The sequence below is a fragment of the Artibeus jamaicensis genome, unplaced genomic scaffold (assembly GCF_021234435.1).
Source record: "Artibeus jamaicensis isolate MK-2021 breed Jamaican fruit bat unplaced genomic scaffold, CSHL_Jam_final scaffold_474, whole genome shotgun sequence".
Taxonomy (NCBI): domain Eukaryota; kingdom Metazoa; phylum Chordata; class Mammalia; order Chiroptera; family Phyllostomidae; genus Artibeus; species Artibeus jamaicensis.
The window spans coordinates 814,317-1,081,228 of NW_026522046.1; the positions used below are offsets into that span (position 1 = coordinate 814,317).

General features: G+C 37.5%; 1 protein-coding gene and 2 pseudogenes across 4 annotated transcripts; 1 reads left to right on the forward strand and 2 right to left on the reverse strand.

Moving 5' to 3' along the window:
- Positions 1 to 58,927: 58,927 nt before the first annotated feature.
- Positions 58,928 to 60,176, reverse strand: LOC119039099 (tubulin beta chain-like; annotated as a pseudogene).
- A 10,901-nt stretch (positions 60,177 to 71,077) lies between these two features.
- IL1RAP (interleukin 1 receptor accessory protein) lies at positions 71,078 to 212,624 on the reverse strand. 4 transcript variants are annotated; one of them, XM_037131759.2, is made up of 12 exons: positions 212,398 to 212,624; positions 197,941 to 198,048; positions 161,979 to 162,051; positions 117,370 to 117,655; positions 113,325 to 113,511; positions 100,706 to 100,871; positions 98,450 to 98,521; positions 96,003 to 96,129; positions 93,830 to 93,978; positions 82,680 to 82,829; positions 81,362 to 81,505; positions 71,078 to 71,870 (listed from the first exon to the last, which is right to left on the reverse strand). In XM_037131759.2, exons 3-12 carry the CDS (start codon positions 162,040 to 162,042, stop codon positions 71,152 to 71,154), a joined length of 2,064 nt encoding a protein of 687 aa, XP_036987654.2. In that variant the 5' UTR covers positions 162,043 to 162,051; positions 197,941 to 198,048; positions 212,398 to 212,624; the 3' UTR covers positions 71,078 to 71,151. The 4 variants fall into 4 exon arrangements, with proteins under 4 accessions (XP_036987654.2, XP_036987655.2, XP_036987653.2 ...); XM_037131760.2 differs by having other exon boundaries at positions 197,913 to 198,048; XM_037131758.2 differs by lacking the exon at positions 197,941 to 198,048 and having other exon boundaries at positions 71,079 to 71,870; positions 212,398 to 212,623.
- LOC119039102 (histone-binding protein RBBP4-like) lies at positions 88,823 to 90,069 on the forward strand (annotated as a pseudogene).
- Positions 212,625 to 266,912: the final 54,288 nt, after the last annotated feature.

The window sequence follows — 266,912 nt, forward strand, 5'->3', positions numbered from 1 at the left end:
AAAGAGAGAGATTAGTGCTTTTAAAAATATACCACACAGAATCAAGAAGAATAAGAATTAAAGTAGATATCTTTTGTAGTAAAATAAATTAAGACCACGTTATGCCATGTGTCATTGCTGTCCCAAAGAATTATGATAGAGCTGTCTAGGACAGACTGCCTTCTCCAAAAATTTCTTGAGTAGTTGTCCTCATCCACCTTTTCTTATAATGGGGTTAAAAGGTGAACTTTGATTGGTCTTAGATATGTAGTAGAGCTTGTCTGAGTTTTTTACCAAATTTCAGTAACATTTAATAAATTTTAATTTCAGAGATACCAAAGATATGAAAATATTCAAAGTACACTATTAGTGACAAATAAAGGTGACAAGATGTCAGCTCCTTTTTTATGTATATACATATGTATATTGGCTCACCTCTTCACACAATCACATCAAAATTACAACTAAAATATAGAACAATCATCACTTACAAAGGTAAGAAATTGAGTTGAATGGAAGCCTGACAACTACAGAATTAAAGAAACCACATCCATCCAGACTGGTACAGACACAGAAGAGGCTTGTCCCATATCCAACCCAATACCCCCAACTCAGGGTTCCAGTGCCAGGAAGACAAGTCCCATAACTTTTGGCTACAAAAACTAGCAGGGACTAAATCAAAGGAAGAATTTCAGGAAGAAACACCAGTGCCATAAAGAGAGGAACCGAAGTGTCTGGCATCAGGACAAGCAGAGGCCATTGTCCCTTTTCTAAACCCTCTTTACACAGAACCCTAAAGCCAGCAAGTTGATGTCATATTTGAGACTCCATAAATCTAGCTAACACTGTTTGAGCTTCCTTGGAGGTCCCCAGAGACTCCACCCCACTCAACTTACCAGCTCACCCAAGTTTCTTTTCCATATGAATGGCTGGTTTCTGCTCAAGCTTCACAACTTCCTAAATCCTCTCAAACAAGCAACAGCTGGCCTCAGTGAGCCCCAGTCCCAGTACTAGCAGCAAGCAGGCCTAGATTCATAGCTTGGCTTTGCCTGGGAATCTCTAAGCCAAGCACAAGTAACTGCCACCTCAGATTGCTTTATAGCTCAGGCAGGGTAATTCAGGCCAAAATACAAGTAGGGGCTGACCTTGGTCTGTACAACCTCAGAAACTCCAGGGTCAGTCCATCCATTGGACAGCAATAGAATGTCAGAACACCACCACCCTACCCCTGCACAGCTGATCATATGTACACAGAGGATGGAGGTTGGTGGTAAGTGGTCAAACCAATCCTTGCAGCTGATTGGTCTGGGAAAATCCTTCCCATTGATCTTCTAACAACAACCAGTACTCAACCACCAAGATTCAACTATAAGAGGAGGATATACTCAGCCCCCACAAAAGGCGTACCTTTAGTACCCAGCTTGGGTGATAGGAAAGGTTATGCCACTAAACCCTATAGGACACGTACAACATTAGGCCACACTACTAAGACATGGAGTCAGAACAGCTCTACCTAATACATAGAAACAAACACAGGGAGGCTGCCAAAATGATGAGACAAAGAAACGTGGCTCAAATGAAAGAACGGATCAAAACTCCAGAACGAGAGCTAAACAAAATAGAGATAAGCAATCTATCAGATGCAGAGTTCAAAACATTGTTTATAAGGATACTCAAGAAAATTAGGACCTCAACAGCATAAAAAATATTCAAAGACAAAGGATACACTAATTGAAATAAAGGGCAATTGACAGGGAAACAATAGTAGAGTGGATGAAGCCAAGAATCAAATCAATGATTTGGAACATAAGGAAGCAAAAAACAACTAATCAGAACAAGAAGAAAAAGAATCCAAAAAAATTAGGATAGGGTAAGAAACCTCTGGGACAACTTTAGGAGGCCCAACATTTGCATCATAGGGGTGCCAGAAGGAGAAGAGAAAGAGCAAGAGATTGAAAATCAATAAAAAAAATGAAAGAAAACTTCCCTAATTTGGTGAAGAAAACTTGCATAGACATGCAAGTCCAGGAATCACAGAGAGTCCCAAACAAGATGGAGGCAAAGAGGCCCACTACAAAACACATCATAACTAATATTCCAAATGTTAAAGAGAGACTCAAAAGCAGCAAGAGAAAAGAAGTTAGTTACCTACAGGGGAGTTCCTATAACACTATCAGCTGCTTTCTTAAAGAAAACCTTGCAGGTTGGAAGGTATTTGCAAGAAATATTTAAAGTCATGAAAGCAGGAACATACAGCCAAGATTGCTCTATCCAAAGCTATCATTTGGAGTCAAAGGACAGATAAAGAGCTTCCCAGACAAGAAAAAACTAAAGGAGTTCATTATCACCAAAAATTATTATATAAAATGTTAAAGATACTTATTAAAAAAAGAAGATCAGAACTATAAACAATAAAATGGTAAAAAATACATATTTATCAACAATTGAGTCTAAAAAGCAGACTAAACAAAGAAGAAGAACAGAGACAGAGTCATGGACATGGAGAGTATTTTGATGATTGCCAGTTGAGAGGAGGATGTGGGGGAATAAGTGAAGAAGTGAGGGGACTAATCAATATAAATAGGTAATTATAGAATAGCCATGGGGATGTAAAGTATACTGTAGGAAATGGGGTAACCAAAGAACTTATATGCATTAACCATGGACGTGAACAATGGTGTAGGGACTGCCTGAGGGAGTGGAGGGTGCTGGGTAGAAAGAGGCAAAGGAGAAAAAATCAGGACAACTATAATAGCATAATGAATAAAGTATAAGTAAAAATGCATAAAAATAACTTTATATTTTAAATTTACTCTGAAAGTGTAGTTTTCTGAAAATATAATGTGTGTGTTGAAAAAATAAAGAGGTCACATTACTTTCTTAAAAGAGCTACTTCTTCAGTAGGTGCCCACTGGGTTTCAGTGCTGAATTCCATGTGGTCTTCTAGTAGCTTGGTCCAGCCTCTCTCAGGAAACTTTTAGTTTGTTCACTAGCCAGACTAACAGAAATGTCATGAGGAAGCTTGTCCACAGATACATAGATCTGAAAAATTTAAAAGGTCTAGGAAAACATTTAGCTGGAGGAAAAGATCAAAGAGTATAGTCTTTGATTTTAAGATTATTTAGAAAAAATATTTGTCTTCCTGGTTTAAAATTAAACACATGTAAATTTACTGTAAACTGTGAAGTGTTAGGTAAATTCCAAGGATGTTGTTAATACATGAGCTCTTCTAAAGTTATTTGTGTTTTAGAAAGAAGTTTCTGCACTTGTAATAACCTCACTTCATTTTTAAAATTGGACTTTGGCTTGTATCCTTAAAAATTGAATTTTATATAAGGAATGAAAAAATAGTAATTTTATAGGAATAATTCAGGTAAGACTTACAAATGTATTGTTGAGGATTGGTTTACAGGCTGATTCAGACTTTAGTAGGCATATAAATGAGGAAGACCTTCCCCCAACAAGCAGTAGCATGTAGCAAGACAGAATGTTTAAGAACCTGATATATTCAAAATACAATGGGAAGAGAGGTTACAGATAAGCCTAGGGATATAAGTTACTGTAAGAAGAATAAAATAAGCTCCTTTGCTGAGTGTTCAAATTGTTTTACTGGAAATCGTGGGGAATGTTAAAATAGGTTTTTAAGCATAGGAAAGGGAAGTCTACTCTGATTCTTGGGAAGAGAGTTTTAGAGAAAATGCAGAAAATGGAGTGAGGATAAAGGTATTAGTGGCACACCTCAATATAACTAACCTCAACGGCTAGTTGGGGTTGCAGGGAGGCCAGGGGTAGAGGGATTGAGCAAAAAGAAAAAGGTCTCATGAACAAGGAAAATAATGTGGTAATTTCTGGGGGCAGAGGAGTATAAGGGACTAAATGATAAGAAAAAATATATAATAAAGATTAAATAAAAAATAAAACAAAAAAGAAAGTTGAAAAAAGAGTAATTGTTTATCTCGATTAATTTTCTTATAGTCTCCTACTAAAGAAACAAGGTGAGTGAAAACTAATTCAGTTTCAAAGAATATAGATAAAAATGTTAATGCATAAACAAAATAATTCAGAAGAAATGTGTTTCTTGCATGAGTATATCTATGACATGAAGAGCTGGTTTAACTGGGTACATCTCTTGGGCCTTACCTCAAACATTTTGATTTAGAATTTTGGGGGTCAGAGTCTTTCCCCATTTTTATTTTTCACAGGTTACCCTGATATATGTTATCTAATTGAAAACTAGTGTCCAATGTAATCAGTTTTTTCTCATTAAAACAAAACAAGAAAATAAGATTCACTATCTTATGACCTACCTGGCCAGGTACTGTCTAGATTATGTCTCCTAAAGTTCTGAGGGTTTTACCTCTGATTAATTCTAGACAAGCAATCACATACTTAATTTTTCATATAAAGGCAAACTCTCCACTTTATCATGTCATCTCTAATTTTTAAGTTTTAATTAGCTCTCATGAAAGATACTCTAAAGAATTTGATGAGACGAGAACAGTTTATTTTTTAAATGGCACACTCTCCGATACTTTGCTTACTAGTCATTAGCTGAAATATTTTCCTCTTATATCTGTAAGTTAATAGACTTACATTATTTTCTGCTCTTATTTTTTTGAGGTGAGTCATGGTTCAAAAACATATACCACAGACCCCAGTGTGTGTGCCTGTCAGTTTGCTTAATCCTGTTAAAACACCTCTACTGGAAGCTACTTTAATTTCAAAACTGCTGATATTTTACTTAGAATGCTGCACAATCACCTATTCAGGACCAACACCTGGAAGAGTTTCAAATCCTTAGTTTATTTTCTGCAAAGTGTCCTTATTGTCATTATACTTTGAACTTGAAAATATTTAGTGAAAGGTGTTCTTAGGCTCCGCTGAGGAAGAAATGCCAATCAGCCACAAAGTCAGGCAGTCTAGTGTTTTATTGGGGTTTGTGCACCCAGGTGAGGTTCCCCGGCCCACAGAGTGGGCCTAAGGAAGTCCTACCCAAGCAGGGAATGTGGCGGGGTTTAATTTTGGCTGGCTCTCTTCGTTGGGGCTGGGGATTGGTCCCCTTTGAACAAAGCGGCAATATATCATTGGTGGTTCTCCTCGGGCTCAGGTTGCTATGTGGATAAATTCCGCCCTTTCAGCTCTCTGGTTTGAGGTCAGCTGTCTTTTCCGGGTTGTAGTTCAGCCACCATTTTCTCCTACCCTGCCCATCCTAACATTCAGTAATGTTGAAAATTTTAAACACGTGTTTGTTTCACAATCTTAAAGTTCTGTTGGGCAGATATTATTACACCTACATTACACGTGGGGAACCTAAGGATCAATAACAACATGTGACTTGCCCATGTAACTGGTATACAGACTTGAGTGCATTTGTTAAGAAGAACTTACCCAAATAAAGTTGTACAGTGAGAAAACAGGTAAACAGCACCCAACAAAATTGCCTACTTTGACTTAGTTAACTGACTGACACCACAGCTGCAAAGACCATTTCTTGCACAGTCACAGTATATCTCCTGAGACTGTAAAGCTCTTTATAACACAAAAGGCTATTTCAACCTTAGATTGTTTTCTTTATGAACTCGATGTTGGTATTCCAGTGTAAGGAACTCTTAGGTAGCAAACTAATATTCTAGAATGAAAGAAAAATAGAGTTGGGACAGAAGGTAGAAGTAGTGCAAAATTTGTATCTCGAAGAATCACAGTATGTTATTGTTGGAATAGACTGTTATACAGATATTATGTACTCAAGGTCACACAGAAAACTGTGAACAGTGCTTCAACTTCTTATCAGATCTCAAGAGTCACTATAGCGCTCCTTCTGCTATAATACAATATAGTATAATACTCTTTTCACTGTTCTGGTATATAATTGAGATCCCCTGAACTCCAAGAGCTGGATTAAAAATACCCTTGCTCAGTGCAAGCTGAAATCAGGAAAGTGAACCATCCTAGGATCAACAGTATTAGAATCAGAAAAATTTTCAGCCATATGAATTTAGAAGAGCAAAATTCTCATTTCTAGTTTCATGAGAGAAGTCATCCAAAAAATACTAGTTCTTCACCATATGATTACTAGTGTAAGTACATCATATTGAAAATGCCAGTACTCAAACACAAGGTCTTTAAGAGAAAAAAAAAACCTGCTAGTGATTTTCCAAATAATAAAGCTTGCTTTAGCTGGCGATCATTTCAGATACTGTATCCATCATCATATTTACATTTCTATAATTAGTTGCAACTACTTGCATGAAGTTGGATCTCTAGTTCAATGAAGTTATTATCAATCAGTAAATGATAAGCTTGAATTCCACTGATGTGTTTAGAAAGCATTCATTTTAAGAGAATACCTTTTTCTTAAGGAGCTCTAATCTCAATCCATCAACAAGTACTGAACACCCATTTTCTGGCAAGGAAAAGAAACCATGAAAGGTGGAATTCATGGACCTCACCCTTAAATAGTTTATAATAAAGGTGAAGAAAGTGGCATAATAATATAGAACCCAACATATAAAAATATATGATAATAGAGAAAAATATATGACAGTTCAGTCGAATGGCATGAACTGTCAGAGCTTAGAAAAAGAGGAGGTTGCTGCTAACCAAGGAAAGAGTGTGAGAACATGTCATTTTCCTTAGTAAAATTAAAGTTCACTGCATATAGTAATATTTTATTTGTAAGAATGAATTCTAAGCTTAAGTAGAACTTGAACTGGTCATCTAATTCTTAGTTTAATTTCATTTACCATAACACTTAAGGTCTTATTAGTCATAAATTTAGCAAAGCTTTTAAGATCTTATTCTTGCAAAAAAAAATCTATTTCCCTCTTTGCTCATTGCCATTTTGTGTCTACAGAAATAAATGATCTTCCCTTTAGTATACTACATCTGGTTTACAGAGAATATTTGGGGACAACAATATATTTGAATTAAAATGTGGGCTTACTGTCACTAGTTCATGTCACACCATCATTTTCTCACCTAGAAGTACAAGGAGCTGAACACTTTAAAGTTGGTATCACTTTCCAAAGGAGGCATGCTCCCTTCATTGTCCAGACCCATTTGCTTCTTCTTACTGAAGGGTGCAGCTTTTAGCAATAGTTTACTCTTACTAATTACAAAGGTTTATTTAGGAAAGAAACTCAACACTTAAATTGCATAGGAGATCCCCCTTGGGTCATTCTATAGTCGAAGTTACTGGAGTCATGATGGAGAGATCCCTAATGATTCCAGAATCATCCCTGGAGACATCATTCTGGTGTTTTGGGTTGATAGGTCACTTAGGTAGACAGTGTCAGCTTCATCACCAAAAAGTAAAAATTTTAAGGGCTAAAATTATCTCTACATACTCCACCCCCACCATGTGCTTGAGAGGCAGTCAAGTAAAACACAGCAGGAGCACAGACTTTGAAGTCAAGGCTTATCACTGACACTAACCAGGCATAAACTCCTGAGTGGTTAATTGTGGAGAGAGGCAGAAGTAGTGCAATGCCTTGGTAAGGGGACGGCTCCGGGAACACAATATCAGCATTTCAGTCTCAGCACCACCTCTTAGCTGAGACTTTGAGCAATTACTTTCCCTCTCTGTGCTCTATTACATCATCTATAAATTGGAACAAATAATAATATCTATTCAGTGGGGGGGGTGTGAATTAAATGAGTGAATATGATTGTGCTCTTAAAACTGGGGCCTGGGAAATAATAAACACTGGATGGGTGTATTATTATTATTATTAGTATTATTATTACTACCACTACTAGATTATTTGACCCCTCCACCTCCCTCATATATAAAATGGAGAGACAGATGACAAGCTTACCTCATATGATTGACATAAAGGAAATGATGTAGGTAGAGCACTCAACATTGCCAGTACATAGTGGGTCTATATTTTATCTATTATTATTATTGTTGTTGTTATTACATAAAGCATTAATTTTATTAAATATGAAATTTTAATATATAACTGGCTGTTCAATGCATTTGAGTGTCCCATTAAATAACATGCATGCCAGTGAGCTCATGGTTATCCAAAGATCATCAGCTTCTTTCTGTAACTAAATCTGGGTTGTGGTCACCAGAGCCTCTCTGGTAATTCTCTTTTCTGAGTAGCAAAGGGGACTGAAGTGTCATTTAGGGCTCTAAGTATTCTTTAATAGTACAACTGAGCCAAAAAAAAGTTTACCTTAGTCTCAAAAGGTTGTCCTCAAATATGTTGCCTCTTTTTGAGAGTCATTATTTCAAATGACTCTCCTGGATAACAGATTCAAGATGGAACATTTAATGAAGACATTACTTGCAGTGGAACTAGGTAAAGAAGTACCATAACAGGAAGAAAAATGTTACAACTCGGTTCATAGGAAATGCTGTTTGGATAAAACTACATTTTCCCCTTGGTGGGGGTGGTCTTTTAGTCCTTGCAAAAAATATTTCAATACAAGTAGTCCTGTGGTGACTGCTTCTTTTTCCCTATCAGCCTTGAGTAGTGGTTTGTATAGAAACAGAGTGGGACAGGGGCAAAGACAACGCACAGTCTCCTAGGTTACTTTCTGATGTGAAGGCCAAAGGCTATTCCAGATACTGGAAACCTCGACATCCTGCCTGGGACAGAAAATACTCAAGTTCAGTTAAGAGAAAGAGGTAGGTGTTACAAATTTGGCCATGTCATCTAGAGAAGTGACTCCTGCGTACAACAGGTAGCAGAACAAGAAGGAAGCACTACATTTGTTCTGAAGGGATTTTTGCTACTTCACTGAAGTGGATACACTTGAAACCAGATAGTCATCACTGCTTTCTGACAAATGAGGTCAGACAAAGAAACATGGGGTTAGGAAGTTATAATGGATTTTCCTTGTTAAATGGTGAAAAGTGTGTCTAATCTGTTCAGCGTTTCTTAAAGCACTAATAAATAATCTCAGATTCACATGTTTTAAGTTCATGTAAATGGGTTAATGGCTTTAATGTGATTCTCTGACCAAAAAAAAATTAGTAAGACATTCTATAAGGATATAGATTAGACTCCAGCTCTTTTCAGAGGACATATCCACATGTCTGTTCCATCAACATTTAACCAATAGACTCTTGAATTAGAAAACAATTATTTTCTCCAAATGAAGACACATATGCTGACATTTTCAGTGAACTATCCAAGCCTACATTGACTAGAAGCTTATATGTATGTAAATATCAAATGTGGTGTTTCCAGGTAGTATTAATAAAAGATCGATATTGGCAAAACTGTTGAGCTTCATTTAACATACTTTGTTGGATTGAACAAAAAACAAATATTAATCTTTTTGATTAATTTAACTGTGATTTTGAATTTAGTTACTACAGCATATTTAGACCAAATTTCCCTTTGACTTCCTGGTAGAAATCAAAAGATAACTTTCTTAAATGAAGGAATCAAATTGGGATATTCCTCCAGTGATCTTTAGAGGACTTTTCCCAGGAAGTTAGACATATTACAACATCAAACCCTCAAGCTGAATAATTGGGTAGATTCAACCCTAGAGCTTTAATACACATCACAAGCAGAATTAAACCTTACTTTCTTCTCTCTTAGAGGTAATTCTGGGAAATTAAGGCACCTAAATAGTAATCGCAAACGGTCATTACTAATCACGGATGCAGAGGTCCTCCGGGTATCCCAAGATGACACTTTACAGAGGAACCATTTGCCCCTTTGGTTGCCATCTCTTGCTTAATATGGGTAACACTGAATGGTTCCAATAATTACTTTAACATAATTTTATTGCACAGTGACTATAGAGATCTCAATCTTTTCCCTCCCTCCTAAATATAACTATTCGTGTCTCTGATTAAAATTTGATGTAACACAGGAATATTTACCATATTTCATATCAAAGGAACGTAAATGACCAAATGCTATGGAAAGAATTATATTGGCTCAGACAACCTTCTGCCAACTATAAAGATGTATGCAAACATAGTCATAGCTGTATCTCATGACAGGGAGATAAATAAACCTGACATCAAAGGAGTTATTTTTGTAATTCTCTGAGTCAAAAAGTCATAAATCTATACCATGCTAGTATTATTTAGTATAAATGTTGCTTGCTTTCTTAATTTCTCAATTTAGGAAATCTCAAAAATCAACAGTGCCAGAATAATGAACACCACCCAACTGAATGTCAAACTATTCAACAGAATAGGGCTGAGGAGCCTTATTCTGGAATTCTTTTAAGGAGGAAAATACAGACAGTCTGTGTTTCCAGTGATATAAGAGATAAGAGTGTCCCAAAAGAGAAACATGAAAAGGCATGTTTCAGAAGACTGAATCTTTCTAGATAAAATGGGAGGAAGCATATATGAAGCCTCTTTTAACTATAAAATATAAATTAAAAACTACAAGGATTCCTTACACATTGCTCTCCGTAAAGAACATTTTGAGAGGAGAAACTACTGAATAGTCATGTCTGCAATCCCACATGGGTTATAAAGACCTAGTACATGGTTAGTATTCAGTAAATATTTGGATTAAATAATGTTATTTATGTTGATGTTCTACCCTTTAATACAACATCTGACTATGATATATGCCTAAGGGTTTTGGGTTTTCTTTTTTTGTGAATGAATGATGACTACATAAATAACTACTGCCTTTTAATTTCACATGCACCTATTGGACATTCTGTGCACAGTCTTATGATCATCCTTGGGTACTAATAAGGTGAAACCAATCCCCAAAATAGAATCGAATCTCGGTTGTCAAAGCCCGATGCATATTTTATTTATGATGTACAGTTGCTCCAGTCTTACCCTTTCCCATCACTGAAAAGGGACAGAACTCCTACTTGGCCTCCGTCATAAGAGAGCCACAGCCACATAAGGGGAGAGGGAACAGGCAAGTAAATAATGGAGAGTATTTCCAACGTTCCATCTTATACATGGGTGGGTCAGAGAAATGCAAGGTGATAAATGAGGACTAAGTGTCTACAAACACTGCAGGATAAGGGAGACATCATGCTTGACTCACTCTGGGAGGAGAGCAAACAACAGAGCTCATGCTTGGCTTCTCAAGCATGACGGAGTGTTCTTTCATGAGTGTGCTGCCTTTCTGGTTGTAGAGGGGAAAAGGACAGAAGCTCCAGGCGACAACATGACCTCCTTGCTACAGGCCACTTTAGCAAAGCCCTCTTCACTGAGGGTGGTCTTGGAAAAATCCATCATTGGTGTGTATTTTTACTTTGTCTAATATCATATCTCAACTGTGAAAACATTTCATTGAGAAAAGAACAAAATATTTCAGTGAGACATATTCACAAAAATAATATGTGTTAATTGGCCTAATACATAATAAACACTTATTGAGTGCCTGTATGTTCTTGGCATGATGCTTATAATTGTGTGTACAATTTCTCTCTTAATTCTAGTAACAACCATATAGAAACAGATGAAGAAAATGAAGCTTAGAGAGAAGTAACTTTTCCTACATTATATAACTAGTAAGTGGTGGGTATGGTTTACATTTTAATTGGGCCTTTGAAATAGCCTCTTTCAGATGGAGATCCTGCCTGTTTATTATTCTAGTCCTCTCTTCCAACACACACACATACACACACACACACACACACCCCACTCTTACTACTATCAGAATGACCTCACTAAAGCAGAGATCTAGCTATGAGTTTAAAAAAAAGTACAGTGATCCACACCCCACATCCTTGCCTGTGAATAACCATTACTGGCTTTCAACCTCTCATGAGAATAAGTGCTCCGTTTTGCATCCAAGGTGCTTTATAATCTGGCCCCATCTCGAGATGTTTCCTTGTCATATATTGCACCCATTCCCAGTATATTTTCAGCAGTTTCTCACATCAGGACTTAGGTAACATGATTTCCTTAATTTGAAGCACTCCTTACCCAATTCTACAGGTGGCATACAAACTCATTTATCTTTTAATACACAATTCAAATTTTACTTCATTTAAGACATCAAAGGACTAAGGAAAGATTCAAGTACCTTTTTAAGCCTTAAAAGATAAAGATGAAACCTTAAAGTGAACACTGTGGAAAGTTATGGATGGTGGTCTCTGTAGATTAAAAAAAAGAGTCTAAGCCACACCACAGCAAATGAAAAGTAAAAGCTGATGAACAAATGAATTCTGATTTGAGGCTGTTCTCTATGTCCATGCAAGAAATGCATGTTGTCGATCAATTCATAGAGGTATCATAGTAGTGTTCAAAGGAAGACATGTGTTCTTTGAAGTTTTATCTCTGCAGATTTGTATTGGGTATTTCTAGTTCTTTCTCCTCCTCAGTAGTTTATCTATAGTTCATTAAAGGCTAAAACATCAGAGAATATAGATCTTGTCTTTTTCCTGTTAAGGCACCCTGGCTACTCACTGAAACTGTCTCTAGATATCTTGAATTATAAAATAATACATCATATGCCTCAACAGGTGCTGTGAGAATCAAATTAATCTATTCAACATGCTTTTATAGCATATTTATATATGTCAAGCATTATATCATAAAGAAAAAATATAATAAAGATATTTTGTACATTATCTTTGCTCTCACAATACAGTCAACAGCAGATGCAAAAGGCTTTTGAGAACTTTGAAGTGCATCACATGTTGAGGGAATAATTCTCATCACAGGTGTATAAGGAATACTTACGATACACACATTAAACTTTGAGGTTACTGCTAGAACATCCTCAGTGTGCTTTCCAACAACAGGCCCTTTTGAGAGGTTTTTGTAAATAAGTCAGTACAGTAAAACCCATTGCTTACTGGTATAATTTGGAATGGCTTTATTAAATTCTTATGTCTGCTTAGTCCTGGCTTCAGTAGTGAGATTTTTTTTCCAAGCACATGATTAGTAACATATCACTTAGCAGACAATGTTCAGTGAATTTTGTTTTTTGTAAAGTATTAAAATCAGTAATATTGCTTTTAATAGTTTGGAGAACTTTTTATAGTTCTCCAAAGAGCTCTCTGGAGTCATAGTTAAAATGTGGTGAGTCAGGAGCCACTCATGATTCTCCTTGAAGACCCATGGTGGTGTTGGGAGAAGAAAGAAATCCTTAATAGATGAGAATGAGCAGATACCACCATCTGACTGCCCATAAGCTGTCAACCACTCAAATCCGAACTTAGACTTTCCTCACTAGGGTTGTCATTCAGACTGAAGTGTTAGCATCACAGGCGAAGCAACAGGCTAATCAATTGTATTTCTTTTTCAGTCATTAATTTAATACTGGCTTGTGGTAATCCTAGAGTTTGCCCTTATGCACATTTACTGGAATTGCATATTTATTTTTTGCATGTCTCTATTTATTCACTTACTGAATTTATTGAGATGATATTAGTTAGTAGGGTCATATAGGTTTCAAGTGAACATTCCTACAATATACAATGCATATACTACTTTGAGTGTACATTGTTCAAAGTCCAATAATTTTTGTCACCTTATATTTAGTCCCCTTTAGTCTTTATGAACCCCCTCTGTGCCCTTTTTTCCGGGAACAGTACGGTGGAATTGCATATTTAGAAAGCACATGTCGAGGACTTCCGCCAAGATGGAGGTGTAGGTGGAAATACCTTGAGTCCCCACACAACCAAATCTAAAAACAACAAAGTTAACAATAATAAACACAACCAAACCACACAAAAAATTGACAATTACGGAGTCCAAAAACAACAAAACGCTCAGCTAAACTGGTAAGAGGGGCGAAGCCAGCAGCGGTGCAGGTTGGCCAAAAAGATCCCCGCACGTTTGCGCTCAGATAAACAGGCAGGGGCAAGCAGTGGGAGGGACTGGGCAAGCAAAGAGGACCACCATTGCTCCCTCTCTGACCCCGCCCCCACATGCAGCCTCTCAAACCAGCGACCTGGGTGGCCCCATCCTGGTAAACAACTAAGGCTCCGCTCCTCACATGTAAAAGGCACAAACAGATAAAAACATGGCTCAAGAACAACTCACAGCCTCAGAGCCGATAAATCTAAGTGATGAAGAAATAGCCAAACTCTCAGATGCACAGTTCAAAACACTGGTGATCAGGATCCTCACAGAAATGGTTGATTTTAGTAACAAATTAGAGGAACATATGAAGGCTAAACTAATTGAAATGAATGGTAATGCACAGGAAACCAACAGTAATGGAAAGGTGACTGGGACTCAAATCAAGGGAGCACACCAGAAGGAAGGAAAAAATGACCAAACAGAAAAATATGAAGAAACAAGAATTCAAAAAAATGAGGAGAGGCTTAGGAACCTCCAGGACATCTTTAAACGCTCCAACATCTGAATTATAGGGGTACCAGAAGGAGAAGAGGAACAGTCATGAGTGGAACCTTATTTGAACAAATAATAAAAGAGAACTTCCCGATCCTGGCAAAGGAAGTAGACTTCCAGGAAATCCAGGAAGCACAGAGAGTCCCAAAGCAGTTGGACCCAAGAAGGAACACACCAAGGCACATCATCATTATATTAGTCAAGATTAAAATGAAGGAGAGAATCCTAGAAGCAGCAAGAGATAAGGGGACAGTCGCCTACAAAGGAGTTCCCATCAGACTGTCAGCAGATTTCTCAAAAGAGACCTTATAGGCAAGAAGAGGCTGGAAAGAGGTATTCTAAGTCATGAAAACCAAAGACCTACAACCAAGATTGCTCTATCCAGCAAAGTTTTCATTTAGAATGGAAGGACAGATAAAGCGCTTCTCAGATAAGACCAAATTCAAGGAGTTCATCATCACCAAGCCCTTATTATATGAAATGTTAAAGGGACATACCTAAGAAAAAGAAGATAAAAAAGATGAACAGTGAAAGGACAGCAAACTCACAGTTATTAACAACCACACCTAAAATAAAAGCAAATTAAGAGGACAGCTAGATCAGGAGTGAATCATAGAAATGAAGATCACATGGAGGATTAGCAACAGGGGAGTGGGAGAAGGAGAAGGGGGGAGAAGGTGCAGAAAATAAGTAGCATAGACAGTAGATAGAAAATAGATAGGGGGAGGGTAAGAATAGTAGAGGAAATATAGAATCTAAAGAACTTGAGACACATGTTCATGAACTAAAGGGGGGAATGGTGGCAGAGGGGTATGCAGGGTGGAGGGGAACGGGGGGAATAGAACAAATGTAATGGCATAATCAATAAAAAAACAGTTTAAGAAAAAAGAAAGCACATGTCCTTCTCCTACTTTGGGGATGTTTCATTTTTAGGTCCTTTCATGTTAACTAATATATGGCTCATACAATGAACATTCAGTTATTATGTTTTCATTTTCTGTTCTTTTTTTTTTTTTGCTTCCCGTGTTTAAACCACTACTTCTCTCACAGCAACTGGTATGTTCTCAGGAAATGTAGTTTAATTTTAATGTTGGGTTAAAATCAAAAGAAAAACTCTTGCTGTCAGAGGAGAGGAGGTTTGGGGGACTGGATGAAAGAAGGTGAAGAGATAAAACAAAAAACCACATATACCTATAACACATAGACACAGACAACAAAATGGTGATAACCAGAGGAAAAGGTGGTTGGAGAGGTGGAGTTGAGCAAGGAGGAGATACATGGGGACAGAAAGAGACTTTGCTTGGGACAGTGGGCACACTATGTGGTTTTCAGATGTTTTACTGAGTTGTACACTAGAAACTTTTATGGTTTTGTGAACCAATGTTACCCCAATAAATTCAATGAACAAGAAACTCTTAAAGCAAATCTGAGCCTTCTCAAAAATACTTCATTTTATCAAAAAAATTAAAAAATGGTATGTTTTAAGATTTGCTGTAAAGTTTTGAAAAATTGTCAGAGTTTGGAAGTATTTAAAAAATAATTGGAAACCCAAGTTTTAGAAGAGAGAACCATATAATATTAATTCTGAAACATCTAGAGAAATTGTCCTGGTCCAATCTCTGCTCAGAGACAGATGAAGTTCTTGGAAGCAATTTGACTTGACTAAAGTGATTGATTCATCAACTTAGTGCAAAAGCCCAAGATCCCTGATACTGTATTAATTTACTTCATTGCCTCACATCCACAGGTTCTTAAAACCTCACTTTGTGAACTCACAAGAGCACATTCTCATTTAATACTATGCTTCTGACATTTGTGATTAAAGAGGCAAATACACAAAATGAAAGGTATGACATTTCAGATTTGCTAGATTCTTTTTCTGACTACCTAGGTATGATATGTAGAAAATCCAAAACTTTACAAGGAATATAAAGACCCAGTTAATATGAGGATTACACATTGCACGGGAACTACTGACAAAGTGATTCATAACGAGTTCTGAATGATGGCTAACAGGTAGCTGCGAGTAGATGTAATGGGAAGAGCATTCAAGGCAGAGAGAATAATATAAGCAAAATTCCTAAAGCTGGAAATATCTTGGCACTTTCAAGGATCTGAAACACAGCCATTATGACTAGAGGATGAGAGGAGTGAAAGCGACAGTTGGAAAAAACAGCTAGAAATTAGCCCATGCAGGCATTTTGGACCATGTTGGGAGTTTGTATTATACTTGTTATAAAAGTATAACAAGTATAAGGAGTTTGTATTCTGTTGTTATTAAAAAATTAAAATTTTGGCCCTGGCTGGTGTAGCTCAGTGGATTGAGTGCGGTTCACTCTGTGAACCAGAGTATCGCGGTTCGATTCCCAGTCAGGGCACACGCCTGGGTTGCAGGCCAGTTCCCAGCAGGGGACACACAAGAGGCAACTATACATTGATATTTCTCTCCCTCTCTCCCTCTCCTTCCCTTCCTCTCTAAAGATAAATAAATAAAATTTTTTAAAAAATTAAAATTTTAAGCAGGAAAATACATAATGCAATTTTTAGAAAATGTCCTTCTAGTTTCTCCATATGCATTACGTGTAAAGAGTGAACAGGAATGAATGGGATGTCACAGGAAGCTGCTGTGATAACCTAGGAGAGCATGGAGAGGCAATGCAGTGGGGGAGCAGTGTATGAATGTGTAGTTTAGTTTTGGTGTAAAGCTGACATGTTTAGAATGTGTTTCTCTAGCTAAATAAACATTGGAACTATTCAGTTAATGTTATGTAATCAACTAATATTGTTTCTGACTTTAAAGTGTCTTTTCTATTGATCCCATATATATGAAACTGTCTGAATCTCACAAATTATCAGATAAGCTGTTTCCCAGTCTTTTATTTGTGATCTGGGTCACAAGTCTTTTTTTACAGTGTCTAAGGAATCAACTTCCAGTGAGTTCATATTCTGACACCTACTCAATAGTTATGAGAACATGAAACGCTCATAAATTTCCTTAAACCTCGCTCTCACATGATAATATTGAAACTTTCCCCCATTACCCCTCTCCCCCACCCTCTAGTTAATTCCACTTTGTCTCAGTGGTGGAAAATAGGGGAAGGGCCAGTCAATGAACACGTATAAAGGACACATGGACAAAGCCAAAAGGGGTAGGTTTGAGGGTGGGAGGAGGGCGTGGTGGGGTGAAAATGGAGACAACTGTACTTGAAAAACAATAAAAAATTTCCATTCATCTATTTCCATCTTAGTGTGTTGTGACTCTTAATAAGGTAACATAAACATCGTAGTTTAAAAATATATATAATGCATTTTGATCAAACACCCCTTCCAATAAAAAACATTTAAAATACACCGAAAAGATGTTTTAAGCATTTACGTATACAACTACAATATTGGAAGAGTAATTTTCTTCCAATCCAAAGAATTTAAGGAGAAAAGCTAACATGATGCTAAGTGTCTAGGGAAGTCACCTTATAGGTAAACAAGTCCCAGGCAAGTACACAGAGAATTCAATCGGCTCTGGGGTCTCCACTATTAAACATGAACAGACAAGTAAGTTCCAGAGGTAGAGAGGAAAACCTCTCTAACATAGAAGAAAAAAAAAGCAAACAGAAAAAATGCAATTTGAAAAAAATAGAGCTTTTGTGAAGAGAAGTAACTTCAGGAAAAAATACAATTTCCACTTTCAGAGCAATAAGAAAAAGAGTTTTTAGAAATTAAAAATATGAAATAGCTGAAGTGAGGAGCTCAACAAAGAAGTTTAAAATACAAGTTCAGGAAATGGCAATAAATAAAAGAGAACAGCTTGGAGAGGAAATGGAAGGTGGGAAAGGAAGAATTAAAACAAATAAAGAATGAGTTCAAGAGATTCAATGTGCAAGTGAGAAGTTCTAGGAACAGAGAACAGAGGGATGTTGTTTAGAAATTAAGAATATAAACTGATATAAAATAGGAGAAAATAAATCTAAATTAAATAAATATAAGAACTCAGGTTACAAAAACAAATATCCTTACAAAGAGAAGAAAAATTAAATTAGACGTCATTCATAAGATTTGGATTTGTAATGGCATGGGGCTTAACAGACAACACTGGCCTCAGGAAGATGGTTGAATAATGGCTTCAAAATGTTTAGTTAAGTAATGAAAAATCTACAGTTTTAAGCCAGCCTAATTGAAAACTAAATGTAAAGAGAAGATTGCTATATTTTAGTTCACAAAAAAATGTCATGAACCATTTTCAGAAAGCTTCCAAATTTGTCTTTTATTTTAGTACAGACTGAGGGGCCCCAGCACAGGAGACAAGTAAGGGAGATCACAGGCTTTCCACGCAGGGCAATCCCAGCATGAACGCTGTTCAAGAGACATAAAGAACAGACATTTAAGCCATGTGACCCAAGACATGGACACACTAACGGCTGTTATCACTAAGACATCCTCTGCTCTGGCGACTGAGTGAGATTCTTATCAACATAGACCACGTGCTGAGGAAGTAAGTCTCCACTTTCGTTTCTAGTCACTTTTGTCAAGTAAAGAGATTCACCCTGTGTACTAAAATTTCCTGAGAGCCGGAAGTTGACCATCGTGAGCTGAGAAGAAAAAAATCAACTATTCAATGCCCCTGACCATCTCTTGTACACAGCTCATTTTACAAACCTGCCTGATGCCAGGCAGTGGAACTTCCTATATTTCCCAAAGCTCATTGACTGTCTTTCCCACTGAATTCCCCTAAAGAAAAGTTATAACTTCAAAGGAAAGCTGAAAACCAAACTATTTCTCAGACTCCACCTAAGTTATAATCTGCTAGGACCCTTGTTCTTCTAACAACATGACTTTTCTTACACAGTTGTTTGTGCTTCATAATCAATTTTTATACATACAAGATTGTAGATTTATATAAAAATAATTAAAAAATAAAAATCATTGAGAAAAAGAGATAGGGACTGATATATAGTAAGTTCTTAATAAATCACAAGTAAAATTATTATAATTCTTGTAGTCCTTCTCTTCCCTGGTATCAGTATTTTTCTGCGACACAGCTTAGGTGAAAAACCTGTCAGATAGTCTGATAATGACTTGATTATGCAGCACATGGGCACAGAATGCCCTCTTCCTGCCTCTGAGGGATGCAGCAAATGTAAACCTCCCTGAACTGATAACAACAAATACCATTCAATTTTAATAACATCCATAAATAAGTTATATGCTAATTCAAATAAAAATATCCGATGAGTGACCTATGTCAAGATTTTGGTTCACATTCAAATAATTGTGTCCATGTCCCACACATACATGTATAATCTAGACAAAAGATAGGGTAGAAGCAAAAAAAAAAAAAGTACTCCAGCAATCTAAAAGCCTTGAACCTAGTTCTGAATCTGTCACTACCTAATGTAGCAAGCTTGGTAGGGTCACTTTCCTCAGGGTAGCAGATTTCTTGTCTGCAAAATTACAAGTTTGGACCTTGTACTAGATTGTGTCTCTTCAGCTTGATTAAGGTTGGGGACTATGTTTCACAGATTTCCTTTTCGTGTATGGTCTTGGGCTAGAGTTTCCAAAGGAGGAACTTGTCTGAGATTGAGAAGGTCAGAGTGAAGTAGAAGCCATTACTTTTGGAAGATTGTCTCAGTATGCCCTGGTGTTAAGCAGATGCAGATGTACCCAGGAGACCTCAGTTTATGTGATTTCCTTCTATTTTTGCTTCTAGCTCACCTTTCCCTCTGCCAGTCCACACCCCAGGCCCACCTGCTAGGACCTGGCTGCAGATTTGCAGAGACAGCAGCTACACAGAGGTGTAGATTGCTGAGAGGTGAAGATTTCCACTCAGCTCCCCACCAGCTCCCCTCTGTGTGGTCCTAACTCACATCCTGAGAGTGGTTGATATCCTGCATAATCATGAAAATTTCTGTTTGTCCACTGTACATCAGTACTTAATGTGGATTGCTCAGTGACCTTTTCTGGGGTCTCCCAGCTCTCCTCTATACTGTCACTTCTTTAGTTTTGCCCACATTTGAGTAAAGTCTAATTTCTTCAATAAATCTCTTATTCGCATAATAACTGATGATGAGCTCTAAGGCTCCTTGCAAATCTAATATTCTAGGATTCTCTCATTCCATTTCATATGCTATTGTATGGTCTATGTATATCTCAGTAAACAGCAGGAGCAACTTCAAGCTTATTTGTCTATTTCTAACAGATAATAGGGAAGTTAAGACATAGTGTAAGTTTTTGTGTTACTTCCCAGAACACCAACAGAATACTGAATCCTCAGATTTCAAATAAATAACCAAGAAAAGGGTTTACAGCACCTGCTTATGAATTAAGTAGACATACAGGCTTACCTGCATAATAGTATATACTTAGAGCACAAGTGATAAAAAAAGAAATTAAATAAGAAATTACAAACACTCCTATTCATGTTTCTTAAGTTACAAAGATAAAATGAACACTAAAGATTTGTTTAGTGTCCAAGGCCACAGCTCAGCCCCCACTTGCAGCTCCTTCCCATTAGCCCTCAATTGTTGCAAAAGTATTTCACTTGTACCTAAAGGAGAACAATACTTCAGAAACTATTCCAAGACAATAAATCAAGAAAGCTGGTTTGTTCGCATTTTTTCCTTTTATTTCCATTCTTAAGGTAAACCTCCCACAGAGAAAGTTATACCATGTGAAGGATTCAGCCAAATGAATGAAAATATATTTATTTCACTCATGATTACTTTGCTGTGGCACAGTTCCAATCAACAGCCTTGGAGGAAAAAAAAGTGTGTGTGTGTGTGTGTGTGTGTGTGTGTGTGTGTGTGTGTGTGTGGTATGGCTCCTTAGCTTTGTAATTGCAGCTGTTCAAACATTTATCATTTCATGTTACAAAATAAGGAATTCACTGAAGCACAGAGAAGCCACATATTCTTCCATTAGCTTAGCATTTGTTCTGGGATTTAAACAAAACAAATTAAGAATGCATGTGGTTTTCACATAAACTAGTTTGGATTCACAAAATCAATTCCAGAATTATCCTTTCTTTGCTGCCTTCTGCTAAAAGCATTACCAATTTATCTTTGCATGCCACATTAATTATAAAAGTTAACATTGGCATTATTTTACAGTTTAGAAAGCGCTTTTATGTACATGAAATAAATCAGCAAGAAATAGTAGGAAAAGATACTGGCTTTGACATCCAAACATCCTTACCATCTATACAACAGAACGGATTTGGTGGAGGTGGAACATCACAACTATTCTGAGCCTCCTTCAGGTTTCTTACAAAATTTCTGTACACCTTAAACGAGACCACACATGGGAACATGGTTTTTAAAGTTTCTGAAATGACACAAATTAAGAGCATTAAATCAATCTACATTTTACTGATGAGTAACAGCCATTAAAAAATTAACCCCGAATTAAACAGAGGTGTATCGGGACCAGAATCCCAAGTCTTGAGTCTGAGTATAATAGTCTTTTCACTCAATCTCACTTCTGCTCATTTGTTGGTCTTGTTTTAAAACTTTTTTTTTAGTATGGACTAAATCATTTCATGTGGAAATTTTAAAAGAAGCAATATATTTAAAAGGTTAAGAGATGAAGAGCAGGGGATTAAATCCAAACTTTCTGAGTTCAAATCTGAGCACACCCTTTCACTAACTTTCTAATGGAGTACTTTAACTTTTCTTAACATTAAGAAACTTCTCAGTTTCATCATCCTTAAAATTAGGGTACAATTATCAACATCATTGGAAAGTTTTGAAGATTATATGAGTCAGCACATGTAAAGCACTGAGAATAGTGCTTTAAGAAGCAGTCGATAATGTGAGCAATTTTTATGTAAACAGTCTATAGAGTCACTATGTTAGTGTGATCAATTACTAGACTTGCCCTCAATAGTCATAACAACATGACTGGTATCCTAGCATCCTGAACAGCACTGGGTATGAGGCAAGGAGGGCATGTGTGGAATAATGCTGACCTTATCAACAAAGCCTGAGCACAACCTCTAAGACAAGATCCAGCTTCAGAATGAACCATACCATTCATTGCTAGAAAGTCCAGAATTATATGGGAATGAAGGAATGTATTACTTATTTATTCCCTCTTCAGTAAAACTGGAGAGTCCTTGTAAGAGTTAGAAATAATCAGAAAATATATAAGATGAACTCTTTTTTATAATTAGAGTTCTTTTGGAGCTTAATAAAAGAGTCTTTTGATACAGTATATCTAATAGTAAAGGCTGTATACCAGAAACGCAAATCCTAGAACATGGTGGTGGGAAGGGAATTTGGTGTCCATCTGACCATACCAATCTACATCTCAGCCAGTAAATGACTTTCCTCTCCATCACTGCCTATAACCAATCTTCCAGCCACTGCCTGATGTTCTGAAAGACAGGAAAATTCTCACCTTCCAAGGAAATTCTCCTACCATATGGTAGTAATACATTTTTAGAAAGTTTTCTTTTATTTTTATGTGGTGAATTAATTTTTTTATTGTTGTTCAAGTACAGTTGTCTCCATTTCCCTCCCGGACTCCCCTGACCCCAGCCATCTCCACTCCCCACCCTTGGTCCTACCCCCTTTGGTCTTGTGCATGTGTCTCTTGTACATGTTCCTGAAAACCCTTCCCCTTTTCCCTCACCATCCCCTTCCACCTCCCCTCTGGTTACTGTCAGTGTGTTCTTAATTTCAGTGTCTCAAGTTATGTTTTACTTGTTTGTTTGTCCTTTACTTTGAACACAATTTTATTTCATGGTAACTTCTATCAGTGGGAGTCAATTTCTTATCCAAATAGAACAATATTTACAAATAATTAGACTAATCAAAAGGATTTTAAAATGTGTTTTTCAGTAATTATAAACTAAGCTATATTGGGGCATTGAAGACGGTCCCGAAAACAGACATCTGAACTTCCTTGTCATCATCTGTCACTTTCCAAGCTAGAAAGGACCCAGGACTGCTCTCATTTTTAAGCAAGTACCACAAGTCCAATTTACACCTTTTATAAATGATGCTACAGTTTAATTTGAGAGGACATTTCTTTTTCTCCTGCTGAGATTCATTTGTTGATGACAAATCTGTTTCTACTTTACCTGATTCTGACCTGTGTTTTCATTACTATTGAACGAGGTCATCAAGTAGATACAACCTTGTTTTGATCTGTGAACTGGACGCAGACCATGGAAAGCTCCTCACCCCATCCCCATCCTTGGAATGTGTGCACTGCTCACTGTTCCCGTGGCTGGAGCTGTTTCAAGGACTGACCCTTGAGAGAGTAATGAGTTGCTGGGACCATCTGGGCTATGTATGTGACTGAACTTCACTACAAACTGTACAGGCCTCTATACAAACTGTTAAGATTTTGGTGGGTGGGTATGAAAATTTATTCATCTTGCAGCTGCCTAAGGCACGTCTCACATATAAACCCCCTACGTATTAACACTGCCACCTACCAGTCTGGAGTGGCCTGCCTCTTTCTTCGGTCTCTCCTTGCTTTCCATGTTGGAGGAAAAGTTACAGATTTTACCTGGGGAAAGTATGAGGTTGTGAGTCAGCAATTAGTGAGACGGCCTAGAGACCAAAGAAATGGTCTTGGATAAAAGTTTCTATTAGCCATCGACTTCTATGGGACCAGATGGCCCATATGTTAGATATTTGGGGAGTGCTGCAAGAGCGTGGGGATGCCCCCAGAACACTAACTGGTCTTCTGTGTTTGTTTGAGGAACTTCACACAGTGCACTGTGGCAAAGAAGGGAAAGGAGTGGTTGCTGCAGTGAGCTGGCCTCGACTGCGGGCAATTTGGCTGGCCACTGATGCCCAGTTGAGGCCTGAAGATCCAGTGAGGAAGTTAGAAGAAGAGTGAAAGTTAGTGAAGGACATTTGGTTGTCCACAGCTAGGCTAGCTTTGGAGCTAGCAGACAAGGTGGGGGAGCAGGATACTAAATTGGAGTTTTTAGCATGAAATTTTGCAAAGCAAGGAGAGGACAAACTGCCAAGTGTTAAGCTTGGAGCACTGGTAAACAAAGCCTGACTTTGATGCGAAGAGGTGGAATGCCTGAAATTAGGAGAGCAAAGAGGAGGAATGTTACAGTGATAAATGGTGATACAGACAAAGTGCCACATGCTGTTGGAACCCTAAGACAAAAAAAATTTTTTCTTAGACCACTGGTAATAGAGAAGCATACCCTAAAACTTCCAGGAGAAAAACTTATTCTTGCTCTGTTCCTTGAATATGTAAATCCTACTGTTTCTTTAAAATGTAAAGGCCCCACTTTTTGATCCACTCATTACTGATAGGCCCTTAGGCTGTTTCCAGCACTTGGCTGTTGTAAATTGTGCTGCCATGAACATTGGGGTGCATGGGTTATTTTGAGTTGGTGTTTCAGGATTCTTCAGGTATAATCCCAGCATTTACACAGTGGAATACTACACAGCAGAAAGAAAGAACTCTTACCCTTCATGGCAGAATGGATGGAACTACAAAGCATTATGCTCAGTGAAATCAGCTAGGTAGTGAAAGACAAATACCATATGATCTCCTTCATAAGTGGAATCTAATCAACAAAGCAAACAAATGAGCAAAATAAAACCAGAGACTTGGAAATAAAGAACAAACTGAGAGTAACCAGAAAAGAGGGATAGAGGAATAGTGGGAGAAAGTGCGGGAAAGGACAAGCCAAGGAACACAAATAGAGGACTCGTGGGCATGGACAATGGGGGGGATTGACTGTGGGAGCGGGGTTGGGGTGGGACAGGGGAGAGCAACAGGGGAAAAGGTGGGACAAATTAACTGAACAACAATAAATTTAAAAAATTGTAAATGCCCCAGGAGATAATTAAAACCCTACACACAGAGACTGAAGAAAAAATGTGAAAAAAAATTTTTTTAAAAAACACGGACTTCAGAAGGAAAGGAGAAAATTTGGGGGACTGTTTAGTTTTTATTGTGTGTGGCGGTTTTTAAATTTTTAGTGCTTTAAAAGCAATATGTTTTAATAGGAGCAACTTGACCAAAAATCTATTGCAGAGTATTGAAACCCATTAAAATGAAATTAATGAGATAAAAAGAAAAGACTGCTAAAGAGGCCAAAATCTAGTTACAACCCGGGTAAGATTACTAGTCAAAGGCAAATACAAATCTTAAAAGTCTTCTCCACAAAAATTAGTGAAAAGCTTTAGCCATGTGAGCTAATAACCTCAACTTGACACATCTGAATTCAATAATTATTTATCAACTGGTTGGTTTTGTATTATTTTACTCGGTTCATGGCTGAAATTTTGGAATAGAAGCTATTGGATCTACATGTATCTGTCTGTATGTTTATGCATGTCTATGGAGGCACAGTATGTTTGGTACATGCACATGTGATATTTTTCAACCTTGAGATGGTATTCCCAGATTAATGAGTAAAGGAGCTCTATTTAATTGACTTAAAAGAGTGCTTATATAAATTAGACATTCTTAAAACTTAGAAATATAGAAATATGGAAACTAACTCAAATGCTTCTGAAGTTCACAAGATCTGGATGATGTTCAGTAAACAAAAACCAGTTCAAGTTTGTTGGCTTAAATCAATTAGACATGTCTTCAGACTTATCATCATCAAAGTTAATGCGGGCATAGAACTATATTTTTTCTACCTGGGTTTACTAGTTATATACACTTATGTTATCTCTATTATAAAATTTGTCAGCAAAAATAATTTACAATGATGGCTATTTAGGGCCTTATGAAATTTTCATGAGTAATCTAAACTTAATTGTTAAGAACAAGTGAATTAAGTAGATGTAAATGGATATAGAAAGTTGGGAAGAAAGAGAGGGATGATTACTTTGTATAATCAAGCTGACTAAAATTGCACAAGTTTGTTATAGGATTTAAAAAAATAAATTTTAATATTAATTGTGTACTTATGTAAAACTAAAACTTAATTTTGCTTTATCTCCTAGAAGAACAAGTTTTCTTGGACTATGAGCCAACTTCTGATAAGAGATGAATAAAAGGTTTTTTTTTTAACCTTTAAGTAATCTGCCTAGAAATCAGAAATTTTGTGTTTTATCAGGTCTTAGATTATTTTAGAAAACTGAATATTTCAATATTAAAGTAGCTAAGTTTTGTTCACAAATATGTAGGCTTCTTTTTAAGTACTTGCCTTAAAAATATTTATTATCGCTTTACTCAAATACATAATTAAGTACGTAAGTTAAGTATAGTAAGTTTATACTTATTTATAATTAAGTATAAAAATTTGTGATACTATTTAGCTTGATATTTTTACAAACTCCCCCAAAATAAAATTTTTTGACTTTCCGTAAGTGTGATTTGCCCTCTTCTCAAGTACAGTTGAATTATTTTCAATCATTTTCTTGTTATAATTAATGAATTTTGGCAAAATAATTGCTGTAAACATTATGACCACCTCCTGCATATTTTAATAAATGGTGCTGTCGTACCTGCCCAGGAAGGAGTCAACAGCTCTCAGGGAGATGACTAGCATCGTTGTTATACAATGAAATTGCCTGTAATTTTAGTCTTCAATTCCTCTTTAATCACCTTTATTCTTTTTATTTGTCTATCTTAAATTCTTTTTAAGTCTTTGGTTACCTTTTGCCTTTAGCTTTTACTGTTATCACATTGTGGTCAACAAATCTGATGTATATTTTTTATTTTTGGAATTTATTAAAATTTATAGATACTTTAAAGGGTTCCAAAGTACATGCACTCTTTCTGTTGACCGTTTTAGCTTGGAAATTCAGTCTTTCTGCTGTACTCATTCTGCTACTTTATCCATCTATTTTTTATTTCAGCAATCATATTTTTATTTTTAAAGTATGATTTTTTTCAGAATAGCCTGTTCATTTGTAAAAATGCAATATCCTCCAAAATTATTTAAGGTCATTAACTATACCTAGTTTTCTTCTGGTTCCTCAATTAAGACCTAAAATTGAGTTATTTAATTTTTTGATGTACAATATTTGAAATTCTAGATGAAGAATTTTTCTCTCCCCCAGAAATCTTTAGTGCCATGAATATAAAGGCATATCTGAGTCGAGGTTTACAGGGACACTTGTTTGTCTGGCATGGCCATGTCTGCAACCAAAACCTGCAACCACTGCAGACACTTCGTAACCGTGTGGGAGAAACCATGGAGACAAGGCCAACGTACCAATGATGTCAGAATAAAAAGAAAAACGGCTCTAGTCCTTGACGTTATTGCTGCGTAACTGAATTAAAAACCCTGGAGATGTATTGTCCATGGACTTTTCATTTTATGAATTAATATCTTTTAACTTTTTTATCCACTGTGAGTTAGATTTTCTGTAATTAGAGCCAACATCATTTACATTGATATAGCACCTCCTACAATCCATTTTCTAAAAATTAACCACAGCAGTTTTTAAAATTCATTACATCATGCTACTCTTCTCCCTATGCTTTTCCCACGGCTTCTCAGCCTAGTTAGAATGAAATCCCAACTCCTCCCTGCTTTAGGAAACCTCACCTGATCTGACCTTCGCTTTCCTCTATGCCCTGCTCTTTACCATCACCTGACTTCCCTTTTTCTGGATCTTCAAATATTGTACGATCGTTCATGTCTTGAGGCCTTTGTACCAGATCTTCTCTTTCCTAAAAATCTTTCCCCAGATCTTTAAATAGACGGTTTCTTCTTGTTTAGCTCTCAACTAAAATAACAGCTATTTGAAGAACTCTTCCATAACTATCCGAATTAGAGCAGCCACCCAGTAATTTTTCTGCAATATTAACTTACATTATTTCATTGCATGCCTCAATTTGACATATTTCTCCTTTTTTAACTGTTTAATTTCCCTTTTAATAGTGTAAATTTCACAAGGACAAGCAGATTTAACATCTTTTTAAATTAAAAAAAATTTTTTACAGTGGGGGAAGGGAGAAAGGGAGAGAAATATCAACATGTGGTTGCATCTCATACGCCCCCTACTGGGGACCTGGCCCACAACACAGGTGTGTGCCCCGCCTGGGAATCCAACTGGTAACTCTTGTTTGACAGACCAGCACTCAATCCCCTGGGCCACACCAGCCAGGGCATCATCTTGTCCACTACAGAGAATATTAATGTCACCTACAAGAGTGCCTGGCCCTTAATAAGTCCTCAATGAATAGTTGCTGAATTAGTGAGCAATTCTACTCTTTATCTTTCAGAAATTGTTCAATGCTTTAATCAGTTGGAGTCACTTTTCTCTAATTATTCACACTGCTACGTATGTATTTTTTATCTGTTATATCATTTCAGAAGGATTAGGAAAGGAGAAGTAGATAAATGAATATATTTGGCAGCATTTTTATAGAAATGAGAGACAATTTTACTAAATGTAATCATCATCTTTGAATGTCTTAGTGATGTAAACACCACTGTTCACTTTAAAGAAATATGAATTTTTTATACTTTCCAAGTTATTATAATCTCAGTTACTGAGTAGAAACAGCGAGTCTGAAAGGAGCATAATGCATGAGGTGCAGATACAGCAGGCACGCATTTAGTCCTTCTTCCATTTCAGTTGTTAGTTTCTTCGAATAAATATAAAAATAAGCTGACTCTAAAGACCAAGTACAAATGAGAAGTAAAACGTCAGTGAACATGCAAGCTGACTTCCAAGTTTTGTTACCTGACACATAAGAGTGTATTTCAGTGATTGGCAGATTTTATATTTTATAGATTATAATATTTTTCAAATAGAAATTACCTTTTCATTTTACCCAAATAAGACATTTATGAATGCTATCAGTATTGTTATAGAATAAAGCACATTATGACACCAACTATTATGACAGATATATCAGAGAATAAAGGATGCTCTTAAATAAAATAGTTTTAGCTTTGTGGAAAACTTACTTCATTGTTCTTATTTTTCTCAATTTGCAATGGACCAAAGGAAAATTTAACAGTGTTGAACACTAGTTCTAAAATTAGTAAAAAAAACTTCCCAGGAATTATAATCTGAAGAAGTGAAGTTAAGGTTCAACTCCACACAATGTTACCATGAATAAATCACTCAACCCACAGGCCCAGTTTCTTTGCCTATTTCTACTTACCTAGGTGGAGAAAGTTGAGAACCAAATAAAATAACCATTCTTTACATAAATTACAACTCTCTTTATATAAACTATGGATTTGTTGTAAGGTATAAGAGAAAAGGACATGATGATTTTAATCTTTCAGTTGATTTAGTTTCTCAATTCTTCAACTGAGAAACTAAACTTGCTTCAAACTGAGATAGAAAAATGAAGTTTAGGAGGAAAGACCAGCAGTCTAATTTGGGACGTAACTCTGAGGTATCCATTAGGCACTCCAGTGGACATGTCAAGTAGGCGTTTAAGAATATAGGGATGTCAGAATTTGAAGTACTGGAGAGATATAGCCTGGAGATATACATTTGGCGATTGCTAGCCTGAAGGTTGTTTTAAACATCATGAAGCTGGAGCTCACCAAGGAAATGAGGCAGACGCGGAAGTTAATAGGTTCAGTGTTCGTCCACTGGGCCTGCTGCTGTTCTGACATCAGAGAGGAGAGGAGAGTAAAGGACACTGAAGAGGAATAGTCTTTGGTGACAGAGACAATCTAGGACAGCATAATGCTGAAAGCCAAGTAAAAATTCCTCCAGAAACACAAGATTAGAACATCTCCTTGATGCCATTGGTAATTCAAGCATATGAGCTCAATACCCACTCAGCCACATTGAAACCAATACTTGCCACTGAGTTGCCAGGAATAGAAGTTAAAATGTTAAGTTGTTTATATAGACAATCCACACATATGCACGGGAACATAAATTCAAAAATGCCGCCTGCAGACCTGAGATCTGAGCATTTCAACACATACAACAAGACAGTAGCATTGAAATGTATCAAGGCGCAGGCTATCCATTTAGGGCCCTCAGAGAGAGTATCATAGTGGCCCACGAGTAGAATCAGTGGATGTGCTGAATCACTTCTTAGAGATTTGGCAATCTAAGTCATACTTTGACCAAAGCCTAATTGAAGAGTATGTCAGTCTAGTAAATCAAGCCTCAGGTAACTTACCAATGTGTCACACTTAAAATCAACTTAAGGAAGAATTTGCAGGTGTGTTTAAACCTTAAAGTAATATTTCGCTCTTCTAAATGAAATTCCCCATTTAAAAAAGACCTACCTATGCCATCTTCTAATAATGAAATCACACATCATCATTAAAATGAATTCTGAATTTCAGAAACTCAATTTATACCACACTGTTAGGTAACATAAACATATTGATGACCTGACATAAGACAGGCACCACTATAAAGCTATGCAATTGTAACGTCTATGTTAAGAGTGAGCAGAGAAAAAATTAAATCAATACCCACCACATTTTAATAACTCTTGTTTTTAAACTTTATTCTCAGTTCAGCAAAATTTTGCCTTGAAACACATGGTTATAACTTAGTTTGCCCTGGCGCTGTCTGACCCTACTGACAGAGCTCACCTTTCTCCCAGTTAAGGAGAGGCTGTTCACCTCCCTCACTACTGAGTGGCAATGCCCTCCAGTGGCCATTGTGGAAAAAGCCTGAAAAAAAGTCTGGGTTCTACAAGACACTCACGAGACTATGCAGAGATAACTACTGAGAAACTATTTCCAGGATGTTTCAGCTGGAACCAATTTTCTTTACTTCCTTTCTCTTTATGTGTTTCTTCTGGCATTCTATCTTTCTTGATATTCTATCCAAACATCCTTTCTTTCTTGACATCATTTCTAAACATATAAATCTGTATCCTCTATCAACACAATCGTGAAAGATATTTATATGCTTAGAAAGAATTTATGACATAACAGGCGAGCAAAGGCAGACTGTGTGAATCCTATTTTAAGCTTGTATGGGTCCTAGAACAAAGCAGAAGATTATTAGAGGAAAATTTTATTTTTGAAGAATAAATGCCAAAACAGTATTCACAACATTCTTTCCCTAAAATATGTTGCCTAGTGACCAAATTGCATCAGTTGATGACTGATCTGGTGGGCGTCTCAAAAGATGGTCTGTTTGACTACCCTTCGGGGGGAAGAATAACGATGAGCTTGTGAAGCTCTGTCTACCAGGGGAACAGGCTCTGTGGCAAGAAGACATTGGGGTGAGTCTAGAATCAAGGACAAGAAGGAGTTACCTTAGGAAAAATGAGAGAGTGATAGAAAGGTTCAATTTCATTTGTTGTCAGAAATGAATATTTTTATTTAAAAGATAGGAAGGAATAAGATAAGAATTTATAACACTAGTGCACATATATGTATATTTCCCAGGATTTGTAAAGGTTGTGGGTTAGCCAAATCTCCAAAAGCAAAACAAAATAAAAAAAACAGAAAAACTCTGATTCTCTCTTTTGTCTGGACATGGGACCTACAAGGCATCCAGTAAGGCTAGCATTTTGTATGGCTGAAACAGAATAATCCTGTTGTAACAAAACATCCCCTTCTACAAGGCACAAATTGCTGAGATTGGAAGCTTTAGTTTGAGGAAGCCCCAAAAAGTGGAAATTGACCCACATATACTAACCAAAAAAGGGGGGCATTATTTAAATGTTAATATTCATATCTAACCACTTAACAATAAGATAGGAATTAGGAGTGAAATAATACCCTTTTTCTTTAATGCACTCTGAATAAATGTATATTGCACATGATCTAGCCCTTATTTCTTTTTGAAAACACATCTCTTATCATGCACCTTTCTGTCAATAGGTTGTTTCTCTTTTATTAATATTTCAGGCATACCAAGCTACTCATACCACTTTAGACCTTACACTGGTTTTTTCCACTGCTACCTAGAAGAACCGTCATTTCCTACTTTCACTGAGATTACTTATTTATTCTATAAATTTTACTTTAGATATCATCCATTACAGGGAGACTTTCTCAACTGTCCAAGGAGGCTTTGCTTCCTCCTTTGTCCTCTCATAATACCTTGATTAAGGCTTAAGTTTATAAAAATATTCATCTCACTCTCTTAGAATTAGCTGGGTATACAACTACAAGAAGGTAGTAGCATGGTATGAAGCGCAGTGGAAAATTCCATGGGCTCAAGGACCTGAAGCTTACATCCTGAACGAGCCTATCCTTTGCCAGTTGGACTCCATAACTGAACCTCCCATCAATTCTATTTCAGAAATGTCCCTAGAATCTGAGTTCTCCATTCTGAGTAGCCATATGGCTACTGCACTACTTCAAGTTCTGTTCTTACAGTCTTTTGCCTATAAACCTTTGGTTACAAATTCCTTTGGTCATTCAATCCCCTCTCCTCCCAACTCCACCTCATTTTCCATACTGTCAGCTGATTTCTCAAAAGACACCTTACAGGCAAGAAGGGGCTGGAAAGAAGTATTCCAAGTCATGAAATCCAAACACCTACATCCAAGATTGCTCTATCCAGCAAAGCTTTCATTTAGAATGGAAGGGCAGATAAAGTGCTTCTCAGATAAGGTCAAGTTCAAGGAGTTCATCATCACCAAGCCCTTACTATATGAAATGTTAAAGGGACTTACCTAAGAAAAAGAAGATTAAAAAGATGAACAGTGAAAGGACAGCAAACTCGCAGTTATTAACAACCACATCTAAAACAAAAGCAAACTAAGAGGACAGCTAGATCAGGAGTAGAACCATAGAAATGGAGATCACATGGAGGGTTAGCAACAGGGGAATGGGAGGAGGAGGAGAAGGGGGAAGAAGTTACAGAGAATAAGTAGCATAGACGGTAGGTAGAAAATAGACAGGGTGGGCAAGAATAGTAGGGGAAATATAGAATCTAAAGAACTTGAGACACATGGACATAAACTAAAGGGAGGGAATGGTGGAGGAGGGGGTGTGCAGGGTGGAGGGGAATGAAGGGGGGGAATTGGACAACTGTAATGGCATAATCAATAAAATATGTTGGAAAAAATAAGAATGAATATTAAACTATTTTCTTTTCAAAATTTATATTGGATCATCTTTGCTTATTTTTATAGAAAAATAATCTATATAAGGTATTTCACAATTTGATTTAGTAATGCAATAATATTAATAAATAATTTGTGGTTTTAAATGATGTCTATAGTGAAAACTGCTCCTCATGCATCAAAAATTGGTGGAATTCACAGCAAGTAACCTGAACATAATTATTTTTGAAAATACTTTGTCTCTAATATAACTTGCTGTTACACTGAGCACCCATGATATCTGATCTTTGCTAGGAGTATACAGTTGTGGAAAATTGCAATTCAATTCAGAGTTAATTTTTATTGAAGACATGCAAAGAAGTCCAAGGCAATGTGGAGGGGAAAAAATGCTTCAGAACTACTAGGTGTTCTGGAACTTGTGTTTAGAGCCTCTACCAACAGGGGGAGCTAGGTAAAACTTTTTAAAAAGCTCTTTTCCACATAAGATCTCTATCAGAAAGTATCCCATGTAGTAATGTTTCTGTTCTGAATCCTTCATTTCAGCTGTTTTTTAGTAATTCCAGTAGATTCATCTCAGTACAGATGGCAGTCTGACATATTTGGGGACTTCCTTAATTTTCCTTCATTTCCTGCAAAATGGTCTACAACTCTGGGATGCTACAATTTGAGACTGCATGTGTCAGAAACTAAGCTAAGGGTTTATTCTTTGTTATAATGAAAGAAATAAGTAAAAAAAATTAGTATAGATTTCCTCTGCGAGGGAGCAAGAGCCAGCCCATCCCATTAACTGGCCTCACAAGTTAGTTGTTGAGATTGTGTCCCCAGGGGAAAAGCTCGCATGGTTTTCCAGCCCAGCCTCGTGTCCAGGGTCAAAGGAACCAAAGGGAAAGTCTAAGTTCAAGTTTTGGGAAAATTCCAGGGCTCCAAGTTTCTGATGCCTTGCATGATTTTCATGTAGGAAAGCGGCAGTGGGACATACGCAGTGCTTCAGGAGGAAAAAACGGAGAATAAGTGGAATAGGTAGGTATTATGTAAAGAGAATCCTGGGAAACAGGAAAATATGCCGCTACATTGGTTAATTCATAGATTGTGAGCCTGACCAACTAAAAGATATAGGGTCAGGTAAACTCATGCATAACAAAAACTGAAGTGATCTTAGAAATCATATAAGGCTGTGATTTCAAAACAGGCTATGGGATTATAACTTTGCAGACTTTATTCAAAGAGATGAGGGTGCCGAAGAGAGGGTGAGTGACTGGGCTCTGGTACTTTCTCCAGTTCAACTCAGGGGAGTTCTATTTGTTAAATTTACTATGTTTCCATGAAAGTTTGCCCTTTAGGGGGAAGCATTATTTATAATATGTATGTATAAATGGTGAAAGGATTCTATATTTTTATGAGCATTTATGTATTTGTAATCAATATATGCAATATGTTATATACAGTATCTAACAGAGGTAATGATGCTTGAGTGTGGTTGATAGAATGATGTGGGTGTGATAATTTATAGTTTTAATCTGAACATTTCACCTAAAATGCCATATGGTGTGCCTGAGCGTGATATTGTTGTGTTACAGAATCATATGCTTATGATTTGGTATTAAAATATTTTGTAATAAAAAGGGGAGTTATTTGTACCAGACCCTGTATTATATACATATAATAATATACAAATGATGCTTTTAATATAATTTTTATAGATTTTCAAAGGAGAAAGGCAATTATGGAGATATACATCAACAGACTGGTGGAACAATTTGAAGTTTATTTTACTAGTTGGCCAAACTACCCTCCTTCAGAAAGATACTGACTTCCTGAGCATACAGACATATGCCCAAAGCATAGAGACAACAGCAGTGAAGAGAGCTTTGATGATTCTTGAAAGAAGAGCTTGCTGAGGGAAATGCATCACAGAAAGAAAGAGATGCTGGTCCCAAACCCAAGGCTGACCCACTTTTTCCCCAAGGAGAGCTCTCGGATGTCTAACTTATGTTTTTAGAGTTTTTTAAAGTTTAAAAAAGTTTCACATGCACTATCTTATTTAAAACCCATACCTCTTTTTTGGTATGTACCCCATTTACTTACACTATTTTTTCCCTATTCTTTACTGAGGTATGAGAGACAAAATCTGTACATATTAAAGGAATACAGTAGTGTATAAATAAATAAATAAGTAAATATATATACATTTTAAATTATTACAACAATCAAGCTTGTTGTAATAGGTGATGACTTAACTTTGACTGCATGCCAAAGCTTAAACCTTTTTGTCTGCCCATTTTATGTTTTTTGATATTATACAGCATTAACAAATTATTATAGCCAGTATTTTAATACTTTGTTTTCTATGCTTTATACCAGAGCTAAAATAGATTTACACATCACCATTACAGTATTAGAGTATTCTGAATTTAATTACATGTTAACCTTTATCAGTGAGGTTTTTTATTTGATGTTTTAATGTTATTAATTAATGTCTTTTCATTTTAGCTTGAAGAATCCTTTTAGCATTTCTGTAAGGCAAACCTGGCAATATTAAATTTCTTTGGTTTTTGTTTGAAAATATTTTTAATCTCTCCCTTATTTGCTGGGTGTAGTATTCCTGGGTGGCAATTTTTTCCAGCACTTTGAATATATCATATACTATTGGCCTGCATAATTTTTGTGGATAAATTTTTTAACAATTGATTGAAGGTTTTCTTATACATGGTGATTCTCTTTTATTTTTCACCTTTAGCAATTCTCTTTTTGGCTTTGATTTTTGGCGGCTTGATTATAATGTGGCTCAGAGAAGTTTTCTTTTGGTTGAAACTGATGAAGGACTCTTGAACTCATACTTGGATGTACATATTTATCCTCATAAATGGGAATTTTTGAGCCACTAGTTTTTAAATATGTTTTCTGCCTGTCTTTTTTCTCTCTTTCTTTTGTGGTCTTCTCATGATGTGTATATTCATCTATCTGATATTGTCCCACAAGTTCTACAGGCTTTCTTCATCGTATTTTGTACTTGTTCTTTTCATTTTCCAGCTAGATAATATCATATAACCTATATTCAAGTTTCTTTTGCTAGGTCAATTTTGATGTTGACATTGTCTACTGCACTCTTTAATTTATTCATTGTATTCTTCAGCTGCAGTATTTTTGTTTGGCTCCTTTTTGAATAATTTCTATCTTTTTATTGAACTTCATATTTTGTTCATATGTTGTTTTCCTGATTTATTTAAGTTGTTTGCCAGTGTTCTGTTGTGGCTCACTGAGCTTCTTTAAAACAATTATTTTGAAATCTTTGTCTAACAGTTTGTAGGCTTTTATTTTTTTTAAGGTCAGTTGATGGAAAACCATGGTGCTCCTTTGATGGAGTCCTATTTGCTTCATTTTTATGTGCATTTTATAGCTCTGTATTGATGTCTGTGTATTTAATTGAATAGTCACCTCTTCCAGACTTTAGGAACAGTTCTGAGTGGAGAAAGACCTCATTTCTTCCTGTGGGTCAGTGTGAGGTTGCTGGTTGGGTAGCATGCAAGTGATTCCAGCCTGGGAAAATGCAATTGTATAGACTCCGTGGAACTGCATCTGCTGAGTTCAGCCTCACCAAAGATTGCAGGGGTCCTCAGTAGTCAAGGCTATGGGCATCTGCAGTAACTGTGAGGACATTTTGTTGGGGTTTTTGGTAGTGATGGCTGCTCAAGTCCCACTGATATCTTTTTTTTTCCTAAAAGGGGAAGTGATGGTCAAAAAGATTTTTTTTTGGCAGTGGGTCCGTGTGTGGACCACTTATATTTGCAGTGCCACCAATGTCTGATGCATGGGTGTCCATGGAGTGGTCACAGAGCTGGAACATCCAGTAGTGGCATACCTGGAGAAATTATGGCTCTGAGGACTGGTGCTATGGTGGCTCCAGTGCTCAGAGCAAGGAGTCTCTGCCACAGCATTGATAACAGTGTGAGAGGTATAGGTAGCCAGAGAATTGCCACATGAACCCAAGAGCTGGAATGTTGGATGCAGACAAAGCTACAGCAACTGCAGGGCCTGAGATATACGTTGGTGGCTCCAGTGCCTTCGGTATTGGTGCTCATGGAACAAAGTCCAAGGTAGCAAGTATGTGTAGAGCTGCCGCTGCTCTGAGAGCTGGGGTGTGGGCACTACTGTTGCGGTGGTGCCTCCAGTGTCCTAGATATGGGCACACATGGGACACTGTAAAGCCAGGGTCTGGAGCACTGGTGTGTGCAGAGTCAATGTGGCCAAGACCTAGATGGCAGCTCTGCATATACTGCCCATGGCTATGGATTCCTGGATGGTTTGGGGTAGCAGCAGCCCAGACCCATGGTGGGCAATCGATTCCTTCTTGTGGGATGCAGCATTGTCCTCATCTCAACAGTTTCAGAGGCAGCGATACTATTTGATTAGTTTGGTATCAAAAGGCTGCCAGTGTCTTCTATGAAGCAGGTCACTGGGGTCTATGCTGACAAATACTTTTTTATCCTTCTTTTTTTATTAGCCATTTCAGATGTCTTACCTATGCAAATCGTCCCAGGAATCCTTTCAGTGTGGTTACTCTCTGTTTTGTGGTCCACTATGTACTTGCAGATTCTTAATCAGAGTCTTGAGACCTCCCAAGGGTATTTGGGGGTGGTGAGGGTGGGGGACAAAGGCTGCTATCACCAAATCCACAGTCTTGCTGATGTCACCACTACTTACTCTACTTTTAGTTATTGTGATTATTGGGCTTATTCTTTCACCCTTACTAGTTTATGTGCTTCTTTTTTTGTTTATGTATTTTCTGCTTACTCCTAGCAGATACTGGCTCACAGTAGACTTCATGAATATTTGTAGAATATAAAAAAATCCAGTGCCTGACATATAGTAGGCACTCAAAAACTTTTTTATATAACTGGTTTGGATAAAATATTATAATGCACAGCAAAGCATGTCCTTATTCTTCAGTGGCAAGAGTTGTTTTTTTTTAATCTCTTCAAGCTGGCTTAGGCTAATATATCTGCTCCAAATGTTCACTTGCATATGGGAATAGGGACTCTATTCCAGGAGCAAACTAAATTCATAGGCTCTGTGAGGGCAATAGCTATGCCTAGAGCACCTCACACATTTATTCACTGAAGGAAACCACCCTAGCATCAGAACGAGCTAAGCAAGCGTAAGCATTACAAATTAGGACTCCAGCTGGGAAACCCACACAGCACACCCAACAAAAAAAACTCACAGCTAATCTTAAACTACATGCACAGATGTCTGTGGGGAATTTCTTAAATTGCAGGGGTGGGTTGTAAGTTTAGACCGTGATATCTCAACTCTGCGCTGTGGGGGAGTGGTTAGGGAAAGAAAAGTAAAGCGGAAGTGAGGAACATTTTAAGTTGGAATATGAGACTAGGAAGAACCAAATACCCAACACTTAGAGAACACCATACTTCCCTTGCCATAACACTAGATAGTTAGAAAGATTAAGTTTGTGTGAATACCACACACACGATTGCACAAACACACACTACCTATAGGTCACATTATGTCCTTCCCCTCTTCTGGAGAGAAGATAAAAGCTGAATTCATTAGGATTTTCAATGAAAAAGAAAGAAGAGAAACCCCTAAGGTACTTGCAATTGGAAATTAGAAAAATTTACCCAATATTATTTTTTCTTTAAAAAGAAAATATGATACATACTGCTCTATCTGGGATTAAAAATATATACAGGGGTAGAGAGAAGTGTGTTTTCAGTTGTGAGAACTCAAAACCATTTATTCTGTTATTATTTATTAATTACTGTATTATTTACTTGTATTACAACTGTAAATCCACTTTTGTCCACCCCTGTATGGCTATGAGAGCCAAGGGGGTAAAGAAATCTTTTCCTCTCACCATTTCTGCCTCTGCTCCAATTGCATATTTGGTCCTTCTTGTCCCTGCACTCTTAAGCATTGCCAACTAAGAGTTTCTAGTTCCCAGAGAGGTAAACTATTGACCAAGGGCCACAGTGGGTTTCCCATGAGCTTGAAACTGCACCTACCACCTGCTTCCACCAGCTTCTCATACCAGCGAATCAATAGGCAAAGTAAGAGATCGATGTGCTAAGGGTGTCATCAGCCCAGATTATGAGAAGTTATTTTATATTTTGCTATGTAATGTAGGCAGGAAGGAGTAGATTTGAAACTGCCATATTGTTTTCATATCTTGTAATAATAGTTATTGAACAACTGTAGCAGCAGCTGTAGCCCAGGAAAGCAATTAAGGCTTTCAGCTTCAGCAGGCAAGTGACTCAGATCAGACAGCATGCTGGCTGAGGATGAATAAAGTCTAGAATTAAAGGCTGGACAGGAGGAAACTGATGACAAATATGAATTACCACCTCACTACTGCATCAGGGTCTGGAGTATCTCAAGTCTTAACATCTGTGTGGCAGTAAGTGGCCAACATCTAGAAGGAAATTTGGTGGCAGACTGGAGAAATGTGAAGTCATCCTTTGCCCACTAAAATGGACATGCCATGTTGGGGTATGCCAGTAGATAGAATCTATTACATGGGGTATCTGTGTGGCATACAGTTTGGTCTCCATTATCTCATTTATGGCTCATTTCAGAATTTCTTTGAAGTTTTTGTTGTTGTTCAAGTACAATTGTCTCCATTTCCCCCATCACTTTCCTCCACCCCACTCACCCCACCTCCCACCCTCAATTCTGCCCCCTTTGGTTTGTCCAAGGGTCCTTTACACATGTTCTTGACAGCCCTTCCAGTTCTTTACCCCGTTTTCCCCTCCTCCTCTCCACTGGTTACTGTCAGTTTGTTCTTTATTTAAATGTCTCTGGTTATTTTGCTTGCTTGTTTGTTTTGTTGATTAGGTTCCACTTATAGGTGAGATCATATGGTATTTGTCTTTCACCACGTGGCTTAATTCACTTAGCATAATTCATTCCAGTTTCATTCATCCTCTTGTGAAGGGTAGGAGCTCCTTCTTTCTTTCTGCTGCATAGTATTCCATTGTGTAAATGTACCACAGTTTTTTGATCTACCTCATTTATTGATGGGCTCTTAGGTTGCTTCTAGCACTTGAATATTGTAAATTGTGCTGCTATGAACATTGGGGTGCATAAGTTCTTTTTTTTTTGTTTGGTTTGCAGGCCCAAGCTCAGTCCACTGAGCTACACCAGCCATGGCAAGTTCTTTTGAATTGGTGTTTCAGAGTTCTTAGGGTAATCTCAGCAGTGGAATTGCTGGGTCAAAAGGCAGTTCCATTTTTAGTTTTTTGAAGAAATTGAAAAAATAATTTCAGACTCTCTATATTTCACTCTTGATTAACTTGAAAACATGAGTGAAGATAGAGTGGTAATTGAAAGAAATGGAGTGGAACATTGCACCCCCATATGTTCCCTAATAACCTCAGACAGTAACTTTTTATAATGCCTAGGTACCTACCTATCTACAGGAATTTAAATAAAAATTTAAATTTATCTAAACTTTATACTTAAATAAGTTTTCAAAAACTTAGCTTATGACTCTTCCAGTTTTCAGTAACAAGTGTAAGGAACTGGAAGTCACCACTCATCAAGTAAAAAGATGAGCATAATCAACAAAGGAAAAAAGCAAGCAAAATATAACCAGAGACACTGACAGTAAGAACAATCTGACAGTAACCAGAGGGGAAGTGGGAGGGGATAATAAGAGGAAGGGTTTTAAAAAACTACTATAAAGGACACATGGACAAAATGAAGGGGTTGGGTGGAAGCAAGGGAGGGAGGCAGGTTTGGCTGGGGTTGGGGGGGGGGCGGAATTTGCCCAAGGGGGAATGCAGACAACTGTAATTGAACAACAATAATTTTAAAAAGATGAGCAGAATGGAAAATTAACAACCAGTTTTCTGTTAGTTTTCTATTTGTTCCATTGTTAATGTTTTAATTCTTTTGAGCTAATATCAAATACATTTTAGCATCCTATTTTCTTCTTCCTTTTATTTTTTATTATATTTTAGTGGTTGCTCTGAGACATACAATATATATTTTTAACTTATCACCATGTACTTTAGGTAATGTTGCATACTTTAAATATGTTATAAGAACTTTGAAATGGTATAGTTCTGTTATTATCTCCAATACTTTGTGCTATTTGTCTTATCTATTGTAACTACATATTGTATAAACCCCAGGATAATTTAAATGGTCATGTACATTAAAGAAATTATATGGGAAACCATTGTATTTTATATTTATTCATGTTTTTATCATCTATGGGCTCTCCATTCCTTTCTTTAAACCATATTTCAATTTGATGTCTATTATCTTCAGCCTGAGAAACTTTCTTCTATATTTATTGTAGTGCATGTTTACTGGAAGAACATTCTCTCATTCTTGCTTATCTAATTTTTCTTTATTTTGCTTCACTTTCGAAAGGTATTTTATACATACATTATTGATATACATTTTTGTTAATTTATTTTTGAGATGCTACTTGATCATCTTCCAGTTTCTCGTGTTTCTAATAAGAACTCAAAACAGAGAAGATTCAAACCATTGTATAGAACATGAGCCGCCCATATGGAGATGTTGTCATTTCCCAAACGCGCCTTCGGGTTTAATTCTGACATTTAGCCAGAGTTGCTGCTCCCCAGAACACATGGGACAGTGCAGTGGCACTTAGGGAACACTAAGGTGACTAGTTAGAGCACTAGGAGACTGTGTCCAGGTAGGTCAGGTGTAGAAGGAAATCTCCCAGAGGATTTTAAATAAATTATAGTTATATGCTGCCCTTTATATTAGGGTAAATTTTTTTCTATTTGTAAATGAATGTTAAACCTTGAAAAACTGAACAAAAATATTCTCAGCATGTGGCATAAATTATAATTAAAATACTGTTTTCCTTTATGTGGTATCACAGCAGTATTATAAAGCTACATTATTTTAGTGGTGCTAGCCAAAGAGAGGCAATATTTGTATTGCTCTTCTATATGTAATTGGTTGTTTTTCTCTATCTGTATTCAAAGTTGTCTCTTTATCTTTGGTTTATAATAGTTTGACTATTACAAACCTATGTATGCTTTTCTTGTTTCTCTATCACTGAGCTTTGCTATTGTTTTTAGTTCATCTTAGACTTAAGTTGTATTTTTCCCCAAATTTAGAAAAATTTCAGCCATTACGCATACAATATGTTATATTATTTGATGTCTTACAAATAACTGAGGTTTTGTTTTTCCTAAATATTTCATTTGTAAGAATTATAAATGCCAAAAATCTATAGCTCAGCATCTCATTTTTTGATTATAGAATATCAAAAATAAGAAAAAACAATCCTGTAATAAGCCCATAGTAGGTGGGGTAGCACCCTACTTACAGAAAAAAAACAAAGAAAAATAAGAAATACATTTGACTTTTCTTCTAAAATCATGTGTGCAAGAAGAGTAAGATATTTAAAACACTAACAACAAATAGAAAACTAACAGAAAACTGCTTAATCTAAATCCAACCACATTAATAAATACATTAAAACAACATGGATGAAATACTCCATTTAAAAGTCTGACTAGATATAAATGTGAGACACAGCTCATCACCTATAAGATATTTAAATATAATGACACATTTCAATTAAAAGGATAATGAAGATATATATATATATACACATATATATATGTATATACACATACACACATAAATATAATTCAAATGGTAAGCATTAAAATACTGGAATGACTGTTTCAATATCAGACAAAACTAACTTCAAGAAAAGAAGTATTTTCACAGAGTCATTTAATCATTATAAAAAGGCCAATTTATCAAGAAGATATAACAATCCTGAATAATTAAGCATCTAATAATAGTGCTACAAAAAAACATAAAGAAAAGACTGACAGGACAGAGGAAATATAAATAAGTCCATAATCATTGCCAGAGCTTTAAAAATACTCTGAGCAAATGATAAAAAACCTGGACAAAAAATTAATGTTCATATAAGTTTTAAACAACATCATCAAATACATTGACTCACTTGGCTTTATGAAACAATTCACCTAATAATTTCAGAATAAGGATTATTTTCAAGGGCACATAAAATACTCACCAAAAGACAGGCCATATGACTTATTATAAAGCAATGCTCAATATAATTAAAACTGAAATATTTTAGAGTATATTATTTGACTACAAATTTTAGAAAGCAGTTACAATTTATCTAGAAAATGTCCAAATATTAGAAAATTTGACAACTCAATTCTAAATAATCCATACATTAAACAGTAAGTCACATGGGCAATTATAACACATTTTGAACTGATTTACAATGAAAATGTACTGAAGCAGTGACTAGTAGGCCGTTTTTAACTTTAAATGCTTATATTAGAAAATAACAAAGGCAACAAATTGATGGTCTAAGATTTTATTTTGTGAAGACTGTAACTATATAAATAAGCCAAAAGAACATAAAAAGAAGTAGTAAACAAGAGCAATAAGTCATATAGAAAAAATGCAAGTAATTAAGGTGGAGATGTAGTTTGTTTATATAAAATAGTATAACACAATCCTAAAAGAAATAAACAATACAAAAGAGAGCACACAAATTATCAATGTCGGAAATATAAAAGTGATATCATCACCAGTCCAAAGACACTAAAAACTAATAATAAAATATTATAGATCATTTTATACAAACAAATTTAATAACAGTCCTGTCTGGTGTGGCTCAGTGGATTGAGTGCCGACCTGTGAACCAAATAGTCACTGGTTTTGTTTCCAGTTAGGTCACAGCCTGAGTTGCAGGCCAGGTCCCCAGTAGGTTGCACGAGAGGCAGCCACACATTGATGTTTTTGTCCCTCTCTTTTTCCCTCCCATCCTCTCTCTAAAAATAAATGAATAAAATCTTTAAAAAACCCCTCAACTTCTGCCTGAAACCACACACGAACTTTGTTTCAAAATGGATAATAAAACTCAACCTAAAAGAGAGTAAAAAATGCTTCTAGAAGAGAAACAGGGTAAATGTTTTTGACTTCAGAATAGGTGACTTTCATAGTTAGGACACAAACGTTGGTAGTCATAAGAATTATAAATCAGACTTTATTTAAATGAAATGTTCTATTTATTAAAAATTACATTAAAATTAATAAAAATGCACATACTGGAAGGAAATACATGCATGTGTATGCATCTATGTTTTATGTATCTGTGTGGATATATATATTCCCACATGCTTGAATGACTAAGATTAAAAAACCTGACAACACCAAAATTGTCAAGAATGTGAACCAATAAGAACTCTCATACCTTGCTTGAAGGCACATTTTCTCAAAGAGGCTTATACAGAACATTCATAGAAGATTTATTCTTAAAAGCAAAAACTATAAACAACCCAAAAGGTTATTATTTTGTAATTATTTTTTAAAACTGTGGTTATTCTCCAAATAGAAGAGTAATGTTTAATGATTAAAAGGGAATGAGCTACAGATACACACCGCAGTCAGGTAGAATCTCACAAATGTGCTGAGTGAAAGAAGACAGAGACACAAAAGAATATATTGTGCGAGTCTGTATATGAACTTTTAGACAAGGGAAAACTCATAGTTTACAAATTAAAGGTTGCCTCTGGTGGATGGGGCAGAGAAAGATTGGGATTTGACTGAGAAGAGGCAAGAGGAAACTTTCTGAAGTGATGACAATATTCTACATTGATTAGGGTGGTGATTATACAGATAAAATTATTGGAAAGGAAAGAGTAAAACCGTATTCACAGATCACATGGCTGTACTGAAAAAATGCATACTGAGATTGCACACACACACACACATATATACATACATATGTGTATATGCATATATGTATATGAGGTCTGTCCAGAAAAGTCCAACCACTGTTAATATAACAAGAATGGTTTGCATGACATTGATGTAACCTGGCAGTCAAGGAGAGTGGATTGGAATGCACATGTGTGAACAATGATGACTTCACTGTACTAGTCAGTGGGGGCAGTACATGCTGCTGAATGAGCATGTGTACTGTGTGGCTGTTGCATTCAAAGTCACTGAGTGAGTACAGCAAGAACTCTGGATCAAATTTTGCATTAAGTTTGAACATTCCTCATTGAAAACTATTTGGATGATTCAGAAGGCCACAGCTATGGGCAACTGGTGATTGGCAGCTTTATCACAACAATGCACCTGCTCATGCATCATGTCTCATGCAGTTTTTTGATGAAACATCAAAGCACCCAGGTGACTCAGCAGCCCAGATTTGGTGCCCTGTGACTTCTGGCTTTTTTCAAAAGTAAAATCACCTTTGAAAGGGAAGATATTTCAGACCATTGATGAGATTCAGGAAAATATGATGGGGCAGCTGATGGCAATTGGGAGAACTATGTCAGGCCCCAAGATGCCTACTTTGAAGGGGACTGAGGCCTCATTGTCCTGTGTGCAATGTGTTTTGTACCTTGTATCTTCTTCAATAAATTTATTTTTCACACTACATGGGTGGATGCTTTCTGGACAGACCTTTCCTTTATATGTGTGCACATATGTATATGTACACATATATAATGTCATCAATAGATGACATAACATGTGGATTTTAATTTATAAAAATTATTTTATGCAAAGAGAAAAATATTGCAGAGAAGATAGCAGTAGTACAAAATGACTGTTGACTTCTCACCAGAAAGAAGTCCTTGAAATGTGAGAGATGAACAAACCAAAATTGTCCATTCTGAATTCTCTATGTAGTAAAAATATCATTAAAAATAAAGACATTCTCCAATAAACAAAATTTGAGACAATTTGTTTCCAATTGACCTAGAGTATTAAAAACTTTTCAAAATGCTAACTGAAATTTTTCAGTCTGGAAAAGAAATGATACCAGATGGTAGGCACTCTGGATCAGCAGATAGAAATGAAGAACATCAGAGCAGATAAATATCAGAGTAAATATTTAAAAACTCTTTTAAAAGTACTTTATGTGTAATTTTAAATACTATTAACTATTTAAAATAACACTATTTTATGACATATGGTATGTGGATATGAGAAAATAAAATGTAAAACAATTACAATAAAATAAGTGGAAGGGGGCAAAAATGGAATTTTATCAGGATTCCATAAAATAACATCCTCTGATATTATTTGAAAGTAAACTGCAAATACTTAAAGATATTTGTTGTAGTCTCTAAAGCAACAACTAAATATAGCAAAATTATTTAGCTATAAAGCAAATTTGGAGGATGAAAAGGAATACTAAGATTGTGATGCACTTACCCCCAAGAAACATGGTAAGAAAGGAAGACTAAAGGAACACAGACTAAGTGGGATAAATGGGAAAAAAATTAACTACACGCTTCAAAGACAGGATTGTCAAATGGGATTTTAAAGAGACCCTACCATAGGCTTTTTACAAGAACTCACTTATAGAACATAGATGGGTAGAAAGTAATAGAGTGAAAATAAAAATACATTATGTAATACTAAAAATAAGAAAGCTGATGTGGCTCTGTTAGTATCAGATAAAGTAGGCTTTAAAATATAAAGCACGACTAAACATAAAGAGATACATATTATAACAAGAAAAAATCAGTTGAGAAGTCATACTCATGTCAAATTCTGAAGTTTAGGCACTGATAAGAGAGACATAGAGCCCTTGTTTCCTCTGGATGGTAAACATAATTGGAGGAAACGCTGGGAACTTGAGTAGCTGTAATAATAATAAGTAAGGATTGCAGGTTGAAGACAAGACTTAGAATGACAAAGTTAAGAGATAGAAATCTGTGCATCTATACCCTTGCTTACACAATGGAACCACTAATCATATTTCACTTCATTCTGCTTTACCTCTACATGTGAAGTTATAAGTGAACTGGTGCATTTCTTTATTGGTTAAGCCAATTTTGGGAACATTCCTAGTATTTATAATCAAAGGCCTTGTATTCAAAACAGTGAAAAATAAGCATAGAATTGCTAAATTAAATAAAAAATAAACATAATCCTGCAAATTAATTAGAAAAGAGCATTATGTTAAGTGACATAGCCAGGCGCGAAAGACAAATACCATATGATCTCACCTATAAGTGGAACCTAATCAACAAAACACATCAGCAAAACAGAACCAGAGTCTTGGAAATAAACAAAAAATGGACAGTGACCAGAGGGGAGGGGGAGGGGAATAAAGGAGGAAAGAAGGGGAAGGGGCAATCAAAGGAACATGAAGGGAGGACTCATGGGCATGGAAAATGAGGGGAGGAGAATTGTGTGTGGGGGTGGGGGGCCATGGTTGGGGTGAATAAGGGGAGAAAAGGTGGAACAACTGTAACTGAACAATAATAAGTTTAAAAAACATAGAGTAAAAGGTAAAAAAAGGGAAGAAGAAAAGTAAAATCAGTCCTCATCAGTAGATACTGAGGAATCCAATGGCCTCCAAGTCACTTACTGCACCAAGCCAATACTGGGGAAGCACTGGGCATTCTCTAGGACACGTAGATCCACTGGGGGACATGTGGATTTTATGATTGTCAGTGATGACATTTTGGAATCTTCCTATTGAAGATTTTAATTGTAACTAAACCAGCATTTTGAGCGAAATAGATACATTTGGTTAAACTTTTATTTATTCTTCAGATTATCACTCTGATATCCTGGGCTCTCTGAGTAAACCTCTCTCACCATGAGCAGGTGGAATTAATTCTCTTCCCCATATACCTGCTTCTCCTCTTCTTGTATCTGTTACTCTGTATTGCAATTATTTTTTCCTCATTTACTGACTTGACCAATCGATGTACTAGTTGAAGGTGAGGTTCGTGCTCTACATATATTAACCATATCTACTTTACTGCCTGCTTAAGTGAACATATAAAATAAGTCAAATTGAGTCAAATTAGATGAAACCAAATCTAATCAAATTTATATATTTATGCCAATATTGATTTTTAAAAATTCTATCATTAGGGTTCCTTGGATCTAAATGTGTATGTGTACAGTTAAGTTTTTTTAATAAAAGCAATAAAGACCTCTGAAGTAAAATGAGTTTATTTTTAGGATATAGGAGTCAGTAAATGATGGAAGTGTGTGGAGAAAATATTTATTACTCTGTTCCTTGGAAAGCCTAGGTATGGAGTTGCCTTTTGACATCAAGCAGAAGCAGGAGTTCAGACCCTTCACTTCAGTAATCTGCTGTTCACATGGATTTACTCCTTCTGATGAAAAATGAAGGCATTAAAAAATTAAAGCACTAACATGGTATTTAAAATACCCATGTACTCAGCACTCAGACTTAACAACTGATCGGTAACATTGTTATATTTGCTTCAAAACTCTTCTGTTTTCCTAAAAGAAACAAAACACTCCAGGTAAAGTTCAACCCCTTTTCACCTGTTCTCAGTCCCATTTCCCTTCATCCTTCCCAGAAGTAACCATGAATACTAATTTAGTGTGTGCCCTTTTCCACGTTTTCACTTACAGTAGTTTCCCCTTCTTAGGGGGACACATTCCAAAACCTAGACACCCCCAGTGGATACTTGCAACCAGAGGTAGTAGATAACCATATGTATGCTATGTTTTTTCATATATTTACCTATTATTTACCTATGATAAAATATAATATACAAATTAGTCAAAAAAGAGATTGATAACAATAACTATAGCAATTACTAAAAATAATAAAACATAACTATTATAACAATACACTGGACTGTAAATGTTATGTAAATGTGATTTTCCTCACTAAAAATATCATTATGTTGTTTTCTTCACCATTTCAAAAAGAAGTTTCCTTCTTACCTTAAATCTTAGCAACCTCAACATATTTTTTTAAGTCAAGAAATATTACCTTTTCACTTAAAGAAAGCACTGTACGTTCTACCTTTGGCATGTCTAAATGGCCAACATCATTACTCCTGTGTTTCGGGAGCCGTTATTAAGTAAAATAGGTGTTGCTTGAATACAAGCACTGCGGTACCTCTGCAGTCAATCTAGTAAGGAGGATGGGAAGCATGCGCAGCGCGGAGAGGCTGGAAAAGGGATGAATGATTCACCTGGCGCAGGACAGTGGGCCACACGAGGTTTCAGCCACCTGCTGCCCAGAACATCATGCAATTTAAAATTTAAGAATTGGTTGTTTCTGGAAATGTCCATTTAATATTTTAGGCAGGTAAAGGGGGCCTACCATGTGTATATATGTATCTCCCTAACATAGACATTTTCTGTGTGTATATACAAAATTTATAAACATATTTGTGATTTTAAATTTTTGAAGAGATTATATTTTATCAGTTATTAATGGATTTGAACTTATTTTAATTATCTGAGTGTTATCTCTTTGCTTTTTTCTTCTTTCTCCCTTTACTGTCTCCTGTTAGATGACTAGAATTGTTGTTTTGTTTGTACTATTGATATCTCCATCTGTATCAATCTGCTACTTTAAAAGTTACATACCTGTATTCTTTTAGTGATGTATTATATTTTAACATGCTTAAAATATTAAGTTTAATGTTTTCTAAAACATTAAACTTAATATTTCTATCTTTTTCTTAAACAAAAAGTGTCTACTATAACAACCACTTACACTCCTCTCCAATCTTCCATGTTATTATTATTCTAATTTCATCTCCTATTTCTACATGTAAAATAATTATTTTTATTTACATTTATTATTTATGTTTATTTATTAATATATTTATTTAATTATTTGCTTATATTTACTTCTTGCATACTATTCCTCCTATGTTTACATTTTTAAAAAAGATTTTATTTATTTATCTTTAGAGGGAAAGGGAAGGAGTGAGGGAGAGAAACATCAATGTATAATTGCCTTTCATGTGTCCCCTGCTGGGAATTGGCCTTCAGGGAACTGGCCTGCAACCCAGGAATGTGCCCTGACCTGGAATCGAACTGTGATTGTCTGGTTTGCAAGCCCGTGCTCAATCCACTGAGCTACACCAGCCAGGGCACATTTTTTTTTGTCTGACATATATTTTCTATTTATAAACTTTATAAATATCATGGAGAATACTTTCACCCAGCCTTGTTTTTTTAAATAAATGTCTCTATTTCTGCCACAAATTTAAACTATGGTGTAGCTGGATATATAATTTTGCATAAAATTTTATATTTTTCCCTCAGCATTTAAATAACAGACTTCAAAAGTGAGTGAGCCTCACTTTTTTCCTGATAAGTTCACTGATAGACAAAACTACTTATTTTTGTATTATAAACTTCTGTTGTTTTCTTTTATATGGATTTTATTTTTTTGACAACTTTGAGAACTTTAAACACATAAACACACTAATTTTAAAGTTCATTTTTTTCTTTCTGGTGATTGCGTGTGTGTGTGTATTCATATTTCCCATTTGTAAGTTTGTTGTCTGCCTTTATATTCTCTTGTCTGTAAGAACATCGTCAGCGGGCAAATTCCTAGGGAGGCTTCTGCACAGTCTGTGTACTAGAAGTCCCTCTATCTGGCAGTTTTTATAGTTGTGTCTGCACAGGCCCTATGGGTAGGCTGGTTCTAATTTTTATATCACTTTTTCCACTTGGGGTTCTTCCAAATAGTTCAGATGGTATAAATTTGGGCTGCACACTGGCATAGGACCAAGATCTCAATCTCTTATTGATGACTTGGTTCATGCTTATTGCCTTAGGAGCCATTACTCAGTGGGCAGAGATTTGGGGATCTATAATGTGTGTTCACAGAACAGCACTTATTTGGCTCTGGTTTATACTAAGGGCCCAGCTATGGTCTGCACTATATCAGGACTGAAGTCTCAACAATTTTTTGCATGTAGCACTAAAAATGAAGCCCACGGATGCATATATCCTTACTCTCCCAAGCAACATGGCTTCAGCTCCTGTTCATTGCTATAGACCTGCAATTGTTTTTCACTTCCAGCACCTGGATGTTTCCCTTTCTTGCTTTATAACTTATCTGACTATTTTAATGTATTTAAAATATTTAGTTAATATTAGTATGTATTCAGAGTAAGATCAAGAGCTTAAATCTCTATTAAGTCTGCCATTTAGCTCAGAAGTATGCATCTTTTATTCCCTCAGTCTCAACCTGTTTTGGGTAGTCTGCCTATTCAATATCCATGGCCCTTGTATGCAGTATCTTATGTTAGATTGCATCCTATGCTAGCAACAAGTTTGTGAATTTTCTGCCTTTGGGCCAGTCTACATTAAGGAACTTAAAGAAAAAACTCAATCAGTTTCTGTTGGCAGAGGCAGTTGGCTAGGACTTGAAGAGATGTTAGGCCTGGTAGCCACTATTATTAACATATTTAATATACTCTGTAATATAAGTCTCAAAGTGATGAAATAAAAAATAGATTGGATATCACTTAAGAAATGAGTAGGTTTCACCAACTCATGCAGCCAAATGAGTTGGTTGCATTAGCAGATATGCAAATTTATTTTCAGAAGAGTGAACATGTAAATTAATGAATAGCCTATGTTTCCATAGTAGGTGTTCATTCATTTTACTTGAGAAAATGGTCTATTCCTCAATTTCCTCAACTTTCAAATAGAATAAAATTGGTTCAGCCTACTTCACAGATTGTTACAACAACAGAATCATAAGGAGAGAGAATATGTGGAAATATTTTGAAAATATAAAATGTTATATAATATACAATTCATCGCTGTTGCCATTGTCCTAACATAACAGAAAGTCATATTTTGATTCATAAAACTATTAATGTAGTGTCATTATAGTATGCACTTTGTAATGACAAAATAATAAAGCTTATTAATCATTGAGCCATTCTTGATTTTATTATTTTTATATTTTATTATTATACTATATCAATGGTGCCAAAAATAGAACCAATAATTTAAGAGTCATGTTAATTTGGAATGTTAAGAGGCAGCTTGATCTGAAGAAAACTTAGTCTTTGGTGCCAGATTTTTCTGGTTTCAGAACAGTTCTGCCACCTCTACTTGAGAGCTGTTTAATCTTGAGCAAGTTAATTTTATTTCTGATTTTTGGTTATCAGATTTTTATAAAATGTTTTATTTATTTTTAGAGCAAGGGGAAGGGAGGGAGAGAGAGAGGGAAGGAAACATCAATGTGTAGTCAAGTGAGCCCCCTACCTGGGACATGGCCCACAAACCCAGATTTGTGCCCTGACTGAGAATTGAACCTGCGACCCTCTGGTTTGTAGGCCGGCCTTCAATTCACTGAGCCACACCAGCCAGGACCAGATGTTTGAAATGGGAGTAGTTATACCAGCTTCTTGTTGTCCCTAGAATGGCTGAACGGCATGGTGCATGTAAATGAGAGTAGGTAGACCTTAGTACCTTTCATCTTCCTTTCTCTCTAGCCGGTCCCCTGCTGCTTTCTAACACAACCCTTTAGAGCAAATTCCAAGGTCAGAGAGATTGGAAGGAACTATGTTTTTGGAAGAAAATGTTTTTAATGTCTTAAAAAAACAGAACTCTTTATAAAGTACACAGGTATGGCTTTTTCTTAGTAGTTTTTTCATTGTAAACCCTCAGAAATCTGCTTCAAGAGATGGTCGTTCTCTGTAGTTAATTGCACTTGATTACCAGACTCCATGTTCTGTTTCATGCAATTAATGCAATTCCCTGAATGAATTTGAAAACAAATATCTAGTCTAGAATTTTCCTGATGAAGGTGTGTGTAACAAAACAATGTAGTATATTATGGACATGCTATTGATTACAATTCTGTTATTCTCCAGAGGAAAATTTTGTGCTATTTTTATTTTCTCTATTGTAACTCTAAAAGATAATGTGTTGCAAATAGCACATGTGCCCATCAGTAGATGAGTGGATACAAAATTTGTGGTACATTTATACAATGGAATATTATTCTGCTGTAAAAAAAGAAAGCTCACCTTTTGCGAACATGGATGAACCTGAAGAGTATTATGCTAAGTAAAAAAAGCCAGTCAGAGAAAGAAATACCATATGATTTCACTTATAAGTGGAAAATAATGAATTAAATAAACAAGCAAAATAGAAAAAGTACTCATAGGTATAGAGAACAGACTGGGAGTTGTCAGAGGGAAGGACATTGAGGGCTGGGTGAAGGGATTAAATAGGAAAAAAAGCTCTCATAGACACAGACAAGAGCATTATGATTACAAGAAAAAGGGGGGGTGGGGAGATGCAGAAAAGGGTAAGGAGGGTTATATGCTAACTAAAAGATGCTTGACACTTGATGTGGGGTGGTGGGCACAATACAATATACAAATGATGTATTATAAAGTTGTACACTTGATACCTATATAATTTTATTAACCAGTGTCACCCCAACAAATTCAATAGAAAATTTTAAAAAGGTAATATATTTCACAAAAATAACTGACAAGGTGTGTCTTTAATTTACTTTTCATAATTGGAAAGTAATTAATATTTTCAAAATTTAAGTTTTCTCTTTGCTTTTTGTGTGTAACTTTTCTCTGTGCTATTCCTGGTTGTTGCTGAGTTAATAATAACTGATTAATTGATTTATAGCTCTGAATTAAAATGTAAAATTTCTGAAAAAATATGTTGAAATCTCTTCCTGAGCAGCTTGATAAAATGTAATAAAAGCAAACTTTCTTTGAAATAGTTTGATTTAGAACTTTTCTTTGTTTCTCTCAAGGGCAGGTTTTGTCTTCAGACTGTGTCACTTATATTGAATATGGGAACTATTGTACGTGAATGAATCTTTAATTGTATAGACTTTGAATAGCTTTCACAAGGAAGAAAAATTTCCCCTTAAATATCTTTAGCTAATTATCTCTGCATTGATGGCCTGCCTGCTGTTATTCATCATATGGGAAGCTTAAATAAAAGGTAACAGCTGAGCAGAACAGTCCTAGACAAGATCTTTTTTCCCCACTGTCTAAGAGACCCACTGTTCTTATTATGTGTCCTAGAAGGCCCAATAATTCTCAGGAGCCTGGACTTTGATTACTAGACACAGGAACAGAACTGGGACTTCTGACTTTGCATTATGTAAAATGATTGTGTTAGTTATGGTTATTTTATTTCTTTATTTATTTAAAATCTTGTTTTTAAAGCTATGCTGAACTTTATTTTTTAAGATTTTATTTATTTATTTCTAGAGAGAGGGGAAGAGGGGGAGAGAAAGGAGGGAGGAACATCAATGTGTGGTTGCCTCTCATGTGTCCCCAGCTGGGGACCTGGCCTGCAACCCAGGCATGTGCCCTGACCGGGAATCAAACTGGTAACCCTTTGGTTCACAGGCTGGCACTCAATCTACTAAGCCACACCAGCTAGGGCTGGTTTATTTTATTTATAAATAGAAGATAACAACTTTAACTGTCTTAAAGACAAAATAAAAAATAAATATATTGGTTCACATGATTGAAAAGTCCAGTATTAGAAAATATTTTAGATATTGTTCAATCTAGGGACTCATAATAGGTCTTCAGGAGTCATTGTCTCTCAAACTCTTGGCTCCTCTTTTTTCCTCTGTGGACTTCATTCAGGAGATCCCTTCCCAGAAATTAAAAAGAAAAAAAAAACCCTCCTATTCTCTCATTAACCCCATCAAAACAACGTTTTCTTTTCTGGAAATCCCAATAGCAGTCAGACTGATGTGGACCATAAGCCTTTTATAAACAAATTAATGAAAACAGAGAAAAATTACTGATTGTGCGGAATTATATCACATTTCCTTTTCTGGATCTAATACTATACATAAAACAAGGATTGAGAGAAAAAAAGAGCAAGATTTCTTTAAAAATCAGAATGTTATTCCTGTGAAAAACAGGAATGGCAACTTGGTTGAAGAAAGAAATGAAGAAGTGGTTTTTGTCATGCATTTGTCAAGCATATGGTATTTGCATTGAGCCCCAAGTAGTGAACAAATGTTTATAAGGTGGGCAAGTAGTAGTAGGAGGAAAAGTAGTGGGCATTTGAAGCAAATGTACAGACAGACATAGTGAAGGTTAAAGAGTATAACAGTTCAAAAAAAATTGGAGTAGCTTTTTGTGGCTAAATCTTTTAACAAGCACCTCTATGCAACATCACTTCCAGCAGGGGCAGGGCACTAGAGATGCTAGACATTCCAAGAATCAAGCATTTAAAAAATTATACTGCACAAATTTGTAGAATAGAAAAAGCAATGTTCAAGAGTAACTGAAGATGGCTTGATCATTTCTTCAAAATGGCTTATACCTTCCACAATCAACACAATCATATCTTTGCAGGCATTCTTAATCCCCATCCTAGTTAAACCCATCTGTCCACCTACTTATCTCCTGCATATGAGGAGCCAAATGTGGCAGAGAAAAACATGCAACCATGCTGATTGATCTCATCACAATTTCATGACCACCATCCTCAGGCAGACTCTTATTTCTCCCCAGAAATAATACTATTTTTCCCAGGACCATTTACTTTCTTCCCAGATGATTATTTCATCTCTGGCCCCATTGTTTCAAATATCCAACATCCAATACCTCTTTCCCAATTTTCACTCTAGACTAATTATTGTCTCCATTACTTTTTCATTTAGAAAGCTATAGAAGAGAACTAGAAAACATAGTCCTCAGATTCTTAGCACTGCTTTTACTCACCTACCATCTTCACTCCTGTTGGTCTGAAGTTCATGCTATTTAAGGAAACCCTTCCACCTGTGCACTGGGTTCAATTCGCACAAGGTCATTCTTCCAGCAATTTTCTTCTTTTGTTATGCATCTTTAGTTGTTTTCCTCTCTACCTATCTTTCCATATCCAGTTAAATATGGGTGATGAAAAGAACACAAGTATGCTAAAAAACAATTTAAAACAATCTATATTCTTAATCCATATTCTTCCCTATTCATCAGAACTGCTACCTTTTTCTCCAGGTGCTTGATATAAAACTATGAATGTATCCTTAGCTCTTTCCATACTTTTACATTCCTGATATGTCAGAAAATCTTGTCAACTCAACTTTTGAAAATGCATAGTGTGCAACCCTTCTTCCCACTCTTTTGCTTACATTCTGATTCACACCCCTATCGTTTCTCAGTTTCTGCAGTAGCTGCTCACTTGCATTTTGTTCCCTTACAGTTTATTCTTCACAAAAAAGGCAAAGTGTCCTAAAAATATAAGTAATACCATGTCACTTCTCTGTTCATAACCCTCCAATAGATTTTCGATCTGGATAACTTCTGCGTGTTCCCTAGATCCTCTCTGTCTTTACCCACCCTATTTTATGCCCTAATGGCTGAACTTTCTGGATTGTATCTACCAGATTCCTTGATCTCTGAATTCTGTAATTCTAGTTAGATTTAGCAATAACTGCATTAGTCAGAGACTGGTGGGCAGGAGAATGAGGTTTAGGTGTTCCTCCTGCTTTTATATGGTCAACAAGTATTGGGTGTTTCTTCAGTGAAATCCACAGCTGTTGTCTAGCAGCCAACTTCATACAGATACCCCTGGTTTGTTATAAACACTCTTTCCCCTTGCCACTTTAGGCCTAGTGTAGTAATGCTCTTGTTACTCATAATGGGTACTACACTAATTTAGGTTTCTTGAACACTGTGTACACACTGGTAAATAGAAAGTTTATTAAACTATACCTAAATTTCTCAGTATATGTATGTTACCCATTTCCTTCTGGGACTATAGATGATATATTTCCCATTCCATTTGGAATAAGCAGAAAGGTCCTCACAATAGCCTACAAGGACATGCATTATTATCACCTCATTCCAGTGCCTCTGACTTCATTTCCTTTTCATCTGCATGCTCCTTGAATTAGAGTCTTTATATTTTGCCATTAAGTCTGTTCACTCCTCCAGCATTTTGTTGGGGTCTTCACTCAAAAGCCATCGTCTCCTTGGGGCTTTCTATGAACACTGTTCAAAATCATAAGTCCCCTTTCAACTCTTCTTATCCCATGGATCTTCATTAGCTAAACACATAGAACTTATTATTATATAACATGCTCTCTATTTTACTTATTTATTTAATGTAATTTATATCTTCTGCCACTGGAATGTAAGCTTGAGGAAAGAAAGAAATATAGTCCGCTAGGCTTACTGATGTATTTTGAGTTTTTATAATAGTGCTGGACACAGAGTAGATGATCAGGTAATATTACTAAATAAGTAAATAAATAAAAGATTGGGAGAAATATTATGAGAGATTTAATAGGAAAGAAAATATTTCCTAATATTATCAGATATCCTTCTGATATTTTCAGAAAAAATGGCATTTTAACTAAATGTTGAGAGTGGACATGTGAGATAAATGTAAAGGTTTTCCCAGACAATAATACCTTGAACAAAGTCACTCCAGTGGAAGAGTATTCAAGAAACAGTAAGTCGTTGGGTTGAACTGGAATGCTCAGCACAAACATAGGAGCAGAAAAATGTAAGTTGCTAAAATTAGGGTCAGACCAGAAAATAGAGTGCCCCAAATTTAGGTTCTAACAAACCAAAATAAATTTTATCTTGTAGAAATTGAGATGCCACAGAGTCTCTGAGAAAGATTGATTTGGTGATGGTGTACATGCAAGTTTGGAGAGGGGAGAATGGACTTATTGAAGAAAACTCAAAAGCTGCTATGAAAGGTAATGGTTCCTGAGCCACAGCAGTGGGGATAGCATGGAGCAGAGGGCTGTAACACATATTGTGTTGTAAGAGTTTTATTGACCCAAAGAGGAAAAACCATATTATGCAGGGCATTTGAATGGACTGATCTCTTTTTCCCTCTTTCTTTTTTAAATATCCATTTATTTTTAGCACTTGAGGCAAACTCATTTTTTCAATATTAAAAAAAGGCAAGTTCAACACAAAACTGAAATTTTAAGTGTAGGATAGGACAAACCCATGGTAGGGGAAAAGAAGCAATAGCAAAAGAATAGATGAGATGTTGCCAAAAGACAGAGTGTGTCCTGTCACCTCTTCTCTAGGGAATGACTTCAACATTCAGGTCACAGTACATACCTTTTCATAGACATAGAGGACTGATACTCCTTTTTTTGCATAATAAAAGGTGGAGATGGGTAAGATCTGGAGATTTAGGGACCCAGCCTGATCACTCTCTTCCCTCTTTACCTCTTTCGCCATCCAGAGCAGAAAGCATTTCAATGTGAAAGGGAGATAAAGTAGAAGAGGGAAGGATTCCACTTGGCAGAGTAGGCGGACCCCTGCAAAGGAAACAGCTCAGGACAGAGCTTGGAGAGAGACCGAAAATTGTGATACTAGGTAATAGGTATTACTATTACCTGTAATAGTATTACCTGTAATAGGTAATACTGTTAATAATTCCTCCAGAGCTGAGAGAGGAGCAGGGAAAAATCCGTGCAAACTAGGACTCGAACAGATGGAATCCCACTGTTCAAAACTGCTCTTGAATGGAAAACCCCACCCGTTCCTTGTTGGGACTTTAAGTTGCCGGAGTTAGTGTGGTTCCCTTTCCCTTAAGCTACCACATGGGCTTAGGATGGCATTTTTAGCACAGTTCTAAATGTGATTTGGATGAGACCCATTATATTGGGGAATTATCTTGAAAATAGAGAGGGAAATACTAACAGACACATGGCAGGAATGAGCACCAGAAAGAAATACAGGGTTGCCCACAATGGCAGAAATAAAGATTTCCCAGAGTAGAAACAGAGAGGAGACATTCAACAAACCAATATTTATCGAGTGTCTATTATGTGTCAGGTGCTGTTCTAGAACATCCCTAAAAGTAAAAAGGTGAGTCATAAGATGCAGATTCTGCAGGAGAGAAAAGAGGCAGTTGAGGAAGAAAGCAGAGGGAATTGAGAAGCCTGAATGACCAAACTGGCCTTAGGCCTCTTCTTCAGCCTCTTTGCCCAAATTCTCTCCTGTGGTGGCATCCTGCTACTCAGAGAAGGCTGTTCATCTTGATCTCAGCCTTGGTGAACCACATCTCATCCATGTCCTCCTCACCCGTATACCAGTGCAGGAAGGCCTTCTGATGGAACGTGGCAGTAAACTGCTTTGAGATGCACTTGAACAGCTCCCGGATGGCCATGCTGTTGCCAATGATGATGACTGTCATTTTCAGGCCACTGGGGGGGATATTGCAGACATCTGTCTTGACATCGTTGAGGATCCATTCCACAAAGCAGCTGCTTCGCACATCGTTTTGCACATTGAGATCTGCTCCTCCACCTCCCTCGTGGACATCTGTCTTTGGAAGATAGCAGCTACAGTGAACTTCTGGCCATGGCAGGGATCATAGGCAGCCATCACATTCTTGACATCAAATACCTCCTGGGTGAATTCAGCTACAGTGAGGGCTGGAGACTGCTGAATTCCATGGCAGGATAGAAGGGGCAAAGCCAAGCATGAATAAGTGGAAGCAAGGGAAGGGTACCATCCTGACTGCCAGCTTGCAGCGGTCAGCATTGGATTGGCCGTGGAAGTGGAAGCAGGTGGTGACACTGCTCATGGTGGTGGAGACAAGCTGGTTCCAGTCCTCATAGGTTGGTGTGGTCAGCTTGAGGGTGCAGAAGCAGATGTTGTGGAGGGCCTCTTTATCAGTGCAGTAGGTCTTGTTCGTATTCTCTACCAACTGACAGGCAGAGAGGGTGATGTTGTAGGGCTCAATCACAGTGTCAGACACTTGAGGGGAAGGTGCCACACTGAAGTTGCTCCTGATTCAACAGAATACTCTTCATGGATCTTGCTGATGAACATGTGCCCATTCCAGAGGCTGTGTCTCTTCCCGGCACATGGGTCAGCTGGAAACCCTGCAGGCAGTCACAGCTCTCGACCTCCTTATGCAACATGTCTTGTACTGAATCAAAACCAGCTCAGCCCCTTCTCTATAGTGCCCTTTGGCCCAATTGTTGCCTGCCCCAGACTGACCAAAAACAAAAGTGTTTGGTCTAAAAATCTGGCCAAAAAGATCTCATCAAACAGAGACCATGGCCTCAGGTTCTAGATCCACCAAGGTAGCATGAAGCTTTGTTGTAATAAATGCATGGACATGCGATCTAGCTGTGGGTCACTGTCCCTGTGGTAGGTGCCAGGGGGAGGGCATCATGTTCATCACTGATCACTTCTGAGAACTTGGAACCGATCTGGTTGCCACACTGGCTGGCCTGGAAGTGCACAGTTTCCCCCATGGTTCAAATTAAAATTGTTTGCTCACCTCAAAGTTAATAGGGGCAAGAAAATATGTAATTTTTTTCTCTGCTGTTCCTCACAGGCTGGTAGAATGGGTTATGCTCCAGAGACTGGAGCAGCAAGGCCTGAACAAGGTGGCAGGAAGGTTCTGAGAGGGAGAAAGGAGAGGGCAGGGCTCGGGAGAGAAGGAGGGCTGGGTGGGCGTGGGTGCTTAGGACAGGGTGCTTGGCAGAGGAGCCCACACCAAGCTCTGAGACCTGAAAGAACTGATCTCTTAATTACCAACTGACCCTGAATCAACACAGTATTTATTTTATTTTTCCAACATCATCTGGATTTTCAAACAGTAAACAGACATACTTTTTTTCTGCTCAAAATTTGTTAGCCAGAAATACTCTGTGGTACGCTATAGGTAGAGAATGTTTATTATCTCTGGATCCTGTCATTCTGAGTCTATTTAATAGCAAGCTCACAGACGGAACATCTGCCCATGAGCATGATGCTGATTCCAGCATCAGCTGTTATTGCAGATAGAGTGGAGCATGGATGGGGGTCCTTAATGTGAGGGTGGTGGCCAGGCCAGGCATGGCACAGCTGAGGCTCTTTTCACCCCTACGTAGTCATGGATCATCTGTCCTTGAGCAATGCCAGGGGCTAAATTTAGTGGCTCTGGATGTGGTGTTGGGAACCCCAGGATTCAATACTGGAATCCATTTTATACAGTGTTGAGCAAAAGGTTAAAGCGGTGCTTCACAAATTGGATCTATAATGGATGGGGGGTGGAAGAAAGAAAGAAGCAAGGCTCTTTACTTTGTTCATAGTAACAGTGGTCATGATCATTTATTTAAGGAAATTTTCATGAAAAAAAAGTTATATGCTAGTCATAATGTTAAGTGCTCAAATTAGAGATTCAATGTATAGTTCTCTCTCCACTGCAGCTTACAGAATATGTTATGAGATTTCTAAAAATTTGTAATTAAAACAACAGAAGTATAAGAAATACAAGTGCATAGGAAGGAGCATCCAACTCTGCCTGGGAAAGTTGCATAGGCTTAAAAAGATTTGAGCTGAGCATGAAGCACTGAAAGCGCCCTCAGGTGGAGGGGGAGAAGAGTGGGCATTCCAAGCAGAAGTAACATTAGCAAAGGCATATAGGGCATAAATGTATGTGTCATGTTCAGAAAATAGAATGCTTATTGTTTATGTAGCTTTAATTCTTACAGTTTTCAAGAAGAAAAGTAGAGAAGGATTTTGCGACTTTTTGGAAGTAGGATACTTGGCAAGCAATTGACTCGGGATGAGTGGGAGAGGAGATCTCTGAGATTCATGTTTACTTCGTGCAATTCCACTAGTGCCTTATGCACTTAGGAGGGATTAAATTTCCTAAGCTATAGATTACTTGGAAGGAATCATGAATTGTATCTTGGGAGACACAGGAAAGTTTTGCTTTGTTATTATTACACCAACTCCAAGAACGTAAGAAAGTTACACAGTGATTCTTAAATTGTATTGATGGGAAACCTATGGCACAATTAGTGCTTTACTCAAGGTCTCATAATAAAAAAAATTATAGTTGGAATTACAACTCAGATATCTTAACTCCAGAGATTTTGCTATGTATGCACTATGCAATTTCAAAACCAAGCTCCATTCACTCATTTATTTATTTGGCATGATGAAATATATGAGCATATATCACCATAGGAAGATTGCTTGGGGTTTGTACGGGTAAAAGATAAGAGCAAAAAAAGAAGTTAAGACAAAAGGTTACATTTTTTTCAGTCTAATTCACACAATATTGACCTTGGAAATTGAGATTAAAATGAATTTAGAGAAGCTGAAGGCAATGGAATTCAACTATGGACAGGCTTTTTGTAAACTTCTTATTGTCTGGGGCTACCAGCCTGAGACATTAAGAAAACAACAGATACTGGAGAACAGAAGTTAGCTGTTAGCTCAATAAGTGAGAAATGCATGCTACAGGAACTAGGTCTAAACAGACAAATGCATCATTTATGATTCCTTGAGTAGAAGCATTGTACCTTTTAAATGATTTTTCTATGTCACTAGACCCTGGGTGCTGGTGTGTGTATGTGAAGAGGGGCCAGGGCTATTTAAATATTATTCAGTGGATCAAAGCATAGAATGATAACATCCTACAGAATTTCTAGTTCAACTTCATATATTTTGGGGGCTCAAAAGTCTGAGATACAGAGGAGAAATGACTTGATGGTTAATATATACCCATGGCAGTCAGAGCTAAGACAAAACCTGGATGACTCCAGAGGGAGAAGTTACCTGCTCATCTTTCCACTCACAGTGGCTGTTTTTAAGAATAAACAATCACTTCCAATCTCTTAAGAGGTGAACCCAGAAAAGAAGCTCTATTTTAATTCTCAAACCCCAGACCAGGAATGTGGCTATCCAGCTTCATTTACCTCATCCATCTGGTTTTCAAGAGTCTTTTTGTCTCTTTGTCCAGTATAATAGAATGAATGGATAGGGGAGGAGGAGTAGTGTAAAAGAAAGAGACAAAGAGAAAGAGACAGAGATACCAGGACTGGAAGTGATGTAATCATGTGCAATTCTGTAATCTTTCACCAGGAAGAAATGTCCTGTCCAGAGCAATACAGTTGGCTCTCATTTGAGCTGTGGTACCACTAGAGAAAGTTGGCTTACCAGGTTAGAGGTGGAGTTGGGAAGGTTAAGGACCAGTCACTTTCCTTTTCTGGACCTCAATTTATTCAACTGAAAAAAACACAGTTGTCCCTGTATATTGGGGGGAAATTGGTTCCAGGAATGCTGCAGATGAGAAATCCACAGATGCTCAAGTCCCTTATGTAAAATGATGGAATATTTGCATGTAACCTAGGCACATCTTCCTGCACACTTTAAATCATTTCTACACTTTAAATCATTTGCATGTAACCTATGCACATCTTCCCATACACTTTAAATCATAGGTTTCTCATAACATCTACTACAATGTATGCACTATGTAAATAGTTGTTATACTATATTGTTTATGGAATAATGACAAGAAAAAATCTGTGTGTGCGCAATACAGACATAACTATCATAGCACTAACTACATAGTGCACATCATTAACATAACTTTTTACCTTCCGAATATTTTCTACCATAGTTGACTGAATTTGTAGATGAAGAACCTGTGGCTATGGAGGACCTACTATAAATGGTTGTCTATGTTACAATACTGGCTTTAAAACATTTTCACAGATTATTTGGTACTCCTCCATTTAAGAGGTAGAGCTGAACTCCCCTTCTCTTGAGTTTGAACTTAACCCAGGGACTCATTTCTAACAAACAGGATATTGCAGAAGTGATGACATATCACTGTGGAGACTGGGTCATAGAGGGCTCAGACAGTCCACTTTGCACTTGCTCTCTTTCTCTCTTTCTTTCTCTCTCTCTTCCTCTCTCTCTTCTCACACCTTCTCTGTCTCTCTCTCTTGGATTTCTTGCTCTGAGAAAAGCTGGCTAATGTGTTATAAGGATATTCAAGCAGCCCTATGGGAGGTCTATGAGACAAAGGACCAGAGTTCCTACGAACCCCCAGGTGCCTGCACTTGGAAGTGAATCCCACAGGCCTAGTCAAACCTTCAGATGACTGCAGCCCCAGCCAGCAGTCTGATAGCAACCCCATGAGTAACTCGGAGCAAGCACTCCAACCAAGTCTCCTCCAAATTTCTGACCCACAAAAAATGTGAAGTAACTAATGCTTGTTTTAAGTGGCTATGTGTAATTTTTTATAAGAAAATATAAAACAAATACAGTTATTTTTCTACTTATTATTATTTCTGTTTTTTAGTAATCTGCAGTTTTTAGAGTTATATGAAATTATATGATCTAGTCCCTAATTTATAGATTATAAAAAGTTACAGACTGTATGTTCTGGACAGTACCCCTGTAGTCAGCAGGTTAAGGAATTTTTCTTGGACCTCATCTTCTCCCCCCAGTTCTTTTATATAATAATAATAATAATAACAACAACAATAATAATAATTAATAATAATAATAATACCACCACTCACCACCAAGCATGTAATTTACAGATCTTAGAGTTTCACATTTATTATATAATTTCACCCTTACAATAATCCAGTGAGGTAGATATATTATTCCCATTTTATAGATGAAGAAATTGAGAACTTGAGAATAAAAATGTCTGATTAAAAGTCACACAGTAAGTAAAATATTGGTAGTCCAATTCAGGTCTTGTAGTTCCAGTTTAATATGCTTCACTATTCTAATTTTAATGTTTAATATCAATTTAATATTTCACACTATACTATAATAGAAATGATCATACAAATTTATCCCCCAAAACCTGGCACCCACTCCACATTTTAGCTGTACAGTTCATTATTTGAGAATTTTTACATAATCTTCCTTCTATTTTACATTACTTAGGTTTGTGAATGAGGGAATGGGTTTGTTTATTCTCCTGTTTTTCTTCTGGCTCTTCTTAGAAGTCATCTAAATGTCTTTGTCTACACCCAAGTTATTATATCTTTAATACTTTATCTTATTTTAAGTGACTGATAATGTCAGTGTAATAAATGCTAGCATTATGAACTTTGATGGCTATCCAGTTGAGTAACTACAGTGATTATTTTATAATGTTATTATCCATATTTTGTTTTTCTCATATACTAAGCAATTTTATCAGACATGAAAATAAATAACTCAAATCTTAGTTATTGATCATGAGTTTTAAGCTTTGTACTTATTAAAAAAACACTGCCTAGAATATCAGGATTTGTTTTTACCTTTTCCTTCAAAATTTAAAATATGTCATCTTTGATTCTTCAGTGAAGCAAATGTTATAATGTGACTTAGGCAGTCATCCTTTACAAGAGTCCACAGCCGAGTTACTTGGGGAGGTTTAGTAGTCTGGCGTGTGCCCCACAAATATGCGATATTTTAAAAGGTGATATTCAGTTCTGGTGAAGAACGACTTATGCAAGGTGTTTCAAAACGTGGTACTGAATTATAAATTAATTGCAAGTATGTGACACAGTTTCTGACAGTAGAAAATTAATAAGTTGTTATGAATATCTCTGTGTTTTAAATGAAAAATAAATACTATCATATTTGATCTTATTTTTTTGCGTGTTCCAATAAAGCTATGGAGTACTGAAATTCCCATCACTTAGAGTAGCATAAAAATGACTTGTGATCTGAGTTCAGTCTATTTTGGAATCTTCCTGCTTTTATCCTTTGGGCCCATTAAAAGGACCAGTCTTTCCACTTAAATATTTTAAAGTATTTTGAGTTGTTCAAAAGAAAAACATGTACATTATTCTCTAAAGAATTTTGAGTGTGTCCATTATCTCTTCATTGCATTAGGAAATAATTTTTTTCTCTGTTCAACATTGTAACTTATTAACATGGATCACAGTTCCTTAAGCTACAATCTTCACCAGCACGAAACGAGTTTTTCTGCATGATCAAATGATACTGCATGACATTAAAGTCATATAAAAATTCAAATGTTTAATACAAACAGAATTCAAATCACAGAGAGAGCAGATGCATAGATAGTCATGGACTTCATAATCCCCACATTGGCACTTGTCTCATTCTTCATGTGAGTTTTATCATGTTCAGTTTAAATTCCCTATTTAGCTCTCCAAATATGTGGGTCAAGTAATATTTTCTAACAATCATGTTACATGCTCTGCTGTGTTCTAAATGTCTTCAATTCTTCTGAGGATCCCTGGATATTAAAAAATGAAATGGCTCATTGGCAGATAGTTTTAGCATCACTTTCTTAGAGAACTAAGTAAAGCCAGTGACTGGAAATTAACCAAATACAGAAAATTTTAAGAATGTTTCCTCTTAACCAGAAGCTGCAATTATTAGTGTACATTCTTTCAACAACTTTTCTTTGGGGAATATTTATATACAAGGGGAATATTTATATCCGCTTTTTCCTGTACATTCTTTTTTTTTTTCTTATAGCAGGCTAACTTGACCCTTTGGCAAACTGAGGTGGGTTGTTGGCAGTGAAGTCCTTCCATTCCTTTATTATCGAAGTATGTGACATATTTGTTTGAATGCTTCTTGTCTTTTCAGGCAATCTTAATATCTCATTCTTAGAAAATGGCAATGCTGTGTATGGCTGCTTTCTCTATGACTAGATTAGTATTCATAGGTAGTTTTGGATAAGAAATTAATTGCAAGCGAGAGTAATAAGTCCTATATTTAGGCTGGAGCATAGAATGGCAGGAAGTCACACACTTCAGATGGCAAAGCTACAAAAAAAGTAGGCCCCTATGTTGGACATACAACATAAACAAGAAATAAGTCTTGAGATATGAAGCTTCTGAAATATTGGGTTTCTTCATTAGTACAAGAGAGCTTATCTGATCTGATCAATACATGTGATGATTACAACAGTCCTGCCAGATTCCAGATGTCAGAGTTTGATGTTTCATACATTAAAAATACACTCTACTAACCACTCTTCTAGTCAACTGTATCCTGGTGCTGAGGGAACTCCAAGGGCTAACCACGCCCTACATTCTTATCTATTGCCTGTAAACACCTTGTTAAAAGGGCGATTCGTAGTCCTCCTTGGCTGGAGAAAATCAGAGCCTACAAGGGTAAAAGAGGAGTTAAAAAGAAATAAAAATTAATGGTTCTTAAACTTTCTGTGCATCAGAATCACCTGGGAGATTTATTCCTAGTACAAATCTGCCCCACTCTGGAAAGTCTCATTTAGTTGCTCTTGCATGGGGTCAATCAATATGCATTTTAATGTTAACCCAAAATGGATCAGATGTGGATGCATAATAGAATACACTTTAAGAAGGCTTGAACCAGACTCTCTAATAAAGCCTTTTGCCTCTTATAACCTGAATAATAATATAAATAATATGGGGAAAGGTTTGAAAAGAATTCTCAAAGGTAGTAGTTTGACTCCTGGAACACTTTCTCTGAACGATCGAAGGCATAGTATTAAAATGCAGACTCGTAGATGATCCCCGGTACCTAATAAAACCAGGGATCTTCTTTGTAAGATGCCCCCTAATAATTCTTAGACACACAAAAGTTTGAAATAATTGCCAGAGGGATTGTTTGTCCTTCTGTGCCTATATTTATGATTAGTTCAATTTACTATTCATGACTCTTCATGAACATTAGTTCAGGAACATTAGTTTCACCAACTGCTTCAACTCTTCACACTGGAAGTGGATATATTATTACTAAAGATTTTACTAGTTATAAGAGGAAGTAACTGAAACTCAGTGTAAAGCACAGCTGCTGAAAGATTAAGTCTGTTTTTCAAGATACATGCCAAACATATTTTTGTATTGTCTTCAGACAAATACAAATTATTTGTTTTGGCATAAAAATTATAGCATGAGCATAGAGCCCAGAAGGCATAAAAATGACTCTACTTTTTAAATGTTTAGAAAATGTTATAATATTAAAAAATTGAATTATATAAAATCATATGATGCCAGGGCCAGATGACACATCAGACAAGTGATAGGGCATTAAATCATCTGTGTGTGGGTTTATGTTAACTGCCATTTTTATTTTCATGCAAAACTGTTCAGATTAAACAGTTATAATTGGGTGGCTTTGTAAGAGAAATACTTCCACTTGAATCTTAGAGAAATAATTCTAGAATTGGCACAGAATCACATGTAGTATTTCTAGATCAGAGGCCCAAGCTTATCACTAATTGCCTGAGTGGCATTAAAAAAGTCACATAACTTGGATAATAAGTTTCTTACTTATTATCCAACTTACTGTTCTGTATTTTTGTGCATTTTGTTAGAGTAAAAAATAGTGATGTATGTAAAATCAATTTCTTAACCATAGATTATTATACAAAAGAAAGTTTATGCAACTATGAACAGTGATTTTACTGTGGGTCTAGTACTGGGCACCACTTACTCAGCAATTGCAATGTTCCAGGTACTGTGTTAAGCCCTTACATGCATTGTATTTTTTTAATGCACACAAAATCCAGCAAGGTTAACCATCTTATCCTTATTTAGCTAGCAGGAGATTGAGCTCCAGCTAGTACATGATCACACAGGAGAGAAACAGAACTCACTTTCTTCTCTCCTTGCCCTCAAACTTGTGCTCTCACATAGGTGGTATTCCTATGTAAATAATATCCATTTAACTTACAGTCCCATCATTTCCATTATAAATTTACATGGGCCATAATAAAATTTTCTTATTATCATTTGCCTCAGTGGAATATATGACACTGAATATTCCATTCAATTGCAGAATGTTGGGTTAGGGACCAATAACATAACCTCCTCGCATTTCTCTCTGCAATAAAAGTATGGAGAAAGTATTATTTTTCTGATCCCTGTAGAGTTAATGCCCCAAACCATGACTTTATAGTGTTTACTATTATCTATGTTGAAAACACCACAATTGTCTCACTACTTATCATAATAAAAAAAGAGCTCATGTTTCATTTTTGTACCTCTGTTAATATTCCTTTCATTTATTTTTCTTCACTGAAATAATTCAGGAATAAAGCTGATTATGGGCAAAAGCATTCTCCTCCTTCTTAGGATATTGAGTAACTTTCATTATCAGATGTGGAGAGAAACTGCTGTTTTCCAAGTGAATATGCTTGAACACACATCAGAGGTGGATTAATCACTTCAGCAAAGAATGCGACATAAACCATGGGCCGTGTTCAGTCATCTCCTGCTGGTCTTTAGATCGGGTGGCCTGTTGCTTCTCATTAGAAGTTCCACGATGAGTCACATTTATTCTGGAGGGTTCTTATTATTTCATCTTCTTGTTTAAACAGGAAAATGACCTACTAGTTACTTGTTTCAACAGAGAAGGGATCTGCTTTCTCTCTAAGAGAAGGCTGAGAGTGACCAGAGGAGAGAGGGGAGGGAATTTCAGGGGAAAAGGGGGTAGGGTTTACAGGAACAAGTATAAAGGACACATGGACAAAAACTAAGGGGGGTGGAAATGGGACGGAGGTGGGGAGCACTGGGGGATGGGCTGGGATGGGAGTAAAAGACAGAAAACTGTACTTGAACAACAATTAAAATAAATTAATTAAAAAGAAGAAGTGCTGAGAGAAAACGTTGGTTTCTTTTTCCACCCCGCATTCACAGTAAGAGCCTGGGAGAGGCTGACTGACACTCGCTGGGCCGTCCATCACTCACTAGAGGCCTAGACTAATATATCGACTGCCCATGGCTGGCCTGGTCTTTAGCTCTTTTTATTTTGTTACTTTTCAGGAAGAGGAGATTGTGCTCCTATTTTTTTCTTACAGTAGACCCACCAGACAGGAAACCTCTACAGAGTGGATGAAAGGCACACTATTTTCAGCTTTTTCTCCTCTAATGGAGTGTTAGGTCAAACCAGCCTTATTCTGAGGGTTTAGATGTCTTCAATTTAGAAAGGGAGTAAACATCTCCCATTATTTCCTGGTCTTCTGCCATCTCATTATTGCCAGGGACACTTGAATCTGCACTTGGACTGATGTTGTTTGGGTAAATGTTCTAGTTCTCAAATGACAAACTAGTGGCCGTCAGGCTATGTACGTGTTCCTGTATTTTTATTGGTTCTTAGCTTTCCTTCCTTTTTATTTTTAAGTTTAAGCCATCTCATCATTGAGATATTACATAAAAATCTGAACTTTTCGATTCTTCTTAAACACTGAAATATCTGCCAACACTGTGGCTAAGTCAGTGACAAAACCAAGATGGAGTTTAGTAAAGGTTGCTCCCTTTTTTAAAAAAATAAATATTCTTCACTTACCTACAGACCAAACTATCTCTATTTTCTCTCTGACTGGGAGGTCAAATGCCATTGCTTTCACTGACTGTGCTAAAATGTTTAGAGTGAAGAAGTATGTGACTGTCTCTCTGTACCTATGCTCATGGGCTCTACATGGAGAGTGTGTATATTATGCTTACACAGTAAATGACTTCCTTTCTTTTTGGTACCTACTAATTCTTGTAGGCACTTAAAGTTGATGATTCTTCCTCAGAATCTTGAAAGGGAAGAAGGAATTCATGCACAAAATCTTACACAAAATCCCTAACAATACTGAATTTTTCTGCTATCAGTTCTAAACATATGATTTCTGAATAAACTTCTACTTTATTTAAAACATTTTCTCACTTTCTTTTTTTCTTAGCTATCTCTTAATATGCTTTAGAAAGAAGCTAAAGAGATACCTCAACTTTCCTAATTCCTAAATCGAAGCTTGATTTTCTGAAATGGAATACTCTTTGGATATAAATTTGACAGACACAAAAAGTAGAGGAGAGAGAGAGAAGGGTAAAAATTTGTTAGTACGAATAAAATCACATGAAAATATAACTTTATTGATGCTAACAACTTTAGGCAGTTTAGAGAACACTAGTTTACAGTGAGGCAGAGGACACCATGTATACCTGCATGGGTGTGTTTGGTTCTCTCAGGGAAATGGGGTTGTAGGTTTTCTGTTGATCTGCGTCCTACAGCATCCACCAGAACAAACCCATTTCTATCCTTTCCATAATGTTCCCTTTCAAGAATATATATATATATATATATATATATATATATATATATATCCTGTAAGTGTCATAGCACACCTGTAAGCACACCTGACTGACTCATAACATGACACTGATTAACAAACTCAAAGAAAACATTAAAATTCTTTGCTCAGTTTTAAACCACTGGGCAAGATAGAGGATCAGACTTTGCGTGACTTGTACATACTAACCTTCTAGGGGCCAAGAAGAGTGTGCTCTTCTGAGGCCATTAGAGGCAATAATTCTGTATGCAGGTCCTTCGGGTCTTTTGTCTCCTAGAAATAAATAGTTTTTAAAAATCAATAAAGGGGACACAATCTGTTAGTCCACTAGATGATAAAAATGTCAGTTATTCCCATAGGTTCATGGTACTAAGAGGGCTGGTAGAGACAGCAGCCACCACCCCACCACATAGTAATTATAGGATATAAAAGTCATTGTTATTAGATAAATCCGTGAAATGGTGAAGAGCAAGGGCTGAAATCTGGGGAGCAGGGGTTTCCAATCTGGTACCATTTTGTATCCATTGAGTTTCTGACTCTTGGGGAACAGGCTTACAGAGGTGTGTCTCCCACTGGGGCTGGGTATGGATCTCTGCCCGGCTCTTGCTCCTAAGGTGACTTTCTCCTCCACAGTAGGTGACACAGCAACGACAAGCTGCAGAAGGCTTTCCTCTGTGCTTGGACATTGTGCCTGAGGCTGGAGAGGTACCCACAGCCCTCCCTGAGCTCTGGAGTTCTGGAGGCTCTTTCAAACGACTTCTCCTCCTTTGAACATGGTCCAGACTGATGTCAGACTGAGAAGAACAGCTCTCATTCCAGCCAGAGCTGGCACTCAGACTTCTCAGGGGAAGAGCCAACCGCAATGCCTTCCAGAATTTAGAGCCAGCGTGTTTGGATTTTTCTCCCTTCCAGCTCACAAAAGACACAGACTCCTTCAGCTGCAGGATGCCTGGGTGTGGATGCTCAAGGGGACGATACTCTACCACAATGAGCTTGGTGGCAATGGAGTTCTGGCACATGACTCCCAGTTTAAATTCCAGCATGCTGATGCTCTTTTCTGTCACATAGTCTGGGCTCAGCACAACAATCATCCTTCGGCTCCTCTGAATGAAGTCAAAAACTGCTTCCACTGTATCTACAGGAAAAGGGAAAGATAGGACGATGCCTAGTGAAAACTTATATAAGTTTCAGCTCATCGTTTCTCATACAAAGGGAAGGCGATGAGTAAACCTTCAAGGAGGAGAAATTAGCCACCTCTGAAATGAACAGCTAATTTCAGCTCAGTTTGTAAATTATTTCTTGATTTGAAGTATTCTTCCCTATCACTTTTATGTGGTAGTTCTGGGTCTACATCCTTAAATGTTTGAAATACTTTGCAACCATTATGATCACATTGTTTTTGTTTTTGCTCCTCATCTCTAGATTAAACAACTTCAAGACTTTTATTACCCATATGACATGGTATCAAGTCTCTGTCCTACTTTTATTATTTTGCTCTATGTAATGTTAAGTTTATGTATGTGTTTCTTAAGAGTGGTATCCTGAATGAGACTGAACACAACGCTCCAGACACAGTGTGATCAGCAAAGAGCAATCAGGAATTGCCATCTTCTAAGATTTACACAATTTAATCTGTGATACTTAAAATTTTGGGGTAGGACATCAGACAGTTCATACTATCAACCTTGTTCTCAACCCAAATTCCTTGTGTGTGTGTGTGTGTGTGTGTGTGTGTGTGTGTGTGTGTGTGTGAAGATATGGTTTAACAATAATTTAAAAGGGCAAACACATTGACAATGGGTAAGAACCAGTCAATTAATTAAGGCTTCTGGCAAAACATTCGATTCTAATAGTTACCGAGATGAAACTGAACATATCCCAATGGGAAAGTTCCTGAGCTAGATTCAGTGCTTAACTCACTGTTAGATTTAAGAGCCTAAACAATGCTATTTTCTTAAGGAAAAGAATTCCAAATGTGTAGATGACAGCCATCGACAACTCTGAATACAAGTGCCACAGACACACCAGGAGGGTGAGTACCTATGCTTTGGGGTCAGAGGTGAAACAGTGATCTAGAGGCTTTTTACCCTGTGAAGACAAGCTGAAAGTTTGCAGTGACATTAATCATTATTAATTTGACAAGCATGAAGGAGCTATGTTCCTTACCAGATCAGATCTTCCCAATTAGTGAATTTAACATGATTTTGAAGAGGAATTGGAAGAACAATTTTTTAAAAATGTAACTGGATTTATCAAGGCAGCAGAGTGTTTTAGGTAAGTCTTGTTTCAATCTTAAAAGAGAAATCTAAATGTCCCCTGATCTTCACAGCCTATGTGAATGTTCACCCGTGTCTCATAAACTCCTTTGTTCTGCCCAGTTCTGCTTGGAATCTCACGGAGCTGTCTTTCATAAACCTGAGAATGTGAGAATACCAAGTCTACTGCTTCTCCTGTCTTAGGATAGATCAGATCAACCTTTAAAACAATGTGAGAGTTCTTGATTACAAGGAACTCGTGCACTCAAACTGTGTGTGTGTTTCACTTCAAAATAGCCTCTGGGGATAAAAACTGTTGGAAACAAAACAGTAATCTAGATCCTCTAAAAAAAAGAGCCTGTGGCTCTCAAAATATATATTAGTATTTAACCTAGATTGGTATTTGAAAGAGGACAATGTTAAATAAATAGATATGTATGATGAAATTCCAGACTTTGAGGAATGAATGTAGGGATGCCTCTCAGATGGGGGCCTTCACAAAGCACTTTGAAACAAATTGCATCCTTTATGGAATATTTTAATGTCTTACATATTGTCAAAACTTTATATCAGAGGCTGAAACTTATTATTTTTAATACTGAAGATTATTTGGAGAGGGAACTGTAAATTAGATCTTCCTTGTTGAGCTCAAAAAAATGATGTGTGGCTGTAGAATGCTGAGGCCATTCTCTTGTATTACACTAAACTGATTTCAACTCACATTTTCTGGTTTCAAACTCTTCAAGGCAAAATACTCCTGCCTTTAAAATTTGTAGCATCTCTGAAATCCCCCTACAATTAAACTAGGGCAGCGATTTTGTCCTTTGGCTGAGTTATTGGTGTATGAAAGAGCAACAAGCCTCTTTCCCTCTGTCCCTCTTAAAACTTGAAGTGTAGTAAAAAAATAAAGGGTGCACACCTACTTTGGAAGATAGATCTTAATTCAAATATTTGTTTTTCCATTTGTCTCTGTTTTTTCCTCTTAATATATTTAAGTCTGAATGTATCACTCTATATAATACATGTGAGAGAAAATTGGGAAAGTTTTTAAATAGGTAGATTAGAGATACCTAAATGTAAATGTATAGCAAACACAATATTAAAATAAAGTATGGACCAATGTTGATTGAATCTGAACCAATTTTTGATGGCAACTTTAGAGAATCACCCTAACATGTGAATTTATGAGTCATAAGTTTTAAAAATTTTATCTATTCAGTTTAATATACATGCAGATACAAAATATTACTGAAACACTTAATCTCCAAGTCCATTGTTAAAAATACTTCAGAGAAAACAGACAGACTTGTTGAATATGTCTTGTCTGTCATACTGTGACTTTACTGGCATCAAAGACCTAGTGACATCAGTGAATGACTAAAGATGGTATCTTGAGCATTTTAAGGAGATCAGTTATAGCCAGGTAACCAGGATGACCAAACTACTGATACTAAAACTGTTGTTATTAAAACTAAATAGTCACCACTATGTTCCAGAAGGTAATTTAATATGTCCAGAGTTGGAAGATACTTCAGAATTATAACCACTTATCCAATGTGAAAAGCCCAGGTACAAAACCTTAATAAAATTCATCTAATTTCTGCCTGTACAACACTAGTAATTGGGGCCTACTACCTTCAAAGACAGTGAAATACGTTACTGTTCAACTCTGCTTTAAAGTTATTTCCTGAGTAGAAATCTGTTTTTATATGACCCTCATCCATTGATCCTAAGTGTACTCTTTGGAGATGGCCTTGCAAGTAAAAAAAAAATCAGTAGAAAAATTTTTACTAATGTAACCAGTTCAGTTATAGAAACTTAATAAATATTCTTAAAGTAAATAAATAGAAAAAAGTTATGGAAGAAGCCTTCCCTGTTACTATAAACTTATTATTAAAATGCAAAAGAAAATGTGTTTCCAAATATTTATCTGATTTATTTTAAATTTGTGATAGGGCCTTGTTTAGTGTAGCTCAGTGGATTGAGCATGGGCCTATGAACCAAACAACCTAGGTTCAATTCCCAGTCAGGGCACATGCCTGGGTTGCAGGCCAGTTCCACGCAGGGGATGCACGAAAGTCAACCACACATTGACATTTCTCTCCCTCTCTCCTTCCCTTCACCTCTGAAGATAAACAAACAAAATCTTTAGAAAAACTTTTAAATTTGTGATAGGAATGCATTTTTGATTCACTGCAAATTATCATCTGTTAACTAAAAGCAGGTTATAAATTAATTGATCTCATTCCAAAGCAACTGCCTCGGACTTGAATTAAAGCCTATATAAGGTAAGAGTTCCTGTAAGCTATCCAAGATCCAGGCTGAATGAAAAGAAAGAGACTTTGTCATTTTTTCAAAAGAATTTCTCTCTCAGTCCCTTCCTTCTCCCGTCTGCCTCTTTCTGTCTCTCTGCCAATCCAGATACACACACGCACACCTGGTATACTAGAACAACTCATTTTACTTAAGTCTTTTACTCACATGTAAAGCAAATATTCTTGAGATGAAGTTCCCATCTTTCTCATATTTCTCCCAAAGAAAAACTTAACTAGTGTAACATAACATTTCATATGTGTCTTTCTTTTTGTTCTCATTTCTTATGTCCAAACATGAAAATAAAGACATAAAACACATGCACAAAATAAAATTCAAAGATGAAAATAAATGGTTTATTTAAAAAATAAATTTACAAATCAAATGGAAAATACAAAAGTTTATGAAGAAAATAAAAAGATAACCTTAAAATATTAAAACCTATGGAAAGAAAATGGACAATTAACAGGGGAATGATGCTTTTGTTCTCCAATACAAAGGATGATTTTTGTTTGAATCCTAGGGAATCATCTAAGTTACAATACAGAAGAAAATTAAATAAATTTTGTATACACAATAATTGTGTAAATAGATACTTTATATATCATAGTTCTCTGTTAACTCGGTTGAAGTAGGTCTTTATATCACATTTCTCAAATATTAAGTTTTTAACTTTAGAGATTTTTTTTAACATGAGAGAGCAATTCCTATCTGCTCCCTAAATTATGTTTTTCCATCTCCCTCAAATACTCTATATTAGGAGTCTTCTAGGACATAAAACAAACAAAATATCTTGAAAATTTTCTCTTAAAATGAGACATACGGTGTACATTTGAGATGCTTTAAATTTTAACATTTGGAAAAGTTCAGTACAAGAGACAAGAATATAAATAGGAAAAAAGATGTCAAGACGTTTCTAGGGACACCCAACAGCATTTGGGATAAATATGGAATCCAAAAGTGCAAAAACGAATGGACCCTTGGTGATGGGACTGCCCCCCCCCCAATTTATCTAAAGCTGATGCAAGAATTTGATATACAATGATTATCTGGAGTCAGATTTCCTCTGCTCTTGTGAGTGAAGGATAGTTAGGAAGGGTGATTGTGGTTCGTTATAAGAAAAAGCATTAATGAGGCTAAAAATGTTAGATCCAAGAATGACTTCTGGAACAGTTTTATAGTCAAAAATTCATGCTTATATTCAATTTAAAATGATTGATGATCCTCTATAAAGAAATGATGTATTATGTACTTTAATACTGCTGAAGGACTTTTAAATGTAAAAGATAGTTTTAGAATTGCTCAACAATATACCACAGGACAAGGGTTTCCTTAAATTGTAGCTTATAGTGTTTCATAGGATACTCAGGCTGATTTATAACTCAACAGTCCAAATAGAGATTTATCCAGTACTGAGAGCACTGAGATTCACATAGTTTAGTTTTTAAGTGTATGTGTCCAGAACATAGTAAATGATCAACTAACACCAAATGATGGCTACTGCTTAGCAGTAACCACAGAAACTCTGTGCACAACAGACCCCAGATCAACTGTAGCAGTAGTAAGTTGTTTATACTAATTTAGGGAAGGCGTGAACTAACAACAGCTACCTCTCTGTGATCAGTGAATTCACAAATATTAACGTATAGAAAGCACTACAGTAAAAACATAATGCAAAGACTGGACAAGAGTACCAGTAGTTTGTAATACTGTGCTAGTGACTAGTTAAAGTCATATACACACACACGTGTGTGTATGGAGACATACACACATGAACATAAGTATGCATACATGTGTACACATACATATATAATTTGTCTATATCTATATGTAATATAGATAAACATATATGTAATTTTACACACACTTACACACATATATGACAGATATTTATCACTCTGTAAACTGTGGACTTAACTGTTACTTTTCCAAGTACTAAAAACAGTTAAATTTTACTAAAAGCAAACTAAAACAAGTTACATTGATGATTTTTCAGCTGACCTGTTTGGATTGAGTGTATTAACTGTAACAGTGAACAAAATAGGTAAAATACTAGAGGTCCAGTTAATTCTCTTATAATATTAATGCTAAAAGCCACTCTTAAGGTCACTGAGTCTGACTTCAATACTTCACAATGGGGAGACAGAAACAAATGAGGAGAAATCACCTTCCTAATAGTCATATTAGTAATGCTGAGATTAAAAGACAAATGGCCAAACATCCTGTTCTGCCCTCTTTTCATAAGTCAGAAAATGCCCTAAAAGCATTATTTCATTATATTAACAACACCATTAGAGAAGTTTCCTACCAGTATGAGCCAGGTGTAGGGCCACCTGTAAACTCTGACTGACTGATACAAGCAAGTTACAGTGGAGAAGAAAGATGGAATAATAAGTATGGGTCAAGCTAGAGATACTCAGAAGTTTACTATAATAAAAACATTATATTTTTCAAGTTGACAAACATGACATCAATTACCTGAGATATAAGGCACAGGGGTATAGGAGAAAATGCGGGCAAGTCCTACAGTCAATTATAGGAACAGTTTCAGTAATTACTGCTCTGTATCGTCTACGTGGCCATCAGTCCAGCTGTGATGGTGTGTGGGATAGCAGAGTGAGCAAAGGAGCTCATTATCCTCAGGTAAAGTAAATTTAGACCCTGTTTATCTTTTTAATGGATGAGTAATAATAAAAGAAACAGAAAACTATACTTGGAAACTCATGACCCTGTTTATAGATGTTTATAGATGACTTATCATTAAGGGATCTTTCAGTCCAGGGCCAAAGGCTGCCCCATTATGTTAAAATGCAAGGAGGGGCAGAAAAGAGAGAGAGAGAGAGAGAGAATAGAGACAAGTAATAAGAGGGATAGAAGATGCAGAAGAAAAAATGTGCATTAACCAAGTCTTTGCCTGCAAAGAACATAGTGACATCAGAGACTGGTGACAGACTGGTGACACAATCATTCTGAAACTTAGTATTGCCTGAGAAAACAGAACAGCTAGTCACACAGTCACCCTGAACTTATCCCTATGGGAAGGCTTCCACAGAATTGTTTTCTGTCAATGAAATAATGAATTGGACATAAAGAGGGAGGAACTCTTTCTTCCAAAGTACCCTTGGATGTGTTACACCTTTCATTGTCCCTTTCATACGTTTTTCAGGGATGAATAGGAGAGGCCCTGCTCGCCACTTCTAGACCACCTGGAACTTTTCTTCACAGGCATGGCCACCTGCAGCTGCTTCCAGAACCTGCCCTGTGGATACTTGGATTTCTCCCCTTTCCATTTAATGACCGTGAGCACCGCCTTAGCCCTCTTCAGCTCTTTCACCTTCGTCTCCTTCACAGCTTTGTACTGCACTAAAATGACGTTGATGTTTCCCCGAGAGGCCATGTTTTCTAGGCCAGCCTTGAGCTCCAGGAGGGCTTGGGTTCCCTGGAGCACGTAGTTGGGGCTTAGGACAACCAGGAGACGTCTGCTTTTCTGAATGAAGCTCAAGGTCTCATCTGTGACAACTGGGAAAGAAAACACCAGGGGGATTAGTGTTGGCCAAGAACTCCCCAAAAGCATGGGGTTTGAGGAGCAAGTGTTGGGAACTTAGGATATCAGCCTGAGGTGAAAGTTTTGACCAAGAACACTGAACAACTTAATCCTTAGATCCTTTCACTCAGTTCACTAAATGCCACTCTCCTCAGGAAGAATAGTAACTACATGCACGTATTCTAATGCCAAAATAATTCCACACAGGGCTGAAGCAAGAATATGCTTCCATAAGAGTGTTCAAAAGCATTATTTGGTATATTAAGGAATAAAAGGGCTGTATTAAAATAAATTTCTTCAAAACTGTGTGGCATATTGTGTCCCAGCTAAAGCAGCTCCTCAGCCCTTTCTCCTCAAAGATGTCCATGTATCAACTCTCTATGGCCAGTGTGCATTCATTAATATATATATTATAGGGACAAAATCACAGATATGTATTTTTCACAAACATAGAACAGCAAGAGCAATACTTCATTTTTTGCAAGTTCCTCTCTGTTGCCCTACACCTCCTGACTAGAATGCCATCAAAATGGGAACTTAAAAACCATCTAGCCAAATAAATGGCATTTTGGCTTACATCACATTCTCAGCTTTTTATTCTGATCTCTACTCAGTAAGCTAAATTAATCCCTGGATCGTTCTCCTTAAACTCCAATCATTGTGATGAAGCCATGTGTTTCAGCAGCTGCTGGCTGATCTGTCTGCCTTCACCACCAGGCAAATGCTTTCTTCAGGTCAGAAGAGAAGAAAGAATAAAGAAAATGGAAATGCACCTTAATTTTATTCTGTTGTCAAGGTTTTGGTTAGTTTCTGTCAGAAAACTCTTGGGACTAATCCATCTCCAGGTTGCTTATCAGATACTGTTAAATCCTTTCTCTGAGATTCAGATAGGAGCCAAATCCAGAAAGCTCACTAGTGTGTGGAAAGCGATTTCATGACTTACCATAGTTTCCTAAACCGTCGTTTTGTTCTTTAATCTTCACAGATACAGAGGCAGTGGGGGGAAACTTGCAATTAAAATAGCATATGCAGCCTGGAGCAGAATCCAGAAATAAGTAATCGTCTATTCCAAGCAGCATTGTTGGAAGCTGACCGTATGTAAACATGGAAAGAGACCCAGAGGCAAAGAGGGGACCCAGGAAGAACAGCGGGGAGAACTTGGAAGATCACAAGGATCAAACATCAAAGCAGGATGCAAGAGTAATTATGTGGAACTTGAATTCTTTAAAGAACTATCAACCCCTACTGGATGGTCTTACGTCATTGTTATACTATAAAACTTCATATAATGCTCACGTAATAGATAAATATTTGTTGAATAGTCGTATACATGAACAAATACATGAATAAATTGTTTAGGATTTTAAGTCTTAAAATGAGTGCAATGTATCCTTTTAACTCTATAATCAAGCCATTGTTTCCTGGCAAAATCATACTGAAGGAGTTACCCACTGCAGAACACAAGCAACTTGGACTTTTGGGTGATGACTGGGAAGATAAATGATCCAGCTAATTCAACATGAGAACAAACAAGTTAGTCTATGTTAGATTAGAATTAAATTTAGGCTATTTGCAGTTATCTGTATAATAGTTAAAAAACATGTGAAGTGATTAGTGATTAATGTAAACAGTATTGTAGGGAAGAAAAATTTGTTTGTTGTGCCAAAGGTTGGCGACATTACATGCATTTTAGAAGTCTGACAATTAACAGTCAGTTTAGGAAGGCTTTTATGTATTCATAAAACAGATTCAGATGGGCCATTACTTTGAATGTGACAGTATGGACCTGAAAATTAGGCATGTACTTTTATGTGAAGACATTCAGCAATTCTATCTTCTTTCTTTCTAACCTACTATTCAATAGACTGAATTGGACTTTGTAAAATTTTAAACTATATCTCAAATGTGTAAGCTGATGGAAAGGAAGAAACTGACCCAAGAGAAATGAGAAATTGAGTGGTGTTAATTTGTTAGAAAACAAAAGTGAGGAAAAGGAAATTAGCAAATGCCAAAGGGAAATATTCTAATTATTATTAGTGAGTAATGTAAAGAAAAATTCCATGCACTCTCTTCTGCAGTTCATTTTTAGTAAAATCGAGTAAACCCTAGTCTTTGTAAAATGTTTTGTTTAAACTCAATTTATGTAGAAAAAATTCTTGGCAATTTAATGTAGATGAGCTAAACCTTTGAAAAATCTAAATGTGAGTAAAAGGGGTGTTTAAAGCTATGGCATTTTATAGAGCTCTATTCCACTGTGCATCCAAATTTCTCTGAAATTTAATTTTTAAAGCTTACAAGGGAAAATATTTATACTATAAGCTGGATTTGAATAGTTTACATCTTACAATATAGTTTTATTTCTAGAGAGTCTCTGTCTATTATATCACATACTTGGACATTGAATGTCCAAAGATGCCAACACAGAGCTGTGCCATGATTTTCATCATGATCCAAAGCTAGTGATCCCGTTTGTGTTTCAAGGTAACATCACTTGTACTCATCTGAAATACCTACTTCCCCCAGGCAGGCTGTCTCGGTCAAAGATACACAGCTTGTATCCAAATTCATTCTCCAAAACTCCACGGAGGGTCAGTAATACGAATTCTTCTTCTTCGGCATTCCTTGCATAGGATACATAAATATCATATTCCTTCCCATCTAGAAAAAAGAAACACAGATTCAATAAAAGTTAGGTAAGTTTCTCAATAGTATTGCATATTTTTCTTAAGTCAAACTTTTAGAAATTAAATATTCTCATTTTTTACATGTATAAAGTATCTGACAGATTTCAATGTGATTTCCCACTTGTGACAGGTCTTCAGGCAAAATGACTATTCCAAGGTATAATTGCAATTTTTATCAGATGTGTCTTCTACTCCCACCTCACTGAGTTCAGTTTCTATGGTGGAGAATAAGTGAGGTTTGGTTCATTAAACTATGGATTAACAGAATCAGGCAGCAAATAGTCAGTAATAGGTGCTGGTAATTAATACCATGCAGAATATTTCTACTGTCTCATTATGTTACTCACTAATATATTACAGTTATAAATTGAAAAAAAAAACTTTTAGAAATGTTCTAACTTATACCTGAAAATAATTATAATTAAAAACATATAGTCAATATACCAACCTTTCCCAAAGTTGCCTAATTATTAAAATCATTTCTCATTAAAAACACGAGTTCTTTGTGTCTCTTCCAGAAACCTACTGAGTGGGAATCTTTATGCGACGGGTCTAAGAATCTATACCTTTAAATGTTCTATCCTTGTCACCAGGAAATTACACACTGGAACCAAGCTTCTTAAACTTTAATGAGCACATGAACAACTTAGAGACATTGTTCAAATACAGATTCTAATTCAAAATAAGGGTTTAGCTTAAGATTCTGCTTTTAATGAATTCCTATGCGATTCTAATGCTTCTGGCACATGGGTCGCTCTGAGACAACGAGTGGCTACTTAGCACTTGAAGTGCAGCTAGTCTGAACTGAGATATGCTATGCATACAATACATATTGAATTTTGAAGAGTTTTCATACCAAAAATAAGATTAAAATATCTTTGTTAATATTAATTACAAGCTAAAATGTTAATATTTTAGCATTTTACATTAAATAGATATATTATAAAGATTTCACTTCCTTTTTGGACAGTGCCAATCTAGATGAAGTCTCATATTGAAAAAAATAATATGTGTTACAAATATTTTCAATAAAGAGAGTTAAAACAAAAGGTAGTCCAATTAAATCTCCCAGTAAATCTAGACTTTGCTGAGCCAAAATGTTTTCTAAAGATGACAATAGAGATTTACATCAAACTGCCATTACTCACCTAAAATGGTTTCGTCTGTTCCAAAATGTGCTCGGTAAAACAGGACCATCTCCAGCCAATAAACATGGTAAACGATAATGAGAACCACCACCAGCAGGACTGTGACCCCAAAACCACACGCCAGCTCCACTGTGTATCTTGGAGCTACCACTGGAGTAAAGCACAAAGAAACAGTTGAGTTCCATGTGGTGACCAGAATGGCCCATCATCCTGCAAATAACTGCATAAAGCAAGCAGCTGAGCCATGACCTGTTTTATATGTGTGAACAAGCAGAGATAATATGGTAGGAGTTAGGCACTTTGCTTTAATACTTCATGTGTAGTATTTATCTTTCGGTTTCTAGTAACTGACACAGAAGGCATTTTTAACTATTAAATTATTTCAATAGACTTTGATGATATACAAATTCAAACAGAATCTTAGCATTTGGAAGGACTTAGAAAGTTATGTAATTCAATTTACAATCTTATTCCTGACTTTCCTCAAAAATATCTTTAGAAATATTCCATTCTCTGTTTGTCCTTCTCTTGGCATAGAATCCTTACTACTACCTAAATGAGCCCATGATTTTGGCAGAGTTGTAATTGTTGGAGCAGTTAAATGGAGGAAAATCTTTTTTATTTATTTTTATATTTGTATTGTTGTTCAATTACAATTGTCCCCATTTCCGCCGCCCCCATTACTCTCCCCTGCCCTACCGACCTTCCACTTTCATACCTCCCCACCCTGGTATTGAGTTTTATAAGTTCTTTATACATTTTGGATATTAACCCCTTATCTGATGCATTGGTGAATATGTTCTCCCATTCTGTGGGTTGTCTTTTTATTTTCTTGATGTTTTCCTTTGCTGTGGAAAACCTTTTAGTTTGATTAGCCCCACATGTTTATTTTTTCTTATTTCCTTTGCCTGGGAAGATATATGCAATGAAAAATTTCTACAAGCAATGCCTGAAATTATGCTACCTATGCTTTCTTCTATGATATTTAAGGTTTTGTATCTAACATTTAAATCTTTAATCCATTTTGAATCTATTCATGTGTGTATGTAAGGAGATGGTCTAGTTTCATTTTTCTGCATATATGTCTAATTTTTCCAACACCATTTATTGAATAAACTATCTTAAGCTCATTGTATGTGTTTGCTTCCTCTGTAGAATGTTAATTGACTATAGAGGTATGGATTTATTTCTGGACTTTTTATTATGTCCCAATTGATCTGTGTTTCTGTCTTTATTCCAGTACCATACTGTTTTGGTTACTATGGCCTTATTCTATAGTTTCATATGCTAGAGTGTGATTCTTCCAAACTTGTTTTTCTTTCTCAGGATTTGTGTTGCTATGTGGGGTCTTTTGTGGTTCTATATAAATTTTTGAAATATCTGTTATAGTTCTGTGAAATACATCTTTGGAATCTTGTTAGTAATTGTGTTGAATCTGTAGATTGCTTTGGATAGTATGGGCATTTTAATGATGTTAATTATTCCTATCCATGAACATGGTATGTGCTTCAACTTTTTTTCTTCAGTTTCTTAAAATTTTATGAGGACAGGTCTTTTACATCCTTGGGTAGGTCTATTACTAGGTATTCCATTAGTCTTAATTTTTTTCTCTTGTCCATTGCCACATGGAAGAAATTTAATTTCCTTTCTTTTGTATTTGAAAATAGGCCTCAAAAATTTTATTTTCATTGGGCAGAAACAGGGCATCAACAAACTGAGGGCTCAGTGTGTGTGGCTCTGAAAATTATCTCTTAGGTCTCTGTTCTAGGATACACTTTCCAAAGACTGACTTGCAATATCCAGGTACTCACAAATTTTATTATATTGTAGTTTGTATACATGCTTGCTTTTCCACTCTCTCTCAGTTTCCACTAAGTTTCATGTTTACACTCTTCTAGGTAGAATCTATGTCTTTTTCATGTATCCTATCTCTAGAATACCTAGGATATGAATGGCTATTTCATAGCCATATCTATTTCATAGATACAGCTCTGTGTAATTCTGGATGTATTTTTTAATTTATTAAATTTTAGAGAAAGAGAAACATCATTTTGTTGTTCCACCTATTTATGTATTCACTGGTTGATTTTTGTATATGCCACAACCTTCTGTATCATGATGATGTTCCAACCAATTGATCTACCCAGCTAGGGACACTTCTTGGATTAGGTACCAGCAACTTCACTTGGCTGCTTTATTAGCTTGTGATAATGAAGCCTATAAGTTTGAAAAAGGAACAAAATATCCACTAGATCAGAAGCATGAGTAGTTTAAATTACGTATTAGATTTGACAATTACTTTTGGACACCTACTATTTGCTAGAAGCTATTGGGTTACAATGGTTGATAAGAAAAAAAGAGTCTCTGCCCTCTTTGGGCTTATGTTATAATGTAGAAAACAAATAAACATGTAGGAGAGTTCATTTTAGATAAGGATCAATGTTATGAAGTAAATAAGCCACATCTATCCAGGGTAATTGATGGAAGTGACTGAGTGGCAGGGTTGGGCAGGAGAGGTACATTAAGTAGGCGATGAGATCAGGCATCTTTGAGCACCTGAACATTGTCAGTGATCTTTGCTGAGACAAAGCATAGTAGAATTTTGTTCACAGATAAAATTATTGAGGCCCCCTGACTCCCAATCCAGAGATCTTTGCCTAACATTATCATGATGTTTAATTAGTGGTCATATACTAGCAGAAAATGCCCTTTTAAAATATGTATCTCTCCAAAGGGGAAAATGGTAAGCAGCCCAGAGCTCAGCCTGAAGGTCTCTAATTAAAGGGCAAATCATAGTTCTGGGTTCATTTTCCTAAACTCGGGATACTAATCCTGCTGCACATATAGCCTGGGATTCAGCAGTGCAGAATTATTATCAAGTACTTTTGTACTCGCTCCATGAATAACAGTGCTTTAAAATAAGAAAACTCCATTATAAATTGCCGGACATGGTATCTGCAGTTCTTGAGAATTTACTATGTTCAATTTGGGTAGCTGGCATGAAAACTGCTGTGTCCTTGGTATTTCTGAGTACATGTTATGTTAACAGCACACTGGGCAGTCCCCACTGTCATCTTCATTATTTGCTCAGTTATTTTGGCTCCCTCTAGGTAGACATGTTATAACAGGGAGGGGAAAAAAAGAGGTCAGTGGATGCAATTACCTGAAATGGATTTTTAAAAATACCAATAGATACTTTGCTTAATGATCAAGAGATCAATTGCCCTCATAAATTTCCCTCTGCCATGTTCATTTTACTACAGCCTATTTTATTTCTAGCCAGGCTTTTTCATTTTGTTTTGTAACTTACAATTACATGTGTCATATTTACAGGCTATATTTTGTGGGGTCATCTTGATGATATCAGGAAGTTCCTAGTGCTATTTAACTAACTGAACTCTTAAAATATATAATCTACAAGCCTAAATTGCTAAGTGACGCAAATCACATGAGGAAAGTGTTCTAAAAAAGCTTTTGTATTAAGTTTGCTGGCTTGCAGGGATAGGGTGACCCTTGGCCCACATTTTCTGTCTGCCCCAGCTAGAATGTTTGATATTTTGGCATAAAGATTTTACTCTGATGCAATTCCAAACCAAAGGGTTTCCAGTCAGGAAGAAGCAATGCATTTTGATCAGATTAGACTCCTAAACTGCTTCTCTCTTTGACTTCACTGATAATCTGTTTCGGGATGTAGACAAATTTAACCGTTTGCTCCGCTGTTACTTCCTGAATCAGAATTCCTGCCATTCCTTTTGCATTTCTACAGTAGTAACCAGCTTCAAAGCCCAACTTTTTAGCTAACCACCCTTAGTGAAAGGAGTCCAAAACCTTAGCTCTAGCCTTTTTTCTGGTGTCTAGTGATGAGTCTTCTTAGAAACCTCAGTTATTCTTATATTCATTACTACAGTTGGAGCCTTGCTGTCCCATTGAGTCTCCCAACCAAAATGCCAGCTGCTTGGACTCCAAGCTTTCCTTCCATATTCTTTGCTAAATTGCTTGGACTTCTCAAAAACTTTTAGAACTGTGGTAATGACTATTTTCCTGAATTATAAAGAAAATACTTTATTTAAATGGTAGCAACCTAAAAACCTATGGCCTGCTTGATCTGCAGGCCTGATTTGTGTGCTATCACAGTGTGCTAATACTTGCCTATCTTGGACCTCAGCTTCTTGCCTTAGAGAAGCGATTGATACTGGACTAGCCTTTTCTCCATTTCATCTAACATAACTAGTTGTGCAGGAGCGTGATCTGTAAGAGAAGGGGCACAAAACAGTATGGCCCTCAATCGCCCTGGCTGATTGATTGAAGGCACTTTGGGGACAGCAGCACAAAAATGGGGAAACCAAAAGTACATTAGTCACTCTGAACTAAAAAGACAGAAAGTTGAGTTCAGGACTATTGAACATACAGGCCTAGGAGCCAAAGAAAAGAAAATTGTATAAACAGCTTTAGAAATCCTCAAGTGTTTGGAAGACTACAAAGCTTTGTATATTAGGGATGGCACCTTCACAAGGCCAGACACAGAATAGATGAAAGAGAAATGACCAGAAAAGAAACAACTATTAGACATCTGGGAACTGAACAATTCTAGGAGCAGGGATGGGAGATATTTGAGTTAGGACCGCTGAGAGTAAAGAAACATAGCTCCTCTATTATTAAGCAGAAACTTGAGTTGGGCTAATGTCTCAGAATTAGGTCCAATTCTGCCTCAGAGAGAAGGCTATTTTGGGCCTACTATAGCAATGATAAGCAAGATGCTTAAAACAAACAAACAAACAAACAAAAAACAGCCCCCCCACAGCAAGCTGTTGTGTAAGCAAATTAACTAACTGACAAAACAAAACATAACACTCACAAAATTCACACAATAATATAATATCTACTCTGACTGGTGTAAAGTGGTGTCTCATTGTGGTTTTAATTTGCATCTCTCTGATAGCTAGCGATATTGAACATCTTTTCCTCTCTGGATCCTCTGTATGTCCTCCTTGGAGAATTGTCTGTTCAAGTCCTTTTCCCATTTTTTAATTGGGTTATTTGTCTTCTTAGAGTGGAGTCGTGTAAGTTCTTTGTATATTTTGGAGATTAAACTCTTGTCTGAGGTATCATTGGCAATTATGGTTTCCCATATCAGTTAGAATGGCTATCATAAATAAACCAACAAACAACAAATGTTGGAGAGGTTGTGGGGAAAAGGGGTCCCTAGTTCACTGTGGGTGGGAATGCAGACTGGTACAACCATTATGGAAAACAGTGTGGCATTTTCTAAGAAAACTAAAAATGGACCTGCCTTATGACCCAGCAATTCCATTGCTGGGACTATATCCTAAGAACCCTAAAACAGCAATCCAAAAGAACCTATGCACCCCAATGTTCATAGCAGCACAATTTACAATAGCCAAGAGCTGGGAGCAATCTAGGTGCCCATCAGTAAATGAATGGATCAAAAAATTATGGTACATATACACAGTGGAATTCTATGCAGCAGAATGAAAGAAGGAGCTCCTACCCTTTCTTCATCACCAAGCTTGGAGGGAACTGGAAAGCATTATGCTGAGTGAAATAAGCCAGGCAGTGAAAGACAAATACCATATGATCTCACCTTTAACAGGAAGCTAAACAGCAAAACAAACAAGCAAGCAAAATAAAAACAACGATGTGGAAATAGAGAACAGGGGGACAGCAACTGGACGGGAGAGGGGAGGGAATTTCAGGGGGAAAAGGGGAAGGATTTACAGGTACCAATATAAAGGAGACATGGACGACAACTAAGGGGGGTGGAAATGGGAGGGAAGCTGGGGGCACGGGGAGGTGGGCTGGGATGGGAGTAAAAGACAGAATACTGTAGTTGAAAAATAATTAAATTAAAAATCAAATTGAAAATAATAATAATATAATATCTATAATGTCCAATAGACTGAAAAAAAAACTATGAAGAAAAAGCCAAAAATTAAAAAAAAAGATTCACAATGAGAAAAAATAGCTAATAAAAACAGAGTTGATGATGATAATGGAATTAGAAGATAAATCTTTAAAATTAGTACTGTATGACAACAGAGGTCTTGCCCACACAGTAAGTGCTTGAAGCCTCCCTGCCCTCCTGCAATGCTATACCCAGGATTCTGCTGGCTCACCTGGCCACCATGGCCAACAAGGAAGCAGCCTTTGATGATGCAATAGAAGAATGTGTGATCAACAAAATGTACAAAAACTAAAAAAAACCCTTCTTTTCTTTGCAGTTGGGTAATGACCTATTCTCTGGAGTGGCCCAGCCTAACTACACAGTGGTTTCCAGATGTAACCAGACCAGAAGGGAAAGACTTCATCATTCACCAACTTGTCCTGGGGACACACACATCAGATAGACAAAGCCACCTTGTGATAGCCAGTGTGCGGCCCCCTAACAGTGATGCTCAGTTTGACACTTCACGCTACAACAGAGAAAGGAGGACTGGAGAATTTGGAGGTTTTGGCTCTGTTAGTGAAACAAATTGAAATAGAAATCAAGGTCAACCCGGAAGGAGAAGTAAAGGGGAACGTTGTATGCCTGGAACCCTTGCATCATTGCAACAAAGACTCTGTCCAGTGATGTTCTTGTTTTTTACTATACAGAACATCCTTCTAAACCAGATCCTTCTGGAGAGTGCTACCAAACATGGGTCTCTGTGGACACCAGAAGGAAGGCTATGGGCTTTCTTGAAAACCAACTCTCAGCGGGCACTTAGTGCTTCAGATGACCATGCCACCTGCCTACAGGACCTCAGTGCTGTTCCAAAGGAAGGAAAAATTGTGGCTGCTAAGACCGCATTCACAGGGCATACAACAGTAGTAGAAAATGTTCCCCTGGCATGTGCTCCATGAGTTTCTGTTTGGGGTAGTTGTTGATGATCAGAAACTTATGATCTGGGACACTCATGCAAATGATACTTCCAAACCAGGCCACTCAGTCAATGTTCACACTGCCGAAGTGAACCGCCTTTCTTTGCCACAGGGTCAGCAGATAAGACTGTTGCCTTGCGGGATCCGAGAAATATGAAACTCAAGTGGCATTCTTTCGAATCACATAAGGATGAGATATTCCAGGTTCAGTGGTTGCCGCACAATAAGACTATTTTGGCTTTCAGTGGCACTGATCTGTCTGAAGTTATGGGATTTAAGTAAAACTGGAGAGGAACAATCCTTGGAGGACGCAGAAGAGGGGACATTGAAGTTGTTTCTTCATGGTGGTCACACTGCCAAGATACCTGATTTCACCTGGAGCACCAATAACCCTTGGGTGCTCTGCTCTGTGTCAGAAGACAATGCCATTCAAGTGTGGCAGGTAATAGAGAGCATTAATAATGATGAACACCCTGAAGGAAGCATGAATCCAGAAGGACGGGGGTCTTAGATCCATCTGCACCTCTTGTGATTTTAGACTCCTCTTTTCCCCCCTCTCAACCCTGACACTGATTTAACACTGGTTTTGAGATGCAGACTTTGTTCAGTTATCTCTCTACAGTAGGTACCATCAATAATGCTATTACGCTAAACCCAGGGTGTTTTCTAAATATTAACTGGGTGGTTTATGAGCAAAGGCACTGACTTATATTTAAATTTTCTTCAGGAATTTTTTCGTAACAGAGATCCAAAGTAGCCACTAAAAAGGGAATATTATGGGTATTTTTTTCTTATGCTATATCCCCAGGTTATTTAGACTCATTTAAGTAAAGGATAGAAGTATGGAATAGAGCCAAGTGAAGTAGTATATGAGCCATGAAGTATACGTCCTGCAAGATGTTGCTTTTATTCAGGAATTAGGGGAGATTTCAGTCATATAAATTCCTACTCTAAAATCTTCACACCTGACCTTCTAGGATGCACATTTTCCTAAGTAGACTCAGTTTCTTTTTTTTTTAATTTATTTTTTATTTTTTTAATTAAAAAAAAATTTTTTATTGATTATGCTGTTACAGTTGTTCTATTCCCCCCTTCATTCCCCTCCACCCTACCCCCCATCCCCACCATTACCCCGCCTTTAGTTTATGACCATGTGTCTCAAGTCCTTTAGATTCTATATTTCCCATACTATTCTTGCCCTCCCCCCATCTATTTTCTATCTACTGTCTATGCTACTTATTTTCTGTACCTTCTCCCCCCTTCTCCTCCTCCCACTCCCCTGTTGCTAACCCTCCTTGAGATCTTCATTTCTATGTTTCCACTCCTGATCTAGCTGTCCTTTTAGTTTGCTTTCATTTTAGGTGTGGTTCTTAATAACTGTGAGTTCAGTTTCTTAAGTCAAAACTATGTGTTTCTCTTTCCCCATGTATTTTTGCTTGTTAATGTATTTCTTGAGCTGTTTTCATATTATTTTTTTCCTTTCTGTAATTTTTTTAAACTTGGGGCTACCAAGTATGTTTTTACCTGACAGGTAGACTGTCAGTTGAGAAGAATGAATTGTTACAAGTTGCTTTTTTCCCCCCAAGAATTAGTTCTTGAACACCGGTGTGATATTATCTCTGTTTTGGGCAGGCCTGTTATTCTCCATGATTAGCAATGTGTTTATAATGGAATAAATTGCTTTTCTACATAAAAATGAGTATTATAAATATATTTGTTGATTTTTAAAAAGAGACCAAGAATACTATAAAAGCAAATAGAAAATATCAATATAGATATTTTAATAAAGAAATAGAAATTCAAAAACTGGAAAATAAAAGTTTCAAATAAAAAATACAGCAGATTAGATATCAAAAAAGAAATAAACAGTGAACACTAGAAACTACCCTAGATTAAACACAGGGTGGAGAGGATGAAATAAAAATAATGAGAACCTCAGTGAGCTATGCTACAACGCCAAGTACACAATTGTAAATTTAATTGGAGTACTAGAAGGAAACAAAAAAATAAATGAATGAAAGGATGAGCAAAACATACTTGAAAAAATAATGCCTAATTGTTTTCCAAATTAAATTAAAAAATAAACTCACCAAACCAAGAAGTTTAAAGAACCCTAAATAAGACACATTAAAAAAGAAACCTCAAAAAATATCATAATGAAATTTTGAAAATCAACAAAGAATAGAAAATCTGTTCACATTTTTGATGCCACTCATACTAAACCATCCAGAGCAAGCCCTTCTGTGAAAGGGGAACCACTCAGTTCGCTCTGGTGAATAGATTTCTATATCACTCCTGATTCAACATTAGTTTAATTGGCTGCATTGATCTTTTCCACCTGACATTAAGTTATTAATTTATGCCTGCCTCCATGATTGTTTCCCAAAACCTGTGCCGATGAAGACGAGTCCCACAAAATGATCCATACTTAGAGAATTTGGAGTCCAATGTACTTGAAAAAATCCTGCCTACTGTATTTCAACCCCCTGCAGATATTCATACCTAATATTAATATGCTAAAGATACTAAGGGTCCCTGAACTAAAGTAATGTGATTGATTTTGTTTAACCTAGACTTCAGAGATACTTCCTTGACTATACAGGCCTTTGTCAAATAACATCTATGAAAATCTTGTGGAAATAATAAGAAGGGATAAGATTTATTTTGCATTTAATATATGTCTATATGCCAGTAACTGTACTGAGTACTTTAAAACAATCTTATGATTAAGTGGTATTATTTTTCCCACTTTAAATAGTTTTATTGATTTTAGAGAGAGAGGAAGAGAAAGAGAGAGAAGAACATCGATTGGTGCCTTCTACAGGTGTCCGACCAGGGACCAAACCCACAACCTAGGTATATGACCTGACCAGGAATCAAACTCCCAACCTCTTGGTGTTTGGGATGATACTCCAATTAACTGAGCCATACCAGCCATGGCTATTTTGCCTGCTTTCAATATGAAGAAATTGAAGCTCAGAGAGGTGAAGCATCTCTTCCAAGAGTTGGGATGCATAAAAACAGAATTTGAACATAGACCACCCGAATCTAGAGTATTAGCAGTGTTACAAGGAAAAAACTTTGAGAAATGCCATCTAATAACATGTAGTTGAGTATTTTCTCTTTACATTGACTTCTGAAGGAACAGAGGTGATGAACTATCCAGAACTAATCTAGTGAGACTTCCTAAGAGGCATATATACTTTCAGCCTTTGCACTTTACTTCCTATATTGTAATAAAAATCCTAAGGTGAAGCCTGTTTTTTCATCAGCTTTTAAATGACTTAAATTTCATTGAAAAATGTAACAATTATGAATTAGCTTTTTAAAACAAAAACTTTTGATATAAATAGTGTAGGTACTATCTGTCATCCAGATCCAAAATAATTCTGAATGACCTGACTGCAGGAATGATAAATTATCATTATCTTTCTCTAGATTACTGAAAAACATTCTCAAAGGGATTAATTTTCTGGTATTCTAAGAGAACCAAAAATGATTTTAGACATGGTCTGTTTCAGGAACAACAGCTCACACAAGAAGCCTCAAAATTTTCATTTATTATAGAAAAATATAGTATTATCAACATAGAAACCATTTCATATCATAGTTTAAATAATTTTTGTTTTAGCAATTGTGCATAATGGTATATTATAAACTTGCTTGAATATTGATACATGGTGTTTGAAGTGATCATTTTTAAAATTATATTTTTGAGAGTAAATATTTTACATCTAGCTTAACTTGCATACAATTAGATGGTTGGTATTTATAATGTTTCATTATTATAGATAATGCTAAGAATATAGATAGGTGCATGATCCTCTTTCTGTTATTTATTGAGGAAAAATTCCAAAAATATTAAGTCACATAGTGTGATCATTTCTATGCCATGAACTCTGCTAGCAATGATTTCTAAAAAAGGTCTTTACAATTCACTAACAATATGTGACTCTGTTTTATTATATCTTTGGTAGCTTTAAATATTTTCTGAATTATTCATTTTTAGGACTATATAAATATGAAATTATGCCTCATTATCATCATGGACTTTTTAGTCACATTTAAGCACTAATTACTATAACTATTTTTAGTATATTTGCATAGATGGAAACTTTTCCTCAAGATTTTTCATTCAACTTCCATTCATTACTACGTGGTGAATGTTGTGCTAAGTGCTGGAGCCCATGTTATGAATCCCATTTTTCTTCATCACCACCATCTTATGTTGGTATTTCCAGATTCATCCGCCAGGTGCATGCATCCATTACCTTTCTGTTTCACCCTGGCTGGCTGGTAAACCTCCCCTTTAGCATTTTTAGCATGACAGACATAGCTGCGTTTGAGATCTTCAGCAGTAACTTTCTTGATGCTCAGAATTCGAGTTCTTGTTTCATCTTCTATTTTGGACCAACTTGTACTAGAAATAGGGGAAAGAAAATTAGAATGTTAGGCCATGGACTATGTGTGACTCAGTCAAGCAACCAGAGAGCCGATAGGTGAGGACAGATAGAATGGTGATAATCTGTGTGGCTTTGTAATCCCACAGTTACAAAAGGAGAATGGCTCTAGATTTTAATACTATTCTTCACCATCTATACTCTATACAAACCCAATACCTGGATCGAATCTCTCTGTTGACATCATACTATAGATAGAGATCTCGCTAACTCTCTTCAAAGCAAAATGTCTCCTTCCTCAAACTTCTGAGCCAGGATGCTATATTGGTTTAGAGAGAAGATTCTGATGCCAGATCCATTTAGGTTTCCATCCAGCCTCTGCCACTTACTGGCTGTATGCTTTCAGCCCAGTAACTAATCTTTCCATGTTTTGAGATCCTTGTCTGAAAAAGAGGAAGGTGGCAATCCCTAAACAATGCATTACACATACTAATTTACTCAAGAATTCTGAGGATTGAGTATGTTGATGTGTAAGTATTAGAACAATACTGAGTAAATGCTCATATTCTTCATATAGGCCACTAATATCCCTCGGTAATAGTTGATGCATTTCAGGGATTCCCAGAACTTGGAATTTGAACACAAGCAGGCTCTTTCGGTCAAAATACTAAAATCTCATGTAAAATCCTAACATATAAGAAGAAGAAACTTCTCCAACTAAGTAAACTTGGTGAAAATAAATGTATCTAAATCTCAGCAAGTCACAGATAAAATGCTTTGGGTCTAAGATCAAAATTTCCCTTTAAACCACTTTATTTAAAAAGAAGAAAATCTGTTACAGCTCACTGATATCCAGGTTCTGCTAAAACTTACTGTCCATCATGAGAACTTGGTTAAAGACTGTACTGGGCTTAGCCTAAGTGGAACTGTACTGCTCAAGTGTGCGTCATGAGTTGTGTTTCACCAGCAGCAAGGAAAAATGTCATGACTCTCATTATTATTCATCCATCACCAGCATAACGATAAGAAGCACAATTCTCAGAATTCCTAAAATCATCTGTAATTCTCCCTCTGTGCCTCCAGCCATGTCTTTCATCAATTCATCCTACAAAAACTGTTCCAGTCTCAGCAGGCTCCTCTGTACCTCTAAGTATGTCTGCTTCTCTCACCTCCAGGCCTTTGCACATGATGTTCCTTTTACCAGGAACATTCTGTTGATTTTCTTACCTAGTTAATTTCTGCTCACCTTTTCAAATCTTTATTTAGGTTCTCTGAGATCTGGGAAGCATTACCTAATCCCTAAAACTGACTAGAATCCCCAACTCCATTTCCCTATAACATGTAGTACTTCCCAGCCTCTGCATACATCAGATTAGAGTATTGAAATTTCTGCTCTGTCATTGGCTACTCCTATAAAATATACTCAACAAGTATCTGGCATAGTAACTGATGCAAAGAAAACACTTTATAACATCCTCACAAAGTCTGAATTTACTATTAGGAAAGAAATATCTTTTGAATTCTGGAAGTATTAGCAGCCTAAGATCTACTTACACATTACTGACAAGATTTAGGGTCTTAGAACTACTTTGTCATGTAGTTGACCAGCTGCTAATTTTTATTCACTGTTGCAGTGAACCAATTGCTCTCTGGTAGTTGTATGCTTCATTTACTGAAGAATCTTTTGTCTTCAAGACCCATATTTTCCTCCTTGCTAGCCTACTCCCTTTAAAAAATCATGTGTATTTTGAAATAAATTGACCTGTAGAGTGTGGCCTTCTCATTCATGCAGGACATGCATTCCATCTACTTACAAGTAGATATTGTAAATGTGTGATAATCAGATGGCATTTGGACTTCAGACTGCAAGTCCAGTAATCAGTCATCCTTCTTTGGGATGCAGCCAATAACAACTTGAAAATCTTGCTGATTTTTGTTAATGATAGTCAAACATCAGAATTTTTATTTTCATTGATTAGTACACACCAGAGTGCATTAGATTGAGGGACAGGGTTAGTCACCCCCTTGACTGCATCAATAATACCTTTCATTAACAGTTAGTTCAATAGTGGTGTCCTCCAGCTTTTTTCCATCAATGGTCCACCAGACCTCATTGTGAGAGTCCTTCAGGAAGGTGAAAAAGACTTGACACGGAAGGAGTAACTCCTCTCCTAAAAAAAAATTAACCCATTAGTCTGTAAACTTAGCATGGCTATATTTGTTCTACTCTGTGGCTAATCATAAGCTCTAAATGTTAAATGCACCTAAAATCTTACTTCTCACTAAGTTTCTAGTGGGCTACCATAGGGTGATGTACCATACTTTACTGCAAACCAAACAAACCAAGAGGAGAAAAACAGAACCTTTATATGAAATAACTTTTTAAAGTGACCATCTTTCAATACAATCTATATGTTTTAAAATGATAGTTTTTGTTCAAAAAGGCTCTGACAATGTCATTTTTAGACCTAAACCTCCAGGGACTAGTGTTCTTTGTTATTTCCCTCAGAAAGAATAAGGATGACTAAGGAACGGTTCCCCAGATTTTTGGTCTGTAGCCCAGATAGAGTGAGAAGGTGCCACTGCAGAGAGGGCGGGATGCACAGGCTCATAGGGAGGTGCTCCGGTTACCAGGGTGCACTCGATAAGTTGAAAGGCAATTCACAAAGAGAAATCTACCTTATCCTTCGAGATGGAATATGAGGTTGCGGGGTTTCTTGGCAGAAAATAGTGGTAGTAATAGTAATAATAACAAAAACAACAGCGCACTCACTGAGAATTTTGTATAACTCACTATGCTAAATATGTATACTTATTATTGTTATCATTTAATTTTAACAAAATACTATGAGCTATTTTTAAAATTCATTTTTTACAGAAGCAAAAACTGAAGCTTAGAGATGTGAAATGCTAGTCTTAGATGAAACTGTTAATAAGATGAGAATTTGGCCTAGAATGACCTTGTTCTATTTAGGGTTGCCTTAGACAGTTAAGTTTTAGGCTTGCTTTCCTAGTTAGTTATTAATATCGACTGCTTTCAGTCTCAAACAGTGTACAGGTTGAGATGATAAATTAGACTGTCATTCTAATTTGAACTCAGGTTGCCTCCCTCAGTGCTGACACTCTGTCCTCTCTTCCCATGCATGGCTCTCATCCCTTCCCCTCCAGTTGTCTGTATTAATATGTAGGAGGATGAAGTGAACATAGATTCAGGCATGCTTTTGCAACTGTAATGTGATAGGAAGATGAAACATATCTAGATGATTAAGTTTAACCTGATAATTGGAATAACGTTCATATTACTGTATAAATCCACCACTAATTCAAGAAAATTTGGTCCATTTGGGGTTGACAGAGCCTTTAAGTGTGCTCTTTGTGTTTTTATAAGGCAGATCACTATTTGAAACCTTAATTTGTACGTGGGGGGTGTTGTTGTTCTCTACCTATATTGATCACTGCCTCTACTACCTTTATTTCATTTTATACAAATGTTCTTTTATAGGTCACATTGGTTTGCTGTAATTTTTTTGGTAAAAGATACAATCCAGAATATGTTAAAATTGTCTGTGGTTTATAGACCATAGGGGGATACTGTAGCAGGAGATACATAGGGGTTAACTACAGGGGGATACAAGTTAGAAAAATAATAAATTGTGCCCTGGCTGGTGTAGCTCAGTGGATTGAGCGCGGGCCTGCGAACCACACGATTGCGGTTCAATTCCCAGTCAGGGCACATGCCTGGGTTGCAGGCCAGTTCCCTGCAGGCCAGTTCCCAGCAGGGGACGCACAAAAGGCAACCATACATTGATGTTTCTCTCCCTCTCTCCTTCCCCCTCTTCCCCTCTAAAGATAAATAAATAATAAAATATTTTTAAAAAAGGAAAAATAATAAATTGTACCTTATTTGGTCAGTAGCAGGTGATTTTTCTCTCTAATGAAAAAATTATGAAAACTACAAAGAGACCCAGTTCTCTCTAATGAAAAAATTATGAAAACTACAAAGAGACCCAGACAGCCATAGCAAACATTTTATAGTGTTCTAGATCAGGGTGTATTAGTTGTATCAGTTGTTACCCATTACACTCACAGTCCTGACTCCAAGCTCCAACCCCGCCCCTTTGTGGTGGAACAAGCTCGAAGGATGCCTTGTGCTCATGTCGCTGCCTTGGCAAACCAAAGCTTTGTGCCCGCTACAGTGTGCATCAAAGAGAATTACTAAATAGGAGAGGAAACCCACTAGCAGAGGAAGAAGAGAGCGGTGGCTGCTGAGACAGAAACAGAGAATCCCCGAGCTCCCCATGGGGTCTATGAGGAGGCTAATGCCCAGAGCTGAGCTGCTTTGCTTTCTGATGACATCAGTTTCAGTGAGCGTGTGTGTTTGTGTGTGTGTTTTAACAATAGTCCTCTGTTCTTTTGTGGGAACTTGTGTGGCATTTCATTCCTTATAATTAAGAGAAACTAACTGAAATTTAGAGGCACAGCTATAATTACCTGGTTCTCTCTCATAGACCACACGATCATTGGGTGAATAGATCTGGGGGGGCAATGCATATATTGGTGAGCCTGTGAGAGCATAAAGAACAAAGGGAGATGATGTTAAGTCATGCAGTTTCATCCCTTTTAACTCATTTCAAAAATCTTCTCTTCTGTGAAGCCTTGCTCAATTTCCTGGTATAGTTTGTCAATTCTTCTTGAGAAGGCTCAGAGTCCAACATATAGTCAACCATAATATTTCAGTCATATAAAACAAGCAAAGAAACAAACATAATATATTGATAATCCTCCATATTTCAGAATGGAGTATTTAACTAGTGTTTTTGCTTTTCAAAGTTTACATGAGCTAAACTTCTCATACTGTATCATAATTAATTGCTCTCAAGTCTTGCTCAATTGTTTGTTTTCTATATATTTCTCCTCAGCATACCCAGAGTACATATTCTATAAGATGTAAGTAAATAAATATTAAATGAATAAGTGGAAAATTTGAAAGCATAATTGTAAGTTCAGCACAGAAGTACACCTGATGTCTAGTTTTCAGTTGAAGGTTCATTCATAGAACTGATGCTCTTTATAACATTCAGTACTCCAAAATTGAATGGAAAATATCCTGAAGGAGCTTCATAAATTATTTAAGAGTATGGCCTTCACCCCTGGTTGGTGTAGCTTAGTGGATTGAGCACTGCCCTGCAAACCAAAGGGCTGCTGGTTCAATTCCCAGTCAGGGCACATGTCTGGGTTGCGGCCAGGTCCCCAGAGGAGGGTGCACAAGAGACAACCACACGTTAATGTTTTTCTCCCTCTTTCCTCCTTCCCTTTTCCTGTGTCTAAAAATAAATAAAATCTTTAAGAAAATATTTTTTAAAAAGAGTACAGACTTCAAATATTTAATGATCAGAGTTTTCTAATCCCAACTTGGCCATATATTAACCATATGAATCTGATTTTTTTTACTGAATCTTTAAAAAGCTAATTTTCCTCAACTGTAAAATGAAAGTAATTAAACTCCACTTACAGGTTCATTATAAGGATTAAAGTAAGTAATGCATATTGAAGCATCCCCTGCATTTAAATGTATATCCTAAAAACCACTGCCAAGATGAATATAAGGTCAGATTATTCATTTGACTATTGAAGTCCATTCATATTAGGTTCTAAATTTAGTCTGAATTTTCTTCTGAATTAGTCCCCAGCTCAGCACTATTCAAAAAGTAAGCAGAGAAAGAGGAAAAGTGATTACAAATGTGTTTGATTTGAATTTATTTACACTATATTAAAGCCCTTTTTAAAGAAATACATATGCTGAATCTGGTGTCAGGCTGGTAGAAAAGCCTTGAACAAAAAGTCCTAAACCTGGGATTTAGAATGACTTCTACCAATGCATTGACTGTCTCCGACTAAACAGGTTACTTTCTGTTTGGGGGACTCAATGTTTCCATCTATTAAAAGATAGAATTTCAACTTTTCTTTTTCACAAAAATGTGCAAATATTTTATAGCAATGATTTATAAGATATTTTTAAAAGATGATAATAAATTGCCTCTATTTAAGAAAAGATGCGGTTTGACAAAATCTCACTCTGATGTGCTCTCATTTTAACACAGTGGGCACCGCGGGCTGTAGGGTTCTCCCCCACACACCACGATGCTGGCACTCTGTCCTTTCCACTCTCCCGGCTTCTCTTCCCCTCGTCTCAGTGCAAACCAATGGCTGAGCACAGCCACAGACACCTTCAGCACTAACTAAAACAGTAGTCTGTACAAATATATAGCTTGCTTAATTTGATTAAAACACTTTTTGGACAATAATATTAACTACTATTCATTGAGTCTCTATTGCTTGCCTGGAGCTACATTAGCATAATATATATATTATTTCTAATATTCTAAGCTATCGAGAACATTAGATAGTCCAAGTAGCATAGTCCAGACAAGGAGACTGAGACTTTGATCAAAACCATACTGCTCATCAGTGGCAGGAGAGTAATTTGAACACAGATCTGTCTGCAACTCTTTTCACTGCTCACACTGCCTTTCCTTCACTTACTCACATATTTATTCACTAGACCAATAGTTACTAGATGCCCACTATGCACGGGGAAATGCTGGAGGCTCTGGGGACAGTGCAATAAACAAAAAACTTAAGCTTTTTTTCCTAAATATTTTACACACTTGTGGGAACTAAACTATGAACAGACAAAACAAGAGTGTTGAGTTTTTGTCACGTGCACTTAATAGGAATCACGCTTACCTACCACCTTCACGGTCAGAGTCCTGGTGAGGTGGAACTGCCGCCCATTTTCCAGATACGTAACAACGCAGGTGTAATCTCCGTTATTTGAAACCAAAGCTATGAAAAAACTCAAGTTCATGTTGTCAGGTACCACATTATTAAAGTTTTGTATTTTTTGACAGCCCTAGAAGGAATACAAGAAAAGATGTTTCCTGTTTAGATACATGCATAGAAATCTGACAGGCACATGCACACATTTAATTTTACACAGAATATTAAAAAGTCTATGCTGGTTGTAACTTTCTCAAAACTAGTTTGCTCAGGTATTTGCCAATGTTCCTCTAAAGAGTGACTGCAATAAGTTTTCTTATCTTTTCTGCAAAAAAAAAATTAAAGTTCTGAACTGTGATATAAATTCAGAAGCACAAGCTTCCTGTCTCAGGACCCGGTATTTGAATCCTGGGGATCCCGTGTTAACAGTGAGCAAGGCTGGAGCAGTGAAAAACAACTAAGGCAACGTAAGCAACTGCTTGCTCTGCTATTTCAGAAAAATATATTTTCCTTTTTCTATATTTCTTCACTGTTTATATCAATTCAGGACTCCGGTCACTCTGCATGACCCAATCTAGATGTATGATTTTGGCATCTTGATCCCTCTGTGGAATCATTGTGTTAGCCATTTCCAAACTTTTTGGTGTTTTTCTTCTACTTATGCTGCGTGTTACAATTGGATGTCACAGAGTCCAGAATCTAAAAATAAAATATATTTTTATGAATATTGCCAAAAGTTGAATTTATTTCTGCTCCGACTCATATTTTAATATTTTAAAATCTTGTGATTAAAATAGCTCATTCAATATAACTGGAATTCTGTTTGAATCTCTCAGCCCTGCTAACTGGATATATTGTTATCTTTGTTTGTTTGTTTTAGAGAAAGAAAACGATGCACTCATCAGTGACCAAACATACATTGAACATTTACTGTTAGAAAAAATTTATATTTGTTTTTCTTTAAATACCAAGAAATTCATCTATGACGAAAAGGATTAGGTATCTCTAACTTCCTTTAGATCTCTAAAATTCTGCAAGTCTATTATTGCCTCATATTTTCAATTTCCTGTGTTTAAACATTTAACTTTAATTCTTGTATACTTAAGGTTTTCTTACTTCAATTCCTGGAGAATGTGTTTTGAAATAGGACAGTTACACTAAGTGGCACATTTTGTAATTCTGTGTAACAGGAAATACATCTTTTGAGCATAGTACCAAACATCTCATTCATGGAGATGATTACCACAAGGAGGCCAATGCTCAGTTATTTTCTGAATACAGTTTATTCTGTTTTGATCAAAGTGTTTCTAGAACTTGTCACATCAGCCAAAGGTTTTAGTCTTTTAGATTATCACAAAGTATAAGACCACGAAGGCCTGTACTTATAATGGATTTATGTCAGATTTGGTTTAAATTGAGTCTAGACTATGTATAGAGGTCTGTTTGAGTTTTGTGACACCTTTTATTAAACAATTCGAAGATATTTTCTTCTCTCATTTGTTAGTTTAGCTGTTATTAAATCCTGGTTAAGTAGACAGATCAGACTAAATATGCCCTAGTTTTAAAAGTGGAAAGAAAAAGAGCTGGACAGATAAAGAGATATTCCAAATGACACAGTACAGACCTAAAACTCAGTTTTGCAGATAGCTGAGTAAAGGTCTTTAACTAGCTTCTTAACTAAAAACAGACACATCTGCTCACAGTTCAGTTGAGGCTGGAAACAATTACACTGAGACATGTACTTACGCACACCCCATTATCTCAACTGCTCATTATTCCAAATTTAGCAGTTGGAAATGCTCTTATGCCCATTTTACAGATGAAGACACAAAGGCCTAGAAAGATTAAGTAATTGTTCACGTCAAAGAGCTCGGCAGGGTGAGGGCTGGAATTTGAACCTGGATCTAGCTGTTTCAAGGCCTTTGCCTTTTTTTTCCAGTACAACTTGCTGTTCTACTTTATGTTTTTAATTTGTCTTTTTATTGAATTATCCATGACTATTTATCCCCCTGAATCTCCCCTCCCACTGCAGTGACCACACCCCTGTCCATGTCCATGAGTTCTGTTTTCTTATGGGCTCATTCTTCCACCCTATAGCTGCGCCCCACCCCTCCACAGTCATCAGCCTGCTCTCTATGTCTGTCTGTTTGGCTAGTTAGTTCAGTTTCTTCATTAGATTCCACGTGTAAGTGAAATCCTATGGTATTTGTCTTTCTCTGACTGGCTTATTTCACTTAGCATATGTTTGCCAGGTCCATCCATGCTGTCACAAAGGGTGAAATTTTCTTCTTTGCAGCATTATTTACAATCACCAAGATATGGAAACAGCCCAAGTGTCCATCAGTATTTGAGCAGATAAAACAACTATGGGACGTTTACACACTGGAATGCTACTCGGCTGTAAAAGAGGCCTTGCTTTTAGTCCCGACACTGTCTCCCAGCCGTATACTGAGGTCTTGCACATATGCCACACCAGGGGCAACGCCATTGCTAGTAGTGTAATGCGGTTCTATCACCTGTCTGTGGCTGGTTCCTGCAATTATGGCAAAGTGGAAAGGCAATTTTTCAAGATGAGAAGTTAGGCGGTAGTAGTGAACTTGTTAAAAGCACTTCCTAAGAATATACTAAAAGGAGCTTGTGTTTCTGACTTGCTAATTAACACTAATATAAAATTTAAAACACATTATTTTAGGATTTGTAATAGGTGCTACAAATATAAAATTGCACTTCTGACTCAAACTCAAAATAGTTGTATTCATCTATTCACCCTTGAATATTAGTCACTAAATCATGTCCCAGGAACTCTTTGAGGTCCTGAGAGCGCAGCATAGAATAAAACAATGTGTCCGCCCTCATGCAATTTTCATTAACAGAGAAATGAAATTAGAGACACCTGAATAGTAAACAGTACAGAAATAGGTACTTGCTGACTTCTTCTTAACTTCCTTTTTCTCTTCGTCTTATTCCAAGCCCATGAGGGAGAATTTGAAATGTGGTCTGGATATGCTTAAGGCTATTCACAGGGTATACGAGTCAGAGGTGTAAATCTGCTTTCTCTTGGGATTTTCTCTTCTTTGCGTAAGGTTGGATAAAAATGTAGGTCAGGGACAGATTTCTCACAGAGCTGCCTTGTTTAGAAAACGATTTCAAATTGAGGAATATGTCACAAAAGCATTGGCAAAGTTTTGGCTTTAATTTGCTGTTAAGAAAACACTGACCATTTCAGATTGTGAAATTAAGTAGTTTTAATCAAAAGAAATAAAAACACCCATTTCAAAGGTATGAGACCCGTCTGTCCCACACAGAGAGGAAATAAAGGCAATATTTCACATTCTCGGCACGCGTATGTGTGGCGGAGTGACTTCAGGGCAGCGATCACCCACCAACTGCAGTGGGATGCGCTCTCTGTTTCTTACAGGCAGATGCATCTCTAGACCCTCAGCACATGCACCCGAGACACAAAGAACACTTTAAACACAACAAACTGTATCTGAAAATAAAGCCTGAATATTTTCTTATGATTTGAAAATCAATTTTCGGCATCCAGGAAAGAAATACATAGAAACAAAAGATCTAGAAACCCCAAGTATAAAAGCATGCATTTCCAAATGCAAGGAATATGTTCACAGCGAGTGGATTTCCACTACAAAGCAAACAGTTTTCTGACTAGAAGACAAATCGTCCATTTAGCTGATCTATCAGCTCCTCATTCTGAATTCAAAAGAAAGACGTTAAGTAAGAGAGTAACTTTTCAATTGCATTTTGGTAGCCATGGCAACCCACCATGACACACAGGTAGAGAACTGCAGACAAAATGATTTTGAGATCCTTGAGAGGAAACACGTCACGTGGTGAGTTGGGGGACGCTGGTGGCTGACTCAGGACCCCCCTCTCGACTGACTGAGGACAAGTATTGCCCCAGTGTTTGCACTGCACACACCATTCAAGAACCACGTGAGGGCACACACACAGACAATGGGAAGGACATAATTCCTAACCAAAGGTATGTGCAGCCTCATGGAGAATTGCAACCAGTACTATGAAAGGCATATCAGGGTCTGGGAGTGGGGGGAGATCAAGCAGGAAACATTTAGAGAAACTTCATGCTGAAGAAAGACTTGAGTTGGGTCTTAAAGAATAAAGAGAATATTAACGGCTATTAAGCAAGAGGGGAGACACGGGAGAGCAGCACTCCAAGCACAGGCGAAAGCTGTGAGTAACGTCTCTGAACTCTCTCCGCATTCCGCTCTCTGTGTCAGTAGTACTTCACTCACTTCATGTTGTGTTTCTATGCAAATGTTTTTTCAATTACAGCTCACATTCAGTATTATTGGTATTAGTCTCAGGTGTACAGCAGAGTGGTTTGACAATCACATTCTATACACAGTGCTCCTCCCAGTATTTCCAGTGCCCACATGGCAGTATACATAGTTATCACAATATTATTGACTATATTTTCTATGCTGTACTTTATCTAACTAGCCTTGTTAAAATAATGTCTTTTCATGTTTATCTATTCCTCTAGAAAATTTACTCCTGTGGGGACCAGTGGGGGGTTAATGAGCACTATGCTTGCATGACCAGAAGCTTGCCAAATATTTGGCACATGGGAAACGATCAATACACTTGTGCTGCATGGTCCAAAATATGAATGAGAGCAGTGGAGAGAGAAGACATGGATTCGAAAGCGTATGCAGTATGATACAGATGGCTATATACAGTAAAAGATGTGACATGAATGAGTTGTAGGATGGGTGGGGAAAGTGGAAGTATGGATACAGAGCTTAACTGAGATAATAAGTGGTTAGAAGAGTTAGGGATATCTTGATATTTTTGCGCCAAAGATTAAGTTGTGTAAAATACATCATACTTGTTTACAAAGTTTCATGAGTTCTATACACCAGTCACTTTCAATGAACAAAACCAAAGCCATCCAGTGTTTAAGCAACCAATATTTATAAAATCCCATGTACGTGGCAGGCACTGTGTTAGGAGCTGGGCATATATTAGCTATGAAATGCAGAAATGACCCTTATTCCCATGGAATTCTCCAGTACCATTTAATTCATTCAACTATTTAATCATTTGCTAAATACAAAGTTTTTTTTTCTGTGTGCTTGGTATTCAAGGGAAAGAAAAAGAGAGATCACTATCTAGCATCATAGTAACAAAAATGAGATATGAATTAAATGCTATTAAAATAGAGAGCAGGTGACTCATTCAGCCTAATTCAGTCTTAAGGCTTCACAGATATTTGAACTGGGTTTAAGTTTCTAGGATGGGTCTTGGGTCCTTGGAAGCCTGGAAACTTTATTTAAAATGCTGTGTGTATATATACAAGGTCTGACCATATAGTATTTGGCCATGTAATATGAAAAATAGAAACATTTACTGAAGAAGACACAAGATACAAGAAACATTGTATTTAGGACAATGATGTCTCTGTCATCATTAAAGTATGTATCTTGGGACCTCACACAGTTCCAATCACTATCAGCTGCCCTATCATATTTTCCTGAATTGCATTGACAATCTGAAATCTCTTCTCTTGCAAAGGTGATTTTAGTTTTGGGAAAGTTCAGAAGCTGCAGGGCACCAAATAGGGGCTGAGTCACCTGGGTAATTTGATGTTTCACCAAAAACTCTGCACAAGAGGTGATGCATTGTTGTGGTGAAGCTGCCAGTTACCAGTTGCCCATAGCTGTTACCTTGTGCATCATCTGAATATTTTCTGCAGAGGAATGTTCAAGCTCAATGCAAAATTTGATGAAGATTCATTGCTCTACCTGCTCAGTTATTTTGAATGTGATGGCCACACAGGACACATGCTCATTCAACAGTATCTACCACCCCCACTGACTAGTAAAGTCATCATTATTAATGCATGCACATTCCAATCCACTCTCCTTGGCTTCCATGTTACATCGATGCTGTACAAACAATTCTTGTTATATTAACAGTGGTTGGACATTTGGGGGACAAACCTTGTATGCATATATGGAATTAAACATGTATAGTTTGAGAAAAATATGACACATATTTCCTTCATACCCGAAATTAAAAATCACTATAGGGACACTGTTGGGAAAGGAAAGAGATACAGGACATATCAAACCACGTGGTGAGATCAATCTGAAACAAGAGCTTTAAAAATGCAGTCTATTACACAGATCTTGAACCAACTTTTCTACAATATGTGTTATGCCAGTACACGAAGGCCAAGCCTGATGCTTTTGTCAAAAATGTGCTTTCCTGATGGCATTTTGTCAGAAAAGGCAAAGATTTTCCAATTTTCTGAGAGATTTATAAACAGTATCGGACCAATTCTGATTACTTTTACACTGAAAATTAGAGTTGGAGGTAATAAATCAAGTTTAATGATTATACTCAGCACAAGGACAATCAACTTTTTGCAGACTGATGTTCAGAATGATATCCATCCTCCTACATAGCAGTTTAGAACATTTCAGTTTCTGTTATAAATGTCATATGCAAAATACCCAATAAAATGGATTCTCTGATCATCAGTCAGAAGGGGAAATTTTCCTGTTTTTTGTAAGTATTTTAGGGCCTGGGGAGGGGAGGATAAAATGCCTAGTCTCAACAATGAGGAAGAAATAATCTAGTTATATGAAAGTTAGGAGGCTTGCCATAATTTAAAGCTCAGATCTCTGAATAAATATAATCATAATAGTAAAACCAACAACAAGATCTCACTTCCCTGTGTCTTTACTGCTAGTTATTCCCATAGTCCAGGGGTGTCAAACCCATTTTCACTGAGGTCACATCAGCCTCATGGCTGCCTTCAAAGGGCCGAATGTTATTCAACTCTTTAACAGTTAAGGAATAGTTACATTTATACAGTCCTAAAATTATTTTGGCCCTTTGAAGGCAATCACGAGGCTGACGTGGCCCCCAGTGAAAATGAGTTTGACACCCCTGCCATGGTCCCTGATGTGAATAAACAAGCAACTTCCAATTTATACACATGTCCTTTTCTAGAAACTCTTTCACAGGGTGGCTATGTGGAATTCAGTAAGTCACGTACAACCCATGGTTTGCTCTTCAGACTAGTTACAAAACTTGGCTCACTCAACAAACATCTACTGAACATCAATTTAACTCACAGGATTGTTGAATTAGAGCACTAGAAATCCTGGGCCCTGGACGAGGAAAAGCCTGCCATGCAAATGGGAGGAGCAAAGTGGAGGAGACATGCCAAAGAGGAAACGTCAATCCTGCCCCATTTCCCTTGCAGTTCTGGAAAAGATTGGTTTTCTGTTCCCTCCAATCTGTTTTTCTGAGCCCCGTCTGATTTCCAGGGCCCTCTATCAACAAGTTTTAGTATGTTCCACAGTCCAGCCAACAAACTGACCTGTGTTTAAGACGATCCCACCCTTCAAAGTATACTAAGCTCTAGAAGTAAGGACAGGACCACCCTCTCTGGTTCATTTCTGGATATTATAGGCTTGAAACCAAACATAACTGGCCTGAAATCCCAGATTCCCCTATTCTCAGCTGGATTTCTTTTGACTAAATGATATACCATAATGTAAAAGTATGGGCTCTTGATACAGATGGCATAGGGTTAAACCTTGATTCCTAGCTCAGTAACCTTGGGCATAGCTCTCAATTGTTCTATCCTTCAGTTTTCTTAACTATAAAATGGAGAACAAAAGATAACTTACCTCATGCTGAGAAAATGAAGTCAAAGAATTAAAGCATCTGGAAGAATCTCTGAGCTAAATAAATGTTAGCTCTATTGTTTACCTCTCTGAGCCTCTGCTTCATAACTGTAAAAGGATGACATCTGCCTTGGAAAATGGTGATGAGTATTACATGTAACACACAAAGTACCTGGCACAGTGTCTGTCTTTTACAAATAAAATGCAAGAATTGCTAGTTTTCTTTTCCCTCTTTCAATGCATCAGTATTCATCTTTCTGCTAAGAAGAAGCAAATTGCTAAAAATAATTAATGTATCCTTTAACTCTTATATACCTTTTGTGTTACACAAAGAGACTATTTCCACAATGCCAAGGCAGGGAATTCAGTTGATAACAACTGAAAGAGAACTACTCTAGGAGGGCCAGGACATCTAAGTGGATGCAGGGAGTTACCGTAGAAGGCAGAAGGCAGAAAGCAGTGTCAGCACTGCGATGCAGTGCTGGGAAAACGCAGCTGCCAAGAACCCTGATTCTGTACCCAAGATGGCAGCACTATTAGAACTAATGGTTTCAGGCAGTTACACAAAGAGAGAGAAATAAAGGCACTATTCCACACAACAAGAGCGACCTTTTATATAGAATAGGAAGGTTGGCTGGTTACCCATTTCTGTTTTGTCACTTGTACACTGTTGGGTATCTGCCACGGCAATGGTCTGACCACTGGGACTTTTTTCCTCGGTCTTCTTTCCAGGCTTTCTGATTTCATTCACCCCATGAACATCCTCTCCAGATTTTAGTTAGTCCTTAAGGCACAGATGGCAAACACAAGGCCTGCAGGCCAAATCCGGCCCTCCGCCTTGTTTTATCTGGCCCGGCACCTTGTTTCTACCCAGGGGCAGCGCTGAGCTCCTTGCCCCTAGTTAAGGAGTAATTACATTTATACAGTCCTAAAGTTACATTTGGCCCCTTGGAGGCAGCCGCGAGGCTGAAGTGGGCCCCGGTAAAAATGGGTTTGACACCCCTGCCTTAAAGGATCCAACTACCATATATTATATTAATAGATTAGCAATGTTCAACCAATGCGCCACAAGAGACTCACTGGTGTGTACCAAGAGTTTTTAAACATGCAATACCTCAGTATTTAGTCAGGGACACTGACATCTTTCCCTTTACATTGTCAAATAAAAAAATGACAACAGTAAACTCAAAAACAGGCATCCAGTGTAAATGAATCAAAATTATACCTATTTTTGCCAGATAGGCGGAAATATATTTTTTGGTGTGCTGCAGAATTTTAATAATTAGTTTACGTGTGCCATGGGATGAAAAGGTTGAAAACTGCTGCTACAGATGCATCCAATTCTTTGATGCAAAGTTGACTCCAACTTTGATTTTTCTTCTGTGCTCCAGATTCTTACTCATGTAGCCACTACTTACTGGCCACTGCCACCTAGATGTCTCAAAGACACCTCTAACTCAATATGACATTATCTACATTGTTCACCTGCTCCCCAGATCTGCTCCTCCTCTGCTACTTCAGACTTTCACACATTCATCCCACCAGAAGCAACAGAAACCTGGGAATCAGTGGAAACACAGAGATGGGTACAGCATAACTTTGCCCTCAAGGGATAGTCAGTTTCGTAGAGTAGAAGCATGTAGATTTCTACCTGTTCTTAAAATCAACAATAAATTCACTCTGCACTCTTGTGGAACTTAGAATTCTTATTAGATTATTTTGAAGTACATCACAGATATTACATAATTTAATTTGTACATATTTCTGTATCTCTAGATGACAAAACCCTTTCAGCAAGGATAGCTATCACGCGGTTAACATGATTTAAAATAGTAATAGTAGTTCATTGATATCATTAATATTCTTTTCAAGTTTCCCTGATTTTCTCATAACTTGTTTTGTAGTTCATTTGAACAAAACAGGATCTAAGGTTTTTACATTGCAACTGATCTTAGACATCTCTCTCACCATCATTTTCTCACTTTGTCCCCTCCCTTTTTCATGTTTTCTTATAAAATGAAATACATAAAAAACACTCAAAACATAAGTATGTATGTGTTAATAAGTTATTGTAAAGCAAACACCTTTGTTACCATAGCTCAGGTCCAGGAATAGAACATTGCCAGTGACCTTCCACATGCCCTATGTTAGCCCCAGCTCTTTTACTACCGGCCAGAGTAGCCACTATCTAACTTTACAGCACAATCACTCCTTGTTTTCATTTATAATTTTATCACCCCTCTGTGTGTCCTTAGATACTTATAGTCACATCTATTTTTAAATTTGTCTTTTATGTCTCCTTTAGTCAATACATTCCCATATCATGCCTTTGTTTTTATTACAATTTATCTGTTGAGGAACCAAAGGAATTTGGCATACACAGTTTTCCGCAGTCTGGATTTTGCTGACTGCAAGCTCATGGTGCAGATCAATACATTCCTTTGTTCTCTGTACTTCCCACAAAATGGCACTGGTATCCAAAAGTTTAATACACTTGGCACAATTATAATCGCTATTATTCTTTCATCAGAAGTAATATGTCTCACTGTTAGTCTTCTTGTGATCGTAGCTGTCATTGATGCTTGATACTTAGATTTATTGGGTTATTGGGTGTTATGAAGTGATTATATATTTCTGCAGCTTTTTATATCATTTCTTATAAGACAGAATAAATACTCAATTTCCCCCCTTTTATATACCAGTTTGCAAGATAAAAAATCCATTTCCTATTATCACCCAAATGTAACCAATTAAATATTCTGAAATAGCATTATGAACTTCTATGGACTTAAACTTAATTCATGGAATTTGAGCTATATTAATTCGTACCTTTACTGAAATTCAAATTGTTATATTTTGGCCAATGGAAAACTCTTAAAATTCACTCCTAACTCATTTCATCAATGACTTAAACAGAGACAGGTGCTAAAATTTTCCACCATCATTATGGAATTGCCTATTTTGTCTTTTACTTCTGTCAACTTTTGCTTCACCCATTTTGAAACACTGCCATTAGGCACATATAGTTTACTTATTTTTATACCCTCCTGACCAATTGACCCTTTTATTATTCTGAAAGGTCCTCTTTTATCTCTAATTATATGCATTGTCTTAAAGTCTACTTTATATCCTTGTGATATATACATTCCACCCTCCTCACTTTTATCCATCATTTAATTCTGACTTATATTTGTTCTCCTTTCCACTTTCTGTTAATCTTCAGGCATTATCTATTGTGCTCATTTGCTGTTATGTTCTTCTTACTTTAGCTTCATTCCTAAAATGAATTCTAAGTTCTTACTAAGTTTTATAATTTCTGAATTATAAATTCAAAATTTATAAATTATAAATTTTCATAATTCTAATTTATTTATGTTAGTCTTTCTCATCTTGTATCATTTCTTAATGCTTTTAGTTCCTTTTTGAAATGGTGGTTTATATTATGTCTTTCTGGCATGCTTTTTTTCTGTAGAATATTATTCTGCTTCTCATTCTCCTTTTTCTTATAATTCCAAATGGGAGGTTTACCTTGATTATTTTTTGTTTTCTGAGTTTTACAATTTGGCAAGATTTTCTTACTTAACAGAGATTCCTCTTCAAAAGCATAGTCTTGAGATTTCCTGACTGTGCTCTGCTCTTCTTGGGCTTCTCTTCCCTTCCTCTACACAGGGTGGGGTGAAAGTAGGCTTACAGGTGCTCGTTTGGAAAATAATGCAAACATTAATAAATTATAATACAAGAATTAACTGTTTCACAGACAACTGTAAACCTACTATTGCCCCACCCTGTATTAGCCTGATCTTGTTTACTTTTTTTTAATCCTCACCCAAGAATATGTTTATTGGTTTCAGAAAGAGAGGGAGGGAGAGTGAATGAGTGGGTTAGAGAGAGGCCTCAGTTGGTTGCCTCCCGTAAGCATCCTGACCAGGGATCAACCCACAACCTTCTAGTGCCCGATGACACTCCGACCAGTCCAATCACTTAGCCAGGTCCTGATCTTGTTTACTTTCAATTCCATTCCCAGTCATTTCTCCACATTGTGGGAGGCTGTTCTTCAGAGTTCCAATGCACTAGAAAAATTGCAAACCCTCTAGAATTTCTCACTATAAGCATCTTGGACTCACCCTTCCCAGTTTCAGCTGCTGTTTTTAAATTGACTCATCATACTTTCTAGTGAGTACATGCTGACTTTGGGGGATTTGCTCTTCCGTATGCTGGATAATCACCTTATTTTCATCTACTTCTTTTCCCTAGAGGCATTGATTTTGTATGGGTCATGTTTGTGGTTTGTCTCACTTGCTTTATTGAAAGTGATTCTTGTGGATAACTTGACACTGAGTGTTGTCTTAAATGTTGTCCAGGAGTTTTGGGCTTGGGCTGATATGGATATTTGAAGATATGAAAACACTGCTGCTATCACATGTTCCACCTTCCAACACTACCATTTCTGATTAAACATTTCCCAAATCCCTGAGATGTGAAAGAGACCACAGGTGGACTGTGCCCACAAATAAGGGCCAATATGAAAACCCATACAAGTAATAAAATACAGTATTGACTAGTCAAGGAATTGATATTCATCAGATGAATTAGCAGTTTCCAACTTCACTGAGCAGAGAATGAAAGTGAGCAACATTTCTCAAATTGTATTTTATGGGAAGTTTAACAGAAAGAGGTACTTTTAGTAGTCAGTGAATGCAATTTAAGAAATAATGGGTTAAGGCAGTGTATTCTCTAGCATACCCTTTAAAATGTTGCAAGGTGAGGAAGCAGTGAAAAATTTGTATAAAGTTACTAAAGAAGACAATTAAAGATCTGATGAGAAAAATCTGTTTCTACAGCAACTCAACAAATAATTGCTGCCGTTTTAGAGAGGGTAAAATGCCCTCCAGTTTGCTTACCATGTACCAAGTGACGGTTGGTTTGACACTGGGAGGGAAGAATCCATCTATATTTGGACAAGTGATCTTCTGAACACTATATTCTATATACAGTTTGTGCACGGGGACTTTCATGGGAGAATTGAAGCAGCTATCTTTTTGGACAACTTCCAGAGGAAATGCAACTTTGCTGCAATATGTAGTGTTCCTGAAAAAAGAAATATGCAATGAATGGGAAGTCTCATTTTCATTTGTTTTAATGCAGTAAATACATTTAAAAACAACTAAGTGAAGTAATGCCATGTCCTGAGACTTTACATGTGCAAGTTTATGTGAGAATTAAATACATTATGGAGGCATTTCCTAAACCAACTGACATCACAGAATAAACACAGACATAATTAACTACTACTGATATACTAAAATACTTGTATTTTTAAATATGCTCCTAAACATGTACATGTGTTTGTCTGTATATATATATACATATATATGTATGCATGTATATATATATTTAATTTCATGCTTAAAACATTCTCAATAATATTCAGTGCTGGTAAGAGAAAGGTGAAAATACCATATTAACTCATGGCTGATAATGGTATAAATAATTTTTAGAAAATAAATATATTTCTAAAACCATTAAAAATGCCTTAGCTTTTACCTTAGTAATCTTATTTCTGGAAAATTTTTCACTTGATAGAATATGGCAAATTTGTAACAGGTGGAGCACATGATCAAGTGTCTCCATCCAGTGCCTGATCAACAAGGAAAATATGGAAATCAATTTTAATAATCTATAAAATATGAAGATTGAAGTGAAAATCATGGTAAACCATCCAAGCTGTTGTAGATGAAGGAAAAACGAACAAATACATAAAACATATTAAGATGGCTGGAGATAGTGTTTTTAATGTTTGCACAGGTTGGTTTGTCTGTGTGGAGGGCTCTTCTGATCCCATCATCCCACCTTTCAAAAGGAGGTCTTACACGTGATCCTCTACATACCCCATATTAGGTCTCTAATTCTCTGAGGACTTTGGACATTTCCTTGTTCTGATTTGCTGTTCTGTTCCTCTTAATTTATTATATTTCAAACAAGGGCATAACCATGTTTGTTTACTTATATTCCTCGCAACTAGCATAGTGCCTAAACTTTCAGTAGATGCTGAATAAATATTTGTTAAAATGAACGGGACTGATGTAAAACTTGTGTGCACATAAGGAAAACAATCAAGAAGACAAATAATAAACATAAGTGATTTTTAGGGTGATGGGTAAGTGGGTCCACCCTGTTAATAATTTCTATTTAAAGTATCAAATACACATCCAATCATCAGTGACTCATGAATTAAGACTAAATACAATGGAAAGAGTAGGGGTATGCATTCTCCTCACCAAGATGGGAGGAGAGGGTGTTTAAAGATGACTCATGACAATGGTAATAAGGTGGAAAGGGGGAGTAGCAGGCATGATTTCTACGAACAAATAATAAGTGTCTATCAGATAAAGGCATTCTATAGAAGGTATTACAGAAGGTAAATTTCAGATACATTTTCTGATTTTTTAATAAAAGACAATTAACAGTGATTGGGTTAACTTTTCCACCTCCACCAGCCTTCTGGATGTGATCTTAGCAGGGATATTAAAACAAAAATACAAGCAGTAAAATCCTAGAAACTGAATCTTAACATGATGGTCTTAAAGATATCAGGCTTATGATTTCAGTTGTTCACTTTGCCATTCTCAGTTTAGAAATCAACTCAGGACAGTGAGAAACTTCAGGTGTCCCCACAAGACAAGTCTAATTTTAGATTTTTCTTTAGACACATAGAAAATAGGCGGACAGGTAAACCGAAGAAACAATCTGAAAATTAACAAAATAACATTAAAGATGTACTTAGGCCTTAACATCCATGAAGCTCTGCTCTTGTAATGTTAAAGAAGATTACAAAAGTCTGGGAAAAGCTCTAGATAAGTAGTTGGTTGTTGACGAAAGGGAAATAGAGATACTGAAGCATTAGAATGCATAGTAGAGACCAAGGTCATCCAGAAAGCTACAGGTGACCCCTCCCCAGATACTTGCTAATGTCCACATACACATGTTAATGGGTTAGCAATTGTTAAAGATGAAAAGGAGCTCAAAGAGCATTTAGGCTGACTTTTGCATGCAGAATATAGAAAGTAATACTCTAAGACATGGATGGATGTGGCTATGATCACCAGCTACGCAAGGTCAGAGGTGGGATAATAGCCTAGGTTTTAGGTTTTCTGTCTTCTCATCCACTGCTCTTTACACTATAATCTTTTCTAACCTTTCTTACAGAGAAATATTAAGATACGAATAATGTACACATGACTATTTCAGGCTCCTTGGAAGCCCACGGGCCAGTGTAGAGTCCACCTAAACAAAATTAAATAGTCATGCGAGAGCCTCAGGACAGTCAGAGTTAAGGGACTCCCAAGGCCATAGTGACTGGTATGTGTTTCTGTGATAGAGAAGAGGTCCTTCTCCCCTGAATCATTACACAGTTTAAATTTATCAAAGCATACTCCTAAATTCTCCATCAGAGAACAGTTAATACCCATGAATAATATGGGGCATTCAGAAGGTCTGGGATTAGCTATTGTTATGTTATGTTACTGTAACTTGTTGTCTTGTGTTATTCAGCCTTATCCATTACAGGCCTAGGCCAAATTGTGTCCTCGTGAGATTCATATGTTAAAGACCAAACTCTCAGTACCTTAGAATATGACCATATGTGGAGATAAGTCATGCAAAAAGACATCTAAGCTGTGCAAAAAGACAACATATGGTTAGAACCTATCCAATATTAAGGATTAGAACTCAGAGGGGAGACCATGGAGAGAATACAGCCTCTACAAACCAAGGGGAGATGACTGAAACCAACACCTTGATCTTGGAATTCAAGCCTCCAGAACCGTGAGAAAACAAATCCTTGTTGTTTAAACCACCCAGGCTGTAGTTATGTTATATAGTTTGTTACCGCAGCCCTGGAAAACCAATGTATTTATTAAATAGTAGGAAACAATGTAAAAAATCCATAATGCATTATTAAAAAATAAAGTCTGGAAGCAAAAAAGGAACCTTGGAGACAAAAGTAGCTAAAAAACTAAGCTTTAAAATAATTATTTGTCAGAGAGTCCTCAGTTTTTTTCAGAGCAAAAGCAACATAAATTGGAGGTACAGGAAAAAGTAGGTATATTGTGAAGTAAAATGCAAAGTTGACATGAACTTTCAAGAAAAAAGTGGATTTGAAAGAAGTTTTGTGCAATGATGAGTTGCTTTGAATCCCAATCCTTAAATTCCCAGGGATATAGTGACCCTTTGCTTCTTAGCTATATTTTGGTAGAAGAGTTTGGAAAGCATTGTTTTAATTACACATGATACCTCTCAAATATTCCTTCTTCTATAAAAGGCATCTCAGGATTTTATTCCATTTAAGGCACTTTGAGAGAAGACATTAACAGATACCAATGGGTTCTATTCCCTGCCTCACTTAGTGTCTAGCAGGGGTGTCCAACCTGTGGCCAGAGGGCCTCATGTGACCCCAGGTGGCTGTGAATGTGACCCAATACAAAATCATAAATTTACTTAAAACATCATGAGATATTTTTGTGATTATGTGTCACAAGGTATTTAATATGTGGCCCCGATACAACTCTTCCAGTATGACCCAGAGACACCAAAATTTGGAAACTCCTGTGACTCTAGAGGAATAGATGCCTCTGGTGGGGACAAAGCGTAGGGAGTTTCCAACATCAGGGAAAGTGGACAGATAAACAAGGCTGTACCCTTAGACAACCTCGATGTGTGTCAAAGTATGGACAGAAAGCACCTATGAAGAATGTTCTCAGGAGCGCAACCATTTTCTCCTCATACTTCTTTCAGCCATGCTTAGCTAAGCCATTGAGGTAAAGTATTCATAACTTTTTCTAGATGCTTCCTTCCCCTCCCCAGCTTCATTGCACATGCCATGCATCTCTAGCTCAAGACCCAGGGACTAAATGGAAAGGAGAATCTCACCACCAAAACTCAGCCTACCTTAACATGCAGGTATAGTTGCCCGTGTCATTAAGGAGGGTGGGCCTGAACCAGAGTATGTCTTTCTCCTTACTAATGCGGTTCTCAGGGAGGCGGAAGTTAATTGGTTCCTCAAGATCCCGGTCCTGCCTGGTCCAATACCAGATCAGAGTAAGGCCAGCTGAATGGGCTGTGCTGTAGTTATATTTCAAGTAGTGTTCAAAGAGTGGGCACTTGATGCGAGCGGGCTCATTTTCAAACACTTGGATCTGCCTCATTGTATCTAGTCCCCAGTCATCGCAGCGTTCTGGAACAATCAAAAAAGAAAGAAAAGGCAGATGAATCACCTTACATTAAATGCCACTGGGGATCACACTTTTTTTTCCGGGACACCCACTCTTTCCCAGGAAACTCCTTCTCTGGTCACCTTCAATCACCTTTTTTAAATAACTGCATATAATAGTCTCCTGTGGTGAAAAGAAATGACTTTCCTCGATTTCTTTATCATTTTATGACTATCTCTTAGATAATAATTTCATTTAATAGCTCAATCCTGTTGAACCCTATAAGGCACAGCAAGAATCTCACCAGAGACAGAATTCATGTGGGGCCATGCACGTCAGCTGTTACATCACACTCCTTTCCCATTTCAAAATTTAGACTTGCCATCGTATACCAGAAGGATCATTTATTCACTAATCGAGTATTTAGTAAAGATCTACCATGTGCCCCGTAGGCATAGTTGGGCTCTGGAAGTGCAACAGTGAGCAAGAGCAGATATAGTTCCTGACCTCATGGAACTTACGGTCGAGAGAGTAAGATAAACAAAACCAGAATTTCTTAGGTAAGTACTATTTTATGGCTGTGATAAGTCCTAAGATAACTGAAAATTTGTGCTAGTGTTGTTTAACCATCAAGAAAATAAAATGTTACACAAATGGTAAAAAATGAACACACTAAAAGCCAGAAGTCATGTGCTCTTTGAGCCCCCTGGGGACAGAGGCGATTCTCCTCAGGGCTCCTGACTGCGTGGGGCTAGATCTGTGCTTGCCAATAGCAGTAGAATGGGAGCCGCATATGTGATTTCAGATATCCTGGTTGGCCACATCAAAGTGTTTTTAAAAGCAGATACAGTTAGTTTATATATTTTGCTAAACTCGATATATCCAAAACACCCTAAATGCATTAATGAGCTCTTTTATATTTACATTCTCTTTTTTGTACTAAATCTTCAAAATACAATGTGCTTTACACCGATGGCACCTCTCAATTTGAGCTAGTCACATGTGTCTATGGATACCGCATTAGGCAGCAGGATTCAGACCTCAAGAAGTCAAGAGGTTTCCTTGATACCCATTGGGGAACAAAGGTGCTATAGTTTCAATGACTTAGAGTCAAATAAATTTGTAATGACTTTTATAATTTATTTTTATTTTTTAAAGCTTATGTATTTATTTATTTTTGGAAAGAGGGGGAGAGAGGGAGAAAGAGAGTGAGAAAAACATCAATGTGTCCTTGCCTATCACACGCCCCCTGATTGGGGACCTGGACTTTAACACAGGCATGTGCTCTGATTGGGAATTGAACCAGTGACACTTTGGTTTGTAGGCTGGCACTAAATCCACTGGGCCATGCCATCCAGGGCTATAATTTATTTTATAATAAAAAGTAATCACTTGTGCATACAGAAAAAAGTGATAACAAATGTCTTTTTTTTTTTTTTTTTAGTTTTAAGAATGATATATGGATAGAGGGCTCTAGATGTCACCATGTGGAGTCCAGAACAGAGAGGCCAGGGCTGATGGAGACTGACAGGCCCAAAGCCATCACCTTAAAATGGTTTTCTTTCTTCTTTGCAACCCCCACCTACACACACACACACACACATGCATACGCACATGCGTGTTGTTATTTAATTATGTAATATTCCCTGCATTTCAGCTGGTATTAAAACTTTTCACCCTAAGGGGAACAGTTTGATAAAATATACATAATGTTGTACTTTAAGTAATGACATTTTAAAATAAAATAGTTATAACACTTTTAAATTATATGCTATGAAACTGTGATTTACCATATAACAATATCTACCTAAAAATATGTAAACAAGATTTCTTTTAACCATTGGTAATTCTACATTGTTCCTTTTTTCTCCTTGAACTTGCTTTGATTCCAGTATTTTCACACAAATTTTATTTTAATAAAATATATTTGTGTGTGATAATTTTAAACTTTTTCATCATTTTCCTTTTTTGTCCAATATATAATGCTCTGTGTTGAAAAGTTGACTTTTATTCTAATTATGATATATATAATTTAAATAATATATTTTCAACTTTATAAGTAATTATTAAGTATAAAATATAAACTTACATTAGGAATCATCTCTTTATAATAATCTGGGTGGGCTATTTCTGAATGAGAGGGGTTAGGCATTATTAGTTGAAAATGTTTCATGTGTATGTAAGCATTGAGGAAATTTGTCCATTACCAAGAACAAAGAGTGCTTACTTCTAGCACAGTTATTCAGTTCTTTAAACCCATTTGGAAATTTATGCCCCATTTATATTTTAACCATCAGAAATTATTTTTAATTACCTATCACTTGAAATCTCTGGAAGATGGAATTTAAAAAATTTGAATTCACACTCCTTCATCCAGTCCCCTTAAATCCCCATCCTTTGCAATTTGATGCTATGAGTCTTCTAATCAAGAAGGAGAGTCTGTTTTCCCACACCTTGGAACTGGGCTGCTCTTGTGGCTTACACTGACAAACAGAATGCAGCAAAAGCAATTTTGGGTCAATTCCAAACCTAGGACCTACAAGCTTTTTTTTTTTTCTCTTGGAACCTTGCTTCCACCATAAGAATAAGCCCAGTGTTATAGAATATTTGTATCCCCCCAAATTCATACTCTGAAACCATAATGTGATAGTTTTTGTACACGGGGACTTGGGGAAGTAATTAGGTTATGAAGGTGGATTCCCCATGATGAAATTTTCCTTATAGGAAGAGAAAGAGTTAGCTTGTTCTCTCTCCTCTCCCCCACACCCCCGCTCTCCCCTCTCGCTTCCCCTTTCCTCCCTTGCCCTCCCTCCCCCTCCCTTCTCCCTGTCACCTGAGGGCAAAGTGAGAAAGGAGCCCTTTGCACATTCGGAAATAGGCCTTCACAGACAATCTGTTGGTGCCTTGTTTGTATATTTCTCAGCCCCCTGAACTGTAATAAATATTTGTTCTTTAAACCATCAATCTATGGTATTCTTTTGTAGTAGCCAAAATTGACTCAGACACTCAGGAAAGCTTACTAGTGAATAAGAGACACCTGCAGTAGAGCTGAGGCACCCTAGCTGGCAGTCGGCCAGCCTCCACCAGCGCACCGTGTGGCCTTTCACAACTGTCCAGAGACGAATAGCAATCTCAGCCTGGTTTACCCAAGCCAAACTTCTGTTACCAGAACTGACCAGGTAACCCACAGACTCATGAGAAAAATAGTCATGCAACCAATACAATGAAGTTTGTCACTCAAGTTTATGGTTGGTTATTAGGCAAGATTTGGGGGACAGCAGATAATGGATAGAACAACTAAATTAGGGGCTACCTTAAGTTTGATAAAAGCCAAGGATCTGAAGCTTTATGACTTGTAAAAGGATTTGTAAGTAAGTAATAAATCCCTAAGTAAATATTAGATCTGGGAAATTTAACAAACTGACTTTTCTAAGACTTAACAAATTGCTATTGTTTATAATTGCTATGCTTTCATTTAGGAACACCTTTAAAAATCCAATATACAGAGAGAGAATTGTGGGATCAAAATGTTGTTCGTGTCAATACAAACTTGATAATACAGTATTTTTATAAAATATCTACCTTATCACATTCTTTAAATCATTTTCAGTAAAGCTCAAAATTGCAGAATTAGCTCATTCAATTTACAGAAAATTACAACCATAGTTTTTCAAATAAATAACTATGTCAGACTGAATACATGCATTCAATACACTCCTTTGTGAAACTTCACAAAAAGTAATTTTTCAAGATATAACTCCAAGTAACAGCAAAAGTGGGAGAAAAGATAACACAACATCAAAATGGACATGTGGTAACCAGCTTAGCTCATTGAAAATGAAAAACCCCAAATCAGCAGAGTAAACCTGGAGGACAAACCCAATCTGCAATGCAGAACACAGAAAAGACCCAGGAGGAACTATAAGCAGCAAGATGAAAAATCATTAGTGCTGTTCCCCAATAATTCTGGGATCTCTTCCTGGGAATGTTACATGGCTGTAGTTATATTCCCCTCTAAAATAAGGATAAGCTATTTTAAGGGCCGGAGGATATTTCGGCATTTTCCCTTCCTTTCTGCCTTGGAAAACATGAAGTACAGACACTGACACTCCCTTAGCTGAGATCTCCTGATTGGGATCATATATAGCAGAGTTTTGTTATGCTAAGTCATAAAAGAATAGAAATTCACTTTGTATCAGTATGAATGATCTTTTTAAAAAGATTTCATTTACTTATTTTTAGAGAGGAAAGAAGGGAGAAAAAGAGGGCGAGAAAGATCAATGTGTGATTGCTTCTCAAGCACCCCCCAACCAGGCACCTGGCCTGCAACCCAGGCATGAGACCTGACTGGGAATTGAACCTGTGACCCTTTGCTTCACAGGCCAGCACTTGATCCACTGAGCCACACCAGACAGGGCTGAATAATCTTTAGTTTGAGACAAATGCAATCAGTTACCTAAAAAATGAGGACATGGAAGAGGGTGGTGAAATAAGGACAATAAGATAAAACCTATGTTGAACATGACTCTTTTTGTTCTAATCTACTCTCCTAGTGCTCAGTAATGTTTCTCACTCAGCTCACTTGAAATATCAGTGAGACCTTTACCCACCAAGCAAAAGAATGAATGAATCTTCTATGGGAAATTTGACTAGCTTCAGAAGAAAAACCTAACACTCTTAATACTAGTGGTTCATGAACCAATAAAATTGTACAGCCATACCATCCAACGGAAAAGCTCAATGTTAATAAGCCTCACACTCACATTTAGAAATTTATTTTTTCTTTTAAAATTTATTTATTTATTTATTACTGTAGTTTTCCATTGCCACTTAGACCCCTTATACATGAATTCCCCCAGCAATGCTCCATACTGTCGTCCATGTCCGTGAGTCCTTTTTCATTTTTGCTCAATCCTGCCACCTCCAAAGTTCCCCTGCCCTTAGCTGTCATCCTGCCGTCTATGAGTCTGTTTGTCTCTTCTTTGTTAGTTCAGTTTGCTTATTAGATTTCATGTATGAGTGAAATCATCAGGTATTTATTTTTTTCCTGACTGGCTTATTTCACTCAGCATAATATTTTTGCATTTAATATTATTTTGCATTAGTTTTCCAGTGTACAGCATGGTGGGTGGACAATCATATACTTTACAGAGTGGTCCTGCTGACATTTCAAGACATTCAATCTTGTAACCTACCCCACACCATATATAGTGTAATATTATTACAATATTATTGACTGTTTTCCCTAGGCTGTGCTTTACATCCCTGTGACCATTTCATAATAATTAATGTGTACTTCTTAATTCCTTTACCTTTTTCAGCCACTTCCCCAACACCCTCACATCTAGAAACCATCAGTCTGTTTTCTGTATTGTAAATCTGCTTCTATTTTTATTCATTTTGTTCTTTAGATTCTATATCAGTGAAATTATATGGTATTTGTCCTCCTCTGAATGATTTATTTCACTTAGTTTAATACCGTCTAGGTTAACTCCATGCTGTCGCAAGTGGTAAGATTTCATACTTTATTATGGACAAGTAATATTCCATTGTGTATATGTACCACTAATTTTTATCTATTTGTCTATTGGTGAGCTCTTGGGTTGCTTCCATATCTTGGATATTGTAAAAAAAAAAAAGCTGCCATGAACAATGAGGTGCATATATTCTTTCAAATTTGTGTTTTGAGTTTCTTCAGATGTACACCCAGAAGTAGATTAGTTGGGTTGTAAGGCAGTTCTATTTTTAACATTTGGGGGAAACCCCACACTGTTTTCCATACTGGCTGCAGTTATTTACAATCCCACACCGCATGAGGTTTCCTTTTTCTCCTCATCCTCATCAGCACTTATTGTTTGCTGCTTTATTATGACAGTCATTCTGACAGGTATGAGGTGATATCTCCTGGTATTAATTTGCATTTCTCTGATGATTGGAGATGTTGAATATCTTGTCATTTGTCTAGTGGCTATCTGCATGTCCTCTTTGCAGAAGTTTCTATTCAGGCCACTTGTTTCTTTTTGGAATTGAGTTGTATGAGTTCTTTATAAATTTTGGATATTAACCCCTTACCAGACATATCATTAGCAAATATCTTTCCCCATTCAGTAAAATTTCTTATTGTTTTGTTGATAGTTTTCTTTGCTGTGCAAACACTTTTTAGTTTGATGTAGTTCTACTTGTTCATTTTTTCTTTTGTTTCCCTTTTCCAAGAAGATAGAAAAAAATTTGCAAAGAAAAATGTCAGTTTATTGCCTATGTTTTCTTCTACAGGTTTTATGATTTTGAAGTCTTACATGTAAGTTTTAATTCATTTTGAGTTTATTCTTATATACAATATAAGAACATGGTCTAGTTTAAATGTTTTGCATGCAGCTAATTTTCCCAACAGCATTTATGGAATAGACTGTTTTTAATCCATTGTATGTTCTTGCCTCCTTTGTTGAATATTAATTGACCATAAAGGTGTGGCTTTATTTGAGGCTCTCTATTCCATTCCATTGGACTGTAGACCTATTTTGATGTCAGTATCATGCTGTTTTGGATATTATGGCCTTGCAGGATACTTTGAAGTCAAGTAGCATGATTCCTCCAACTTTGTTCTTCTTTCTTAATATTGCTCTGGCTGTTCCAGGTTTTTTATGGTTCAGTATAAATTTTTGGATTATTAATTCTACTCTATGAAAAATGACATTGGTGTTTTAATAGGAATTTCATTGAATCTACAGATTGCTTTATGTAGTATGGACATTTTAATGATGTTAATTCTTCCTATTCATGAACACAGTGTATGCTTCCACTTATTTGTATGTTCTTCAATTTCGTTCTTCGGTGTCTTATAATTTTCCAAGTTCAGGTCTAATACATTCTTAAACTTATTCCTAGTCATCTTACTGCAATTATAAATTGAATTATTTTAATTTCTTTTTCTGATCATTTATTACTAGTGTGTAAAAATGCAACCAATTTCTAAATATTTATTTGGTATCCTGCTAAATTTCTGAATTCATTCATCATTTCTAGTATTTTTTTTTTGGTGAAATCTTCAGGGTTCTTTATATACAGTATCATGTCATCTGCAAATAATGACAGTTTTACTTCTTCCTTTTCAATTTGGATGCCTTGTATTTCTTTTCTTGTCTGATTGCTGTCGCTAGGACTTTCAAGTACTATTTGAAGAAAAGTGGTGAAAGTGAACATCCCTGTGTTGTTCATGATTTTAAAGAAAACACTTTTAGTTTTTCCCCATCGTGTACAATGTTACTTAGCTCTTGGTTTGTCATTTATGGCCTTTATTATGTGGAGGTATGTTCCTTTTATTTCCACTTTATTGGGAGTTTTTATCATAAATGGGTGCTGGATTTTGTCAAATGCTTTTTCTGCATTTATTGATATGATCATGTGCTTTTTACCTTTACTTTGTATATACAGTGTACTATGTAAATTGCTTTATAATTATTGAACAAACCTTGCACCCCAGGAATAAATCCAATTTGAAAATGGTATAGGATCTTTTTGATACATTGCTAAAGTAGTTTTGCTAATATTTTGTTAAGGGTTTTTGGATCTATGTTCATTGGGAATATTGGCCTATGATTTTCTTTCTCTGTAGTGTTTTTATCTAGTTTAAAAATCAGGATAATGCAGAACTCATAAAAACTTGAGAGTGTTTCCTCTTCTTCAAATTTTTGGAATAGCTTGAGAAAGATAGGTGTTAGTTCTCTTTTGAATGTTTGGTAAAATTCCTCTGTGATACCATCTGGTCTAGGACTTTTGTTTATTGGAAGTTTTTTATTATTATTGTTTCAATTTCATTGGTTGTATGCATAAAATCTGTTCAGATTTTCTATTTCTTCTTGATTTAGTCTTGGAAGCTCACATTTAGAATTTTCAGTTGGCTTCTTAATCACTTCTTATAAATAAGTGGTTCTGGGAAACAACTTCTGTGTTTCCCAGAACAAACACATCTGAGAAAAATTTTGACCATAAAATGGAATATTCAAATGAACAATATAAAAGAAAGTGTGAGAAAATCAAGACTATTCAAAGAAAAAAATCCTTAAAGAGCCACCATCATTAACATCCTCCCAGAAATAGGGGAACTGCTACATTAATGAAGCAATAACAAGATGATATAAGAAAGTCAAGGAGGAAAAAAAGCTCATTAAAATAAAATAATGGCAAAATATTAAAACTTAATAAATGAGTTGCTTGAAAGTTAAAGTTGAGAATTTCATAAAAAGAGATAGAAAAAAGATAAGAAAATTATAAAACAAGTCCAGGAGTGTTCATATCTCAATAACAGGGGCCCTATAACAAAGAATTTTTAAAAAAGAAGAAGAAAACTCTCAATTTACTAATTCAAAGGAATCCTAGAACTGAAATACATAACCTTCTTAATTAAGAGGACCTGTCAATTCCCATAGCATAGTGAATGAAAACAGACATCTCAAGAATATTTTTAAAACCACATAAAGAAAAAATTATACAAATCATCAGAAAGTAAGAAAGAAGGGAAAAATGGCTACATACAATAGACCATAAATCAGAATGGCTTTGGACCTTTCAAAAATAAGACTAGAAGCTAGAAGATAATGAAACAATTCACCTAAAAGAACTTATTTTTAGTCTTGTATCTAAACCTAACAAAACAGCAAGTGTAAAGGTAACATTTTCAAATATGTAAAGACTAAGTAATTTTATATTCCCTGTACTTTTTATCAGAGAGTTTCTGGGGAGTACATACCACCAAAATGAGAGAAAAAGTCAACGAAAAAGAAAACACAAGATCATTGAATAGGGATCCGATTGGAGAGGGGAAGGGTTCCTGAATGATAGTCAAGGAGATCTCTGGATAACGGCTATACAGAAGGGCTTGTTGATGGATCAATGTAAATGGGAGGAAATGGAAAGGTCCAGAAAGGAAAAAAAATTGCAGTTGATTACCTGATTAGGCTAGCACTGTGTAAAATTATGCTGAAAGACAATAGAAAATTATGAAAACTGTTAGCAAAAAGATACAAATTAGAATATGAAAGCAAAGCAGTTATGAATGACTATTAATTCAACCAAATATTGTAATAGTATTATATAGAGAAGAATGAGTAGAGAAAGTAGAGTGTATAGTAGTTTAAGAGGGAGAATCCTCATTTGCTATAATTTAAATAAAGTGAAAAATAAGGTCTAAATGAAAAATAAAAAGTTACACAAATTGGTTAATAAAATATAGATTGAAATATTAGGATAACTGTATAAAATAATAAAAACAATTGCCTCTGATAAGATAACTAGTAGCAATAAGGAAAAATTGAGGCAGAAAGAATATACTTATCTTGGTATTTTAAGATTTTTGGCCTTAAAAACTTCTCTGTGTATGATTTCCTTAAAATAATTAAAATATTAATAATGAAAAAATAAAGAAAAGATAGAAAAAGGGAGAAAAAAGGGAAAGAAATATCTAGTATGTCATAAATGGGTAAAACCATTCTCAGTGTCAAACCATCCTAATCATGCATATTTTCTGTTAGAAAAAATATTAATTTCATTTTTTATTCCAAAAATTGTATTAATAAACATTGGCACAACAGTCATTCACTTTTGAATTATCACATCTAGTTTAAGAGTAAAAGAGAGAGAGAGAGACAATTGGACGGTTGATGGAGTCTTGAACTTTACCATATTAAGTTTGTTTTCTGGATGTAATGATATGCTACTGGCTTCCATGTTTCATAAAAAATATTCTTTATGCAGTTCCTAAAGTTCCATCTCTCTCAAGAGCTCTAAAGTAGTTTTTTAAATGTGGATGATGGTTGATGCAAGACTAGTAAATGAAAATCATCATCCTCCTTGCAGTCCTACACTACAATATATCTCAACTCAGATCACCGCAACATGGCCAGTAGACCACAGTTCCGATGTGGAGACTCTCTCAACAGCAACACTGGTAAGTTGGGGAGAAAGAGGAAGCCTTTCTGGAGGTTAATGGTATCTTGATTAAAGAAGACTTTTTTGACACTAGCATTACAAATTGTCACTTTGTTTAGATTTGGAGGTCTCTATAGCACTGAGCAATGATTAATAATATCATAGATGATTAGTGACACATGTTTTTTTAATAAAGTAGGAAAATGCTGACTGTAAAACAGAAGATGGAAAAAGAGAAATATGACATCTCAACCACAAAGCATATGCTCAGACTAATTTAGGAAGAAGTATGAAATGGAATTTTGGTGACCACTAGGGCAGGCTGTCGCAGAGAGTAGCCAAATGTTCATTAATTCTGTTTTTTCTTCCTTGGCCCATATGAAAACTATATATCCTTAGCAATTGGGTTGGGTCCATATGATTTCATTCTGGCCAATCAATGTGGCCAGAAACACTGTACAACCTCTAACTCTTATGCATAATCTTTGGTGCTTTTTCTTTCCTTATATGGAGACCTTGAAGGTCAGATATTTTAAAAAAGGGTAGCATCAAAAGGTAAAAGGAGGCTGGATCCCTGCCATTGCTCGGGCAGAGATGCTTGAGAATGCCATCATACTTTCAAATGGTTGTAATGGAGTTAAAAATACTGCTATAGTATTAAGCCACTGTGATTTGGGGACTATTTGTTATACCAACTAGCATTGCCTATCTTGACTAATAAAGGAATACTGAATTTTCCTTTTGTAAACTAACTTAATAAATCAAAAGCAGACAGTTTTAAAACTGGCATTTGTTAAAGGACTTTGCATATTTAAATTTAAATACAGATCAACAACCAAGATTTTTAGCTGATAGCATAGGCTTAATATCTTTTCAACCAAATTAAATGTAATATGCTTTAAAAAAAAAAGAAATCATTATACCTGCTATGTATCTCCCTTTCAGAATGTTTCATGGACCAAATGAGCATATCTATAAAGTGAATCAGACTCCTTTACTATAGGGACTGAAAGCATAGATATTAGCATTCATAAACATCAGCAAAAATGGTATTATTACTGAGCTTTTTCTTCTGAGTACTTACCCATTTAAAATTAGTTCTGTGAGTTTTTACATCTCTCTAGCCAGCCACCTGAGGGTATTTTTGCCAGGGCTTTTAATATTATTCAATGAACAAATAAATATAAAATCTATGACATCAGGCTGGAGTGTCATGTAGTACCAAATTAATTATATGATTCTGTGCAGGCACCATCAGAAGAAAAGACTGGGAAAAGGCTGTTATATAAATAGAATGTCTCTAATAACAACATAGGGGCAATGGATTAATGGCAGTGAATTACCTTTTGGTTTAAAATGCCCCTTTTTATCCGGTTTACTCCCCAGTGGAAGTCCTCTCCAAATGAGCCCCTCAACATGGGTAAGCACAGAGTCACCATTTCTCTCAGCCAAAGGATTTCTTAAGGCTGAGGCACAGACAGCTAATGGAAATGTGCAAAGCCTTGCGAAGGCAAGTCACTGGAAAATCCAACCCACGCTCTTGACAGCAATTAGCATTTATATAACAGGGTATACATTTTAACTAATTAAGCTCACAACACCCTCTCGGGCTTTCGTGCCCATTCCCACATTACATGCCAGGAAACAGAAACAGAGAGATTAATTGACTTGCTTTTGCCTGAGTGGTGGCACAAATAAAAGCTGCCTGAGTGTAATCTAGGATGCTCAGCTCCCATCTATGCTCACACATTCAAATCAAGATATTTCCCACAGAAAAGCTATTCATATATTTGTATTTATTAAATATTTAGTGAGAATCTGCTGTGAGCAAGGCCCTGCTCTGGAGGCCGAGGCGGAGAGACACACAGGTGCGAAAACACAGGAAGCTTGGGTATAGAAAAAAGAGGAAAAGGTTTTAAATATTGGAAAATCTACTGAAGAATTAATTTCTATATGTAATCATTTTCTCTGTGCCACATACTGGTCATGCCATCTTGGATAACATACTTGCCCTCTCACACTCAGTTTCTACATGTATAACATGTCTATGTCATAGCGTTGTAACAAATTGAGGGACCTGGCATATGAAAGGAGCTCAGTTCAAATTAGCAGTATCTGCCTGATAAATTTGAGTGGGTCCTTGACCATCAAGTTAATAATCTTAGAGAAAAAAGACCTAAACACAATGTTAACTAAATTAAAGTATTTGGTGGAATGACCCAACAGTTAGAACAGGATTCCAGGTAGGCCATAGTTATTATATTCCATTTTACTCATATTTCTATTATAATATATCATAGTATTAATTATATTATATTATATTATATTATATTATATTATATTATATTATATTATATTATATTATATTATATTACATTCAGGGCAGAGATGGTGGTCCTTGATTACCTTGAAACCAAAACCTGTCCCTTCTAACATTGTACACTACAACCCCAGGTGAATGAGGGCACTTTAAAAACTGTGCCATTAGCACATTCCAGTTGTCCTAGCTAAGCCTGAGGACAGAGACTAAGTCTCCTGGAAGGGCTGGTTCTACTTTCATTCTGTTAGTTTTGTTTTTCTAGTGGTTCACTTGACATGTTAGCCTGGGGCTGTGACCTAGAGAGAATCCAAGCTGTGAGCAAACTGTTTAAACTGGCTAGCAATTTTGAATGAGTGGCATGAAGACAAAGCGTAAATCAACAAGTTAAGTGTGGGCAAGTTTCTGAGGAAAAATAGAGAGGTGCCAGGCACTCAAATAGTAGCAAGAGCCCTAGCAGAGGAGCACAGAACATTAGGGTTCGGGATGACAGACATGATGCAAAGAGGTTTTGACATGCCCTGGCTTTATTAATTCATTTAAAAACTATGTATCGAACATCCTATCGTGTGTCATGTAATAAAGCAGGTGTTCAGGATAAATTTGTGAGCAAAACACAGGTCTCATGGAGCTCACCTTCTAACACAAGGAGACAGACAATAAACAGTCAAGGTACTAAATAAGAAAAGTGTAGAGCATGTTGGTGGGTGATAAGTCAATGGGACAAAGCCAAAGATAAGACCTGTTGAGCAGGTTTGGGAAAGAGGGATGAGGGGGAAGGGAGAGTCTGGAGTATACAGTACAGTTTTAACAAAGGTAGTCAGGGACAGTCCCGCAGCTATTATAAACCTCAGTTTCCACATTCAAAATATGAAGCTTATAACAGTGCAGAGCAGGAATGAAAACTGAATGAGCCCAGTATATAAAGTACCATAGAAACGGTGAAGTTCTGTGTACATATTAGTTATAAGCAAACTGTGAAGCGCCATTTTCTATGGAACCTTTGGAAAATTATTTGCTCTCCCCAGGACTATGGCAGAGACTGCCAGACACATCCCATTCACCACGTCCCCTAACTCCCTGCTTTCTAGAGTATGGGAATTTTCAGTTGTGTACAGTCATTCAGAATAAACACTACCTTTCCTAGCTTTCCTCTCACCTGTACGTGGTCAGCTAAGTTCTGGTTAATCCACGTGTCTGAAATCATCACATGGGAAATCCAGAAACTGTCCTTGAGAGACACTGGCACATTCCTGTGTGTTCTACCCTCCTGCTCCGTCTCATTTCTTCCGCCTTGCTACGGCACACACAGCTGTGAAAGTTGGGGCCCCATCTTGGATCAGAAGTGGGAAGGCCACACCCTAAAGATGGTGGAATGTGAAAGCGAATAAAGTATGGAGAGGCCTTACAAGCCCTGAACTCTCTACCTCTAGGTTTTACATAAGAAATAACTTTATTTTATTTTATATCCTTGCTACTCAGAAAGTAGTCCATGACCCATTATTATTAGCATCACCCCCTGGGAGCTGTTCAGAAGTATCAAATTTCAGTCCCCACCCAAACCTCCTGAATCAGAATATTCGTTTGAACAAAATCACTGGGTCATTCCTATGCACATTCACATTGGAAGTCCCCTTATTCATAGCTGACCATCATCCTATATCATCTGTTACAAGTGAGTTATTAAACTATTTCTGAGGTTTTATCTACCCCATGAGTCTATATATTTCTGATTTTTACATTTAAAAATATGTTCCTTTTTGTTTCTCAGTAGAAAAAAATATTTAAAAGATCTGGATATTTTTCTAGCAGTGTTCTATTAATAAATCACCAGTTTTCAAAAACATTTACAAACCACATTTCTTAGAGTAGCATTTAAGTGGAAAAGTATTATTAAAACTTGACATTTTTTATTCAGAGGAGAGTTACTCAAACAAGGATTTAGAAAAAATTGCTGAAACTCCATAGCTGTCAATGAAGCCATCAAAAGGAGAGTTAGGGGTGGGGGAGGAAAGCGGGAGTGGAAGTGAGGGTGCTCAGTCCCCCTCATGTTGCTGGTGCTGTTCGACAACGCCCAGTTAATAACTCAACAGATGGCTTTCCTGGACTAGATGATTAGACATACCTTATTCCCACACACACAAAAAGGAGTTTTCTTGATTGAGCAATTTAAAGAAAATAAGAAACAGTCCTGAGTGTTTGATAAGATTTGCCCAATAAGGAATGAATGCCAAACTCAGAAAATAGGTTGGGGGAGCGGAGAAGCCACAAGATACAGCTTCAGTTTTGCAGGGGTAGTTAGGGTTTGTTCCTAAAACAAATTTCATCCCCAGTAGTATACGACTCTTCCTTTCAACACTGCACATGTATCTTTGCATAATCCTAAAGACTAGTATTTTATATCAATTAGAAGTGAAATGCCTGGCTAGTTAAATAATAAATAAATAAAACTAATGTGGAGAAGTTATTACCATGGATATGTGAAAACAAAATAAGAAAAGAAGAGGTAAAAAAGGAAAATGAATCCTAATATAAAAACGATCACACCTATACAGTTTAAATTAAAAATAAACACCATAGTGGGTGATACTTAAAATTATAAAATCAAATTATCTACATGGTGACTTAGAGTTGGCGTCTTTCAGAGTGTAACTCTTGTTACAGAAACAGGACTTTCTAGAAAGTTTCCCTTGTGGCAGAGGACTTGAGAAAAACACTGTGTTCTCTAGAGAATGTTACGGTCCTCAGGTCTAGAGGGGCTGCTGGAGGCCTGCAGGCTGTCTTGGTCCCCATCACGTCATGCCACAGCTGCTTATTGGTTGATGCAACAAACATCCCTGTACTCATCATGTTTTCATGTTCAAGAAGATTCCAACTGATACCCTTCCCACCGCTATGCATAATGAGGAAAAAACATGAAATAATATTGTCTGGTAGCCACCTAGCAAATGCTCTGCTTCTCTCCCCACAGTGGCGGCAGGGTTAACAGGCTAAAGAACAAATTCTGGGTATGCTGCCTCTATACTCGTACCACAGTTCTATTATTTTCTTTTTTTAAAATTTTATTTAGTTATTTTTCAAGTACAGTTTTTTATTTCTCCCATCCCAGCCCCCCCCCGCCCCGTCTCCCTACCTCCCTCCCATTTCCCCCTCCCAGTCCTCATCCCTGTGTATTTGTTCCTCAAAATCCCTCCCCTTTTTCCCCCCTTAAATTCCCTTCCCTCTCCCCTCTGGTCACTGCCCACTTGTTCTCTATTTCGGCGTCTTTGTTCTTATTCTGTTTGCTTGTTTGTTTTGTTGTTTAGCTTCCTGTTAGAGGTGAGATCATATGGTATTTGTCTTTCAATGCCTGGCCTATTAAGAAAACCATTGTAACGAGCTTCCTCGTATAGCTAAAGGGAATGATTTTCTTTGCAGGGTTGTTGTGACAATAAATAAACTAACTGGCTTATGTCAAGGGTGGCACAGTACGCTGGGGAAACTCTAAGCAGCCATTAGCTGCTTTTTATGTTTTTTTCTTTTCCCCAATGTTTTCTAATTTATGATTAAGATGTAAAGATTCAATTACTATTCCCAAATAATAACCAAGCAGCCTTTGCTCTCTTTATTTTTATTATTACATAATATTTATGCAGGGTCCTGTGAGTGCTAGGGGCTATAAATATCATGTAGGCCAAAAACCTGGTCTCTGTCTTTGAATTTTCACTCAAGAAACAGATTGCCAGCATTGGTGGTAAAGGTGTTTTCCACATTGTCTTAGAATCCCAGAACGTACTGCATTTTGCCATGTATAATGTGTACTTCTTGCCCAAATTTTTGAGGAAAAAATAAGAATGTGCTTTATACATGGGTAGTACTAATTCCGTATCTCTATAAGTGGTTTTAATTATTTTATTTATGTTTTTGCATTAAAAGTACAACTCTAGAAAGCAATAATGTATCCATATAAAAATAATACCTCTTATAATACAAATAATAAGTATCTAAAAAATAAAGAAAAAATAAACTTAAAAATTAAAATGAAAGATTATTTTTCCTGAAAGTTTGGGCCAACATGGGTACGCATTATACACAGCAAAATACTGTATTTATCTTAGATCTGGTTGTAATCTCCCGTTTCAATAGGAGAGCTGGTAATAACTCCATTCCACAGATGAGGGGAAGGAAGCTAAGAAAGGATAGAAGGAAGGTCTGAGAAATGGGTCAACCAAACAGGGGTGGAAAAAAGTAGGTTAAATTACCAGTCAGCATTACCTAAAAGGTAAATCATAAGTGAAGAAGCAAAATAACAATAATAATATGAAGGAAGAGAAAATAAATAATACAAGAATAAAGCCTGTTTCACTTACTATGACTGTAACTTTTGCCCAACACCTGTGAATGACAGAAATGGGGAGAGACCAAACCAAGTCTTTCATGTCCTAAAATCCATCTCCCTAAGGAATACACAGTAGGTAGTTCCTGGAGTCTGAAAATTCAGGTTCAAATCTTTGTTCTGACACTTTTTAGCTATGTGAGTATGTGCAAGTAAATTAAATATTCCTGTGTCTCAGAATAGACTGGTTTGAAGATTGAATGATACAAGGCTTTTCATGTGTTTAGTAGAAAGCTGTTTCAGTAGTCTTCACTACTATTGATATTACATTCCTCTCTTTCTTAATTCCAAACTAACAATGGCTAATTTCAAACTGAATATGGCCTAACAAATACTGATAACATTTAACCTATGGGGACTCACCTCTAACACAAAGTGTTTGAGTGTGTTAGGCTACAAGCAAGTTTTAAAAACATTGAAAACAACCATCTCATTTTACAAATAAGGCAATTAAGTCCATAGAGCTAACTTAATAAATGACACAGAACTCATAAGTGGCAAGCATAGAATCACTTCTTTTCAATCTGGAGTCATGCTCTTTTTATTATATCATCCCAGTAAAATATATATTCCAAACATATATCTACACAATCATGCCCAGTTAGTACTGGCAATGTGAATAGTGCAATAGTATACTTCTTTTCAAAATAGAAGTTGACTAGGCAAATTACACACACACACACACACACACACACACACACACACACACACAAACGAACAAACCCAGGATGACTGGACAAATAACACTGAACAAATAGTGGGTCATGGAAGATAACTTTGCAAGCGTTCATTGTAATTAAGTCATGCAATTACTCTTTCCTCCCTTTGATTTTACAGGTAGAGAAGCTGATATGGGTCATGTCCTTGAAGGTGAAAGTAAGGTAGGTGGTGATGCTGTCCATAGGTGTGGCATTTGGAAAGAAGGATCCTACATCTCAGTGTCTTCATATGTAATAGCACAGAAAGCAAAATAATGAAAACACCTATCCCTTAGAACTGTTGAAAGTGTTAAAAAAGACCATACACAAAAAATTCCACATGCTTGGGACCATAATAAATGGGTAATAAATTTTAACCACAATTATTATGTTGATTTTTACAGATGAAGAAATTAAGACTTAGAAAGATAGCCAAAAATGAGTTATTTTATATATCTTTTGAGGATTTTTTCCATTTTACCAGAGCAGAGGACAGAAAATCCAAGATTAAGATGCGAGTCCTAAAATGTAGAAAGCAAGCTAAGCATGAACTGACTTAATCAGCAAAGCGAGCTCAAGCAATCACTTTCCATTCAACGGGATGAAGGACATTTAAAGTCCTCCAGGCACTTAGTGGCTCTCTGTACCCTCCATCCCCACATCTCACTTCTCAACTGGAGGGTCAGGTAGACAAGTTTAGTGAAAGTACAATACATCAGAGGCCTTCAATACTCAGTTAGGAGCTGCGTGATTCACAGTGTCAAAATTTGCAGCCTTCTTCCATGCACAGCTACAAGTCAAAGGAAAGCACTTTGAGAGCCTTGTCAGGAAGCTCCCCAGCAATTCTCAGGAAATTGCCTGAAGTGAAAGGCTGTTTGAGGTCTTCACCACCTGCCAGAGGAAGAGATGCAGGCTACAATCCTGCCGCTGAATTTAAGAGAGGCATCACCTGTGAAATGCCAGGACAGTCTCATTCAATTTTAATAATGTGTCAAGCATGTAGATTTTTCTTGAAGGCTAGTAGTGACAAGCAGAAAACAAAAGATTCTGAGAGAAAATTGGGTCGAAGCAAGCATCAAAAGCTGGGAGCATGAGAAATGGGCTCTAGGGAATGTCTGACAGTGAATGTTGAAAGGGGGCCTTACAAATCACCCAGTTCCAAGACACATTATACAGATAAGACTCTGGGACCAGAAGCTGGGGATGCCTGGGTGGAAGACTAGGTTAGTAGCAGAAGCAGGATGAAACTTTCCAGATTCTTAATTTTTTGCTCCATATCACACATAACTTCTGCCTACAATATCAATTATGAAAGAGAGTTTACACTACATTTATATTAGGCTTTGGTTTTCTTTCCTTCAAGTTTGTCAGAGGTTGAATTCTTATACCTATATTTATATTCAGCTTCTTGACTCACTATAGTCTTAAGGTTGAGAACATCTGCCTCATACATTTATTCCTAAGAGAAAGCAGAAATTATGAGCCAATTTTTCTGAACTCCAGAGCTCTGAAACATAGGAAGCAAAACAGGAGAAGGAACTTTCCATATATGAAGCAAAAGCGCACACTAAAGAAATCAAGATAGAATCTCGGATAATACCTATTTTATTGTCAGTCCTCTTTCACATGGAACACACATTCCCTCTCCATTTACACTCACCAGGGGCTATATGCCAGTGTTTTGCCCCTGAAAAAAATAAACAATGACCATAAAGCTGAAAAAAGAAAATAAGAGAAATAAGCACTAGATTAGGAATAGGGTCTGCCGCTGTACCAAGAGAGCCTTTAAGGAGCTTTGTGGTACAACTGTAACTGTCCAGGTATTGTGGCTGTGACGGGGGTGGGGGTGTGTGTGCCCAGCACACTCATCTCAGGCTACTCCTAGCCTTCCAGTGCTATGGTCCCCTCCCATGTGGGGAAATTGATAATGAAGGTGACTGATTAGAAACACAGCTTTTTATACACTTCCATGCAGGAAAATGTTCTGAAGTCAACACTTAGGAATCATTGCCTTCCTCCCCTGACCACACATTATCAAATAGTACAAATCCATCACTGTTAACAGAAGCCACAATAGGTAGGAGTCTTAGGGAGTCTCAGAGTGACTTGGGAAGCTCGCAGTGATATAAGGCAACGGCTTTTTTGGATTCCAGAACCAGCTCTGTCTCCACTGCTCCTCTCAGGCTCTCTGGCATCACACTTGGTCCTTCAACTTCTGGTTTGAAGACTTTATAATTCCTCTCCTCAAATACTCCACTCACTTTGATTCTTTATGTTAGCAAACATCTTGAAACATGTTCCCTCTTTCCTTCTGTCTTATAGAAAACTAGGCTTTCTTTGAATGTAGGAATTCACATTCAGACAAATATCCTTAAACTTCCTTGCCACCGAATATAGTTTCTGAGGTACACCTTGCAGTTTTCATATGGAGAACAATAACATAGGTCAGAAAGCTGGATTTCTTGTCCTAACTCCACCAGTGTGAGCACCAGTATTATCATTATTATAATTACCACCGCCACAACTTAATGTTGCATGCTTTCCATATGCCAGGTATTAACTGTTTTACATTTATTATCTCTTTTAATTCTCAGAACAACTCTTTCAGATGGTTTTATTATTCTCCCTACTTTAGAAGCGAGGAGCATGAGCTGTAGATAAGTTAAAGAAAATCTGCACAGTTACACAGTGTTAAATTAATTGAACAATGAAGGAGGCCATTAGACTGAGGTGGGTCTAATAATTAAGCATCCTACCTAAGTATAGCAAAACCTAAGCCTGTAATTCCTCAAGGTCAAGAAATAGAAACCTAAGGAAATCAATCATAAATAGCCAACTAGACTTTCTCAACTAATATAACCACTTAAGTTATAGTCAATCAAATAATTTCCTTGTTTTGCCTCCCTGCTTTATAAAAGTGTTGCCCTTAATTACTGTCCTTGGAGTGCTCCTCACCACTTCCAGTTTGGGGCTCCCCAGTTCAAATCAATTATACTCTCAACGTTTTTAATACATTTCAGTTTATGTTTTAACAACAGCAAGTATATGAGAGAGAAGGATTCGAATGTAGATCTGCCTCATTCCAAAGTCTAAACTTTAAAACTAACTGTGGCTAAGTAACTTCCTTTTCTTAGATTCAGTTTTCTCATATATAAGATAAAACCTGATGATCTCTCACCCCCTCCATCCCTAAAATATGATGGGTTTATAATCAATGCTAACTCCATTGGCATTTTCTAGCCTGAGTTGTCAAAATGTAAAATAAGGAAAAAAGAGTAGGGCTGGTTTGGGTGGGCACTAGTTAATAGGAACTGGAACAAACTGAATGTCTTTAATGAGGAAATAAAACCCTCGATTAGCAGTTCCCAGAATCAGAAGGGACGTGTCGCAGCCAAGAGGCAGTGGGGCCGAGCACATTTGTCTGAATTAGAGTGTGTCACTATTTAGCCCTGTTTCCAGTGGAGATTCTGGAGCTTTCTTCATGCTCAAATTTCCTTCACAACACCCACTTTCATAAAACAGAGGAATCAGAAATGTCAGCTTGTCCTCAAAGGCAGCTTCCCCTGGTATTCACTGCCTCTGTCTTATTAAGTATAGTCAGGCATGACTCAGCTCCTCCATCAACTGTCTGGGAAGGAGAACATTTCATACTCATAGAAAATCACCAGAACTATGGAAGGCATTTAGGGTAGACAATTGGAGCTGGGTTGCTTACTCAAGATCAAATCACCCTTTCCTATCCTAGACAGAAGAGCACAATCCCTGCCAATATGGAAACAAGGCTGCCTATGTTTAGAACACAGCCGATCACCCTGTCACCTCCAGTTACAACTATCAGCCGCTCAGACACCTCTTCTGTCTGGGTCACAAAGCAAGGTGAACTGTGGGTTATGTCATGTCCTTCAATCAACAAAGCTTAAGTGTGAACTACTATATGCAACAGTTTACTACAGGCTCCAATGAGCGGGGACAAAGATACAAAGAAAACATGGTCTTCTCAAAGATCTCACTATCTAGAGAACATGGACAGACAGGCAAACAATTGCAATGCAAAGCAAAATGAAATAAATGCTAGGAAGAAAATGCATGTCATAAGAGTGCAGAAGGAATTTTCAGTTTTGCAAGGGATATGTACATGTATGTTGACAGGGGGTGGGGGAGTTCAATGAAGGCTTCACAGAAGAGATGACATCTGATTTAAGCCTGAAAAATGTATAGAGTCCTGACAGATACAAGGGAAGGAGTCCAGGCTGAAAGAATATTATTGGTAAAGGCATAGAGGGTGAGGGAGCTGTGACCAGTCCATCAGTCAGCTAGGGCTAGATTACACAGAGTGGGGTGATTTAGTAGAGTGTGAGAATGGGAGACTAAGATGGTACAGCATAAGAAATTCATACTTTTATATTGGTACAACTGATGGTATTTGAATAATGAAACGATGCATAGCAATGATAACAATGACAGAAATAGAAACTGGATTGGGAAATATGGTTGTACCCTGACTCTGTCTGATGGGTCCCATATACCTGCAACTGTACACTGTTAAGAATGACATTTCTTTATCCATTTATCATGTCTGCTTTTATTTATACAAATCACAGATGGAGACAAAGACAACCACAGCAACCTGAGAGAAGGAGGAAGGGGAAGAGGTAGTGAAGCTAATGACTTCTGAAGTGGTGCTTTTGCTCTTCAGTTGTTGGAGTGCAAGACTGTGGTTTATCGAGATGAGAAAGACATTGTCCCCTGCCTGTTCCTTCTCCATCCCCAGTCCCCATCTTCGTAACTGATAATACACAAGGCTACACAGGGGCAGACACTTCATTATAGTTTCTGAAAACTAATTATCTAGAACTATTCATTCTCTCCTGTGAAGCCTTTTCTCAAAGTATTTTAATAACCAGTAGCCACAATGAAAGGCAATGCCCTATAGTATAACACACTCTCTATACATTACTTATGGCATGGCATTCCGAACATCATTCCTGAGAGTACTGATGTTTCAAGACCTAGACTCCCTTTCCAACTACCAAAAGGCTCCCTGTTAACAAGACAGTTGTCCTTTTCATCTTCAAGGGTGCACTGTGAAACAGTCAAAAGGCTCTGTCAACTTTTGAGTGGGGAGGAGAAGAGTGGTTAGTCTGATGATGGGCTTGGGAACAGGATTTTAAAATAACTAGAATAATTAAAGACTAGCAAAGGCAGACCACAGATTAAATAAACAATTTAAAAGTCATATATGTGATAAAGGATGTATACACAGGATACAAAGAACTGTCAAAATTTAACGAAAAAGGAACAAAGGATTTCAAGAGACATTTTATAAAAGAAGATATACATGCCAAGTGTTGGCAAGGATATGCAGCAGCTGAAACTCATTCGTTGCTAAAGGACAGGCATAAAGAAGGACAACCACTCTGGACAGCAGTTTGATATTCCCTATCAAGTTCAACGCACACTTACAGTATGACCCAGCAATATTACTCCTAGGTATTTACCCAAGAGAAATGGGAACCCATGTTATGACAAGACTATATATAATGTTTATAGCAGCCTTAATTATAAATGCCAAAACCCTGAAGCAACCAAAATGAACTTCAGTGAATGAATAAACAAACTGTGCTTCGTCTATACAGTGGAAAAGTACTTGGCAATGAGGAATGAACTTCCAATACAGCTGACAATATGGACGTATCTCAAATGCATTATGCTAAGTGAAAGAATCAGAGTTCCACATGATTCCATTTATGTGACATTCTGGAAAAGAAAGAATTATAGGACCAGAAAACAGATTAGTAATTGCTAGGGTCTTGGGGTGGGAAAAGGTTCACTGAACATTAGCAGCATGAGAGAAATCTGAGTGTGGTGGCCGTGGGGTTGGGTAATGTACCTTCTCATCCTCTTAGTGGTTGTTACATGGCTTTGCAGCTGCCAAAATTCACAGACTTGCTACATCAAAAACTGAAATTTACTATATGCAAATAAGAGTAAATAAAGAATAAATTTTAAAAGGTCAAGGGTTGGATACATTAAAAATAAATCCATTTATTCCAGCCTTTTAAATAGAGAGTTGCTGTGGTTGTAGCCACTGGCAGGGAGCAAGCATTCCGTTGTGGACCCACTCTGCACCGCCTTTCCCACCCATCGCCACGGGGTAAGAGCACACAAATCCTCCAAGACACCTTGAACACTAGCCCTCTGGGTATAGCTAGTTGCTCTCAGTTTAGAACAATTTTCCTCACTTCTGAACCATGATAGCCATTTCTCTGGAGGTCCCTTGTGACACTAACCGCTTTCCTTGCCTAAATCTTTGAGATTATGGCTGATTACCCACCAGATTCTGAGTTCAACAAGAGGGCCTAGATCCTAGTTACCCAGCAACAGCAGGCAGTGTGTACAGTTTGGTGGGTATTTGTTTCAATGGGGTGGGATGAGGAAGCTCACTATAAAAACAGATCAATAACTATGTAGAGATAAAGTCTTTGCTTCCTCAGAACTCCCTGATCTCCATGAGCTAAACCCACAGTATGAATATCTTTTATATTTCTTGTGTCATTTCTTATCTATTCTTCATTTTTTGAAGCAAAGAAATAATTCTATCTATGGGTTATGCTGAATCAGGGGGACCTGAAACATTTAGACAGAAAGAGCTAGAGACTATAAGTAGCATAAAGATTAAAATAGGGCCTATTTTGTTCATCATTGCACCCTAAAGCCTGGCTTATTAAAATATCTCAATAAATCACTACTCAATAAATAAATACATTTTCTTTTGCAATTATATTGAGAAAAATAATACAAATTTCAACTAATTTAGAGTCATCAAAGCCAAAGTAAGCAGCAGAGAATCAAGAGACCAGACTGTTTTCCAAAAAACTGGTTTTGAAGAATATGTCATATTTGCCTTTGAATTCTTAGAAAGTTGATAAATAAATAAACATCTGGAGCAAATGAAAACCCTCCTGGGCAAGGGTTTCAATGCAGTTGGAATGTGGATTCTTGTGAGTTAACAGCCATCTTCAAAAACAAAAATCTCAATCCTAATCTCATAATAGAGAGAACCTGTTCCTGATTGCCCATAGGCCAAGGATGCAGTATCAGCTTTCAGGTTCATTCAACAGGGGATCTACTTCCTTACTTGTTTTTGCTGTTTACAGAAAAACTTTGAAATTTATTGTCTCACTAGATTTCCAGAACAACTCTGTGATATATGTCAGGTCACTGTTGTCACTTTTCATTTTATAGGTAGGGACAGAGAATCACATGAAGATAAGATCTGATCTGAGTCCAGGTTTATTTTCTTTGTCCATACATTATATGCATACTATGAAGTATTGAGGGCATTTTCTGACCCAGGACCTTCTCTGAGTTCCCATATCACTGAGATTTAAATTTGTTACACTGAGAAAAAGGAAATGTTCGTATGGTCCTCTCCTGAATCAGAGAGGAAGGGTTGAGTTCTGGGCAGGCCTCTGGTTTCACCACCATCTCTTCTTTTGTTGATGAAGTGTTTTTGCCTCAGGGAGCTGTTCTGGTAAGTGGCTGTGGTATCTTACTCTACCTAAGACTCATCTGCTTTCAATACTTCAAAAACACATTTACCAGGGTACAGTCACTTTGGAAGATAGTTTGGAAGGTGTTTTTTTAATGTTAAGCACAGAGTTACTATATGATCCCCAAATTCCACTTATAGATATATATGTAAGAGAAATAAAAACAGGTTCACAAAAAATTTGTACACAAATGTTCACAGCATCATTATCCATGATAGAAAAAAAGTAAAAACAATCTAAATGTCCATCATGATGAACGGATAAATAATGAAATATTTACTCATCAGTAAAAAGTAATAAAGTACAGATACATGCTACGTCGTCAGTGTACCTTAGCAACATTAAGTAAAAATATTCTGCTAGGCCAGTTGTAAAATAGCAACCTATAATATGATTTCACTCCTATGAAATATCCAGAATGCCTAGGGCTGAGGGAGTGAGGGAGAGAGGATGTGTATTAGCAGCTAATGAATACAGAATTTCATTTTCAGGTGATGAATATGTTCTTAACTTAGTTTGTAGTAATGGCTACAACACTAAAATGGCTGGTTTCTACTGTTTTCAGCACATGGAGTCTTTAGCAAAATGTAAAATAAATGATGCCCTGCCCAGGCTGGTGCAGCGCATTGGTGTGAGTGCTGGCCTATGAACTGAAAGGTTGCCAGTTTGATTCCCAGTCAGGGCACATGTCTGGGTTGCAGGTTTGGGCCCAAATTCCTAGTCGTGGTGTGTTCAAGAGGTAACAGGTATATGTTTATGCTGCACACCAATATTTCTCTCCCTCCCTTCCCCTCTCTCTGAAAATAAATAAATGAAATCTTTAAAAAACAATGATGTCCTTAATAGTGAAAGGGTTGGGATCCCAGGGTCTGCCAGGACAAAGAACAATGGGTTTGGGACTAAGAGACAAAGGCTTTATTCCTTGTTCTTCTGTTTACTATCTCCATGATAATGGCTAAGTCACCCAACCTCACCAAGTCTCCATTTCCCCAGCTGTGGAGTGGAAATAATAATACACTTTATTGTTATTCTGATGGTCAAATAAGGCAAGCATTTTAAACTACAAAACACCATATGATGTCATTTACCACTGTAATGGTAACAGAGCATCCCCGTAGAAGGCAGGGCACAGGGCACAATTGAGGATTAAAAGTAGCTTGCCCTCCACGGGAAAAGAGGGGCCACCAAAGGAGGGAGATTGCCAAGGCAGCCAGGCAGCTTGTGAGTAGACAGAAGGGAGCTCGTACAGAACATGTGTGACTGGAGATCTTGCCCCCTTATGGAACATGGCAGCTAGAAGACAGGCGCAGGTCAACGTGGCCAATACCAACCCTCATTGTTTGGAGAGCTGGGTATTACCACTGGCTTCCAGAGTACATGTGATTCTGGGAGAGGACTTGTAAACATAAGGCAGACAGGCAGAAGCTGGCTCTTTTGGTCTCTTGGTGTCTTGGCCTCTTGACCACTTGACCTTATTGCTTCTTGAAATCTTGCTTTTGCCCCATATGGGCAGAAGTGGCAGATGCTGAGACCACTTGGGGCTTAGGCCTTGCATTGTTGGAAGCCAACCCCCAGAGGCAGGGTCCCACACTGGGATGTACGCCTCACTGGGCACCAGCCACTGGGACACTACCACCCAGGGGAGGCCGGCACATGGATCCTGGACTGCTTTCACTCTTTTGCCCTGGGAACAGGACGTAGATACTGAGAGCACCACACGGAGACATGAGCTACAAAGTTCTGGAAGCAGATGGAGCTTCTCCTGTACGACCATCTGGAGTGATCTGGCTGCACACCCCGCACCCAGAGAGAGAGAGAAAGAGAAAGAGAGCTGCTGGGAGGCAATGGTGACTCTCGCACCAGAGAGAGAGAGAGCCTGGAGCCAAAGAGATGGAGACCCTTTGGAGTAACAACCTTGGGCTACAGATAAGCAATAACAGGGAACTTCAGGGCATGGATTTGGACTTCGGTCTTCATGGGGCTGGCTGATTTTCTATTTGTAGAAGAGGTTGACTCAGTTGGCTCCAAGAAAAAATGCCCCCAGCCCCTTCAAATTGGGAACCCTATTTCCTTCCCCACAGATCTTCATGCAATGTGTACACATGGTGACAAGAGGCCAGTCCCCATGCTGCCGTTACATAATGATTAGGCGATATAAAGATAATATGAATTGCATTTGGTACATACACTAACCCAAATATATATACATTATTTATACATACATGCACACACACACACACAGGCATATTGCATAAAGAAAAGAAGGAATGCCAACAGATGAAATAATATTGAGTTCTATAAAAACAAAAATAAAATAGATGGCAGCATAGGTAAACACAGCTTGTTTCTCCACACAATCATATCAAAATTACAACTAAATTATAAAACAACTATCAGAACTGAGAGAAATTAAGTTGAACGGAAGTCTGACAACTATGGAATTAAAGAAACCAAATCCATGCAGACTGGCAGGAGGAGTGGAGACACAGAATGGGCTGGGTCGACATACATATGTGGTGGGTAAATATTCAGGAAGGACATGTCAGGAGCTAGGAGCCTCAGTCCCACACCAGCTCCCTCAGCCCAGGGTCCCAGTGCCAGGAAAATAAGTCCCCATAACTTCTGCCTGCAAGAACCAGCAGGGATTGAGTCGGTAGAATAAATTTCCAGAGTCCCAAGCAGCTCCTCTTAAAAAACCCATGCACAGATTTACTCAGACTCACTCTTTATGAGCTCCAGTACTGTGGTGGCAGCTTGAAAGGCACCAGTGGCATAAAGGGAGGAACTGCAGTGGCTGTCATCGAGGTGAGAGCTGAGGGACAGCTTTCTCTCAGACAGAAAGGCAGGCAGAGCCAGCAGGCAGGTGCCATATCTGGGACTCCATCAACCTGGCTAACACTGTTTGCCCTGCTCTGGAGATCCCCTGCGGCTCTGCCCCATCCAACTATCATCTGTTAACAGTAGTTTTTCCATATAAATACCTGGTCTTGGTTCAAGCTTCACAACTTCCTAAATCCTTTCAAATAAGCAAAAACTGGCCTTAGTGAGCCCCCAGTCCACATATATATTGCTAACTAACCCCAGGCATGACACTAGCAGCAACCAGCCTAAATTCACAGCTTGGCTTCCCTGGGAATTTCCAAGCCCAGCACAAATAGCAGCCATCTCAGATTGCTTTATAGCTCAGGTGGGTGCTGATGTTGGCCTGTACCACCCTAAAACCCCCAGGGCCTGTGCATGCAGTGGACAGATACACACCACATCAGAGCACCACCACCCTGCCCCTGCATAGCTGAACCTTTACAGAGACTAAAGGTTGGTGGTCAGTGGCCATAGCCAATCCTTGCAGCTGAATGGCCTGGATAAATCCCTCCCATTGACCTGCCAACAGCAACCAAGAATCAACTGCAAGAGAAGTGTGTACTCAGCAAATATGAAGGGTCGGCCTTGACTACATAGCTTGGGTGATAGAGGAGGCTGTGCCACTGGACCCTACAAAACACCTACAATTGGCCATACTACCAAGAGCAGCTCTCTCTAATACACAGAAGCAAACAAAGGGAGCCTGACAAATTGAAGAGACGGAGAAATGTGACTTAAATGAGAACGGATCAAAACTCCCAAGAAAGAACTAAACAAAAGGGAGATAAGCAATCTAGTAGATGTAGGGTTCAAAATACTGGTTATAAGGATGCTCAAGGAACTCAGAGAAGACCTCAACAGCATAAAAAAGATCTAGTCAGAAACAAAGGACACACTAATTGAAATAAGAAACAATTGACAGGAAAACAACAGTAGAGTAGATGAAGCTGAGAATCAAATCAATGATTTGCAACATGAGGAAGCAAAAAATCAATTAGAACAAGAAGAAGAAAAAAGAATCCAAAAATAATGAGGATAGTGTTAGCAACCTCTGGGACAACTTCAAGCATTCCAACATTCACATTATAGGGGTGCCGGGAGGAGTGAGAAAGAGCAAGGAATTGAAAATCTATGTGAAAAAATAATGAAAGAAAACTTCCCCAATTTGGTGAAGGGAATAGACATGCAAGTCCAGGAAGCACAGAGTTCCAAACATAATGGATGCAAAGAGGCCCCTCCAAAACACACCATAATTAAAATGCTGAAGGTTAAAGATAAAGAGAGAATCTTAAAAGCAGCAAGAGATAAGAAGTTAGTTATCTACAGAGGAGTTTCCATGAGTCTGTCAGCTGATTTCTCAAAAGAAACTTTGCAGGCTAGAAGGGACGGGCAAGAAATATTCAAAGTCATGAAAAGTAGGGACCTACAGCCAACATAGCTCTACTCAACAAAGATATCATTTAGAATCAAATGGAAGATAAAAGAGCTTCCCAGACAAAAAAAAGTAAAAGAACATCAACACCAAACTATTATTATATGAAATGTTAGAGAGATTTATTTAAGACAATAAGATCAAAACTATGAACAATAAAATGGCAATAAATATGTACCTGTGAACAACTGAGTCTAAAAAACACTAAGCAAACAAGAAAAACAGAGACAGAATCATGGATACAGCAAGTATTTTGATGGTTGCCAGATGGGAGGGGAGTAAGGGAATGGGTGAAGAAGTGAGGGGTTAAGAAATACAAATGGGTAGTTACAGAACAGCCATGAGGATGTAAGGTACAGCAGAGGAATTGGAGTAGCCTAAGAATTTATACCCATGAGCTATAGACATGAACAATGGTGTGGAGACTGCCTGAGGCTGTGGGGGGTGTTGGGTTGAGGTGGGTAAAAGGGGAAAAATTGGGACCACTGTAACAGCATAGTCAAATAAATATAATAGTCATAATAAAAATATATTAATCAAATTCCTTTCCAGTAAAAGTAAAATAAACCAGGAAACTATAATCAATAGACATTTTTAATTGAACCAATAAACTAAGTAAAAATAGGGGACACAGGTAATTTTGGGCTGAGTATCCAGGATTGGCAAACTTTGTAGCAGATAAATGGGTACTTACTGATCTCAACCTCCAGAAATATGAGTGGTTACTGTCTATTTCCTCAACATTGCATATGTAACAAATACACAAATAGCAGCACTAGTTATAGTGTATGAAATTAAATAAGTTTCTTTTTTCCTTTACTAATCTCCCAAGTTAGTAGTCTATCAAAGCTGTGCATAAAATTAAAATTATTTCTGTGTTTGGAGAGTTACTAACATCTCAATTTATACATGGAAACAGAAAGCCAATCTTTTAAACAACAGTATATTTCACAATTGCCCCTTACTGATACCTTTCCCCAAAACACCAACAGATCAGGACCTTGTTATTTCTTATTCCAAAAATTAAGTTGCTTTCTATTTCTAATTATAAATATAATCAGATTGTAATATATTCGGATGGCATATAAAACTATTTAAAAATGGGGAAAATAAACTAAAAAATAATTGAACTTTCTAGAGATAATCATAAGATCTAGGTATATTGTACCAAAGGTTTTCTATATAAATGCGCATATTCTTACGTACATAGGGCTGTATGATAAAACAGCCAGGGCTGGGAGGAGGGGGCTTATTTACTAGCATCTTTTTATCAGTTTCTATTGGGTAAATACTCTCACCATGGCCAATTTCAAACTACCAATGATTCAAAAACTGGCTGGCAAAATTCCTGAAATTCAAACTGGTTCTCATAAGCCAGAAGACCAAGCTTCAGCAAATAACTGCTACTGATAAAGCTTTCAAACTAATCTTGCTGTGTGCTACCTATGTTTAAACAGAAATATCTATCATACAATCACTTCCATATCAACAAATATAAATTTATGTTTTACTTTTGATGACTCAGTAGTATTCTGTTTCATTGACATAACACCTTATTTAAGCACATTCTATAAAATATTTATATTGTTTTCAATGTTTCCTATTTTAACAGGTATAAGAAAAATATAGTTGTGAATACATCTTGATGCATTTCTCTGATTCTTTCTTTAGGATACCTATGTGGAAGGTTTATTACAAGATCAAAAGGAGGCCCTTTGGAGTCTTTAAAACAAATAACCAAGGTGCCCTCCACAAAAGCCTATTCCAGGTACACTCTACCTCACAGGTTATGAGAACACCACACCTGGTCATTAGATCACTGAGACCTTCCCAATGTCCTGTAGATTTGTTTTCTTTAACCACTGCTAATCCAATTGATACAAATGACACCCCATTGTTGGTTTAATTCGAATGTATATTTTTACCCATGAACCGAGATCCTTTTTAGAATAAACAATTTGTTTTTATCTCTTTTGAACTGCCTGCCCATTTTTTCCAGAGTATACTTCATATTAAAAGTATTTCCTTTGTGGGAAAGATTTCCTTGTGTTCTGAGGATAATAACCTTTCTGTATATACTTTAATTTTCCTAATGTTCCATTTACCTTTCAATGTATACTATTTGGATGCTATGCTAATTTTTTCAATCTTTATGTAGTCAAATACATTAAACTTCTTTTAATGTTTTAAATTTTTTATTGAATTTATTGAGGTGACATTAGTAAATAAAATTATATAGGTTTTAATTGTACAATTCTACCATACATCACCTGTATATCGAATTGTGTGCTCACCATCCCAAGTGAAGTCTCTTTCCATCACCATTTATCCCCACTTTACTCATTTCTACCTCCTCCCTACCTTTTTTCCCTTTTGTAATCACCATACTGTTGTCTGTGTCTATGAGATTTTTTTCTGCTTAATCCCTTCATCTTTTTTACCCAGCCTCCAAACCACCTTCACTTTGACTGCTATCATTCTGTTTTTTATATCTATACATCTATTTTTTTTGTTCATTAGATTTCACATATATTGGAAATCACATGGTATTTTTCTTTCTTTGACTGGTTTATTCCACTTAGCATAATACTCTCCAGACCCATCCATGTTGTCACAAAAGGTAAGATTTCCTTCTTTTTTACATCTGAGTAGTATGCCATTGTGCAACTGTACCGCTGCCTTTCTATCCACTCATCTACTGATGGGCACTTGGACTGCTTCCAAATCATGGCTATTGTAATAATGCTGCAATGAACATAGGATGTATAAATTCTCTCACAATGAAAAATCATAATTAAAATGGCAAAGGTCAAAGACGAAGGGAAAATCTGAAAAGAGGCAAGAGAAAGACAGTTAACTACAAGGGATCTTCTATAAGACTGTCAGCTGATTTCTCAACAGAAACATTGCAGATCAAAAGGGGTTGGTAAGAAATATTCAAAGTGATGAAAAGCAAGTACCTACAACCAAGCCCACTTTACTCAGCAAGGCTCTCATATAAAATTGAAGGAAAAATAAAGAGCTTTCCAGACAAGGAAAAGCTGAAAGAGTTTGTTTCCAAGAAAACAATATTACAAGAAAAGTTAAAGGGCTTGCAAGAATAAGAAGAAAGAGGAGGAGGAGCAGGAGGAGAAAGACAGAGGAACATAATTATTAAGAATAAAATGGTAATAAATGCATGCCTATTAATAACCATTTAAATGTAAATGGTTTAAATTCTCCAATTAAAAGACATAGGGTAGATGAATGGATAAGAACACAAGAGATCCACCTGAGAGCTAAAGATACGCACAGACTAAAAGTAGAAACAATGCAAAAAGATGTGTCATGCAAATGGAAAGGAAAAAAAAGCTGAGATAGCAATACTTACATCTGACAAAATAAGCTTAAAAACAAAGACTATAACAAGAGACAAAGAAGGACACTACAGAATAATACAAGAGGATATAACACATGTAAATATTCATGCACACCACAGAGGAGGACCTCAGTAAATAAAGCAAATCTTGGTGAAGATAAAGGAAGGGATCAACAGTAATGCAGTCATTGCGGGAAATTTTAACACTCCACTAACATCAATGGATAGATCTTCCAGACAGAAGATCATCAAAGAAACAATAGCCTTAAATGATACGCTAGACTAGACAGATTTAATTGATATCTTCAGAGTATTTCACCCCAAAGCAGAAAATATACATTCTTTTCAAGTGCACATAGAGCATTTTCTAGAATAGACCACATGTCAGGACACGAAACAAGTTTAAATAATTTTAAGAAGATTAAAATTATATCAAGCATCTTTTTTTCTGATCATAATGGATATGAAACCAGAAATCATCATAGGGAAAAAATGAAAAACATACAAAGACATGGAGGCTAAATAACATGATACTAAACAATGAATGGGCTAATAATGAGATCAACAAAAAAATCAAGACACCTTGAAACAAGTGAAAATGAGAACACAACAACCCCAAACCTATGGAATCAGCAAAAGTGGTGTAAGAGGGAAATTCATAGCATTAAAAGCCTTCCTCAAGAAACTGAGAAAGACACAAACAATCTGCTTTTATACTTAAAGGAACTAGTATAAAAGCAGTATAAAATAACTAGTAATAAACAAGTTATTTAATAACGAGTTATTAAATAACAAGTATTGCTGAGGATGTGGAGAAAGGAGAACCCTACAGAACTGTTGATGGGGATGCAGAGTGGTGCAGCCACTGTGGAAAGCAGTGGGTAGTATCTTCAAGAAAGAAAAAGTGGAACTGCACTATGACTCAGTGATTCCACTCCTGGGAATATATCCCAAGACACCTGAAACACTCATTCAAACTCCGTTTAGTAATGCTTACCCTTTGATGATATATCTGGAAAAGCCTTCCCATCCCACCATTATAATAATGTTTATGTACATATTTTCTTCTAATACTTCTAGGGCTTAGTTTATTTTTTACATTTAAAAATTTAACTTAACCAAGAATTGGGTCAAGGTGTAAGATAAAACATAATTTTATTTTTAAAGAAATTATCCATAAAGAAATTATCCAATCCTAGCACTTAAAAGCATCTTTTCCCACTAACTCTGAATGCCACCTTGGGCAGCCGCCAGATACAGAGCTGGCATCCTTCCTTTTCTGAATTCCAGATGTGCTTCAGTTTTGTTCTCTAAGGATTTTTTACCAACACAGCAATTCATTTTAAATGACACTTATTATTTAAATCCATCATTTCTAGCTGTTTTACAGCAAAAGGGTCATTTAAGGGACTTTGCACACTACACTGAGAGGAAGTGAAATCTTCAATCTATTTCCCACTTGGAAGCTAGCAGAAATATTTAATAAAGAGATAATGCCAGGGTTCTGGTTCAATCCTTCCAATGACTTTTTATTATAGTGAAAGTAATTGTAATACTGTTAACAGGCAACAGACCCTGCCTACTCTTTCTTCTTATCTCTTATCTCCTTCCCCCTATTTCTCCCAAGTCCAACAACATTGGTAGAATGGTTACTATAGCTCAGAGCCTTCACACATACTGTCCCACTGCCTTCTACCTACTTTGAGTATTACTCATGGCTCTTTCTCATCCTTTAATGGGAGGTATTGTCCAATTACTTTCTATCAACATAATGCCTATAGATACTCTTCACAAAGCTCTTAAAAATGTGTTTATTTTCTTTTTTTATTCTTTCCTCAAACTTTCATAAAACTGTAAGTTCCATATAGGAAAAGATCATTTCTATCTGGTTTACCAATAAATACAAGCAATCACAGTGTATAGCATAACCCTACAATGAATGAGTGCAAAGTGGCTTACTTCTCTTTACATTCCCTGTGGTGCAAAACTTTGCACCTTTCAGGTGCCCAGACAACCTTTGCTGAGCTGGGTTTCAGATCTCATCATAAAGGACCAGCTTCCATAAATGTGGAGGTTATATATCTCTTTGACATGTTTCTCCTCAATCATAAATGTGCATCCTCAAATTAAAGAGAAATAGTTATAATCCTTCTATGACCAAAGTTCTGCATGCTTTCCCATGGGTAATAGCCTATGAAAACACTAATTTTCCTGGGATGGAAGAGGACTTGTGCATTAATCTTGAACAAATTTTCAGGCTTTCAATTCTGAAGAGTCTGCAGTGAGGGAAGTAACATACCTATATTTAGAGTGGTATTAATGCTACCAGCCCAATCTTACATGCAGTTGCTGAATCTATGTGACAGCTATTCTAGCTGTTTTGTTGCCACACACATACACAGAAGTGACAGTTTCTAGGAAAGATAAAACATTCTAGCTTCACCCAGAACAAAATGAAACCTCAAGTGAAACCACCATCAAATTACAAACTGCACACCCGATCACTGCCCAAGTCTAGTAGAGAAAAAAACTGTTATTTTTAGACTGAAAAGAATTTTTAGAGCTATACACTGTTGGATACAACAACAATCTGAGTCACATGTAAACATCATTTACTAGGTCTCTTAACGCCTAGGAGAGACAGGACTGTTACAGCTGGGTAATAATGAATGACAGGAAGTTACAGTTAGTATATCTGAGTTAGCCACATGGGAAGCCAAGTGGCTAATGCCAAAGACCAATGCCAAAACAACCTTGCTGCAGACTGAAGTGAACAGCTTCCCACTCTACTCAAACACATTACATCCGTACTGAACCATCTTTCCTTTATCCATCTGTCATCTTACTTAGAATGGGTTTCCTTCAGGAAATGTTTTATGACCTTGAAAAAATGTATATAACCTGAATAGATGCAAATGAAGTATGTTGTATATGTTCCAAGAAGCTTGGAGCAAATAAACTTGAAGTAGTATTTGCAACATGAAAAATCACATCCTATGTTTGCTTTTTTAAATTGATTGAATGTTTCTTTTCAAATGTGTGTGTTCCATGTCATCAATTATTGACAGACAGCTCAGTCTGACATATTTAGAAAGTCAAGAGTTTTATTTAAAAACAACTCACTGGCAATGTGCTTTAGTGCAGATAGCCTGCATTTTACAGTCAAACAGGTACATATACAAGTTTTACCACTTAATAGTTATACTAACGTATTAATTTAACTTTTTAGTTCCCTTTTCTGAATCTGGAGTTCCTTGCTGGTAAAGATAAATTAAAATGCTGATCTCTAACTTATGGGACTGTTCAGAAATTTTTGTAAATATATAATACACACACACATATATATACATATACATATGCATATATATATATAGTTATTTCCCTCACATTCCTTCTCTTCTATTACATACATACACACACTCCATTATATGATTATTACCAATTTACAGATAATCAGAGTAAAAGAGATTTAGAGCCCTGCTTAGCTTAGCATGATCTTCCTTTAGTAATTAAAAAAAATCAATACTGTATAATGCTTCATGGCTATTATTGCAGTCATCAATTATCACTGCATTGTAAATTAGAGGAAGGGCCTTTTTAATAACAGCATGTTCAGAGCAATAGAGGTGAGATCACTAAGAGCTGTCTGTAACAAAGAAAGAAGGAACAGAAACTTTGTCTTTGCGTTCTTCCTGAAATCCCAATTCGTCTCACTAAGAACATGGCATGCAGTGGGAAGGACTCTCCAACACTTCCATTTACTGATTGATTGCTCTATTCACATTTCCATGATTTCAATTATTCTACAAAGATACATCCTCCTTCTAGGTCTGAATACAAGCCAGGTTTCCACTGAGCCTCAAGCAATACTTTGCTACTGGGAAAGCTGTTTTAAAACTCAGCATAATTGCAAACAGCTGATTGTTGCTGCCCTAGATCTTATGAATGCAAGGTGCAAAAAGGGGTTCAGAGTCCTGCGTTCCTGCCTGCTATGTCCTCCTTCTTCATTATCATCAAGACCACGCACACAGCTCTATGCCTCCACCAGCACGGCCTTGTACTTCAGCACGTAAGCATGCAGGTTGATGAAGCAGTATCTGTGCAGACGCTGATGGCTCTCATGGCTGGAGATGCACTAGATGTAAGGAAACCTCTTTCATATTTAAGGCTTCTATTTGCTCTCATCACTTTAATATATAATAAGGAGGGAAAGAATCAGAATATGAGAAAATACTAGAAAAACTGAACTGTCCAAAAAGGATACCATTCAATACAAAGCTCAGGAAGATGGGGGCATATTTAAGTGTAGTACTAAAAAAACGCAAAACAACAACAACAACAAAAACATTTATTTATTATCTGAAACAGTATATATCTGGTTTGCATCAAATTCAACAAGTCCCTCTGAGAAAGTCTGTCTGTGTATCTATTTTTCTTCATATCTTTCTCAAGTTCTATCTCTATGTTCTCAAGTTCTATCTCTATGTCTTCCTTCCCTTCTTCTCTCCCTCTCCTGTCCTTTTCTCTCCCCTTTTTTGTTCCTTTTCCTGTTCCTTTACCTTGGATGGACAGTAAAAAAGGATGAAGAGGTATTTAGAATTAAGCTGTGGATGTAAAAAGTCTTGCATCAGAGAAATACAATTTTCTCTAGGGGACCAGATAGATCAAAAGGTCCAAAGCAAATTAGAAAATATGAGAATACAATTAATGCTTTCTTTCTAAAAAGCAAAAATTAGTTCATTAAGCAACTTTTGGGGGTAGTCCGAACTCCCAAGGGATCTAAAGAACAAAGTTAACTCAGGTGCATCAATTTAACGTATTTGGTGCACTGTGTTTAAAGAGCAAACACACCTCTAGTGAACAATGAAAGGTTCTCCCCAGTGTACAAAAGGGCAAAGAAAGCTGTAGTAAATAAGGGTTAATAATGGTTGTGATTCACCTAGGAATAATGATTTGTGTATCTGTTTTTGCTGTAACAGTAATAGAGAACTATATTTCAACTACAGTTGTACTGTAACTTTAAGTAATTAGGAATCAAATAAAACCCATGATCTTATATTAATGAGAAGCTATCTTTATGTAGAAAAACCACCAATGACTGATGAATTGGTGGACATGCTCTCTGTCTGTCATTTTCGCTTTTGAGTGTCTTCTTTTATGGTGCAGATCACCAGTTCCAATGAGGAAACAATAGTTGGCGAATATTCTTCACTCAGTCCTTCTCAATGGCATGACAAGGATGAAATTTAAAGGAAACCTGACGTTCTGCTATATAAGTTAACAGAAAAATGTACATCAGTATCTTTCTGATGTACATCAGAAAAATGTACATCAGTGTACATGTAAAAATGCACAATCTCGGCTACCTCAAGAGGCACTTCCAAAAATAGGTAAGTGTCACGGGAAGAAAACAAGAACAACAATGCCCTCACTGACTGTCCAGGGGCCTGAAACTATGTTGCAGGCCCTACAAATACCGTGGAAAAGTGACATCTATTCCCCCAACAATGTACGGCTATACAAGAGTTTTAATTCAGATGGCAAGAGGAGAAATGAAATTCATGAAAACAACAGAACTCAGCCAAGGCGAGGTTACTGAGGGTGAGACAGTTTTATCTCTTTTCTCTCATTTCCCCAGCCATCTTGTGTTTTCATTGTTTCTACTGCTTCTGAAACAGGAAAAAACAAGAGAAGGCAATTCTGTGTATTAGCTTTTATACGTTTGGATGGCAAGTTCTTGAAGTTGTTTACTGAGGTTCCCAGGTTATTTGTAAAATGTATCCATTTTCTCCCTATCCCTCAAAAATAAATGAGTAGCAGCACTCAGTGGATTTTAAAATAAAAGAATCATTGCATGGTTATGTTGAGGGTAGATACGTATTTTATTTTCTAATGAAGTTATCAACTAAGTAGAAAATAATTAAGAACAGTGAAATAAAATGGGTGATAACTGGCTGGGTGTGAGTCACTGATATCAGGATAGTGACCTGGTCTATCTGACTGATCTCAGGAAGGAAGAAACACGAGCGCTGGAGTGGGGGGCGCGGCGTGGTGATGCAGCGACAAAGGTGACTTAAAGGGCAGGACAAATTCCTATAAAGCAGACATTTTCACCTATAAGTGCACACAGTGATGTATTCCCTACAAAGATACTGGTTTCTCTTAACTAACACAGCCATGTAAAGGAAGAATCAGGTCATTTTTCTAAACATTGAATTATGACTGTGAATACAAAAAGTTGCTCTGGCGAGTTCATATTTGCCAAGTCAGCATCAGGCCAATAAACTGTGGTAGGCTGGTCTCTTTTCAATCATGCTGTAAAATGTCGATCCTTGGGAAAAGTAAAAGTCACTTAAAAATAACATCATTGTGTTTCAAAATACGAATGCAGTTCAAAAAAAGGAAAAAAAAGAGTAAAGATAACTGCTTCCATGAGGCAACATTTAACAAACAAGAGTGAAATGTTATCATTCTGATGAGCTGTGGGTCTAAGAATAAAAATAAAACTGTATTCTTCAAACATTCTCCAAACGTTTGGACTGAATTGCTTAGAGGGTGTTCAGGATGAGCAGCCATGAGCAGGAGAGACAGGACTGAATGTCACAAGTACATCCAAGTACAAAGATTTTCAAAACGCACATTCAAGTAATAAGAGGCCACTGGGACTGGCAACAAATTGAATCCTATGAAGAGCCGAAAGAATCAGTGCATCACATTAAAGATACTATATGTCCTTACCAAAGACAAAATTAAAAATAAAAAAGAACTGACCAACTATATCTACAATCCATTAAACACAAATATTCTGTTTCCCTGAAGGGATCTCTGTCCTCCACAATCTGTTTCCTACCCACCTCTCTAACTTGTCTTCTAAATCGCCTTCCCACCATCCCTTCAGCTGCACTGCACTGTAGTGTCCCCAAACAAGGCATGTGTTTTCTCTACAGGACTACAATTGTTCTTTGATTGAGGAGACTGCCCCATGCCTCCCTGCAAAACTAGTGACTTTCTCTGCTCTCTCAGGGTGCTCTCTTTAGTGTTTATTTTCTCTCTTTCTCTCAGACTTTACTGCAAGATATTTACAATAAGAACCTGTCCTTATTTACCCCAGAGTTTATAATATAAAATGGCCAAACACATGATCTTTAGAATAAGGTGAAATTCATAAGATAAACACTTGTCATTAGAAATCACTTAAATAGGAAGAGCACACGCTATGTATGTCCATGATGTATAATCATATTCATAATGTTGTTTAATAAAAAAGCAAGAAGGTAGAATTGGCCGGGGCTTAGCTGGTGTTCATTGGTCGTTTTGATTTATAGATGAGGACGCTGTGACACAGAGTGATTAAATGACCTCTTTACTGTCATTAAAAAACTCACAAAGTAAAACAGTCAGAACTTAAACAATGTCTTTTTAAAAATGTTTTAATATGATTTTAGAGAGAGAGAGAAAAGGGAAGAGAGAGAATGAGAGAAACACATTAACTTGTTGTTCCTCTCATTTATGTATTCACTGGTTCATTCTTGCATGTGCCCTGACTGGAGATCGAACATGCAGCCTCGGTGTATAGGGACAAGGCTCTAACTGAACTACCCGGCCAGCCAGGGTCTGAAACCAATGTTTCTTTATTCATGGTGATGCATAGTGTTTTCAGTTATTTACTGATTTTGCATAGTGTAATTCGCCTTCAGTAAGCAAAAGATTATTCCCACCCTTGTAAATTTCTTACAAAGAATAAAAAAAAATCCGGAAATTTTACCTCCATTAGCAGAACAAAGTCGTAAAGGAAGGTGAAGTAAAACGGAAGAATTCTGCTTTTGGAGTCAAGGCTGTCTCCAAAACCCAGCTGTATCAGGCATGCTACCCAGAGCACTGCTGATGGAGGCCACCAGCCTGGCTCCTCCCTTCCTAAACTATCCAGCTCCCCACCTCCACAGTGTTTTCTGGGAAGTTCATAATAACGTGTGTGAAATCTAGCCCTGTACTGGTGCACAGTCAACTGTTTGTTCATGTTTAAATAAAAAGCTGTATTAAAGGTAGCTGTGGCAATGTGTGTCTGTGTTGGGAGAAGTAAACACATTGCTATCATTTTTAGGGGGTCTGTGTAGCCGATAATTTTGATATGGCGATGTTTTTTAAATTTGCCACATTATATGATATGCCATTCTCACTATCTTTCCAACTTTGAATCACAAGTTCCAAATATTTATTTCTACTTTAAAGCAGCTTTAACAGTTTGATTTTTCTAACATGCTGCCAAATGAAACACCAAAAGGAAATGTGCGACAAGTAGAGTTTGTTTTGGAATTCCTGCAAAAGGAACTTCTTAGAGTTTAGTATTGGAAATGATTAATATGATAATAAGCAAATAGGGGAATAGTGACTTTTGAGCATATATTACAGTGATTTTCCTCCTAAAAATATCAGGGGGGTGTGGTTAGATACTCCTTATCTAAAAGCACAGAAAGTTAGTAGTGAGTGGTTCTTTAACAGTAAGCAAAACCCACGACCAGTCATATCTTAATGTTCTTCCTGAATTGTTTATGTGATAGTAGAGTCCAAGGGGAGTATATTTAGTGAAAATATCATACATCTTGGGAACTGAGTAACAAGTTCAAGTCAAAGTTGTGCTAAGTATTAGCAGTGGGACTTTAGGTAATTCACTTAACCACTTGAATATTTTTTCTTATTCAACAAAAAATGGGGGGTTACATACAACAGCCTGACTACTCTATGGTCTGGGTGTAAGAGTCAGATGACACAGAATGTGTAAAACACAAAGTGCTTTTTTAGCACAAAGAGCTTTATTACCACTGTACCTACCACATTGTAATTATATTATCACTCTTATAATTATCCAAGCTTTAGTTCCTTGAAAGAAAGTAAATGCTTGCTTTTATCACCACCTGACATGGAAATGATGCTCCCACATTCCTGAGCAAATAAGGAAATCACAGTATTGCTGCCAGAAAGACTATGTTCTGAAGTCAGAATTGTGTGGCTTGAAGTCCAATTCACCGCACTTGAAACACACTGCATGGAACTAAAATTCTTAGATTGTTATGGTTCTTTTTTATAAATCTGGGGCTTCCCGTTAGAGGAGGATCCACATGAAAGACCCCAGAACAACAAGACAACACTCTTACCTATAGCATATACAGTTACAGCACTCTAGGATTTGCAGACTATTTCTCCTTTGTTCCTCCCATCAATGTGGTTGCTTTGAGATGGGTACCAACAAGTCTGCCGGCACATACATCATCGGAAGAGGTGGTACCTTGATGCACGAGAGGCTGGCTGATCCCCCAGCATGTGGAATTACCCTTTCCCCCCACTGGTAACCTAGAGCCAGTTTCCCCTTTTATTTTTGTCAACAACACTTTCTTTTTATCCCTCTCTCTGTCTAGGAAGTACATCACTGACAAAAACACAATACACCTTTTCATAAGGAAGCAAGTAAATATGTGCCAGATGGGCTGAGGGGATTCCGGCATGTTTCCTGCTCCCATGATGACTCAATGGAGCTGGTATGAGAACTCATCTTATTCAAGAAGTCAGCTTCCCCAGCAGAATTATGAGTCATAGTTTCCGAGTAGAAAGCCCACTTTCCAAAAGAATTTGTGGTGGGGGTGGGAACTCCTTGGAGAAATTACAATAAAGGTCATTCAGATAAGGAGCACTGCCAGGACCCCTGGGGAAGTACCAGCACTGCCAACTTTGCTGTTCTCCTGGCAAGAGTGACAGTCACCCCTTCCTCTTCCTTCAAGGTGAGGCGGCACATAAAACCACAAAAATGAACTGCTGGTATGAATCCAAACAAGAAGTTCCATTAAAAATTGGCCAATTTTGCCAAAAAACAGATGTGAAGGGAAAATATAAATACAGGTATACATATTCATATATATATGTGTATATATACATATACATATATAGAGAGAGAGTGAGAGGGGAAGAAGGGAGGAGGAGAAAGAGAGAGGGAGGGAGGAAAGAAAGCGGAGGATGGGGGAAGAAGACCGAGAAGGGAGAAAGAAAAGGGAGGAAAGGAGGAGATGAGAATGAGAGAATAGAATGAGTTAAGACAATGTCAAAAATAATGAGTGTCATGAAGAAAACTAAAGCAGCATAGAAGAACAGACAGTGATTGACAGGGCTATTTTAGTTAAGGTGTTAAGGAAGGCCTCTGTAAGCAGATGATGTCCAGGCATAGAATTAAATAAAATAGAACAAACCATAATCAGGAATTATATTCAGCATTTATAAATATCAGGACATCATGTCACCGACAGGTCAAATAGGACCTGCAATCAGGCAGGACAGATGCTGGTCCAGTCAGTAGAGCTGTATAGTGGTGTATCCCACCTGAATATTGGCCCTGCTTATAAACACTTTTCTCTGTGAATTCCCTAAGGGCCCACAAGATTGGAAGTTCTCTCAGCTTTGAGCTGTACTCTTTCCTACTTATACCCCTCCTTTAGTACAATTTTTGCTTTCTAATGAAATGGTTTAGTGGCAAAGCAAAACTGAAAGACACTGAGAAAAGATCACCAGGACGGTGGGAGGACTTAAACCCATGCCATGTGAAGAACAGTTGAAGGCATATATTAGAGAGCATGGCCATGCTTATATAATCACTGCTTTGACATTTGTGAAGGCCTCTCATATAGAAGAGAAAATAAAGCAATAATATTCAAAATATGACCAGAGTCTTCAGGAAAATTATACATGAAAAGATTTTTAAAAATTAAGATACCTAGTTTCCCTGCATTAAAATTAGAAGACCATTGGATTATATTTTTTCTATTTAAATCAAGAAGTTGAACCAAAGAGGCCCTGGCTGGTGTAGCTCAGTGGATTGAGTTCAGGCCTGCAAACCAGAGTATTGCAGTTTGATTCCCAGTCAGGGCACATGCCTGGGTTGCAGGCCAGTTCCCAGCAGGGGATGCATGGGAGGCAACCATACATTGATATTTCTCTCCCTATCTCCTTCCCTTACCCTCTAAAAATAAATAAATAAAATCTTTTAAAAAAAGAAGTTGAACCAAAGAAATGTATGGAAATGACATAGAGACAAATTTCAGTTATACATACTAAAATCTTTCTAAGAATTTGATGAGTTCAAAGACATAATGGGTTGTAATTAAATAATCACTAGTTAGAGGTATCAGGAAGTGGTTGTGAGTTGTAATTCTAGAGATGAGAGGAGACCTGAAGAGATAAGCATGCAAGTCCCTGGGAACTCTGATTTCATATAATCCAGGTCCATGCTGATCATGTTTGGTTACTGAAACTCAATAAAGGCTTTAGCTGGCTCCACTTCTGAAGCAACTTCCAGAGAAAGAAAGAGTCTAATGACTGGTCGATCTTTCCCTATACAGAAGCAGCGTGACCAAAGCTTGTCATCATTTCTTTGTTGTCATAAGGTCTCAGGGGACTGTTACCACCAAGACCTTCTCCACCCCTGGCTCAAGTTTGGAAAACAGAGTTGTGCTGCCATCACTGTCATTTCTTTTCCCAAAGGACCTGGGTTAAGAAAAAGAAGTAGGATTCAAGTTGGCCTGAATGTGAAGATTATGCAAAGGTTTTATATTCTTACACACCAGACTGCTACCCTAAGTACGCAGTGAACTGCAAACACTGAAAATGTCAGTGGTTCCTCCCGTCATCAAAATTGTATGACTCTGTCTAATTTATGATTCTGTTCTTTCACAGAAGACAATGGAAATAACAATATAATATTCTCCTACTCGGTTTCAGAAACACTTACAATACTACCCTATGCATGGCTTCCATTTCAATAGATTGTCAAAAGCCATTCACTTACCCGAGGCATCACTCTGCAGGATCCCGTAGAAGTAGAGACTCATTACACACCACAGAGGTCTCATCTTGTCCACCTAAACACAGAAGTAAGGGAGGATACTTATTACTCTTAGTTCTTAAATAATATTTAGTGCATAAGCATGCTGACTGTGGACCAGGAAGTATTCTAACAGTTTTATAATATTAACACATTTAATTGTCAGAACCAACCCATAAGGTAGGCTTTTTAAAAATCCCTATATTATAGATATGGAAACTGGGACGTGTTTAAACACCACAACAAAGATCCTTTGGGTAGAAAGAGGTAGAGTAATGATCAAATTCCAGCAGCCTGGCTCTAGAACAATTTCTTAATCACTGAACTATAACCTCCTTCTTAAAAATACTCTAGACTTTTTTTTTCATCAGAGTCACATTCTGGAAGGTAAGTTTGATCTTCTTACCCTTCTTTGCATTTCCTTGGCAATGTTTAATAATCCAGGCACTTTTCTTTCTTTGTGAAGAATAGAAAATCTAGAAATCCCGAATTCAGATGTAGTCAGCAGTCCACTACAGTGAATTTATAGTAAAGGGAACTATATAAGCCTCATGCCTCGTGGTGGCCACTCTTCTCTTTTCACTGGAAAAGATAAATGATGAGGCCTGAATCCAATTTCTGTGATCTCTAGCCTTTCTATCAATAACCAGTTGAAACTGTCAACTAGAAAGAACCATGCCCTTACATTTGGTTGGGTGGTCTTTAACACATAAGACCTGGAGATTAAACAATCTGTGAAATACTTATTTTCCTACTACCCTAGACATATCTGAAACTTGATAAAAACTTCTCTAGAATTATAAATACAGAAACCTGTACATTATTGAGAAATTTCGTACTTAAGATCTCCACTTTCTGTATTGAACACAGCAGCTGTATATAAGGGTGCCTACAGTGGTGTTGGAAACTTCTGCAATTTCTATTTCTAGTAAGTGACAGAGGTGATCTTTATACCCACATCTGGCCAACTACAAGTCTGTTATTATCAAAAACAATAGCCTATGCCACAAGTTTCACAACCACAGGGACCCGCCAGTCTTAAAAGGCCAAAAGTCATATAACAACATTTAAAATGGTACAGTTTTAAGAGTGTTACACTGAAACAAAAGGTATAAAGTGGTACTGTCCAAGCCATCCAAAGTGTGTGGTCACTTTAAAGGCAATGCAAGTTTCCAACTGTCACCTCTCTCGACCACGTATCTCTAAAAATCTCTGGTTCATTTTATGCTTCCACAAATGACAACTGGGTTGATTATACCTTAAATAATTGTTTTATCTCAAAGATTAAATATTTCTTTCTTATCACCACCCTTCCCTTCCTATTCTTAAATCCTTATCTTAGGGAACGCTTATCTCTATCAGTCATTCATTTATTCAATAAAACATGTATTGAAAAGTATCTGTTTATAAATTAGATGTAGGGCCTCCCGCACTTCTCCCAGTAGAACAGGTAAACCACATGCACACCACTTCAATGACGTCAACTATGAACAGCATACATGAAAAGGCACTATAAGATACGTAAAAATTTACCAAACAGAAGTTTCAGCACTGGGCAGAGTTTAGCAGTGACTTAAAAAGTATACAAAAATAACCGCAACAGAGAATAAACAGCGATAAAATAGTCACAGAGGAACAGATAAGTGTTATTTAAAATTGTTGAAAGACAGAGATGACTCCAGCTAAGGCAATCAAAAAAGACCAAATGCAAGAGGTAGCTTCTGAACTAGCAAGAACTGGTTTGGAAATGGAGAATAATGCTCAAAGATAGAGAAAGCATGGGCCATAAATAGGAAATAGTCTATAAATAATTCAGCTTGGCTTAAGCAGAGAGTGTTAGGAAGAGAACTATAGAAGATTTTGTTGGAAAGCAGGAAGAGTTAGGATTACAATATAACAAGGTTTGAATAGCAGGTTGAAACTTGAAATGTAATTTGAACAGCAAATAGGGGAATCACTGAAGGTTTCTGATTAGAGGAGTGACATTATCATCAAGTTCTGCCTCACAGAGATCATTCTTCCAGGCACACGTCGGATGGATTGCCACTGAACTCTGTCTCGAAATCATTTTGACTCCTGAGTCTGTCATCACAGTAATTGTTATCCCCCTAGCTTTGTGTCATCCATAAACTCGCTCAGCGTGCCACCTGTGTCCTCGCCCAAGTCATTAATAAAATTAATTAATAATTCTGCATTAATCCTTGTCAGTGGAGAGCAACTAGATATTTAATTTCAGATTCAGGGCACAGTACTTTCAGTCCTAATACTATTCCTAAAGCAACACTTAGAAGACATTCTAATTAGTGTGATTGAGGACCTTAATTGATATTCTCATGAGTAACTGGATTATGCCAGAGGCAGCAAAGAGTCAGGTCACCAAGGTAAAGCTAATATAAAGATAACTTGTGTGCAAAGACAAATCCAGGGTCAGCCCTGCCTGTGATGAATTAGAATAAAGAAGACAGGAAAAAATTGTGATTGCGTAGGCTGGTTTTGACAGACTAAAGATATCAAGGTTAGTGGGAGGCAGCTGACTGGTTTGAGACTCTCCAAGAAGGCAGGTTCATTTAACATCATCTTGCTTTCTGCCTCAGAATTTTATTATGGTGACTAGTAATACACTTTGGTTCTAGTTTCCTGGGGAGAGGGGGCACTGGGTATTTGCAGAGATGGAGAAACTGTCAGAAAGCAATGGAACCTGCCTAACAGCACATGGTTCCTCATGGCGTGAATTGCAACCTGACTTTAGATTACTGTGATAGGGTTTAACAGACTCTGCCCTTGCTTTAGATGATCAAATTTTTATATAATAAATATTTAGTCAGCCTTCCCTGCATTATCCATTTCATTTACTATATGATCATTTTCATACTTCCTCTTTGAGGTATTGGTATTTCTTTCATATTTAATGTCATTTTTTTCTTGGTATATCAACTTGGATGCCTATATTACCTAGTGAGAAATTTCATATATGTATTTAGGTCTATGTAATAAGCAGTCATGTTAATAATGATTATTAAAATGTGCTCAAAACTTTAACATTGACCTCTGTAAACAAACCATTCTATTTTCTACATTCTCTGGGCTCAATAATAGGACCTCCTTATCCCTCAGTTAGCCTTGACCATTGGATTCTTGCAATGAGCCAGCATGTAGCAGACTAAAACAACTAGATTTGCTTTCCCGGGACAGTCATTTCTCTAATAATTTGCTGGCCTTCCTTCTGCACAGCGGCATTTCAATAGGCCACAGGACTGGACTTCTCCCTGTTTCTTGATTCCACACATAGCTCCATGCTCAGATCACAGCTACTCTCTGAAGCCCATCAGCCTGCTCGAGGCTTGGTTGTACAACCTGGTATTTGTCAGCACTCTTTTCCAGGAACCTGCCTCTCGTCCCCTGTAAGGTCTTCTCTAAACTGGATTAGCTGACACAGGCATGAAGTTGCTATTGCCTGCTTCATTCCTGGTCAACTGAAGCCCTTGGCTATGAGTTGCCTACTGGATACTTAGCCTCTAACACCAAAGCACCCACCCTGGATGGTTATCTCCATGTGAGGCCAGCCCTGAAGCCACCACACTTACTTGAGTCCTGATCCCATCCGACCCTTTCTTCCTGCTTGTCTAACTTACTAGTAAAGTGTGAGCAGATCTTGCACACCTATACCAAAGGAGTCTTTTAAGGACATAGGTCAAATTATTAATTATCCCATTTCACAGAAAAGGAGACAGCATTTATTTAAAACTCTGAGTTTTTTCATCATCAATCTTTTACCTAACTTCTAGGTGTTTGACCCATAAAAGGATCTTTGTGGAGAATATTTCAGAATACAGTATTGATCAATGAAAAAGTTTTAGCAAAGTGACGTGAAAGTCTCTAATTCTGGGTAAAACAAAGTAAGCAAACTCTACCTGTCTTTCTCAGTGAAAGCAGTTGTAAGCCTAGGCAGAATGTGTGGAGTAATTATTTGAGGACTCTAAAAATTAATCATGGCACATTATTTTCAAGTACATGTGAGCCATGCCATATACCATAAATCATACCTTAACAAATATAAAGAATTAAAAGTCTATCCTCTAATTATAGAATTAACCTAGAAATCAATAAAAGAAAAATAACAGGGTAATTTCCAAATACTTAAAAATTAAGGAATATACTTCTAAATAACCCACAGGTCAACAAGAAGGTCTCAGGGAAATTAGAAAATATTTTGAACTGAAAAAAGTGAAAAAAAAATAAACAACATATCAAAATATGTGGGATGCGGTTGAAGGAGCGCATGCAGGATAATCAGTAGCATTACAGGCCTATGTTAGAAAAGAAGAAAGACTTCTTTCTTAAGGGCTTAAAAAAGAGAAAAATAAATAAACCAAACAAAATAAAAATAAAAATAATGAAGAATGGAGATCAAAAATTTTAAAACAGAAAAAATTAATGAATCCAAAAGTTGGTATTTCAGAAAAAACAACAAAACTGCTAAATCTCTAACTAGGGAACCAAAAAGACAAAAAAGCACACATCACTGACACATGAAAGAATATAAGAGGGATGAAAGAGGACGCACCACTACTGGCTCCACAACCATTAAATTGGCAATTAGGCGATGCTCAAAACCTTGGCACATAAATCCCACAGTTTAGATGAAATGGACCAACATCTTAAAAACCACAAACTACCAAAGCTTAACTGGAATAAAATATATAATTTCATTGTTCCTGTAATTATTAAAAGAGATTAAATTTGCAGTTAAAAACTTTCCAATAAATACATGCCCAAGATTCAGATGGCTTAACTGGTGGATTCAATCAAACGCTTAAAAAATAAATAACATCAGCCCTGGCTGGTGTAGCTCAGTGGATTGAGCGCGGGCCTGCGAACCAGACAATCGCGGTTCGATTCCCAGTCAGGGCACGTGCCTGGGTTGCACACCAGTTCCCTGCAGGCCAGTTCCCAGCAGGGGATGCACGAAAGGCAACCATACATTGATGCTTCTCTCCCTCTCTCCTTCCCTTCCCCTCTAAGATAAATAAATAAAATATTTAAAAAAATAAAATTAAAAAAATAAATAAATAACATCAATTCCACAGAGTCTCTTGCAGAAAATAGAAGATGACAAAAGAGTTGCCAATTCGCTTTATGAGACATTACTCTGGTCCTCACAGCTGCCATAGATAGCACAAGAAAACAAATCTATCGATACCCTACAACCAAGCAGTTTATTCTAGAATGCAAGTTTGGTCTCAGCAATGGAAAAGTCTAAGGAAGAAAAACCACATGATCATATCAACTGAGGCAAGAAGAGCATTTTACAAAATGCCATATCCATTCCTAATAAACACTCTCAGCAAACTAAAAATAGAAGGGAACTTCCTGAAACTGATAAAGGGCATCTGCAAAAAACCTACAGCTAACATTACATCACACATTGAAAGACTGAATTCTTCTCCAGTGAGATCAGGAGCAAGGCAAATATGTTCATTCTTGGTACTAGTTCATCATTCTCAAGTCTTAGTGCAATAAGGCTATTCACAGATGACATAATTTTTGACATAAATAAATCTTAAGGAATCTATTAAAAATAAAACTAAGTAAAGTCACAGAATATGTAGCAATATACAAAAATTAAACATATTACTATATACTAGCAATGAAAAATAGAAAACAATTTTTATAAGATTGGTTACAATAACTAAAACAAAAAATGAAATGCCTAGCTAAAAGTCTAAACAAGCTGTACAAGATCTGTATGCTGACATTTAGAAAATGTTGATAAATCAAGGAAGACCTAAGTAAATGGAAATATGTGGTTGGCAGAATGGCTTCATGCCTTAGATCCCTGAAATCTGTTATGTTACCTTACTGAGCAAAAGGGACTTTACAGATACAATTAAAGATATAAACCTTAAAATTGGGAGACTATGCTGGGTTATTCAAGCGAGCCCAATCTATCACAGGAGCCCTTAAATGCAGATGAACTGTCTCTGGTTCAAGTCAGAGTTATGTAGCAGAAGGATAAATCAAAGAAAAGCAAGAAGAGAACTCAGAGGGCCTTTGACATTTAAAGAAAAATACAGCAACATGTCAAAGAATGCAGGTGGCCTTAGAGGGCTTCTGACTCATAGAAACTGTGAAATAATAAGAGGGTGTTGTTTTAAGATAGTAGGTTCTGGTCATTTATTACGGTAGTAACAAACAATAATGCATTAGACATACCATGTTCATGAACTGAAAGGCTGGAGCCTAGAAAAGTGTCAGTGTTTCCCCAAATTAATTGACAGATTTAGTAAAATTCCAATCAGAAATCCTAGCAAGATTTGTTTATAGATATAGAAAAGCTGATTATAAAATTTATTTGGAAAGAGAAATGCCTTAAATATTGAAAACAATTTTTGAAAAAGAAGGTAAAGTTGGAGGAATCACACTACAAACAACTCAATTTGAAAATGTCAAAAATATTAGAAGCACTTCACCAATAGGATACAGTAGTCCCCTCCTTGTCTGTGATTTCCCATCTCATGAGTTCCATTACTGACAGTCAACTGCAGTCCAAAAATATGAAATGGAAACTTCCAGAAGTAAACAATTCAAAATTTTGGGTTGCACACCATTCTGAGAAGTTTAAGGAAATCTCTCATAGTCCAGCTCTGTCCTGCCTGTGCTGTGAATTCTCCCTTTACCCAGAGGACTCTGCCTACCAGTAGCTCAGCAGCCCTCTCATTTATCAAATCCACCATAGGGTATCACAGAGCTGGTTCTCAACTAGTGCTTATTTGATTTAATAATAGCCCCCTCGCATAAGAGTAGTGATGCTATAAAGTAGTGAAGCTGTAAAGTGCTTCCTTTAAGTGAAAATGTATGTACCCATAGGGAAAAAATTAAAAAATGAAACAAAACATTACAGGTAGCATTTGGTACTCTCTATGATTTCAGGAGTCTTGAAACATACTCCCCTCAGATATGGGGAGACTTACCATTTTCAGAAGACAAATTAACACAGGAAAAGATGTTCACCATCATTAACCATAAGGAAAATACAAACTAAAACCACAAGATTAGATAACCACGGCACACCTTTCAGAATAACTAAAGAAAGAAACAACGATGATACTAAGTGCTGAAGAGAACACAGAGAAACTGGAACTCCCCTACTGCTGGGACTGCAGGAGGGCACAGCCCCTTCGGAGAACAGTGTGGCAGTTTCTTATAAAGTTAAACATATTTTTAAAGTTGAACATAGAATGTAGCATTCCCTTCCTAGGTGCTTATCCAAGAGGAGTAGAAACATTCACACAAAAATCTATATGCAAATGCTTGTAGCAGTTCTATTACTAATTGCCGAAACCTGGAAAGAAGTCAAACATCTTTCAACAGGCAAATGGATAAACTCTGGTACATCCAAAAAATAGACTGCTTTTCAGCAATACAAAGGAATGAGCTATTGTTAACAATAGCTTGGATGGATCTCAAAAACATTATGCTGAATTAAAAAAAGGCCTGTCTCAATAGGTTATCATCTGTCTAATTCCATTTAAATGACATTCCCTTCCTTCTCCTTGCAAAAACAAAACAAAACAAAACAAAACATATAGTGACAGAGAACAGGTCAGGAACTAGAGGTGATAGGAGAGTGTGACTGTAAAGAAATAGCACAAGGGAGTTATTGGGGGATAGACCAGTTCCATATCCCGCCTGGGGCAGTGATTAAATGTGTCTATACATCACTTTACTCATAGAGCTGTACTTCAAAAAAGTCCATTTCATTGTATGTTAATGGAAAATATAGTTTTTAATGTGACATGACTTTTCTTTTGTAAAAGCTCCACAAATGATTTGTGAACTCTTTTAGACAGTTTATATAAATGAAAGCTGTTTTAACCTAAATATGGTTTCTATTTTCAACATTTACTTTAAAAATAACACCATTCTACAGTAAGTAGTGGATGTTCCAGAAAAGTCTAGGCGCATAGAGAGATCAATGAACTGTTCCAACTTTCAGCATGTCAAGCCAATGTTGCTAACCTTGATACAACACAAGGTCAAAGTTCACACCAGAAAACACTAGCAATTGCCTCATCCGTTATTTCAAAACAGCTTCAAAGTCTTTGAAACTCTGAGAGGACATGTATAACAATATACCACCTGCCGTCTTTCGAAGCTTGGAATAGGATGTGAGCAGATTGGTTTCTTCTTATTCTTTAATATTCTGAAAGCAACATGCTCTCCAGGGTGAGGGAAGAAATATCAAGTCTCATCCTTTACAAAGAGAACTAGAACTGGGTTTGCACTGAGATGAAAATGAAAGGGAACTGAACTTGAAGTTCTAAGTTTAACTGTTTGATCTTGGACAGCCTCAGAGAAGAGAATAATATCCAGAACAACTACTTAGACAAAGTTATAACCTGGTTGCTGCCTTTATGACTTATTTAAGATTGGCACGCTAGGTGCTTGTGGGCACTTCTCAATGAGGGTAAGGAGTATTTCAGTGCATCCTTTCCCTAGTGGGTGAACAATGTGATGATTAAGTATTCTGTCTTTAGAGATACTGAGGCAGGAGTTTTGCATGGGGGTGACGGACACTAATACCTACCTCCTCAGTACTTTGGAAAAAGTGTACTTGATAATTTCTGTGGAGTGATTAGCACTGTCCATGAATGTAAGCATCTCTCTGTAAATGCTGGTTTTCATGAACTCATGTTAAATGAGATAATATACGTGAAACACTTGAGAAACTGTATAGCAGCAAATGTGAGCTGCCATGAACATTATTTACAAAGAATAGCCCAAGTTATTTGGTTTGAGTTGACTGTTGACCCCTGGGCAAAACACTGCATGTCCTACACTTTGCATAGCATACTAGGTCCAAGTTTCATGTTGTGTTCCCCAAATATTTCAGAGAAGACAGTCACAGTTGTAAGTCAGACCTCTGTAACTTACAGAGAAGCCAAAATTGTTATAATATACTCTGCAATAAATGTTTTAAATTTGTTTTTCAGTTACAGTTGTATATGATATTGTATTTGTTTCAGGTATACAACACTATCATTACACATTTAGATCCCTCACGAAGTGCTCACCCTCCTCAGTACCCATCTGATGAGACTTGAACGTGGAGAAATTGTGGTCCAGAGGCTTCTCTTCCCTATTCTCAAACACCTCATTGTTTGATGGAAGGAAAAATGGCTGCCGTCTCTCATGGCTGTTGTCAAAGATCGAATGATGTGACACATGGAAGGAGACTGTCGTTATAAAGCGCTATACTAATACAAGGTGTTATGACATTGGTTTTATTACAAAACGGGCTGGACTTTTCTTGTTTTGCTTTCTTTAAATTGGAAAGAATCCAAAGAAGTGGAAAACTTAAAATCAAAAGGAAAATACATTATGAATTCCTTAATTCATAATTTCATTTAACTGCCAGATTACCTTTAGTAATATTGATAGGTGGGGGCAAGAGTGAGGATTCTAAGGTCTGGTAATGTTCTATTTCTTGTCTGATGGTGGCTGCATGGTGATGCATTTGTAAAAACTCATCAATATGTATGCATGATATTTATGTATCTTACTATTAATTTGTTATGCTTGTATAAAAACTATGGGAAACTTCTGCTTGAAGTTAAAGGGTGGTTTGAAAAACAGGAAAATGTTAGAAAAAGGGCACTGGATAATATTATGTACTAACTTTCAAATAAAAAGCAGCTTAAAATCCTGAAAGGAAATCGTCTCAGGGAACTTCAAGGCTGGGGGCTGGGGACTATTCATGACACATGTATCTAACATTTCTTCCAACTCCTACAACATATATTTCTCAAGCTCTGGACAGTCTAAGGAAAGAAGAGGGAAGGAAAATGTCCCCGTCCTCATGGAGTCATCAGTCCTGTGACAAGAGAGCAGCACTTCACAGACAATTGTGAGAGTGTTAAAAGAGGGAGCCACTCCCTGGGGAGATGCGATGTCATATGAAGTTCAAGTAGGGAATGAGGTGGTGTGACCACAGACACAGAACAGGTTATAGCACCTTCTAAACTAACATCGGGTCACCTCCAGGATAGGAAAGTCATCATTTTTCCAGCCATTCATCACAGAAAAGCTTCTTAGCCACCTGAGGTTTTCTCCCCTTAAATTTCATGTAACAACATTGGCACTAAAACCTCTCTAATAGAAAGGGATGGTCTGAAGATCACAGTCCCATCTGTGAGGCTCTCAATAGAAAGATACCACCCACGCACTGCTAGAGAGGCCACAGGCCACACAACTGTGGTCAAGTGTTCATACACTTCTACATAAAGACTGTACACTCTAGTTTCTGTACCTACCAAACCAAATTTTGTTCGAATCAAAAAGTATTTATTGAGTCCCTTTTATATACCATAATAGAAACTGCAGTATATAGAAACACGAACACAACAGTTCATATAACATGGATCTCACAGTTTGGGAGCAAAATTAGAGTTATGAGCACAAAAGAAAAAGAAACAAAAGTAGAGAAAAATGAGAATGATCAAGCACGATGCAATCACACTGAAGTGCTTGATGAAAACTGTCCTGTCCCGTAGTGAGCACTGTCAAAGGATTGAGGGGCCACACTGATATGGAAAAGTAACACGTCACTATCTCTTTCTTGGAGATTCATAGTACGCATCAGCTTTTTAAAAGCTCTGGTAATCTACCAAGTAGATATTGCAGTTGACTTGTTTTAACACTGCATTAACCATGTTATGCGACCATGAACTTCTCTTTCATGCATTAAACCTCTTAGGGTTTCACTGGAAAACTGATAGCGTGAAAGCTCTAATTAGAAAAGGGGGGACCCAGACTCTAATTCCCAGATCAATTTTCAGTCCATCAGATGCAGGTGCTTTTCAAAAACCAGTCAGCTCTATTTGAGACTGAAGTGGCTACCAGGGAGAGGAAATAAAGGCTAACTTTTCCCACCGCTCCACTTCCCCTCTGCAGCCTCTCCCAGTTCTTTTATCTTACCACTGGCTAAATAAAGGAAGCCTTCTCTAAAAACTCTGGGCAGGTATCTAAATTTCCCTCAGAGTCCTGAGAAATTTCTGTGCTGATCTGTTTTATTTAGTTTTTTCTCTTTTCACATCCATTTTTGGACTAGGACTCCAAATTTGTGTCCACAGTACATAGCCCAATGCTTTTGTACAATAAACACATATAATTATAGGCAACTGATGAATAATAAAATAAATCCCTCTAGGACACAGTCCCCCTCTGTTTAGTTTGCTGTTGCTCACTCTTGTACTGTGTGCCTCCGATCATTTACCTAACCCTCATGGACCCTAACATCCTTATCAATAAAACAGAATAACAACTATTCACTTTGTGAGCTGCTCTAAGGATCAAAGTAGATAATATTTTTGACAAAAGCTTCATAAATGGTGATGAATGATGCAAGTATGAGGTGTTATTGCTTTATTTTACATGGATATTCACACCCACAGTATATTTTTTAGCAAGGCTATAGTTCATCCACAGAATGCAGCCTCCCCCAGGAGCAGGTTTCAACAGAAGTGACTTCTCATCAAGATCCTCTGCCTAAAAAGGGGACCTGTTTTCAGAAATTGGACTGGAATGGATCTAAGTCATGCTTGGTCTCACAACACAGACAGTTGTCCTTTTACAAGAGCACAGTCCCCTGTCATCTCCCCGCTTGTGTCAGAAAAAAAAAAAAAGGATTGCCTTGCTGGGATCATCTATCAGAAGAGAGCTTCACCTGCCCTCCTGTTTGGGGACCTGGAAGCTTCAGTAGCTTCAGCTACTCAAACAGACCCCACAGTACCCAGGGGCTCCTCCTTCTCCATTATACAGGGAAACGGGTGGGGTGTGGGGAGGTGGGAGACAGGGGCCTGATGAGTCTAGGTCCTAGAACTGACTTTGGCATTAATTGACTATGTGATTTTGCCTGCGCTCTTTATAATCCTGGTGCCTCTGTTTCCACAACTACTTCTATTAAGAAGAAATAAGGTAACAAACTTAGAACACTTGCAGATGTCTCAATGTGCCAGACAGACGCTGTGCCAAATGTGAGAAAGAACAGGGGCCTCTGGGGAGCCTTTTCCTTCGGGCATTCTGTCTGCTGGAGAATAAGGCCCGTGAGGCAGCCCCCCATCCCCACTCCCACCCCCAACCCCGATCTCTCTGAAACATGAAGAGAATATTCCAAGTTTTCCCAGGGACATGTACGCCGAAACTAGAGAGCTTTCATGAAAGTATCATCTCTCTGTATCCAAAGTGTTTTAAAAAAAATCCCCTATGAACCAACACTGAGGAGGTCTGTGCGAGTCTGTGTCCCTGTTGAGAAAATTCTATGGCCTCTTTCACTGATTTTTGGGCACCAGGATCATCCTGACAGATGGCAATGGGCAGCCACCAGTCCCATAGTCTGGGATGTAACCTCAGTCCATGAAATCACTCTGGGTGGAGGGCTGGGGTGGGGTCTCTGGCCACAGTTCTTTACATATGCATTTGACATTCAGTGACTTCACTACCAATAGGGTAAGAGCATGCAATCACCCTCGCAACAGAATGAGAATGAGCTGGAATTTTATAGTGCTATTATGTACTGATCCATAAAGTACTAAAGACTCAAGTGATCCTAATTTCAACAAGTATGCCTTATCTTTACCATACAGCTACATGGAAATAAACAGTACCCTCACAGAGAGGTGTGCCAGCATTGCATAATGGGAGCTTTTAAAATGCTTTGACAAGAAAATTAGGCAAGAGGGTGAAACATGCACTAAAAATATATGTATATTGATAGAGTACAAGTGGGACATTTGTGGCTGTACTATATAAACTTCTCAGGAGTGCCCCCCACACCTCAATGCAAAGCTAGTGAACAATAACCGAGTACCTACTATGTGGACCCTCTGTGCTAAATGTCAAAGGAAGAAACAGATTTTAACCTGCCTCAGGAATCTGGGAGCTTGCAACCTGTACGGATCTCCAGCATGCGTGTTGCTAATTATAACCTTGTGGTTAAAAGCCTGTTCTTTTAGTTCAATGTTCCAATTCTTGGTTTTGCCACTTAGTACCTGTGAAATATTGGGCAGTTTACTTAATCTGCCTGTGCCTTAGTTTCTTACCTGTAAAATGGGGAGAATAAAGGTACCTAATTCATATGTTTGTTGATGCAATTATATGAGTTAACATATATAAAATGCCTAAAAGAATACTTGCTATTATTATTTCTTTACCTGTACAAAGCAGTTTAGCTGTATTTGCTCATGGCTATTAGTAAGTACACAAATTAATCTAAGTGCCACGCTCTAATGAAGAAATCACTAGAATTTTAATATAAAGGGAAGGATTGGGGGTACTGAGGAGGGGCCTGGAACTCTTCAAACAATATGGCATTGCAGCCGAACTCTGAAGACAGGTAAACATTCCCAAATGTATCCATCCATAAGTAAGAAAGCCATTTTAGGCAAAATTAAGATAAAACAAGCCTTACTTTTCCCAATGAGCATAGAACAGAAAGGAAACGTGTTGAAAATACTAATTAGATGATGAATTCTAATATTATCTTGCAGTTATCAAGTCCCTAAAACCATGAACTAGGAACAGCAATTAGAAATAGGGATTGTATTCTTCATATTGTTTCAAGGGCACAAGCTCCTTGAAGCTGCTCATGATATGAGTGGATGGTGACCATATTCTGCCCTTGGTGGCAGTACCCATGATTAGAGGAGTCAACAGGACATTAGCCAAGCAATTCGACCATAAAAGGCATGTTTGATTATGCTCACATTGTCAGTTGAATGGAAGTCTTTCTCATTAACACAAAAAATATATTTAAAACACTTTGCCATTCACAATTTTTCCACCCACATATATTCATTTAAACCTCAGAAGACTGCCAAGAGTTTGGTATTTAGTATCAATCTCATTTTACGGAAAGAATAGTGATTTCCCCAAAGTGGCACAGATAATAAATGGTGAAACCAGTGTTCCAATGTAGACATCCTGACACCAAATCTCAGGATCTCTCTGCTACATGCTTCCCTCTCTGCTCTTGCTGCCATTACTCTGAACATTTGTGTTGGAGACATAAGGCTCAAAAGTAGTATTTTCAGAAAACACTGTGTACAGAAAAACTAGTGATTTCCCCAAAGTTCCACAGATATAAATAAATTGTGAAACTAGTGTTCAAAGGCAGACGCTCTGACACCGAGTCTCATGCTCTTTCTGCTATATGCATCCTCTCTGCTCTTGTTGTCATTACTTTAAATGTTTGTGTTAGAGACATGGGGCCCAGAAACAATATTTTGTCATGGAGTCTGAACTCCACGTCGTCTGCTTAGCGAACAATCTCAGCATCTGTCATGTCCTAAAGAAAATCCCATATCGCTCTACGCCATTGATCTGTAGCTGTCGCCAGTAGCAGGACCTGAGTGCCCACCTTGGCCCTCGGCATTTTAAATAAGAAGTCAATAAAAGATGCTGGTAAGTGGTTCTGTAATTGTCTTGGGGCAGATAAAACCTTGGTGGAATAATAACCATATCAAAATGCTGGCTACATGAATGATCCTGCAATGAATTACAACAGGGTCCTTCAACTCTGAAGCCTCGGGTGGCACATCTGCATAATTAATCTTACTCTGCAATAACCCCGCAGGGTCTGCAAGATCGGCATTCTGCAGCTGACATTATTGTCTTACTGGTTCAGTCCCCTTTGGTGTTTCTTTGGATTCAGGAAAACAAGATAGAGCAGCTCTGTTGATACAGACAGAGTATAAAGGATTGCCAAGTTACAAAAAACATCCTCATATAGACCTTGTTTGGATTAATTTAGACCCTCTGAAGGCCACATATTGATCCATATTATCCAGCTTGGGCTTCCACGGAATGATTTTTTAAAATTAAATTTTGGTATTATGTCCTCATTTTAGAGAAACATTGGGTTATTAATATCAGGTGAAAATGAGGTTAAAAGTTATCTTTTTCTACAAGATTTCTCAGGGTCTTTAGAATGCTAATGCACACTGTGAAACTAAATTACCCAGGAATCATTTACAGCACTCCTCTAACTTAATTGACTTTATGAATCTCTGTTTAAAATATCTCCAAGCACTAGAATTCTTGGCAGAGTTTAGAAATGCTAACTGAAAGTTCCTTCAGAAAAAAGGGGAGGGGGGATTGGGTGTTTCATCTGCAAAAGATACAGGCAACAAACCAAGCTGTGAGAAATTCCTGTAAATTCTCTCACAGGACATACTAGAAAAAACTCCTAGTAAAGTAAGGGTCATGATTTTCTAATTGGGGAAAAAGTGGGAAGTTCAAATCAATTTTCTAATTTTCTAAGCCATCCCTACAGCAAGCTGACATAGAAATAATAGCATAGTGGCTATCTAAAATGAGATAAGACATGCTGCTGAATTTAAGTATGGCATGTTATGCCCACCAGTATAGCTAATTGGAGTTGATTATGACTTCACTTCTAGCATTTTGGATGTGTGAAGACCATTGCCAAATCAGAACATCAGACACCAAAGACAAAGAGGGGGACAAGAGCGGGGAGCTATTATTTTTCCGATTGTAAAAGGAGTCAGTACAGATGAGCAGACATGCCTTTGATCCCTTCCTCTCAATCCCCAAACTCTGAACTCTCTGGGACCTATATGCTAGAAAAATGAGGAATGCTATTGTTTTTCATTGGTCTGCCCTCTCTGAAAAAAAAAAAAAAAAAAGATGAGGAAATGCATAGATTCATTAAGTTGACCTAAAAACCAGTAGTAGATTTTTGCCTGTAAGTATCCTTTCTATCCACTGATGCTTGAAAAACAAAGCAAAATCATATTCCCCAAAGCCAAAAGAAAAAAAAAAATGTTTACCATGTCACAAACAAGAAGCTTTAGGAAAGCCTTAGGAAGCCTATAAAAGCTTGAGGAAAGTTTCCGGGACCACGGGATCACCTGTAAAGGCTGACTAATGGCAAGGATCAAATCGATTTTCTCACATAGCTCATCTTAATTCTATTTCCCTGATGTCCTTTACTTGACATTGTGGATCTGGTGGCAAAACTCTCTAACCAACCCATGTTACTCCACTCCTCCTATAGCCCGGACCCCGGCCACAGGTGCAGGTGCAGATGGTGCTATAAATCACCCCCATGCCTCCCTTCCCTTTTCATCAGTCCTCTGCCTGGAAGGTTCTGCATGGCTCTCCTCACATGGATAAACACGATGCCCATCCTTCCAGGTCTATTTCCAAACCTGTTTCTTTTATGATAGCTCCTTTTGTCCCTTGGCCAGATGTAATGTATACTTTGTCCCTACAACTTCCTCTTATGGTCCCAGTAATGTAATTTTTTTACCCTGTCCTGCAATTAAGTGTGTTTATCTTCTCTTTGAGATCCTTGAGAACAGGGTCTACCTCTGATGAATGTTTGTTTCTCACGGTCAAGCATGAATGCTGGGACATCACAAGTGCTTGGTATTGTGCATTGAATGACTGCTCTCTGCAGAATGGAGTCAGCAGATCAACTGTCCCATGGCAGGCTGTTCCTACAGGCTTTTCCACAGTCTAGGAAAATACTATAACTCTTTCCATTGGTTCTACACCTCTGGTTTCTCAATGCTCATCAGTTTTTCCAGATCATCTTCAGGGAGGTGTTTTCTCGTTGAAATCTGTCAGAAAGTTTATAAGAATACCCTGAGATCATCATCTCCTTTGTCCGTGTAAGACTTAGTTATGCCTTTAATACTACATTTGATTTATCCTGTGCTTGATGATGACAGCGAACAACAGAAGACCCCAGTGAGCTCCTGCTAGACTATTCACATGGGGGACTCCTGGGACTAGCCTAGGAATGTTGTTTAATTTGGATTCACAGTATCTGATTTAACATTGTTGCTGCTCGTTATTTGTTGGCCAGGATGAAATTTCCTGTGCATGATGCTTCTGAAAAAAAATTCCCTTCTTCCTACTGTCTATTTTCCAGTGGATGACTGTATACCTAACTGCCAATTATATCCCCCTCAGAAGTTCTGAGAAAGTACCTGGAGTTAGAAAAAAAAGAGCCAATGAGAGGATATAACAAACATGACTTAGGTCCCTTCTTATCAATCCCCAAACTCTGAACTCTATTTTTTAAGCTGAAGCATGAGACAGGGATGTCATCAGGAACCAGAGAGAAGCAGAGAGTACAGATATCATTGGCTGAAGTCAGGTGTATGTGTGGGGAGAGAGAACCCTAGGAAATTTAATGCTGAGAACAACAGCTGTTCAATCAACAAATATTTTTCAAATCCTTCCTACATGCTTGGTGCCTTATTAAACTGAAGTAATTCACGATTTGATAGTATACACAGTGCTTCTTTTCATGTCTTATTTTATTTGATATTCACAACAATTATTCAGAGAGGAATATAATTTTTCTGTTTTACAAGATGAAGAAATTAGGTGAAAAACATGAAGTATCTCACTCAAGCTATCACAGCAATCACATAGCAGAGCTTGGTTTTAAATAAGTTTCTCTGAGCTTCCTACCAAGATGGAGGTATAGGTAGACATGCTTTGCCTTCTCACACAACCATAAGAAAGATAACAACCATTCTAAAAACAAAAAACAACCAGGACTGGAAGAAAATCAAACTGTATGAAAGTCTGACAACCAAGGACTTACAGAAAAAACATTCATCCAGACAGGTAGAAGGGGCACAGATGGGGAGCCCGGGTGGAGAGGATGAGGCAGTGGTGGCTGGTCCCACATCCATGTGTGGTGGATAAAAACAGAGAGGGACAACGGGGGAGCGAGTGATCCCAGCCTTAGGCCAGGCCATGCAGCCCAGGGTTCTACCACTGGGAGTAAAGCCTTATAACCTCTGGCTGTAAAGTGCTTCCAGACAAGGTAAGAAAAAGGAGTTCATCATCACCAAGCCATTATTACATAAAATGTTATAGGGACTTATCTAAGAAAAAGGAGATCAAAATTACGAACAGTAAAATGAATGACAACAAACCCACAACTGTCAACAACTGAACCTAAAAATACAAAACAAACTAAGCAAATAACTAGAATCAAAACAGAATCACAGAAATGGAGATTGCATAGAGGGTTATCAGCAGGGAGGGGGAATGGGGAGAATTGGGGGAGGTATGGGGAATAAGAAGAATAACTAGTAGATACAAAATAGATAGGGTGAAGCTAAGAATAGTATAGGACATGTAGAAGTCAAAGAACTTATATGTATGACCCATGGACATGAACTAAGGGGGGAGATTGTAATAGTATAATCAATAAAATATACATAATTTTAAAAAATAAAGGGAGCCCTTACAGGAAAAAATCCAAATCAATAAAGTTATTGCTAAAAATGAAGAGAGAGAGAGAAAGAAAGAAAAGAGAAGAAAGAGTAAGTTAGTCCTCTGATTGAAGCATATCAGCAGCCCCAATGCTTTTACATTGTTCTCCCCACTGCCCATGGCAGGTCATAGGCAAAACATGGGAAACTTGCTGTGTTACCACAAAATATACAAAACATCAATGAAGACAGATGAAGATTCACCAAAGCAAAGTTAGTAGAAAATGTCAATCTACTTAACTAAAATCCCTGAATTATTAGCAACAATATTTTACTCCAAAATCAGCTTTTATTACTTTGAAAGAAACTGAGTAGCACAAATTAGATGTTTGAGGAAGCTGCCCAGACACATTATTTGTAATTAGTGATCATCACTTGAGTAAGCGATGTCACCACATTCAAAGGTTTTAAAGTGGTTTTTCCTATTCAGTTTTCCAAGAAAACACTTTTGCTTCAAATCCTGGGCAAAGAGAACTCTACTTACCTTTCTAGGCAGTTTTCCTTTTATTAAATTATTGGAGAGACATTGATTAATAAAATTATATACATTTCAAGCGTACTCTTCTATGACACATGATCTTCATACTACATTGTGTGCCCACCACCCAAAGTTGAATCATCTTCCATCACCATGTATTTGGCCCCCTTTGCCTTTTACTATTCTCCACCTCCCTTTCCTCTGGTAACCACCATACTGTTGTCTGTATCTATGAGTTTGTATTTTGTTGTATACTGCTCTGCCTGATTCTAGGAATTGTATCTCGACCCCTTGTGGCTAAGGGCAAGGGACAACCTTTAGAATGCAAGACACAGGAGAAAAAGCTTGTCTCTGGTAGCAAATGCTGCTGCCTCAGTTTCCTCCCCCTGCCCCCAAAGCTTGGTGGGAAGTCAATGACGGGTAAGACCCCTCACAGAGGGGGCAACCTAAGCCAGACTCAATCACTTGGGAAGCCTTCATGGAAGGACTTGGGGGCTGCAACAAAGAGCAATGGACTCTCGCCCCCTGGCTTTAACAAAGCCCAAGTCCCCATGTTCTCTGGGAGAAGCACTTCCTGCCTCTAATCCCCTTAAGCCTGAATACCTGATGGGGAGAGGAGCAGCTCCTTGCCTTGCTAGAGCATGTCCTGGAGAAAAATCTGGCACCACAAAGACTTCCTGATAAACCTGTGAAATCTGCTCTGCTAAGAGTGCATTCATTCATATGTTAAGGGTTCAAGCAGGAAACCCTAAAACTTTGTTCCTGAAAGACTCTGACTCATACTAAGCCCTCAGATTTCTTTGAAATGTTATCTACTGTTTGATCCTTGCTGCCCTGTATTCCTGTGTATTACAACCCAATACAAGGCCCTGGAGGGGGGTGCTCAAGGCCTTTTTCTCCTCGGAGGAACTGGCCACTGCTGGCCTTTCTCCTCTGGGAAAATGGCCACCTCTCCTCTCCAAGCAGATCACATCATGTCTCAGTCATGTTTACTCTCATCTGTGGCACTCGGGGGGGACTTGTGAGGAAAGTCGCCCCCCACAGTATTTGTTTTTCTTGTTTGTTGCTTCCAGTTTTATATACCACACATGAGTGAAATCGTATGGTTAACTTTTTCTGTCTGACTTATTTCACTTAGTGCAATATTCTCAAGGCCCACACACATTGTGGCAAACCACCCTGCAGCCCTCTCTCTTGTCCAGGCAGTTTTTAACAGGTAGGTTAAAGTGCTAATGATGGCAGTTGCCAGGGCTAGAGGGAATTGGGAGTTAGTGTTTAACAAGCACAGTTTCTATTGTAACTTGGGAAGGTAAGTTCTGCAAATGAATGGCCATGGCAGTTGAACAGCAATATGAATGTACTTTAATGCCATAGAATTGTACACTTAAAAATAGTGAAAATGGTATGTTTCATGTATATTTCATCAAACTAAAAATTTTAGAAATGCTAATAAATTTTCAAACAAGATTCCAACATGAAGGCACATAATTTTTACACAAGGCCAAAGACAAATCTCAGCTGAATCTTTTTGATTATAAACTCAGAAAAAAACTAAGACTTTAGTTACTGACTGCATTAAACACACGAAAATACATTTTAGCCTCTGTAAGAACAAATACAAATTTTAAAAAAGGAGGCTTAATTTTTCTTGTTGAAAATAAAGGAGACAACTTCCCTCTGGTCTTTTTTGTCTGAGCATTTATTTTAGAAAAATAGTAATTATTGGGTGCTTTCTCATTTCTTCATATAAACCCTTTTAAGGACTAGAGAGGTCTCTTGTCAGCTTTGTGCCACATGAAGGTCTCTCTCGAAGACCTAGGACCATCTTTTTGAAATGTATGAAAATAGGAGTGATGCCTTCCAATTTCTGTGGGAAGACAGGAGCCTAAATTCAGTGGTGCACCTCGCTTCAGGTTGCAAAATTGCTATTTGTCAGATCCAGCAATCCCACTTCTGAGTGTTCATCTAAAAAAATTGAAATCAGTATCTCAAAGACATATCTTCACTCCATATTCTTTGCAGCACTATTCACACTCAAAAATATGTATATCCATACAGTGTAATACTATAGAGCCTTAGAAGTGAAATTCTCCAATATGCGACATTAATAAAATTTGAAGACATTTTACTTAAGTGGAATAACCCAGTCACAGAATTACAAATACTGCATGATTCCACTTATATGAGTTATATAAAATAGTCAAATTCATAGAATTAAAGAGTGGAATGGTGATTGCCTCCGCCTGCTGGGGGATGGAAGTTTAGAATCAATGGACATAAAGTTTCAGTTAAGAAAGACAACTAAGCCGTACAGATCTGCCCTACAACATGGTTCCTAGAGTCAAAAATAATGTATTGTAGACATAAAAATTTGTTAAGAGTGTGGCTCTTATTTTAAATATTCTTACCATAATAAAATGAAGTTAAAAGTAAAAATATGAGGTTTTCCTTTGGATAAAGCCAATTAAATAACACAGACAGTCATCCTTATTACCAAGTAAGGTCAGGATGAACTATGCATGACAAATGATGCTACCAAGTCCTCTTATGTGAGGACAAGGTATTGATCATCTTGAAAGCATGTATGCAATGGGCCGTATGGCTTTATAAAAGGGTGACATTACTTTCTGTTTCTGCAGCCTCTTGGTGGATTGCCTGTGATGTGTACCACATGCTGGTTTAATGTTTATTCAATAATAAAAGTGTTTCCTTTCTCTCTCATCTTTGTGGAGAGAATTTCTGGGTTGAGAGATTTTGTTTTCAATTATATTTTCCCAATACCTCCTAAGCCAGTAACAACTATAAATTTTACTAGAATGAGTTTTAGGGGGAAAGAAGAACTAAAACACAGACACAAGAGAGTGAAAACTAATAATTCTCATTATCACAAATGAGCAGCCAAGCCAGAATAAAAGGGCAAAGAAACTTTTGGAAGAAAAAGAAATTTTCGATTAATGAGTTAGTATTGAGATTTATGAACATAAATAAATGGTTAATTGTACACCCAGGATGGGAAAAAATTTCCCTATAAAACGACTTCCAATCAGAGAATTCTGTGCTTTTTGAGACTTTGGCTTCAAACCGAACATCATACAAACATTAGTTCATCAAAGATAAAAAAAAAAAAAAAAACGGAAAAGCAAAAGTGAAGAAAGGTAAAAAGAGCCCTTGGGAAGAAGAAAGGAAGGGAGTGAGAGAGACAGTGGTAGAGAGAAAAAGTGAGATAGAATCAGATTATGATCGTAAAGAACAAGAACCAGAATTCATAGAAACTAGCCCCTCAATGCTTTAATAAACTCCCTGCCATTTCTGTATATTCGAATACCTCCTCGATTTCCCTAAACAAAAACTCTATAACAATTTTGTTATATTTGATAGTATTTATCTACTTCTATCTTGTAGTGTGGTTACTCCTGTTTGTCTCATTGCTTCTATTTCACTGCGAGCACCTTAAAGTTTTGAAGGACAAACGAGTTGCATTTTGTTTTTTTTATAATTCATTTTTGCATCCACTGAAATGCCACATGTGGAACACAGAACTGGAAAATGTCTACTAAATAAATAATACACAGAAATAGACAAGTATTCAAAAACTTAATAATCTAAACAAAATGGATGAACATAGAATTACATATTCAAGTTTGTTTTTTTTATAATAAATTTTATTTAGTTACTTTTCAAGTACATTTTTTATCAAGTTTTTTTTAATAACAGGAAAAATCACAAGCATCCACTAAGCATGTTCTTTTTTTTATTCATGTGGTAGTTGTTTATATATTTTTATTTTTAAATATATTTTATTGATTATGTTATTACGGTTGTCCAAATTTTTCCACCTTTGCCCCATCCACCCAGTACCCCCATTCCCTTTAGCAACCCCTCTCACTTTTTCAGGTCCATGGGTCATGCATATAGGTTCTTTGGCTACTCAATTTTCTATACTGTTCTTAATATCCCCCTGACTATTTTGTACCTACTAATTTGTGCTTCTTACTTCCTATACCTTTTCCTCTATTCTTCTTCTTCCCCTTCCCCTTCCCAAATGATAACCCTCCAAATGATCTCTATAGCTATGATTATATTTTGGTTCTGCTTGTTTGTTTTTCAGATTCAAATGTTGAGAGTTGTAAATTTTTTGCCATTTTAATATTATTCTTCTTCTTCTTAAATAAGTGCTTTTAATATATCATATAATAGTGTCTTGGTGATGATGAACTACTTTAGTTTTACCTTGTCTGTGAAGCACTTTATCTGTTCTTCAATTCTAAATAATAGCTTTTTTGAATAGAGTAGTTTAAGTTGTAGGTCTTTGCTTTTCATCACTTTGTATATTTATTGCCAATCCCTTCTTGCCTGCAAAGTTTCTTTTGAGAAGTCAGCTAACAGTTTTAAGGGAACTCCTTTGTAGGTTTTTCTCTTGCAGCTTTTAAGATTCTCTCTTTATCTTTAACCTTTGGCATTTTAATTATGATGTGTCTTCATGCGGTCCTCTTTGGGTCAATCTTATTTGGGACTCTCTGTGTTTCCTTTACTTGTATGTCTATTTCCTTCACCAAATTAGGCAAGTTTCCTTTTATCATTTTTTCAAATAGGTTTTCAGTTTCTTGCTCTTTCTCTTCCCCATTCAGCATCCACAAGTTTCTAATGTTGGATGTTTGAAGTTGCCCCAAAGGTTCATTAGCCTCTCCTCATTTTTATTTATTCTTTTTTCTTGATGCTATTCTGATAAAACTTTTCCTACTTGTGTTCCAAATCATTAATTTGATTATTAGCTTCATCCACTCCACTGTTGATTCCCTGCAAATTTTTCTTTATTTCACTTAGTGTAACCTTCATTTCTGCCCAGGTCTTTCTTATGCTGTTGATGTTCCTTGAACATCCTAACAACAAGTGTTTTGAACTCTGTATCTGTTAGATTGCTTATCTTCATTTCATTTAGTTCTTTTTCTGGAGTGTTGATCTGTTCTTTAATTTAAGCTATATTTCTTCTCTTTTTCTTTTTTTCTATGACCTTCAACTTGGTTTTTTTTTCAGGATATTTTATTTATTTTATTTTTAATATATTTTATTAATTATGCCATTACAGTTGTTCTATTTCCCCCTTCATTCCCCTCCACCCTGCACACCCCCTCCCCCACCCCCCCTTTAGTTAGGCTCTGTTCCTCGTACCTAACAGGCATGAGCTGTATTTCTTTGTCTCCTCAATTTAGCACCCTCCCTGTGTTTGTTTCTGTTTATTAGGTAGAGTTACTTTGACTCCCTGTCTTAGTAGCATAGCCTACTGTAGAAAAAAGCACCACTAAGTTGGATAGGGTGGAGTCCTAGGTAACTGCCAATACAGGGCAATCTGTGTCCCCACTCTGTGGCTCTGTGTGGGGGACTGCTTAGGGAGGGGACAATGCTGCTGCTGGGCCTCTGGAGTTTTGTCCAGGAGGAAGCTGTCTCTCAGCACTCACCCTGATGCCAGACCCTTCAGTTTCCTCCCATATGCCATTGGTGCCCTTCCAGCTTTTTTCAGGGTGCTGAAGCCCAGACCAGAGGGCATGAGTCTGCATAAGTCCTAAGTCTGTTGCAGGCTCTTAAGAGGAAACTCTTAAGAATTCTGCAGTTTCTTCCACCACCTCAAACTCCACTGGTTTTTACAGCCAGTGGGAACTTATCTCCCTTGCATTAGAACCCTGGGCTGGGTGGTCTGGTATGGTGCTGGGATTCCTCACTGCCCCCACCAGGGATCCCAAGGTATCCCTCCCATTTTATATCCATCACACATGAGTGTGGGCTGCCCGTTCTGCCCCTCTGCATCTCCATGCTCGCACTGCTCCACTGTTTCCCATCTCTGCGGCTCTCGGCGTCTCTCTTCAGCTCAGCCCCTCCTCTCTGTCTGGATGAATGTGACTCCTTTAACTCCCTGGTTATCATATTTTTGATTATTCTGGTTGATACTTGTTTTGTAGTCTAGTTGTAATTTTTACTGTGTTTGTATGAAGAGGTAGGCCATGTTTACCTGCACCTCCATCTTGACCTGAAGTCTAAGCTTGCTCTTATATAGGTTAAATTATCATCTGTTTTGTTACTTGTTTGAGTTATTTTATTTTATTTACAATTATGTTATTTATACTTATATTCACTTTATTGTACTTATTTTATTATATGTGTTTTAATTTAGCTGTTTATTTTATATTTAATTTCTATATTTATATTTACTATAATTTTACTAATTACACTGAGCATTTTTATGAAAGATCGTGAACATCACCAGAATTATAAAAATAGAGGGTGGAATAAATAAGAAAACTACAAAACAAAGATGTAGAGATTGTCAAAGAAGACAGAAGTGACAGATAACAAATGCAATAATTCCAAGGAAAGTGGGAAAGATGAAGATGTTGGGGAAAAGTAGCTGAAGAAAATTTATAAGGAGAGATTAAAAAAACCCTTTTGAAATTATAAAGCTTCTCCCTGTACAAGTTTTTTTAAAGCAAATATAATCAACTAAACAATATTATTTTCCTGAAATCAGATGTAGCAAAATTAGATTCTGACCTTGTGATTAGGCTTTCAGTTTTTTTCTTTTTAAAGATTTTATTCATGTATTTTTAAAGAGACTGAAAGGGGGGAGAAAGAAAGGGAGAGAAATGTCAATGTGTGGTTGCCTCTTGCACATCCCTTACTGGGGACCTGGCCTGCAACCCAGGCATGTGCCCCAGGCTGGGAATTGAACCAGTGACCCTCTGGTTTGCAGGCCAGTGTCCAATCCATTGAGGCACACCAGCCAGGGGAATAGGTTTTTAGTTCTTGAAACAAGTAAACAATGATGCCCTTTGTACAACTACAACCTTATTCATGAAATCTCAGTACAATGTTTCTCTGTGCCTTAAATACTATGAGGTCTTTCCAGAAGGTATCCAGCCATGTACTATGAAAAATAGAGACATTTATTGAAGAAAATACAAGATACAAGAAACATTGTAAATAGGACAATGATGCCTCAGTCCCCTTCAAAGCAGATACCTTGGGACCTCATACAATTCTCCTAATTGCCATCAGATCCCTCATATTTTCCTGAATCTCACTGATGGTCAGAAATCTCTTCCCTTTCAAAGGTGATTTTAGTTTTGGGAAAAGCCAAAAGTTGCAGTGCACCAAATCTGGGCTGTAGGAGGGCTGAGTCACCTGGGTGATTTGATGGTTCACCAAAACTCTCTGCAGGAGTCGTGATGAATGAGTGGGCACATTGTCATGATAAAGCTGCCAATCACCAGTTGCCCATAGCAGCAGCCTTCTGAATCATCTGACTAGTTTCTGCAGAGTAATGTTCAAGTTTAGCACAAAATTTAATGCAGATTTGTTGCTCTACTTGCTCATTTTGAATGCAACTGCTACACAGTACCCATGCTCACTCAATAGCATCTACTGCCCCCACTGAGTAGGACAGTGAAGTCATCATTTCTCCTGCATGCACATTCCTATCTACTCTCCTTGACTACCAGGTTACATCTATGTCATGCAAACCATTCTCATTATATTAACAATGGGGGTACTTTTTCTAGGCAGACCTCATATGCTTTTGGAGAATGAATTTGCATGAGAGAAAGCTCAGATGCCCCCTTTCATTGTGGCACTTGCCAAAGTGAGAGGAGAAAATAGATTTGATAAAGTGAGGAGTCTTTTTGTACAAGGTCTATAAAACCCCACCACAGCAATGACAGAAATGAGACAATATGAATGCTTTCTTGCTGATAAGAATCATGAACATACTGTGCATTCATATATTTCCCTCACATACCCTTAGTCATTGAAAGCACAGGCTTTCACTCAAAAACATACACTGAATGGCCTCTGCTATGTGCAGATCTACCCACCATGCCCCACAGATGAAAGGTGAAGACAGTCCCTGATCATAAGACATGTTCCATCAGAATCCACTAATACAATAGCAGTCAAGTAAGAGGTGAACTCTGGTATCTGTTCTAAGACAGTGCTACTCAAATAGCAATGTGAACAAGAGTGATTTTGAGATTTTGGAGAAATGCAGGTTTTGATTCAGTAAGGCCAGGACAGGACTCAAGAGTATGCATTTCCAGTCAAACCCCAGAGGGTGACTTTGCTATTGCTCCGCGCATCATAGATGAAGGAGCAACCTTCTATGTGACAAAGTGTAAACAACGTATTATGGGAATGCTAAGAAAGAAGTGATTTCTCCCAGCAGGTAGATTTAGAGAGGAAGTGCCTGCATTTACACAAGTAGAGATGTGTGTGTGTTCACGTGCACAGGTAGCGGGCAACCAGAGAGACCACAGATGAGAGTGGAAGAATGAAGAAGAAAGAAGGGAAGGAAAGAGGAGTTGAAATTATAAAAATAGAAAACAAGTTGAACAAAGTTCTGAAAGCAGAAAAGTACATGGGTTATTTGGCAGAAACTAAGACATCTGGTAAGACTAGAGTGTGATATACAGGAGAGCAGAAAAATAATTATGGGAATATGGCCCAGAATGATAAGCCAGGGGAGAAATAATAGGGATATTACATGGATTTGGTGCTTTTTAGGGGGAAAAGAATATCTGATCACTAAAAGGGGAAGCAAGTCCAGCTTTTAAGTGATGTAGAATAAAAGATCCACGTACTTAGTTATGACCTAAAGTTATTCATATTCCACATTTTGATATTTATAATATGTACCCCAAATCATTGTTCTTCAATATAATTGCCTTTCTGCAAGTCATTGTGTATCCTCAACTAAATAAACTTTCTCCAAATGAGATTGTAAACTAAAACAAACTACAGTTTGTCTCAAGTTCCTTATAATGTCTGACAATCAGAACCCTAAAATCAAGCAGTGGCTCTAAGGAATCACAAATCATTGTGATTTGTGATCACTGAGAATCATGTATTCTTAAAACCTGGTAATTTCCAGAAATATGTTATAATGTAATATCCTGAGAAGACTATCAGAGTGTATAGTGTTTACAAAGCTGTCGAGGGGAACATAGAAAAGCGTGATACAGAGTGAATGCATGGTGGCAGGGAACAGGGACTCACAGGATGCCTAGGAAATTCAAGTTCATTGCTAACTCTGCCAACATTATTAAAATTAAACATGAAGAAAAGATATCTATGACATCTAAGGCGTAGGTATCTAACGAATCCTCTATTAATATTTGTTTCTGTGTCTACAAATCGGTAAAATCTGTAAATATAGTTTTATGGTTCTTAGCAATAGGCTGTGTGTCATTTAGCAAGAGGCTACAGGTTCTTTCCTCAAATAAGTCTGAAAATATGGGAAAACACAAAAATCACCCATAGATTCATAAATGAATACAGATGTGATAAAGCAAGTATTATATAATGCTAATAGAATCTAGCGGTGCTTATAGGCATACTCACTAAAACATATTTTCAACATTGCCATATGTTTTAAAATTTTCATAATAAAAAATCAGGGGGAAGTACCTAGAATCTTATTATCCCCTTTTAAAGAAATTATATTAGCCCTGGCTGTGTAGCTCAGTGGATTGAGTGCAGGCCTGCAAACCAAAGGGTTCTCAGTTCGATTCCCAGTCAGAGCACATGCTTGGCTTGCTCTGGGGTGCATGAGAAGCAACTACAACCACACACTGCTGTTTCTCTCCCTCTCTTTCTCTCTCCCTTCCTCTCTCTCTAAAAGTTAATAAATTAAAAAAACTTTAAAAAAGAAATTATACTAGATAAGAGGGGAAAATATTATGTCCCCTTCTCTCTTTTAAGTATTTATCAATCTCACTCCTAACATACATCTAACTACCAGATTAAGAGTTTTTCCATCTTTTCACACATAAGCTTTTCTTTATTGTTTTATTTTTACAAAAACCAAATCATATGTGAGTCTACAAGTTGCTTATTTTATGTAACACTATACCATTCGTGTTTTCCTAAATCAGTTTTATATTTGGACTTCATTCTTTTAAGTGGCTAAATACAATTCTGTTGTCCAGTTATAGCATTATGTGTTCAACCATTTTCCTATTGATGACATTTTTAGGTTTTTTAAAAAATTTGCTCTTTCCATACTTATGGTTTATGATGATTTTCCTTTAGCATTAATAAAAATCCGTAAAGTCCTAGCATCTGGTCAGAAGAGCACAGCAATAACCTAACATGATTCCAATGTCTAAGAAGATTCATAGCCAACAGAGGAGGAAGGCGCAACACATAGAATAAAAGGCAGAGAGTTATTCCTCAGCAGTTGGTAACTCAGTTATTAGCCAGTGTCAATTAACAAGCTGACACCTGTTATACCCAGCTAGGAAAATTACAGCTAGGGCATTACCCAACCCTAAATCTGGAGTTCCCGGAACAGGGTAATGAACAAACATCCGGGAACAATTAGGTTTAAAATTCTAGCCAAATAAGGTAACTAACCCAGGCCCGCCAGAAAGTGCCCGCCAGCAGCAGCACCCACCAATCGGGGACCCTCGCCGTTTTTAAATAAGCCAATAGCTAACCGCCACCTCTGCTTCTGTATGCCTTTGCTTGCTTGCTAGAAAATATAAATACCCAGTAGTCTGTAAGCCAGGCGCGACTTCCATTTTGTAGCTCTGAGTAGCTACGTGACTCCGGTCACAGTTGGGGAAGTTCGCCCCTGCGCAGGAAAAATCTTTGGCCATTAAAATTTTTATCAATTCGGTTCCGGACTCCGAGAGTGTGTATTTACCCGCCGATCGTCTACAACAACACCCAGTAGCCAACAGCTACGCAAACCAGTGGTCTAACTGCAACCAGAATGAGTTCTGCCTTAATCTAAAAAATAAATAAACAAAATAATGAATCAATGTCACTTATAGTACAAAGCCTCAGATTTTTATTTAAGCCAAAGCAGAAAGAGTAGCTAATTTGGATGGAAGGAAAAAAGCTTTTGTGAGTAGGTGTGTTGATGTGGCAGTGAAAAAGTTGAGCTATTAGAAAAAAAAACAAATAAAAACAAAAACAAACAACCCTAGTAATCTCAGGGTCTGAGACCATTTAGTGTTAGGATCTTACATATTTCCATAAGTCCTGGGGAAATTATTATGGGCAGTGAAAAAAAAAAGATATTCAAAATCATGGCCACGAATTACTAATTAAAAGTATAATTTCTCAGGATACTCTTTATGAAACAGCTGTGTGCTATGGAATACACTTCAGAAGTATATGCTACTAAAACAGTTACAGCAAGATTAGCCATGGTTGGTGTGGCTCAGGGGACTGAGTGCTGGCCAATGAAACAAAGGCTCTCCAGTTTGATTTCCAGTCTAAGGCACATGCCTGGGCTGTGGGCCAGGTCCCCAGTAGGGGGCACACAAGAGGCAACATACACTGATGTTTCTCTCCCTCTTCTCCCTTCCTTCTCCTCTCTAAACAATACATAAATAAAATATTAAATTTAAAAAAGAAAAATGTGTGTTTTTTGTTTTTAATATTTATTTATTTAGTTAGTTATTTTTAGAGAAGGGGAAGGAGGGAAAAAGACAGAAAGAAAAACATCAATGTACAGTTGCTTTTTGTGTGCCCCCTACTGGAGACCTGGCCTACAACCCAGACTTGTGCCCTGACTGGGAATCAAACCAGAGATTCTGTGATTCACAGGCCAGCACTCAGTCCATTGAGCCACACCAGCCAAGACTGAAATGTGTGTCCTTAAAGAAACACACACACACACACACACACACACACACACACACACAATTACAAGATCTTTAATCATAGAAGACCTCAGGAGAGCCATGAGCCAACCACCTTACTTAACACACTAAAAAAAAAAAAAAACAAGCACAGCGACAACTTGATTGATCCAAGGCCAGTTGGTTGTTGGAAATAATCATATCTATAATCTAGGATAAGTAAATCTTATGCTATAGTGTCAGTGGCTACCCCATGATTACACAATTAGTAATTAGGACCTGAAACCTTAATTTAGGCCATAATACTCTATGACCTAAAATGCATCTATCACTGAGTATTTTCAGAGAGCTACGGTTTTACCTTAAGAGACTATGATCAGAAATGTGAAGGTGAGTGGCCCTGGCAGGGACCCAAGAGTGAGTTACAAGGAAGAGTTTTACTTGGGAAAGGTAAACCTTCTAAAACCTACAAGAAAGAAAGACATTATTGGCCAGGAGCAAAGGCCCACAAAAGGGAACTCATGCCCCAAAAACTTATCATGGGGAAAGTAAACTATATATGTATAAAACAAATCTTCTTGCTGGCATATATTTCTGGTCACCAAATTCTATTATTCAGAATCAAAATTGACTTTGAAACTCTGGCCTGATTCTTTTACTAAGGACTTATCACTGCTAAATAAACTGAATAGGCAATATATACCAGAGTGACTTGCATAAGAAGCCAGGAGATTTGAATTCAAGGGTCTGTGTAACCCCAAACAAGGACCTAGGGGTCATTATGGAGAAAATGAGAGAATTGAACCCCATGATCTCTAAGTTTCCTCATGGCTATGATTCAGGGTTCTTATTAGGTCTTATTAAGTAGAAATGAGACATATGGGGAAATCCAAACACTACCTTGTAGTATGCAAAATAAAGTCTCACACATTTGCTATGAAGGCTTATTGCAACAAGGCTTTTCTGAGTCCTATTTAAAATAAACTTATTTTCCTAAGTTCTATCCTCCACTTGAATGCCTTTTAATTCTCTCTGCCTTTATCTATCTTCTTATCAAGATAACCTCTAGAAAATCAAAAAGGGCCTTGGAAATCAAACAATATTATTTGGGACACAATTTGGGAAACAAGGAGCCCAGGAAATAGAAGTGACTTTCCTGAGGTCAGTAGCTCACTTGTGAAAATATAAGATGGCTTTTGATTCCCAGGTCAAGCCTTTCTCTCGAGCTGCCTCCCGTCCCTGAAAAACTACTAGAAAATAGAACCATCCCCTAAAAATAACACACCATTTATATCCCGGGGAAAGAGTCCTGTCTAAACAGACACCAGTCCCGTGTCAACAAAAGACAGCTCCTTGGGCCCAGGAACAATGAGCACAGTGCTAGAGAAGCAACAGCTATCACTGTCTTCCCACGGCTTTGTGAAGATTTATGGTGTATGGGGAAAATCTTGGCCAAACTACCTCCAGGCTGCATTCCACCGAATGCCTCACATGTTCTTGCAGCTATGAAGTTTTTATCATGTTTATTTCCTGGAGACAGTGGGGATGACCTGTCATCAGATAGCTGTGAGTTCCTGAAGTTTCCTTGTTAAAGATAAGACTTCACAGTTTGACAGATCCAAATATGATAGATCCAAGCAAAGCATACTTAGCTATATCATGCTATTGAAATACATTTACACTGTAGTGGGTTGGAGATTGGTAAAGTCTTTGTAAGTCCTGAGGGGGAAAAATCACTGTATCGAATTGAAAAGTGTTGTTCATTCTTAGCTGCAGCACCGGCCAGCAAGCCCGGCCGCCAGTTTGGGTAACACTCTTTTCATTCTTTCAAATCAAAGCTGTTAACAATCGCTGAATATTTCCTATCATTGTAATACTCCTTCCTTCAAGAACTAAGGAATTGTCTCAATTCTGACATTAAATCAAAGGATTATCATTTTCGAACAGCACAGCTTTCAGATTAGTACTAAGCCAATTTAAAAAAAGAAAATAGGGAAAAAAGAAGCTTTGCATTCTTTACTCCCTGGCTTACAAGCAGCTCTCCTTTGAAATGGCAAGAAGAAACTGCTCTCCAAGACATTTTCTCTTATGCTGCCAACTGCAGAGGGAATATTTTTCAAGGGATGCTTGTCTGGTTGGACTGGAACTTGTAGGTGTCTCTTCATTCCTCCAAGAGCTCTATCTAACCTGGATAAGACTGCATTCATTAGTAATTTAAAAAAATCCAGAGCTGGCAGCTAGTAGACAGTGTCTCTACGTGGATGTGTACCTCCCACATGTTCTCATCACAGCCACAACGGGGCTGGTAAGAGGGCCGAACGGATCCGTGCCAGGCCCAGCACAAGTCTTCCATTCTGACCCGGAGTGCTGCCAGCGGGAAGGAACCACATCCTTCCTCATCCGAAGGTCCCTTCTTAAATCGAGTAGTTGTTCAGATGGGGGAAGCACAGGGGGGGGAGGGAGGCGACATCACAAGTTGGTGTAAATTGTAACAAGGAGAAACCTTTATTCCCATTATGAACTTTCTAAGTGAATTCAAGACAGAGTCCCATGACCGGAAAGGCCCTCAAATGTCATTTTGATTCAAACGTCTTTTTCCAATGTTCAAATCTCCCTGTAACATCTTTGCCAAGTGGATGTCTAGGCCTTCTTTAAATATCTCTAGTGATGGTGGACTCATTATCAATTCAGTTTTCCTATGGCCCACACTGTAATAAGTCTCCCATTATGTTGAACTGGACTCTGGTCCCCGGAATCTCTACCTACTTGTCCTGGTTGGGGTTTCTGGCACCGTGTTAGAGGAGTGCCTGTCCCTCCCGCAGATGCCTTCGGGCCTTTCACTCAGGGGTTCCGGGATCTGACAGCGCATCTCCACAGACCTCGCTCTCAGAAATGGAAGACTAGGTTTTGGAAAGCACTTGTTCTCCTACTCTTCTATCCAAACCTCAAAATCAGAGAAGCATACTGAGGAAATAAAAATGCTGTCGAAACAGGAGGAAGGAACTGAGAAAGGAGAAAAGGAAATAATAGGAGGCCAGAGTTCCAATGCCTGGTGAGCGAGCTCACCCATGCTGGGTTTCTAGGGAACTATCAGACAGATCAGTGCAATAAGTAAACATCTCTCACAAGATGCTCACGTATATGTCAGCAGAGTGGATGGGGCCATGGGATAAAAAGCACACGGTGTACCGTGAAGCCAAGTGCAAGGTTTCAGTGTGGCTTCTGAGTCACACAAAGCAGGACTTAAATCCTCCATAGCTGTGCAGGCATTGTAACTGTTCCAGGATTCAGTTTCCTTATTGGCAGACAGGTCAGGAAAGTACCTCCTAGAAACAGGTATGAAGATTATAGGAAATAATTTCATAAACGACCTGACACATAGTAAGCACTCAGACGTCAAGCAATCTCCCAAGCTTTTCCCTACATCCAAACACAAAGAAGCAGGAAATCCTGTATCTGGTAAGGAGACATGAGGCCAGTTCTCACGTGGGAGAACTAGCATGAGAGGCAGCACACTACATACAGTAAAAAGGTCTTGCCCTAGTACTCAGAAGGCCAGTTATAGACAGGTTCGGCTGGCTCTAAACAAGGCACGTCCCTCTCTGGCTTCTGTGCAAAGCCGGGTTTAGCCTTTTGACCCTAACGATCCAGCAGTCTCAGAGAACCATTAGAAGCACTCTGTTAAATGGCAACTGGGAAAGCCTGATTTCTACAGGCCTCCTCCTGAGCCTTGTCTCTACATCAATAACTGCAACAGTCCCAGATGTCCCAAAGCATAGAGCCTGAGGTTGTCACCCCAACTGCATAGGCCTAGGGATCCCGCTAGGAGGACAGAACACTACAGACGTGTGCTGAAGGAAGTTTACAGCATCGGTATTCACCTACTGCTGGCTGCTGAACTCTCAGGTGATATAGCACCGGGTGCGAGTATGCGTTTTAAATAAGTCAAGACAAGTGAATGAGTTCTGCTGTGTTTTGACAGGTACGAAGCCAGAGATATGTTTTTTAAACATTTAGGGGTATGTGCTGACAGAGGAAACTTATGGAATGACCGAATTCAAAGATGTGCGGCTCCCCTGGGAATGTGAAGGTACCTGCTTTGATAGGCTATTGTAAAGGCTTTCCTCTTTACCCTGTCTTTGGTGTATACCAAATATCCTGTATTTTGATACAAAGCAGTAAAATATCCTGCAAGGGGGTAAAAAATTTGACAGCTAACACCTAGGTTATGAAAACAGCTCTCTGGGTGGAAAGAAACCATAAAGGTAATGAAGTCCAAAAGAAATCTATGCACAGATTTAGAACAGGACACAGTATAACCCGTTATGTGTTCCAAGAAAATGATCAGGCAATGGTGCGTAGAGCGAAATTGAGGGACAAGCAATAGAGTGGTGTCTATCGAATATATGGAACTGCAGCTAGTGCTCTTGAATCACTAAAAGCCAAGTGGTGACTTGATTATCACAACCTCTGAGCTCAGTGTTCTCACTTACATGAACTCAGACCAAACTCACCTTGCAGAGTCATTGTCAAAGCAAGTGAAAGATAAGGAGTATGCAAATTGTTGGCCAAACATAAGGGGATACTACTATTTCCATTCAGTAAAGCCAAAAGCCATTATTTTACTAAATGAAATAAGTAATACTTATGTCTAAAGACTCTTCCTCTCAAAGTGACACTGACATGGTTGCATAAGCCAAGTTCATTACAGTTAGTGTTCCAATTACATATACTTTTTCTCCTGCTCTTCATGTAGTAGAGGCAGAATCATCAGGGAATTTTAAAGAACTGTTATCCAGATATGGCATCAGGACATTATAGGTCACAACATTAGCCCCGAGTAAAATCACCTGGGCTTGCAATGCACACTAAGACCCTCAGTTCCCTGGATAACCCTGACAACTCTTATGATGACTCCGAGTCACCTTCTCCACTGGGAACAGAAGAGAGCTCTGGAAATGCATTATTTTGCTGCCTGGATTCTTCTAACAGCACCATCATTAATCGTCCCACCAATCCCCTTTCTGAATTCCAATGCTTTGACTTTCAATGCCAGAGCTAAAGCACAGATCTGGTCATGCCTCTCTTGCTTAAGAATATTCAGTGCTTCTCCTTGCTTTGTAGGATCAAGTGAAAATTTCTCAGCAATACAGCCTCCGCTCACTTTGTAAAAGTCTGATTTTCAATGACCTTATTGATCATATACCACCTCCCAGTCCAGATGGACTCTCCCCAAGCAAAGCATAGGTTTCCCTCCTTCAGTTTGCGTTCACACTGTTCCCTACATTTGAGGTAGCACAAATGTTTTTTAACTGTGTCAACTTAAACTGGAATTATGGTTTCCAGAATGCCCTTTTGTGCATGGTTCCTGGTTAGGACTGCCTACAGGGAAATCTGCCTGACAGATGGATGGGATGAGTGAAGGAATAGCCATGGCCTTAGGAAAGTCCTGCTAGTGACTCACTCAGGTAATTGCTGATCTGGAGGCTCACCTCCTAGATGGGGGCAGTAGTCACATCCACACTTTTCCAGTTCCCCTTAACTTCCCCAAGTCCAAGGCCAGGCAGGTGGGAAGCTCCATGGCTCCTTCTGCCAGGTACCTGCATTGTAGAGGTTAGATACAGTGAGAACAGTTAAGGGTTTCAGTTTGTCCCAGAGGGTTCCAGATTACTGTCTTCCACTTCACACCCAGCTTTTCTTCCCGACTGCCTGCCTACCACACACAGTGGCAAAGGCATTCCACAGATTTCTTTACCTGTAGCTCCTCAGGGTCCTTAGACTTTGATCTGATTCCCCAACTTCCCCTGTATAGGGCTTTAATTGTCCCAAAAGCTTCTCTCACAAGTATAGATCTAATCCCTATGATAAATCCCATATTCCATGTCATTAATCCAATTATTCCTGCTCCTCTGCTCGGACTCAAACTCATACACCACTGCTCCCCACTAATTTCTCCCTCTAAAACCTGTGACCAAGTCAAGACTTACTTCAAATCCCATTTCCGCATAAACCCCTTCCTGATTGACAGTTGTCTCTTCCTTTCAGACACTGGATTGTTTTATCATATATCTTCTACTGGCCATATACTCTCATACTATTCCCAATATTATACAAGTTGTACTACAAACTCCTGTGCATATCTTTTCTTTCATAATGATTTATAAATTAGGATTCTTCAGGGGCTGTGTTTGTGTGATTGTATTTTAATCTCCATATCTCCCCAGTGTCTTGCTTACTGTGATTTTCAGAAATGCTTATTGTTCCAAAGAGTAAGTGAATTCCCCATGCCACTTCTCCCTTTTGAACAACACAGGTAACTGAGACCCAGGGCAACTGTGTATGTACGTGTGGGGTGGCCTCACTTAGAGAAGACTATTTCTATTTCATTTCACCTTTCCATTCCCTTCCCTTAGAGAAGAGCCTGTCTGGTCCAAATTCAACACTGTTTATTTTTATCATACACATAGTTCTAACAAACCTCATTTGCCAGCTCCCTAGTCAATAGTAAAGTAGAAACAGCTAATTGAATGGGGGATGGAGAGAACACTGCTAGAACATGACATGCAGAAAGCAAGAAGAATAGCAGACAGTGAAAGAAAGAGGAGAGGAAATTTATGAAAATCAGATTACACAAATTTAAAAGCCCATTGGGCTGGGCTCATTTAGTATAAGGGTAAGTGACCTCACCTCAATAAACTCTAAAGAAGTTACAATCCACTCCAGTAATCTGTTCCGAATCACCAAGATTAAGTAATGCCACACATTTTAGAATAATTTCCTCCTTAAATTACTTTATAACAAAAAATTTTAAAGAATTTTACATATTGAAATTTTACCATTTAAAATATCTCACAGCAGCTCCCTTTCTCAGGAAAAAAAGAGATTTTAAAAAATTGTGTCATGCCTTCATTGAACAAACATATTGGGTGTCAGCTGTATAACTCAGGCACTGTTCTCATGCGTGTGTCTGCGTGCGCGTTTTGTGTAGACTTTTCCTCAGAGGAGATCATCAAACTTGGGAGACATGGGAGGACAAAAATAAAACCTTTTAAATACCCCACAAAGAAAAGGGGGGAGGCATTGGAAACCAGAACAGTATTAGTTTCTTACAAAGAAGCAAACACATGCAGCCCATAAATTGGACTCAGTTCCTTGTTACTAGCTTCTTCTAAGTAAAAATAAACTGTTGACTAGCATGAAGCTTCTTGCCTTCTCTACACAACCTCTATCTTATTCCTCTGCCAAATATCTCTTCACTGCAGGGAAGTTCTCAGCAGAGTCCAAAGGTGTTGCAACCCTGCACAACTTGCTTTGAAAAAAAATGTGGGAAAACATCATGAAGAAACATTCAATTTTATCATCACAGCCCCTTCATATGCATGTGGTACTCTTTCATTTTTAGTTTACAACTAAATTTTAAAATTCACATAGAGTTGTAAATTGGATTCATGATAAGGATTAGCTGAGATCATGGAAATAAAGCCCTCCGCACAGCCCCTGGCACACATGAGGCACTGGATCATTACTGGTATTTGTGAATAGCGAGAGGCTCTAAATTTCCAGTTAGCACTGTGAATTAACCTCATTAAGTGTTATCCAGAGAAAAATTTGAGTCTTTTGCTGTTTTTCCCTTGTCACCCAGAATGCTCTATGGCTATCCCTGGAATGCAAAATAACTTTCCAGCAAACCAAGCTCGCAGTGAAGAAGGATGGAGAGTGCTGGAAGTGCGGCCTGTAGGGGCGTCAGATGTTTGGGAGAGAGAGACAGGGCCTCCCTCCAGCCCCTTTGCTCACAGGTGGTCGGTTTTACAGGACCAGCCCTTCGACCTACAGGAATGTCCTGCTGAGGGCAAGGTGCAGGAATGGATCTTGGAACAATATTAATGTCTCTGATTATATGATTAGATCTTTTACAGAACAAGCACAACTGAAAAACTGCCTGAGCATGTAAGTGTAAGCATATTGGGGAAGTTATTTTATTTAAAAAAACAATAAAAAGTCAGCTCAACAGACTGAGCACTGATTACGTTGCAGCACTGTGTTAAGCACTTTACATGCATATTTAATTCTAACAGCAGTTCCATCCTTATGCCAATGACACAGGTTTAGAGGTGTTAAATAATTTTCCCATACCTCAGAGATAACAAGTGGCATTACCCTACCCAGGTTGCCTCAGTGTAAGATTCACATTTTTACCACTATCTGCTCATGAAATGACATAATTTGAAAGAATAGGCCATACATTCATTCACTGATTCAGTACACATATGGGACTATTCCTCCAAATGAGGCACCATAAAATGGAACAAATGAACATGAGTAAAATATTTGGGGTCAGTTCTTACCATCAAAAGGCATAATGGTATAATGGTTTAAATTGCCAAAGTTCAAGAGCCCTAGCTGGTAGCTTATGTGGTTAGAGCATTGTCTCCATATGCCAAGGTTGTGGATTTGATCCCTGGTGAGGGCACATATAAGAAGCAACCAATGGCCCTGGCTGCTGTAGCTCAGTGGATTGAGCACTGGCCTGTGAACTAAAGGGTAGCGTGTCTGATTCCCAGTCAGGGCACATGCCTGGGGTACAGGCCAGTTCCCAGCCAGGGATGCATGAGAGGCAACCATACATTGATGTTTCTCTCCCTTTCACCTTTCCTTTCCCTCTAAAGATAGATAAATAAAATCTTTTTGAAAAGTTCATTTGTAAAAAAAATAAAGAAGAAGCAACCAATGAACGCATAAATAAGTGGAACAAGTCAATATTCCCCTTCTCTCTCTCTCCCCCCACTTCCTCTATCTCTCTAAAGTCAGTAATTTTTTAATCACCAAATTTCAAATACTGACTCTACCATTGACTAACTTTATGGCCTTGAGCCTCAGTTTTCTCTTCTAAAAAATGTCGATTATAATAGTACCTGCCTCATAAAATTATTCTGGGGTTCCAATAACCTAATATTTGTAAAGCACTTGAAGGATGCCTGGTTCATGTTACCAAGCTATCGTTAGTTAGCTCATACTAAGAGGCGTGTGTGTGACTGCATGTGCTACATCAGTAAAGACTCCATGATGGAGCTGACTTTATGAAGAGTTAGGGTCCAATTAGACTTGTGGACCCAGAGAGAAGAAATGGTACTTATGTAAAAATAAATCTGCCTTTCACATGCTCACTCTTCACTACAGCAGATTTTAAAAACGGTGCCTAAAAATCTTACAAGAAAACAGCTCTAGGTCCAATGTTTGGGGGACACCTACACAGGTGCTATAAAATTTTCACCTGAAATGAAAAGAACTGCAATGAGTATAAACATTTCCATCTATTACTTAGTGCCTTTGGAAATAAGAACGATTTTATTTCATAAAAGGCAAAATAATCTGGTTTTATCCATTTTAGTACTTTGTGAGAAATTCTGATGGGAAAGGAAGACTATGAATGAAACAATGAAACTGAATTTCTTCCTCGACTATTCTTAGGAACCCGAATGAGACTAGAATAGTTTATCACCTCATCTTATACATAAATTCCTCTATTTGTCTTTACTCCTTGTTCAAGGCTCCAGATATATCAAACCTAGTCACATCCTGTTTCGATCTTTTCAGTCAATTTCTGCTGCTTTTTGCCTAAATTCCAAACTCCTTACCATGGCCTGCAAGGCCAGTCTGCTCTGGCAACTGCTTTACCTCAGGACCTCATTCCCAGCCCTTCTCTCCCTCCCACCTGGCTCCAGCCACTTCAGCCATGGCCTCAGAGCCATCCTGGTTCCTTCTCAGCCTTCTTCCTTAGTTGAAATGTCACCTCCCCAGAGGTGCTGCCTCTGGCACCCTATTCAAAACTGTGCCTCCTACAAGTCCCTCTCAACGCTGTTGTTCTTGTTGTTCCAGCCTCAGCCCTTTATTTCTTACCCATAAATCAGTTGTTAATTCTTCTGTTTGCTTATCTATTGTCTGTTTACTCATACTTTTTAAAATTTTAATAATTTTGTAAATTCATTTTTTAGTTACAGGTGATGTGCTGTATTACATTAGTTTCAGGTATACAGTATAGTGATAACATATTTATATACTTTGCAAAGTAATCACCCCAATAAATCTAGAACCCATCTAATACCATACATAGTTATTAATTAACTATATTCCCTATGCTGTGCTTTACATATTTTTTTGTTCTTTCTTCCAAACTATCCTTATAGCAATGCTAACAGCAAGAAATCACTTCAATAATTTCCCAAGGCAATTCTGAACAATTTCTAAATATAAACACACACATATAATTTTTAATTTCAACATTCTAAATATATATTCAAAATTTTTACATAGATATGCATATATATGCATGTAGGACCCCCCCAAAAGGAGTTATATTCTGGAGGGCAGGTGAACAGTAGGCGAGTGCTCTAGGAACCCATCTGTATCCCTGCAGCAGCAGCTGGCGGTGTTGGGAGAGACTGTGTTAGACTTCAGTGATTTTTTTTGAAAACTTTCAACCCATTTGCCCATTTCATGATGAGTAATTTACAAGCGTACCTGCCCATGCTGTGCTGAGTGTTCAGCAGTTTTGACCCAAAACAGCATGACCCTATGCACCCCACCCCTGCCATTTACACAATCTCACCAAGCGACTTTTTTTTTGTTAACTTGGATGAAAAAAAGTATTTTGTCAATGCGGAAGAGGCGGCAACAAAAAATGGCAGAAGCACTCAAAGGCGTCAAAACTGAGGAGTTCAAAAGCTGTTTTGAGCAGTGGAAAAAAAGTCTTGATAGGTGTATTGCATCAACTGGAGAGTACTTTGAAGATGACTAAAATTTAAACATTAAAAATAAATATACATTTTTTATAAATAGATTCTGGGTTTTTTTGGGTCATCCCTCATATATCTGTATTTGTAAGTACATATCTGTGTATATATATGTAATATATAATATTTTTATTTCAAATATATGTGCGTATGTGTATGTGTGTGTGTAAATATATAATTTGTTTTTTCATCCAGTTCCATCTTTTTTGTTCTATGTTTTGGGAACATATAATACTAACATCTGTAAATTTATTTATTCATCATTTACTCATTATTTTGGCAACTGCTATTTACTAGGCTCTATATTCTAGGCACCTGGTATAAGGTAGTGAGTAAAACGAAGGTCCCTGCCCCTGTGGATCTTACATTCTAGCAAAGTGAATTAAAAAAATAAACAATCAGCAAGCTAAACTAAGTAATTAATTAGTATATGAATGCTAATAAGGTGACAACTGCTACTGAAAAACAAAAAGTGGAGCAGAGGAAGTGAGGTCAAGAATGGCGGGGTGGAGATGGGAAGGATGTGGGCAGTTTTATACAAAGCAATCAAAATACCTGCACTGAAGACATTGGGCAAAGACATCCAGAGGAAGGTGTCAGAGATGTAGTTATCGGGGAGACAGAGACACGGAGAAAATAATGCATCATAGGAAACCTTGGAAGGCATGTTAAAGACTGGTTTATGCATGGAGTGAAATAACATGTGGCCGCTTGTGCCAGTCACTTGTCTGGGCACTTCATGTGTATTCACTTACTTAGTTCTCACAACAACCTGATGACTAATACATCCTGTTCATCTCATTTTACACAGAGAAATTAAACAACTTGCCCAGGATTATATAGACAGAGCCAGAATCTGCACCTATATAACAACATTCTAGATGCCCTGCAATACACTACCTCTCAGTTTATAAAATTCGAATCCAGGGTTTACTACGGTGCAGAGACACTGGATACCTGCTTCTTTAACAAACTATCCAGACAATTTAGATGCAGATGGTCCATACCACTGGATTAGTACCTGCACCCACAAGAAAGCTTCCCTGATGTTTTAAGATAAATATCACATCGATTCCCTACCCCTTGTCATCTACATAGTTTGCCCAACTGGGAAAGATTTCTTTAGACAGGTTCAGACCCTGACTGGATGTACCCCCCTCTTCACCCGAGCTGCATCAAGTGCACGAGGCTTTGGGGCAAACAGCAATGCTGAGCGAAGAGCAAGGAATGAAGGTTTACTGTGTGCATTTTAGCTGCCAGTTATTAAGTGCTGGGACTTAATATAGTTTACCTCACCTTAACCTTTGTAAGAGATAGATCTTCAATAGATATAGATATATAGATAACTATAGCTATAGATATAGATGCCTATCTATCTAGGACCTAGCTTAAGTCATAGGTGGCAAACACAAGGCCCAAGGGCCAAATCCTGCCCTCCACTCCGTTTCATCTGGCCCGGCATCTTGTTTCTACCCGGCAGCAGTGCCAAGCTCTCACTTAACTGTTTACATTTATACAGTCCTAAAATTATGTTCGGCCCTTTGAAGGCAACCATGAGGCTGATGCGGTGAAAATGAGTTTGACACCCTTGGCTTAAAGCATGCTTATTACCTTTTCACAGATGAGGAAACTAAGTATGGACAGGCTGAGCGAGCCCTATCTAGGATTCACACTCAACTCTGACTTCAAAGCCAGCCAACTTTCCTCCATCTACTCTATCCTCACCAGCCCCATCATTATCTTTCTCTCAAATTGAAACACTGAAATCTGATTTTCCAGAAAACTGTTATGTAATGTGTATTACCACTCTCAAGTGTCCATCATTTCTGTAAGTTAAAAGAATTCCCATGTTCATTTCAAAGAGCCAAGCTTTTTCTACAGACACTAAATTAGCTCAAAAGAAGAAAACAGAAAATATGCACTCATAATGCTAAAATCAAAATGAAAGCCAAATATGTTATCTCTTTATTTCTTTAGAGGGTGGTGATTAATGGTGATACAGAATTTGCTTTATGTAAAAAGCCTCTCTTTTCACTTCCCAAACAATAAATGTCAATATGCCTCACTCAGCCATCTATTTTTCTCTCCCACCCTTCAAATCTGGAGCCTAAGGGGCCACACAGTTGGCAGGTCATGGAAATGTGGCAGAACCAAATCCTTAAGGATATAAAAGGTGTCTTTATGGAGCTGACCCTTAGTGAAGTGCTCAGGTGTGACTGTCACTGAGGCCAAGGAGGCTATCCGCCCTCTGGGTCTTATGACGCTCCACATGCCACAACATACAGATGTCTCTATAGAAAGAAAAGTCTGGTTCTCCTCTTAGCTTTTCAGGCTTTTCCTGAGTCATTACTCTACACAGGCATAGACGCATAGGACACTGTACCTGAGAGAGCACCTCGTCCAAATTCTTCACTTTAGAGGTGAGAAAAAAGACTTTTGGAGAAGGAAAGCAACTAACCCACTACCAGGGCAGATGGACTGAATGGTTGAAGAGGGGAAAACCCCATGACCTTGAAGTTAGAAAGCTAGTATCCAAGTCCCAACTCCACTATTTACTGGCTGTGTGGCCACAGCAAATTTTTAGCCTTTCAGACAAGGATACAAAATGCTAGCAACATTTGTCTTGATTACCTAAGAGTCATTACACACACACACACACACACACACACACACACACACACACACATAGACACAAAATATATATACAGGTTCTGGCAGAAGTAAGGTCTGCTTGAGTGTGGGTAGCAGGGTAATGACAGGGGTGTAATAATTTCTAGCTTTAATTTGAACATTTTACCTAAAATGTTGTGCTTGAGTGTGATATTGTTATGTTAGAGAATTACATGCTTATGATTTTGTAATAAAAAGGGGGCATTATTTGTGCCAGACCCCTCTCTATATATTCATATTGAGTGCATGTGTGTATATAATAACTAACATTTTGAGGGCCTTAAGTTTTAAATACACAAAAACAAAAACTATAATTATTTAAATCTAGGTCTTATACTTTCTTTTTCTTTTATATTTTATTTATTTTTAGAAAAAGGGGAAGGGAAGGATAAAGAGAAGGAGAGAAACATCGATGTGTGGTTGCCTCTCGCATGCCCCCTACTGGGCCAGGCATGTGCCCTGACTGGGAATCAAACCAGTGACCCTTTGGTTTGCAGCCTGCACTCAATTCGCTAAGCTACAGCAGCCAGGCCTAGGTCTTGTACTTTCTAATCCAGTATCGATCTGGGAATGCAGCTGAATATCACTGCAATTGCTAATCATAAAAAAAGGTTAAAATCCTGGTACACTAGGCTCTTAACAAATGTTACGGCATATGACTGACACCTACCAAAAGCATAATAAAATGGTTCTATTATCCCTTTTTCACAGATGGTGAAAATAAAGCAGAGTTGGCCAAGTAACTTGTCCAAAGTCAAACCAGGGAGGTTTGATCTTGTACCAAATCCTGCGATGTCACACAGTCATAACTGTAAGTCACCATAACATCTGACCATAACTGGCTTAAGAAACTGTGCTATCTATGAAAAGAACATTTTCAGGTATCAAAATTTACAAAATGACTGGTCCTCCTTGCTGCTGCCTTTAGCATTGATTGAGAAAGAAGGAAGCCAGGGGAATCATAAGAACTTATGTGCAAACAGGTAGAAAGCACAGGCATCTCCTGGACATACACTAGACGCAAACGGTCTCCTGTCCTCAAGTCCAATTATATCAAATAAGAGCTGGAGTGATGTGAATTCCTCACTGCTTTTGGAAATCTTGGTGTTGAACCTCATTGCAGTTTCCCACTTCCCTGGAAACTTCCTACTTTCTTCCAGGTAATTCATTTATGACACTTGACACTGGTCTTTCTGTCAATACATGCAAGCATGCATTTCAGTGTCATCCGTCACTGTGCTTACTGCAAAACTCTCTTTATAATTAGAAAAGAAATGTCTTTTTCCCACCAGTGGGCAGTGATGCCCAACCCTGTTTGTGACTCCTTATAATTTTTCTGATTTTGTGACCACAAAATTAAAGGAAATTGAAGTTACACTATTAGTCCATAGAGACAGGCTTTGAGATAATTAACAACATGAGAAAACTGGAAAGCCAAGGCTGGGCCCACCTGGCATAGTAGAAATCCATCATTCATTCCACCCAGTGCCTGTTATGTGTAGGTACAGGGAAAGATAAATCATGCCCTCAGTGGCTGAGGTGAGCATCAGAGAGTTAAAGAAGAACACAAGAGACGTATTACCAGCCCTTGGTGAAAAAAAATCACAGTAGAGATAGAAAATGTTGTAAGGTTCCGTGGACTGGGGAAAACCAAGAAAGAATTTCAGCAGCACATTTGGGAATGAAACAGGGGCAAAGGAGAGAGCAGCTGAGGAGTGTGACATGAGGACGCAGGAAGGGACATTTCTGAATCTCGCTGGGCAAGTCCTCACATTGTACGGTGTTATGTTTAGTAAGTGCGGTATAGTAAACCAAAGGCTTTGTGCTCAGGAGCACACTCGTTCTGACTCTGACCAATTGGGTAACCTTGGGCAGGTCTATACATCTGTCTGAGCCTCAGTTTTTTCATGTGTAAAAGGCAGGCTATATATATATATATATATATATATATATATATACACACACACACACACACACACGACTCTCATATATATATATGAGAGTCATCTTTACGCTTAGACGAAATGGCAGAAGAGCATGCACCAATGAATGCTGATTTCCCTTGCCTACATCTTTTGACAGGAAAATAGATCTCTTGGGGTAAAACAATAAGGACATTTTCATTTTACTCTTCTTTCCTCTTTTAGCCTTGACTTTTATAAAAAGATATGGTAATAGAATCTCGGACATGAGAGAAATCTTTTAAAAATGATGTTTAAAAAAATCATAGCAGAAGATCCTTAGAGATTATCTAATCCAGCTCCCTCACATTTTAGGCAGGATTGGGAGGGGGTTGGGAGGAGGTCATCAGTCCTCACCCAGGTCTTCAGTTCTAGGTCAGACGCTGTATAAGTTTAGGTCTTTCTGAGCTCTAAAATGAAGTAGTACTTGTACAGAGGATTATTGCAAAGAATGAATGAGATTATATATATATATAAAACACTCAGTATAAACCATGACACAGTTCAGTAAAGGGTAGCTATTGAACTTTGATTTTCACAATTTAATTGACAAATAAGTTAAAGGAGTTGATGGCAGAAGAAAGAATTTGTGTTTATTAAATGCTTCTCATGAATAAGGTGTTGACGTGGGCACTGAAGCTTCTAAGTAGGCATCAGTGCTCCTGTTTCCTAGCTAGGAAACTGAGGTTCATCCCAATTCTATAATAACTTGCCTCGGGTACCTATCAGACTCTAAAAGTCCACACTGTCACAGCTGCCAAAGCTAGTCAGAATAAAGTCAGCGAGAAGATGGTCTTCTAACGACCCCATCAGTGTAAACCATGCATTCTCATTTTCAAAAAAAGAAAAAAATAACTTAGCAACAATAGCTAAAATACCAGACACCAAATGTTCTGTAACCTTCCTGTTCTTCAGGGTTTTTTATTTCTCCCACAGAACAACTTCCAAAATGGGCAAAGAGCACAGTAGGTGGCTCTCTTTAATATTTCACGGGCAAGGCGACAGTGACTCACCAGATCCTACATCTGTGTCACCAGCAAAAACCTCAGAAAGTTAAACAGCACATGGAAGTATGTGTTATCTTGGATATAACTTTTAAAATTTTTTCTGCTTCCTCTGACTTCCTCCAGCCACATTCTGCTTTTATAACTGTGCCCAGTAAGTTGATGCTAACTGCCTACCTTTAAAGCAAAAGCAAACATGCTCCCAAATGCCAAAAAGGAATAAAACATTTCTCATGGAATTGCATTTGCAAGCTTGTCTGCTTGCTGCAAAGCAGAGAAACCTGATGGCCTGTAGGGAATCTCAAGGGACAAATTGCCCCATTGCCAGAATGGAAAACAGATCTATTCATTTTCCCACAGAAGCCCACAGCCATCCATTTCCACAGGGAGGACCGAAACTCCAGACCAATGATCAGCCCCACCAGCAAGCGCTGGTCTTACCTGCAAATGCTGCCTCTGAATATTGCTCTCCATATTCCAACCTTCACCCACAGAATAGGTGAAAGAAGTGAAAAAGCTAGGAATGCTGCCGTCACTCGTGACGTTTGTTCCTCAATCTTCTTACCACTCTGTGAATTAGCACGAGGATGGAATATGGGGGCAAAGCAACTCAAAACAGGAAGAAAAACATGACATAATTCCGAACTTTATGTCTTCATAGTACCCTACCTCCAGGAATTGAAGGTGCATTGCATCAAACACAGGGAAGTAGGAAGGTTGCCTTAGAGATAATGGCTTTGAAACTTCCTCTCCTGAGAGTTGGCCCTGCTAAATTCAACAGATCATGTCTAAGGGTTGTTCCCTCAGCAAGAAAATGTCCTCTTTGGGACAGAAAGAACACCCTGCAATCACCAGCCAAAGAAGGTCAACCTAACGATTGAAGTAAATTGCTAAGGATCTCACCGGAGAGGTGAGAGGGTGTGACAAGAAAAACCTTTAACTAGAAATCAACATGTTTGAACTGTGTTTCCAGGGCGGAAGCTTCATTATCACATGACCCTTGATAACCTCTCATTTCTTTGAATCTCAGTTTCCTACTCAACAAATTGAGATCAGCTAAGAAGGGACATCATTTAACGCGCACCTACTCACGACATATACTTTACACTGTTCCACTTAATTTAATCCTCTCACAAATCTCTGGGGGCCACCTTTTTCCCTCCATTTTAGACCTGGATAGAGCAAATACCCAATAGTGAAATAAACTGCTCAGTGTTTCCTAGCTACACAGGAACTACAACTGAAACTTGACATGGCCACAAAACATGGGCTCCTTCCACTATTAACGTGCCTACCATGTCCTTCCAATTCCCAGGGCTATTGCAAGTAACAAGGAAGGTAATATATAGGGAACACACTTTGAAAATGTTAGATGTATGTACAATTTTGGTAACATATTATCTGGATAAGGAAGAAAGGTATAACTGGGTGTCTTTGCTTTAAAGAACCTGAACCAAAAAGCACTAGTGTTTGATCTCCCTTCTGTCCCCTTGTTGTGACCTTACTTTGAACATTTTCCTTTTCCCCACAAGCCCCTGGTCTCTCAGGCACACGTTCAGATGTATCCTGGCCAGCTCATCACAATGCATGCACACGGAACAGGCTGACAGAAGCAGTGATCCCATTCTCTGCAAATGCTAGGTGCGGGAGGTACCCATCAGGGGGACCACCGAGCCCTTGCCTTCCCGCAACATGTATCACACCCTGTCCTGTGCACTCATCAATGCCACATGCATAAATTCTGGATGCTTGATTCGGGCACTTATGGCATAGTCAAGAGAGCGAAGAAAAGCATCGTATGAAGTCAAATCAGAATAAACTCCATTCTCACGGGCATGTAGGGATATAGGAGTGACACTAGTTCATTTGCAATAATAAAAGAAGACAAGTGTAGGCATATTTGGGTGTATTTAAATAAGGCAGGTTTGTGTCCAGAAGGGAGTGAATTTAGCAGCACCACTAAATAATCCAAAATAAATGCATGAGAATTTTGTTGTTGTTTTCCTATGCTAACAAAAACATGAAGTTGCTTGTCTGACTTAAGACAACAGGAATAAGAGGCTTACAACAACAGTGTGTAACATGAATGGAACTTCCAACTTCTCTTGTCTTCTTATCTCTCATCAAATTCAAGACCTTCTTTGCTAACAAAGAATGCCTCAGATTGCAGCTTCGCTGACCTGAGGCTTGGTCTAAAAACTAGTACAGATCGGCATCACTGAGAAACATTAATTTATATTCTAAGTCAAGCATTCGCGATCCAAGTCACATGTACAGAGCATTCGAAAAACACTCACTACCAAAGAGCTGTTCAAACTCCAAAGAAGAAAGCACCATAACATTCCAGATATTATTTTGTCTAAGGTAGTATGAAATCACCTTGCTGAAAACCCATTGTGTCCTGCGTCATTATATAACAATATTTATAACAGTTACCACCAATCTCAACCTGACTACCAGGTGCCAGGCCAGGCACTGAGCTACAAACATGTTATTTGAATGATCCCATTTAATCCTCCTCACTACCCAAAGGACCCATTGTGACCATTATAATCTTCATCGTGCGCCTGGGGGGGGGGGACCCAGAAACAAAAAACACGCGCGCACACACAACCTGAATATCAGAAAGATTGGATCACTTGCCCAAGTTAACACAGCTAGTGCACCGCAGAGCTACAGTCAAAGCCAGGTAACCCTCCTCCTCCGGGGCAACTAACCAGAGGATCTGCGGAGCAGAGCAGCAAAACGCGCTGAGAGGCGCTGTGGTTCACAATTCCACAACCAAGGCTGGGCTGGCTCTTAAACGGCAGAAGTTTGCCTTTATGTTTTGATTTTCTTCTCTTTAACTCAGCTTCCTCACTCCCTCTCAGTACTCAAAAGTGAGAGGGGCTATGGCTCCGTAAAGCCAGCTGTTCTTAAACGAGGGGCATCCTATCCCCCACAGGACCACTGGCTCCGCTTCCTCCCAGGGCTGCAGAGAGAAACGAGGACCACAGGGAGTCAGAGACGCCCAGGCGTCCGTCACCTCTCCACCCACTCCACCACGAGTCTGACAGACACCCTCGTAAGGAGCATCGTTCTGAGAAAGCAGGTCAGGGGAGGAGGGAGTGCAGGCTGTCACAGCTCCGGGCTGGGAGCGACTAGACAGACGGGGACACACTGCCCTCCTCTATCCTCACTGCTTACGGCAGCGCTCTGGGGAAACCAAGGTGGGAGTATACCAGGAAAGACCCCTTAAAGGGCTGCAAGTAGGGTGCAGCAACCCGCAGCCGTCCCACAACTGCGTGACTTAAATCCCTGCAAAGCGAAGATGGGGCTCTGGACAATCGGTTTAGAGTCCTGGCCCCAGCAATAACTAGCTTTGTGATCTACCCCAGACACTGCCTTACTCTGTGCCTCAGTTTGCTTTCTGCGGTGGAGGGTGAGGAGTGGGGCTGAAGGAGTCGTTTTGCAAGAATCCTTCCACTCTGAGATTTTATGGCTCCGTGATTCTTCCACGACCTCATCGACAGCGCGAGACTCACCTTTCTTGGGAGACAGAGTGGGTGCAGCGAAAGAGGCGAGGATGGATGTCGACTCGCTCAGCGCTGCTTCTTTCCCTGCGTCTGGTCAAAGCGGAGCCCTGGGGACCCCGATCCGGACAGTCGTCGCCCAATGAGCCTCTTACTTTCCGCTGCACTTTCTTTTTTCCCCCTTTGGGGCTCCTCCCCCGTCGTGGCGCGATTGGCCGCGGCCGAGCGGCTCTGGCTCCACCCGCCGCCTGAGTTCGCCAGCCACCCGAGCTCTGGGCTTCCCGGAGCTGAGGCCGCGGGGCGTCACCGTGGGCGGCCCCGCCAGTGGCAAGGAGGAGCCGCGTGGGGCGGGTCTGCGGGCGGAAGCGAGGCTGAGCTCGGCCGTGTTCCATTTGGCACCCTGCCACCTCCAGGGCTGGCTAGAAGGCGCAAGGGAAAGAGAGGGTTGCTCCTGCAGCTTGGTACTCTGCCAGGGGCTCTGGAAAGATATGCCCCCGACTCTACACTTACACGCACACATGCGCTCACTGAAAGACTGTGGTCTCACAGCGCAAGATAGATGCCACCCGGCCTTTTCTTCTAGGCTCTGTGCATTTAGTTATGCTGCACCAAGGCTGTACATCAATTTAGGCTACAGAATTTGTGTGCCCACCATGTGCCAAGCACAGAGCGCTACAGGAAGTAACCGACTGACCTCGGTGGTCCGGAGCTCTAGCTCTGCTGCAGGCGACAGTGTAGGAACAAACAACTGGTCGTGGCAGCAGGACTGAATCTGCTGTTGTACATTCTCAGTGCCTAGCCCAGTGCCTAGCCCAGTGCCTGGCATGAAGCGGGTACTGGGTTCATATGCTGAGTGATGAATGAACAAAATAATCATTGTGGAAGGGATTGATCTCAAAAGAATCATTTCCTTTTCATTCATTCGCATTTCTCCAGGTTTCTACGAGAGCCCTCCAGCGCCTTCTCCCATTCTAAATGGTAGTCTGTACAACCATCCTGAGAAGCATTATAAAGGCTTTTATTAAATCAACCCCATTATTCAAAAACCTTTCTTGTTTCCTGTTAGTAGTCCATCACAGTCGCTTCATGATTGGCAAGGCCTTTCACACCTGTGCCCATTTCCGAAATCCCTAACAAAGGCCATCGACCAAGCTCACTTGTCTCTTTGCATATGCCTTCCCCACCACCATCTCCTTGATTTTTATTCTGCTCTTAGCATTACCTAATTGAACATTACTAATGTATTTATTTAAAAAATGAAATCCAGAGAAAGATAAGAAGAAGAAGAAGAAGAAGAAGAAGAAGAAGAAGAAGAAGAAGAAGAAGAAGAAGAAGAAGAAGAAGACCAAAAAGACACAAAAGAAGAAAAACGTCTGGGGAACTAGCAGGTGGCGGACTCTGTGCACCTTCTGAGGATGGGCAGGTGTGGGAAAGTCCGATGCTAGGCCTGGCCTCAAGAAGCTTACTCCCCAGAGTAAGTAACACTATAACCAAGGCAGTAGAAATGTTCATTTTATTTCATTTATTGACATCACTTGTGAAAATTAATTTGAAGAAATTATGATTTGTCTCCGGATACCTGGCACAGAGTACATGTTCACAATGTTGTCACTGAATCCAAATATATATGAGGGGGTAAACCAAAAAACAGAATTTATGCATTAAAAATTGTGTATTTATTCTTACATGTTTAAACTTCAGTCACCTTCAAAGTACCCTCTATTTAATACAATGTATCTGTCGAGACATTTTTCCACTGCTCAAAACAGCTTTTGAACTCATCGATTTTGATGACTCTTAGTACTTCTGTCATTTTTTGTTTCACTTCTCCCACATTGGCAAAACCTTTTTGTTTGAGAAATTTTTTCATCGGGGAAACAAACCAAAAAGTCTTTTGGGGCCAGATCTGGTGACTAGGAAGGGTGGGTCACAGGGGTCATGCCGTCTTGGGTCAAAAACTGCTAAACACTCAGCACAGCGTGGGCAGGTGCGCTTGTAAATCACCCATCATGAAATGGGCAAATGCCTTAAAAAGGCCTTCAACAAAGAAATTCACTGAAGCTGAGTGTAGCTTCTCACAGCAATGCCAGCTGGTAGGCTGACGCAGATGGGTTCCTAGAACACTGACCTAGTAGGGGAGGCCTGTACTACAAGGGGCCCGCTCTCCAGAAGGTAATTACATTTTGGCGGGGGGTCGTATATTCCAAAGAATTTTAAGTTACCTGTGTAAAGCAAAAATGAAAGTTTTTTGATTTATAATTCATTCATTAAATGTATTCAGGGCATCAATTTTTTTGTTATATAAAATGCTTATCAAGCACTGTATATATGTGTGCTTACAATATAGTGGTCACTTTGCATATATTCATTCATTTGATTCTCTCAATAATTTATACCGTACTGTTAATACCGTACTGTTATTAGCTTCAATTTGTAGATAAGGTATGGAGAAGTTGTATCTTGCCCACGGCCACGAGTCTATCACTGGAGAATGCAAAATGAGAACTGAGGCTCTAGGTCATCTCGGCCTGCACCATGTCACTGTACCATCTCATGTGCTTCCTAGAAGTCACTCTTTGTCAGACACATGCTGGTGATTCAGAACTGAACCAGGTATAGTCCTGGACTTTGAAGGGCTAATCATAGCTTGGTGAGGATGACAGGCATAGAGAGAGACCAATAATCATAGTGGTATATTATAATTTGAAGACAACATAAATGTTTGGGAATAAAAATGATTAAATAACCAATACTGTCTATAATAATAAAGTATTTGCTGTCATAATTGATAAGTTGTTAAAATATGTCTACAAAGGAAAAGGCTTATAATACCATTAATAAAACTGTAAAAAATGATGGAAACATAAGGACAGTGATTGGAATGAATGTGTAAAATGCTGATGTGTTAGGATTAAGGTAGTACAGACATTTTTTTCTTTATAAGTTTGCTTAGTATCAAAATGTTATTGTAACAAATAAGACAAATGTTTTAAAATTCAACTAACAGAGTTGGATGCATAGAAGATGTTCAGTAAACTATTTTGAAATAGCTTGAAGTATTGGGAAGTGCATTATTACTCTCTTCTTCTTTTTACTACTATCCTCCATTTCTCTTTTCAGGTTATCTTTAATCATTTTGTCATAGCTATAAGGGAGCCTCAGAATTTTGCTAGTCCCTTGAACCTAGTCCAACCAGGCTTTTGTCCCTGATACTCCACCCATAATCAAGGCATCTAATGACCTCCACTTTGCCAAATTTTAATGGTGAATTCTCAGTCTTCATCTTGACCTATTAGCAGCATTAGCCACAGTTGATCAATTTCTTCTTCAAACTTCCTTCTTTGACTCCCTGTTTGCCATCAATTTATTCTCTGGCTCCTATTTTGTTGAATCCTTTTCATGATCTCCGAGGGTTACAATATCCTAGAGCTCAATCCTTGGCATGTTTATATTCCCTCCCTAGGGAATTTCATCAAGACACAGAGCTTTCTCAAACATCCACATGATAATGACCACAAATTTAAAGCTACAGTCCAAACCCCCCAGATTACTGACTCTTCTATATCTCTTTTTAGAGGTTTCATATGCATTTCAAAGTTTACATTTTCAAAACAAACTCTTTATTTCTACCCCTCACCAATTTACCTCTTCCCTCAAGTTTTCCAAGCTTTTTAAGAAACACCATCTTTTTTCCAGTTGTTCAGGCCAAAAAGTGGTATTCATGATGAACTACTCTCTTGCTCATACACAACCCATGAGCAAATCTTCTGTGTCCTGCACATTCAAAACAAATCCCAAATAAGACCACTATTTCTCTCCTCTACCGTACCCACCATAGTTCAGTCACTGTTCTTTCTCCCTTCAATGGCCTCCCTGCTTAAATTCTTGCTCCAGAGTCTTTCCTCACACTTCAGAGTAATTATAATAAATGGAAAATTATAGTAAATAGAGACTAGTTGTTAAAGGCAAGGAACTTGTAACCAGACTGTCTAGGTTCAAGTCCAAATACTATAATATAATCGTGTGATATATGCAAATAATTTAACTACTTTGTGCCTCAGTTTCAGCATCTGTAAAATAATAAATATAAGTAAAACACTTGGGATAGAGACTGCCACCTTCTCAATGAAGTCTGATCTGACAGCTTGTTAGATTTTCTATCTTATTTATGCTATACTTGAATTAATTAATTTATTTATTATCTCTTTCACTAGAATGTAAGCTACATAAAAGTAATATAATGTTTCCATAGCAAATAAATGGTACTCTGCACATAGTATTCATTCAATACTTGTTGAATTATGAATTCAGCCCAAAACTCTCATAGTTAAACCAGTACCCAAAGATACTAACTAATTCTTGCCCTCTTCCTTTGATTTACATTTTTGCAAGGCCAAAATAATTGGAAGAGAAGTCAAATAATAAGTAGCTTTTCTTGGCCTGGAGCAGGGTAAAGAGAGTACAGTACAGAGGCATTTTACTTTAGGTTTTTGAAATGAAGGTAAAGAGCAGGACTGAGCCAAGAAAAAAAAAAGTGAAAAAAGGAAAAAAGTAATTCAGTGATCTTCCATATCCATTTAAGTTCCCATCTTTTATACTTCTCAGCCAATCTTTTTTCCATGCTCACCCAAGTGAGGGGACAAGCTAAGGGGAGTTCATCTGCTCTAGAGCTCTCTAGATGACTATGGACATGTTCCCCTGGGTGCCCCATGTGCCCCAGTCATTTTTCCCTTCCTCCTTATTGCCTCTGTCCTTGATAAAAAGCCCTTCCCCCCCTCATTTTGTCTGGTTAGATGTAGGAAAACAAGCAAAGTGAACAAAGTCATGTGAAAGTGGAAATTCTTAAGAGCTCAGTATGTCTTGTCAGAGGTACATGCTCATGTGCCCAAACACATACATCTAATTATTGAAATTTAAATAATTAAAAGAGAAATTTTAGCTATGTAGCAGGAGGCTTTCTTCATTCATATTCTTAGCAGGCTGTGCTACACGTAGCCTTGGAAGAAGAGAGGCAAATGGGGAACTCCTGGATCCCATCCAGAACTCTGTTTGCATGGGGTTAGAGGTGAGCCCCGCAAATGAGGGTGTCTCCCACATAGAGGTGTCAAAGATAAACACAGTTGGGCATTAGCTGAAGCTGTGAAAACAGATTTTATTCAGTAACTACTGACAGTAGGTGAAAGAGCTGAGCTCTATTCCATTTTGTGAAGTAGAGATTTGGGCATTTTAAATGGATAGTGAGGGAGGGGGAGTGGTAGGGGTTCAGTAGAGTCATGAAAATTTTTTAAAAATTGCAAAGGAATGGCCAATGTAAATATGATTAGGCCAGCTCTGTCTGCTGGTTGGCTGTTGCTGAAGTCAGGAGCTATCCACCCACAGAGTCTGGGAGACAGAGGCCCTCTCTTTCCTGATGATTACATCTCAAAAGAGTGACTCTCTTCCTCGAGAAATACGCTTCTGAGTTGTGAGAGCTGCATAGTCACAATTGTAAGCACTTTTTAGTAAATGCTCTAAGAAAGGGGGTCAGAGGCCTACCATCAAATGTTGGCTAGAGCAAATAGCATATTTTCCTGGCAGCCTTGAGCTTTCTGAGGGAAGCATTTTAATGGAGGTTTGGGGTCATCACAAGCAGTCTTATGCTACTAGAAGCTATGCTAAAGTTTTGTCAAGTCTCTTAGAGCAAGGCTTTGGGTGAACTTGCTATGTGCTGAGAGTTCTGCAGTTCTCAGAGGTCAGTAAATTCTCCTACAGGACATCTGTACTGAGAGAATCGGCACCCCATTCTCACAGGTGCTGCTCCTTTAAATCTGGCCTCTCTTGCCTTGGAATGCTGGTCTTTATGGGACTGCTCTTCCAGCACTGCCACAATAGCAAGCCTATTTGGGTGAGTGATGGGGTAGCGGGCAAAGATGTGTTTTCCAAAAGACAACTTGAGCTTTCTTGGCCTATGGCCTAAAGCTTCTGGAGACTATTACAGAAGACCTAATTTTCTTTCCTTGCCTTTCTCCTTCCAAACAGAAGCTCTGAAGCAAAGGTCAGGATTTTAATAAAGTCTTGGAGGATGGTCATTATGCAATGTTGACACTTCACTAGGACAGGAAATGTAGAGACAAGAACTTGGCATGCAAAAAGGGGAAGCCTACCTTTTATGGTTCTAACTTGGCCTTTCGAGCGGTTAATAACACATTTATCAGCTTCCAGCATCCAAATCTAATCTAAGTCGAAGGCATGCCCTTCATATAGATACCAACACCTGTATTATTCCATAAGCCAAACCACTGCCATAAATCAGTGCAGACTCAGTCTAAATTGGTCACCATCTGGTGAATAACAAGTCAGTGCCAGTTAAAAATCATGCAAATATTTGCTTGTTCATACAGCAATATGAGAGGGCGGTGCCACTCAGCCTTCTTTTTCTAGGAGACAAAAGGAAGGAAGGCCAAAGGATCACTGGGCAGGCAGGCACTTGTTATATTACCCACCTCCAGGAAAGGAGTTTCAAATAGTCTTTTGGGATTCAGAGACTTTGCATAAGATTCTTTCTCTGCCACCAACATTGAAAAATTGTTTTATCTTTCATTAATTAATTTATTTAAAGAGGTGTTGGACATTTGTTTTATTTGGGCACCATGAAATATGCCAAGATAGGGGAGACATGGCTTTTTCCTTATTGAAGAAAAGAGTGTCTACCTAAATTCTAAAATAAAAAAAATGAAACATTCCTTTTCGATGAACAACTCTTATGTGTCATATCCTTCAAACATGAGTTCTTTGTAAACCTTACATTAGCCTTAAAAAGTAGCCATAGTTTTTCCTACTTAAAAGTAGGGAAAAGAGAGTCCTAAAGGCTTACTTGGCTAAGGAAGGCCACGTAACTAGTTAATGTCGAACCCAACAGCAAAACCCAGGGTGTACAGATTTTAAAGGCCTTACTTTCTCATGCTAAACTGAGGTCCATAAAAAGTCCAAATACAGCACTCTTGGAGTTTTGAGGAAGGAAAATTGCTTCTGTTTGGAGGGTATCAAAGAAAGAAACAGAAATGGTGTCACCAACAGGGACTGGAAGGGGAGGCAGAATGAAGATAAATGGTGACAGAAGGAAGGAATGAGATCCGGCAGGACTGGGGAAGAACATTCATTCATTTATCCATCCAACTACTATAAAACATATAAATACAATAACTGCAGCCTGATGTGGTAGGAAAGAGCCTGGTGCTCCTTGTCAGCCAAGAGGAAGGTGTCGGCACTGGCAGGTGGGGAAGGGGAGCAGGGGAAGGGACCTGACAGGAGGTAGTGGGAGAAAAGGCGAAAAACTCTAATCAGATATTTAGAAGAAAAAGGGGGGACATACTACTGACATTACACATCAGAGAGCAAGGGCTGTAACCTATTAGCCTTTATATTCCAGTACATTCCTTGAAATAAAAAATGTTCAAACAAATGAATGAGTTACTGACACCTGCTGAGGGCCAGGTGCTCTCTAAGCCTGGTGCTTTTTACAAATATTAGTTTATGCTATCACCACAGCATCTCCATGAGGTAAGTATTTATTTTTCCTGTTTAAGAGATATGGAAAATTCTTAGGCTCAGGAAGGCAATTCGGCTTGCCTAACATCACAGAGCTTAGAAGGTATAAAGCTGGGCTTTCAAGTTTGACTCTAGAATTTTTTTTCTACTCTCTGTCCTGCTCTAAATTCCAGGCTAGGGCAGTGATGTTTTGTTAGTATTTTTGTCATGATTTCAAATACAATCATTTTAGGGAAGTAATCATATGAATACACAAAATTACACTACTCATATGTGTATGGCATGAAGAATTTTAACAAAGTAAACACAACTGTGTAACTAGCATCTAGAAAATCACATCACTGCTGGCAACAGTTTGATTCAACATGGTAGTCAGTATCTTCACTTCTGTCAAGGCACAGCATCCATGCACACTCTATTCATGGGGCCTCTTGAACAATTTCCTGCCTGGAGTAGGTTAGCCAGTTAATGATAACTTCTTTTGGGGGACCTCATGCATCCCCTCAGGTCAGAGGTTACTTCTACTGAGCATACCTTGGACCCAGGGCAAATCTGGCTGCCTCTGAATCTCAGAAGCAAAAAGAAAAGCAGCAGTGAGACCTCTGCATCTAATTTAAGAATGATCTATACTTATCATGCTGGTTTGTTGTATCTATACAATTGTAACTTGTAAAAAATAAATAATCAGAGGGTGAGTCTGAATGTAGAAAAACCCTGACAGAGATAAGGAAGACTGGTGCTATCAAAGAGCAAAGGGGCAGAATAGTACACTTGACTGGTTGTTGGTGGCCTGCAGTCCATTCTAAATTTGGCTACTTATTCTTTGTGCAATCTGGACACAGTCATCTCTGTATTCATTACTGGACTAAAGGTGTCTGTCTGCATGTTTCAAAGCCCAATATAAGACACAAACAGAAACTTTCCACAAAGAAAGTATTAGTTGAAGAAGTAGCCCATGCCCAGAGTCACAGGTGAGCTAATGCTCAGAGACCTGGCTTCCCAGAGACTTTCAGGACATGGGTTATATAGGGAACTAAGGGAGCTTGTGTCATGGTTAAGGGGTATGGTCTCTACTGATTGGCCCAGCGCTAGGGCAGCAGGTAGTTGATCATTGCATCTGGTTCTGATGTCAGCCATGGCATCCGTTTATTTGGTTTGGCCAGTTTTCTGGGTCTGGATGTTATCTTTAGTTTGATTGAAACTCTTGTCTCTGTGGTCCATAGACCCAAAGTACCGTTCCTAAAACTATCTGATCCTGGCCAAAACCTCACTGTCCTAAGGGTTTAGTCACTAAGGAAGTGAATGTGCAAGGGCAAAGCAGGGAGGCAATTCAGGGTGCTGGGTGAGACCGGTAGAATCAAAAGGAAAAGAATGGAGAAAAAACATATTTTTTAAAATGGTCATGAACTTGCAATAATGAACAGTGGCCATAGCCTTTACTAAGCATCCAAATCACCTATGGTCTTTTTATTTTGTTTTATTGTTTTTCGTATGGTTTATTTTGTATCTAATAGTTAGAGATGCCCAGTCCTAATGCTAACTTGTGAGTTGTGAGATTTATGTAAAATTAATCACCTTACTGATGAAGTGATTGTAAAAACTGAAAGTGGGTATAGAGAATAACTAGACTTGCTAATTCTTCAGGTATCTTCCAGGGCTACATTTCTAATATCATGTATTGGTTTAAGCATATATTTGTAAAAGTTAAAAAATAATCACCTAACCTGACTACAAAAGAAACTGCATTAAAAAAACTACATATTTAAAATGTATTTATTTGAGAGAATAACCCCACAATTTCTATTGCGAAAGGTAATTAAATTTAAAATACATCTGCTAAAATTTGCATATTTTTAGAGGTTGAATATCACATAATGTCCACAGGAAGGAAGAACAATTAAGAGACTATTTGATTGCGTTTGTGTATGCTAATTAACCTCAAATGCACTATAGTATCATTTGCTTGTTTAAGATCTGCTTTGTTATTTAGAAAGGTTATTACATAAAAATAAAGAATAAAACAATTGAAAGATTTAAACAATTAGTAAATATAAAATCCAGAATTGTACTCCATAGGAAATCCACAGTAAACTTAAAAGAATAAATTTCTAGTATAAAAGCTATGACAAACATACACAGTCACATTCATGCTATGGAATACAAGATGACTTCCAGCTGGGGCATTAGGGAAGGCTTTATGGAGATGGTTTTTGAGATCAGTCCTGAAAGATAGATAAGATTTGTCAAGAAGAGAGAACGGTAGGAGGCATTTAGGCAGTCGAAACAGCAGGGTTTGAAGCATAACAGCATGAACTTGCATAGCAAGAAGACAAGAAATGGACTATAATAACTATCTCTGGGAATAGGTATAAATAAGATGGAAAGGCTAGCTAGAGACTAGTCTTGATAGGCGTAGGTATGGTAAGGCATCATTTTCTGAAACCATGGGAAGCCTTTGAAAGTTGGTGAGTAAGGGAATGAGTTGATTAAGGTCACACAGATAATAAGAGTTCTTGAGAAGTTGGACTGAAATTGAGATTGTCTGATTTGTAGTCTAAAGATTTTTTCTACTGTTCCCAACTATGAATATGGGGTCCATAGGTGCATGGGAGAATACCCATGCCTGATACACAACACTTAAAGACTAGCAGACTTTTCTGTAATAGCCTATATGTTTGGAAGTAAGATTCTTTAGAAGTAGAAGACAGGAATGGCGATTGCAATGACGTTTACCCTGGTGGCTTCAAGGCCTTCTCCAGGGTAGAGGGCACTAGTTACTTATCAATGCAGAGCAGAAGCATGTGGTAGACTGGCATTAATTAGGAAGCACACAAGAGTATTGCATTGGAAACTGCAGAGGGAATTCAACATTGACTGAATGCAATTACCCAGCTTGGAATTTGGCCAAGGTCTCAAGATTTAATATCACCATTTACCCTGGGTCCTTGTAAAAGACCCCTTGTGGTCAAAGACCATAATTTTATTGTTCCATAAAATTCATGGGGCAGCATTTCTTAACCTTCCCCCCAATCAGGACATTTTATTTTCTTGGCCATGGTGCTTCCAGTATGGTTTTCACTGTTGCTGCTGACACCAAGGTACTTTCATAGCTTCTGAAGGCCATTTTATTTATTGGTGTTATGTTTCCGAAGATGCATTTTCTTTCACCAATATGTTCAGCTGGCCACATTAATAGCATAGGCTGATATTTTGGTGACCACTCAGGAGAACAGTAGATTGTGTAAATTCCACAGCTCTGCATGTCAATTGTGAAGTATCTTGAAAAATTTTGTTCAGGTTGCCCTTGCTTTGAAAAAATAATAAAAAATATACAGTAATAGGAAATATAGCAGAAAGTCAAATCTAATATCACATTTCAAAAGTCAGAATAATTTAATTAACTATTATGCACACACATGGCTTTTTTACCATGAAAACTAAAACAAAACTAAAATATGTATAGAGACAACACTGTGGAATATTAAAAAGTCATGAGACAAATATCCAAATCCCAATAGTTAAATAGGTAAATGTGGATAAAACTACTAATAAATGAGAAAACATAGGCCAAAAGCATATTGAATAGTATTCAACTCCACTAGTAATCAAAGAAATGCAAGGGTAGATAATAAAGAACATTTTTACATTTATTATTTTAAAAAACTTAAAACTAATTCTGCTAATGAATTTTTTAGATTACTGGTACACAGCTACATTTTCAAGAGGCTAAAATTAATAGACACAACTCTTTGAAGGACCAATTTGGAAATTAAAATCAAGATTTAAAAAATGTTATATTCACCAAGCCAAAGATTTTAATACTGGAAATTTATCTAAAGAATGAACACACAATACAATTTATAGATGATGTATTATATAGAGAATTGTATACTTGAAGTCTATATAATTTTTTAAACCAATGTCATCCCAATAAATTCAATAAAAAAGAAATAATCCAAACAAAGAGAAAATTGTATCTATTCACATAGATATTCACTGCAAAGTACAATAGTAACCTGAAGTTAATATTAAGAATACATAAAGCATTCTTACTCAACAACAAAAATACAAATAACCTAACAATTTTTCTAGTTATAAAAATGTAGTAAGAGACCTCATCTCTTCTGTGATAATCAAATATTCTGTGAAGATAAATGAAATAATATAAAACAACCCTATATAAAATAATTAAAGTTTAAATGAAGAGTTAATTGTGAAGTAGGCTACTGAAGGGGGGGAGGAGAAGAAAGAGAGATGAGAGAGAGAGAGAGAGCAGAGTATAAGTTTCCAGAAATGCTGCCCTAATGAACAAATGAAAGGGGAACCAAGACAACATGGCAAGAAGGTTCACTCCCATCATGCCCTACCATAATGGCCAGTCTTTCCTATTATTTGCCCAAGACCTGGTTCATGTTGGATTTCCAACTTTCCGACTGATTGGTGGTGAATTCTTGAATAAGTTATCTGATTTCTCTATGCCTCTGTCTTTATGTATGTGAAAGGAAGATTTAAAAAACTTCTATCTCAAAAGATAAGTTACTGTGGGTTAAATGGGAGAATCCATTTAAAATGTCTGGCACATTATGTGTGAACAGAAAATGAAGTTTCTGCCCTCACCCCTGACTTCAAATACATTCTAAGTTGATTTCTGTCTTCAAAGAACTTAAAGGGAACTATAGCTGATACTAATTCTTATTCTCTCCAATGTCTAATACAATTTCTCATATGTGATAGGTACTTGATATACATTTATTGATTAACACAAGCATTTAATAAACACCTTTTGCTTGACCAACATTGCACCAGGAGATATATGGTTTTAAAATGCTTTTCTGATTTATTGTGAGAAAACCAATATACAGAGGGGCTGAGAAATCAGCTCCTGTGTTACTATTTTTAAAAAAAGGAAATGTCCTTCTTGGAATCATTGTAATAATTATAATCCTTTATATTTATGCACTTTAATAAACCTTACAAAGTATTATCAGCTGTAACTTGATTAAAACAATTATGTAAGAATGCCGAGAATAAGGCGTTATTCCCATTTTCACATGAGGCTCAAATTGGGTGATATGACTTGCAAATATAGGACACTAAATTGTTAGACAAGGGACCAGAACCCAGATCTGCTGCACCATATTGTCCTTGAATTGCTGCTGTGGCACAGGTTTGTTCTGCCACAAGCCCTCACACAGCCTTGCAGTCCTGGCTTTATCACTGACCTTGATCCATGAAACACAGAGCTTGTCAGTTTCTTCATCACTAAGCTTCAGTGTCTGAGTCTCTGTATTGCACTGAGGTTGCATGACATCATTGACTTACCTTCAAGAGACACAAAAAGACAATTTTATTAAAATTACTGTAATCATCGATGTGTGAGAGATAGATGGATTGGTTGCCTCTCATACAACCCCAGGTGGGGACCTGGCCAGCAACCCAGGCATGTGCCCTGACTGGGAATCGAACCAGCAACCTTTTTCCACTGCTGGGATTATACCTTAAGAATCCAGAATCACCAATTCAAAAGAACCTATGCAACCCCAGTGTTCATAGCAGCGTTATTTACAATAGACGTGCTGGAAACAGCCTAAGTGCCCATCAGTAAATGAGTGGATCAAAAAACTGTGATCCATTTACACAACGGAATACTACACAGCATAAAGAAAGAAGGAAATCCTACCATTTGTGACATCATGGATAGAATTGGAGGCTATTATGCTCAGTGAAATAAGCTAGTCAGTGAAAGACAAATACCATATGATCTCACCTATAAGTGGAACCTAATCAACAAAACAAACAAATGAGCAAAATAGAACCAGAGACTTGGAAATAAAAAACAAGCTGACAGTGACCAGAGGTGAGGCGAGGTGGGTAATGGGGTAAAGGGGGAAAAGAGGGGAAAAGGAAAAGTCAAGGAACATGAATAGAAGCCTCATGGGCATGGACAATGAGGGGATTGACTGTGGGGGGATGGAGCAGGGGAGAGCAATGGGGAAATGGTGGGACAACTATAAGTGAACAACAATAAAAGTCAAAGAGCATTATTAATAAATGTCATAACCTGGAAAACACAAGGCAAAATAAATAAGATTAATCATCATGATTATTTTATATGGACTACTCCAGTAATGCTTTCACACCCAATTTATATTAAATAATCATCATTTTCTGAAGTCATTTACCTTTGAAGACCCACCACTCAGAGCTGAGATTTTGAAAAGAATCTCAGTGTCAAACGAGTGGGTGAAATTTGTCTAGTGTGCAAACAAATTGAATAAAGCTGTCATCTCAAGAGGGAGACTGCCAACGTATATCCCAGGCATTGTTGAGATCAGCTGTCTGACATGAGAACAAACGCCATGTGATTTGGTTTCATTGAGTTATCCCTGCTTGTCACCTAAGAGGTCTCGATGTATTAAGCAACATTAAGTCATGTGTCTGGCTTTCTCATGCCACTGAAATGTCTTACACTAAGGTATAGAAAGTAAAAATGATTCCTTAGAACTAATTGAGAACACAATGCAGAGATACAGCACTCACATACTATAATCTGTGCAATCACATGCCATAATCCACGTGTCCTTAATATTAGCCCTGTATCCCTCCTCATGCCTGCAGCTAGTCAATCAGTTTATCATGTACCTAGTATGTACAAAGTACAGTACAAGGAATTATGGAGGAGGATGTTCTGAATCAGATCTATCTTCTGCCCTCCCCACTTTTTGGAATCTCAAAGGAGGTAAGAGCACACCAATAGATCCCACAGAAGGAATATGGGATGGGAGATATAGACAGTTACAGAGTGCAAAGGAGTTCAGAGAAGTTTTAAAAAATCACCCCAATTGGTTCCATCTGGCAAAATATCTCCTCCATGTATATTCGTTGGTTTTAAACAATTCTGTTAAAACCTAACATCCCACATTCTCATTTCGTATCCTATGTTGGTTCTTCCTGAATTAATCACTATCAAAAAAAATAAAGATCTGTTTTTGACTCTCCTATTGTTATTCTTGGCTTTAGAAAGAGAAGGGTCAGTTCTACTCATTAAATGGTTTTAAATATTATCTGTATTTTCTGCTGATGAAACTGTCGGCATCCACATAGTTAAAATTTCAAAAGAAATAGAGGAGGGGGATTTGTCTGGTCACCTGTACTCGGGCCCATGACTTCTGACTTAGTACCACCTCTTGCAAAGGATGCGGAGGAGAGACAACATCTGACAGCAAAATGTGCCTCCCATTACAAAGAGCTTTAAAGGTTAGACTGCACATGACCTCTCTTATGTGTGAATTTTGTAATGACTAAGAACAAATGTTCTGAGGAGATTAGCTGGATAAAATGACTATTATAAACTCATTGTTTATGTATGTCAGGACAAATGGATCTGCTTAAAAGTATTTTTCTCTGAATTTCTTTCAAGTGTGACAGAGAAAATTAATTTGAGACTAGAGAATAGGAAAGGAGAGCTATAAATTTGAAATTTGACAAATAAGGCTTGCTTCCACAATGTGCCAAGTCTGAATTAAATATGAACTTATTAGAAAATCCCTAGCCTTTATAAAATAGTCTCTTCTCTTAATATTGTTTTTGGCCAGCCAGAATTTTTCCTGTTTGGTTGTTATTTTTGTTTTTATTTTGTTTTCCATATCTTGAACCATGATCATCATTATGGGAAAAACACATAAAAAGTTGGTGTAATTTTTGCTCTGAATTATGTACAAGCCAGCACATAAATACTTTAAACTCCACTTTAAGCTTTAAGCCCCCTGGGATGGGGGATATAAGGACCCTACTAAAATTAAACAATAGCTTTTTATAGATACCTATTTGCATATATATGATATGTATATAGGGCAGGTATAAATTTATGGTGCTCATTTTTATATGCACATATACAAAAGTGCACATACACACATCCCACACACACCAGACAGTACTCTTACTATATATAGGCATGTGTACACACAAATGCACATGTATAATACTTTATATAGCATTTTTTCCATCTGTTTAGGAAGTTTCCATATAGTCCTTTCAATTAAAGTTAAATGTGAGCATGCACTTCCCACATAGAATCCGATGAATGTCTCTCTTTATTTCTGCCCTGCACATGGTATACAGTGCCAAAGACACAGTAGGCACTTCATAAATATTGTTTTAAAGAAGTTGGATTGAATGGTGAACACTACAAAAATAAATTAAATCAATACACCACTGATAGGGTACATAACATAAGCTCAACAATACTTGATTCAAATCTATAATCAGAATAGTTCAATTCCTGACGTTTGGAAGGATTGCGGTGCAGTAAAATAGACTCACCCACACGTGAAAGTCACAGGCACTGGGTGTAAGTTTCAGCTCTACCAGGAAGTATCTGTGTGACTGGGGGTGATTTCACATCTTTGAGAACACTTACCTCGTTGAGCACGAAACACCAAACTAAGTAACACACACAGGGAACTTGTACATGGTTAGTCCTTCATAAATGTTGCTTTCTTTTTCCTTTTCTGTTTGACCAAACTTGTGTTGTTTAATATTTGAAAATAATAGCTTTGTCTTCTGTGGATTTTAAATGTGGAACCCCTTCCCTACTTAATGCTTAAAAATTAGTTGTTAGACTATTCATTATTTTACCCAGCAAACATGTATCCTCCAGTGGAATAGGCAACAATGAAGTACCTGCTTTTAGGCCAGCATGTTACTACTGGTAGAGACCTTCCCCAAGAGCGACGATGGGGTTGGCATGGCAGTTAGGGGACTGAGATTAGCTTTCAGGCCCATGTGACCATAGAACACCCATTTCCATTCTCTGGGCCACAATTCCTGTATCTTTAAAATAAGGGAGTATAGTATGTCTAAGAGTTATCTTTAAAGTGTTATAAATCTGCAATCTACAAGGAAAAAATTGTTTACTGGGATTTATGAATAACAACAGAGATGGGAGGGAGAAAAACAGTCAACTAGCTTAGTTAGAGAATAGATTCATTTTTTTCCTCTGTCCTGTAAGTATTTAAAATTAGAGTGCTCCCTTTTTCAGATGATTGTCCGGTATCTAAAAAGCTTAGATCTTTGACTATTTCTGCTTTGTCACTTGAATTATGTATTGCCTCTGATCTATTGCATGCACGTAAGACAGTCAGTCCCGGTGCCGCCGTGTCTCTTTGGGAAGCCCGTCCACCTGACGAGCTTGCTGAGAAACGCCTGTGTGTGGGCTCCCTCGCTGCTGCGGACACTGCACTACACCAGGCAGGGCCCCACCTCTCAAGCCGCTCACAGCCTGGTGAGCCGCAGAAAGAGGGACAAGACCGCTAAGGAAGAATGAAATCAGTGTTCTAATTAGGGCATGAGGAAGTGGGGTGTATTGAGAGAAGAACGGTTAATTTGGACTGAAGGAAACAAAGCCTGGTACTTTAAAGTAAATGAATTGTACATTTCTATACACCTTCCTCAGGAAGGCCATTCTCTTAAAAAACAATAGCAGTTGAGAGTGAGGCAAATTTAAATCCTGCGACACTGCCCACAGAAGGTTTTATGCCAAAATGCTGGACCCCACCTGCCTTCATGAGAGAAGAATCAGATAAGGGGAGAGGACTCTGGATCAAACCACCGTGTATCTTAGTCTTGCTTCCAAGTCACTCATCCGTTTATTCATTCATTTAACAAATATTTACGGAGCAACTTCTTTGTTCCAGGTACTATTCTGGGTACTAGGGATATAAAAATTATTAAACTGATAAAGATTTGCCTCTATTCTTTGGAAAAAACAGCCATTTCTAGGACTGGGGTAGGAAATAGAGAAAATGAGCCTGGAGCATTTTATAATATCAGAAAGTGCTAAAAACAATTATTGGAATATGTCAAATGGGTACAGGAGCAACAGAAATGACTAAGGCTGAAGCAATTCAAAAGACAAAGTAAATAAATAAGATAGTATTGGATAATAACCCAAAATATACCATGAAATATTCTTGAGTTTATACTTATAAAAATGATTAAATAAATTAATGTCCGAAAAGAGAAATATTTCCCTTGCAGAAGATTCCAAAAATAATTTATATGGATATTCTTCCCTTAGAAAGTCAAAGCATAACTCCTCTTTTCTTAAACCTGGGTTGTGTGCAATGATTTTCTTTCAAAGATAACAATATGGAGGTGGGGAAAGTACCAATATAGTGTAGAAACATGTGAAGTACTATATATCAGCCATGTGGTCAAGGTCATTATCTCAGTCTAATTCATATAGGTAATGTGCACTTGAGGTGATATGATGTGATCTTCTCCAATAGAATATTACCTCAGTCTAATTGTGAGAATAACATCAGAAAATTCACAGTAGGAGGGCGCTCTACAACACATCAGATCAGCACCCTCCAAAACTCTCAAGGTCATCAAAAACAAGGTAAGTCTGAGACAACGTCCTAGCCAGAGAGAGCCTAAGGAGACAAGACAACGCAATGTAATACAGCATCCTGGATGGGATCTTGGATTAGAAAGAGAACATTACTGAAAATCGAAGGAAATCCGAGTGAACTATGGACTTGAGTTAATCATGGTAATGTTTCAACATCAGTTCATTAATTGTGACTAATGTAGCATACCAAAGTAAGATCATAACAAGAGAAACTGGGTACCAGGTATATGGGAACCCTCTGTACTCCCTCCTCATTTTTTCTGAAAATATAAAGCTGTTTTAAAATTAAAGTCTATTTAAAAATGTTGCCACTTAATGGAGCTTAACAATTTATATAAAATAAGTTGTAATACATACAGCATGTCAGATACGTTAATTCTATGGAAAGAATAAAGTAGAAAAAGCGTAGAGAGTTCTGGGGAAGAGCATGATTCTCTCTACCCATCAAAGAAGGTCTACTTGAGAAGGTGACTTTTGAACGATGACTCAAAAAGTGGGACAGTGAAATACATTTAGACTTGAAGATGAGATAGCAAGTGCAAAGGCTCTGGGATAAGAACAAGCTTGTCATGTTTAAGAAACAGCAAGACCGGGTGGCTATGATATAGTAGAGAGTGAAATAAGAGTGATAGTTGGCCAGATCCCATGGGGTCTTTTATCCATCATAAGGAATTTATACATTACTCAATGTGCAATGGGAAGCTGCTGGTGGATTTTGAGTGGAGGATTAGCATGATCTGATCTATTGCTTACTGGTGTCTCTCTGAGTGTTGTGCACATCATAGATTGCAGGAGGGAAGGCAGACACAGGCCAGACTATTGCAATAACCTAGGTGAGAGATGATGGTGGCTTGGACTAGGTATTGAAAGATAGAATCGATGAGAGGTGGTCGATTCTGGATTTATTCTGAATATAGAGCCCACAGATTGCTGATGTTCAAATAAAAGATGTGAGGGTAGAGTCTCCAGGGAATAACAAAAAAAGGAATAGCCATTAAATAAATCTGGGAATTTTGTAAAAGGAGCAGGATTGTGATAAAAGACCAGAAGTTCATCACCGAGTTTCTTTTTTTCTACTTGCTACATATATTTCACATTTGTGTTTTTGCTGTTTGCACTACCATCCCCTTCACCAACGATCTATCATTTCTTTTCCTGGACCTACGTCGTAGTGTCCTTCGTGGGCTTCTGTTTTATTCTGGCCCTCCTACTACCAGTTCTCTTGAAAATGAAGATGGTTTTTTAAAATGCATGTGGATCAAACCATTTACTGCATAAAACCTTCCCAAGGATCCCACTCACTCACTGTAGCTAAAGTCCAAATCCCTGTCTGTAATTTCAACCTCATCTCCTTAGTCACTAGACTCCAGTCATATTGGTCTTCTCTCGGCTACTCGTGGCAAGCTGTCTCCTTCCCTTCCCTCTACCTCTTCCCTGCCCTCCCAGCCTGACTTTGCCTCTCCCAGGGCATTTGCACAAGCTGTTCTTTCTGCTGGAATACATTCCACATGATTGGCACCTCCTTGGTCTTTGCACCTGGGCTTCAGGCAGCCCTCCCCTTTGTTCTCTAGTTAAAACAGACTCCCCCTCTCTTTGTTATGCTGTCTCTGCAACACATTTATCTTGTTTTCTATCACAATCTGTCCCTCTTCAGCTGAGCTCTGGGAAATCAGGGACCAAATTCATTTAGCTCAATAATTTGTTCCAAATGCCTACTACAGAGCCATAAACCATATTAGGAGCTCAATAAGTGTTTGATAAATTAATATATTTATGACTATTTTTTAATCTATTCCTTGGGCCATTCCTTGGCCTCAGTTTTACATCTTTATCCTGGATGCCAAACTGTGGAGTCCTTAGGGGTCATAGAGAAACACCAATAAGTGTTCAAATTGCAAACGCTGCTTAGTAGTTAGCCTCAGTGATAGAATCTCATCGAGTGGGCCTCTCTTCTGCTCAAGTGGAGTAAAAATAGGCACTGCTTAGCAACCAGCATTTTGTACTGAGCCCTCTCCTCTGAGAAAGACAGAGCAATGCCAGGGCAAAAACAGTGAGGAAATTGAGAACTGGAAGTATATTAAATTAGGGAGAAACACCTTTGAAAAAAGGCTCCAATCAGTTGCTCCAGAAAGAACCTGAACATGACATGATAGTGATGAGAGGACCCCTTTTCACAGGAAACCTTTGCATCTCCTAAATTAGAGAATAGACTCAGATAAGATTACAGAAGGTTCTGCACATAAAGCAAAGCAAACTCATTACACACAAGTCTTCCCTACCTTTTCTGTTTAACTGAATCCATTGCTCTTATTACCACACTCAGCAACCATGAACTAAATTTAAAACCAAAATTAAAACCTGGATTTTGTCTGTTCATTTGGAATTCAGTTTTGGTTTTGATTTTAAATTCTAACCTACCAGCTGGTATATCCCCAGAAGCAACTATTAGCATCCAATTTATTAAAAATTCACAAATGTAAAATAAATAAAATGCATTTGCATTTTCAGTACCAGTCCCTTTCAATTTTATATCTTATTTAGTTCTTCCAATAAACTTTTGAGGAGGGTTGATGCATATTTTAAAGGCAAAAGAATCTAAAGCTCAGGAAAACAAAATGTATAGCCCTAAATCACACAAATATAAATAAGAAATATTAGTAATGTTAATATTTTAATCCTCATTGTCTGATTCTTAAGTATAAAGAACGGTTTCCCATATTTCAGCTGAGTCACAATAAAATTATAAAAGAAAATTAGCAATTTATTGTTTTTCTGCTCCAAATGCATTCTTCAATGCATGCCTCGTGAAAGGAAACTTCTATAATCATTTCTCCTTAAAAGTGAGCACCAAGCTTTCTCAGTAGAGGGCGCCAGAGAAACTTTACAAAAGGCATATATTTCCTCTGCAGAGGCGGTCAGCAATGTGGGTGTGAGAACATCTGGTGGAGCCTCCCAGAGACATGAGCCCAGAATGCAGTCTCTAGGATCTTGCAGCCTCTGCCTGGCGATAACCTTCCTGTAGTCATCCGTCCAGACACTGAGTGAGCCCTAACTGACCCGAGCCCAGAAGGTCACATCATACCCAGCAGGGATCCCATCTGCAAGCATCACAGCACCCTCAGAACTACCCCCACCCATCCCCACCCCAGCCTGCCTCATTGGAAAGCCCTTCTGCCCCATGGGTGCCAGGACCCCCACTGCTTTAGTAAGTACACCACAGGTTGCTGATCCCCTGCAATTCACTTGCAATCAAAGGATTACATACTGTGTGCCCTGCAACTCCAATTATTTCAGCCATCTCTCTACCCTGTCGCTGAACCCTATCTCTTTAATGAGGTGCGAACCCCTTCCAGGTTGTGCTGTCTTGGGCACTCCATCAGCCTCAAGGCCTTTCCTTGTAGACTATCCTTAGATATCCTTATATCTTAGTTACTCTTTTATCACGATTAGTAATTATTTATATTCATCTTCTCCTGTTTAGTCTAAGTGGTTTCTATCTTTTGACTAGACCCAGGTTACTACATCAATGGAATTAAATTGCTAATACATTTCAGCAGAGTAATGGAGAGGGTAAAGTCTCAATCACTAAAAAAAGTAATATGTTAGACAATATCATATTTTAGAAAAGATGACTTTCAATAATCTGATCTTCAGTCATCCTAATTGATTTAATGGAGCAAAGAGGGAAGATTGTTAAAGATAGGTCTGCAATCACCCCTAAGGAAGGGCTGAGAAACAGTTTGCATCATTGAAAAATACATATTCAATTTTGGTTCCAAATATCTGCCCTTTCCCCTCTATTTTTAATGCTGTGAAATCACTTTGAAATTGAAAAACAAAAGGGAGGAAATATCAATACAACCGGGAATGAACTTGACTTCTCGTGATGCTTAGGAAGTTTTGTTTGTACAGTTCTGCCCTGTAGGAGGAGCTTGTAGAGTATCCGTCTCAGCTTGGAGGAAAGACTCTGGTGAAGAGACACAGGAACCCGACTTGTGTCTAACTTGCTTCGATGTTTCTGCTACTGAATAAAGACAAAAAAGGAAGGTTCATTAAACTTTCAAATAACAGATGCTAGGAGGAATAAGGAATGCACAGTTATAAAAGAGAACCACAAAAATCCATGTAAAGTGGCAGTAAACACTCTATAATTTAACAAAGCTACATGAAAGCCAAGTTTTCAATGGATTTATATATTAAGACAAGTTCCTAAAATTTTACAATTCTCCCCAAAGGAGTCATAGTTTACTATTTTCTTAACAAGAAATTATGTGCACTGCCTGCCTACTGATTTAACTTGGTGAAAAGAGAAACTTTTATAACTTTTCAGAAAGATTGATAAGTATAAAGAATTCATGCTCTCGATCTTGTTTTTTCTTAACAGTGCGTGAGGATCAGACGTGGGATGCTGTGCCTACACAACACTATAAATCTGGCCAATTCAGGTTGAAAGGCAAAGCAAGTCAAATGAGTGAGAAATAAATCAGGGGGACGTCAGCTACAAAACAACGCCTTGAATGATTCAGTTTTTCTGTTGTGATCCTCACGTGAGATTCTCATGCAGTATACATAACTGCAGACAGTCTGAGGTGCATTTACGGAAGCTATAAACAGACATAATCAGCCCGTTACTGAAATGGGCTATCACATATACATGCCTTACATAAAGCTACCTTACAGAACTTATAATTATCAATAATAGTATAATAATAAAAATATCTAACAATTGTTTTCCAGAATTTAAGCATCCTATTTTCCAGGTACTATAGTGGGTGCCCTAATGGTCGGAGAGATTCAGCAACTTGCTTAAATTCGTACAGCTGGAAAATTAGCGATGCTGGGTTGAATCCTGCTGTGTTTGATTCAGCCACTTTTTCTTTGCTCTGCCAGGAAGGACCCTGGAGATCACTGAGCCCACACCCTGTTTAATGGGAGAAAAGGGATGGAGAGACGAAATGGCCTGTGTAATATAGGCTCACAGAATTAGAACTCAAACCTGAGTCTCCTGACTCCGTGTCTGGCAGGTTTCTCATCACACAAAGCTCATAAGGAGTATTAGAGTCTCCTCCTTGGTGCTGCAAAATATTTTCTGAGCCTACATGTACAGAAGGTGGGGTATAGTAAGATGAGGGCAGGAAAGGAGGTACTAGTTAAATGAACTTAGCTCAGTGTAAGGAGTTTGAAATTTTCAGATATGTATAGTCAGTTACATACATATTTCTTTTTCTGCTTGCTATGGGATAGTTACTTTGTCAGATGCTAAAAAGAACAATAATCAATCAAATATATATTTTTCCCTTCAAAAGAATTATAGTATAGTAGAAGAAAAGTATAAGACTATTAACTGATTTAATACAAATCAGTCCTGTTTAAGTCCAAAGGAATTTTTAAGAAGACTATTGATCTGGGTAATTAACTGGTATCTTCACTATATAGTACATTTTATGGTATAGTGTTTAAGAGCTCAGGTCTTTGGATTACACTGCCCCTGAGTTTAAATCACAGATCTTTAACTTGTCAGAGGGAGGTGAGAAGAAAGGAGGGAGGTAGGGAGGGATGAAAAGAGGAAAGGAGGGAAGGGAGGAAGGAAGAAAGGAAGAGAGGAAGGAGGGAAAATGGGGTTGGTTATAAAGGAGACACCACTGATTCTCCTGAGTGAAATATTCCTTGTCATCTCCAGGAAAGTCACGGAAGGTTTCTGAGCTAAGCTTGGAGGATTTCATGAAGCTTCAAAATGTGGAATAAGATACTCTGTTTAACTTCAAATTCTGTCTTATACTCAGAATTGTAAGAAATTTATAAAAATGAAAAGTCAATTTAGTTTTTTAAGTCTTATCTACCCACCATTTGAGTGGGTAGATAAGAATTTCTATTTTAAAGTCTAAAACAAAAATCAACAAATTGCAGACCTATGGACTAAATTTGGCCACTCATATCTTTTGGCTGTTCCAGGGAAGATTTATAGACATGTAAAATTATTTGCTAGCCTTTAAAAATCAAGAAATTTTGCTTTTAAAAATAGCATTTTCTGTATTTTTATGCCTGGTAGAGACCGTCATGAATAACTGAGGCCCAGAAACTAATTTCCAGATTTTCAATTTTACATAAACCTCCCATATTCCTGCATGATCCCAAAATAAATTTTCCTGCCAACCCTCCCAGGTAGAGGTAAATAGATGTATTTGATTTAGGATAATAAAAAAATGCGAGTTTGGGGGCATATGAAAAAAAATGATCTTTTCACAAATAGAAGTAAAATAGAGCATCCTCCGTTGAAAGGCAAAGCAACAGCTGAAAATGTGTTTGGGGAAGATAAACAGGTGGAAGAATAATTACCACATTTTGCCCTGTAAAATGCACACCCATGTTTTTGTGCTCATTATACATGGGATCATTATACCCATTATTATACCCGTGATATGTAATCACTATACCCATTTATAACGTGCATCCTTATTTTCCCTCAAAAATTTGGGCAATAAAGTGTGCATTACACATGGCATGTGGGGTGGGATAAGTTGATGGCAAGACCAGGACAAAATAGGAAATGTGGAGTGCTGGGATTATTATGATCTCATCGTGTAAGCTCTCGACTCCTGAACTAAGGAGTTGCTATTGGGCTTTTCCCCCAATTCTTATTGTTTTTAAGAAAAAATTCAAAAATGTATTAAACATATATAATAATCTAAACAAAAATTAATACCATGTGATCTCAGTTGTAAGTGGAACCTAATCAACAAAACAAATAAGTGAGCAAAATAGAACCAGAGACTTGGAAATAAAGAACAAACTGACTGTGACCGGAGGGGAAGAGAAGGGGAATAATGGGGGGAAAGTCGGGGGAAAGGCAAGCAAAGGAACACAAATAGAGGACTCATGGGCACAGATAATAGGGAGATTGCTTGTGGGAGTTGGGGGGATGGGGTTGGGGTGAGCAAGGGAGAAAAGGTGGGACAACTATAAATGAATAAAAATTATTTAAAAAAAATAATATAATTCAAATAAAAAATAAAAGAAAACCATGCAATAATAGGCCCATTTAATAAGAATTGCTTCTGCCCCCCCCCCATTTTCCTCTTAAGGTCTCCTCCATTATTTATCAAGTCACTACCTATTTTCTAAAATATATCTGTAATAAGGCTGCCATGTGAAAAGTAATTTGCTCCCATAATCGTCTCTTGGTTAAACAGTGTCTTGGTGCTTACTTCCATCACATGTTTCCATATACATTATGATTCAAATCTCATAACAACCCATATATAGCTGAAATTTTATTTGCTACTAGGTGGAGTTAAATGCCATGTTTTCTGCTGTCAGGTCCATGTGCTTTACAACCCCCAATCTCCACTGCAGTTCATTAGGTCTTAGCACTCTGGGACTTGCGGGCATGAAAAGGTTTATACTCCACAGTCCAGGCCTGATGAGGACAGGCTGACCTAGAACCAGGTATGTTAGCCAAGATGAAGCAGGCATTGAACAGTGTAGTGTGTGACCAGCCTGCTAGTGTTAGCCCTGTATTTTAGAAAGTAGAAATGAAACATGAGTAAGAGATGATCAGAGTGACAGCAGGCAAACAAGAGAGGCAATTCTGTGGTAGGTGCCAGGTTACTGAGCAGAGCTATAATCTAGGTAGGCCGAGCCTACAAAGAGTAAGGAAAGGTCTATATCCACAGCCTCCTGGACATGTTAGGAAGATAGGGATTCAGGAGTTGTGCTGAAGTTTCCAGGAAAAGGAAAAGTGAGATTGTTATAAATGACAATACTTCTTAAACGTTCCAGTACATTTAAATCACTTGGGTTTTTTTTTTAACACTGATTCTGATTGAAAAGTTTGAATGTAGGACATGAAATTCTGCATCTCTAACAAAAGTTCAGGTATTGGAGATGCTGACAGTCCTTTTCAGAGCAGCAAAGCTCTAGAGCAAATATGAAAAGTCAGGAGAGATTAGCTGCCGGTGATCCCAGAGCTGCCTTAGGTGAGGATCTGTCCTCACCTAAACTAGCCAGTGGGGATCCCTCAGCCACTGCTACGCAGATGGGAAGCTGACAGACCTCAACAGGAGGTTCGATGATAGTTGTGATGGAGAAGACTCCTGGTTCGGTAAGCATAAACTCTCCCAAGATCTGTAAGCCAGGCAGGGCATTTCTGAAGTAATCATTTAATATTTGAATACTTTTTAAATGTTTTCAAATCCTTGCAGAAAAATAGGAGTCAGTCATTTTAGGCCTTGCCCTAGGTCAGTGGAAATACTAAGTACTAGATTTTTATCATTTGGAAACTGGCAGTAGATTTGGGAGCATGGCTCAGCTTATGTAGTTCAACCAAGAGTGCTGAAAATAGGACCCACTGGCAGAGAGTATCATCTGCTGTGTTCGAGTTTGAGACAAAAGCCAGATGGGCCCCAAAGACAGGAGAAGAGGTGGGGCAGATGGAAAATGCCCATCGTGGGCTACATCAAATGCAGGATGTGAAACTGGCTTATAGGTTACCCTTTGAACCAAAAATATGTTAGGAAAATATTCACCTTAAAACAATGAGAGCAGCTGTCTAATGTTAAAGATAAAGCTGGACACTAGTGAAAGTGGTAAGGACCAATTTTAATCAGCAATATACTATTGCAGTAAGGAAAAAGAGACCAGTACGAACTGAATTCAGCTTTGATTTGCACAGAGGTGATTGAATATTTAAAAGGAGAAGGAAGGAATAAGAAAGGGAGTGAGCAAGGGTTCAGTAGAGTCAGGGAAGTGAAAAACTACAAAAAGTGTGAGGCAGTGGGTTGGTCCCTGTGAGATTCATCTGAGTTTGTTAACTGACACTCAGCCAAAGTTAGGCTCCTGGTTCCCCACAAAGGCTGGGAGACAGGCACCCTGTCTTCAGTGGTTTTCTAGGACAAACAGTAAATTATTCTGGAAGGTTTGGATTTTCTCAGGCAGCATCTTTTGAGGGGCGAGGGTTATCTTAGGGATGCAGCCTTAAGCTCTTGAAAACTACGTTAGAGTTTGTTCATGTCTTTTTAGACTAAAGGTAAAACCTAGGCAAGAAGAGGACACAGCAGAGAAAAATCTTTGTCACTAAGTAATGTGACATTTAGAGTTCTGGGAAGTTTCCACATGGTTCCAACTCTGAAAAATTCTGGAGGCTGAAAAATATTTCCAAAGCTCCAGCACTTTGATATAATGCAATTACAGCACAAAGGATATCATTTTTTAAATTATCAGCTATATTAATAATAGCAAAGGAAATCCATAAAAGATTGATGTGAGGAGGACTTAACCAGCTTGTCTAGACAGTCCCATCCTCACCATCCCTGCTTCTGGTCTGTTTCACAAATGTAGACAAAGTCGTTCAAGACAAGGTAAGTGTCTTCCCCAAGATCAAGTTTAGTTCGGGAAAGAAGTAGATATATATTACAGGCAAGCAGAAAAGGAGTTGCTAAAGCAATGTGGGGAATTGAATTTCACAAATATTGGGATTCTCTCCTAAGTGGAGTTGGCAGTGCCTTCCAACTCTCCCACACCCACATCTACACCTCCCCCTACACGGCACCGACAGCCTCAGGTGCAGTGGGAGGGAGGAAGTTCTGATGCCATTTGTGCTGCCAGGGTGCCCTGGTATTTCCACCTCCACCCCCTACATCTCATCTCCACCCCTGTATTTTTTTTGCAGAAAAATTCACACTAGCAGCTAAGAACTGTTTCATCTCATCATTCCCTCCCTCCACGACACACACACAAAAATAGTCATTTCTCCGTGGAGTCAGTTTGTCAAACCTTTTGTTATTTGCCTTTTAGTGTCACAAATAAGTCTGGTCATGCCAACATTAACAACACTGCAGTATTATTTATATAGCAGCAATTGCTTCCTGCATCTGTGATTATAACCTAGGGGAAAGATCCAGTGCACAGGCTGGTCTTTCAAAGTGTTTCCTTTTTGCTTAAGTCATTAATGTTTCAATATTCAGTGCAGGTTTTCTGCCAAGGCTTTTATCCGCAAAACTAATGTTACATTAAATGATAAATGATGCTATAAAGTGAGGAACCCCAGCTGAGGGATTAATGTCAGATGCCCTTTGAAAAGGATTTAGATTGTGTGTGTTGAATGTATTTGTTATGAAATTCCTTGAGCATTTTAGTAATGCACCAGCTTTAAACCCCTGCATTCTGATGTTGTCTGTTTAAACAATGTCAGATCCACTCTCCCTTCATAGACACCAAAGACAAATCTCCTCATTAAATGAAGCTCCTTTGGTCCTACCCAGAGAGAAACCCATGGTACGCAAATGATTAAGCAGCTTCTCTGAACTCATTAGCATTCATTTGGTCCACTGCTTTCCTCTTCCTGATCTCTTCCTTTCTCTTTCCCTCTGCCAGAGCCACCCAACTTTTCTACACCAAATGGGTGGAACCCTGCTCTGCCACCCTACGGTACACAGATGGTTTGGTAGAAGATAAAGTCTTCATCGCTAGGAACTCTGAAATTTAGTCTTCTCTGTAAAAAGGGGGCATGTTGTGATCATTCAGTTATTCCAGGTCACTCAGGAGTTAGTTAATAAAAAGCTCAAATATTTCCCCACTTTTATCATAGGGAGAGGTTTTTTTTTAATTTTACTTTTTTACACTTGTGAGAAGCTCTTAAACTGAAACTCTCTCAACCAGTCCCCCAAGTACCAGCTCTTAAAGTCATTCCATCATAAGACATATGTGCTAATATTTGCTATGAAGATGCTTCTGTTTCCATTATCCAGAATACTGACACCAAATTATTCCTTTATGTTACTTTTAGTGAATAGATCTTTTTTTCCATCTTTCTTTAATCTTATGTCACCCTCCCACCTTCTTTTACAAACACTATAAAGCATTTATAATAATGGATGACGTAGTTATAAAAGGCATCATAGCAACCAGAAGAAGCTGTAATTATTCTACAGTGCTATCACTTTGGCCTTGCAGGAGTTATGTTCTTTAAAATTTTCTTTTTAAGTGTACTTACTTTTTAGGTTAAGGCAATTATAAGTCTGTGAAGATTGACTATTACATGATACCCTTCAAGAACATATCTGAGCCCAGTTACTCAATTTCTTATTTGCAGTACAGATAATGTAGACTGATGGAAGAAAAAGTGGGACACTCAGGAAATTATAGTGCTAATTCAAGCCAAAAAGACTTTGGGGGATTTCTCTGTCTTTTATTTTATTATGAAAGTCCTAATTGAAGAACTATGTCTTTTCAAACTTGTCAAATCATCTTTCTTCTCTAAGTTCCCATTCTTCCCTTTTGGATTAAATTTGATTTAGAACCTGATAGATTCTGTGTCTTTGAGTACAGGGACAAAAGAAAAACTATTCAGGTTCTTAAAAATCAAAGCTCAAAAGTAACTCATAGTGATTCAAAGATCACTTTCTGTCAATTGCTAATCAGTAAAATCAGTTTCTTCTATTAAAGATCCCAACTCCAGAACTTATTTAATAGATAAGAATACAGCACTGATGAGTCTGAAGTTGAATCTACATAGATGACCATTTTTTATTCCCCATCACTCATTAATTGTCAATATTGTGTTTTTGTTTATTACTATCGAAAATCAAAAAGCTCTCTGCTCTAAGTAAAGCTCTCTATATAAACACATGTGTCTAGTTTACCCTTTCCTATTTTTTTAAAGATATTATTTATTTGTTTCTGGAGAGAGGTGAAGGGAGGGAGAAAGAGAGAGAGAGAAACATCAGTGTATGATTATCTCTTGCACACCCTCTACTGGGAACCCGGCCTGCAACCCAGGCATGTGCCCTGACTGGGAATTGAACCGGTGACCCTTTGGTTCTGAAGGCCAGTACTCAATCCATTGAGCCACACTAGCCAGGGCTTTTATTATTTAAAAAATATTTTTATAACTATCTTCATTTCCCCTTCTTTTTTCATTCCCTACTTTAAGAGACTTTTAAGAGCCCCTTAATTATATAAATGATTTCTCAGCATTAAGATATAAAACTTCATACTATAAAATCTTTTATATTCTGGTGAAACTTACTATCTTTCAGGAGTTTTCTTTACTGTCTGCTGAGCTAGTTTTGAATAGATCACTCATCACACCCATCTATAGGGCTCTGCTCAGTTCCCCAGGAATAGATAAGACATGAATAGAAAACAATAGAGAGGTAAAGAGAACACATATTAAAAACTTAGATCGTTCTTAATATCATAAGAAAATCCTATTAAAAATTACTTATTCTATCAATAGCCACCTTTTCTCCCACCATCACTTATCTCTAATCTAGAATATTTTAATAACTTACTTCCTGGTATAATCTCTCCTTTACACATATCCCTCAAAATAAAATGAAATATTATTATGATAATTTCCCAGTTTAAAATAGTCTATATACAATTCTTTTCAACTTGTGGTCCATGAACATTCTGATTCTAAATTCCTAGGGAAACCGATGAAAAACTTGGATTTCTAGTGTCCTTGCTAGTTTAGGGAGTCAGGACCTCCGTAATCTTTAAACAAGACCCCTTAGTAATTCTTAAACCATTAGCTATTAATATATACATTACAGTCTAAAATACACAGTTTTTTCCCCAAAGGTTCTCTAAAATGTGGATTAACTTTTCATTAGTGTTCTTGGTCTCTGGATTAGTCAGGTTCCATTGGCATGAGAACCAGACACTCCCTCCAGGGGGCTCAGGACGGTTTGTACAAAGGACATGAAGGTAACTCTGGGCACAAACCACACTGAACAGGGGACCCCACCCCGACACCAGTTTCTCTGCAGGGAGCTTCTTTCTCCTCTAAATTTCAATTTGTTATGACCCAGGTTCTATCTTACAGTTTTTTCTCTACATATATTATCTTCCAGCTTTATTTTCCACGGAAACTGTTTCCAAGTTCAAACAATCAAGAGATGATGTATAGTTGTCCTCATTCATCTTTCTGGCCAAACCAACATATGCATTTTTGTTGTTGTTGTTATGTGTTTGCTGAGCCTGTGGAGTAGCTGACCTCTGATCCAATGAGTATTTAGAGACAAGTTCACATGGTAGTATTGATGGCTACTAAGCAAATGTCCTGAGTGATGGCAGGATACATGGGTGGCCTCTAGCAAGAGACTGTACAGGCAAGCATTGCAATCAGTGAGCCAATTATAACATCTCTCCCCCACTCTAACTACTCACAGCCAGTATACAGTATTTGTCTTTCCTAAACAGTCTAGATTTTCCACCTCCTTAGTGTGTATATTCCTTTCAATCTGAAATTACCTACTTCCCCAATCTACATTCACTAAGGTCTTATTATTCCTTCAAAGTGTTCTCTCAATTTAATTTCATGAAGGTTTCCCAAACTCTCCAAAGAGAATTAAACTTTCCGTGACCTATTCTCTTAACCTTTTTTGCCTTTGCCTATAATTAATCTCACTTGGATAACTGAATTACTGGAAGCCAGGAACCTTGTTGAATTCATTTTTGGTTCCTCTGTGGAGTTAAGTAGAGCACCAGTAATCATTAAGCACCCAATGTTTTCGGATTGTATTTAAGGTTAATCTAAACTATAGGTTAATCTAAAACTATAAAGCTTAAATTGTTTCTTTGGGCTTTGGTTGTGACTTAGGTTCGTATTATATTCACTGTTGTTGTATCAATTACATGATGTTAAAATATTTAAGTATTATGTGAAAAGGAAGATTAATAAAACAATACCTATCATACATTTTCTTTGAAAAAATGTGGAGGTTCCAAAAGATATTGTGTCTTAAAGTTTATCTGATAAATGAGTTAACATTATAAACAGGACTTTTTATTGCTTTAGCTACTCTGGGTCTTACTCTCCCCATTTATAAAATGAAGGGGTGGGTCTGGATAGTCTGGGTGGTCTCTCTAATACCTCCCAGCTCTGACATCCTGTAATACTGGGGGCTATCGTATCACTCACATTACCTTCCATTCCTAAACTCCTTTTATTTCCCCATCCATTAAAACATTTTTGCACAGTTTCTTTTCCTTAAGCTCCTAAGATACAGTTTAAGCCTCCAAATTCATGGCCTGTGCATCATCAGACTCTACTTGTTCTCTACCCTCCTTGGGTTTATAATGGGACTTTCACACTGACCCTACTACCTTCTATTTCAAGCTACACCGAAAGAAGTGCTCCATACCTCAGATCTGTTTTAGTTTAAGTGCCTTCAATCTAAATTAATGAAGACATTTAGAATATTTTGAGTAAGTACACAATCTGACTGTCAGGACACAATGCACAAAGAGTTCCAGGAAGTTTGCTGGAGGGCATACCCTGGGGATTCTCCCCTCCTGCTCCTTCTCCTCCGGGAGCCCCGGTGGGTGAGTCAGGGCTGTGCTGGCAGAAACCTTGAAAGATCCTGGAAAATAAAATTCTTGAGAAAGGCAGAGTCTTCTCTGTGGAAAATACCAGGTTGGAAAAACAGACGCTGGATGACTGAATTTATAGCAGTAATTATCTCAGAAATGATAATTAACTATTTTCTTTGCATTTTCAGATTTAAATGGCTCCTACTTTGCTGTGACTGTAAAGTATGACACCGTTTGGATCTTCTGTTTGGATTCCAGAGAATGACTGAAAACTTGTTTTCTTTTCTTTATCAGGATTTTTTTAAACTCATTCCCCACTTGGTTTCATAGTCTTTGACAGGAATTACTTTAGTGTAGCTAGGTTTTTTGTTTGTTTGTTTAATTTAAATGATGATGAGTGAATGTGTTTATTTTTAGGCTTTAGTGCTATTTTTAAACAAACTGTGACAGTTAAAGATATCAAGCCTTTGGATTTGAGTCTAGTCTGGCTTCTGCCTTATGGTGGTATATGAATGGAGGGGTGGTGAGAATGGTCTGTCCCAGGTACAGGCAATAAGAGAGTGCATTGTTGGTAGAATTTATAAACAATGATAAAACCAGTTACAGTAATAAAGCTGATGAAAAGTCAATCTGGTCTTTATTATCAGATCCTTTTTATTAAAAAGATTTTATTTATTTATTTTTAGAGAGGGAGAGAGGGTTAGAAACATCAATGTGTGGTTGTGTCTTGAGCACCCCCTACTGGGGACCTGGCCCACAATCCTGGCATGTGCCCTGACTGGAAATTGAACCAGCGACCCTTTGGTTCACAGGCCAGCACTAAATCCACTGAGCCACAGCAGCCAGGGCTGATTTTTATTATCTGATTTTTTTTTATTACTGATACTTTTAAGAAATGTCAGTAATAAAATATTCTTCTTTCAAAAAAAAAAACAACTTTTGAGAGTTTGAATTCTAAAACAATGGTTCTCAAAGTATACATTGACCCAAGACAGCTGAGGGCACTAGAGAACCTTTTTGGGGGACTATAAAAAAATTATTTTTATAATCAGACTAAACTGTTATTTGCCTTTTTCTCTCATATTCTGTTGACTGCACAGTACAGTTTCAAGAAGCTGTAAAGAGGAAGGTCAACACATTAGATGAGAAAATCAATAGGAGTGTCTCACTTTAGCTAAAATGTAAAGCAATGCAATTTCATGCAAATTGTAATGCATTTTTATTAAAATATTTTATGCTAACAGGTAATATGGTTATTATTATTATTTTAAAATGAGTTATAAGCTTGTATTCACACAGATCTTGTTTAAGTATGGGAGGAATGTTTTATTTTTATATAATAATTTTGTATATGGGAACCTCACTGAATTCTAATGAAGCAGTTCTAAATAAACAACAATCAAACATAAAATTAATCTTTTAAAACAAAAGAGTAGAAAAATAAGCAGAGAAAATGTGTATTCCTGGGGCTAACATGATATTTTTTTTAAACTCTAAAGAACACTTTGTATAAAATCAACCCAGTAATCAGATGCCTCAGAGTGATTAGAGAAAATAGTTCATAACCTTTTGTGACAACATGGATGGATCTGGAATTATTATGCTAAGTGAAGTAAGCCAGTGAGAAAGACACAAATACTGAGTTATCTCACTTGTAAGTGAAATTCAATGACCAAAATAGCAAATAGAGGCACGGACACATGGAACAGAGTGACAGCAGTCAGAACCACAGAGGGGAGTAGATGAAAGAAGGTGGATGGATTAGCCAAAGAGTACAAGTGTAACTCGTACACCCAGAGACAACAGTGTGGAGATGGCCAAAGGGACGAGGGGGTGGAGGCTTGGTTGAGGAGGATAGGGGGCTGGGAATGGGGACACCTGTAATGCTGTCAACAATAAAAATAAACAAAAAAGAAGTAAAAAATAAATTAAAAGATAAATAAGATAAAAACACAATGTCATGGCCCTGGCCAGTGTGACTATGTTGGGTTTTGCACCCTGGCTAAGAATCAAACCCATGACTTTTTGGTTTGCAGGATGAAAACCAAAAGGGCATGTGTTCGATTCTTAGTCAGGACACGTGCCTAGGTTGTGGGTTGGGGACCCTGGTTGAGGTGTGTATCAAAGACAGGCTATTGATATTTCTCTCCCTTTCTTTCTCCTTCCCTTCTCCTCTCTCTAAAATCAGTAAGCATGTCCTCAGGTAAGGTTAACAAATAAATAAAATAAATAAAAGACAGTGCACCATGAAAAAGGTACAAATAAAAACAAGGAAGAGTTCTTAGATATTAAAATAATTGTCCACATAAATAATTCAAGAGAATCATTGAAAGATGAGTTCAAGGAGATCACCCACTTTTATGCAAACCTAATAAAGTTCTCCAGTTTGGTAGAAAAAAATTTTGTTAATGTTATACCTTTATATTTTTTCATTTTGTTTTTTTAATTCTAATTTACCTAGCCAAAATAGTCAAATCAACTTTCTGGTGTTATTGCAGACCAAATGCTTCTGGTTTGTTTTGTTTTACGTTATAAAATCTCCTGAAGTCTTCCAAACTAAATCCCCCCAGAGCACTTTGTGGTGTGCCAACAAAAACCATTAGTTATTTGTTACTCACTGTGATGGTTAATTGTATAGCTGGACCATGGAGTGTCCAGTTACAAGGTCAAGCATTGTTCTGGGTGTGTCTGCGAGGACCTTTCAGGGTGAAATTAACATTTGAATCCTTAGACTCAGTACAGCAGATTGCCCTCCCTGATGAAAGTAGGCCTCATCAGTCAATTGAAAACCTGAACAGAGCATAGAGGCTGTGTAAAAGAGAGTTCTAGTTGACTGTTTGATTTGGGACATCAATACTTTGGTTTATTTCCTGCTTTCAGATTCAAAATAACGCATCTGCTCATTGTGGATATCGATTCTGCCAGCTTTAGCACTGAAATACACTGTCAGCTCTTCTGAATCTCTGGCTGGTCACCCACAGATCTGGGACGTTTGTCAGCCTCCATAAACGTGTGCCTCAATTCCTTAGTGTGCATGTGTGTGCTTTCTGTGCACAAAACAGAACCTTCGTGGTTCTGTTTCCCTGTAGAACCCTGATAATACATTGACTAAATTACAAATGATATAAAACAGCCATCCCATGCCTCCATAATTTGGTGAAAATAGGCTGCTCCATGAACATTAGGTGAAGTAGGGCAATGCACCATTATAGAAAGAATGAACAGACAGCAATCGGAAACTGAGTCCTAGGTCAGTCTCTGCCAGGACCTCTCTGAGACACTGTTAATTGCTTCACCCATCTAGAACTCAGTTTCCAGTATCTATAAAATGTACAGTTTGAGGAGATGAACTCTAAGATGATTTCCTGCTTTGCAATTTTATGACTTAAAACAATTACTTCATCAATTATTTCTATTAGATTTGTCATGAAAGTGCTAGAATAGAATCATTTATTCATTTTTCTACCACAATTTGTATCATCCACTTTTCTATTTTTTAGCTGATAAAATTGTTTTTCTTCTTCAAATTACAACTCAGCCTTTTTTTAACATGTTTTCTTTATTTTTATTGTTGACACTATTACAGATGTCCCCATTGCCCCCCTTTGTCCACCTCCACCCAGCCCCCATCCTCCCTTCCTCTCTGGCCATCACTGCACTGTTGCCTGTGTCCATGGGTCACGTATATAGATTTTTTTAGCCACTCCCTTCCCTTTCTTTCATTCAGTACCACCTCCCCACTCCCCTAGAGCTGTCACTTTATTTAATGTATCCATGTTTCTGTTTCTATTTTGTCCATCAGTTTACTTTGTTAATTAGACACCGCATATAAGTGAGAAAGCATGGTAATTTGTCTTTCTCTGACTGGCTTACTTTGCTCAGCATAATAATCTCCAGGTCCATCCATGCTGTTGCAAAGGTAAGCTTCCTTCTTCTTTATGGCCATGTAATATTCTGTTGTGTAAATGTACCATGGCTTTTTTATCCCCTCATCTATAGACCGGCACTGAGGCTGTCATTGCCCTTTCTTAAGTACAGTTTTATCCTCTAAGCAGAATTAACCTCAGCTTAGTTTGGCTTTTTACTGAATAATTTTCCTCATATTTTTGTTTGAGTGTATAGTATATTGTATTTTAAACCATTTATACATTTTCTCTCATGTTTTGTTTTCAGTATATAGTGTACTACATTATAAATTATCTATACATTTCTTTCACTATTAATCTAGGAATTCTTAGAGGATAAAGATTGCTTATTTAGGCTCTTTCCCACAAGACATGCTGGTCACTAAAAACTGATGTTGAATGAAAATTCAATTTAACATATGTTGACTTACCATGCAGCAGACACAACATTACATATTACGTGAACTCCAGGGTGAATAAGACCCAGTCCATGATATTTACAATTTAAGTAAAGAAGATTAAAAAATCAAATCAGTATACCACAAACTAAACAATCTCAGCACTGTTGACATTTTAGTCTAAATATTCCTTGTTGTTGGAGACTGCCCTCTGCACTGTAGCATGTTTAGCATCATTTCTGTCCTCTACCCATCACAGCCCTCTCCCCCAGTTGTGTCAACAAAAAATGTCCGGGCATTGCCAAATGTCTACTTGTAGGCAGAATCATCCCCGGCTGAGAACCGCCAAGTGAGAGGAAGACAGGTGCCATCAAGTAATTATCATCAGAGTGCTCTGGAGATTCCAATGGGGAGGAACAAACCTAGTTGGAAAAATTAGAAAATTTTTCAATACAAAGTTGTTTAAGATGAACTATTATTAGCACTATATATGAGATGTGTTTGCAGTTTGGGGTAAAATATTCCTTCCTTGAGCTCTGAACAATATCGATTTGTATAAGTGTTGAGCATGAGTCTTAGCAAAGTGTATTTGTAAAACTAGAAGGAAACTGTGCCATGAGTGTTTTCTAATAGATAAATATCAATGTGAGAATAATATTCTTTATCTAATTCTTTGTATATTTACAAATAACTCTTTAGATTTTCACCTTTTTGCTTTGATCTTAAAAATGCAATTTAATAGCATTGTTCATTTTCTTGACAAATTATTCCTGTCATCATTTAATGACCCTCTTAATTCATAATAAAAGTTTTTTGCATAGATGTGTATTTTGCCTGTTGTTAATATAGATAAACTAAGCATTCTTTTGATTAGATATTATTTGGTATCTTTTCTCCTCCTTATACTTTATTATTAATCATTTTATCATTTACTTTGTTAGGCTCTTCTCTCACAAATAGAGGATTGTGTTGTTGCTGCTCTTTAAATCCATTCTGAGGGTCTTTTAATAAGGAAGCATTATACCATCTATATTTAACTAGAAAGTTTAGATCCTTTACATTTACTATAATTACCATCACATTTAGATTTATTTACCATCTTAATGTTTTGTATAGAAAAATTGTAGTGGTAAGAGAATGGACTTGGAGCTGCATTCTCTGAGTTCAACTATTTACTAGGTATGTGAGTTTTGAGCAAAACTATTTTAATTATTTGCATGCTAATTTCATGATCTTTAAAATAGCACATTTATGATAATAATTATCTGACATCGTTATTAAAATTAAATACAACACATTTAATGCATTTATAATGCTGGCTAGTTTTACTATAAGTACTCAAAAACTATTTGTGTATATAATTTTATGTTTTCCATACCATACTCTCCTCTGCTCTTTCTTTTTCCCCTTCTTCCATTGAATTAATCTTAGTGTAACATAATTTATTTTCTTTTTTATCACTACTAGTTTTAAGGTTTTACACTTTCTTTTTTAATGTATTACCATTACCCCCCATTCCTTCTTTCCCCTTCTTCCTTCCTCCCCCACAACCACCACTCAGCTGTCCTTGTTCATCAATTCTTTTCCTTTTGTGGCTACTGTTAATTTCCAGATTTGACTTAAAGTTTAATCAAGAGTTTTATCTTCCACACGAACAAAGCAAAAATTATAAGAATATATTTATTCACATAGTCCCCATTCTTTTGCTCACTATTGCCTCTTGTATACCAATTCTTCCAAGACTTAGTACCCTTTTTCCTGAAGGTGGTGCCTGTTAGTGAAAAATTCTCTCAGTCTTTTTTGATCTAAAATTTTCTTTTGTTTTTAAGATTTTATTTATGTATATTTAGGAAGGGGAAAAGAAGGAGAAAGAGAAAGAGAGAAACATCAGTGTGTGGTTGCCTTTCACATGCCCCCTACTGGGGACCTGAACCACAACCCAGGCATATACCCTCACTGGGAATTGAACCAGCAACCCTTTGCTTCACAGGCCGTCAGTCAATCCCCTGAGCCACACCAGCCAGGACTAAAATTTTCTTTATATGACCCCAATTCTTGATATATTAGCTGAGCAGAGAACTATAGGTTAACAGTTATTTATTTCCACACCATGAAGATATTCATAAATGTGATCTCCATTGTTTTTGTTGAGCTATTCATAGGCAATTTAGTTACAGCTCTTTGATGTAATCTGCCTTTTACTTAGTTGTGTATTATATAATCAATTTGATATGGTGTTCTGAAATTTCACTAAAATATGTCTAAGTGTGGAATTATTTATTCTTTATACAACTTATATTTCTTGAAGATTAAGAATTTTAACTCTGAAAATTCTCAACTATGTTGTCTGAATATAAATGCCCCTATTTTCTGTGTTTGCTTCTGAACGCCTATAAAACATATGTGGAGTGTTCTTATTCTGTTTTCTCTGTCTCTAAACCTGTCTTCTATGCTTCTATCTCATTTCTTCCACGCTGAATTACAGATGATTTTCTCCAATTTATCATTTAATTCTATAATTCACTCTTCATTTTTTAAAATAACCTCCAGTAATGTATTTTTATTGTGATATCATTTTAACAGGCCCTCTTCTATGAGATTTTCTTGTGAACTTGGATTGTGAAATGTCTCATGAGAATTATTTTTTATTCTCATCCAAGGACATGTTCATTTATTTTAGGCAGAGGCGAAAGGAAGGAGACGGAGAGGGAGAGAAACACTGATGTGAGAGAGAAACACCCGTCAATTGCCTCTTGTACACGCCCTCACCTGAGACCAAACCCACAATGTAGGAATGTGTCCTGATTTGGAATTGAACCCACAACCTTTCAGTTTACAGGATGACCCTCCAACCAACTGAAGAACACTAGTCAGGGCATAGAACGGTTTTATATTTGTCTTTGTTTGGCACACATTATTTTGAAAACTGTATTTATCTTAATTATTGAGATGCAGATCTCATCGACAATTTAGATATTAATACTCAGACTTGAGTCCAGGTTTACAAGTTCTTTTTCTCTGTTCTTATCCAGAGTCTAGGCAGAGAGAAGATTTTTTGCTGTATACCTGCTTCCTAAGTTAATACATGTTTTCTTCCAGTTTACCCTTTTAATGAGGTTTCAGTTCACTTTTTTTTTTTTTTGGTTTACACATCAACATTTACTTTTTTAATCATTTATTTATTTTCAGAGAGAGGGGAAAGGAGGGAGAAAGAGAGGGAGAGAAATATCAATGTGCCTTTCACGCACCTGTACTGGGGACCTGACCTAAAACCCAGGCATGTGTCCTGACTGGAAATCAAACTGGTGACCCTTTGGTTGGCAGGTCAGTACTTAATCCATTGAACCACACCAGTCAGGTCTCAGTTCACTTTATATTCATCAGTCTCTTTTCCAACTTCTTCCTAAAGTGAGATTAATGGATTCCTAGTGCTGAACATACTGAGTCTGATATTCAATACTTTTATCTACTGTGCCTTATGGTTTTCAAAGATTCAGCTCATGAATTTTCTACCACCTAAGGATTCTCATTTCATCTTGCTAGTTCAGCCACGTATTTTGTATATTAAGATCCTTACAATAACATCTCTAGTTATTCATAGTGGAAGAAATATTATACTATGTTAGTGTATCATTTTACCAAAATCAGATGGGATAGTAGTATATATCAATATCAATTATTTATATATTGAAATTTTGCCATGCATTAAGACATCATAGGAGAATAAGACAACACTTTTCAAAGTGCTTTTAGTTCAAACTTCTGTCATGGTAATGACAACAGGATTCTCCATTTACAAGTGGTAGAAAACCACAGGGTAACTTTGTTTGTCAAAAACTATTTAGCAAAACTTAGAACAGATACTCAGAAACTTCTTTTGGCTTCACTTCTAAGGTCTTCCTATATATTATACAGTTTCAAAGAGCTGAAATTCATATCTAGGTCATAATAATACAATAAATCATGTGGTTCCTGAGATGCTACTAATAAAAGAATTATGAGTAAAAAATAACAATGTTGACTTATATTAAAATGAGAATTATGGACAAGTTCTTTGAAAATCTGAACTAAGAGAGAAAATACGTTATTCACACCCATTAAAATTCAGAGATTCTCAACAATCATTTTTGGTATTTATCATGCTGCATTCACATATACCACCTGAATGGGAAATTTCTATTACAATGTGCATGGATTAGGCGAGAAAAATACCTTAAAGCAGAATACATTTCAGTAGTCATTGCAAAGGAATGAAACATTATCAAGGAAATTGACTTGATAATGTTTCATAAAAAGTGCCAGCTATTATCATGTAATTTCAAAGTCCAGTCTAAAAATTGTATCAGTATTTCAAAAATGGGAAAAATATAACTTTTATATTTAAAAGTCATGTACTTCCTTTCTATCCTTTCCTTCCATTGATTATGTGAAATTTAAGGCTTGAAATCCCAAATAAATTATTTTTGTCGTAGCTTTCTTTACATACAAGTCAGTGAAGTGATATCTGGATACAAATTCTCATGAACAAGTTGGTATGTTTTGTGGAGGCAGAAATAAAAGTATCAGCATGAAAGACCAACTGTAATTCAAAAATTACTTCAGTTTCATTTGAGTAGAAAGCTTATTAAAATAAAAAAGTATAGTCACAGTGCTTTAAGACTTAAATCCATACATTTCAGATGTGTTTTACTGCAGGATATTTTTCTAAGTGATGGGGATCATAAACAACTTTGAGACTCTTACTGTAAGCTCATCATATTCTTAATTGCTTTTAAAAACATCAAACTGATCTGTAAGCTAATAAGCAGATAGAATAATTTCTAATATAGATTCCTAGTTCTAGGCAAAGAAAATTATGCTTAGAAGATGTGATGAATCAGCAGATAATGACCATTTCTACCTTGACTAAGGGGTGGCAACAATATAGATTAAGTCACAGATCAAAACCCAATCTCTGTATGCTTCATAAATTCCTCTTCCACTTTGGTAAAATGAGTGCATTAATGGTCAAATGCCTCTTAAAAACCAAACATACCAAGAAAAATTAGCTATTAAAATAATTGTGTCAGGATTCTGAATACAACAATGCCTTATTTTCTGTAGAAATATGGGGTTAATAAAAAAAATCTACAAAGAACTCTGGTAATATATTTCTAAGTAAATTGATGTTCAGAGCAGCATAATGACTTTCCCAAACACAAACAATTAATTTCACATAGGAATAAACTCACACTTTCTTTCTTCTATAGCATGAGCCTCATCATACCCTGGAGGTCCCGGATAAATAACTGAATAAGCCCTCTTCTGCCAGAATGCTTTCTCCCTCCTAGTGTAACTTCCTCTGGAATATATGACAAAAAGTGGAAGAGAACACTTTACAAAGTGTGAGTTCCAATTCTGGTATGGTTATGTGAGTACCCAATAACCCAACCTTCTGCTGATAACTATAAACTCTAAACAAAATACAAAACCAACAGCTATCATTTGTCTACTAGTGAGAGTAAACAAATACAAACAGACTATGGGAAGAGTCAAAGCATAGTGAAGCAACAGTACAGGAGTGAGTTCTCAGGGTTTATTTTCCCCATTTGGGCGGCATTTGATCATGAATCACAGCTGCAGAGTGATAGTCCAGCGTGAGCAGCTCAAGTCCCATCAACTAAACCTTTTTCCTGGCCGTAGGGAACAAGGGAAGGAACATGGGTGGGCTGAGGGTGAGGGCAAATGTCAGAGAGTTAGGGAAAGAACCCTCAATTCTAGGAATGAACTCATACACGTCTCAGCCTAAATTCATGGACAAGACTGATTCAATGAAGTTATGTGTTAAGAAACTGAGCCTAGTTTTTGAGCCACTATTTTCAGAAGGTGAGATAGAACTTATCATTTAAATATCATTGGGTTGATTTATTGCTAAAGAAAAATAAAAATATTTTCACAGAATTATAGCAGAATCTATAGTTAAATAATACATTATTCGCAATTCCCCTTCATCACAAAATTAATGGTTATACAAAAAAATTAGGAAAGGTAAACTATTGAAAAGGGAAAAGACAATCAACATGTGCTAAACCAAGCTGATGTAGATATAGAAATGATTAGACAGAATTTTAAAGTAGCTATTATAGCCCTGGCTGGTGTAGCTCAGTGGATTGAGCTCGGGCCTCAATCCAAACAACTGCAGTTCGATTTCTAGTCAGAGCACATGACTGGGTTGCAGGCCAGTTCCTAGCAGGGGATACAGGAGAGGCAACCACACATTGATATTTCTCTCCCTCTCACCTTCCCTTCCCCTCTAAAGATAAATAAATAAAATTCTTTAAAATTCTAAAGATTAATAAATAAAATTCTTCAAAAAAAGATAAAATAGCTATTATACTGTGCTTCATGGGGTAAAATTTAAGTAAGAAAATAAAATAAGAAAAAATTTTAAATCTCCATTAAGACATAGTGATCGACAAAGAAATTTTTGAAGTAAAATTACAAAATCAGAAATTTAAAAATGGGCTCTAACAAAATTGAGGTGACAGAGAAAAATGTCAGTGAACTTGAAAATAGTTTAATAAAAGAAACTACATATCTGAAAAACAACAACAAAAAGGTTGGGGGGGGTTGAAGAAAATAAATAGAGCCTCATAGAGCTTTGAGACAATATATGTAAGCTTAACATATATGTAATTGCTGTCCCAGAAGAAAGAGAAAAAGAGGTAAGGACAGAAAAAAATAAAGAAAAACAGACAAAAAATCTTAAAAATTAAAAAAAAAATTATTTACTTATTTTTCAAGTACACTTTTCTATTTCTTCCATCCCAGACCCCCCGTCCCTTGCTCCCCACCTCCCTTCCATTTCCACCCCCCCTTAGTTCTTGTCCTTGTGTCCTTCAGACTTGTTCCTCCAAATCCCTCCCTCTTTTTCCCCTTAATAAAGGTATACATTTAGAGATTCGAGAAGGTCAGTGACTCTTAAACAGGATTAAATCCAAAGAAACCCATGTCTATGGATTGAAGACAAAAATGTGAGGAATAAAACTATATAATTTCTAGAGAAAGTATAACTGTATATTTATATCTCTGGATTAAGCTATGGTATTTTAGAGATGACAACTAAAAAAACAACTGAAGGGAAAAATATAAATTGAGCTTCATCAAAATAAAAATTATTGTGCTGTTTTATTTTATTTTATTTAGTTATTTTTCAAGTACAGTTTATTTCTCCCATCTCAGCCCACCCCGCCCCGTGCTCCACACCTCCCTCCCATTTCCAACCCCCTTAGTTCTCGTCCTTGTGTCCTTCATACTTGTTCCTCCAAATCCCTCCCCTTTTTTGCTTTAAAGGACACTATAAAGAAAAAGACAACCATCACAATCAGAGAATATGCTAGCAAATCATACATCTAATAAGAGACTGATATCTAAACTATATAAATGACTTGTATAACTCAATAGTAAAGAGGCAACAATTTTTTTTAAGTAGATGAAGGATTTAAACAGACATTTCACCAATAAGATACATGAATGGCTAATAAGCACAAGAGAAGACGTTAAAAGTTCTTAGTCATTAGGAAAATCCTCATTAAAACCACAATGTGATACCACTTCTCACCCACTGGAATGGCTGGAGTGAAAAAATCAGATAATAGCATGTTAACAAGTATATGGAGAAGTCAGAACCTTTATACACTGCTGGAGGGCATGTAAAATAGGACAGCCACTTTAGAAAACAGGCTGGCAGTTCCGTGGTTTCCTGGGGATGAAGGGTTAGGGGATGATAGCTGAAGAGTACCCACTGGGTTTCTTTTGTGAGTAATACAAATATTCTGAAATTGATTATGATGACAGTTACACAGCTCTGCAAATATATTAAAAATAATAAAGTGTATACTTTAAATAGTGACATATACTATTTGTGTTATATCTCATTATAGCTATTACAAAAAACAAGATAATATGACATGTGTTTCCACAAAGACTTGTACATGAACATTCATACAAGCTTTATTTATAATTAATAAAATCTGCAAAAAAGCCCATCAGTAAGTTAGAAGGTTAACAAATTGCAGCAAATGTAATATTAACACTATAATAAAATTAATTAATGGAACATTAAATGACATGAATGAGTTTGAATGAAAGTAGCCATATCTAAAAGAGATTGTATGGTATGATTCCATTTACATTAACATATAGCATCTGAAATCAGACAGTGATTGCTTATAGACTAATTGGAGGAAGAGATGGTTTGAAAAGAGGTTTGAGGAAAACTTGAGGTTGGTGGAATTGTTCAGCATCTTGATAATAGTAATGGCTTTAAATGTGTATACGTATGTCAAATTCATTGAACTATGAATTTTAAATAATTTATAGTTCATGTGACATTTATTGCACTACAATAAGTTTTTTAAATTAAACCAAAAGTAAGAGTGAAATGAGGTCAATTTTTCATTAAAAAACAAGTTATTTCCAATTTACCTCATTTTAATTTGCAGACTTTTAATAACTATTGCATTTGGCAATATTTTAGTCTTAGTGAATGACACAAATTTCTCATAGTATTTTAGATAAGATAAGAGAATGCGAACCATATCGGTAGTGGACTCATCAGATAGTTAGAAGGTAAGGAATACTGAGTTGCCAAATTTTATAAAAACATAATAGATTCGAAACTGAAATGCACAGTTAACAGAAGCAATGCCCTCGTCCCAGCAAATACTACCTCTGTGTACATTTACCCTTACCCCAGGTAAAATGGAAATCTATTCAGAATGGTCAGATTTCAAGGCAATACTAAATGATACAAGAAGGAGATCAGTAGACAGGTTAAGACTAAAAACAGCCATTTGTCTCTGCGTTTGTAATTTTATCAAATTATTTTGAAAGATAAGTTGACTCTGGCTGCCATTTCCACATAGACCCAGTCAGTGTGTTGAACTCTCTTCTACCTCATACTTTCATGTAGCTCAGGAAGTAAGTTCCCTTGGTTATCTTCCTAACTTTGAAGATAATTGATTTTTTTCTATTTTTCTCTCCTTCCCCTTCTCTTCCTCCTTCTCTCTCCCTCTCTGTCTCTTCTTCTCCCTCTCTCCTTGCCTTCTTTTTCTAATACACTATCTTCTTGTCCATATTAAAGAAGGTAAATTGACTCATTATGACATCTGAACTATTTCATATTGATCTTCTTACTTTTCTTCTTTTTGTACTAAATTAGGGATCTTAAATTTCATCCTAAAATGTATGAAAAGCCTAAGTATAATTTTTAAGAAACAGAATTACGTGACCAATTTTACAGCTTTGAGGTTACACTGGGACAGGGCAAGAGATAACAGGGAACTAATAGTAAAAACAAACCAAAAATATGACAACAACAACAAAAGACATGCAATAGAGATCCAGTCCTGAATTAGTGCAAACAGAAGGGGATGGTTTGAGGAGTCATTAAGGAGATAAAATTTGCAGTTACTAGTGATTAATTACTTTCGTGTGTTTGTGGGAATGAGGAGCAAGCAGAGAATGAGAATGGTGGTATCAAAGGAGAGATGTCCCTTCTTTAAGTGATAGGGTACAAAAAACACAGAATGAATAAAATTTGATATAAGATGCTGTATTATAGGCACATGAGCTGACTGTTCAGCTGGAGGTGTAGATGGAACTGGTAAGTAGAGATATCTATGGGGCAGTTGAATATAGGACTACAGTTCAGAGAGGTTTAAGCTAAAGGTGGAAAATTTAGCTTGTGGATGACTGCTGGGGCCAAGGGGTGGGAAGAGGTCACATAGGCACACAGGGTACCTTTAATGAACAAGGCTAAGGATGGGCTACTGGAAACACTGATACCAATGGAGTTAGTATAAGAGAAACAATGCTGAGTAAGTGGAGAAAAATCTGACAGGTGGGAAGAAAGCCCAAGAAGAGGGATGCTACAGAAACCCAGAGAGAAAAAAAAAATATTGGGAAGATGGAGGGTCAACATTTTCAAAGTCCAATTTAGGATTACAATATTTCAGATGAGACAATTAAACTGTTAAATCCATGGAAGGTAAAACCACAAGATAGTAGCAGAAATAAGTGCATAATTGTTTTTCTGATACCTGGAGATGAATTACATATATGAGTAGATTTGGTTGTGTGCATTGTGTGTGTGTGTGTGTGTATGTGTGTATTCACTAGCCAGAAGTAAAACTAATCTGTAGACAATCCAGAAAAAAATATTTCAGCTCGACTTAAGGAAGAAAAATTCTACATTTTGTCAGAATTATCCACAGATAAAATGAACTGCCCCAGTAGAAGCAGTTAGTACTAGCTTGATGGGCCACATGAGAGGGGATCAGGGGTCCATGTATAGGGATACTATACATCTATCACCATCATCTAGAAATATTTAATAAGTAGTGAGTTAAATAATACATAATACCAATATTTAACTAATTTAACCAATAAAAGTGTAGTTTTTTATGGCTCAGTCCAGTATCTATGGAATGAAAAAAACTAATAAATAATGAATGAATATTGGACTAAGAAGTCCTCTTAATTTCAGTGAATAAAAATATAGTCACTTTAAAAAATCTGTCCTAAAAACACTAAGGGAAACAACACACACTGACTACAGAGTTTGCAAAAGAAATAATCTTTTCTTCTACTTGCAAGTGGAAATTTTTGAAGTGGTCCTAGGGCAATATTTTAGTTAAGTATCATGTACATATTTATTTATTTGAATAAATGTACTCAGAAATGTTGCATTTAAAATCCATTGTAAGTTTTATAAATTAAAAAGCCAGGTTATTAATATTAGTATTAAAAAGGAAATAGTTACCTCATAACTATACCTCTAAGTCAGGAAATCAATAGCAAAACACATTTTTTAAGTTAAAAGGAAAAAATCTTATTTACCAATTCAGCTTATTATGTTTTAATTTCTTTCAGCTATTATAATTCATTCATGAGAGTTTTAAAATATTCAGAAGGAAAGAAATTGCTAGTTGTTGATTTCTTTTAATGATTCCAAGTTACTACGAGTAGAATTTTCTCCAGTTGCTATCTGGAAGTCATAAATGTCACTGTAAGTGCAGTTTTTTGTTCTTATTTTGATTTCTATGAACTAAACCTTTCCGTTTTCAGCCACTTAGTGTCACTCTATTACAATCCTAATTCTAGTCTAAATTACAAACACAAAGTGCTCCTATCCTCAGCCACAGTGGAATTTGGACGGCGTGGAGCATAAATTGTTCCCTAGGGCATGAAATAATCGGTCTTTCATTTTCTTTCACATTCTTCATTCAAAGGAATTTCTGACAAAATTATGCAATAGGAAGAAATATTTTGCTTCTTTGACACTTCACTATAGTTATAGTCTAAATTATTGTCATCATTCTGTTAGGAATCCAATTAATTATTAGTATGTCTAACATCTAAATAAAAACTAAGTAAATGTGATTATTAATAACATGCTGAATAACATGCAGACATTTTCTGGCTCTAGATATTAACAACTTCAAACACTTTACTTGATGTTTTCTCTAGCCCAAGTCTTCTGTAGGTGAAATGCTGATCATCTAGATGTCATTTTTTTTCAAAAATCCTCTAAGAACTTTTATTTTCTGAAGGAAAAGAATTGTCCAATCTCTTTATTCTGATACATATCTAAGGCCTTCATAATCTGGCCCTTCATCCTTGTTCTAGCTACATTGCAATTCTGGTTGTCATTCCCCAACCGTACCTTACAAGTGGTGGCTCTGCACCTTTGTTCACTCTATTATTTCCACCTGAGATGCCCTTGAACTTTAATTTACCTCTCTGTACCCTTCAGGGTTCATGTCTGATATTGTCTCCTCCATGAAACTTGTTGTGAAATAAACATAACATTTATTTATTTATGTATTTATTATTTTTACATGATTTTATTGTATTCTTCCCATTGCCATTTGTCTGCCCATATCCTCTTCCACCCCCACCCTCACTCCTTCCTCCCCAATCACCACACTGTTGTCCACTGTCTTTCTCTCTTTTTTCCTTTTTGCTCAATCCCTCTACCACCTCTCCCATAACAATTTAAGCACAAAATATCCAAAGTCAGAAATATTTTTATCATTTTCTGGTTAATGTTTCCTACTTGTGAAGAAATGTTTTCTGTAATCCATGTTCCCCATGACATACTTCTTGTCATGTCTCATTGTCTGTAACTGGTCCAACTGGTCCAAATGGGAAAGAGATCACTGGACAGGTTAAGGGTAAAAATGTGCTATCATGGGTAACATATCGTGCCCAAGCTTATTATTCACAAAGTGAATAAATGGGCAACACAAATGGTTGAGCCACTCATGGGAATGTAGTTTCACAAAACCAATGTTGAAAGAAGTGAAGGGTAGATTTTTGGAGGACGACCATTGTTTTCTAATGCCAAAGTAATTGCTACCTCTACATTCCAATTACACTTTCTTTCTACAGTTATCAAAGAAAGTCAGTTCCAGTCAGTCTGTGTTAGCAATGAGGAGGAGACTTGAGATTTCATTTCTGTGTCCCCAGATTTGACACACATTGGATACTAACAAAGATCCATGGAAGCAAATGTCATCTCAGTGGGCATCACTGGTATATTTTGGTAACAGAATCATAACCCTAGCCCATGTCTAGAAGGCAGTAAGTGGAAGTTAAAGGGATGAAAACATTTGTGTGTTCATTCTGCTGGCAGTCACTGTTAACATTTCTAATCTCAGCTATAATGTGGCTGCTTTGTGAACTTTGGAAAGTTCATGTGACTTTCACAGCTTTACTTTATCTATCTGTAAAATGGGACGGCTTTACATGAAACTAAAATGTAAGTCTTGAGTGAATCCATGTTAGGTCAGTGACAGAGACTTAGTAATTGGTTGTGACAGCTCATACAATCTTTTTGGATCAGAAAGTCATGGCTGTTTTGCTCAATACAGAGTACGAAAATAAAGCAAGCTTTCTGGATCGTGTATTCATTCCACAAACCAAGCAGAGCCAGTTTCTATACTGACACATGGGCCTAGAAGGACACTTATGCCTTTTACTAACTGTCATGACAACAAAATTAGCATAATTAATAATCTCTGAATTCTTCCACTACCTCTTCTGGATTTAAAACAACAAAAGAGTTAAAAAGGGTTTTTTTTACTATTTGTTTTAAAGAAACATTAAATCTAATCTTCATGTAAAAAAGAAATAAACCAGGCACCCCAAAATGAAAGTACAATAGGAAGTAATGTGAGATATAAGAGGGAAGCTAACTATTTATTTCCTCATGCATTCGAAAAAGATTTGAGTAATGCTTTATAAAACCAAATTTGGAAGTTATAATCCTAAGCTTTTAATATTTGACAAGAAAAAATTCCACTGAAATTTGTGAAAGAAACTAAGATGTAGATTTTAATATGTTACATTATATTTAACAGAGCAATAAACTCAGCTATTTAGCAACAGCAATGTTTACCCAGTGGTTTTCAAAGCACAACTAGAATTTGCAATTTTTAGCAATTCGGTAATGGTTCCAGTTAATACAGTAACTCCTACTTTTACATCTAACCTAGGCCCGCTTTGTCAATTATTACCATAGGCAGTGGCACTTACAGTAAATGTTTAACTCCAAGTTATGTCAAAGCACTCTTCAGGGTGATATAATTTGTGTTAAATTTGCGAAGGACTACATTTAATGGTCCATTTCAGACATGGTCTCTTAGTTGCTGGTACAATCTGGTAATGAATGTAGAACAAACCAATGTCAAGTTTTTCCATTCAGAATACCACAGAGACACTGTCTTCCCAACTTGATCGAGGTTCATCTAACAAGGGTGCCTTTGTAGCAACCCTAATGCCCTTCTTCCTTTGGCATTTTTTTCTGGTTGACACCATCTTGTATTCTTGTAACAATAGCTCTTGGTCAGCCAAATTCCAGCAAAAATAACCTAAAATTTAAACTTATTTTGGTCTCCTTTCACACTATCTGGAAAATGCCTTCACTGTAGAAGAATGTCTGGCCCCCAACTCCCATGAGCAGCTTGCTCTGTCTAGTCAGCCTGCTGCTTGTGACGCTCTTTTTACAGACTCTCAGCCAGCTCATTCACTCATTATTTATTAGTCAACTTATTCATCTATATAACAAATACTTACTGAGTGCTTGGTATGTGAAAGGCACTATTCTAGGTACTACAGTTACATGAAGAACACAATAGGCAAAACATCCTTTCCTTATTAAGTTTTCATTGCAGAGAAAGGAGGAAAAACAATAAAGATCACAAATGTATTATGACAAATAGGCCTTTCCCTAAATTCTTTGGAAAACATAAATTACGAAAACAAGATAGGGAGTGTTGGCTGAGGGAGATGTTGTCATAACAGCAGACATGGTAGAGTCAGGGAAAGCCTCACTGAGCATGAGGCATTTGAGCACATAGCTTAAGGTGAAGGAGTAAGTCATGTAGGTAAATGAGGGAGAAGCCTTGCAGGTGGAGGGAAGAGCAAATGCAAAGGCCCTGCAGAAGGAGAACACCTGGGAATCTCTAGGAAAAGCAAGGGGGTCAGTTTTCCTGCAAGAGAGTCTAGAGGAAACCAGTAGAACATGAGGTCAGAAAGGAAAGAGAATAGACCTTGGGACGTAAGACCTGTGAGCCAACAAGGGTAAAAACAGAAGCACTTGTTAGGAAGTATTGAAATAATTCAAGTGACAGGTGATGGTGACTAGTGAGTAATTTAGGTGAAAAGATTCTGGTGAAGGTAATAAAAATTGGTGGTGGTTTGTGTGTATCTTAAATGTAGAGACTATAGGATTTGCTGGTTGATTGCAAATGGTATATGAAAGAAGGAGCTCAAAAATGTTTACAAGTCTTTTTGGCCTGAAAACCAAAAGCAAAGATGCACTGATACAGAAAAGATCAGTGAGCCTAAATGGGTAAAGGGCAGATGCAAATCTCAGAAGCTAGATTTGGGGCAAGTTTATTTGTAGAAGTCTTGTAGATATCCAAATGGTGCTATGAAATTGGCAGTTGGTTAAACAAGCTCAGGAAAGATATCTTGAATGGTCATATGGATTTTGGAGTTGTCAGTTTACAGATGACAATCTATGAGGCTAAATAAGATTCCCCAAAGTGTGAATGCATACAGAAAAAAAAAGAAGTTGAGGCTCAGCCTTAGGTCACCCCTAATATTTTAAATCTGGGGAGATGAGGGATATTGTAAGAGTAACAGTCAATAAAGTGGGAGAGAAATCAGGAAATGTATTGTTCTGGAAGCCAGGTGACCAAAGTATTTAAAGGAGGAAGAAATGAATACTCATGTCAAATACTGCCACTTAGGTCCAGTAAGATAAAGACTGAAAATTGACCACTGGTTTAGCAATACAATCAATATTTCTTCCTACTGGGAATGAAGCAAATGATGAAACTGAACAGTCAGACAAGCTGCCTTTCTTAAAGTCCTCCTTGTGCAACACTGACTCCATAGCTTTCATGAACTGAACTGGTTTAGGAATTCTTTATTTTGTTTTATTATGCTGCAGTAATCAATCCCTTTATCTGTGCCTTGTCTGATTTCGTGTTGATATTTTCAAGTTGATCTTATACAAAAATTATGTGAGGGAGATGAGTCAATATTATTATCCTTGTTTTGTAGAACATATCAAAAACAGTTTTTGGAGAAGATAAATTCAGCCCAGAGCTTCTGACCACTAGAACCTCACCTTGCTACTTTTATTTCCATAAAAAGAGTGTCTTATGCTTCTTTCTTTCTTGGTCTTTGACCATTTCTTTATGCATTGCTCACTTCTTTTCATACCTTCTATTTATTCTTATACAATCCTTTAAATTTTGGTCTTTGGGTTTTGGGTTGTTTTTTTTTTTAAACAGCTGCACACCAAGACCTTTAAGGACAAATGTCAATATGACTTTAGAGCTTCAGGAAATTTAGACTTCTGCCAGGCTCTGATCCAGAAAATAGTTTTTATATCCTCTCATCTCCATCCTTTCCTACAGGATTTACTTCCTCCTAGAACAGGAGAAGACTGAGTAAATGACCAGCATTGTACCATTAAACATGCATCTACCATTCTCTTATTACAAAGATGAGAATTGCAGGGTCCAGTATCCACTCAGTGCATCTTGTGACTGTAACCTCATGCATCACCACAGTATATGTCCTCTCTTTTCTTCTTCTTGATTCTAACTGTTTTGCTTCTTTCCACTCTTATATTAAAACATCAGAGGTTCATATACTATCACCAATGAAATCATATAGTTATGAATAGCCATCATCCATATTCAGGTTGACATCCCAGTGATAGTAACTCACCACTTTAAGTTCATACACAGGCATGCAATGGGTTAATCACACACATTTTAAATGATAGAACACAAGTTACAAAACTCATGCAGGCAGTGGATTGCACCTCTGTGAAATTTCTAGTTGCCATATTATTGTACATCAGTTAGCTAAGACCTTACCATGGGGGAGAATTGGGTGAAGAATATATGATACCTCTATATTACTTCTTAAAACTGCAGGTGAATCTAAAAGTATATAAAAATAAAATGTTTAAAAAACTGTGCATGTAGAAGGACTTTCATAGACAAACTTCTATTTCTGAGACTATCAAACTGTTATAACGATGGGAAAGGAATGTACTAGGGATACTACTGTCTTAGGCAAAGTCTATCATGCTGACCTTTGGCAGTGGAATGACAAAGCCACGCAAGTAAATAGATAGATAGCAATCAGGGAAAAGAAAGGTGGTAATAAATATATATATATTTTTTATTTTCACACCAAATATAGTAGCACTGTTTGCAGTGTTATTGTGACTATGGACTCCACCTTCAATCAGCTGCCATACTCCCAATCAGCCATCTGCTATGGGATCATTTTTTTGTAAGAATTATTTAATCTATGGATCTCGGTTATAGCTCCTGTTTACAAAGCTAAGCCAAACATGCTGCTCTTGTTTCCTTTCTATTCTTTCCTAGCCATCTGACCTCCCCATCCTTTCCTAGCAATTCTTAAAATCATTGACTCCACTGACAGAAGTCAGGCTTCTGAACAACCACCTAATAAATAATAACTTCACCAGTGAAAAGCCTATTTTTCATTCTATTTAATTACAGGCTTCAGAGACACTCAAAATGGAGGTTGTCTTAGGAACAAATAATACCGTGGGCTTGGTCTTCTTATCTCCCGTTGGCATTGGCACTATGCCTTCCTCTGCTCTGAAATGCACGGCTGTGTCTGTGGCTGCATACTAAACAGGCCAAGGCCACCACAGCCTGCTCAGCCAGCGGTCCAGACGCGGCTCAACTAATCCATGTACCTTAATGACCATTTTGGAACAGTAGTTTAGACAACTGACACGGCTGCTTTGTTTTAGTGCAATCTATGTGTGTGACCATAAATAAACTCATGTATTATCATTCGAATTGGATTCAGTGAACTCTCCGGGGCTTGAACTACAACCTGCTTGTTCCGAATTCTAGATATCTGGATTCAGAAGTGACCCATAGAAATGTATGTGTAAAATGAGTAAATGACATATAAAGAATTTATTGTGAATCAAACATATAAGAAACTAGCAATCAAAAGTAAATTTTTCTTCTACTCTTATTTCCTCAGACTCTCATTTTACAGGGAAAATTACTATTAATAGTTTCAAGCAGAGACATTCTATGCATGTATGAGTATACGAGGTCTGTCCAGAAAGTATCTAGCCATTTATTATGAAAAAAATCTTCATTTATTTAAGAAGATACAAGGTACAAGAAACATTGTACATAGGACAATCACACCTCAGTCCCCTTTGGAAGTAGGCACCTTGGGACATCACACAGTTCTCCAATCTTTGTTCATTGAAGCCTGTACAAGTTTGACATCCTCAGGTGTTCTGCTTGTGGCAGGCCTTCCAGAATGTGGATCACTTTTAACGGATTCTCAACCATCTTTGTAGCATTAGTGTCACACTTGACTCAACATCTGAAT

What these genes read in the sequence shown, in the direction of transcription:
- IL1RAP (XM_037131759.2), bottom strand. Translation starts at nt 162,042, where the DNA reads ATGAGACCTCTGTGGTGTGTAATGAGTCTCTACTTCTACGGGATCCTG. An exon ending in GAACTAACTGTTAATGAAAG is followed by an intron (nt 93,979 to 96,002) that starts GTATTATTGATG and finishes CCCTATTTCTAG; the next exon opens with TACAAGTTGGTCCAAAATAG. An exon ending in AGACAGCCTGCCTGGGGGAA is followed by an intron (nt 71,871 to 81,361) that starts GTAGGTATTTCA and finishes CTTTTCCTGTAG; the next exon opens with ATACAGTGGAAGCAGTTTTT.